The sequence below is a fragment of the Halichoeres trimaculatus genome, unplaced genomic scaffold, assembly GCF_033239565.1.
Source record: "Halichoeres trimaculatus isolate MK-OKI-2021-1 unplaced genomic scaffold, fHalTri1.1 fHalTri1_scaffold_11, whole genome shotgun sequence".
NCBI lineage: Eukaryota > Metazoa > Chordata > Actinopteri > Labriformes > Labridae > Halichoeres > Halichoeres trimaculatus.
In genome coordinates, this window is record NW_027437189.1 from 10991027 (window position 1) to 11247115 (window position 256089).

The window sequence follows — 256089 nt, forward strand, 5'->3', positions numbered from 1 at the left end:
CTCCTCCATCACAGTCTGGTACACTGCAGCCACAGCAAAAGAACAAACACAGGCTGCAGCGCATCATCCGCTCTGCAGAGAAGGTATATTCTATATCTTAACTTTCTCCATATTCTATTCTATTTTACAGAATATAAAGCAAGTAATTTGTATTATTTTCTTGTTAATTGTTGCACCAATACACCAAGTCAAATTCCTTGTATGTGCAAATGTATTTGGCAATAAAACTTGATTCTGGTTCAGATTCTGATTTATCAGCTATGGTCTTTCAAACTTGTATTTGTCCCTGAGCTGTAAACACCCTCACTCTGCTTCATGTGGTTTGAGGTATACACAGCATGTGAAACCTTGACAGAAGGAGGATGTCAGCAGCTTGCTTTCTGTATCTGCATCACAGCTCAGAGCTCCTCAGAGGCTCCAGCCTTCATTTATCATCTTGACATTTAGTGTTGACTTGTGACATAAAGCGGTTATTTTCAGGGACCATCTTCTCCTGTTTTTTTGTGAACACACAGACCTACTGAGAAAAATGTGAGGCCTGCAGATATTATGGTGGGAGGGTAAATAAACTCACTTAGATCAAGATCAAGCAGTTTCATTTCTGTTCATAACTGGTGATTTTTTAATACAAAGCAGGCAGTGTTTTTCTGTTTTAGATGGTCGCTTATCTTTGTTCTCCTACAGATTATGTAAATCTTCTCCTAAAACAACATTTTTAATCATCTAAACATGTCATAAAGAGGAGCACTGCAGTACTACTACACCACAGTAACCCTGGATGACATGTACAAAGGCAGACAGGGACCTAGTTACACATAAACATGGTTTTTAATCCTCTTTCATCTCATCAGCTTATTAAAACAAATATCTGCTGCAGTTATTTTGCCTTTTAGTGTGTGATATTATCACAGATCAGTGGCTGGAGTGAATGAAACTCAATGCATGGTCCTGATGTTGTTTTACTCCACACGTTTCCTTCATCACTGCAGATATGACACTTGAGCTTTCTGTTGAACAGCATCGTACTGTATGAGTCACAACATGTTTTATTGATGATATGCTCGACTGCTTTTCCACTGTGCACAATCCATGTTTAAAAAAACACTCAAAGCCGACTCAGCTCACTTACAGTACAACAAGAATGAATCCTGGAGCATAAAAAAGAGGGAAAGGGTCAAGATTTCATAGCACAGTACATGAATATGAGTGAGTTTACATGCACAAATAGATCCATTGACAAGTTGTTTTTTTTGCTACTTTGCTTAAAGGCTGGTGCTGATAGGAGCAGGGCACAGGGGTCAAGGCAGAATTAACAGTTTTACAGTACTTGGTTTCCATCACATCACCATAGGGAGGGAAGCAGGGGGAACTGTTGCTATGCAGAAAGAGAGAGAAAGATAATAACATGGAAAGGATTATTCAGCGAGTGTACAAGTGGAGATATTGAAGGACTGAACATGGGTCAAGAGCTGAGGCCACATGATCCCATCCTGGCTGTTTTCTTTCTCATCCAGACAAATCACAGTAATGAAAGAGAGGAAATGTGCTGGATCAGTCTCAGATTAGAAATCTGAAGAGTCCAAAGACGAAGATGGAAGCAGGTCACTACCAATAAAGAGAATAGAGGGTCTGTAATATGGGAGCTGACAGTGGGAGCATCAGGTGGCCAGCCACAAGCGTACACATCTCTGTCTTTTTAAGTTAAAATGTGTTTTTTTTTCCTTACATCACACTATAGTTTACATACTGTACAATACCCACTCATCTGCCACCGTGTTCCCAGCAGGAGGAGGGTGGCGCAGGTTTTTCTTACACTAACATTCAATACTTAATAAACACAGGAAGGGCCTCACACTCTGTCACACACACACAAACTTTCACACAAATGGAAAAACAGACATATAAGATTTAATGCTTCACAACACGGTCTCATAATGTACAAGAAACTTCATCTTTAAAAAAAACCTTCTTTAGCTATTTTACAAATAAAATATTTAGTCCTCTCTGGCTGCTGAAAACACTGAGAGTGATAAAATCAACCACATACGGCGTTGGCGGTTTAAAAGTAGTCCTTGTTTTTGTGTGTCAGAGAAAAACTGAACTGTGGAAATGGAAAAGAAGAAGAAGTAGCTGTGTGGAGGAGATGAGGAGGAGATTGAAGTGGCATAGGAAGGATTGAGTGGTCCTTTGGAAGGGAGGAAAACATAACAAAAATAAAAAGTGCCAAGGTAAGTGAATTCAAGTAATGTGTGCTCTATACACAGGAGAGACAGGGAGGGAGGGAAGGAGGGAGTCCTGTCACCCCGACATGGCAGCTACTGGCTCTTCCTGTGTTCAGTCAGGCTGACCGATGTATCCGTGGGTGTTTCTCCGAGGGATGCTTTGGAGAGTGCTTCCACCCACTTGGCTTGAAGTTCTGCATCTTGGGCACTTAAGAGCAAAGTCTGCTGGGTGTGACTGAGCCGCACAGCTTGTTTGATCTCTGACTTCTCCCCTGCTGGAGACGGTACAACGCTCACCTCGAAACCAGGTAGGGGCACCGCTCGAGCACCCTTGGAGTCCTACAGGAAATAAAAGTTTAAAAAAATCATTAACTGGAAACAGACTGTGCTCAGCAGTATGCTAACAGCTTGTCTTTTCAGCTGCATGCATATTAAACCCTTCCCCCTCATTCCTCTGCATAATCAGGAAAAGCTAGTCCAACTCCCTTTTAATCCTAATCTTTGGAATGGCCGCTTTCAGGATTGGGATATTAGTCCTGGAAATGAAACTGGGAGAGGTTTTATCAGCCCAACTTCCTCTCCGTGCTGCTATGAATCACAGCAAAAAGCCCTCCAAATATGATTGCTTCGGGAATCTTTTTCTTTCAGGCGAGCATGTAAACATCCTGTGAAATGTCTCTCTGTGGGATATTCTGGGAACATATAATCCTACATGCAGAGCCAAGATTTCAAGGAACAACAGTAAATCCATGGTGGTTGCTTTTGATCAGTGCAAACTGGGACTTTGTGACACAGTGGAGCAGTGTGTGTCTGGCTGAAGCAGAAGCTACACCTGCTGTTGGATTCAGGACAACCAAGACAGCCTGGCACAGCAGGATCACTTAGATATGACAAATATCTATCCATTTACAAAAATATAAGTACATTTGATTTATCATCTCAAAAAGGGTAGTGCTTTCTATTCAGCAGCTTGATCCTATATGTGTTTGTTGAATATTCACCTGTCCATTGCTTTGCATATAGAGCACCAGAGGCTCCGCCTTGGTGACAGCCACCCACATCTTGGTCCAGCTCTTCCCTTTCTCTTGCACTTGAAGGTGACCACACAGCACACAGTTCTCCCCAGTTAGAGAAGTCTGTCTCTGAAAGAAAGTAAAAATATAGAAGCATTTAATAGATTACAAAACAAAATGAATAATTATTAAAAAATTTAAAGCTACTGTAAGGCACTTTTGGTTTGAGTCAAATTTGACACGTACCGACTTTCTTTAAACTGTCAAAAGTATCACTCATGGTAAATATTTGCTTTTTTTTTAAATGTAAAGAAACGCAGTGTATTAACCTTGCAGTCAATCACCTGGCTTGACACCTACCCCCTCACAGCAGTTACAAATATAATAAATAATAAATGACAATTTAAAGTTTTTCACTAATGTTCCAAATACTTTTGTTGGCTTTGATAGGCCATAGAGAGGCAGTAGTCTCAGTTTAAGCCTCTTTAAGAATCATTTAAAAAATTCTCCCAGGAGCTTTAATAAATTAACTCACTGAAGCTTAATAAAAAAATCAGAGTTTTAAAACAATAAAAAACAGTTTATCATAGTTGTTCTGATTTAAATTAGCTTGTTTAGGTCCATCTGCATCCAAGCTCCTATAGTTCACTGTGTACAACATATGTGGTTTACAGCTCCCCCATGTGGTGACAAACCTCGCTGCAGCCAAGCCTTTTTTTAACTTAGGATGTTATCCATAGAAAAAAAAAATCGGATTAACCATGATAAGGGTAAGAAATTTTAATGAAAATATGTTATAAACTGAAAGACTACAGTTGACTTCGTATCCATACATGGGCAGAGAAGTCAGCCATACTGCTGAGACAGCTGGGATGACAGGTCCTCCATAAGCTGTAGTCTAATTATATTATTAGCTGTCAAAGAGGGATTAATTTCACAACAAAACTAACTCCACATGTGTCATTCAATGTGTGTTTATATCTGGTAAGTCATGTGGGTGTACAACAGATTTCATATACTTGGCATTATGTGAGAACTACTTCTTTTGATGTCTTGTAGACATTGACCAGGGGTATTCTGGGAGATGCTGCTCAAATTACAAAAGCAAAAAAATAAACTCTTCTGCACATGTAGCTCATTTTTCAGCGTTCTGTTTTTTGTCAGTCTCTACCTCAGGCCCAGCTTTCCTCTTCTGTTCACTAACACCCAGATTCTCCAAGCTGAGACTGGCTTCGAAACACTCCGGGCACACTCGGCTGGTTTTGTTGTCCAGGGTCTTTGAACACTTCGCACAGATGGCCTGCAGAAGGACACAGAGAGACAGGGAAACAGCATTAAAGGCTGCTTTGCTGTTCACAGTTAATCGTCTGTGAGATATGTTCCACTTGTTCCCTGACTTCTCTCTCCATCCCATCATCACTGCTACATGCGTCCAAACTGTGCCCTACTGTCTGCTCTCCCATCTGTGCTCACCGCTCCACACGACTTGCAGTGGTGTTTGCGCTTGGTGAAGTTGAAGCTCTCGTTGCAGCCTTTACACGTTTGCTTCTCTTTCTCCTTTTTCCTGGAACTTTTCTGCAGAATGCACATAGAAAAGAAACAGTCATGTGTCACATCTTCAGCCTAGTCTGTTTCAGCACAGATGAACCAGAGGAATGTCTGAGGTCTCCTGTTGCTTCAGCTCTTCTCTGTCTGATGTCTGTCTTCCATTTCACCTTTTTAATAACATGGACAAAGACAAAGAGACACCCACAAAGACGCACTATTCTTCTCCATCCTGTCATCACCCTTTTGATTCATTTTGAAATCGCTAAAAAAAACCAAAAAAAAATCATCTGCCACTTATGAAGTCAGTTAAAACGCAGTAGAGACGCTCTTTTATCCAAGCTTATCCATTGTACTGTGTGGTGTGAATTAAAAGGAGGGTATTCAGGGAAAGGATGAAGGTGTTGATGCAGTTTCAAACTCCTTTATTTCAAGCTCTCCCATAGCTCACACTCAAAGGTGTTTTCACTTAATCAGCATTATGCTAATCTCACAGCACAGTCAAAATAAAGATGCTCGACTCTTACTCCTGTAATGGATCCAAAATCAGCAATGATTTTTTGTTATGAGCTAAATTTAGAAGGACTAGCATGGCTTATGTACTAAAAATAGCAGTATGTTCATTAATTAAACTGTGCTTTACCCAGCATTGTAGATCTATGACTCTAATTACCTTATACCTCAACCAAAATTTGAATTGCAACATGTTTGAATACATATTAGACATACTACTACTTTAACTGAAACAAAAACTGTTTTTTTTTTTCAAATACTGTAATTAGTCAAGTTTAGTCACATGTATTGATATGTCACCTGCTCTATGCACTATCCTACATCCCTATGTAAAGGCATAAAGCCCAAATACATAACCTAAATAATGTTCAGATAGCACATTTAAAAACTCATCTTGACGTTCCTTCTTTAAAATCAGTAAGACAACAAAACTCAAATAAAATCTAACAATTGAGCACATTTAGATACACAAACAAAATTACTAAAGTTATCTTAATGCTATCAAAAAGTCATCTTGTGTCAGCACAGATGTCTTTGCAGTAGGGCTGAATGATTTTGGAAAACAATCCAATTTCGATTTTTTTGGACCAATATTGCGATTGTGATTTAGCATGCAATTTTTAGAGGGGATGTGTGTCTTCTACATTATTAATTTGACACAAGCAACACAAAATTCTGTGGTATGACAAACACAACAAAGGATATTGTCAACATATAAACAAGTCTTTCCTGTAGGCCAGGCCTACATGTTATGATGAAATGTGATGAATTGATATGAATAATATATTTCTAACTATTACACACACAGTAGAATAGTGACTGATTGATTTAACTTCAAGCCTTGTAGACGTGTAATAAAATTATCAATAATTTTCATTGATAAAATCAGAAAAAGGAACAAAGCACTGCAGAACAACAAGTCTGGTATGAACAATAATCTGAAAAATAAATATGAATCCTCTCTTCTATGAATCTTACACTAAATAAAGTAAAGAACTTTAATTTAAAACAAAGTTTTGGCTCAACCACTAAATTATGTATACTTGTGGATTGCACTTTTTAAATGCACTTTAAAACTTTTTTTTTTTTTTAATTGCAGCCTTTGCGATTTGAAAATTGCATTGTATTACATTGCCATGATGATTTAAATTCAACTAATTGTTCAGCCCTAATTTGCAGTTACAAAAAGATGTTACTTATAGAAAGAAAATCTCATTTGTATCATTTTTTGCTTGGCTACATCAAATATAAATGACATACAGTACTAATAAATGACTTGCTAATACTAAGAATAAAAAATGTTCCTCTAAAAAGGATCTACATTTTCATCAAGGATCTGATGGCACAATGCACAACAACACAACAGGTTTAATCAGAATACAACGTATGTCATTTCTATTTCTGTCTTACCCTTTCATGAAGTCTTTCACTGTCTGAGTCAATGGATGTGTTGCTCCATGGACCCTGAGGGAAAAATGAAAACATGTTGAGCATCAGCAGCTTGTGCCTGCAGTTACACAGTTCTACCACTAGGTGACAGCCCTGACTTACTAAACCTAGTCTTCTGACTTCTGAGGAGTTTCACTTGGCCTGGTGCCAGGTTCAGACAGACCAAAGTGGGTCAAAGCAGATCCATAAGACTTTTGTATACACTTTGACTCGGGCTTTCCCTATTTGGTCAAGAGACAGTTCTGGAAGACGAGACTCACAGACGCTACGTGTTGCAAGTGTCAGCGATGGAAAGAAAGAGCTTCTTTATGTGTCTGATAGTACTACGTCCATAGATGGAGAACTGTTTAAGAAGACAAAGACCAGACTATGACAGACTTGTTTGGTCCACTAGTCTCTCATGATTCATTGAGCCAGATGACTTTCTAATTAAATGATCAATGCAGGGAGTGATAAAAGGAGAGTGAGACAGACCGGTGACTCAGGGACGTGGTCATCTTCACGGGAGAAGGAGCTGTTGAAGGCTTTGTTGAATGTCTCGCTGTTTTGTTTGTGCCGTTCGATAGTGGCCTGGATCACCTGAGTCACAAGAGAGATGTAGAGGAGAGCGGAGGGAGTGATAGCAAAGGAGGTGAGAGTAAAGCAAGAAGGAAAGATTATTGATTGAAGAAATTGGTGTCATTTCCCTTTTGTATTTCTAAATACCCCCTCTGTTCACATCAGCCCATCTCTTGTGCTTTAACAGTGTAAAACTACACTCTCCTCCCACCCTCTCCTCAACCCTGCAAAATGTTTTAATCAGCTTTACTCTGCTGTAATGGGCTAAATGAGCAATAATGAGGGGCTTTATTGGAGAATTTAATTCCCAAACACTCTGAATGAGTGTGGGGAGGAAATCTTTGCTAATTCCATTCTCTAATAAAGCAGGATGACCACAGGCACATAACACTGCATGTGGGCATGAGACACAGAGACTCTATGTGTGTATGTGTGTGTGCTACTACATGTAATGTCAGCATGAGTGAGATCCTTGCCTGAATCCAGTCTTCTTTCTCCTCAGCTGTCCTGTAAAACACAAAAAAGGCATTGCATTTACCTTGAAAGACACAACTTAGTAGTTTCAATATGAGTCAATAAGACACTTCAATCATCAATGAACTCTTGTTTGGTTTACAGTGTTAATAGGCATTTGTAGCTTTTAAATACTTCAAAATAAAGGAGAGATTAGTTTTATGTTTAACCATTTACATCTGCAGCTAGTTGGTAAAAGCTAACAAGCGCTAATGTGCTGAGCGTGAATGCTGTGGTTCAGCTTTCTTAACATGCTACCATTCTAGCAAGCTAACATAACACAGCATTTTTAGTAACAGCATCAAATAAAAAAGTTCAGGCTAAGCAGCAGCTTTTATCTGAGTCATTTCCAAGATTTTTTGATGGAATTTACTAAAAGACTAATGACTGTGTGCAACAAAGGTGGATGTGGGTCTTGTTAGCATGTAAGAGCTAGCTAGTGGTTGTTAGCTAGCTCATAAGCTGGTTTTCAGTTGCTGAGTAAAATTTAAGGTCATATTATGTAAGGAAATGAATTGATACATGAAGTATCACTGCATTAAACATATTTTTAAAAGCGGTGATGACAAAAACAAGTGTTAAAGAATTAAAAAAAAAAGTAAATTAAGAGCTATAATGTGATGATTGGTTAGCATCCCAAGTGGTTTCATAATTTACTTAATCATCCTTCACCTTGACATTTTTATTGCAGTTACTGTGCTACATTGACCAATTTTTATTATTGACCAAGGACTTTGGCAGTTTAATTGTTACTAATTTTTTTTATGTTAGTATAACAGAAAATATTTCTTTTAAATTTCGCAAAAATGTGTCTTAGTCAACTCTGTCTCACCTGGCCTGCAGCTCCAGTGAACGCCGCTTACCAATGATAGCAAACGTGTGAGGAAGATTGTGCTTCACATTTTCCTGCACCTGTGGTAAAAGAGCAGAGGACATTTAATGTGTGTCCACCCGAATGAATGAATTAAAAATAAGTGAGAAGCAGAAGTTTTGAGTTCACCTCCATGCCAGCGATGTCAATCCTCTCTCTTACACTGAACTTCTGTCCCATCAGTCTGAGTTTAGGCACGCAGTATAGCACCATGTTGTTGAACTAAATCAAAGAAGGAAACAACATAATTTCAGGATAATTACAAATATTCTTCAGCTGTGTGAATTCTTTATTTCAACCCCTCAGTGCTCTCACCAAGTAGAGGTATCGGTCTTGTGCTGTCCCATTTTTGGCTGACATCTTCTTTATGTGTCCTTCTTTGATGAGCTCATTGGCTGGGTTTACTATGTCCTCTTCTCCTCCGAGCCTCTCGTAAACCTCCAGCAGCTTGTGCATTTTCTCCTGTAAACATTGGGCAAAGGAAAGGTAAGGAACCCAGAAGCAGACAAGACAGCAGGGAGGGCTCTTTTTCATCAGCTCAGTCTCATTCATTCATGGATTTTTCCAGAAGGGCCTCAAGCAGAGATTATATTTCTTTATTGATTCAGAAACACATTATGTCTGCTAAAGTTGTTTCAAGGTTTCAAAAGATGAAGAAGATGGGTGTTGAAAAGAGTCATTCAGGCTTCCTCAAGCTGTGAAACTCAAGGCAGGAAACAGCAACTTCCTGTCTGTGCTAATTCAACACGTCGACTCCCCCAGACACACTCTTGCAATGTTGCTGACTGACAGAACAGCATCAGTGATGAAAAGATTGGGCAATGCTTTAGCTGCTTCTTATAAAGCTCATTGAGACTGTCAAAAGGTGTCAAAACAAGGTGAGAAGAAAATGAGTGGTGCAAAGTGTTTGGTGAAGTCTTACCATTTTCCTTATTGCTGCATTTGAATGGTTAGCTGCAGTAGAGATTAGCTCCAGTGCCTCTGTAACAAGAATGCACATGTTAGCCTGTTAGCATCAGATCTAATTAAAAAAATCATGTTTGAGTAAAACAAGACTTCAGATTAAATAGGGAGCAAACCGCAGACTGTAAAATATCATAATAGTAACAACATGTCAGGGGCCTCACACAGGCTGCGTGATATAAACGTGAAAGGATCTGAAAAGGCATGTCATTAAACACACTAACGGCATTAGACTGGCTGATAGCCAATGATAGAGCTTTGTACTAATGCCTGGGAGCACCTGAGTCAGCCATCTTAATCATGGCCTACATAAACAGGAGAGACACACAGCCGCAGGAAATGAGGCCAAAACAACTGTGATAAACTGCATGATGTCAGCCGGAGCGGAGGAGAGAAAACCCTCCCATTGACTCCAAACACCAGAGTGTGGTGAGGTTACATTCTCCAGGAAATGGACACAAGGATGTGGGAGAACATCATCGTCATATAAAATTTAATATGTGGTCAGAAAGAGTGATGCACCGAACTACAGTGTGTACACTGTCGCAAAGAAAGTGGGCAAAATGGAGAAAGGGCAAAGAGAAGTACTTCAGAATCAGGTTGAAATAAAGGGGTTCATACCAAAAAATCTATGAAAAATTAATACAATGATTTCTCTTTTAATAGTTACTTAAGTATACAAATGAACCTAAAATAAACAATACATTACTGTCTTTCCTAAAGGACAAATACTGATCATCATAGGTTCTTATTCCATGCTTGATGTGAACAGAATTTTTTTTTCCCTCCAACAATACAAATATTGTGCAGGGGAAAAACATGCTAGCCTGAAAAAAAGCTCCTTGGATTTAAAAGGTCAGTTAAGCCCATCATCACATACTACACTGCCAAGACTGAACAACTGTTTGCCCCAAACTTGGCCTAGTTCCTCACACGACATTTTCTAAAAACCCTGTCAAGTGAAGCAAAGCACAAACCCAGGCGCTGCTGACCACTTAAGCATTAAAATGTTGAGTTGTGTAATGATTACGTGGTACAATGGTTCACGAATTTAAAATTCCAGCAAGGCATCTGTGCTCCAAAGAATCTTCAAATCATGACCTAAATCTTATCAACCAGCTCCTCAAGGACCAAAGCTGTGCAAAGCTCAGTGGAGCAGCAACACACAGAGGTGAAGTGAATTTCTGCCTCCCCTCTAACCTCTGGCATGGTTATGCACCTGTGTCTTTTTTACAACACACCAACACTGCTCAGAAATTGGAGAGGTGGGTCGTGTGCATTAAAGCTCAGACAGTCTGATTTCAACAATTCGGTTCACCTTTGAGATCATAATACGCTCCTTAATACCCACTCTTCTGTGACCCACAGTCAGGGAAGCATGTCCCTCCATAGGTGAGACTTGTGTATCATTATATGTGCACTGCCAATTAACTCAGATGTGCATCATAAGCAAATTGGAGTCTGTTTAAAAAAAAAAAAGAATCATACTCAAGACTACATTAGTTCAGCGTGGTAAATGACAAAAGAAGAGGATGGTATAATATGGCCAGAAGTTTCTTCGACATGTTTTGTTGTATTCTCTATTTTTTGTTTTAGAATCGATGGGGACAAAGTCAAAACATGAGACCTTTGCAGAACCATAGATTTTCACCTTTGTGATTCAACCAATCACAGGTAAAGGCTGAGAGGCCCAGGGGAAGCAGAAGTAGAAACAGGTTGGCAGGAAGTCAGACATGTGAAATGAGAACATTTTTTGCACCCCACGGTATATCTACTCTGACTGATTGGAGAATGTGTATCAGCAAAACAAAGAAAGACTAGTTTAATTTCTCACTCTCTGCATCTTTTCGGTCTGGAGCATCATCAGGCAGCTTCTTCAGGTAGTCTTTGAGCAACAGCTCATAGCGAGGAATCCTTTGGACTGGCTCCAACATGTGATGCTGCAACGTCAGGTTCCCACACACATCCTGTTTCTGTCAGTGCAGACACAAAAGCAAAGAATTGAGAACAGGTTTTTTTTTCATGTGAAGGTAAGAGAGTTCAGTGAAACTAGCAATCAATCAATGCAGGAGACCTTTCTTAAAAAATAGCAAACGTATACCTGAATGTTCTGGACTACACTCTTAAACTGTGACGACCGCTGTGTCCATGTGTTGACCAAGTCCATGGCGCGGTCAAAGTTCTTCACATATTCACCATACATCTTCATAAACGGAGCCAGTTTCTGGAGGATGTCTCCAATTCGCGGGTTTGAATCCCTGCAGAAAACACAACGAAAACAGAGAAAATATTAACATGATCAGAAAACATTTTAAAGACAAAGGAATTTCCGTCTTTGTTAGAAACCAAGGATCTATTGGATGCAGCAGGGCTACAACTTGATTATACTGCGTAGTTTAACTGCTGTTTTGTTTAAAAGTATTCAAGAGAATGTTAATTCTTTAAAACCTTTGTTATGTTATAAAAACACTTGAATACAAGAATTGTCTAGAAAAATGTTTTGAGAGGGTCAGTTAAAAATATTTTGGTCCTGAAAACAAACATTCACTCAAAAAAGCAAATGTCTTAAATGTCTATAGACACCACACCCAGGATTGTTTAGATTACATAAAACAATCAAAACAAAGTTAATAGTGCTTTGACGGCTTAACCTTTGCAGCTAAAGTAAAGTGATTATATTTCCTATCAGAATATAAAGCTACCTTTCTTAAAAGTCTGATAAGTTAAACACCCTAAGCCCCAGAACATTTAACAGATGCAAATGAAAGTTTCAGTTTAGGAGAGAAATCATCTTCATAAATTCTCAGAAAGTAGATCTCTTTCTGTAAAACTGAGCAAACTGAGTTAATTTGTTACAGGTTTCCCTCAGATGATCCAATCCCATTTCTTTACAGACAAATCATCTCATCTCAGAAGCACTTCTTGGGGTATTTTAACAAAACGACTTCTGGCTGTGTTCACACATGTTTTGTCTTTTATTCCCCGCCAAATAAGTTTTTCAAGCGTGTGAGAGCAACAATCATGTTACTGGTGATTTCCCAAAACACAGCTCTGTAGAAGAGTCATTATCTGCTAAGGGAAGCTGATGATCTGTTCACACTCGAGGTAGATTTCCTGTCTACTCTGCATTCTGAGAGAAAAAACATCAGTCTGACAATACTGCCAACCACTGCCTGTCACCCCAGCCAGCACCAAAGGTTTAAACTAACTTCTGCATGTTTTTTTTTTTCTCACCATTCTCCAGTAATACGCGTCTTGAGCTCAGGGAGCAGGAACTTGTCATGGAAGCAGTAGATGGAGGAGATATTGGAGAAGATCCCTGTAATGACGTCCTGAGGGATTCCAGCTTCTGTGAGCTTAGTGCAAAATACCTGAAGAGAAAAGTAAGGGAAGCAAAACGTTTGACAAAAATTACTGTGGTAACAAGAGGGAGGTAAAAAGGGAGGAACAAGAGAAGAGGCAAAAAGGCTCAGACATGCATTATGGGAAACATAGAGGCACTACAGACCACTTGAAACCACATGGTTATGTGACGTCAGCCGCTCTAGATAGACAGCTAGACAGTGAAAGTAACAGTGTTAACAGCTGACTATTGAGTATTTCACAGTACAATTACATTCTAAGTGAATTTAGGAGCTATAAGTATAAATTGGTTGCTAGGCGCCGCCCTGTTGGCTATGGCAGCATTTTGCAGCTGCTCTCTCTTCTTTGTCCGTTTCTTGTAATTTTTTCGTCTCTTTTTCGTAATCTTTGTATTTGGAGTGGATCATTACTTTGTATGGCTCATTTGTTGGTCATGGTCTTTTGTTGGTCACCAAACTTTTTGTGGCTTCAGCAATATTTTTACTATTATTGCTCTTGTGTTTGTCTGGAGATCCTATATATAACCATGGCTGCATTGTTTACATGTGAACTCAGCTGTTCAGCCGGTAGCATGTCAATGCTAACTGGTGTAAGGCCTGATGTCTTCCCACAAGGTGAGGAGAAGGAGGTGAGGACGACGTGCCGGTTCTCAGGTGTTAGCTAAGAAGACATGGACCTGTCCTTCCATCCAAGATGGACAAGCTAACTGTGCTAACCCAGCAACAGAGGGAATACCAGAGGGCAGAGTAGAAATGTGCTATTCACAGACATGGCTAACGGAGCTAACATCAGACACTAACGCCACATTGGAAGAACTTCACCTGCTTTGAGCAGACAGGATCTAAGAGACAGAGATGGAGCATGACTGAAGAAGCTCAGTCCTGGACCCTGTGGAGGTGGAGGCTGAACTGGACAATGATGGACAAGCTGTCATCATCTTTTCTTATGGACCTTTTTGCACTTTCTATACACTTTCTTACTTTTGTTTTCTTTATTGCTGCTGTGACTTCAATTTCGTTGTACTTGTTATAATGACAATAAAATTCTATTCTTTTCTATAAACGTGACAAGGCCATGCTTGACCTTCAGTTTTCTCTGTTTCCAAACCACACAACTGTTGCTCTGCTTCTTCTTTTGCTATCAGTTAGTATCATTCTCCTCTTGTTATTTAAAGCGATTGGCAAACAACTTTTTAATGTGCTACAGCCACCAGCTGGCAGGGGTACCATGTTTCAACTAGGAACCAGTAGATACAACAAGAAACTGATATTCAGATTAGCTCTTTGATTTTTTTTAAACTAAATTTGTTAACTAAATTTATTAACTAAATTTATTAACTTAATATCTGATCTTATATCTTTAAAACTTGTGTCAACTTAATGGCAAATTAACTGTCCATGCCCTTTAAGAAATTAAGAGAAAGTTTATGAGTCACCTTAAAAGGAAATATGTGTAGTAGGGGATAAATCTTCCCTGGTAGTCTTCAAATACTGATATTCTTTAGCATGTTGCATCATAGATCCTAAACTGACTTGCTTCACTCATCACCTTCAGAGTGACTGGCTGACTGTTTCCACGGTAGCCCCAGTTGTGTGAGAGCAATGAAACAAAAACAGGAAGTTAGCTGTGAGGCTTCTCTGGCTTTTGTTGTGCGTAGACCAGATCTGGTCTATGATAGGTTGGCCTCGCATCTTAGGTTCCACATAAACCCTACAAGGAGGAAGATGACTGAACCACAGGTGTAATTTTTTTGTCTCAGGCACTAATGAACACAGAGAGCCAATTTAGCATGGGTGCAACATTTTCTAATGATACTTAACTAAATATCTTTAAACTATTATTTTTAATTTACGCAACACACAAGAAATGAACTTGCTTATATTTGGGAATTCTGAATCTAAGTGAAAAAGGCAAAGCTAAGAGCAAAAGCATTGTGGCATCGTTGAGTCTACACAGAGTGTTAAACCAAGCTACAGGACTGAAAACACAAACCCACAGGTTTTACCATCGGTGGTTTAAGATCACTGTGACAGTTAAGCAAAATGTATGAACCCACAATGCACAGACACACTGTCTCACACTTCTCTTAATAATCCAGTCAATAGAGCACTGTTGTTATCCAGTAAATAACAGTGGGGCACAGTTTTAATCCAGCTCAGCCCTGATCTCAATCACCAAGACCAGTGGCACACGTAACAGATTTAAATCTGGACCAAATTAGGACCAAAAGCATGTTAACACAAAGTTACACACTCAAAAAGATGCACACAGAAGCGGACCATTACCTGGTCGAGGAGGTTGAGTCTTTTGACGTAGGCCTCTTCAGTATGGAGAAGCTCTTTGGCGATGTTGAGGAGCTTCTGAGCCTCTGAGCACTGAAGAAACAGCAGAAAGTAAAGATTACAACCAAGGCACAAAACAAGAAAATTATTTAAATCAATTCACACTTTGTAATACAACACAAAACTTTATTTTGGCATATCTATTCAGGTAAGTGGCACCTCTGTTTCCTTTAATTATAGACACATCACTCATTGAAAACACAATGATGTCATTAAGCGAAGGTTTGGAGAAAAAAGTACACAATCTTGTGAGTCTACAGTTATTTTTAAGCAGCTTAATATTAGAACATCAACCTCCACAGTCCAAAAAAACACACCAGCCTCCCTGACCTGTTTTTGATTTTTCATGCTATATTTCTAAGAACTGTTGTCACATCAGAGTGAATAAGAATCAATGCACTGTTTGAAACACGAAATACATACGAATTTGTATTACCTGTTTTAAGTGTGAAGCCCGTGTGTGCTGTTGTCTGAAATCTATTTAAAGACATCTTTTGGCACTTCATTTCAGTCAAATGTTATATGTGTGTATCAGTACAGATCCCACTTTGATAATTCAAAGCTAAAAGCTAACGTTTATAAGATGACTTCTTTTCAAACTGAGTACAAACACCTTTTTTTCAGATTTATTTTCTTAATGTCATCATTTAAGTGACATTTTGTGACTTTAGTATTTGTTTTAACTACTTGTAGCTTTGATCCCAGAATCCCTTGCAGTGTTTGGTTTTTGTAGTATGAAGGGGTACATTGATAAAGTTGCTGTCCGTAGCACTAATACTGAACATGAATAAACGTGTTCTGGGTTTGCATAATGAAGTTCAAATTTGCAACAAAACCTATCCCGTCAGTTACTGATTGACATGCAACAAAAAATTAATTACATTGTTTCACAGGATCATATGTTACGAACGTTCAAGGATATTCTTGTAAAATTTTAAAGGACACTTATCTTTCTTTTTTTCCTACAAATTGAATAATAAAAAGCTTTTTGTTTTCATTAATCATTAAGAGCTGTATCTTGATTAATTGTTACCAAGATACATGTCATGCACAACTACTATTGTGCTGTTATCAAGATGCAGGGCAACAAAACTCTCCATGACGTAATGTGACCCTGGCTCATAAAGCTATTAGACATGGACTTTGATGACAACAGACACAAGAGGACAGTTATTGAAGATTATCAGTTCTGACAGCTTGATCAGACAATATGCTCTTAAATGAGGCAACAGTTACATGATCTGAAATGAACAACTGACACTGACTCTCAAAAAGCTCTATTTCAGTCACTGGTTAAACTCAGCAGCAGTGGTTACCTGTAAAAGCAGCCTACTGTTATTTAAAGCTCCTGTGCGCAGTTACTGAACAGACCATGAGGCAGACTAAAACTGATGTTGATACCTCTCTCTGAGCCTCAAAACCAAACAAGACAATCTTGAGCACGAGTGAATATCTCTAAACTGTTATTTTTAGATCCTGTGAGAGGGTAGGTGTCAGAACCAGTGGATGATAGCTTGTTACATGTTTACAGTTTTTAACAGCCAGTATTTAAAATAAGTATTACGGCTCACTGTTAAAAAAATAACAGGATATTTTTGTCAGATTACCTCTGCATAAATACAAAAATATAAAACCAAAGAGACAGGATGTACTTCCTTGTCCACAGGGGGCGCCAGATTTAAATCAAATCAAAAGTTTCTCACTGTAGCTTTAGGACATCATATCTGCTGTTTCTCTTTCCCTTGCTGAGAACCATGTGGGTTTCCAAACAGTTGTCTCCCACATCATAAACACACAAAAGAAATGGAAGAATGAAACTTCCACCACAGATTATAAACTGTGAGGAAGCCTAGCATTATTAAATCTCACATGACAATGAAAGTAAAACTCCAAATTTTCCACTGTTTGCAAAACAGAAGGCAGACCAAGTCAGCACAAGCACAAAAACTTCAGCCTCTTATCCCCTTTCAGCGCAGCTCACTGAAATCCCACATCCTACAGTGATAAAAATGTCATTACAAGGCCTTCGACATGTCAGCTGTGTCACCAATATTCATAGTTAAAGAGGCCCTTCCTCTCACAGCAGTGTTGGGATCAGGAAACTCTGGAGAGCATAGATACCTTTCCCCTGAAGACCGTGGGTGTGGGCGGTCAGAGGAGGTTGTAGTAGTTTACAGTTTGAGTTCTCGTGTGACATTTGCAAACTCTGGGGGTGTTTGAAAGTCCCTGCTTACAACAAAGGCTGCGAAATGAATCTAAAGATAAATTTATGTAAACAAGCCACATATGCTGCGAAAGCTGGTTTTCAAACAGACTTAAATAAACACTGATAAAACTTCATAATGGGAAATAAAGCAAAACAAATGACAGTTGTTAATGACTGTCTGAAACCACCGGTGGGCAGTAGGTGTCAGATCACGTGGTTACGTGGTTAACTGTACATAGCTGATACATATATTAATAAAGACACTGATTACACTACTGGGGCTGCCAAATGGGCACAAACAGATCCTCACAGGAGCTTTAAGCATGCATGATTTTTTCTGTGTCTTGGGTAAAAAAGCTTTCATGCATTCAGACGAAGCTTAAGAAAGCTTCACTAGATTCAGGGGTAGTCATGTTAAAAATGTGTAATGCGTAAAAGATGGAGAAAAGCAATAAACAAAGCTAACATGTAATTTCTCAACATGTTATTTTTTTTTTTAACTCATCCCTGATTTTTGCTCGTTTTTGTGGTTTGTTTTTTTTTGTTCTGTGGGATAAATCTTCTTATGAAAAAGCTTCATTCTTTATTTTTTTAATTGAATTTATTTTTGTTTATTTGTCCTCTTTACTTACCTCCAAGTTGTCACTGGTTACAACCTTTGATCAAATGGACAAATGCTGTTCGTTGTTCCTGAAATTCACTAAAAGCACATCTTTGGTCAAAGTGCTTTTAGTGTTTTTGCTCCTTCATTTTCGTCTGAGCTATGAAGTCATCTAAACCTGGGTAATTTTGTTAGTCTGGATTATTTAAAACTAGGATTAAGGATCATCTGATGAGCCTGTGCACTTGTTTCACTGCCGAACACTAACAATTTATAAATTAATGTACTGTTTATTTGCTAGTGTCTAGGGATGGGCACCGAATTAGGTACTTTTATAGGTACTGACCGACTCTGTCAAAATTACCAGGAACCACTTCAAATAAAACCAAAAGGTACCATCTTTCACAACCTAAATGCATCCTTGTGACTGTGAGGGAGTGAAAGAGTAGGTGATTTTCCATGCTGGACATGAACTCAGCATTACAAGGTTATATATTGAGGAATAAATATGTTAAATTAAAAAAAAAAAAAGAAAGATGTTTATAACACACAAACACAAAAAAAGTACAGAAAATTGGTGACTACCGGAACTGATTGCCAGGTACCGGGCATTGGTACCATATCATTTAAAATGTGAAAGTTACCCATCCCTACTGGTGTCTAATGTTTCTGTCTTCTTGTGCTGCTGTTTAAGCCAAGATTCCCTTGTAAAAAATTCTTTTGGATCTGGGAATATTCCTGGTAAAATAGAGGTTAAATAAAAAAAGAAACAAAATCCTCAACATGCTTCTATTTTAAGGCTCAACCAAGCAATTGAGGTTTTGAAAAAGATGCAGGCCAACAGCTTGTGCTCAGTTTAAAGTACCAGTGTTGTTTACAATCAATAGTCAAAGTGAAGGACACGAGAAAAAGGAAACTTAAGCTCAGCTGTGGGGACGATATTGGTCTCCGGATGCTTTTATATAACTGCTATCACAAGCTCCTGTTTCAGCTTTTAAGCAGGTATTTGTCCTTTTATGTAACAGCAGAGCTGCTCTCTGGTGAAATCATTCACTTGTGACTAGAAAACTGAGGCTGTAACAGAGTCTAACGTTTCATGTGGAAGTATTCTTTGAAATCGCTCGCTCAGGCTGAGATAATAATAGACACACACTATTTTTTTCGACCTCAAAGGCAGACTCACTGTCTGAAATTAAGCTTTAAGTTTGCAGGATATGCTCAATTTCACATTCCTGAAAATCATGATGGGAGGTTAAAATTAAAAAGTGCCCCAGCGTGGTAAACAATAATTCCACCTTAGCTTTAAATGATAGTTCTTGACTTTTATGGTTTGATGAGACTGAAGCATGTGAGGTACTCACTTTGTGCGCCTCTGAGTGTGCCTCAGTCAGATAACCCGTCTGTGTGTCCGTCAGAGAGTGGATTTCTCCACTGCTGCCCTCATCCAGGTCACTGTCCTCATCCTGTGTCGAGTCTCTTTTGTTTTCCAGGGTGACGCAGCAGGACACACTCTCTGTCTCTGTGACGCTGTCATAATGATCCTCCTCATCAATGGCGTCCTCATTGGGGAACACTTCCCCCTCTGCGGTGCAGGAAGGGCTGTCAATGCCACTGTCCCGGTTAGGAATCTTCCCGTTTTGCTCCGAGGAGTCCTGATTGTCCAGGAGTTCATGGGAGGAGCCTTCCTCCCGCTCCACAACATCAAGGCAACTGACGCCGTCGTGCGTGATGTCACAGTCGTCGAGGGTGGCGTCGTCTGAGCTGTCCAGGTGCACGGAGGCCAGGCGGGAAAGTTCAGACACTTCACCAGTCCGTTCTGAGGTGCTAAGTGCAAGTTTGTCCACAGGGGAGGAGTCTCCTGCAACCTTTGCTGTGTTGTTGTCCTGGCCGCAGGAGGAAGTGATGTCGGATGCAGGGTCCATTCTCAGACACAGGTGCAGCTGTGAGCGAGGGAGCACACCCAGGATTGGCACCCTGGGAACACATACACATACACACACACACACACACACACACACACACAAACACACAAAAAGACAGTGTAACACCTCCTTTGAAGATAAGGTTCTCTATGAATTATACAGTAGCTACAACCAAAATGAATTCAGTTTTTAAAGGTGGAATTATGAGCATCAAAGACTTTTTCATTTGGTTTTGTAACCTTAAACCAGATAAAATTATAAATAGATAAAAGCTAAGTCGATAAAACGCTCCTTTGCACACCATAAGACATAATGAAAAGCCTTACTTTGAATTTTCGAACCTCTCGATGAGCAGCCCCACTTTCTGTGCCTCTCTCTGCGGCTGTGCACCCACTCCAGGAGGAGTCACACCGGACTTTGGTTTAGGTGGCGGAGGGGGAGCTGGCAGAGGTCTCGAGGGCGCCGGTGGGATCCTCTTCGGTTTCTTATCTTGCCCGAGGGCGAGCAGGTGCGTCGGTTTAGGGGGCACTTCAGATACAAGAATCCAGACGTGCGAACAAAAAAAGAGAGAAATAGAAGCATGAAGCTGCAGGCACGCACAGGAACTATCAGGTAACATGTAAACACCCGAGTGAGAAAACCTCCATGGCTCAGCTCATGTCAAAAACCTGCTTGTTTCTGCGAACAAAGTCAACCTCGAGACAAAACTCCAAAAGAAAGAAAAATGAAGATAAAAGAGTTGTGGAGCAGAGAAAGAGACTGACGCTGAACTACAGCTATCAGCAACTTCCTTATTTCAGAACAGGATGCTGAGACAAGTGTGTGCGTAAGTGACCACAGTTCCAGTTAGATGAAAAAAACACTTAAGCAAACAGAGAAATGACAAAACTGTCTTTAAAATGCCCCCCTGCACTCATCCATGCATGCTTTAGGTGAGCTCCTGATGGCGTCACCGTCTGGTCGTTTTTTATTTGCATAGTTCTGATTTGCACAAAGTTTAATGTCTGAAAGCAGGAAACGTGAAATGTTACAGTTGTTAATTTAAGCACTTCCTCTGTCTGTGTGCGTGTCACTGATAGAAATAGATAGGTTGAGTAGACAGTTTTAAACACCAGACACAAGTTGAGCACATTTTCAAGGGGTGAAAATAAGAGAGAAATGTTTTAGTTTTGCAGATTTCATGAAAAATTTGAAAACACTTTTTCTCTATGGGGATATTCTAGAGTAACATCAGGGTTAGGGTGGTGCCTTTTTGTTTTTATTCAACAGTTTTTACAGTTGTGTTTTTACTGCATGTTTAAAATTTGGGTCCATTCCAAGTAAATATAGAAAAAAACTTAATAAAATAATTTATTTAAGTCTTAAAAAAAAAGATATTTTACAATCTCCCTTTGCCAGGAACTGTTTACGATGGGGTTCATACACAAAGGATGAGCAGTGTGTGGTTGTAAAGAGTTTTATGACCGATCCTGTCAGCTGGGGAACACTAAACATGTGACTACAATACAAATTGTGCTCACACATAACGCAGCTCATTCTGCTCGGTGAGAAAATGGATCAAATAAACCTGTTTCCTTGTTGTAAGAACATCAAAATATCTTTATGTATTTATTTTGATAAAACTGTTTCCTGCTCAATAACATTCTTTAATGTTTGTTTTTTAAAACTGGTTCATTTTAAGTTTCATGTACAGTGTTTTTATCTGATCATTACAAAGCAGCTAAATGTGTGTTAAACCTGAAACGGACTATTCCGAAAGAAACAGAAGATGATCACTAGATCTACATCCAAGAGATGGATCACAGTCCATGTACAGGGTCTTTGGGCCATGAAGCTTAAGACCTGGGCGCCTATGACCCTTAACTGAAAGTCGTTCCTTTCAATCCTTCACTTTCTCTGAAGCTCCTTCCTTCTTTCATCCTACCATCAAAACGAGAGAAGGACTCAGAGAGCGCAGATCTCCACCAAGCATACTGTGGTTATCATGCAACACTTTAGTCCTACTTTAATGTTATACTTCATTTCTGCAGACTTTCTGCAACAGTTTCGTGTTAGTTGCATGTTTTTACGATAACTTTTATGATGACCAAGTACATATTTCTTATTCTGGATCTTAGTATCCAGAATATTGCCAGGATCTGGATTGTACTTGTAGATCAGCCAGAAATGATGGTGACCTTGTCTTGTATTGTTTTGCAAAGCAATCCAACCATTTATCATGGAGTTATATACACATATGGTGAAAACAGGCCTATCTCACACTGATAAAGAATCCTTTGAAAAATAATCCTGGATGCAGATGGAGATCCGCATCACCTACAAAATTTAATCACTTCTTCCTTATCCCAGTTTGAACATTTCCTGACAATTTCACCAAGATCTGTCAGTAACTTTTTTAGTTATGTTGTTCACAGACAGACAGACAAACTCTCCAAAAAACATGACCTCCTTGGTGGAGGTAATTAAGGCACGAGATGTCCAAACCACAATCTTAAAAAAACATAAAACAAAAACAGATTAAGCTGTAACAGGCCTAGGGGCTGCTGAGTAGTTTCCATGATATTAAAATCAAACTACTTTTATTGTTCATAACAATTTTCATCCTTGATTAAAATATCAAAAACTCCCTCTGAAAGAAATCTGCACGGTCTTCTCTTTGTTAAAACTGATTGTAAATTGAATGCTTCAGGCTTCAGAACCCTAATTTAAATGCATCACCACTTTGCTTTTGGGAATTTTAATGAGAATTCTTCTCTTTATTTTGTTCCCACTTCAACTAAAAATGCAAACACACTGATCCTGATCAAACAGTAATGGTTTACATTCCTATAAATGCATAGCACACTAATGAGATCATTGCTGAAAAATTCGATACTTGTATGGTACTTAAATATTGAGGTCAGGTCTGGCTGTCACCATCCTATGATGTATTCACAGAACTCAACACATGTTGTTCATATTTAGCATTCTTAAATTGACGCCCAAATGTAAACACTTGGGAGCCACTGGCCTCTTTTAGAGCAGCAGCTCTTGCGGTCGTGACCCACTGAGCTGAGAATGACAGAGTGAGGCTGTGCAGCAGAAAGTCAGAGCAGAATGAACGACAGGCAGGAGTTTGACCCTGCTGCTCAGACTCAATGTGGTCACTTGTCCTTGGGAAGGAAGGAGTCACACTGGATTTCTACCTTGAGGTTTCTGTGCGGTTGGAGGTCTGGGCGAGGTGGAGGACTGGGGTCGGGGTTTGATGACAGGCCTGTCGTGACATGGTCTGGGGGCTGGGATTTTCTTCACCAGCCGTGGGGAGCACAGGTAGTCCACTGATCCACACTGGTACTGCAGAGAGGAAGCAGGGAGGTCTGTAGGAAGGAGACACAAAAAAAGGACTTTATTTAATGAGATTCATCCAAGATACACATCCTAAAAAAAAGGTTAACCTTGAGAAAGGGACGCAGTGAAGTGCAGTGATGTGGGTAAATAACCTTGAGTTCATTGTGTAGTTAGGGATACACCCTCAGACAGAATGAGGCGTGCTCTCTGCAGCATCTCTCCTGATTCGAGGCCTGAGGCCGCAGACAGAGAGCTGCCGAGGACGTGTTCTGTTACAGGCATCTACCTGACAGACCACTGAGACTTTCTCACCCCTGTCCTCTTGTTGAATTGATTTTAAATGTGGTGTGAAACTACTTTCTTTAAAGATCATAGAGAATATTCTTTTTCCCAGACTTTCCATCATTTCTGACAATTTTTGAGAGAATTTCTGTTCAATCTGTTGCACTGCTGCTATGATTGAACTCTTTTGTAACTCTCATCCCTTTAGATTGACAATGTGTTTGTGATGTCCGGCATTTACATTATTATCACATCACTGGGCATAACAAAGAATTCTGTAATGTTTACTAAACTCATTTGCGGATCAGATGTGCAAGCAGGGGATTTTGTGCATCGCACTAAGACAAATACTTAATCAGACTTTCAGCATCTTTTTTATTAATCTTGGCTGTATACTTTATAAAAATTAGGGATGCACAATATTGGATTTTTGCCGATATCCGATATGCCGATATATCGAAACCCCTTTTGGCTGATACCAATACTGATAATCACAAGTTTGTTTGTTTTTTTCACTGTAAAGAAAGCTAAGTCTATCCTATACTGGAATTTATATGTTACTCTAATCGTGACGGTCTTATTTGTTTAAGAAACACACATAAAACAAGACAAAAAAAAATGATTTTCCCATAAAAAAGAAATGTATTCTTTTTCAAACTCAAGACATTCAGTATTGAAATACAGAAAAATAATTTCTTTAGATCACATGAACTTTAAATGTACAATGCATTTTTAAACATAACCAAGTTGCATTTGATTATTTTAGAGCTACTGTAACAACCTGGTGACAGACACAGTGCAAATGAATTAAGTGCTACATTTTATTTAAGGAGCTTATTTTTCAGATGGAAAATAATAATAATCCTAACTGAACAGCACCTTATCTGCTGTGCTTATCGGCAGAAATTTTCATATGTGCCGATACCGATGAACGTGTTTTTAAGCTTTTATCAGTCGATACCGATGTTGTGCCAATAATATCGTGCATCCCTAATACAAAATGCATGAAAAAGCAACAGAAACTGAAAGAATATTTATTTACATGTCTGTGATGTAGGGACAGGTACCAAATTAGGTACTTTTTATAGGTCAAAAAGTATCAGGTACCAATTCACGTAAAATCAAAATGTACTATGTTGCCGTACCTAAGTGCATCCTTGTGACTGTGAAGGAGTGGAAGAGTAGAGGATTTTTAATGCTGGACATAAACACAGCATTGCAAGGTTATATGTTGAAGAATAAGTATGTTAAATTATTAAACAAATTAATAAACATTAAGAAACAAATTGATATTTTTTTTACCACATATACACAAAAAAGTACCGAAAATTGGTACTGTTGAGAACCAGTACTGATTGCCAGGTACTGGGTATCGGTACCGTATTGTTTCAAATGTGAAAGGTACCCATACCTGCTGTGATGTGACTTGTGCCTCTACACTCACAGGTTTTGTCTCAAGAAACAAACTTCATAAACAGAGCTCAGCTAAGAGGAAGTTATAAAGGAGGTGAGAACAAAAGATGTGATGCTGATAAACTCTCAACTTCATTTACAGTCAGCATATAACAAAACCACACCCACAGTTCATGTGACAAAGTTGTAGTCGCTGTTAGCTTCTGTGGTTTTAAACCATCTAACCACCATAAATACAGAGAAAGAGACAGAGTAATTATATGGCTGCTGATAGAAGATCTTTGAAGACCAGTTAAAGGGGAAGAAATCCAGCTTTTGCACCAATAACAACGCTTTGTGACCAAATATGTACCAATATCTTTGTCTACTTTTTGGACAGCCTTTATTCCTAGAAAAAAAAAGCCAAAAAAACATTTCACAGCAGAGATAAGAGTCAGCAGCATGTAGTTGGTATATAACTCATCTCACCATGAAGACGGTGATGTCCCTTGGTAGATTATGATAATAACTATGCAAACTGCAGCAGCACGTTTCTGTCCCTTCAGGCTCACGACTTGACTGCAGTCATCACAACTCTTTCTCAACTGGGTTACAGCCTGAAATTGCACCGAGCCCTGGCACATCTAATTTGGTGTTTTTTTCAGCCATGCTGCAGGCAGCGAGAGGAGAGCCAGTAATGAGTCCTGTTCGGCTGTCAGCCTCATGTGGCACATTGCAGGCTTTTCTCACCGGCTCTGCACCACAGAGGGATCAGAGCAGGCAGGGGGAGAAGATACAAGCAGCTCTTCTTACTATGGATGAAAAAAATGTAAAGTGCTTTGGTTTAATATTTGGCTCCCTGGAAACAGAAATATTATGTGCCTCAAGGTTTTTCTAACACCATGTCTATAAATCAGAGATGACTCAAGGGTTGAGTCAGAGGAAAAGCGTGACCTATGATCAGCCAAGCAGGCACGTCTGCCCAGAGTGGAGAACTCCTTGACCCAAAACTGGCTGGGGTCTTTCCTGGGAAAAATAAACAGGCTTGGAAGAGGGACACATTATGAGGGCTCATGGTACCTATGGAAACCCTGTGTAGTCATGGGTACCTGAGAGCAAAAGGAGGCCCTCATATGAAACCGCCTCACACCAAACAGGAACTTGTCGACACAGCAGAAAGAGGAGCTGACAGGAACAGTTTTTCTTAATTAAAATCTTACAGACCAAGCATAAAACGGCACAAGACATCATCCCTCAACAGAAGAAATACACGGTGCGATTAGCTCCAGAGAAAGAGCTCAAAGTCATCTATTTTTAACATCCTTAAAAGGTTTCTTCTTAAAGGTATAAAGAAATTTAAATAAAATACAACAAATGTAGTCAATGTTAAGGAGTATTCAAAGAAAGGAGCGGGTTAAAGAGTGTTACCTTGCCTCCAACTGTTCAGTTTCACATATCCAAAGTCCAAAGAGCAACTAAACTGTAAAAAAGTCTCCCACACAACCCGGTCCAAATCAAAACAAATCCTGCCCACCCAGTTTGCCAAAGTGCGCCTGTGCAGAGACTGAGACTAGTCTTTGTTGTATTAAAACACAGCCAAAAAAAATCCTTCACAACTCTCCTGTATTATACCCTCTCTCACACACATTCATCTCTCCTTTCCCAGGTGTGTTTGAGGAGCTGCACCTGCTTTTTTTCACCTGCCAAACCTGATCCAAGCCCCTCCTCCCGGGGCCAAAGTACCGGCATGTGTGTGTCACTGAGGAGCCAAGTGATCCCGGCGTTCTCTTACAACTCAGGCCAAAGATAAACGGTATCTCTGTCCACCACACAAGACTCAGTCCACTGTTTTTTCCTCTCTTTTAACTCTTAAGTGTTGGAAGTGTATCACTTAATTGATTTTAACTCTATGAGAAGCAGGATATGAGCGAAAATATCATGGTTGTGTAATCTGAGGAAGGCTTTTGTGAAAACACACATGAGAGCGCTGATCTGGGCTCATTAATTTCCTCTGCTCAGTTCCAGTTACTGTGGGACGGATGAATGGGACAATTAAACAGGAATTACACGTCTGAGGACGTTATCACTGTAGCACCCTGTAATCTGTCCGTTATGATGACAACCATTTCCTGTTTAAAAAAAAATTAGGCTCAATTAGTCTCTGTTCATCAGTGTAATTAAGAAAAACAGGTAATAAATAGTCTGAGCTTCCTGTGATGTAACTCTCCAGAGGACAGAACGAACAGCACGAAGAGCTGGCTGCGAAATTTCTTTGTTTTTGGCAGGCAACCTGAAAGACAGCATAACAGTGAGTGTCTAAACACGGTGAAGAGCTGAATACTTACAGAAGTATTCAGATACTTTCAGGTATTCGAGAGGAACGCTGTGGCATTCCCTCATCCTGTCAGAGTGAAAGGCACATGGTCTGAGTGAATCTGTACCGACACTGTGTCGTCACGAGAGAGAAACCTGAGGAATGTCTCTCTTATGTCAGACACAACAGCGGGTTCATGAATCTGCTTTTCACTGTTTTCACCATGTCAGGATGAAAGCTTCTTCCTGAAAGAGCAACTAAATAAATATTTTTATACGCTGTTGAAGTTGGCTGGGTATCTGTTCCTTTTTCAAACACTGGTGCCACACCTGAGTTTCACTACGAAATATCAAAACAGTCTTTTTTCTACACTGTTAACTGCACCAAAAGTGAACTTCCTGGGACACTAATAACTGTCGTATAAACTAGAGGTGTCCCAGTCCGATATTGATATCGGATATCAGTCCGATATCAGCAAAAAAACAAGTATCGGTATCGTATCGGAATGCATCTAAAATCTCCGATATAAGCAGTTTCTGTTACCCATTGGTTAATAATAAATGGGTCAGTTTTTCCTCATACCTACTGTTGTTGACTACTGTTCTTTGTTTGAATAATGTCACTTAATCGAGTATTTTCTAACATGACAGACATACTACAAAATAAGTAATAAAAGTATGCATTTTAATGCTGATATCATATCAGAATTAATATAGGTATCGGACAATACTCAATGCTGCAGTATCGGTATGGTATGGGAAGTGAAAATGTAATATCTGGACATCCCTAGTATGAACTCATATTTTTGTGCATCTCATTAATTAATTACAGCTCATGTTACAGACTTCAATCATGTCTTATTCTCAAGACAAATTTTTTATATTTCCTTGGACTTCAGCTTTACTTTGGGTTTGTGCCGCTTGAGCCAAACCTAGCAAGCTAATACACTTTTTTTTATAGGTGAGTGAAATGCAACATGCTGGGCAAAAAAACAAAAAGAAAACAAAAAAAATAAATTTTGGGGTGGGAAGAAAAGTCAAAAATTGATGTATCAGGATTTTTTGTTAGACAACATCAAAATTGTGATTCTTTGTAAAAAAAACAAAAAACTTTTTTTCAAATTCAAATCCTTCATTTTAGTCTTTGTTTATAAACTGGATTGGGAAAAAAGGTACCACTTTCCTCTTGCAGAGGACTCTGACTCACATGATATGCATTCTATGGCAAAATATGGCTACTGATATAGACTGTAGACATTATCATCATCGTTAAACTTTTTCTCATGGTCTGGCGTTAAAAAAAGCAAACTAAAAAGCGCAAAAATTGTTAATATCAAAAAATCGCAATTTAAATTAAATCTGCACCCCAAAAATTGTGAAAGAATTAAATCGCAAGAATAGCACATCATCCCAGCCCTACTAATTTTTGAATTTAGGATTTTTACTCTCTCCTTATCCTGAAACGAATAAGTGACACAGACTCCTACACATGTGCTTTGAGGGAAAAAAAAAAGGCAGAGACCTGGCTAACTGTCAGTCACTGTCAGCCTTGAGGCGACCTCCTCAGACTCATCACACATCATCCCCTGTGTGCAGTTCTCCTGCCCCTGTGCCGTCTGGAGACGGATCACTCAGATTCAGCCAGGTCTCCTCACTCTGACAGACAGTCAATCAGGTCCCCTACCCTCACGTCGACCCCTTCAGAGGCTGAGATGACAACCCTGCACCCAACACTGCAACCATCCCTCCATTCCACACGGAGACTTCGCAGGATTCCTGTGACACTCTCTCCAAGAGTGGCTTCTAATTATTCCCACATCACCGTCAGATTTTCAAGAGTCTGTGCCAGCTCTGCTCCACTTCTCTGTTTCTTTGTTTCTGTGTCTGTGTTTTCTCCCCACACACAGAACATATTGATCGGGGCTCTAGCCTGATAACATGGTTGACTCAGTGAAGGGTGGCCGTGTCTTATTTCATGGCTCTTAATGAAAACAGAGACTCGGTGCTTAAAGGATGCTGGTCGAAAGTGAGGGGAAAAACAAGAGGAACAAAGGGTTAAAAGTGGAGAAACAAATCAAAAAGAGAGACAGGATAAAACAAAGGTAGTAATGATAACAGAGAGGAGCACTGCAATTATTTTTACCCTGTCATCCACATCCTTCTTCCTCCACTCCTCTTCCTTACTGAGCTGCAGGAGATGGAAAGACGTGCTCTGACCTTGATCTACTTTCTAGTATTGTCTCACAAGTTGAAACCTTGACCCAAAAAGATTTCATCCAACAGACAATGTGATTTTTTAACAAGTCTTTGATCAAGTGTTTTAATTCTGATTCCAGAAATGGAGTCTGTAACTGCACAAAACAAACCAAACACGAGTAAGAAAGGGGGTAATTTGACTACTTTTTTGTCTATTAAAAAGTAACTTCATTGAGAGCAGTTTGAAAAGAAGTTGTAAATATCTGGTTCCTATTGTCCTAGCTGTAACTTATATGCCTCAAAACAAAACAAACAGATTTTTAAGGGGGCGTGGTGTGGGTCGCTAAGAGGATTAATCCAAAAGCACACACTTAGAAAGGAAATACAGCTCAGGAAATCTGTCACTGCTTTAACTACATCTGCTCCAGAACCAACAGTTAAAAAAAAAAAATCTCTGACAGTCGACTGATTTCCTCATGGGCGCTAACTCCCACTGGGTTTACTGTCACACTGTGCAATCATTCCTCGCAGGAGATCAACAGCCATCCAATCCAATACAGCAGCATCTGGCCCCAGATTACAAATCTCTATACATCCCTGTCTCCTCATTCTCTGTTATCATAATCACATCCTCTGCGTCAGCCCCTGAGAACTTTCTGCGCACAGCGATGTCGGTGTGTGATGGTTCCTGAAGTTTTACACGTACAGTAGCTTTGCAGGGGTGATGGGTAATGGGAAAGCAAGAGGAGTCATCATGTTAGGACGGAGCCCAGAAAATGAGGTCAGTGGCCCAGCAGACACACTGACATGTCTCCTAAGCTAAGTGGGAGGATTTCAACAGCTCCTACAGATTACAGCCAAAGCTGGACTGATATCAGATTTTGAGACATGGATTCAGGTTCCAGGGGAGAGAAATTCCCAGACAACAACATACAGTAGTCACACCACACACAGCGTTTTTTTGATCATTTATTAATCCAAAGATAGTTGTGTGGTGATAAATCATGATGTCTGGCTGATAAAGATACACAATATGGCTGCATTGTATATATCGTGTTGTAGGCTGGTTATCACTTGGAATAGGCAATGATTTTCAAATATTCAAATATTTATTAACATTAAAAAAATTCAATCTTTTATGTGATGATGGCTTTGTCCATTCACAGTTTTATGTTGGATGCTGGAGCTGTTATGCATCAATTTCAAAGGAAGTTGTGCAGAAACCATCCAAAATGCCCAGTGACTTTCAAAATAAAACAAACAGTGTCAAAAACAGATCGTATTTAACTTTGCTATGGCAACAAACTGACGTTATGAATGGAGCCAGACCAGGAGTCAACAGTTTGGAGGATTTACAGCCAAAACAAGAACAAGGAGACGCTCAAAAATGGATCAGAAAGTGCAGGAACTCCTTCGAAAATTATTGATGATCAAGAGTTTGCACTGCACCTCATTTTCGTTTATTTTTTCAAATAGAGGCAAACATCAAATCGCTCTTTTGCTTGAAATGGCCACCCTTAGTTATCACCCAAGTATTATAGAGGGAACCCTGAATAAGTCATAAATTCTGTCCTGAAACTGCTTGAATTTTTGGCTAGCCCAAATGGTTGAATGTGAGCTCTGATAACCATTTCCTGTTGAATATTTAGTTCTCTGTGCAGTTATGCTGCACCTCCATCCACGGGATTGTTACCAAAAGGACATGCTACATGCCAAGTAGAGCTGCTCGATTTGGGGAAAAGGTGCGATTTGCGATTAGGTGGACAATATTGCGATTGCGATTGTGCTTGCGATTTAATAAAAAAAGTTGTGTCATGATGAGTCTACACGCTTGCTTGGTTATCATGGAGAAAAATCTGAATTGCATGTGCTGACATTGCGATTGCGATATCCTCTTTTGCGATTACATAATTGCGTGTGCTGACATTGCGATTGCGATTGCGATAATCGTGCAGCCCTAATGCCAAGTTAGTCAAAAAAGTCAGTTACCACCAACTGTGCCTGATGGACTTGGTATGACTGACTGATTTTTTAAATGACAGACAGCAGAACTAGACTTTGTCAAAACTTGCCTGCTGACTGAATGAATGAATGTTGAAACGAATGGCGTTTGTGGCTCTGAAAGAGGGTAGAGACACAGAGAACCTTGAGGTTCATTGAGAAAAACCTGTCCCCGACGAGGTTAGGATCACAGACTTACCAGAGTAACAGACTCCAAGGTCAAGTTACATCTCTTTTTTTTCTCTGGTGCAGTTAACCTTTTTTTCTGAAATGGAAAACCCAGAGTTTCCCTTATCTCAGGGTGAGTTTTCACTAAACCTGCTTTTTTGAAACAGACCCCAGAAAGAAAAAGTTCACGTTATATAAAAAGAAACATCATGTTAGGATGCAGTAAACAAGAATATAGACCATACCCATATGTATTACACCTAAGCCAACAGCAACTTTGAATAATCAAACAGTAGTTTCCCCTTTAAATGCCCAAAGCCATAAGAGAGCCACAGAGTTCTGAAAAGACAACAGGAAGCTACATATTGCTCAAAGTAGTTGAAGGTTGCAGTTTGACTCTGGGGATGCAAGCAAGCCAAAAAAACTGATGGATAAGATGGGTTAAAATGAGTAGTTTTACTAGAAAGCCAGAGGCTGGATGGATGAAAACACAGAGGGCTGCGCTATAAATACAGAGGAAAAAAAAACATGGGCACATGTGCTTTCAGTTCCTCAAATGACACACTGCAACTGTCAACAAGTGCAGAGAGCTAAACACAAACAAAGAGTTACGAGTTAATCCCAGAGTGGAACCATCTCGGTGGAGTCCCAAATTAAATCAAGTCCTCTTGAGGGAAGTAGTCCTTCACCATGCCCCGAGCCAACCAGAGAACAGGCAGCAGCTCTGACAAAGAAGATGATTTATACATACTTATATAGGTCAGAGTGAGAAGAGAGCTTCTTCTGCTGTGTATGTACAGCTCTGGTGAAAACAGATGTAATAATGGTCTCATGTTTTAATAATTCAGAAAGCGTCCTGGCTATTAGTCTTTAAAAATGGAAGAAAAACAGTGTTCAGCACTTAGAAATATCTATCCAATAGAGGTATTTAAAGAGGACAAGCATATGGCATGAAAACACAGAAGGGGAGGAGAACAGCTGGAGAGTCCTGACACATGGACTGACCACTGACCTTTTCCCTGCAGTATGACTCAAGTCCAGTTCACTGTCACATGCAAAGTGCAAGTCACGGAAGAGCACTCAGGATCTACAGTAACTAACACAATGATGTGAGAACATGACAAGTAGATGATTAAAATTTTATCTTGGTCACCAGACACATGCTTTGATTGCAAGGCCAGTCTAATTCACATCCTCCCCCCACTGACGCAAACCTACAAGAAGAGTTTTATGAGGCTCGGTGCAGAGAAGTGGGCCTCTGTTCTGTGTGGATGCAGAGCAGCACAGTAGCCCAGAGCATTACTGTAAAGGAAGCAGCCCCAGATTGGCAATTAGGGCAACACACACACATCTACACACACACACATAGAGCGGAACAAGGGGGTTTACAAACCTGCCTGCGTAGATGACTGCCCATGTGTCCCAGAAACTACTGAAGCCTACTGTAGCTGCTCTCAATGGCCGCTTTCACCGTTTAACCCAACTGGCCAGTTTTGCACAACAATCAGCGCTAAAGCTAAACAGCAGAGCCGATCTTTTCCCCGCAGTCTACTTTTACCAAACACACCTTCACCAACAAAGGGATTTCTAACTGATGGTGGCGGAAAAAATACTCCAGCCCTTTCCATTCCCACTGGGTGTGGGGGAGGTCCAAACAAACACAGGTCTGCTGCTCCATGAGTCACCCGCACCCAAAGGCTGAAATAGCATTTTCAAAACTAATTTCAATCATTGACGTCCTCGGAGGGCTGCATTGTGCAAAAATAAATCTCCTGGATCAAGGCCTGATCACTCTTCACTCTAACTTAAGGTCTCTGAGGCGTAAAGCATTGATTACTTTACCACATATTGATGGATGGATTAGCTGATACTGTGGGGGACAGGGCCAATTAAAAGCAGCCATGCTGTTGACGACTGAATGATTGATGACTGATTAATGACTGAATGATGACTTCAACATTAAGGGATGTTGGTTACAGGGCGGTTGAGTGGTTTACAGGCACTAGTGACACACCTATCTCTACATTTCATATGAGCTTTTCAGATTTGCTTCTGACACAACGTCCTGTACAGTTCCACCATCAAAAGTTTCAGACTATTTTTTCACAGCAGCAAGAGATGAATCATTTCAGGTCATTATACTTGTGAGGACAGAAAACACATACAATTAACTAGAGCCTGACCGATTAATCGGGCCGATTATAGCCTGTCACTGATTAATCAACATCAGCCAAAATGTAGCCGATTATAAAAAGTTTTTGCTCCACGGAGATTCTGTTGCTCCTGCTCTCTTTAATTAATTAATATAAGGCTATTACAGAGCGTCTCACTTCATAATGCCATGCAGGATTAACCTGGGTTTATAAATTCACAAGTTATTGTCTTCGTTGAAATAGTTTTTGAAAATGTTTCAATGTATTATGTTGTAATTGTACTTATTGCATGTTTTGAAAGCAGCTACATTGTTAGATAAAATCAACTTTAGTCCCATGCATTAAATGGAAGATGGAACTTTTCAATAGCTAGTAATAATTTGCGTTCATATACAGTATTTATCCTGTGTTGAATTTATTTTATATATCAGTCGATATATCGGATATCAGTGGATATATAGGAAACGGACGATATATCTGATATCAGTGGATATATCGGACAATGGCTGATATATCGGATATCGGCTTCTTTTTGTCCCCAGTATCGGTATCGGCACCGGGCCCAAAAATCCTATATTGGTCAGGCTCTACAATAAACAAAGTTCCAGTAACGTCACCTATTGGTTTCTTTAGGGGCCAAGCAATGGTGGTGGCACCATCGGACACGAGTAACTTTTAGTAATAACATTTAATCACAAAAGTAGAGTTGAGACCACAAACAACTCAGTCAAATCAAGCACACCCTTACTACGCCCAAATAAGATTCACTCTTAGCTGGAGTGTTATGAGTTAAAAAACTAATCACTACTCATGCAGTAATTAGTAGGGAAATAAGTTCTACATATCAAAACTTTTGGTACCATGTTTGAATTTTTAGTAAGAAAAGGGGGATCTAAATGTAGACTCCGAGGGCCTCTCAGGCCTCTGGAGACAGTCTCATGTGGACACTTCAGGTACTGCATCCTTATTTTTTTTAAAATTCAGCAACAGTTTTATTATTGAGCGCCAGAGGTTGACAATTCAACAATCTACAATTTCATTTTTAGAAGACATTTTTGTCCAAAGTAACGTGCAACATTGAGTACTTTGGGTTTCAGTGCCTTGCTCAAGGGCAACTCCAGCTTTCAGCTCAATTCCAAATCTCAGTCCAACCCTCAGCCTACCAAGCCAAATCTCTTTGGACTGAGCTACTGCCGCCAGGGTGCTGCTTGGGCAACAGACAACACAGGGTTTGCTTTTGGAGCTTGCATAACGTCAACAAACTGGTCAAATAACAAGCCATACAGCATGTAAGATTGTGATTTTAAGGCTTTGAACATAGAAACCAAAGAAAACAACAACAAAAAAATGGGTTCTTTCACTCGTGAAAAGCCTGACAGAAGCAAGGAGAGTAACTGCTTTGATTAATAGGAGATCACCAAAACCCCTTTTTGATAAGTAAACGTGAGATATGGACAAACAGTAAACAAAAAGTGCCACTGGAAAAGTGTGCACAGGCACCAGATACTCAGAAAAATTATGGTCTCTGGTTTTCCATGTTTTGTAAGGCAAAATCAGGTGTTACAAAAGCAAAAAATTAAATAGGCTGCAAAATGAATAGATAAAAACAGACAAACTTTCTGGAGTCAGAGTGCAAATGTGATTGACACAACATGGGATCATGTTTCTTTTAAATGTGCAGATGAAAAAAGCAGACTTCCTGTGCAAATGACTTAACCCTGGTGATGTCATATAAAGTAAATAGCATACGCCACCAGCTGCTGATTGATAGTATATGTTTTTTTTCTCTTCATATTTAACATATAGAAGCATACAGAGAGGAACAAGCAAACATCGCTCAGCCACTTAACTTTATGGAGGCCCGTCTGCAGCCCAAACCACATAATCACTTTCACACTTCTCTCATGTCAACACTGTAACCATTCCACTGTGATCATTATGTTTTACAGCATGCTGCAGAAAAACATTCAGTGGCTACCAAAAAACACTGCCGGCCACATTATTACATTTCCCAAATAAAAAAACAACCCATACTGGGAGAACATTTCACAGGCAACCAAATCACACCTCTCATGGCCAAAGAATTACACCTCTGGAGGAGAGACAGCATCCCCAGACTGCAGGATGGAAATGGTGCATGCAGGGAACATCTCCTGGGTCCAGCTTTTTCAGGGTATAACACCATATGCATGCACTTTTTTTACAGACTCTGTCAAAATGATAAAGCTATCCTTTGTGGCCCCAAAGCTTCCTCCATTCTCAGAAATTCATGGTATTACAGTGTGAGGTGGAAGTGTGCCCACCACACCCCCTGCATCTGTTCCAGGCAGGATGGATGTCAGCATGCAGAGGGGAGTGTCTTTATGGGGGCGCTGACAGTTAGAGTGTCCCACAGCGGGACAACCCTGCCCCTTCGTGTGCTGCTCATTCCAGCCCAGCTCAGTTTACTCAGGTTTGTCCGATCCAGCAAGGGTGTGTGAGTGTAAAGGGCAGGGTTGGTGAGAAGTAAAGGTTGAGGAACTAGGGGACTCTTCTCTCCTGCCACTGCTCCTCAGTGTTGATACAGACTTGGACTCCTACCAATTTACACACACACACACACAGACAAAAAGGTCACTGTGCACTCAACACTGACGAGTCCTATTTGACGTCAGATTCGTTTTCGAAATGCCACTTGGCTTCTGAATGGCAGAGTCAGCAATGGGAGCTCTCCAGCAAGGAGCGTCTGAGGCGAGCAGCTCCTGTCAGTCTGACAAAAAGTGAAGCTCTGAGTGTTTGACATTCATCTAGAGGGCCACAATTTCTTATATGAGTCACTCCAGTTTGAAAACTAAGAATACCTTTAAATGCCAAGCAGGCAGAAGCCTCGATTTATATTTGAGGAGAAAGAACTTTTAATGGAAGATATAAATCACTGCAACCTTTTCAAAGCTGAGGTTTGTGGATGGCACAATTAGCTAAGACATGAGAGCAAGAAGCCAAGACATACCAAGACCCATGAAAACACACACATACGCACACACACATCACTGTACAAGGAGAGGCTTGTTATAGAAGCCAGGTGTACACTAGACAGACTAATAAAGGCTCCTATTTCCTCTCTAATGGCTCCAGTATTTCCCCTTACAGCAGCTAACTGCAGAGCTTTGACACATGTTAGAGCACCCACACAGGAGGCTGGCTAAAATCAGTGTCATGGACACTTGGACAAAATGTAGGAAGATGTTCAAATCATACAAAACCCAGGAATAAAGATGTTGAGCTACATTTGCATGCTAACTGACTTTAGCCTTAGTGTGGTGCCAAAGAAACTAACTTTAAAAGTCAACATGGCTCTGATGTAATGATGTTGACCCTAAATCTGTAAATACCGTAACCCATAGATACATGTCATGCACTCATAAAGGATGCTTTGACAGTCTCTCTAGTTTAGTGTTGAATACCCTGTATGTTCAAACGCAAAGTGATGCACAGAAATTTTTTCTTTTTTTACTAATTTCCTGAAAAATATCTTAAGTATTTGATGGAATTCACATTTTAATCATAATGTCAACTGGCAGAGCTGAAAAAACAAAAAATGTGATTGCTGTGTCACTCAGTTAGCTACTTACAAAACTTAGCTAACATTACATGGCTACTATTGATAGCAAGACAAACTAGGATTTAAACAAATAACACAACGATGTTTTTACATACATATACATATTTTATCAAACTTAAACTTCCCAAACTGTTTCATGCTTGCCTTGAAGACTCAAAATGAGCCATGTAGCCTTCAGTTAGCTAGCCAAAATGTTAACTTACTTAGCTTAAAATGTTAGCTTTAAGCCTACCCCACCAATCACCACGGGTCTCAATATTTTGTCAGTGCTTTGTACAGTTAACATGCCTGATACATAGACTGTATAAAACATGGACGTAGTCTCACCGATGTCACCTGCCTGTTTCGGAAACAGAAAATGAAGCACATTAGCTATAGCGGCCATATTGTTAGTGGCAAGGGCTTCTCCTACAGCCATAGGGCGCCTGTCGGTCACGTGACCCTCAGCTGTGCCTCTTATTGGGGGAGCTCGCGATCTTAATATCTTCTGAACGGCTGAGTTAGAAAAAATTCACTCCCCGTTCAGTGAGTGCCGTTAGTAAAATTAGCAACTCAGACAGGAGATGTTTTTTGAACCAGGCTGTAAACAGGTTAATTTCTGCTCTGAAAATGGCTTTTTTTTGGCTTGGTGTGTATGTGACGTCCACTACTTCCGGAGCTAGCCTCAAACGAACACTCGAGAAACAGCAGATTTTAACACTTCCACATTGTCTCATATTCCCAGACCAGAGGTTGCCGCTTGGCCTAATAACATCACTTTTACCTCTATGTTCTATGCAGAAATCTGACCAACAAACCTTTTAAAATGCATATTTTAAATCTTCACACCTCGCAGCAGGAAAACGAAATGACGCACCAAGTCGAATTAAATTTGAATGCATATTTCTTCTTCTTCTTTGTACTTGTTTCAGACATCTTTGACAGCAACCATGACAGAGTGACAGCGGGTGATGCAGAGTACAGAAAGCTGCTTCAGCGAGGATGCACACGTGTGCACCAGGTAGTGATTTGTGCATGTTTGTTGCTGCTAAGTTTGGCTGCCAGATCTGATGGCACGTGTTCTACACAGTGCTCAGGAACAAGCCTTTAATCGGTATCAATGTGATAAATGGGGAGAAATTACAAATTGAGAGTGCAGCTGGAGAACAGGGTAAAAATGGTAGCTTGTCTTTACATTAGCAAAGGATGAGCTATTTCCACTGAACCACACCAAAACACATGCTAGCCAGAGCGTCAGTATAGCCTAGCGATCTAGGCTGCACACCCCGTGAGGTTCAAATCCAACCTGTGGGAACCTTCCCACGTGTCACTCCCCAATCTAACCCTGTTTGGGCATAGGCAGCCAAGAAAGTGATGGATCATAACATAAGCTGTTGTCTATCTCCAGAAATATTTAGAAATAAACTGAAATACGATTACAGCAGTTATGGTTCCAGCACAGATGGTGATGTCACAGAAAAATGGCAGCCATGAATGTAGAATTTATCCGAATTGTTAAACAATCATTCATCTCAAAATAAAATCCTTTCCAAATCAGTTTACTGTCTCTTAGTATGGGAAACTACACTACCACTTTACTCAAACTTACTTCAAATTCATTGGAGTGTATGATTATTTCCACCCATAACAGTTCATCATATTGCCTCTCCATGCCCGGTGGCTAAATCATAGCTGGTTGACTTTGTATAGAATGAGCAGCAGAGACCGGCACTTGCCTGCAGCAGGCAGCTCTGCCCACCTGTCATCTATCACCTGTGTTACCTGCAACAGCTTGTCTCTCAAGGGGTCTGAAGGGCGAGGCAGGGATTTATGGAAGAGGGCCCAATTACACGTCTGCTGTTATTACAACTCCTTGGTCAGCAGCAAGGATTCACCAGAGATGTGCAGAGACAGCCCTGAGCAAAACACAGATTCTATACATAGCTGGGATGAAAAATATGCTGCACTCATACATTTTTTAGAGAGCTGCCAACCCCCCAATAGCGAGGTAAAAAATTACACATAAATGCCAAATATAATCCCTCCCTGCTGCTATTTTAACTATTTCTGCTCCTGAGAAAAACCAGTCAAGCATTGTGAAGTGCAAAACAGAAAGATCCCTAAGACCAGCTTACTGTCCTGAAATTTACCATTTATGGTAGCTCCCCAGTCACTGGAAGCAGCTCCATGTGTGCACAGGTACCGACTCCTACTTTACGAGGAGACATGAAAGTTCACCCCTGAAGTGAACGTGGCAGGAAAGGATTACCCAGTCAAACATCCCTGAAGGAAAACATGATTCTTAAAAACAGCCTCAATGCTCACGAAAGCACAAGTGCATGCAAACAAGTACAAAAACATAGCATGTGTGTACAGTGCTCTCACTGTCCTCCAGGAGACATTCATTAAATATCTTGTTACTGGCCTGTGGAAACCATCCCTCATTCTCTTTGGAGCAGTAGGACATGACTACAAAGACACTCCCAGCCTGAACACTGAAACCTTGGATGCTTTTGAAGTAAGCAGCAGTTTTAAACTATTACAGGCTAAAGAGGGTCAAATGAAAAAGATGCAAGATACATGCATAACCCCAGCTTGAATTAGCCAGGAGGGGAGGTGTTGTTTGGCAACGTGTGTTTGCGTGCTCTTTTTCTCCTCCTCCTGTCTGGTGCCAAAGTCTCATACAAAGACAACGCACATGCTTCATTGGAGACAAGAGAGCTCTTAACACTTTCCGACTGCCTGCACAGAGCAAATGGTGAAGTTAAAGGACACACGCACACAAGGGCACGCACAGACACACATGTTGGCAGAAAACAAAACACTTATGTCCTCTAATTGTCCCACTCGAAGAATGCCACTGAAAGTTCAAGTAACGTCAGACAGGAAGTGGACTGTATTTACACGCATGTGTGATAAGAAAGAGCAAACACTCCGTCTCTTTGCAGCTGTGTCTACTCATCCATCTGTCTTATTACTTCAGTGTTTTTTGATCACTCCTATAACTAAAATGCCAACTCAGGAAATGCCATCACCAGATTAAAGTACAGGGGGACCCCAGGTGCCCGGGGTGAAGAGGAAGTTGTGGCTATAACTACTCTGTCAATGGAGCAGGCTAATTGGGATGACTGTTGAACACAGCATCTGCATGTGTGTGTTTTACTGTTAGCCTGTGGCTTGGTCAGTGTCACCGCAAGTTCTCCAACGTCTCTGACCGATATAGACTACTTCCTTCCTCCTGATTCTGCCGAGGAATGAAGAGAAAACCACAAGAAAGACCTTAATGAGGATATAACTACATGAAGTGGAAAAGTAAAAGAAATGGTTTCACTACAACACATAAGACTCTTGTTTTAAAGACTTGTCCAGTGTCAAAGTAATGATTCCTACAGATTTGTTGCCCTCAGAGTTAGAGACACACCCCTGTATTAAATACTTGTGGACACTGTGGGTAAAGACATCCTTTCCTTTTCACCAAAAGTAAACCTGTCCAGACTTTGGAAAAAAACGGTGAAATATGACTCACTGCTTTTTCCACTGCCTGGGGGTTCGAGGGTTTTTGCCTTTCACACAGGGTTACAGTGTGAGTCTCTGTGAGTTGGCCTTGAGTTCAGGCGGTTTGAACATGGCAGCTGTACAGTAAAAGTGGATCACGGTGCTGAGAAACAGCTGATGTAAAGAGGTGAATGACCCATTTAAATATCTAACTTTAGATTTGGATCTATTGTCATGTTTTTCCTCCTGCGAGTTACGTATGTATTTTCCAATTTTGGTGATGCTGTGCAAGGTTAAAATAGTTTTGGATTTGCCATTATAGTTTAGTTTTAGTTAGTTTTGACTTTTTTTTCCATTATAGTTTAGTTTCAAATAGTTTTAGAGCAGGCATTCTAGTTTTTCTTTGGTTTTGATTTTTGCAACAAGGCTTAGTTTTAGTTTAGTTTCAGTTTAGTTTCAGTCTAGTTTCAGTTTTTTCATACCTTATTAACCAGGTGGAGGATTCAAAAAGGTCAGAGTAAATATTTTGTCATACTGTTTATTTTCCAGTTAAACAAAGTGCTCACTGCTCAGTCAATGCTGATACCCAAATGTTGGCTGCTGCCTTAAACACAAGAAAATAATATAAACTTAATATAAAAATTTAACATAAATTATATAAAATAATGTCAACATGAATTAAATAAAAATAATAAAAACATAAATTATATGAAACAATATAATATGAGCTTTAATAATTAGAAACTTGGACTCTGTAACAATAAAGTCAGACTCACATGAAATTAACTATTACAGATGCTCTAATTCATTGCTCCTCTACATTTGGTCTCAGCACAGCGCACAGCCAGTCAGTGCAGTAAACAAGCTCTTTCCAGTACGTCGCTATGATGGTGCCGTACGGCGCTGACAACTGCCGAAAACTGTCGTAAAATTGGTTGGGAAAATGTGTCTGATTAATTTAAATCCTAAAGTCTACTAATATTGTCAAAAACTATAACTAAGGACATTTTGTCTTTAATTTGGTTAGTTTCAGTTAGTTTTGTGAACACAAGATACAGTTTTAGTTTACTTATCGTTTTTATTTTATTTTCTAGTTTGTATTAGTTTGAGTTAACTGCAATGTAATTTAAATTTTAGTTTTCGTTTTTAGTTTCGTTTTTGTTAACTGTTATAACCTTGTTGCTGTGATCAAACTGAAACAGTTCTTGTGCTGGCTCGTATAAATAGTGTTTCTGATAAAAAGTGTCATAACTTGCAGAAGTGGCTGTGTCTGACACCTACCTCACAGCAGCATTCACAAGCTTTACAAGGTAGAAACAGTAAATAGTGTCTGACTGTCTTGTTTGCTTTTGTTGGTCGTAGGCATCAGTTTTGATTACAGTTTGTTTCATGACAAGCTCAAAACTCCTCAAAACAGCTCTAAACTTCAGCAAATTAACTGATTTTGAACCTCTTGTTGTAAAGCACCGCTAATCCAAGCAATGAAATTCTGTTCTGTTTCTTTCCATGCAGCTTTACCTCGATTATGTCGATCATATCTTTGTAAAATTACCCAACTTCAAGGCAAGCAAGATTAAAAATCCAGAGGTCATACTTTAATTACACTTCAAATAAATCCATCTAATGGTCGTGATTACGTGGATATTTGAGAAGCCTGTTTCTACACTAATACTCCCACCAATCTAAGAGGATCAAGCCGCTCTGACGCCAGTGAAGCCTGTGATGATCCAGGAAATGTAAGTAGCTGTGCAGCTGCACCCTTTGAGCGTGGTGCTACAGTATACATGGAGCAGACCCCATGGCTGCCTGGCTCAGCACCATCGCATTGATCTGGGTCAAGAGGTCGTTGATTAGACCGAGTCTCGCAGTCTCTAGGCGATGCCACAATGTCTGACACACACACAGATTCAGCTCAGCTCACACAGCTGCTGCACGTCGTCATGGAAACACTCAGACTCCCCGCTCCTTAAGACAACTCCCTAGTCAGCTAAATTATAGTGTGCCAAAAAAACATCCCAAGAGACCGAACACAAACAGTAACATACCGGTGCTTTATAAATGACTAAGTGGAAAAGTGGTGGTTTTTAGAGTCAGTTAAGCTTCAACTCATCTTTGATTTCACCGTCATGTAGTGACATCATCGCGCTGCTAGAGCTCATCAATGTGTCACTTATGTTCAGAAGCACTTCGGAGGCTCTTTCAGCGAGCGCGTATCGATTCAAAGTTGTAAAATTGTCAGAGGAAAATAGTGTGAGAGCTGTTTTATCAGAAGAGCAGCACAGGAGCAATGAAGTGAAAAACACTGTTGGCTGCTCACTACGTTACTCACCACACATCAGTTGTTTGAGGAGCCACAGGGCTCAGCTCTCACTCCTAATTACCCGCTGTAGTGTAGATTAAAGAGAAAACTAAACAAACTAGAACCAAAACAGACGTTAGCCAAACCCCTTTGGACATTCCCTGAAAATAAAAAACACGGGGAATCTGCAAGGCAAGCAGCAGAAAATTGCCCCCAATGTACGTCCTTAATAAAACATGCAGACTGGCATGTATATTTCAGAGGACGTGGAGAATTAGCCCACATTCAGCAGACAGATGCAAGCCCACACACCCAAACATAACCCAGACAGAGGTTTGCTTTGGAGGAAAACAAGCATTTAGTTCGGCAGCAGCACCTGCTACACACACTCATGCTCAAATACACAAAAAACAAAGCACGTTTTCAAAGCTTAGCGAAGCTCAAAAGCTCCTATTTTAAGTCCAAGCGTCATATACGTTAACATGTATGATTTATGAGGGATGCAGCAGGATTGGTCACTCACCAGCTAAACACAGTTTGCCATCTGCCTTCAGTGTTTTCACTCTCTACCTCAAATGTCTGAATATCCTCCGTTTCTAGCAGTGCGGCACAAAAAAAAAGAAAATAAAAAGCCAGGTCTAGTCCATGTTTCTGCTCACTCTCAGCGAGCAGGCATGTGTCTGCACGGCTACTACTCCTGCTCCCTCATCAACTCGCTCTAACCACGCTGCTTCTCTCCTCCTCCTCCTCTTCCTCCTCCCCTCACCCTCTACAAACGCACCCTCCCTGCCCCAAAAAAAGAGCTCCTCCTCGCCGGCTCCCCCTTCCTCTCTGTCCTGATCCCTGCACCATTCAGAGCAGCCGACTAAACAATGCCTCCGCCGCCGCCGCCGCTCTGAAAGGAACCCAGGAGCAGTTCTCAGCCGGCAATAATGCCGCCCAACTGTCACCATGGAAACTAATGACGGCCTGCAGGAGGGAGGAGGGAGGAAAAATGAGGAGATGGAGAGGGAGGGGAGAGTTAAGTGAGGGAGAGGAGAGGTGGAGGGAGAGAAGTGGCTGAATGAAGGATGGGGGAAGTGTGTGGAAGTATCAGAGAGTGTGGCTACGCAGTGTTGCTTCAGTGTGTGTGTGTGTGTGTGTGGGAAAGACAGAGGATATGAGTAAAGTACAGAGGAGGGACGGGAGGAAATTTTTCAAGTATTCATCAGGAGGATGAAGTGGTCAGTAAGAGCTTTCAGTAAATATCCACTGAGTTAAAATACAGAGAAGTAGCAACAAGTTACACTGAAAGAGCCCAAACCTTCAGGGTTTTTTTCCCACTTTTTCCTTTTTAATGATCATTTTCACAAGATTTTTGTTTATTTTACAAATGTTAAAAAACTTTGATTTGAACATTTTGTTGGCAGCTGAAGGAAACTATGGAACTATGGCTGACTCACGTGTTGTGCATTTTATGGGAAAATATGGCTCCTGATGTAGTCTGTAGACATTAATGTCATCATTTCACTTGTTCATATGGTCTCCTGTTAAAAAAGCAAACTGAAAATCGCAAACATAAGTACTGAAGAATTGCAAATTAAATCTAATCACACCTCCAAAATCGTAATAGAATCGAATCACAAGGATAGCATGTCGTACCAGCCCTAAATCAAATAGTAACAGTCCTTCTTTGGTGTTCATGTCTGTTGAAGTTACAGGTTCCAATGGAGCCACTGTGTCACTGGGTTACAGCCATAAACTGTTTAATAAATGGACATAGCCTCCATGACGTCACACGTCAGTTTCTGAAACAGACCTCTGAAGCAAATTCTCCAACGCGGCCATATTGGAAATGGGCAGCCTTTGAGCTTCCACGCTAACAGCTGTAGAGCATCCACGGTAACCTGAGCTGAGCCTCTGATTGGATAAACTTACATTTGTATTATCTTCCAAACTGCCAACTTAGAAAAAAAACTCCCTTCCTGTACAGTGTGTGCACTTTGCAAAATGAACCATTCAGACTGGAGGTATATTTTTAATACTAGGCCGTAGACCTGTTGATTTTTGCTGTAAAAACTGCCTTATTTCTGGCTTAGTGTGTAGGCTATGTGGTTTCTGGTATTTCTGGAGCCAGCCTCAAACGGACACTCTACGAACTGCAGATTTTAACACTTCAGCACGGTCTCATATTTCATGCAAAATTCAAGCTAAGAATGACAAAAGAAAGAGGATAGAGACTTTTTACACTATGCAATTTGAGAAATTAGTGGAAAATGTCAGAAGCACAGTCGAAATTTTGAGAAAAGTCAAAGTCCAGTTTTAATGAAAAAAAAAAGGAATTCATTTTTGAGGAAAAAAGTTGTGAAATTGATGTTGTAACAAACAAAAAAATTAAATTCAACCTTGAAAAACAAATAATTTGAAGTTTATTTTTGACCATTTGCTAAGTCATGACATCACACTTTCACACTTTGACAACACGTGTTAACAACTGTAATAGTGTTTAATTCCAATAACAGTTTAATGTTGATATGTGACATTACCACCATTAAACTATATCCTACAAATTTGATTCTGACTATTTTCTACATTCTGACACCTGAATATTTCACTTATATCACAAATTGCTTTTCAACAACTCTTAAAGTGCATTATAAAAGGATGTCTCCTCCCTCTATTTATTCTTTTGTCATCTAAAACCCTTATTTTGTTTTATTCTAAAAAGGTAACAAACAAATTATACTCGTCAGTGAATTGCAGTTAAATTTTCTCTGCCTGTTTGCTCATCCATTAACCATTTCACCTTCAGATCCGCCCAAAAATATCATTTGTATTTCTAAAGTGTAAATAATAAATGTGGATGTATCCCCCAGGGAGCCTCTTTACCAAAAACCTCTGTGGAGTACATCCGTGTCACTTCCCCCAACAGACGTGTTGATCACAAAAGCAGCCAGGATGACGCGCCCAAGCTGTTCCGACCCTCTTCATATGCACATATAATTACAACCCCCCACCTCCTCTTCCCTCTTCATATCTCTCTGTGTTCCCCTTTTTCCACTCTATAGCTGGACTGACATCACTCTGAAAGACGAGGTGACATTGCCCGACACTGGCTCTGAACCCACAAACGAATGCCGCAGATAACCATGGAAACACTGCAGGAATATATCCTCGGATCCAAAGAGAAACCAGGCTTTAAAGCTGGGTGTGAGGAGAGGAGAGGAGAAGAGGGAGAATGTACAGAGGGGGATGGGTGGCTGAGTTTTGATTCAGAATCAGGAAACGCTTTAGGAAGAGCTTTAAATTTGGATGAGAGTTGGGTGCGGGTTAAAAACAGACTCTAAATGATCTTATTCCTGATATTTAACAGTCAATTTGATTATCACATGATGCAGCAGATCTGTGTAGGCCACCTCTTGCTGACCCATAATTCTGTGAATTACGCATTGCACTGGACGAGGGAGGAACAGGTGCTGCCCTCCTGGTAATAAAGCTAGCTGCTTTAGCCATCAGACCTGCTGAGGGGAAATATTCTGACATGGGGGAAGATGAGGCAGAGAATGGGTGCTGCAGCCTCCCTGCAGGGCAATCCGAAAGAGGAAAATGGGTAAAAGCAATTTCAGGAAAGGGAAAAGAACCTCGCCTTTGTGGGTTATCTAATGAGGCATGGCACTCATGCCCCCTCTTCACACTAAAGAGAGGAATGTGAGCTGTGTCAGAGAGGAATGTCGAACCTCTCGCCATCTTTTGCCTGCCTCTCCCGAGTCAATGCAAGGCAAAGCTTGCTGCTTAAAACTAGCTTTAAATGAGAGAACTAGGAGGCTTTGATTCCAGAGCTAAAACATGGAACAAGCCACAAAGATAGAGACAGATTCTCTGATGGAGCTGAGGGAATGTCTCACGCTGGCATGGTTCTTCTGCCCTTCTGTCACCCTTGATCACTCTCACTAATTACAACAATGATCTCGTCCATCTGTCCTCAAACTTTGTGTGATTAGTCCCGACTCTTTCTCACACACACACACACACACACAAGCCTACGGTAATATTGACGACTAACACTAGTCTAAATCTTTCTTGCTCTACTGACCTTACGAGGGCATCTGTCACACATCTGCCCGATGGAATCACTAACCACACACACACACACAAACACACACCCTTTAATCCATGTGTAACTCACACAGTCGTCAGGCAAGATGCTGGAAAATATCAGTCACTGCATCACATTTAGCCTGAGGAATGGTTTCCTCTTGCAGAATTAAAACTACAATCGGAGTCTGTATGAAAAGATGGACGGCGTGACGGCTCCTGAAAATGGAGCCAAAATATTTAGAGCTTCCTACACAAACAGCGTTGTAAACAATATGCAAACACTGTGTCTGAGCTGTTTGAGCATGTGCCAACTTTCTGTCAACTGGCTGTCAGAAGAGACTTTCCATCTTTATACACACTCACACATTTCTTCCTCTGGTCCAGACACTAAGGGCTCAGCCCAGTTAGAATCAGAGGAGACTTCCTACAGATGTCTGCATTGATAAATAAGTCTTATTTAGATCAGTCAGAGAGCTTCTGATGCCATGGCACACTTTCATTTTGGCAGCTTCTGTTAGCACCCTGCAGATGAAAGCAGGAAGGAGGACACTGGGCTGTTGTCATGGAAACTATTCACATTCCACAGCATGTTGACCTGACTCCAGGATTTTTCCAAAAAGCCTGCACACACACACACACACACACACACACACACACACACACACACACACACACACACACACACACACACACACACACAGACACAGACACAGACACACACACACACACACACGCGGCATGCATGCATATGAACAAATCTACCCACCAGCAAGCATTTAAGCTCACACACACACACACATACAAGCTCCAAAGATCCTCACGAGCTGGGAAAATAGAGGTTTTTGAAGGTCCCGGAGCACCATCGAGACACAACACCCAGACAAACCTCAGCACACAGAGGTCGAGGAAGGACGCACTTCACACAGCTGTAGTTTTCCACTGTTGACTCACTGAGCTCGCAGATCAGCTTTCTCCACAGGGAGTTGCATTCTCGGAGATTCAATAGAGGGATCAATTAGAGCTTTGAGACGGAAATAAGGTGAGAGTACAGTTATGAATGAAGACAGGTGATCTCATGTGTCAGACATAATCACTTTGACTCCTTTGTTCTTGGATGAAAAGTATCTCTAATGGCTGCTTCCAAATATCCGCCCAACCACATATTGACCCCGACGTCTACCTTTAGCAGAGCTCCTCACACATCAGCTGCTAAAAATCAAAGAGACGTTTTAAATTACTCTAATAAGCACACTCCCATCCTTCCCGTCTCAGGAGTCAAGCCTCTCTTTAAGGAAGGAGTCATTAATATTTCACCCAGAGGAGACTCTTTTAATTCATTATTCATATTTAAACCTATCTGCTGGAGTAGAGGGGTCTTATCTGAATTACAAAGAGGCTGAAGCCGAGCATAATCCATGTATCTGTGTTACCCCCCCACCCACACACCAACACACAACCACTAGAGGAGTGATGCTCCAGTTTTACTCTCCCACTCAGCTCGAGGAGTGCCAGTTGCCAGTAGTTTGATCTGGATGTTGTATTTCTACATAGGTCCCATGCTGTTTGAGGGTGCCTTGCCCAGGGGTATGTTGAAGAGGATGCACAGCAAGAAGTAATAAGACAAAAAAATTAATTTGAGGGGGAAAAAATGAGACACTTTGTACCTAAAGGGCAATAGCAATGTCAGGGGTACAGGAAAAAAGACCTACAAGGAAATATTCAGCCTTTTGAAATGAGAGGCACAATGAAATTTACATGTAAGCTCCTGTGAGGGTTTGTTTCAGATAGTTATGAAATGGCACAAAAAGCCAGAAAAGAATGAAAGACCACAAGTATAAAATTTAAGTATTTATATAAAGTTATTCTTAAATGAGTGACAACACGCAGAAATATGGATTTTTTTTGTGCATTTCTCCAAAATTTGAGGCTGAAATGTAAAAAAAAGGTTTAAGGCCATATGACCTTTTCTCAAGGATCTACACCAACCATAAGTTTTTTACAGGAGCTTTCCAAAAGGTTATTGTGGAAGTGTTAGTGCAGCAGTATTTCAGTATGTTCCAACAGATTCAGCTTCATAAAGCTGTCACAAATAATTTAATTTTGCCAATTTATTTGTAAAATTCCTGAGTCATCATTCAAGACAAACATATCAGTCGTAAAATAATAATAAAAAAAAAAAAAATAATAATAATAATAATTAAAAAAAATAACTAAATAAATAGATAAATAAAACTTAAAAATGCGTAAGGCCTGGAGGATTTTGCAAAACTTAAGAAAGATTTAACCTTTTTTTTTTTAATTTGGTACATTTCCAGTCTAGTTGGTCTTTTCATAATATAGCATGAAAATATTTCAGTCCATCCTGACAAAAATAGTTGAATCCGACTTGTAGGGAAAGTATTTTTACCTAATCTGTCCTTTGACTTCATGGGTGCTGCTGGTTATTCCTCCTATCATGAACTTCCTGTTTGGTTTAATTTATTACTTCCTCACAGGAAGTGGTTTTCTGAATGTGCTTCACATCAAAATGTGTCTCTTTGTGACATAATTCAAATACAATTTTTAAAAAAACACATCTCTATTGTCTCATCCTTCTTTACATTTCTGCACTGAACAGACCAAAGACAGTGTTTAATTTCAGTCTGAAGTCAGCATGAAAGTAATGACCTCTATGAGCTCTTGTTCAGCCTTTCAGGCAGTACAAGCGAGCAAGAGTCCAGGAGGCAGCGGTATTAAAAACAACTGACAACAGATAGTGGAGATGTTATTTGGATTTTATCCCTGTACTGGGGTTAGATTATAAAATTCTGTGTCTTGGCTGGAGGATGCAAAAAAAAAAGATGAAACCCGGAACATTGTGATTTTTGCTTTGGAGACCTAGAGTGGTATTTTATGCAGTGTTTTTGTGCTTGAACACCTTGAAAAAGCAGCATGTGGATCATCATCAGCTGGTGTTGGAAGAGGTGTGATTTATTTCTGAATGTGTCACAGTTATTTCCACACTTTTAGTGTTTCTCTGTTTAGATAGTGTTTATGTCCTTGAGTTTTGGTCCTAAAAAGTGTGATGTTAGCAATCATCCCCATGATAGCTTGTTTCTATTAAAGGTGTGACTGTGTAAATATATACCTATGTGTGTATGTGTGTGTGTTTGTGTGTGTCCACCCATGGTGGGTTCAGTCATCTGATGAGCTGCCGGCTCATCTCTCCCTACAGCGCCCAGATGGCCTGTGATTACGCATGGCTCAGTAGAGATTACTGTGCAGCAGAGATAGTGAAAGAGAAACAGAGTAAAAATAAGTAGCTAAAGCCAGGAAAAGTTGGCACAGAATTTGGATGAAAACAGGTGATATATGTGAGGTCAAAGAAGGAAAGAGAGAGGCTGGAGAAACCGCAGATTCAATGCTCATGAAGCAAAACTAGATGCTCACTTTGTATGTGTTGTGTCATGATTAAAATGGTGCTCAGTGGGCCAGCAGGTGATGGATGGCGAAGGTCTGCCTGTGTTTGGCGTGAGCGTGTTCCTTGCAAGGAACACACATGAGGGCATTTGTCACCGACAGCATCGTGACATGATGGATCGCTCTGTGTTAAGTAAAGCACACCCCAAAGAGCAGTTTGGAAAATGATCAACACTTTGCTGAACCAACAACAGTTAGCGCTCTGTCAAGAACTGCAGGGGAGATGTATTTTAATTTTTGGTCTTTTATGGTTTAAATGATTTGTTGTATTTATTACTGCCTTATTAAGAGAAGAGAGATATAATTAAGAGATTAAGAGAATAACTCCACATTTTAAAAAACGTTTACAGAGTTTTAATACCAAGGCCTCACACATTGCTAAAATGTAAAATTCAAATCAGCGAGTATGCCAGTTAGTGCAGGTCTGATACCATGTAAACCAGTCACAAGAAAAGTAAATTATTTCTTATTCTCTGAACTAGCATGTACTGCAATATAAAAAAAAAGGCCTGCAATAGAAATTTTGTTTTGGCCTAGCAAAAAAAAAAAACAACCTACCTCGATAACAGGGTAGAGTCAGTAAGCTAGTAAAGTTAGCAGTCTATGTTTAACAATTAGAAGTTTAAAGGCAGTAACTTTTTTATTGTTGGAAAACACATTTTACATTGATGACTCAATACTTAGAAAGTAGTTTTATCTAAAAAAATATGCATTACTTTCACACTTATGGTCAGGCAGGACAGGCAAGGAGACAAGCTACTGCTAATGTTAGCTTAGTTTATAGCTGATGAGCTCAGCTTGTTTTTAGTTTAAGGATTACTTTAGCATTTAGTAATTGGCTATGAAATGATAACCTTAGATATATCACACCTATACTGGATTATTATCATAAACTATGTCTTCAGAGATGACGGTGATTGTATATCAAATGTCTAGTATTGAAAAAGTACTCAATGTTAGCAAAATCTTTAAGGATAAGTTCGGTTTATACAGCTTTTACATTGTTTATAGAATGAAGTAGAACAAAATACTCACCCAGAAGGCTTTCCTGATCCAAGCAGTGCTTCGGGAGATATTTAGACCCAAAATCGTGCAGTGGACGTCCATATAATGGGATCCATCGGGGGCATAGACAGTGCCGCTCCTAAAACTGCATTAATCGTCCAAAAAATCATGTTTTTCATCCCATATTCCATCATGGTCCACTCCGGGTTAGTCCTCTGCTGCAGTCTGTGTCACTCCAGATAGCGCTGTGTGGCTGTAATGACCTCTGAACTGACGAACACTTTGTTTACGTTTGCCCCTCCACACATGCGCAGTACTCTCTGGAGAGCTGACTCCACTCCCTCCTTTCTTTGAGGGGCAAACTTAAACAAAGTCTTTGTCAATTCAGAGGTCATTACAGCCTGTCTGGAGTGACACAGACTGCAGCAGAGGACTAACCCCGAGCGGACCATGATAGAATATTGGTGAAAAACATGAGTTTTTGGACAATTAATGCAGTTTAGGAGCGGCGCTGTCTATGCCCCAATGGATCCCATTATACAGACGTCCGCTGCATGATTTTGGATCTAAATATCTCCCGAAGCACTGCTTGGATCAGGAAAGCCCTCTGGGTGAGTATTTTGTTCTACTTCATTCTATTAACAATGTAAAAGCTGTATAAACCGAACTTATCCTTTAAGTCTAGATACCAAATCAAATACTTGTAGTTGAGTATTGGCTGATATAATTATGTGATTAAAATATATGTTACTATGGTTGTGGAAAAACCATTAAACAATATTTTTGCTAGCTTTGAATAGCATTACAAGCTCTGTTAGCTTGTTAGCTCATAGTAGGCTGACTTTGAGGTATTACCAGATCATTATCAACTTTATCCAGAGTCAGTTTTGGTAAAACAAAAACAAAACGCATGAGTATATCACCAGAAAAAAAAACAGAGAGAGTGAAACCAGAATGCAAAACATCCAAAGTTTCCAGTTGAGAATGAGTCAACACTCGGCTACCTGAGACCGATGAAAAGTCAAGCAGACTTCTTTCTCAGGTCTTATTTTATCCACAAGATAAAAGCAAAATGCAATCCATCACTTATGAGAAGAAAGCCCACAAGCTACTTATTGTAAAAGGGTGGAAGCCTGCTGCGGTTATGAGTGATTTACCTTTGAGTGTATTGCTGGAAACTCTCCCAGCCGTCAAATAGATTAGAGCAGTGTGACGCGCGTCTAGCTGTTCTGTTTTTATTTACCATCACAGAATACAAACAGGCACAGCAGCAGAGTCATGCTGCAGAAAGACAGCATATGTGTGTGTGTGTGAGTGTGTGTGTGTGTGTCCCAGCTTAATGAGACTCATCGCTCAGCCTTGAAGAGCTGCATGTTGATTGATGGCTGTGTAACACTCTGCACTACATGAGTGTTTTATTTCATTCAGCGATGATTTTGGAAAAGAAAATTTAGCTGCAGGCATGTGAAAGAGCAAACAGAGAGCAAGCTTTTTATGGACTCAGCTGACACGCTTGCATGCACACACACATGCATGCACTTAAACCTAAGCCAAGCGGCCTCAGGCAGTTTGTTGTTTTATTACATTCTGACCTTTCAGGATCGATGTAAATCTAATGAAGTGCTTGTTAGTGGATTGGGGCCCTGACGTGAAGAGAAAAAAGCGCTGAGAGCTGGGACTAAATGTTTGAGGAGGATTATCCACAACAGGCCAGAGGAACAGGATCCATCTGTGTGGATGTACCTCTCATCTCCTCATTAGGCACAGGGTGTTATGACTGTCCTGTGATGAGAGCTGGGCTGCTGCAAGGCATGCTGGGAGAAGGCAAGCGAGTGCGGTGGCCATAGAAACTTGGGGAAAGTTCAAATCCCGAAATGAATCATTGTGACATCAACCTCTGCTGGAAAAGCAAGTCATGCTGCTGTGTTGTTGTTTTCTCTGCAGCGATTAAAGCTGTAAGTCAGAGTCAGAGATCTTGCTCCAATAAACGCTGCTATCTTGTTTCGCAGCGGCAGAGCCGTGTAGCATGATAAATGGCTGGTGTGCAGTGGTGCAGGCTATAATGGGAGAAGAGAGGAGACACAGAGGAGAGTCGGCCTGCAGTTGCCAGGGTGACCTTCAGTGTGAAGCACCCCGATGTCACCCAGAATGAGCACAGCTCAGACAGGTCTGTCTGGGAGCGAGGAGATAGTGAGGCTCTATAGTGAGTAGCCTGGTGATAGTGAGAGTGAAGTGGACCTTGTGAGCACAAAAAGGACAGAAAAAAATTAGCTCTGATTTTAAAAGAGTTTTAAGAGCATTTCATCAATTTCATTTATTTTAGTAGAACATTTGTTACAATCACAAACCTTATGTACTTCACAAACTATAGACTGATCTGAAGCTACTAGCATTAACTCTACAGCCTTTGTACGCCAAGATGTAATAAAAATGTATCTAAATCATCTGTATCATTAGTTTCTAGAATAATAAATGCGTAAATGTTTGATGAGTCAATTGCCAATACTAGCAGGAATCAAATTTATCTATGAAGCTAAGCAGCAGATGAATAAGAATGTAAAGATGTAGCATTTTTTTTAAGTTACTGACAGAGTTGTTGGCAAAAATAAGCATGAAATACCTCCAAACTGCTGAGCTGCTGTTGTAAGGTAAAATAGCTGCTTAAATTCTGACCAGCCCAATCAGGGAAGAGAGGCGGGAGCTGTGGGAGCAGATGTCACGTCAGCAGATTTTCGTACTTGTCAGCGTTCCTTTGATTCTTAAGTTAACTTTACAAAAACAGCAGCAGTCATCTAACGCCATTATCACAACTGTTTCTCGTGTTCCCGTAGTTGTTCGTCTATTGTTTCTCAGCAGCGGCGAACATAAGCTACGTCATACTGTGGCTTGATGCAGATTGGTCTGTGGTGAGTGTGTCAATCAGAACAGTCGTCCAATCACCAGCTGCTGATTTTTTTTTAAGGTCCCGCCTCTGAAAACAAATCTGAAGAGCTGCTACCCAGATGGACTAGTGAAATATTTCCGTATCGGATATATGAAACTGTCCGTATGGCATGTCAGGTTAATTTTAGCTCTGCCTAGCAAAAATAATAGGGGCGTCCAGATCTGACACTGATCAGTCCAATATCAGTATTGTATCAGAAGTGAAAGGTTGTATTGGGACACCCCCAAAATATAAGGACTTATGTTGGTTGGTGACATTGTACATTAGGGCTGGGACGATATGCTATTTTCGCGGTTCAGTTCTATCACGATTTTTCGGGTGCCGATTCAATCTATATTGCAATTCTTCGATGTTTTTAATTTTCACAATTTTCAGTTTGCTTTTTAAACACCAGACCATGTGAAAAAGTTGAATGGCAATGATGAGGTCTACAGACTATATCAGGAGCCATATTTTCCCATTTTCCCAAAATGCACATCACACAAGTCAGAGAGAAACATTTCACCCTCTGCTGGAGAAAAGTGCACACTTTTTTCCAATCCAGTTTATAAACAAAGACTGAAATGAGGAATTTCAATCGGAAAAAATAGTTTTTATTGACAAAGAATCTTGATTTTGATACTGTCAAACAAAAAATCCTGATATATCAATTTTTCATTTTTTCTCCTGCCCTTAACGTACATTGTTATTTTTGTTGTGGACGCTGAAGAGTACAGAACTGAGGAGAATATATATGATCTATGGATCAGCCCTTTGCCACAGACATCCAAACTTTATTTTTGAGTCTGTATCAGACACTCAATACTAGGATTGAAACAGTGCATCCCCAGCAGGTGCCATGTTAGAAATGATGACGCAACCAAACTTTCGGTCAACCTAACAGAAGGCACAGAGGTGGAGGTGAAGCGGGCCTTTAGTCTACAAGTCTCAAATCGTCTAAACTGGGCAGTGAACATGTTTATTTTTGTTGTAAAGATGTCCTTTTTAATTTACTTCAAGAGACAGCCTCAAGTGGACACTCAGGGAACTGCAGTTTTCACCACTTATCCATCAGCTTCAACAAGCCCATCATTACACCACCTTCAGCAAAGTTTATTGCAGCAGTGTGAGGGAAAAACTTTCCTTTAACAGACAGAAGCCTCAAACTGGAGCAGAAACATGGCCCTGGAGCAAAGCAGGTTATGTTAGCAAGGCCAAAAAATAATAGATAAAAAGAAACATAATAGTTGGCGACTGAAATCAATGTAAAATCTACTTTAAACCTCTTAGAAGATGTTGGCGGAGCTAACCCCTCCCACCAAAAAGCTTTTTTCCCCTTATTCTTACTTTGGTATCATCAAAAATAATAATCTCCAAAGGTCAGCAAGAGGATAAACTGTGGGACAGTAAAGGCAAAGATCAGAGTTAGGTCTAAAAATATAAACACAATCCTCTGTCACAGACAAAAGGTATGTCAGTATTGAAAAGCTAAAGCCGTTGCTGGAAGATTAGAAAATGGAAAAGACAAACAACTAGAATGAAAAACACAGCTTACTTCATTTCCAGTGTAAATCTTCATGTTTACTTGTTAAAATATACTTGAAAGCGGAGATTACAGTCCTCTGTCTCTACTGGTTGGACAAAAAATGACTTAAAAGCTTAACACTGCCATCTTGTGGTGGAATTGTTGCTGCACGCTCAATTCCAGATTGCAGTGCAGAGATTTTCAGACAACACCAGCAATAAAAAGAAAAAACACAGATAGTAACATTTTAAAGTCTGTGTTTCATATAATAAATCAAAAACTGGGTTTTATTGACACTGTAGAGAAGCAGTGTCTCCTCCTTTGTTTCATGAGTCAGCACTTTATGAGTGGCCGTAAAAAGAGCAGAGATTTAGAGTGACAGAGTGATGCTGAAGAACGGATAAATCTGCCATCAATAAAAATCATATCACAGAAGTTTTTCCACTGACAGCAGCTTGTGTCCTGTTGCATTGGGAATACCACATGCTAACTCAGGCTAAGCAGAAACACACTTGAGGCAAAACGGGGACTTTTAAACTGGGACTATAAATAGTTTGCAGTCCAGTACAGAAAAGCTGTGAGCAGAACAAGATTCACTCTCTGGAAATGCCTCAAAGGAGTGTTCAACCAGCCGTGGAGTTAGTCTGTGTTAGGCTAAATCTGGTGGTGAGTGACAGAGCCGAGGAGAATAGAAAGAGGAAGGGTTTCCTGTCTTAGATGGACACAGTCTGTGATCAATCCACCATGACGTGTAAAATCTGGATAAGAAGAGGGAAAAATGTCCCACAGGTTGTACACGTAGTTGGGTTTCAGTGACTTTTTGAAATTCATTCTGTAGCAATAATTTATAGGCTGAAAAGAGGAAAGAAAAAGGGGGAGAATGACAACAAGAGAGTAGAGCAAAGAAAAGGAGGAGGACATGACAGCACCCTGGGGAGAATCCAACACAGCCCGCCTTTGTTGGCAGCTTTCAACCAGACGAGGAGGACATTTACAACCTGCTTTATGGCTCCATCAGGTGAGTGAATGTGAACTGAGGAGTGTGTGTGGTGAGTAGGATGACAGTAAAGGAGGGCAGAGAGGAGTCAATCTGTCGGACAGAGACCCAGGATGAAACATCTTATGAAATTCTCAAATAACAAGCATGATTACTGCTGACCTGATTATACTGACAGCAGCGGATGTACCATTGATTTTCTACTTCCCGGGCAGCCGTTGGTTTCATTTCACACTGGTATAAAAATTCTCTTCTCGGTATATGAGCCGGCTAATCGATTTCATTGTCAGAGTTACATCATCAGCATGTGGACACACAGCTGCAAGTATGAACCGATCAGCTCACACTGCTGGTGTGTTCAAGGACGCTCTGACTGACACACACAAAACCAACTCCTTAGCGGGTTGTTGTTTGGTTACTGGTGTGCCTGTCAGTCCTTGAAAGTCTTTGTAACAGTTTCCACTCATAAACTCAAGGCCAGATTGATCAATGGTACCTTGGCAGACAATAAAAAAACTTGTTTCTGGAAGAATTTTATACCACAGAGAAATCTATGGGCCGAATCTCCACATGGATGATTTATTTCAGGAAATACTCAGCAGAATACTAGTAGCACAGGATTTTTGAGTCAGACCGCAAAACTTTTTGATTATCTTTATTGGGAAGGTTGGGAAGAGCCAGGCAAGGAACAGGAAGAAAGCATGAAGGATGACACGCAAGCGAGGTCACCATCTGGTGCTGAGCAGTTGTGGCCATGTGGTCATGTGGTATGCCCTGTGGCTGTAACCATCAGGCCATTAAGGCTCCTGACATCTGACTTTTACAAATTTGGATGATTGTAAGGTTAAGTCTTTGAAGTCAACATGACAATTTAACTCACAGCTTTTCTCACTTAAAATCTAGCTGCTGAAGATCCAAACTAAAATTTGTGGGTGCATGCAACTCTTTATGCTAGTGTGTGAATGTACTGTACATGGGGGAAATATTTGTATACACATGAATAAATCTCTCTCTCACTGTAATTCAATGAAACTTCTCTCATGGTAAAGTACCATGCTTATGACACCGTTCATAATGATTTTAAGCTTTTGAAAGTGTTTGTGGTACTTCTTCTTGTTGCTTCCTTCCTGTTTTGATCTTTGCTTGTGTTTTACTCTCTTTCAGATGTATGTCACTTCGGACGAAAGTGTCTCATAAATAGGGATGGGTACCTTTCACAATTAAAACAATACAGTACCGTTGCCTGGTGCCTGGTGCCTGGCAATTGGTACCGGTACTCAACAGTACCAAGTTTTGGTACTTTTTTGTGTTGATGTGGTATAAAATATCAATTTGTTTAATAATAAAGTATATATTTTTTTCAACTTAACATATTTGTTCTTCAATATATAGTGATGGGTACCGAATTAGGTACTTTTATAGGTACTGACCAAAATCTGTCAAAAGTACCGGGTACCGATTCACGAAAAATCAAAAGGTACCATGTTCAGGTGCATCTTTGTGACTGTTAGAGAGTGAAAGAGTAGGCGATTTTCCATGCTTGACATGAAAACAGCATTACAAGATTATATATTAAAGAATATATGTCAAATTGAAAAACAAAAAATATATATATTATTAAACAAATTGATATTTTTACCAATAAGCACAAAAAAAGTACCGAACATTGGTACTGTTGAGTACCGGTACCGATTGCCAGGTACTGAACATTGATACCGTATCGTTTCATATGTGAAAGGTACCCATCCCTATAACCTTGCAATGCTGTGTTCATGTCCAGCATGGAAAACCGCCTACTCTTCCACGCCCTCACAGTCACAAGGATGCACCTAAACATGGTACCTTTTGATTTTACATTAATCAGTACCCGGTATTTTTGACAGAATTCAGTTGGTACCTGTTCCTAATTTGGAACCCATCACTACAAATAAATGACAGTTTAATATGCCCATTATTACAAATTACTATTTTTAGAATACTGCTGATTAATAAAACTGGTTTATTGCAAAATGAACGGCTTCAAGCAAAGACTGCAGAAGAAGATGGGCCACAACACAATTACCCCAAAATGAAGCCAAAATATTCTGAGCCCCACCACTACACTGATTGCAGCACAGGTCATCCTGTCTACTTCATATTAACTGACAGGAACTGTGTCAAATTTAAAAAATAAAGCAACAGGTCTAACATATTTTCTCAAACACGGTTCCTGTCACTGATTCATGTCCAAGTGATCATATTTCTGGAAAAATCAGTTGAATAAATTAGTTGCTGAACTTTCACTGCTATTAATGTCCACTACAAACACAAGACACCGTTATGCTGCAGACTGTGCCGGCCTGAGGGATCTCTGGTTAGTGAAAGGAGCATCTTTGTACCCTGTCAATGGTTTCACGAAATGCTCTTTATTTGCTGCAAATCATCAAATATTCATCACAGAGCCTTTTAGTTTTCCCCAAATACACAGCTAAGTCTCTGTCTCCTAAAGGAGCTGATGAACCACTATGCTGATGCTCAGTCTAACCTATGGATGACCTTTACCTGGACCCGTCTGCACCCCCTTACCCTCTTCCTCCTTCTCTTCCTCCCCCTTCTTCCTCCCCCTTCTTCCTCCCTCTTTCCTTAGTTCCCCCATGCCTCACCCCAGCGTGGACAGGAAGTTGTGAGTCCAGCGAGCCTGCTCCTCTGATGATCAGAGGAAAAACACAATGCCTTCAGTGTGCTAGAAAGGAGCTCCACTCATAAAACACACACACACACACACACACACACACACACACACACACACACACACACACACACACACACACACACACACACACACACACACACACACACACACACACACACACACACACAGAAAGAAATAAAATGGAACATGCTTTTACTATTAAGGCTCTGATTTTTTTCTTTCCATATGACTTTCCCAGGAAAATCCCCCTCATCAGGGTAGGTCTGATCCAGACAGACAGCAGAGAAGAGACACACACACACACACACACACACACACACACGCACACACATGCCACATGCACACACATATACACACATGCTTTCAACAAGGGCCGGTGAGAAACTGACCTGAGGTAGGAACAAAGACTTTCAGGGTGTGAAAGTTTTCTGAAGTAGGCCAACTATCCTGATTTGAGAGTTTTCCCTTTTAAAGGCCGGCCCACGGAGAGTCAGTCAATGGTCCTCAATGAGAACTCCCACTCACACTAACTCCAAAGTTCTCCAGACCAGCATCTGGCTTACATACTCGTAGCTTTTGTCAAGACAACAGGGATGATATTAATTTAGTCTTGGGGGTTGTGTTCAACATCTAACTCGTCGGCCCATAATTGGGGGACACTAAGTAATTCTGTCCATTTCTTGAATGCCTGAACAGTTGGTACCATTTAGCAAAACTAGGTCACTTCCGCCTTCTGTGTGTGTATGTGTGTGTGTGTGTATGTGTGTGTGTGTGTGTCAACCAGATCCTACTATAAGCCAAAAGACCTCCAGTATAAACAAACTGTGCAGGAAGCACTGCTACTCTCAACAGAAACATCCTAATACCAAACAGTATTTGGCTCATAACCACAGTTATCGCTGCAGTCACACTCTGGATTAGGAATTAAAACACCCTGAGCCCAAAACAACTTTAGAACTTTCTCTTATTGCATGCTGAGCTCAGTTCTTAAAGTCTGTTTTGTCAGAGGCGCCAAAGTCAAATGCAGTCAAAAAAATATGACTCAGTTGTTGAAAATTCCAACTTATTTGTTGCATCACAGGACTTCAAGTACTACTGTTACAAAGCTGTCAAACTTCAGCGTGGATTTAATACAGGTTTTAGAACAAGAGTCCAATAAAACAAAATAAACAGTCTTCTCAGTGTTCAACCAATGTTAGCGTGTCGCTTTGTGTTGATTTTGCTTTTCGGCTTAAACTTTCCTGTCTTTTCTAAATTATGTCATTTACCCCTTCCTGAAAGACAGCATATTAACTGTCAAAGGATCATGTTGACCGAGTGGTGACTCGAGACCTTAGGTAATTAGTTGTGCCTAACGCTTATCACAAGTTTGGATTCATTGACCTCTTGATTAATGTTTGAATTTGAAATACCAGCTGTGTTATCATTGATTAATACATGCCACTGCGAAATGAAGCTGTGCTGAAGTGCTAAATATCTATTTTAGAAAGTGTTTTGTGTGTCCCCTCGAGGCTGACTCTGTGGGTACCAGAAACCACATACACACCAAGGCAAATAAGATGGTTATAGTGGGACTGGGATAATTACCTATGAACAACAGATCCAAGTTTTCCCCTTTGTTTTTGGGCACAGAAATAAAAGTGTAAAAATCTTGATATTCAAGGAACTATCCTTCTACAAAACATTTTATGAGCAACCTGAGATTTCTTAGAGATGCTATAAGGAGGATGTGTTTTAATTGGACTGCCTTGCCACCTTCTGGTCTGGAGTCTCACGCACACTATCGGACATTATTATTAGTGAGGTGTGTATTTGTTTTGGAATTAGATGGAGATTGGATCGGAACAAATTTTATTTTTTTCAACTTTTTTACAACTTTTTTACCGGATACAAAGTGCTGAGGTACAGTATTTATCAGTATAGTTACATAGCACTACAGTTTGACATGAGACACCAAGCAAACCTTTTAGTAGCTGGCTATATGTAGTGCTATCGGCAGCCCGATGCTCCGACTTATCTGTAGGCCAACGTGACAACAAGTAAACACTGTCAGTTTGTAAGTAGTTTAGTAGCTGTTTATATTTAGCGCAGCTGGCAACATGGTGCTCTAAGACTTGTCCATAACGTGTACCTTTGGTGAATCTTGGTTAGCTATGTCCTGCCAGTCATCTACCAATCAGAGCTAACATAACCTCACTCTTCATTTTATTGATAGACTCTCAAGTTTGAACAGACCACTGCAGAATAACTGCTGACTGTGAGTAGGAATGAACATTATCACAGTTTAGCCCCTGTGTGATAGCCTTTAGCTGGGACTGTATCACTCTCTCGTTCAGCTTTCTTCTGCTCTTCTGTCCTTTTTCTGTCTGACAGTTAGGCTCCAGTTTCCACCATTACTCCAAAATTAGTCACAGAAATTGTTTTCAGCAGAGAAAAACACACTTCTCACTACTAAACTTCATCAGCCAGCGTGGTGTTATCATAGAGACCTAAACATGCCGTAAATCAATCTGGTCCTGCTCAACCCAAACAGGAAGCCAAGAAGTAGCATTTGAAATAACCTGCAGTCTGTAATATTAGTGCTGGTAATCTCTTTTTAAAGTGTGGATTACAATCAGGCATATATCTAGAAGGGAGACTTTTGCAAGATCACTCAGAGTCCTCACAACCCTTTTGAGAAAAATAAGTGCAATTTCAACAGTACTTAGCCTCAGTTTATCAATAACACATGCTCTATAACTGATCACAGTGATTGTCCAAAGGCACAAAAATTGAATCAGATATTTGGAACTAAAAAACACAGACCTGCACTCAAAGATTAAATCAATTTATCAAGATCTACAAATAATTTTAACTCTATTTTCCACATTCGTGTAGCTATTCTGGAGACATAGACTCTCCACCCCTTACAAACTGAAGTGGAAACTATTTTAAACATAAAAAATGTAAAGTTTGCTCATGCCTTGTAAATGAATAACATTTATATATGAAAAACAGTTCTGAAGTCCTTTCTGCCCCAGTATTTTTTGTCAGGCTAAAGTTTGTCGCTTCCTATGGCACACAACTTCTGCAGCCTTCAGCACGCAGGTTTCACAAACACCTCACTTTGATGCTAATGTTAGCAGTTAGGTAGCTGGCTTTCACCCCTGCATCACTGACCCCTGGGCTTCTTTGTTGTTGTTGTAAGATGTTGTATTTTTCACCATGTTGAGGCTCATGGTGGCACCAAATGTTATATCCTTTAATCAAAGAAACCTGCTGCACACATATCAAGCACACAGGTTTCAAATTTAACCTTGATTTCACACTGAGGGCAATATTAGACTCCCTGGATGGCATCGAAAGTAATTGTACAGCTTATTTGGTTTCCTGCTTTTCTTGGCAACACAAAAAAACAGACGATACTTCAAAGAGTCGAGTCAGCCACAAGTTTACGTTAGCCAGCGAAACTTGAGGCTGAGTCATTGGCTCGATATGACAAGGTATTTAAACATGACTAATGATTACATTAATTAAAATTAATTGCCTGACCTCAATCGAGAGCATAGTTTTCATCTCAGCTGTGGTTCAACAATGAAGACAACAACTCCCATGAAACTACCACATCATCAGATAAGTTCCTGTCCATGCTTTGATTCAGGGTTAGAGTTAGAGTTTACAGACACCTCACATCAAATAATATGTCATGTTTTGAACAAGGTTAAAATAGTTTTGGATTTGTCATTATACTTTGGTTTTAGTCAGTTTTGACATTTTTTTTTCCATTATAGTTTAGTTTTAATTAGTTTTAGAGCAGGCATTCTAGTTTTTATTTAGTTCTGATTTTTGCAACAAGGCTTAGTTGTAGTTTAGTTTTAGTTTTTTCATACCTTATTAACCAGGTGCAGGATTCAAAAAGGTCAAAGTGAATATTTTGTAAAAATGTTTATTTTCAAGTCCAACATAGTGCTCACTGCTCAGTCAATGCTGATACTGAACTCTTGGCTGCTGCCTTAAACAAAAGAAAATAATACAAAAAAATTAACATAAATTATATAAAAAATAATGTTAACATAAATTACATAAAAATAATATAAACATAAATTATGTAAAAATAATGTTAACATAAATTACATATAAATAATAAAACATAAATTACATAAAAATAATAAAAACATAAATTATATGAAACAATATAATATGAGCTTAAATAATTAGAAACTTGGACTCTAATAAAGGCAGACTCACATGAAATTAAACTATTACAGACGCTCTAATTCAGTCAGTGCGGTAAACAAGCACGTCTCAGTACATCACTATAATGGTGCCGTATGGCACTGACAACTGCCGAAAACTGTCGTAAAATTGGTTGGGAAAATGTGTCAGATTAATTTAACTCCTAGAGGCTATTAATATTGTCAAAAACGATAATGCAGGACACTTTGTCTATAGTATTGGTTAGTTTCAGTTAGTTTTGTGAACACAAGATACAGTTTTAGTTTACTTATCGTTTTTGTTTTCTTTTCTAGTTTTTATTAGTTTGAGTTAACTGCAATGTATTTTAAATTTTAGTTTTCCTTTTTAGTTTCGTTTTAGTTAACTCTTATAACCTTGGTTTTGAACTGACATTAACAGCCTTTCCATTCAAACTCACTTAGACTTTCAAAACGTAAAACCAGAGAGAAATAAAACACCACTTGGTTAAACTGGTTCTTGCTAAATGACAAAAGGCACAAACAGGGAATCTTTATTAGTAATGGTTGATATTAAAAAAAATAGGGAGCTCTCTCTTATTTTGAACTTGAGGAAACAGGTGTGGTGAATGGTATTCTCACTGTAACAATATTCTCTCTGAGTTTCCAGTAGTAGACGTGAACAATAGCTCTATAATAACACTCTGATGTAACAACAATCTTGCAGCACACTTCATAACACACCTTTCATAGCCGCGTGCTTGCAAGAGACTGAAGAACCAGTTCAACAGGAGCGTCTGTATAACAGCACATCTCATTCACTGTGACTTCAGCCTGTCTGAAGTGGATCAAAACAAACCTGTTTCAATTCCACCCAATGAAGTTTAAACATGTGCAACGCTGCACAGAGCCATACAGTGCCCTCTCTACTGTAATGTTGAGCCAATAGCTGTGCAAGCATAGACATTGTGTCTCCTTCTCCTCCATCTGTATAAAAGTGATGCCAGTACACCCATCAGAAAAGAAGGTGCACATTTTGGGCCAAAATCTGGCTTTGGCATCCCACTCCTTCTGCAACTAAAACACATATTTTACCTCTTGAGTTGCCTCAGGTCAGTACTGTCTACAACATGACAGCTATTTGTGTTTAGTGGAAGGCTGAGTGACTTTTGACTCAGTTGTGGATTATGTTTTCTCTCACTCTTCTTCCTCTACTCTGCTAATCTGGTACACACATAACCCCAGAAGCTGCACCTGTCAACAAAGTTGTCAATCATTGCATTTCTCCCCTTTCTACTGGATTTTATCAAATGAAAAGAAAAAGTGTTCATAAACTGAATCATTGTACAAATTCTGTATTTTTCGAACTTATTTTAAATGACAGTAACCATGTTTGTGTAAAGCATTTTCTTTCATGTATTTTGATTTTTAAACTACCCATGGTCCATCTGTTCACATGGGGAGGAGGCAGGATTTATGCTTGAAACTATAATTTTTTTTTTTTTGATAACTAAAGTTATCAAAACGTACTTAAGCTTGTGAGAAACAAGAGAGAGACAGTAAGCAGCAGCGATTAAAGGGAGAGCATGCTACTAAAGAAACAAAGTCTTAAAACAGAAAAACGTGATGTTACTTTCTATTTGCTTTCCAGTGGTTATGCTCTAGAGAACCCCTAAAGATGTCCACACTGTGGCACCTACAGGAAGGTGCAGGATTTGGTCTATTTGCAGCTTGTGGTCGTGTTTTTTCCTGCCTGCTCTGGATGTTTGATCTCTCTGTCACAGCCTCTGTGTCACTAACTTGGCAAATGCTGACATTTTGTTAAGCCCCTTTGGTTTCTCATAAAGATGCACATGTTGCATGCATGTCTATTACAGAAAGACTGAGAGCAGGGGAGAGAGGAAATGACATCACTTCTTTATGTTTTCTATTAGTATTGGCCTGCAGACTGATGACAGGGAGCTTCACAGCACTGCACACCCATAAAATGACAGCATAAGTAAGAAATTAAGAAGATAGACAAAGAGCACACACTTCTTCTGTGTTACAAAATGAAGGAGATTTTTTTATCCTGGGAAAATGTTTGTGCTGGTTTGGAATCAAAAGTAAAAAAAGAAAGCGGCTGTGAATTTCAAAGCCCAGTTTTCTTTTTTTTATCTTAAAGGTCTTAAGGGGACATATCATGCTGATCTGTGATTTAATACTTACATATAAAATAATAAAGTTGAAAACAAGACCTTTCACCCCCTGAATTTTCAAAAAATGAGATATTGTATTTTTTCTGATGTCCTAGAACGAGATTTGATGCCTCTGAAAATAGGTCATAGACATCTGGCTTCGAGATTTCGACCTTCATGACGACACGAGGATCCTCTCTTTTTGTTAGTATTCTGATAAAGCAGCTCCTCCTCTGTGATGTCAGTTAGTCACACAACCGCCACCGAGGGATACACCCACTGAGAGTCGAGTATAAATACAGCTCCCTACTAACTCTGGCTAACTTGACTGAGTGCTAACATAGTGACGAACTGACGGTAGAGGCGATCTTTAGACTTCACTTTCAGCATGATGGATAAAACAGACAGAGAAAAGTGAAGGATGGAGCCCTGTTATAGAAATAGTTTATTGGTGAAGTCTGCCTATATTTCCACGTATAAACTATACATGTCACAGTACCGCTTTGACTCACCACACTGAAGCGTCCTGAGATGATCTGTGTCGAGGTGGATTTTCTTCCTCCTGAGCTGCAGAACCGCCCGGGTCTGACTCGGGGTCCAATACAAAATGACGTATCCTACACTCTGCCATTTTATTAGTGCTATCAATGCCTTGGGGTGAAGTTTTGGCAAACAGCAAACTCGCTCGGTCTGCTCCATTCAATGTGGCGATTTTGTAAATACTGCCATGCTGCAAAACCCGCCCCCTGGCTCTACCCCTCCGCCCCTCTGATAGAACTGACCAATCAGAGCACAAAGGGCTGTGACGTTGCAAGGTTACTGGAGGTCATTCTCGAAACGGAGCTTTTCAACGAGATCTTCAGAATGGCCTAAACTGAGGATATTGAGAACGCTATTGTGGGGAAATGAAGGAACTAAATGACTTGTACTGAGGGCAGAAATGCTTTACAGGCATCCTAGTCTGGCATAGTGAAAAGGAGAAACAAGCATGATATGTCCCCTTTAGGAGTTTGTTACCTTGTGATATCTCTCAACAACATCCAGGTGGCAGGAGCTTTAAAAATGCGGTCACACTGGAAAATTGTACTGGGCTTAAGCGCGGTCCAACCCTAAAGTCAAGTTCATTTAGCCTCATTAAACTTCATTCACTTCTCCTCTTTGGCACGCTTTGGAGAGGCACGGTTCACTTTATGCACGAGCACAAGCACGCAGAAATGTGGTATGATTTTATGACATACAATCACTTTTTGATCACATTTTAAACAATGGCCGAAGAGTGTCAGACCAAAACAACTAAGCATAAGCCAACAAGTCTCTAAAGTTGCCGTAGTGTTCTCTGTGTCTCATTCCGCCAATGCTTGTGATCACACTTCTTGTAAACAGACGCTTCATGATAATGCAGGCAGGACATACGTGTGTGTGATACCTGTTGAAGTCCGGCTCACATTAGTAAGTAGTGTGACTGCTGGCTGTACAATCCAGCAGGGAAACCGTGCTGCAGGGGGGCAATCATTCTTGAGTATGACACGGTTTTGGATGGCCAGTGTGACCAAGCCTTTAGTTCTGGCTTCACTTTGGAGAAGCTGGCATATTGTTCCTCTTTTATACAGTCAATGTGTTAAACCAAAAATGAAAGTGTTATCTTATCTACTGCAAAGATAGACTAACAGTCCTCTAACACAAACACTGTAATGACTCAACATGATAACAGACATTTACAATCTCTTAGTTCAGATAAGGACGCTAAGATGGGCTTCCTTCAGGCCTCACAGTCCAAAAAAAGAAATAAAACTTCCAAAAATGGCCTGAAAGAAAAGAGGGTCATTCACATCACAGCCTTGTGTCTACACACACATTCACACACAAACACACACAGCTGCAGTGGCATCTTAGCTGAAGCCTTCACAACAGCAGGACCCACACATGACCACCATTAGGAAAATCAATGTGACACTCTGGCAGGCCGGGAACAAGCCTGAAGCTTCTGAATGGCCTGGAACTGAGTCATGCTGTCTCTCTCACACACAGAGTAACAGGATGAGACAGAGAGATGGAGGAGGAGAGAGACAAACGGGATGTTAGAGATGGCTGCTAACTGGAATTCTCAAGACGTTGGGTGACTGGTCGTTTGGTCATTTTGAGAATGTAAACAACTCAGTTCTTGGACTTAAGCTGAGCTAATATTTTGAAACCAATTCAGTTTATCCTCTTAAGTCAGGGTGTGCTTAATGTAGCGTGAAGACCAAAATGTAAGAAACCTGACTGGATCTGTTCTCATTTAATCACAAACTTTACAATACCTACAAAGCTGATTGATAAGTGTTTCTCATGTGTTTCATATGTAATGAAACGTATACAAAATAACTCTTTACTGTCCATTTGAGGTATTTCTACTCTAACATTAGTCCTGATATTAACCTGATGCATCTATTCTGTGACATGAAGACTCTGACAGCCACTGCACCTTGCTCTCGTCAGCCACAGAGCTGACTGAACACAGCACCTTAGCAAGATAACTCAGCCCCTGTGATGTCATCAAGTAAACACAAGATATAAAGACTGTGCACAAGTTGTGAATGTCAAAGCTAATAGTAGCGCTCACAGCTGGCGCTGTAGTTCCCATAAATGCAGGCTAGGTGGCTTCTATTTTCTTCCTGAGCGAAATGAACACCTGCTTCTCAATCTTGGAACAAATCAACAATCATCTGACACCGATACAGCCTCTAGGGGCAACATTTCCAAGCTTCTGGTGTGGCCAGTGGTAAAAGGATATTTATAAAAGTGCTGATGGGTCTTTTAAGCGCTCTGCAGCGCTGTATTCCTGTCAGTAGCAGATGAAGTAGCCACAGGAGATGACTGCATTATTTAGCAAAATCTACCAATAGAGATAATCTGCTGTGCAGGCACAGTCTGATGTCTTCATTAGACCAGAACTGTATCATCAAAAATAGAAAAGTCCTTCACAATAATCATGTACAGCACAAAGATCTGCAAAAACAACTTAAAAACATGTTGTTGAGTATGTCAGACCAGCAGCTGGTAATATAATGAAACACCACTATAGAGTGGGTCAAAAGTAGGGATGCATCGATCCAACTTTTCTGGTTCTGATACCTATACTGATATCTTGGCCTTGGGTATTGACCAATACCCATTCGATGCCAGTTTTAAATAACAACCTGTATGCAACCTGCCAAGTCAAAAGCTGAAAATCTAGAGTAGAGTCAGTGGCATGGGCACAGCTCAGTTGTCCACCGTTGCTGCTCTTGTCCTAGCTATTGGCTAGTATTTAAAGTAAAACACATGGGCGTTTGGGGTTGTGACTGCACCGTTTACAAAGACGTTTTATTCTCTGCTCTAATTTTTCTTCCATTTCAAATAGAGAATGAGAAACTCCAACAAAAAAACAGAGGACACGCTCGGCAGCTTTTCTGTTTTCCACCACCAATCACTGATCGCAGTAACCCTGGCCCCAGCTCCTGATGATGCTTCGCTGTGGCCTGGCAAAGAGTTGGTGCTTGCTAAGCGCCAGGTTTTAGCACCTGGAGATTTTGTTGAGTGGAGTTAAAAAAAATGGCTGTCATCTTGCTCGGCTCGAAGTGAGGTTGCCACAAAAACTGCTTCCCCTGGTGGATGGCTGCAGTATAAGCCAAAAAGTCAATCTCCCCAGCCATTCCAGATGAGCTGTGGTCAGAATTGAAAAAAGAAAGGAATATACCAAGTAGAAATGTTTCTTACATCCAATCATTGTGGTGCTTTGAAGATAATATTTTGCTGTATTGTCTTGAAGTTTTCTTTTTTCTGAAAAGTTTTGTTTTCATTACTTATAAGAGGTTAAAAGTAGGCTTTACATCACATTTAACAATGATTGACCGTTGTTGGTCTTAGAGGTGTCCCACTCCGATATTGATATCGAGTATTGGTCTGATATCAGCAAAAAAACAAATATCGGTATTGTATCGGAATGCATCTTATATCTCCGATATAAGCACTCCGATATAAGCAGTTTCTGTTACTCATTGGTTAATAATGAATGGGTCAGTTTTTCCTAATACCTACTGTTACTGACTACTGTTCTTTGTTTGAATATCACTTAATCAAGCCTTTTCTAACATGACAGACATACTACAAAATAAATAATAGAAGTATGCATGTTTAATGTTGATATATCGGATTAATATCAGTATCGGCCAATACTCAATGCTGCACGATCAGTATCGTATCGGAAGTAAAAAAGTAATATCGGGACATCCCTAGTTGGTCTTGTGTATTTTTTGGGGGGATTGTAAAATATGTCGGAAGAGAGAGCAAAGAAGAGATTAGAAACTCGAAAGAAAAAAATATATATTTTTGTCACCCGGCTCCACTCAGATTCTCCCATAGCCTGTATTGCCAATTAGGGCTGCACGATATTGGAAAAAACTGACATTGCGATTTTTTGGGGGGTTGCGATATATTGCAATATATTGCGATATATATTGCGATATTAAAAAAATATAATAATATTCACCAGATGACTTGAATAGCTCTGTTTGGGAAGAATTTGGTTGACTCACAATGACACCATTGTATTCCTATAATACTGTTAAATCCAGGCTAAGGGGGTTTATCTGTGAATGATGAAGATGGCTGTATATGAAAGGGATCCAGGAGGCCATGTCTCTGTACAAAATAGAATAGGTTTCAAATTCAGTTGCTTTTTTTCCATTTCTCCAATAAATGGGGGAAATGCGATAGTCGCATCACATGTGATGTGCAGGCTTATTGCCAATGGTGGTGCCTGTGATTGGGGTATTTTGGCTTCAAAACCGTACAATTGTAAACGGTGGAGCCATGCTGTCCACTCTATATACAATTTATGGTGAAAACACAAAGAACTGATGCTAAGTCAAGCACTAGTCTGGAACCGGCGGTATTATCTTCAGCTCTGTTGAAAAGTAGCATCAGAGATGTCACTGAGGCTTCCAAGCAATGACAGTTTCCATTTTGTAAATGCTGACTCAGCTTTGGGCTCCCAGTAGCAGGTGAAGAGGTGAAGCTAAAGTGCTCTTACCTGTCAGCAACACCTGTCACAGCAGTTATGCAAATACAGGCATAGCTTTTAACCTTCAAATCAGATGAGTTTTAAAAAATGTCACTGCACTACACAGTGTGGATGAGCAACAACAAAATCTGGCTGTGATGTGAACATACTAAATTCTGCTGTGCAGATGCAGCTTATGAATGGTCTGAGGCTACTAATGCTTTATTTGTTTCCTTTTATTTAAACAGTAACGGACTAGTTACTGAGATTCTTATCTGAAACGTGAAAAACTGCTCATGGTGAGGAAAAAAACCACCAAATGAGCCCTCTGAGGGCGGGTTGTGCCTTTACTTTATTCAAAGCTGTTGTCCAATAACTGAGTTCCACCTGGATGATGAAGATCAACCTTCATATTTGTATCCAGATACTGTTTCCCACCACAGATGACAGCTAGCACAGACTTTTTCTGCATTACCCCTCCATTAATTGAAGGAAACTGACATATAACCCTTATCCAACTTCATAAAGTCAGAGTGAGGAACAGGGAGGTCATGTGAGCTCAGAAAAGCAGGAATAAGAGGAGCCGGGGAGATAGTATTCTCACCGTCGTCCTCCCTCGCTCCCCAGGCTCTGTGTTTATCTAACACAGAGGGGAGGTGTTTACATTGGCCTGGTTAAACACAGACAGGCCCAATAGCTTTTGTTAATAATAAATAACCTAAACAGCCCGCCGGGGCATCCATGCTGGAGTGTAGAGCTGGCACGCGTGGACCACCATTGTTTCCATGCATCTGTGGAGGAGACTGATTCAGAGCACATTCGGAGCGTAAGGACGGAAAAGTTCACCGAGTTGGAAAACAAATTCTGAAGACGGAGGTGGGATCCAAACTTAAAGGAATGCTATCTATTCCACCACGGTTTATTTGTGATGTGGTTTGTTTTGAACAGATCCTTCAGTGATTTGATGTAGGCAGCGTTAAACCCTTTTTCACCCTCCCTGTGTCAACAGAAAAACAAGCGTTAGAGAGGCACAGGCTGGTTGGATTCCCATGTGGAAAGGATAGAGTTGAAAAGAAGGGGAAAAATTAGAGATACAGTATTTCATCTGATGGCAGTAGCAGGGAGCACTGGAGTCCTGTGTGTGTGTGTGTGTGTGTGTGTGTGTGTGTGTGTGTGTGTGTGTGTGTGTGTGTGTGTGTGTGTGTGTGTGTGTGTGTGTGTGTGTGTGTGGAGTGGGGAGGGAGCAGAGATTGATCTTGGACAGTGTGGGAGAAAAAGAGGGAAGTGCAAAATAAGACCACGGCCTTGGGAACTAGCATGTGTGTGTGTGGGGGAAGAGAAACGATATACCACCGGACTGCCGGAAAAGGAAAACCAGCCAGGAGGACGGCAGATCGATTCCTCCCTGGAGTCCCACAACAAACACCCTCTCCCTCTTTCTTTTTCTCCCCCTCCATCGCTCACCTCTGCTGCAGCCTGATATCATCCCCATCAGCACTTCATCTCTCTATTACACCCTCCCCCTCTTTGTCTGCATGCTATAGCACTTTATTCCAAAAGGACTCAGCGGTGAAAGATCTGAAGAATCAGACAATTTTTCTTACAGAGTTTTGGTTCACACAGTAACTCATTGTGGTTATAAATGGAAGGAATATCAAGCCAGACGCCCCAGATCTGTCATCTCCTCAAACACATAGCACATGAACAATGATGTGGACACGGCGATTACAGAATGCACAGTGGGTTTAAAAGAAGAAAGAACAACAAGAAGAGCCCCTCCTTTGTGACTGTGGTGGAACAAAACTGTGGCTGGGAGATGCATCTTGTTATTGAAAATATCTCTGTGAGAGGAAACCGCACTGTGACACACACTCTTCATCAAACACCTACATCCTCTGAGAATGATGGACACAGAGCTGTGGACACAGTCTCATGAGCTTGGCATCACACTCACACACAGGGAATGTTTTATGGTCACATATAGAGCCGAAACGATTCCTCGAATGATTCGAGGTATTCGATTACAAAAAATTACTCAAGTAATTTTCTCCGCCTCGAGGAATCGTTTAATTTTAAAAAAGATCAAAGAGTGGTATTTCAAATAGTGCTGAGGCCATATTGAGAGAGTTTTCAGACCCCTCAAGCTACCTCTTATACAAAATTGCAACTAGCAACAAATCTAGCTTCTTTTCTGGAGTTTGGAGACTAATGGGTCATTCTACGAAACGGGTGCCATTTGGGTCTGCAACATTTGATGAGATGTACGAGGCACAAAAAATGTGTCAAAGTGTGTTTACAAATTTTGGAGCTACCAAAGCAAGTGCTCTTACTGACATGCTGTATCAGAAAAGTCTATTTCTTTAAGAGAAAAATTTTCATTTGAAAAATAACTGCTCTTCAACTAAACAAAAATGTATTCTATCCGATTACTCGATTAATCGATGGGATTTTCAGTAGAATACTCGAATACTAAAATATTCGATAGCTGCAGCCCTAGTCACACACTGAAAGTAAAGAGGAAGATAAATCCCTCCTCTTCAAATGACCTTCATGGAAACTTACATTGCTTTCTGATCTGATTTGCAGTTATATGCCCCCTCAGATGATTATGTGTGTGTTTTGGTGTGTGTGTCTGTGAGGGCCTGCATCAGATTGGGGCAGTTGTGAGGTCACAGCTCTCCTACTTCTCTCTGTCTCTCTCCGGGTTTGGCACGGCTTGCCTCCTATTCTTGCCGTGTCAGCTCTACACCATTAATACTCCTCTCAGACACTTTCTGAAAGAAACCCTATCTCGAAAAAAAGAGGAGCAAAAGCTCTTCTCTTTGTTTTGGACTTCTCACAGGCCCTTCTTGCAGCTGCCCTAGTGACAGCTGGCTAAAGCATTTTGGAATTCAAATCCTGTGCGCAATGCAAGCCGTGGCCGTTTGGAAACAACTTGAGGAAAACCGCAGATAGTTCTTAAAAGAAGACAGAGAAGCAGACAAGCCTTTGTGTCTGTGACATTCACTTACCAGTAGCTGAAACCCCCTGCATCTTGCAAAAACTTCTCCCCCGGTCTTTCTCTGCTGTTTCCGTCCTGTACCTCGGGAGAAACTGGCAACAGCGGCGACTACTCCACTACTACTTCTTCACAGCTCCTTTCTTTTTCCCGTTCACCGACAAATAAAACCCTACAGCGGCCACTTCATGGCTACTTAACGGACGTTTTTAACCCGGGTCATTTTAATTTGAAGGATAAGAGCAGTGTATTCCGTCATGTAGTCCTCCTCTCTCCTCCCTCTTTCACAAACTCTTTCCTCTGTGAGCCGCCGCTGGAAAAAAAAGAGAAAACGCGCGCTCCTAATGCGTGGCGCGCGCACGCGAACTCCATTCATTGAGCATGATGCTAGAAAGGAAGAATACTAGCTTTGGAAAATACCTTACTTCAATCTCGTAGCTTAATACTTCTCTTTGAAAAAACAACCCCACTGTGTTATCCCCAGTTTTTGCTTCTACTTTATCTCTCCTGTGGGTTACTCTTTGTCAAAGAAGTTATATTTCAGCCCCCCAGCCCACGAGCATGACATGAGTCGTCACGTGTCGTGCAGCCCTGAAAAGGATGAGTCCTATTTCAGGATATATCTGTGCTTTGAAAGCCGCACAGCTGCCTATTAGTGTGGAAAAAGAGGGAAGACTAACAGGCGCTCTTCGCTTCCATGCCAGGGCTGAGGCTTTCTCCTGATCTCTTCATTGATTCTGTTGAGTCCTCACTCAGCTGCTGTCAGCTGTCTATCTGAATCATTGTACACAGCAATAAGGAACTGGCAGACTGAGAAAACAAGAGTTTCGTCTGCAGATTTAGAAAGTCATAAAATGTGGAGGCCTTTGTTTGCTGTTGCCCTGTTCATGTAAAGTTCAAAGTCTGGTGTTGTATGGAGGTATATTACCTCTGTCATTGTTGGTTGTTTTGCTCTCTACGTGATCTTTTGGTCAGCTGTTTGACCTCCAACCTTTTTATGCCTACAGTGGTTGAAGCTTATGTTAATATTAAATACAGATATTTTTTTAGGTATATTCATATACTGTACTCTTATCATGACATTTTTAAACACTTTCTTCTGTTGAACTTTTTATTGTGTTTTTTTTCCAAATACAGATAAAAAATAAAACCTGAGACATGATTATTCATACCTCAAATCAACACACTTAACACAATTCTAATAATAATAAAATTGAAACAATGAGATTCAAATATTGATAATAATGATAATCGATATCAAGATAATTGGAATAAGTAATTGTTGATAATAACTTTACTTTTCTCTAACTGCAATGTTTCAATACATCATGTATTTAAAAAAATGATTAACTGAAGGATGTTTTTGTTGCAAGTTGATATCAGGACATTTTTACTTGAAAAACACTATTTAATTCTAAATGCAATAAAGAGTAATACATCAAACCTGTCATCTTTTGGTCTAAATGAAAACATAAAAGTGCATCGTCCAGTTCGGCCCTTTTGTGCCTTGTTTATATATGTTGGAGCTGCTCTTTATCAACCAAAACAAAGTATTAATCCTAGTTTTTAAAGTGATGCCATAGACGATGCATAGATAAATGTTTCAGTGTTGTGTTTTTTCATTGTAACCCTTGCTAGTTATTATCCAACACACTTTATTTATCCTATTATCCTGATAACCATTATCCATTTGTGCTACAAACCACTTGGCTTTTGACATTTGTACCTGACAAGCTCTCACTCACCTAGCCAAAACAGTAAATGTTACACAGTGATGTATCATGTATGTCAGGTATAATCTGAATCTCACAGGATCCATTAGTCTGCAGAATAAGCTGTTAGAGTGGTTTAATGTGGTTTTCTTGTGTTTACGTTGGTGTGTAATCTTTGATTACTAAACCAGCTCTGATCCACCTCCAGGGCTGTGACTGATGATTGCTTCCCTCCTTATCCCAGTCTGTGTCCGTACAGCCCCCCTTCTGCTTTTGTGAAACACGTGTCGACTTCGCCACGCGTCATTAACCCCTTTTGTGGCTGCACGCTTTTCATCTGCCTCAGAACAACACAGACAACAGCAGGGTGTCTAATGATAATGGCTCCCTGCGCTGGCTGTTGACCACCTCAGTGACCTGCACTCCTCTCTAATAAGCTGTATCTATAAATCACCTCCTCCCTTTCTTAGACCAGCTGTGCATTCATCAAATGAGCTTCCAAACATGTCTTTCATTCTGTAGATGTAAACATACACAGAAATAGAAGAACAACCTCTTTTGCTTCAGCAAGTTATCCAGAGCATGCAAGCGCTGAGTCTGAGAGGCTGAGTATTTTGTGGATGACTGAACTTTGGGTTAAAAAAAAAAAGACTAGGGGCCCAGGAGTGCATAGGGCTGCCTGTCGGCCCATCTGGGAGCATGCTGGTCCACAAAAAGCAGAACACCAAACAGCCCCCTGGGATACATCCTCTCCCCTGCTTCCCTGGGGCTCCTCCTCTTATACACACAGAAGAACAGTGAAAAACCATTCATAAGACAGAGGAAGGAGGAAACAGAGGAAGAGGAGGAGGGGGATGTTAAGCAAAATAGTGGGAAGAAAGATAATTAAGAGCGTGTAAGGTGAGCATCCATGCTGAAGTAGAGGTGTGAAAGTTGCTGCAGACAAGTGTGACATGAGCTTTCAAACTCTTTCAGTGTAAAAGCTTCAACAATACAACTAATTACACGCAAGAAAAGGGTGCCAGTCTGAGCCATTTCCTCCTTCAGGTGCAAATTAAAGCCTCACACTGATTGAGTTAACACCTTGTGTATTGACGCAGATGATACTGCAGTAGCCTGCTTTCTTAAGGGCCACACCAACAGTTTCAGGGAGATCAAACATGAGTCACAGTAGGGAGGACGCTCACACCCTGAGTCCAGTGTCAGGACTCAGGAATGTTTGAATACATCATGAGGCACACTCCACAAGGCAGAAATCTGTCGTCCGTGGTGTTACTCCTGCTCCAGTGGATTTGTTCAGAAATATTTGTATCTGTGTGTGTGTGTTAGGGGGAATCCATGTGAGGCGCGTGTGTGTGGTGTTGTTAGATCAGCTGATCCATGCCCTGTGTCCCTTCAGGCTCCACATGGACTCATCACATGACAGCTCAGCCTGACACGCATAAAGAAGAGCCTGTGTGTGCGCAAATACACACTCTGACTCTTTTTAGGCCTGCAGCAGACCCTAAAATTTCAGTTCAAGCGCTGGGCTACTCATGAAGGCTTCATCATCTGTGTCATAGTGACATCAAGTGGTGGAATTTGAAAGTGCATCATGTCAGATCTGTAACATCTGCTGTGCTGTGTAATCACAGCACCTGCACATTAATAAAGCAGCTCTGATGCCATGGAATGAGGCCCACTGACCCAAATTTCCTCTGCCAGATGAGCCCTGTGTGCAGAGAGGATATAAAAAGGGATGGGCACCAACAAAGGCCCCACTGTTACTCCAGTGATGTCACTGAAATGACCTCTCCCCTCTGGCTCTCATTATTAATACTCTGTCATTAAAATTCAATCAGAGAGCCAGATGGTTGGTTGGTTGCTGTTGATATGACAAGATCAGTAACAGTATTGTGTAAATGCATGTCTTAAGTGCTTCTGACACCAGGTTATTTCTAGTCTTGGATGGTAGAGAGGTGTTTGATTGTGGTTTGATTGTCAGACAAGACAGAAAGAGTTTTTGAACATTTCACTTAGTGTGCTTAAATAGACATGTAAGCAATCCTACTTAAAAAATTGATTTATATTTTTTACAGGGTGCACAATAAGCTTGCTTTTAAGGACTGTAAAAAGAAATCTTTTAAAGTTAGCACAAAAAAAAGAAAAAGGGAAAAAATCTATTGCCTGACTTTAATTATTTGAAATGTTGGATCCAACTGTTTTGGAACTTGACCAATGAGATCTCAATATTATGTAATCTGCACATGCACTGGTTCAGTTTTGGACCTTTCTTTGTTAATTTGTTGCATGTGTTTCCTCTCCACCTTTTATCAATTAAATACATTTGTGCACTACCAATACTCCCTGACATTTTGCTATTAGAATAGCATCAACATGTTTATTTCTAATGCAAGTCTCCATCCAGGATTTATTGATTAAGGTGCCTTTATTGTCTTTGAGTCCTTTAGTGATGATATGGGGGGTTATTTTTTACATTTATTTTATTTATTTATTTATTTTGCATTTTTGCCTCAATTGAAAGTACAACTAAAGACAGACAGGAAATGTGGGGAATGGAGAGAGGGGGAGGACAGGCAGAAAAAGGTTGTAGCCCCAAACCAGTGACCAAAGGCTACAGCCTCTGTACATGTGGTGCATGCTTGGACAGCTAAGCTAGGCAGCCTCCCATGTCTGATCATTTCTGAAGTCAATGAAAGATGGTTGCGTCTGTGTAAAATTTCTCCAAGTTTTGATGAGGAAAAGTGGCTGAACTTTTTGAATCGGAATGACAATACTTCGATGGAAACATCAGCAGCTTTTGAAAGTCAAAGATCCCAGTTTTTTTTGAATGTCTGATTTAGTCATATCCATTCAAGATTATGAGCCAAGCACTGATCTTAAATGACACCCACTCTTTGAGTGGTGTTTAGTGGTATTTGGACAAGGTTAGAAACTCAAAAAACACAAATACCAATAAAGCTCAGAATACAGTACTTTTACTTTCTCCTCTAAAAATACTGCAGCACTCATTGCTTCTCATGGCCACAGTCTGAGTATAATTGTTGAAAAGTTTCAAGCATATTGGTTTTACAGAATTATGTTTATCGTATTGAGATAAAGCCCAAAAGCCACTTTTAACCCATTAAATGCAAAATGGACTGATGATGCCATACTAGTGTTCCTTTAATCCTATCAATGTATCAGTAAAGTGTCCATACTTTTGTTTGAAGAAATGATCAGACAGTCATAATTTTCCTTGTCATTTCTCATGCATTTAAAGCACTCAGGTTTAAATCATAGCTACATTTACTCCCACACTGAATCTGAACCATGATGGGTGGAATAATACTGTCAACAGCTGCAGCTTCATCAATATCTACATTACTCCCTAAATGGATTAAATTGGAACTACTGTACTTTAAAGCACTGTTGTTTATCTGTTAAGGGTTTTAACTATTTTGATGCTTTGTTTCTGATGACCAACCCTCTATCCATCATTTAGAGGAACCAGAATTCTGAAATAAAGACTCTTACTCTGACATCTTTTGTTGCCTGCAAAAACTCAGAATTGAAGTCTGACATTTTCAGTGTTACAAACTTTTCTTAACCATGCTGAATCACCTAATCTGAATTAATGTTTATCTCCTGATGTAAAATATAGGTTGATTTTAAAAGGATTCTGCAGTAGTTGTGCTTCATTTTAAGCATCCAAAGAAGAAAATCTGAATGTAGCATTGATTGTGCAGAGCGCCGGCCTCCAGAGCTTTGACAGGAAGTGGGTGTACTGAAAGGTCAGAAGAAACTGGCTGTGAGCAGAGTGTGGGTGTATCTCCAGAAGGCAGGGAAAGAGGAAGGGGGAGGAAAAGATATGGGATGGGGAGGAAGGCTGAGCAGTGTTTGTGAGGGAGGAGTGAGGTTTAAGTGAGACAACAGAGACAGAATGAGAGAGAGGGGTTGTTGGGTTGTCGGGGTGGGGGGGTAGATGGTGAAGTGTTTTTGTGCATTGTGTGAAATGTGATCATATCCTGGAGCTGCACAGACAGCTGGGAAGTTCCCCTGCTGCGCACTTCCAGCTGGTAATGCTCGGAGGAGACACAAGGCCGTTCACTTCCCTGTTTAACCCTTTATCTGCTGCTGTGAGAGGTCGTATGAATAACAACACAGAAACCTTTTGGAACTTAAGTCACATTTATTGTTTTTAGCCAGTATGACTACCTTTACACAGAGAACACGCCTCCCTACCAGAAAACAAACAAAACACTTTTTTAAGGATTAGTTTAGCAGTAATACATCAGACTTTGACTTCTTTTTTCCTTTTTTCCTCCTGAATTTGTAACACCCTGACAAAAGTTTACATGTTTGTTTTCAATTCTGTGTAAAGGTCCCATATCTGAGAAACATGCATATGACATTTAGCCGTAATCAATATGCCACTAATCATAATGCACATTATTGATAAGAATACAGTACTGCATGACAATTCAAATAAATACCAACATACAGGTGAAGTCGTTATTCATATAAGATATCAAACTCTCATTATGGATCAATACTGGAACACAATATGACAATATAAAGTTTGCACAGCTAGTTTTATTCTCACGATGCTATCGCTTCCAGCAAACAGAAAACCTTTTCTTTTTTAATGTAAAACAGCATCTGAATTGCACTTTAGTTTCATAGCTTCTCGTCCATATTGTAACTTTAACGCTTCAACAAACAAGCATTGGCTATAATGGCACTACTCAAGCTTGTTGATGCTTCTTTCGTTTTCTGTTTACTGAAAACCTGATGCTTAAAGATGATGTAAAAAAAAGAATATAAAAACAACAAACAAAACTCAAATTGGACAAAAAAAAAGAAAGATTAGATGCGCTCTCTGCACATTTTTCAACAATACTATTGATATCACGTTACCTTCACCAAACAAAGCTAGAGTTACATAGATGTTTCCAATAGTACACCGATGAAGCCCAACACTTTACAGATATTTGGAGCTTTTTGTTCAATAACAGGAGGCCAAAGGGATTTCTTTTGGTTCCCAAAGTTTGATAAAAAACAACCTTTCAATAATACCCCTGAATTTATTGAATGGATCACTGACCTGCAGAATTCAAAGCAATTTCTGTTTTATTGAGCTAATTTCAAAACTATCATCTCACTCATGCAGACAGGGGACAATTTCCCTTTGCACTTATTGCTGCTCACAGTCATTTTGAACCCAAAGTCCTCACCATTATAAAAAAGAAAACATAAAATACTAGACTAAGATTCTCCCTCGAAACAACGAAAGGCACTACTGGTCAGAAACGAAGAATTAAACAAACCAAAAATCAAAACCCGGAGCTAGCATGGACAGCCCGGACCACATCTTCCTCGGAGACGGTTTGTCTTATTTCCCAGTCTTGATTCATTTCAACCTAAACGGTGTACCAAGATTTGGCACGATAAACGAAGAGAGAATGAAACAATTCCAATTTGGAATTTAATTGTTGCACTTGCAGAGAATTCTGTAAGCCAGTGATCCCGTTTCAGTGGAACGCCCTCGGTAAGAAGTTAGGAAAAAAAAAGCATCATATCACTCAAATTTTCCCAAAACACAACTTACCTACTCGAGTCAGAGCGTTGTCAAGTTTCATTGCGTTATTTTGAACTATTCCTAGGAATAATAAATACATGAAAAACCCCAGAATTTGATCACCCTGGATTTTTGTATAGAACATGGCAGTAGAACAAACATAAAGAAAACCAACAGCATAACATACAATGTAACAAAACAAGTGAAGAATGATTATTTGATGGATAAAATCTTGAGGATAAAGTCACGATAGTAGGTCTGTGGTTTGTGGAGCGATTACTGGAGTAAATAGTTTCTGTTACTATCGTATAACCTACACTGAATAACTCACAAACCATAGTTCTACTACGCTGTCCTATAGGTTAATAATAGTCTGTTATAATCCTATATAATGAAAGTGCACAGATTAAAAAAAAAGATAAACAAAAAATAAAAACAAAAGATTAAACCAGACCAAACAGCTTGTTGATTTACATTGAGAGACAACTCGATGTCCTCTGGCTTGTCATTGGAGGGTTGGCCAATCACTAACTCACTTTATTCGACCTGTGAGAAATTGGCTTCCAACAGCAGCAGCAAGAAAGTTTATTCAGATTTTGTCTGAAATAAGCAGGAAGAAAGACTTTAAATCAGTGTTTAAGTTTTGTTTTTTTCTCTAATACTAAATCTTTACGGAGAGCTCAACCAGCAGTGAGAATGGATCTTGTGCTGTCATCATCCGCGCAGAACTACTGTATTTACTGTAAAATGGAGAAACAGACATATGATCAGCGTTAGCATCATTCGTCAGTTTAGAGCGACTGTTAACACGGTCAGCAGCTGAGTCCACACAGACGAAGCAGGCGGCGGCTGAAGTTAGTCAAAGCAACAGAAGCCGAGTTAGGAGCCCTGAAGCAGCCAGTGTTATTTTTCCACATATCCACACGGTCGATATGCTTCTGGTGTCAAAGCAGATTCATCACAAAGTTTTCTGCGTGTGCTGTTAAGGAAGCCAGTGACTCATCAGGACGAAGACTTTAAGGACACAAAGCTCACCACCCAGCTCAGAGGAGATCGCTGTTTCTCAGATGCCATGCAGGTAAATAAAGAATGGGTAATGGTTTTGACATGCAGGCTGACTATGAATGAGATGATTTACGTGATGTTAAACTTAAAGGTGAAGTTGGAGGAGCCTGCAAGCAGAGGTAGGAGGACTTTTTTTTTAGGTGGCATGCTGTTATGACACCACATAAGACATTGATTTCAAACTAGCAGGAGCAAAGTGGGAATTCATCTATCTAGAGTCACAATCACATCCTGGGTGTCTATCTACTGCTCGGTGAGTCCACAGAGCCTATACAAGAAGAAGGGTTAGGAGCTCGACTAATTTGAATCAATGTCCTCTGGTCGACTGAGCGACCAGTCTTCAGTATTTATTTGTCATTTTTCCTCCAACACATGCAGGAGTTTCTCCCTAAGGAAACCCCTGAACTCATTTCTCAGTGTCTCAGAGTCAAAGCCAGACGTCTGGCTTTTTTCACCAGCGTGTCTGCGTTTCTTATCTCCTCTCTCAGGAGCTCCTGAACAACACGAGTTATTCTCTCGCCGTCTACTCCCCACATCTTTTCTCAGTCAGCGCAAACTGATAGAAACTGAATATATCACACTTGTAAGTTAGGTGATTCTTAAACTTAAGAGTGATAAACCTCAGAGGAGGTCGCTTTTTTTCTTCTTTTGCTCTAATGTGTACAATAGCCTCACCTCCATGCTGTGTGCTCGGGCTTATGGATGCACACACAAGCAGGGTTGACTGCTGACGTTGTTCCTTACTCAAAGGAACAATCAAGCTTCCTCTCTTTACATTTGAGAGGAAGGAATACTGTTATAGGATCCTGCAAGATTTTAACCTGAACAAGCTTGTATCAAGAATATAGAGTTTACTATATAGCTTAGGAGGAGTAGAAAATGCATCATTTGATTAATCTTGCAGGAATTCCTCACATCAACCCTGCTTTTAGCATCATAAAGCTAATGTGTCTATGATCCACAAGCAGTACATGGATTTATCAAACACAAGCCCCACTTATATTTTTCATATTTGCGTAATGCTAGCTTGCGAGGGGTTAAAGCTATCGTTGATACTAGAACAGTACATGGTTGTGTCCTCACACACTGATCAAAAGAAATCAACGACCCTCCATGTTAAAAACATAACACACACACATGAGGGCTCTTCTCTTGAACGCTCATTATTACACAGGCAGATAGCAGGAGGACGTTACCTGACAAAAATATATAGAGGGCATTTTTTTCCCCACAACTCCTCTTTCTAGTTAAGGGGTGAGTGGTGACGATGGGGGAGCAAGCTGCTGACAATCTAAAAAAGAGAAGGTGGTCAAGGGGACGAGTGACAAGACACAGATTAGAGACATGAGGAAAAGTTTTCAGCCACAGAAATGATTCAGATCTCTTAGAAACAGAGAGAGGAGACAGAAAGGTGGGGAGAGAAGGAAAAAACAAGTGACAGTTCAAGTCAAGACACAAGGACAGGGCTTTACATCAACAGATAGATAAATATATCAAGCGTTTGGGTCGACAGGCACTTTTGCCGAGTGGTCGGTTATGTTTCCTTTGCAGACGTATTATCCACACGTGTGGGTGCCGTTTTGATTTGTGCTCTTCTAGGATTTGCTCCTTATTTAAAAAATCATCTTCGATCAAAACTATATTGTATCTCTGCTCACAGTAATCATTAAATCAGTTTTCAGAGAAGTAGGAACCTGAGGCACCTTTGCTGAAGTGCACTTAATTTGGGTGTGGAGACCGATTTGTCAAACCTTCTCATATGGCTCTGAAAGAATCCACCGCAACAGAATGGGTCACATGGATTAGCCCTCCTGTGATTCACCAGACACCAAATAACTTCTCTTCACATAATGTAGAGCCCTGTTAAACATCCTCTTGTACCACACACCTGACAATTAAAAAAAATACAGTTAAAAAGCATTTTCAGCTGCAAAGCCATGCGATTCTACTGACCCTATAGTATTGGTGTGCTAGCATCACAGCTTATAAATGATCCTGAAAAAAACAACTGCGGTCAAAGGTGCTCCTTTTTATTCATGACCCAAACTGTTCGACCTGAAAACCAGCAGCCAATCCACTTCTGTGATTTTGTATTTTGTTGTAGAATCACACGGAGCTCCCTGAGCATCAAAGCAGAGGGAGATTGCATATTAAAGATCCTTTTATTTCTCCATAGTTCCTTTTTTGTAAACCTGATTAGAGACAGGGCTGCTGGGCACGGGTCCAGTCCTGGGTTCTGTAAAGGAGCACCGATGCCAACAGACAGGCTGAAGAGTAGAGGATGTCATGTTTAGTCACAAGACTGTTCGACTGACATCCTCTTTACAAGTCCCCACGCCCACAATGTGTTAAAGTTACCAGGCAATACACTCAGGGGGCCAGAACACGAGCACAAAAGATGCCACCTTTTACATCATACGTACAGCACGACGACAGCGGAAAGAATAGACACTCCATAATATCCACAAAACCCCCAATATAACCAGGGCCCTATAATCCACATGCCTTATATGTCTACTACAGTCCAGACGTCTAGTGCACACTGTACATACACCTGCATTCCCCCAAGCGTTTACACTAGCACACACGAGCAGCTGGTTAGTCACACGGCAGTCCCTAGAGGAGCGCAGGCTGGCCAGGGAGCTAAGCGAGCAAGTGGGGCTCTTTAACACTAAGGCAGGGAGGGTGTGACCCCTCCCCTCTGTACACAGCAGTCCCTCAGACACTTCTCAGCAGCCTCAGTCGCAGTAGATCTTGTACTTCTCGCTGCAAAACACCATGGGGCCTCCCAGAATGCCATTGGGCATGGCATTGTTGGGCTCTGGGCGGCCAGAGCCAGAGCAGGTGAGACCCTGACTTACGTGGGGGTTGTTGGAGGTGCCGTTGGCGGCTTTGCTGCGGGTTTTGGCCCGTCCGCTGCTTCCCCGGCGGGTCTGCTCGTGGTCGAACTCCAGATCTTCCAGTCGCTGTGTCAGGGCCAGTTTCTGCTGGATGGCCATACGCAGCAGGGAGTTGAGGGTCTTCTTCTCATCCTCAGCTGCAGCCAGCTGCCTCTGCATCTCATCCAGCTGAGTGACGTACTCATCACAACTGTAAGAAACAGAAAGAGGGCTGAGTGTTGAGCTAAACTGATATATATTTTTTAAATTTACTCTTTCCTTCTGTTATTCACCAAATTTTCACCGAGCAGACATGAAATTTGTCTGGTTCTGATTCTAAAGATGTTTTTCCATCTGTTCATTCCTGTATTTTAGGCTTTATAACTCCTCCCTTTAAACTGGACACTGGATAAAAAACCTGGGGTTACTTATTCAACTTATTCACTGATACTTAACCTGCACTACCTTTTTTTCATGTCATTTTACACAATATCTGTTGATACAATCCTAAGTGCAATATCTGTTTAATCTCTACACACCTAAGTGCAATACCCTGTTAAAAACAGTTAATTTAAGTACAATATCTGTTTAATTCACCTCATTATATTCTGTTTAAAACCTTCACTTAGTGCAATATCCGTTCAGAATATTTCATCTTGCTTTGTCTACCTCCTTATGTAAATAGTCCCTAGTCATCTTATTTCCAACCATTGAATTATGTAAAGAACAATGGTAATACCAAATTTCCCTCTGGGATTAATAAAGTATTCCTGATTCCTGACATCACACCACAAGGAGTGTAACTAGCTTCCACAATCCCCAATATTCCTCTCATAAGCAAGTAATTGATCCCCTTTTTTTAACACTTAATTTTTTTTTTTTTAAACTTTCTTCTAAAAACTATTTTTTCACATGCATACCTGAGCAACCCACATCAACAGTAATAAAGACCGATGAGTAAAAGTTTTGCTTCTAGAGCGTTTGAACTTTCACCTAATTTCGCAGTTTTAAATGCCACCACCAGGTGGAGCCATCGAACCACACAGCACAGCAGCAGATACAGCAGTAGAGCTTCTGAATAATTAACTCCCACTTACAGCCTTTTCCAACCACAGGCTGTAAAATTTTTTTTCATCTTTGAGGGGACATTTTTACAAAAACAGACAACCTCTCCCTGTCTGCAGATGACAGCACTTAACTCTTGTCATTCACTTCATGTTCAAAGATAAACTGTCCACAAAGATTCACTTTGCACCTTTTAACGAACTATATAATCAGTCTTCCTATAGCTCCCTTGCTAATGCATGGGCTTCAGTGACTTCAAAGACAGGCTGTGACAACCATAAAAGGTGAGACGTGAGTGTGAATTACAGTAATATGAGGATTGTATGTGTCGCGGAAGGTAAGAATAGTTAGCATACACAAAGGATGAAAGCATTAACCTGGGGGTTACTGGGATGATCCCTCCTGCGTCACCTGAGGAGCACGCTGAGGAGGGGGAGAGAAGTGAAGATGGAGTGGGGAGGAATATGGTTCACAGCTCAGAGCTCGAGTATTTCACACCTTATCTCTGCTTTCCAGTCGGAGGAAAACAGCATCACTTCTATCGCTGTGTGTCATCATCCATCTCTGCGTGAAATTGCACGGCATATGTCGATAAATGTGTACCTACTACTTGATATCTCTGGGTGCTGCACTGCGGCATTATCATCTCTCTTTCTCTGTGCCCTAGTGTCTGTGTGAGAGTGTGTGTGTATGTGTCTATGAGTGTGTGTACATGACTGGACAGGTATAAAAAGTAGGTCAAACAGAGAGAGTCTGTCATTGGCTGTCCATATCTGTACCTTCCATCTGCTGCCCCTCTCCTCCCTTCATTTTCAGTCTTCTCCTTCACCAATTTCTCTCCTTTTCTCATTCATCTCTTTTTAATCACGTTCCCTCTCTGCTTCTTATCTCGACTCTCCTTTCTTTCTTTCTTTCTTTCTTTCTTTCTTTCTTTCTTTCTTTCTTTCCTTCTTACTTTCTTTCTTTCTTCCACTCCTTCCCTGGGTGGCTGTCACTGTCTCTGTGCTCGCATCAGTCACTTTCTCTCAGTCCGACCTTGGTCTACCAACCTACTTTCTGTGTTGCTGACGAAGCAATCTGAAAGGCATTCTCCAGTAATGACTGACACACCTCTGTGAAGGGAGGGGCTGCTTATTTTGGGAAGGCGCGCCTCATCCTCCTTGTGCGACACATCAGAAACACTCAGATATTATTGAGCTGACAGACAGCCTCACCCTGCTTTCTTTCTCTGTCGAGCAGTTAGGAATTACCTTGATTTGATTTGGGCACACCCAAACCTGTTCACAAACACATTAAAGAAGGGGGAAAACCTTCAAGCTGGATTTCTTCTCTGCAGCCCTGCAAGCTATAACTGACACAAGTCATCTGACATCTAATTGTGTTATTTTGTTTTCATTTTTGTGCAAAGAAATTCCCAAATGAGAAAGTCTGTCTTTGATCAGTTATCTAATTTATGAAAACTTTTCAATAATATACCAGAAACTCATGATCCAACCAAGTTTCTTTGAAATTTTTAAAACCAAATGAAACTGTCTGACTCTTCTCAGAATTTCTCCCCTTCTCCTTCCGACACCCCAGTTCCCAGTAACCGCAGATGTTTTTAATATGTGTGCTGCTGCACGTGGTTGTGCCTCACGTGAACTCTGGCCCTGCCAGACCACCATACACACACAAACCATACCCCCCTCTCTTGTGTATGCAGTTTGATTCCCAATGGGACACACACCCAGACAAAAGGGATCAGCACTGCTTCATTAAACCCAGTATGAGATGGGGAGACGACTTGGGAGGGACGCAGGGGGGCTGGTGCGCCTTTAGACAGTTCAGTCACTCTTGCGTGGGGGGTGAGAGGGCGTGCATTTTTCCCGGGAAAAAACACAGGAGTCTATTCTTGTGGATGGAGGGATACAATGGGAGTCTTTTGGCTGGTTGACTGGGGGTGACAGCGTAGTGGCTGAGGGAGTTGGAGGCTGCTGCTGCTGAATATGATGAAAAGTCGTCATGTTCAGAATAAAGAACATCTTTCTTATTGCTAACAGTGGTTAATAACTTTTAAGGTTGTATTCAGAGCTGTATATTGAAGCAGTCATATAGACGGGATCAATTTTAAAAAAACTGAGACAAAAACAAGCACCCTTTCAGCTGGCGTCTTGTCTGGAGTTTGATTGGACATGGTGGGTGGGGGTTTCATAGAAAAAAAGGGGAGGAGGAAGTAAAAACTGAAAGAAAGAATGATGGAGAGGGACTGCAACGACAACAACAGATCAGCACGATGACCGAGGGGCCGTGCCTGTTCAGAAAACGTGACTCGGGCTAATGGCTACACTGCTAATCAGTGTGAGCATGAGCTGAGATCATGCCGGGGCATGTCTCAGGAATGTTAGAGGCCAGAGCTTACTGTTAACATGACACCAGAGACTGCAGCTGAAGAGGCTCACACATGCAAAGACAAAGAAACAGGCTCTGAACAAATGCTGTGATCAAAAATTCCCACGAAATGAAATGCACTTGAAGAATCTTGAGAAGCTCTCATCTATTAGAGGATCAGACCACAGCTGGAGATCACACAAAGACCCCCAAAAACCTGAAAATTCCTTTAATTCCACTCCATCTTTTCTCTCCTCTCAGCCAAAGACCACACATTTCTATCTGAGAGTTTCCACATCTCAAAAAAATCTATCTTTAAAGCTCTGTCAGAGTGCTGATTACCATGAAAAGAAAAGGAAAATAGTCTGTCAAATTAGGCTCCTGTAGGGGCTTTAACCAAGAGCCTGCCCTCTTCCTCTCTTTCTTCTCCAGATGACTGGAGAACCGGGTGTTTGGCAGTGAGCAAGGACGGAAGGGGGGACTGGGATACAAAAGGGAGGGGAGTGTGGGAAAAAGTTGCCCAGGCAAGTCCCCCAGCCTCTCAAAGAGACCTAACTCTGAGCCGTATAGGACTGAATTTACATACCAATGCATGAATCACACAAACACACTGAATGTAAATCATGCATTAAACATCAGAACAGTGATGTACAACTTTGGTTGGAGCTGAAACATCATCAACAACATGTAGTTTGATGAAGGCAGCATGAAGTCTCTGCACACACAACAGCTCAGAGTCTTTAGTACCAGGGTATGCTGAAATCCTGAGGTTAATTTCAATATCTTTTTAAGTCTTTTTCAAAAAACACTAAAAAAAAATGTAACACTTCATCCCGACTCAAAACTGTTGTTAGCAACCCATCTTTTAACAGCTGTGGTTTGCATTTTAACAGAAATGAGGTAAGCTGAGAAGAACTAAGGCTTAAAAGAATAAATGAAGCTAAAGGCAGCTTTATTGACACTCCCACAACAAGTAACAGCAGTTATTCAAGGCCAACTTGCTGAAAAAATAAGAACTTATTTTATCATTATCAAAATCTAGGACATGTGCCTGAGATTGTGTGATTTGCTTTCTATCAGCTTCTCTGCATCACCAGCACGTCATTGATGACATGTAAGCAGGCGGCCACATGGTGATCTAGATGGTCTTGCATTGTTCATTGTCTGAAATCCTGCATGTCCATCTCACCAAGCTCCAGTAGCTTACAGTTTCATTAACCAAATGCTTAGCAGCCCAAACAGGGGACAGTAGCGAGGAGGGAAATAAACACTCATGGATATTTTTGGAGTCAAAGCTTGAATAGCAATAAATTTTAATATCCCATAAAACCACAATTAAGATTTCTTAATACTTTTTAAGGGCCTTAACTTTCCACAATTGATTAAACAACTTTTAATACGTTTTAAGACCCTGAGGACACCCTGAGTACATGAATGTTCTCACACTTCTTCTGAAAAGTGATATATCTTCTGCACCCGGGGGGTAAAAATAACGCCATTATTAGGAGCAGAATCTGTCTCTGTCTTTGCTCTGAACAGTTTAGTGTTACATCCTTCAAGCATCTGGCTCTGCAGTGTGCCAGAAACCCATGACAACACAATCTCTCATATTTGCAGACAGAGGACTTTTCCTCCTGTTACTAATTGATTAGAAACTGCAGGTATATGGAGTTACTTCAGCACAAGCGAGCTTCAGGGATAGCTATTGAGTTACTGTACGGGTAAGATGAGGGGAGCTGAGCTGCCCACACATTCCCTGCAGCCTGTGCAGCCTTCGCTGAGTAATCCCGTCTACCCCCACCCTCCTCCTGCTCCTCTACCTCTCCTCGCCCTGCACAGCTTGAGCTTTGCTGTGGATTGCGGAGGAGTCTTAAATGCAGGAGGAAAGACTGTCTCAGCATCTCAGGGCAGCCATCTGGAGCAGAGCTGATATTTAGGGTAAGAGTAGGCACTGACATCTTGAATTAAAGCGACTTCAGCACCCTCTCTGGAATCACTCTTATCATCCCAAAAACCTGCATGAACCTGCATTTTTTCCTGAGCTTTTCAACATACAAGCACAGAGAACAAAAAAACACAGGGTGTGTGAGCACGTACTCCACAATGTGTTATGGGGTGAATGTGTAATCCAGACCAAGATGAGGTGGGATTATGCACAGAACCTTTGACCGGCTTCTCTTTGGAATCAGGAAAGATTAGCGAGTGTGTCAGCTCATCTGTTATGCACACACTCACTATATTGTTGCCTCAAAAACACGACTTAAATAACATATTTAGATACCAGATTAGATACCTTCTGTGCTCTCCATCTGATATCAATGCCAGTATCCCTTTCTGTGCATTGTTCTCCAAAACAAACGATATCCTCTTTAAGCACGTCATGGTACTAAAATAGCACAGAGACAAAGCTCATGCCATGTGGTAAACATGGATTACATTATGATAATAATCCTGTTTGGAGATTGTTTGGTCTTCATATGGTGCTTGAGCAGTATTTTTAACAATAGAACAAAGTCTGCCGTGTTACTTTTACGGCTAATCTGCAGTGACACAACACAGCAGCATGGTTTAGGATTACTGCCAAAGCATATCAGTAAACAAAAAGCAATGCTTCAGGGAGCCTGAAAGAAAAAGTAGGCACTCTTTATACTATTTCAGATATGTGTTTTGTGTGACAGGCAGATGAAGTGAAATAATTTTCCCTTTATGTCAACTGAACACAGTTTCCACGTTTCTTACCGTGTGGCGAACATGGCCCGAAGAGAAGAAAAGGTGGCGGCGTCTTCCTTCAGGGCTTTGAGCTCGTTCCTCAGTTTCATCATGGTCTCAGTCACCATGGCCTTCTCGTTCTCATACTTGCTCTTCAGATTGGCCAGAGCAACCTCAGCTGTCTGTTGGTGGACAATAAGAACAAAAGGGTCAGAGCAGCTGGAGTGCATTTCCTGTTTTTTTCATTATCTTAAAAGGACTATGAGGAGTTTGACAGTGGAAAAAGTCTCCCTTCTAGATATATGTCTGATTGTAATCCACACTTTAAAATGAGATCATCAGCGCCAATATATGTGGTTACAGGTTATTTTAAATTGCTACTTCTTAGCTTCCAGTTCAGGTTGACCAGGACTGGATTGATTTACGACACGTCTCGGTCTCTATGACAACACAACGCCAGCCGACGAAGTTTAGAAGTGAGGAGAGATAAAACATAGAGATCTGTGTTTTTCACAGCTAAAAACGATTTCTATGACTAAATTTGTAGTGATGGTGGACACTGGAGCCTAACAGGCTAATTAGCCTTTAGCTCGGGCTGTATCACTCTATAACACAGGGGTTAACCGTTAAGCTGTTTGTGATAACGTTCATTCCAACCAGCAGCAGTTACTCTAAAGGGATATGTTCGAACTTTAGAGTCTATCAATAAAATGAAGAGCGAAGTTACGTTAGCTTTGCTTGGTACATGGCTGGCAGGACATAGCTAACCAGGATTTACCGACGTTAAACATTACAGACATGCATAAGAGCACCGTGCTGCCAACTGAGCTAAATATAAACGGCTACTAAACTACATACAAGCTGACAGTGTTTACTTGTTGTAACGTTAGCCCACAGATACGTCAGAGGACCGGGCTGACGATGTTGCTAATAAATAGCTGGCTGCTACAACGTCTGCTTGATGTCACGTTTCAAAGCGTAGCGCTACGTAACTGTACAAATAAAAACCTTACTTCGGTGCGTTGTATCCCGTAAAAATCTGTCTTGAGCAAAGAAAATTTGTTTCGTTCCTATCTGCATTTAATTCCAAAACACACGCCTCACTAAAAGTGTGCGGAGACTCCGGGCCACAAGGTGGCGAGGGAGTGCAATTAAAACAGATCCTCCTCATAGCATCTTCAAAGTCACTCAGGGCGACTACCAAGGTGTAATTTCTATTATTAGATTAAAGGTGTGTGTGTGCGTGTGTGTGTATGTGGTTTATGAGAGGCTTTCCTGTGGTCACTGAGTTACCACACACATTCTTTCAAAGGCTGGCAGAGCAACTGCACACACACTGTATCTCTGTTTTGCTTTGGAAGCTGTTCTCCCATCCTTAGCACACTGATACTCCGGACAGCTGTCACCATAAGGCTGCTGTCTCCTCCACTGTTTGTTATAGATCTCATAGTCTGCAAAACATTTGCTGCAACAGCTCAATGGACTTGAAATAGCTGACACTCTCCCTTCTTCTGCCTCTGTCTTTCAACAAAATCTGACAAATGTTTGCGAGACCAAGGTTGAAGTATGTGGATTCAAAAGTTAACTTAATGAACCAACCTGCTTGTTGGCCTTGAGGACAGTCCTCAGGGTCGCGATCTGTTCCCTCTTGGTGCTGAGCAGAGATTTCAGTTTGAGAATCTCCTCCATGCAGGCTTCCTTGTCCTTGTCAGCCACTGTACCATACTCCAGAGAAGCCACCCTCTGGCGGGACAGCTCTGTGGTGCGGTCCACAGCGAGCTGCAGGTGCTTGATCTGGTCTCTGATGATAGCCACCAGGTTGTAGATGTTCATCGGCTCGCGGCGGTGGTCGGACACGGGAGAAGGCAAAGAGGAGACTGGTGAGGGAGCTCCGTCACTCAGGTCGGTCTTACCAGGCTCAGGGAAAAGGCCTTTGGTGAGCAGGATGGGAGAACGGCGGCCACGGCCCTCTGGGCTGCTCCGACCGCCCTTACCCTCCTTGTAGAAGTCGAGCATGACGCGGTTGGGTGTCTCGTTGTTGCACATGCACACGTGGTTGTAGAGAGTGGCCAGTTCTTCACTGAAGGTGACGAGCTCATCCTGGGCCACACTCAGACTGCCCTGGGACTCGCCTGCCACGTCACTCAGCTGCAGAGACACAAAGACAGGTTTCATTTAAACACAATTTAATCGCACATGATTTCATGAAAGAGCTACAAAATCAACCATCTATCAGGATGGTGAATCTCACCTTGCGCAGCTCTTTCTCAAGCTTGTTCTTCTGTTCTCTCTCTGACTGACTCATCCTCTCAAGAGTCGCCAGCTTCTGTCCCAGCGTTGTGACATCGTTCTCCAGACGGGTGCGCTCCTCATCGTAGCGTGACTGACAGGCCTGATATTCTGTCCTCAGAGTCTTCAGCTCCTCTTTCAGCTCTCCTGCCTCAGACACAGCAACCTGGCAAAGAGAGATTAATGGCTCAGATTAGGGTTGCAAAATTCCCTGAATTTTCAAAGTTGGAAACTATCCTATTGGTATGACATTCGAGGAAACATGTCTAATGCAATATTTTTAATCAAGATGTCAAGAAAAAACCAAGAGAATTTCCAAACTCTCTCAAGAAATTTTTAAAATTCATTTAAGCTGATGGCAGCACCTTCCAATATTCCCGAGCTAAAATTTTCCAGAAAGTTTTCACCCCTTTGCAACCTTAGCTCAGATAAGTCTATCTTGAGAAATCTCCTGTAAAACTTAATCTGACTCCAAGTCTAATCTTATATATTTTTTAATTACCTTGTACTTGCACTCCAGGATCTCAGGTCCATTGATGTCCACCTCGTAGTAGTCTCCATCTTCATGGCTATCACGCTCTTTCTCGTTATCTAAGGCAGACTGGCGCTCCTTGCTGGCCTGGAGTTTGCGGATGGCGTTGAGGTTCTCTGTGAGGCGGTTGACCTTCTCCTGATGCTCTGACAGAGCGCCGTTAGCCTGCTCGAGCTGTTTCTGGGAGTCCTGCAGGGTGGACAGCAGGTTGACCTTCTCACGCTCCATCTGAGAGGAGAGTCAGACACGGAGCAATAAGACGTGGAGTCATCCTTAATGTCTTGTCCTTTTCCCTGAACACCCACATCTAATGTCACATTTGAATTTCTGTGTAACCTAATGATGTGCAGGACTTCTGCAGCACATATCATATTAAATCAGTAGATTAACGGTCTTGTAGTGACTCGACACACTATCAGGCTTGTGTTGTGAGGTATGTGAGGCTCGTTGCCCAGTAGCCCAGCATCAGAGTCGGGATGACCTTGGCGGTTTGCTGAATTGGGCTCGGCTCAGGGCTGGCAGAGAACCAGGGAGTGTCGTCTTACACATGGACACAGTTGTGCTGATATAAGCAGAGAGCTATTTCAGAAAGTGATGTGTAAATAATATTAAAGGATGAAAGTCAGGCTCATGTAGATGCAGTTTTTTATTAGTGCACGACATATGATGATGATGATGATTAGTTTAAAAAAGGAGATGGAAAGATTGAAGGCAGCTTGTCATGTTTGACATTCTTTTATTTGACATCTCAGTCATATATTAATTGGTGTAAAGGCTTATGAGCAGCTAACATACATTACTGCTTAGCCTCCTCCTGCAGAAAATCAAATAATGCCACAGAATATGCACTAATAAAGTTATACTCAATAAAACAAGGCCTTGGATTGGTTGAGTGCCTCATCTGAGAAAATACTGATGATTAAAGAAGGCCTGTTGTTTCCTTTGCTCTGATTCCTGCCTGGAATCTGTGGAACGACCCTGCAGGAGGCTCCAGCAGACACGTCACTGAACTTTCAAACACAGACGTCTAAGTTTTATAAACTGCTGTTGTTGGAAATTTGAAGAGGTAACTTCTAGTTCACTCATTAATCCAGAAACCTTGTTTATACAGATAGAGGGAGGAAAAAAAAACACACTTAATCCCTTCCGCTTCAAAACAATCATTATCCACAGGTTTCAAGTGCCCTCTGGTTACCATGGCGCCCAATCAGGCGTGGCCTTGGGCTCATGGGGTGATGATCAAGCAGATGGCAAGTCCACTGGTGCCACCACCCGCTGCCTCGCAGCCCAGCGGAGTCTAAAGGGTGTGTGTGTGTGTGTGTGTGTCTTCATGGATTAACTTTGCTAAAACAGCATTTAGATCCCTGCTGCAGTCCCATTCACAATCAAAACACTTCGTAAACGTCTATCCTGCTTGAATACAGAATGCTTTTGTCCTGATTTCTTGTGTGATAATCTGTGGGAGAAATCACAACATTTATGACAACCTACCTGCATCAGCTGCTGTTTCAGCTTCTGGATTTCTGAGATGTTCAGTTCACTTAGCAGGTCGTCCACCAGGCTGGGTGCAGGATTGAAAAGCTCTTCCTTCTTAGGCGTGGAAACCAAGTTGTCATAGTTGATGGCGTTGGCAAGTTTGGTGAATCCATTCTCAAAACCGTGCAGAGCCTCGTCGTTGTTTGGCTCTGTTGAGGCATCCTCGCTGAACTTGAGACCATCCAGAGAAATGCTCAGAGGGCTGAGGGAAAAATAAAGAGACAGTCAGTATTGTTCTTACAGGGTGCGCTGAAGCTCGTGAGCACCTTTATGTTATGTACCTGTGGTACAGAGTGTCTCCGATGTTCATGTAGTGGGACAGCTCTTTCCTCAGGGATGCTTTCAGCTCGCGCTCAGTCTTGATGGTCTCTAGCGCCTCACTCAGCTGTCGCTCAGAGATCTCTTTCAGGCGGATGGCATCCTCCAGCTGGCTGTTGAGGAACTGAGTATCCTCTTCGAGACGACGGATTTCATGCTTTAGACCTTCAAACTCAACCTAATCGAGGGATGAGAGCAAACAATTTTATGAAATTTAGAAGAGAAGAACAAGCAAGCAATGAATCTGGTTCACCAGCAGGATTAAAAAGAATGACATGATTGAAGATTATGTTCTACAAAACCTTATTAAATTAATGTCTTCTTTTAATTAGTTTTAATTTAATTGGTTTTGTCTCAAATTAAAAGCTGCTTTTGTTTGTTTCATACTGTCTTTGATGAATTTTAAAAAGCCCAATCCAAAATGACAAGGGTCTATTGGGAGAATTAACAGCTCAGGCACTAAAGCCAGCATCAATTAGAAAAAATCCTGTTCTGAAATCCAGCTCTGTGTTATGTGCAATAGGGATTTTGTTGGTTTCACACATTTGACTAGACCCAGGAAGTCTTTTTTCTTTTTTCCTACCATGAAGTGTTAAAATCTCTGGTGTGAAGAATGATGGCTGCTGAGGAGACTGTAAAACATTTGTACGACCAGTTGGCGGCTGAAGGGATTCAGAAAAAAAGGCAGCAGCATTTCTCTTTTGTACAGAGAATGTTTTCACGACCTTAATTAAATCTGAATATTAAAGTACTCCTTCATCTTTTGGCAGGCAAATCAATGCAAGAGGGAGACAGACATCTGATGCGTGGGACGTGGTGGGATTGTTGTGTCCAAAATGTTGTAAGAAAGAGTATATGTGTGCACATGATCATAATAATAAGCAGCTGGGAATAAATGTGCAATGAGATGTTCTGTGATCTCTTCTTTGTCGACTTCTACGTTTCAAACTTTGTGCTTCTAAAGTCGCAGCAAACCTCACCTGGCTCTGTTTGAGCACGGAGACCTGCTTCTGCAGCGAGATGTTCTCCTCCTCCAGCTCGGTGTAGTCCTGCAGCAGGCGAGCTTCCAGGAACTTGTACTCCTTGATGTCGTCACGCAGCTGATTCCTCTGCAGCTCCACCATCTGGATGTTCTGTAAGGACAAACGAGGTGGACAGAGGGTGAGCTGTCAGTGACCACTATGACAATCTAGTTTGACTGAGTGTGGAAGAGCTTGCGATTGATTGGATATTACTGCTTTGGTGTAACTGTTTGTGTCAGGTTGCCTCTTAAACACTCTAAATCCTGCTAGATAAGAGAGGGCGCCCATATGGATAGACCCAGTGTGTGTGTGTTTGTGTGTGTTTGGTGTGTGTGCTTGTCTGTGTTTGAGAGGGAAGGGCCAGGTGGCTCTCTGGGCAGTGGGCCACAAGTGTGCCGGCCTGCCAGCTCCGATAGCAGCAAAGAGAGTGAAGCCTACTTATCTCGCTAATAGCGACAGGCGCTCAGTGGTCGGGAAGAACTGTAGTGGCCTAATTTTGTAAAGAGAGGTGGATGGAAAGAGCTTGATTCTTCGCACAAGAATTAATCAGAATAGTAGCTGGATGTCAGTGTGCCAAACAGACTGAAACTGAAGGTACTGAAAAAATGATGTTATCATTTTACTACAAGCATGCAATAGCATTTTTAATGCAGCAAAATTATTCCATCTCTCTTCCTGCATCAGCAAGGCAATATTAATAATAAAGAAGGTATAAAAGGTTTGAGATGTAAGAGTCATGCCCCTCCCCCACATGTTGTACACACTGACACACATGAACGCCAGAAGGATCGGATCTACAAGGCCACCTGTCCCCTACTACAACCTCCAAAGTCATGATCTTGTAACTGTCCTCCTTTCTCTGCTGTTTGGCTTGTCCCAAAATGTAAGAGCCCCACAATGCATTTAGGTGAGCCTCACCCTCTTTGAACCAAATAAAAGAATATGCACATGTTTGTGTGAAGAACAGTAAGCATAGCCTTTAAATCTGTTAATACTTTAATACAATTAAGGGTAAGTTTTATGCTAAATTATAAAACATATTATATTTAATCAATTTTCTTTGTAGCCACACAAACCTCAAGGTAACTGAACTAGGATAACAATGGTATAAGTAGAGGCAAATCAACTAAAGAAACACAGTAACATTTTCACACAGACATTCTAATTTCCTTCTGACATTAAGTATTTAAGACCCTTTTTTCTTTATTTATGTCTCGTTTTGAATTGGCCTACACTGCAAAAAACTGAAATCTTATCAAGTGTTTTTGTCTTTTTTTAAATAAAAATTGTCTTATTATACTCGATATGAGCCACTTTCAACTTATCAATCCAGAAAAATGTCTTGTTTCAAGTTATCAGAGTACAAAAATGAGGTTTGAATTGCTTGTAACCAGTAAAAAAAATCTGCCAATGGAACAAGAAAAAATTGCTTGAAAATTTCCTTGAGACTAGAACTTTGTATTAATACAAGTAACTTTTCTCTTGTTCCATTGGCAGATTTTTTTTTTACTGGTTACGAGCAATTCAGACCTCATTTTTGTCCTTAAATAACTTGAAACAATATTTTTTTGTGGATTGGTCATGTGAATTTGGCTCATATTGAGTCTAAAAAGGAATTTTCTACTGAAAATAAGACAAAAACACTTGATAAGATTTCAGTTTTTGCAGTGTATTAGTGGAGACCGGCGGGCTGAAAAGTTTAAGAACCTCTACTGACCTTGAATGATCATGTTTGCAGACAAGGATCAATACATTATTCTGAAGGCAAAGTTAAAATGTAAAGCTCAAGCAGAATGTGTCAATATTTACATGTTAGAGAGGTGCACTCCCTGTATCTACACAGGTGAGGATCTGTGTCCTTGTGTGTGATGCATGACGTTCTCCTAAGAGACTTGGCAGAGTTAACCCTCTACCAGAGGGACAATTAGCGTCTCAATCCCCTGCCAGGTGGCCCCTTCCTCTCATGCTGTCACCATGTGGTGACATTGCAATCCCTGCTTTAAGATCCCTTCAACCACTGGAGGAAATCAATCCAGAGAGGCTTTCACTTTGTAGACCTTCTCAAGCCAGCACTGCCCTGAGACTGGGTACACATCGGTGATATTAGCTTTTAAAACAGCACGGTTAATGGGTAAGTGGTGACAGGTGTTGCAAATGGATGGTGTAGTTTCCTGGTTGCACTTTTTGCTTAGCTGTGTACAGAATTACAACAGCGAAACACATTGCACTAAAGCAGTCAACTAACTTCTTTATTTGCTCACGGAGACAGAATCACTGACAACAATTATGTTCCTAAATCCCCACTGATGATGAGAACATGCTCCTCATTTCCTCTGTGTAATAATGAATCTCTGCGCACAGAGCTGATTTAAAGCTGACGTTTGAAGGTGTATTAATATTCAGCAGGGCTTTGCGCATGTCTAATGAGCGTGGGCGTTTGCTGTGTGAAAGCCCTGATGTTAGTGCATTACTGCATAATGTATGAGCTTACAATACAGATCAGAACCAGCACTAAGCCTGCGTATGGAGTGGGCCTGTAGCCTGAAAATCAAGCTAAAATGAATAAAAAGCTGGAATCAGCTGAAGCATTAATGGATCCGGCTACTCCGCTGGTCAGCTTTGGAGTATCAAACGACATATAGACAATGATTCCATCTCAATCATCTCATGGCTGGAGTAATCTCCTGTTTTTAGCTCGGCAGCTGGTTGCTCAGGTCTTTTCCGGCCCAGGGTTATGTGCCTCAGCTGGAGGGTCACTGCCAGTGAATACACTGCTACCGCTGAACCTGATTAAGACCCCCTCCAATCTGATTATGATGCATGCAGCAACTATGACCTTTCACCTTGCTTCCACATCCTCTGCTTTTCTGAATCCCTCAGAGATGGGGAGGCCGCTTCATGGAAGTTGATTTGAGTAAACTAATCTGGGTTTATAGTGAACGTGTGACATTTAACCAATTAATGAAAGAGCACTTCTCTCCTGGGAGCATTTGTGTCAATGTGTGTTAGAGTGTGTGTGTCGGGGGTGAGATAGCAGGGTGTTAGATGAAGGCCATGTGTGGTGCCATGAATGGATCTCATCAAACCTTTGATGACCGCGGGTCTGTGTGTGGTAACAGACAACCCCCTGCCTGCTGTCACTACAGGTTATGACTGGACAGCTGCTTGAAAACACCCACACGAGTCGTCACACAAACACACAGACAAATGTGTCACTTCCATGCAAAGTGGGTGGTAGCACAAACACCACAACAGAAATCTACAGGAGAGATAAGGATGCATGTGTGACCAACAAGCAATGGATACATCTTCGGCTCTGATAAACTTCCCTCTAGCTCACATAGCACTGCAGAATGTCACGAGAGCACACGTGTGTGTGGGTCAGAGCTTTCTCCAACTGTGTATGAACTCTCACTTTCAACTTCTAAGCTCTTTTTTTACTCTTAAACTGCTTTTGACAGCACAGTGTGGCTGAGCCAGCTTAAATCTCACTAAAGCTCACTGCTCAGTAATTTCACAATGTTTTTAAGCTACTAGAACCTCTATTGGCGGCTAAGCCATCGTGGCAAAGTTTAAGGCTTAACACAAGTGTAGATTAAGACTGTTTTAATACTTTATTAAAAGCTCTTCTTCTTTTTTTAATAAGTTCAAGAAGTCCAGCTTGCAGTTTTACAAAATACATATTTACTGGCATTTATCCCTTGGTTTGGTTCTCTTAAAGTGATGCCCAGACTCCCAGATGGCACAAGCTTTTATTATTGATGTGTTACGATGGATGGAATTACAATTTTAATGTATTTTTGTCCCTCACTACTGCACTCTCACTCCTTTGACCTCCATTTCACCCTTCATCCTGCTCACTCTGCACTTCAGTAAAATGCATGTGCAATGGATTTCTCCCCCATATTCAGGAAAAGTGCAGGGGATCCCCAGATAACATGACACCAAATAGAGGTGGATACGTGTTTTTCAACCTCCATGCATCAGTTAGCTTTCAGATGCGATGTGTGGATTCAGTCCACATGCTGAGTTCTGTAGTTTTCTTTTATAAATCTATAGATTAAAGAGATGTAGACAAGGACAGTCTTTATATCTTTAGCTTGGAGATCTCTCGTAAAATTGTGCTCAATGCAAACTTTCCAACCTCAGAGAGCAAAAAGAAAAACTTTGTATGTCCTGTAGGCTCTGCAGCATGCCAAGGTCACGTCAACCCCGGTTACATCTAACCCTGCGAAGTCAGGCTCATCATGGGATTACCTTCAGGAGAGACGAAAGATGAATCACAAACACAGTGCAGCCCAACCCCCCAAATATAGCTTCAGACAGAGCAAAGGAATAATGAAGCTCAGGGGCCCACTGCTACTGTCAGAGTTGACAATGTTGGTGAAAGCAGATCTGCTTTTATCCTCCTCTTTGCTGGGAGCTGTTGTCTCCTATTCACTGTGGAGTTACTCAAGGTCACACTTTCAATAAGACAATTAAAAACCAAACAGTGAAAGGAACCTTGAGAGTGCGTGTTTGCCCTGTGTGTGAATAGTGAGCCCAGAGGGTCACAGTGTGGCTGCATGCACTTTACACTGAATCTGAGCTTTTTGGGTCATTTGGATGAAAGTGGAGAAATGTGCACAGAAGCTCGTTCACGTCCATTAGTTTAAGTGACCGTGTGACCTGTTTGTACGTGTTGTTGATTTATTAGGCTCTATCGATCTGGTGTTGAAAGCTTCTAGCCTGGGACTTAAATCAATAAGGACACATTTCCAGAGCTTCCTAAAGGCTGAAAAGACAAACCTTATTAAGGAGCAATGGTAGGTTTCCTTCATGTATCTGGGTAAACATCTCTCCTATGGGCTAAAAATAGTCATTAATCTGTGTGACATTTGTCTAATGGGGCAGCTGGTTGAAGTGACAGCAAGATTAGGTGATGATGGGTGCTGTGGCAACACAACCTAGATATCACCTAGAGGCTCTGAGGCAGTAGGGCGCGCAGGAGGAAAAATAGAGGGTGAAAAAATGGAAACCAACAAAGCAGTTTCATTTTAACAGTTACTGTGGAAATATACAGCAGGGAACAGTAATTTATCAAGCTATGCGAGGGGTTAACCTCCAAAGAAAAAAAAAGTTGGGTATAAGATCTGGGTCATAAAAAACAAGCCAGAAAACTAACTCCAGACTGTACCAAATTTATCATAGTAATAACGGCTTAATGCTGTTTGGATTGCTAATAATCATTAACTCTATGTTGAGTATTGAGTTCAAACTGTCATATTTGTTCATAATCTTGATTAGGGATGCACTATATATCGTTGTCAGTATCGGCCCATGTGTTCAAGTGGGCCATTTTCAGATCATCTTAAATGATTTTTCAAGACCCGAATAATATTGTTTTCTTTGACTATGCAAACACCAAAACTACCTAAGAAGAGTGGACCCTCTTCTTTTATGTCTCTCCTCCTGTTTTTGATCCAAAAAACAGACAAAATGTACTTTTTTTGATTGCGTTCATCTGGGGCGCTCTATCCTTTGATCTTTTCTACTGTCATTTTTTCTCACAATTGTGCCACTCTTTTTCTCTGAACTACCTCGACACATCATCTGTGTCGCGATTGCTTATTTCTTTTATTTTACTAATTTAGATATCGGTAAATATTGGTCATAGCAACAACATCAATATCAGGTATTGGTATAGGCCAAAATTTTCATATCGGAGTATCCCTAATCTTGATTCCAAACCAACTTTTTCGTTACCAGCAAAAAGTAAAACTAGATTTAGAATTTCAGCAGTTAATATAGAATAGAAGTCTGGTGTTTAAGTGTAAAGTGTGACCCTGTTAACTGGTTACTGTTAGTTAACAATCACTTAAACAGTTGGCTGAAGGTCACCAATTGGCCTGGTTACTTTTGACACCAGAACACCGGTTGTTCTGATCCAGTCATAATTCAACAGCACTTGAGTCAATGGTGGATTATCACTTCTAACAACCAACTGACCATGGAGCAACCATACATTTTTCTTCTGCTTACAGTTTTAATTTAGGTGAATGAAGCTAAATTCTGCTGCTTAATGATGATGTAGGTTGTAAAGGGGTCTATTGTGTTTCAGTTTTTTAATTCTTTATAGACCATTGCTTTGCTCCCCTTCCTCCCAGCTAGAACCAGGCAGGAGCATCTGTCTCAGTGTAAATGTCAAAAGAAATAATGGTCCAGACGACATCGACACCCAAAAGGCCTCGAGGAGTCCTCTTACATTAGCCTCACGTCAGACGATAATAACAGGAAACAAAGAGCAACCCTCCTCTGATCTTTCTACCCCTCAACTCTGACCTTTCGATAATCAAGGTAAAGGTTCAGCACGGCCATGACAGCCCTCATGCTTCATCTGCTTCTGAAACCCCGCTGCCTGTTACTCCAATTCGTTGACTGCAGTAACAATGGTTGTCCCGTCAATAAGCTAAAACCACCTCTGTCAATCCCTCATTACTCTGTCAGGTGTTTAATCCAGCCAACAAAACAGCACTTCAATTAAGAGGCAGCGTTAATGTTTTACAGTTCCATCCTCTGAGTCAATGAGGTGGAAAAAGCAATCATGTTTAACACTGAAAGGCTCCAACATTAAGGTGATAGATGCATTGATTATAGTTCGTTTTTTTTCAGTCAGAGATGGTAAATTGGTGGAGGAGGGTGAGTTATTTCAGAATGGACTGAGAGGAAGCATCAACACAGCATCCTTAGTGATGCATGGGATGAAATGCATGCAATCAAGAGGGTATGATCTATGATCATCTATGATCCATGATCATCTATGATCAAAGTGTGACCGAAGAGTAAACACAACCCTGATAACAATTTCTCTGCATTCTTATCTTTGGCTCAGCTTCATTATTTCTTCAGGCTATAAGGATCTCCATTCAGAGAGGGGAACGGCAGCCATCGCTGTGAGCACATTGGTCCCTGGCTTTGAGATTGGATTTAATGAAGTCACGCCTGTTAGAGTGCGCCTCCTTACAATGTTACTGGCTCTTTGTGGAGGTCTAATCCTGTAGACGGCACCGTAGCAGTGAAATATGTCTTATCAGTGCTTGGGGCTAACATTCCAGTCTTTGGCATCAGAGCCTGCCTGGGAGGTTCAAATGTGACGGAAGCATCCAGATGAAATGCTGTAACTAAATAGCTGTGAATGCAGTGGCCTGTGCAGACATAAAAGCCATTTTACACTGAGTAATGCTTCCAGGTCTGCGGATGATGACATTATCTAGTCATTGATTTGTGAACAACAGGCAGTGAAATTACATTCTGTCAGCCTTTCACAGCTTTCCTTTGGGCTATAATCACGCTATAAACTCTCATCTGCGCTTTATAAGGAAAATAAACTCACTTTCACACAAACATAAAAGGAAACAGTCACAGCGCGAGTGTCAGCTGAATTCCATGATGAAATTGAGTCATTCATTCAGCCTCCTGACTTGATACGATTCGCCACACTGTCCCAGAAAAGCAGCATCATCCACCAATAGAGCTGAATTTTCTCTCATTAAGCTTTTCTCTGTCTTTTACTCCCTGTGTCAGCTTTTGGGCTAATTTGAAACCCAAGAGACAAAAGCGTCTTTCAATCCTGTCAGTGCGGTCACAATGCCAGCCTCAGCGCTCAGCGCTGCCACACACACTCCTCCTAGCACCCACAGAAGTACCATTAAAGGGTGTCATTATATCCCATACATTGGGTGATTTTCACTCCAGGCCCCTTTTATGCAGCCAATTACAGCTGGCTGGGTTCCACAGGGCTGCATCACTGTGTTCATAGAGGGAATGGCACTTTTAGAAAGGTTTCCACACAGGCCACCAGTGCAACAACAGACAGACTGAAGCTGTAGATTTTCTGTGTGTGAAAAGCGTGAGCGTTTGATTGCACCCAGGTCATTAAAGCGCAACATGCCCAGCGAACTCTTACAGAGGAGCTCAGTTTGTTCCAAAACATGTCTGCTGAGGCACATCTGTTTTTAATAATACCCAACTTAAACCAACTTGATGCAGAGCTGAGCAGCAGCTGACCTAATTATAGGGGAATTTTGGAGCTTTCCGGGACTTAAGTCGTTGTGAGGGACGTGCCATTTTTAAGTCGTTTTCGCTAATCTGAGTAAGAAATGCTGTTGACATCTGTCTCAAGCAGTGAGTTGCAGAAAACAAGCTGAGGGAGTCCAGCAGCTGTCTGCCAAAGACATTAGACTCAGTCAGGAAGCGGCCGGGGCCTCTTTTTAACGTTAACCAACTCTGAATCTGCTGTGTGCATAACAGGAAGGTTCAGAATACTGATTAGTTTGACCACCACTTCAAAAAGCATTTTAGATACACGACCGCAGAGATTGGGAAAAGATGCACTGAATGCACATTGAGAGGGTGGGTGCTTGGTGAAGGTATGCATGGTGTAAAAACAACACAAAGTAATTGCAACTTCAAACCCCCCTATTTAGTATTCTGTCTCCCCCTGCTCTCCTGTCAGAGTCTGCTCATCTCTTTTCAGCCCTTTATGTCTCCCTGTTTTTGTGTCAAACAGTACCCCACCAGAGCTCTGCACGTCTCTCAGTCATTGTGCTTCAGCCTGTAGTGCTCTCCTGCTAATCCAAGCTCCTCATCACCAGCTCCTTCACACATGCGTGCCCATTGGCAGAGACGTTCAACCCACGCTCCGCACTGGGGTCTTGTCTCTTCTAATGAGGTCAATTAGCTGTGACTATATGTAAATGGCAGCAGTGGAGAGGTCGAACATTGTGTAAAGTGGGGCGCAGACTATAAAGGCTGGCATTATGTTAGTAAGGGAACGCGCAGAGGGCATGCTGCACTTTATAGAAATGGCTTGCCTCAGTTTAATACAGTTTTTCTAAGTTGAATTCTGATAAACAAACGTGTCACAAACCAAGGCAAAGTTCTGGCAACAGGTTAAACATTAATATCATGCAACAACTTGCAGATCTTTGAAATATTAAATCTGTTGATGATGTGTGTACAGTCCTGTCATCTTATGCAACAAAGCATGTTTTTCTTGGCTTCAGTGTTTGTCTGCTGTGTAATTATAACTCCACCTCGCAGAATAAAACAAATAGGAGGCATCACTTTAGGCTTGAAGGCAGGGTGGGTGTTGGTTATAGCAGCCAGGTTTCGCTCTTTTCTCAATCATTGCATGTCTTGTTTTGTCATGTCAAAAAGAAGACAGACGTTGGATATTTCATAACACCCTGAATAAGAAAGGTTTGGGTAGTGATGAGGCAGTTTTTACAGGAACTTTTTAGTTATGTAAGACAACATTTCACGGTCATTCAACTCTAAGGTTTTCACGCTTCATAAAGTAATAAAAAGTGAAATGTCATTAAGTTTCCCCTGGGCCTGTTTTCACAGGGCTAGAGATTGATCAGACATGGATATCTGGTGTTTTCTGCAGCGTCAGACTGATGATAACATTACACAATAGTCTTAAACACACAATAGTTCAAAGCAAACAAGATCAGCCCTCTGCTTCAACTTTCAAAGTGACTTCAATTGTTCACACTTCAAAGTTTCACTTTCAAACAAGTGACAGAGCACGTTTCCTCCTAATGAATGGAAACTTCCTCTGCAGGGACTTTTAAGTTCTACTCCCTTTTGAATGTCATGAGTAATCTTTTTATTTTCCAAGGAACTCCCAAATCTTACCTCTCTCATCTCCTGAAAGATGGTGTTCAGGCGTTCGTTCTCAGACTGGGTGTTGGTGAGGTTGTTCCGTGTCTGGCGGAGCTCGGTTTGCAGCTCCAGGACCCTCTGCTCGTAGTAGGCCTCTTTGCAGGCCGACTCCTGGATCAGCGACTCTTCACGACTCTCCCCATCGGCTGCCACCTTCCTGTGGTTGGAGTAAGCTTGTCCAAAGGCCTGGAGAGACAATAAAAGAGGAACAGAGTTTTTAGTTTGAAGCAACATGATTCAAAAATATTGGGGATTTATTTTTAACCAGACTTTTCACCCTTTAGAAGATCGTTGATGTGTTAATAAAAGGGTTGAAGCATTTATTGGCTGTTTGGTTAGCCCCACTGTAAAGGCAAAGGTTTGCTCTGTGATTATGACTGTGGTTCAACTGGGGACTGCTCCACAGAGATAATCAGTTAGACTCCATCTGGGCTGCATCATCCCATCTTTCCCCTAGTCCCCCCCATCCCCCATCTCATTCCTGCAGGATGTTGGCCGCCCTCGCACGTGCTCAGCACGGACTTCACAGATGGGAAAACCAAGCAGGAAAAGTAGAGCAAATGGACTAGGTCTCTGGGTGATCACGAGACGCCTGTATGCTAATGCTCCTTAATACCTTAAGAGATCATAGCAGAGTATGAAAAGGTCAGAAGATATCACTTCATTTTGTGGATTCTTTAAGAAAGAAAAGGTTTATGTAAATTAGAAAATTTTAGATGTAGGCTCATCTTCTTTTTGAGATTTTTCTCTGCTGAGGAGCCGAGAGCAGTTTGTTTCACTGCACAAGATGAAAAAGGTGCTGACTTACTTTGACCTTAATTTGCAAATACCCTGCAATGCAGTGGAAAAAGCAACAAGGGAAGAGTGAGTGAGCATTTCTTAACTGCATCAAAATCTAGGTTAGGCTCCTCATGACTGTCTCTAAATAACAGCCTCTGTGATTACAGATTTCATTTCCGATCTGTAACTACCAGCGAGCCAATGGAAATTCTGATTCTCATCTCGACTCACAGCTCGAGCGTAGGCAGTAATCTGAAATCACCTGAGGCACTAGTTCTGACCTTGTTTGCAGCTGCATTGCACTCTCTCTTCTCTCTGACCTGCTGCCCCTTTCCTTCTGCACGTGACTGGCTGCTGCAGGATTTTCTCTCTTTGACTGCGTATCGTATTAATCCCAGTAATTCCTTTAGAGGAAGGAAAATCTGGAAATTTGTAGTGGTCACACTGACCTACTTGCAGGACTTAGTTGAATATTCAAAACTAGTTTAATAGGTTACGGGAGTGCGTGACATCATGTCTCGTGCAGGCTGGCTTTAATATCTTTCACGTTCCAGGAATGATGATCTGAGCTGTGAGATAGGACGGTAAACAGATATATCCACATGCTGAGACACAAATACGCTGCAGTTAAAGGCTGTGGAAGGTTAAAGAGGTGGTTACTTTTCAGTGGCACAAGGAATTTGTAGATTTTTCAGGGCAAAACGTTGATAAACAAACACAAACTATCATGTATCTAAGTGGGCCAGTGTACTAAAGAATGTCACGAGGCTTTTTTCACCTGGAAAGATTTACTGATGTATGAAAACATTTTTACAGTGGTTAAACAGATTAAATGCCAACTGAGCCAGCACGCTGTAATTGATGGGTATTTCACCAAGTTAAAAGCAAGAAAGTTACTTTTTTAATAACTGGTTATTTATCCCAACATCAATGAATTGGGATTTTGGGTTGACGCATTATGAAAATTACAGTAATGTTGATCTGAAATGAGGCATATATGAGTCATAAGAAAATGCATTTAGATTCATGTGAATGGCGTGAAACAGGCATGTAAATGTTAATGGCTGGAACGGACCAAACACTGTGCTGCGAGCTATGCTAACATTAGCCACATTTAGCAAACCTGTTGACATTATTTAATAGGGCTGGGACAATATGCTATTCTTGCAATTTGATTCTATTATGATTTTGGGGGGGCTGATTTGATATGAATTGCAATTCTTTAATATAAACAATTTTTGCAATTTTAAGTTTGACTTTAACACCAGACCATGCAAAAAAGTAAAATGATGATGATAATATCTAAAGACTATATCAGGAGCCATATTTTCCCATAAATGTACATCATGTGAGTCTGAGAAAAACATTTCACCCTCTTCAGGAGAAAAGTGGTAACTATTTTTTTCAATCCAGTTTATAAACAAAGACTGAAATGAAGAATTTGATTTTGAAAGATTTTTTTTTTTGACAAAGAATCCTGTTTTTGATCTTATCAAACAAAAAATCTGAATATATCGATTTTGGATTTTTTCTTCCACCCCTATTTTTTACCCCCTGCAGACAGTAATAAAATTTCACCTTTTTTTCCCCCGTAGAATTTATCTTGCCTGTAGAATATTCAGAATTTTAATTTACATTCAAAAATTTAGAAAATAAGTCACTATGAAAGATCTCTTCCTTAAAAAAATTGGAGAATCTTAATTTAATTTATAACTATTGCACAACTTAAATCATGTCAACATAAATCATGCTTTAATGAGACAATATCAGCCTGGAGTTGTTTACCATTGGGTGGTGCCGCAGTAATCTTTCAACCAAAGTTCACATGACAGATATCAGGCAATCTGTCAATAAACAACTAATGTCAACAAATCTAAACACAGGTTTCTGTCAAACTAATCTTGATTACACCTTTTCCTCGACCTTTCTCCAACACAATAAAAAAATAATCACAGATCAATCTTATGGAGACTGTATTCAATCAGAGAGTCATCAAAAAGGCCAGGATTAACCTGATCAAAACCAAGGAAATCTCATCGGTATAATCTTTGACTACTGTGGACATCGGCTCCATGCCAAGAGGAAACCCACTGACCCCACAACCTTTAATCTTGGCTCCTCAAGCGGGGGTTTAGGCTATTTTAAAGGGGGGTAAATTGGGGACACACGCGATCAAGCCTACAATCCCACAATAAGCTGCCCGCCCAATTCATAATTCATCTTTAGCTAGCCATATGCTGCTTTTTTTTACATTGAAAGTTTGAGCATGGATTATTTATCTCTGCAAAGCTAATCAACAGCAGGTCTTTAGTCATTAGTGTGGCGTATGGCCTGGATTGCCTCATAGATTTTCCTCACAGGAGGCAGGCGTTATGATACAACAGTAGGAAAAGTCAATAATTCACCAGATTTATCCCTCAATGAAACAAAATATCTGATTCCAGATGAGTGCATTCATTATGTGCTGAGGTTGAGACACCCTGCTGGGTCAGTCTTTCCATCTCAGGCTGTCAGGCGGGGATCAAAGTACATAATCACTGTGGTAAAAAGCACCATGTGATAGAGGAATTGATAATGAGTGAAGTCACCTCTGATCTCAGTTCTTTTTTCTTGGCTGTCGGAGTTATTTTCACCACTTCCTCAATACACGGCTGACAACATATCAGTTGATCTTTAAAAAGGAGTCATAAGTCACATGGAAACCTCCAACGCTTTAAATAAAGACCTTTGTGTGTGTGAATGCAAACTAATTAAAGGAAGGGCTGTAACAACGCCTTTCTCTAAACACTGGTTGCTTTGGTAATGAGGCTTACTTTGTACCATGGGTGTTGGTTTTGACCAGTTTATCTCCAAGAAACACAAATGTTTCTAAGACAGTGTGTTCAGTAAACCTAGTAGTTTGTGTTCAAAGCACGCTGGAACGTGACGCTGTCATTGCATTGTCCTCTAATCTTACAGGCTCCAGAAACAAAGTCCAGTGATTAGAAGGTAAGAGAAATCAGTACCCAGTCAATCACATGTCTTTTCTGTGATTACTCATCGGAGAAAAGGTTCGCCCAGCCTTTAATGTTCAACACCTAACACGGTTCAGGAATTTAAAGCAGGGAGAATATAGGTCAAAGAGTTCACTCAAGCTTTCTCTGCCTAAAACCCTCCAATGTGCGCTTCTCTGATCCAGGAATCAAGAGGAGGGAGATGGGCTTTGGGTCCCTGACAGGTAACAAACAGATCAATACAGCCTGTCTCAGAGGCCCCGTGGAGCTGAAGGAAACTGAATCTAAAATTCTATTTTCAGTCTTTGTCCCACAGGAAGAAAGCTGTTGTACCTCTGGTATGAAGCGAGGATAGGATTACTGAAGATACTGCATGTGTATAAATCCAGTGGGTACCATCAAGCTACCAAACATTCACACTCGTTCACACATCATCTCCACAAACTGGATTAAAGTCAAAGGCCTGGAGAATTTCAATCGATACAACTGTGTCCCATTTGAAAAATGTGCCTCAGGAATAAGACCCAATTAGAAAACTCCTTGGATTTAAAGCTGATTCTTTTTATCTCTGGTCCAGCTATAATCATCTCACCGTTTCCAAGTTTCCATTTAGCCCCCTGTGTCTCACAGCCTGGATCTAGTGGGAAAGCTAAGCTTGCTGCATGAAAAACCTGGCAGGGAGTTAGAAAGAAAAGGAGACTAAAGAGGGATAAAACAGCGAGGAGCAGAAAGTTTTTTCATTGCTGAGCCAGACTGAATTTTAAAAACTCTAAAGTTGACCAAAAAGGTAGAAAATAAAGTGACTTCTGTTTACTGTAAGGGGAGAAGCCCATTTGAAAATCTGATGGCTTCCTGTAACCAAACTCCGGCATAATGCTGACATGATAATCTGATTACATGATGCCAGGTAGGGCACATCAGGGCATGTCTGCTGTTTAATACTACACCACAAAATCTCTGAGAGCAAATATGAGACATATAAAAAAACGCATCTGGCAAGACTTGTGGACCTGAGTGGGTGGCTCGTGTCGATTTTTTGTCTCAGCAGCATTCCCGAGCCATGACAGGGAGCCAGTTGACCAATCCTGAACAATATAACGCTGTGTTGTTTAGATGAGTTCAGTGTGAGTGTCGAGACTGACCCTGAATGCCAAAGCAGTGTTTGAGCAACACTGAAGGCTGGTCACTGTTAGTCATTGTAGGCGACTGTGGAGGAAGAAAGGTGGAGCTGGAAAAGGAGGAAAAAAAAAAACCAACACTGAAACAATCCTCAGGCCTCGTGAAACACAGCTCACGTGGAGCTTCAGTTTGTGATGATAAACAGAGACATCCTGCCTTTCTCTCTTCATCTTCATCTCTCTTTTCACAGGCCACAGCACAGCCAGAGTCCTGACTGTGCCTTGAGCTGTGTGCTGATTCTATATTTAGCGATCCACTATCAACTCTTTATTACACAGATCTCTTTGGGCATGAAGTTAAAAAAGCGTTTCACAAAACAGTGGCTCCCTGCAGCGTGAATTCTGTGACCTAGAAGTGCACGTTAACCCAGTATTCTACACTCAAGAAGCTGACTGCACTCCACTCTGTTTATTTCTTTAAGACTTAATAGCTTCTAGTGTTATTTCTGCACCAAGAGGTTGTTTAACGTGGTTTTGGGAGGAATGCAAACCATGTCACGTGGCAGTGTGTGCTGGTAAAGTTTACTCACTCTGACTGACAGAGTGTTGCTGAACTAAGGAAGATGAACAGCAAGGCCTGTGTCACTTTTTTAATGAGTAACAGAGAGGATAATTATTTACTCCAGACTTTGCTCTTTAAGAGAAAGAGGAAATGCAAAAAATTACATATTCATGTGAGGCCTTGACAATTTTTTTAATGGATTCAAATGTCTACATAAGGGCTGTCCAATTTTGGGCCTGTGGGCCAAAGATAGCCCACAAGCGATTTTTTTTTTTGGCCCACTGCCTTTATTTGAATTTTAATTCATATATATTTCAAATTAATGTAGATATAGTAGTCATTTATAAGGAAAAAAAACTAAAGCAGGTGTCCAGTTTTTTAATTATTCCTTATTTTAAAAGGATGGAAAAGGCACTATTCTGGTTTCATAGGAACATGTTGTCCCCTATGTTGTTTAGGTTATATTGGGCTGAATGTCTTTGAAGACAAAGGCCAAGTATTTCTGCCATATGGATGTTCAGTGACTACATGCTGTAAAATACAGCAAAGGAATGTGTTTTTTATTCCAAAATTACTGGTATGAGTATTTATTTTGCACAGTCATTCTATAGCCATATTTGATATCATGCACTACAACATGAATGTTTAGCTTTGGGCACCCCTGGTCTGAATCATGCTTTCATACAGTTTTCCAGGGCTTCGATAACTAACTGAAACCTTTCATTTAGACATTTTGGCGGCAAATTATAGGAGTCTTTTTAATCAAATAGGAGAAAAAATGTCACATTTCATATAGGGATGGGTATCAAAATTGGTACTTTTATAGGTGCCGACCAAATCCTGTCTATAGTAGCAGGTACTGATTCACGTAAAATCGAGAGGTACCATGTTTAGGTACCTAAAAACATCCTTGTGACTATGAGTGGAAGAGTAGGTGATTTTCATGCTGGGCATGAATACAGCATTGCAAGTAGGGCTGCCTTTCTGGCCGATCACCGATTTTTTAAAAAGCCTGACCTGCTGACACCCATTTTTTATTTTTATTTTTTTAGAAGTGACAGCATATACCTTAAATGTTCCAATCTTATCTTATTAAAAGTCATTTAACAATACCTGTGAAACAATAAAATCTTGATGTTTTTAAACAACCAATAAAGTGTTCTGAGTTTTAGGTCTCACAGCAAAAAGCAACAATGGCTGGCTATCAGACCTTCCTGGAGGAACACAAGGTTAGTTTCATATTTAAGGATGGGCCGATCACTAATCCCCCAAAATTAAGGAAATTGGCACCGATTGATTGGTGCAGGTCTAAATGAAAGGTTACAAATTGAAGAAAAATTAAAAAACTTTGAGATTTTTTTTATTAAACAACATAAACATAAAAAGTACCTAAAACTGGAACCGTTGGGTACCGCTACTCTTTGCCAGGTAAATGTGAAAGGTACCCATCCCTTTTACAGTTCCACAGGTTTTGTCAAAAGAAAAATGAGTGAAAGAAATGCAAATGAGGGAGGAAAAAATATTAGCTGTTGTCTGGCATAGAGCCACACTGATTCACTGCACAGCTCAGAGCCGTTGGGGGTATAATACAAACCCAGCTCTGGACAATTTCACACACTCAACTCACATCCTGTTCCCAATTTACCCAGTGTGCCCTGCAGTCTGCCAAACTGCAGCACCAGGTGCTTTAGCGTGTTTCGGCTCATTCTGCCCTCTGAGATGGAGCATGAGGGAAGTTTTCAAAGCCTTGTAGGGGTTCCGGCAACACAGCATGCAACTTGTGTTTTCAACACACACTGAGGCTGCAGTGCATGCCAAAGGCAAGGGATACTCTACTGAGAATATGAGAAGGTAGGGGTTAGAGAAAGATACCCACATGTAAGTTGAGACGCATTTTTCCTCGACAAAAACATAAAGATTTACCCTGAAGTGAACTGGCTGAGCATTATTCTCTCTCCATGAGACGCTAAAGGCGTAAACTTCCAAAATACAACTGCAGAGCTGTGCCAGGTTATGATTCTTCTGAAGTGGAGGTTAAGACAGAGCGAGAGAAAGTGCCAGAGGGGATGGAGCCACTGGGAGAAGGTACACCTCCTGCACTTAAAGAAAACACATGTACGCACACACACATACACAAACTTCAAGTACGGGCGATGTACTAATCAGACTCATGAGGCCTTTTACGTACCTTGCTAAAGAAGCCGTCCTCTGCCTTAAAAATATCAGAACCCCTAATTGGGGCTGCCGTAGCTCAGTGATACTCTACACAAAGTCTCCCAGCATACATCTGTGCATAATGATTAAGAGCTGGTTTGAGCTTTCATCAGATCTGTCAGGGGAAAACTACACTCCTTGTTTTATTCTGTCTTCACAGCAGCCACTAATCTGATGGCAGCATTAGCAATTCTGTGTGAAGTCTTTGGTCAAATCAGAGCTCGTGTTCAGCTGATCTATATTCATCATATGTCTACAAAGACAGGACTTCAGAGAAAATACATGATCACCTTTGTGAAGGTGAAACACCTGCAGGAGGGAGACGGCGTCGACCCACACTGTCATTATACTGTCTGTAAGGCTCTGTGGACATGGGCGTCCACCAGCTGGCTCCTGTGTTATTAAGGCTTCCAACAGTCACTGTGCCCCCAACAGAACAGTTTATTTAGCTTTCAGTGTATATGAAAAATAAATCAGGGTGGATTTTCCGTATTATTGATCAGGCAGTATAACCATAAACTGTAACTTTCTCACCACTCTTGGCTAATCCTGAAAACAAACCATGTTCCTCTATCAACATTTACAGAGTAAGCAGGTTTCTATGGGATGGATTTGGGTATGTTTTGACTTGAGTCACTGTTTCTGTCTCTCTCATTTAAAATATACACAATTAAATTCTTCTGTTTTTGTAAAATTGGGATGATAAACCACAAAGTCGTTAACTCCAGTTTTGCCTTCAGAATTCAATCCAAGCAGTCAATTAATCACAAGGAAGCATCTGTTTATTCCGGGCTGTTTACTGGGTCCATTGTTCAGCTGCTAAATCTGCTAAAGAATGGAGGAAAAAGCCACCCTCTCTGGGGAGAGTACTGATTCAAAAGGCCTGGAATACTACTCCATCATATCAGGGTCTAGACAAGGGACCTGGTTCTTTATCACCCTTCATATCATTCAGTTTTCCATACCAGCCCCAGCTCTGAGCATTCACACCCTCAGTCATTTGCAATGCAAAGCCAAGCCAGCCTTATCTGTCGCTTCCCCTTTCTGCCTTACACCATGCGTCTGGATGAGATCTCCCAGGTCCACGCGCCAGCACCCCAGGGGAACAGCCGTCGTTATGGCTACAATGCCAATTACAGTGGGAGAGCGGGAGGAGGAGGTCAGAGGAGACAGAGCAGGGGGATGCCGCTGACGCAGATGGCTGTTTCAGAGCTCAGATTGCTCTCCTCCCTCTTTCTTTGGCAACAGTCCTCACCCAACAGCGTCCCATCCCTCTCCAATTTGAGATTTGTTTGAACAGAGAACACGCTGGTCCGCGGTTGCTTTGAAGTATTTTTCTATTTGCTATCTGCACAAGCCATCATCTGAGCAAACAGGGAATCAAATATGGCTGCATTTCAGCATATTTCCCAAAAGACACTACTCCCCGAAGAGCACGTACACGTGACCTCCTCGCTGAACAGCCTCTCGTTATTACTGACATAAATGACAGAGGAGGGGAGCAGCTGGGGCCACAGCTGGGGTGCACACATAAACACACACACACACACACACACACAAAGTCCAAGGTCAGGATTGAAGGAAAAAGAGGGAGGTATGATGTTAACATTGAATCTACCTGTTCACAGCTCTATTCACAGTTTGAGTCGACAGTTTTCTTATCAAACGCACAGCCTGCTGTTATTTAACCTTATTAAAATGCATCATTAGATTTAGACCCAATGTAGTCCCCTCATCATCATGAACTCCATTAGTGTTGAGACATCACTAATCAATCAGGATTCAGCCCTGACAGGATGGAGGAGGGCCTGTAGAAACTCAATATGCCTTCCTCCTGAGGTTTTCAATCAAAGGGTGCTTCAAAAGTTGCCACTTGAGTCCATCAACCACCAAATATGATTCATTTCTTGTATATTCTCTCTTTAACAACCCTACACTTTTCATTCACCCTCCAAAATCCAGACTATTGCCTCTTGGGTATGTCCTACCCTTCCTCAAAGCTAGACATACCCTGGAGACTTCCCTTCCTCTCATTTGCAGTAATTAAATCCTGTATGTGACTGTGTGTGCACGCTGTCTCTCCACCAGTGAGGTTAAACCCAGGGTCAGGGCGACGAGTTCTCCATATGTGGTCATGTCAGCTTGGAAAGAATGAGGAGGGGGTTCCGCATCCTCTGTGTACCTCCCTCTGTGTGCAAATAATACGCTGAAGGCTAAAGAGATAACAGCAAACATGTGAGCTGTTTGATTCACTGTTCAAAACACAATTTACATCCCTCCAACAACACTGTATTCAAGTCGGACTATAAATCAAAGATAAAAGATGAGACAAAAACAATACCCCCAACAACTCCTAAAGTCCTGCAGTTTTTTACTTGTGTATGTTAAAAGGGAGATATCTGCTTATCTGCATTTAAAGCCCCAGCATGTCTAACTCATTAAACCAGCTGATTCTTCTCTCATCAAAAACAGGGTGAGCAGGTTCCCACAGGAAACAGAGCATAGCCCACCGCTCCCTCCCATCCAAACCTCTCTCCCTTTCTGTATCTGCCATCCCCATTTCTCAAGGACCCCTGAGAGACTGGCACACATCCAATTAAAACCCCTCCTCTGCTGGTTCTCCCCGAGCCCAAACTTTAATGTTGTTATTACTATAAAGGCAACCCCCTGCCAAACTATACAGCCCTGTCTTATTATCGCCCCTCCCTTTACACCATTTTCATTCCCAGTTCTCTTCCACCCTGTTCAGTCATGCCTGAGGGTTTCAAAGCGTGGGCTCCATGAGACACAGTGACAGGGGGACCCAGACCCACTAGCCTATTTACAATGTGAGCCCGAGGAAGGAGGAGTAGAGGAGGAGGATGGTGTGTGCACTGATTGCACCATGGGGTTGAGTTTAAACGGACCCCCTGGCTTAATGGGACAAGTCTTTGATATTGCATTTGCAAATGCTTGAACAGATAGCCCATTAAACTGAGGAGAACAGTTTGATTTGATTTAGGTGAGATTGGCAACCATCCTCTACCAGTCAAGAGATCACTAGGGATGTTCGATACCACTTTTTTTCAGGCCAATACCAGTACGAGTATTCCTTCTTGAGTACTCACCGATACCAAGTACCAAAACTACTTGTACTTCATACATAAAATTTAAATTCACACAATGACACATCATTTTGATCAAAGACAGCTAGGGATGGGAATCGAAAACCAATTCCAGTTGAGAATCGTTAACAGTTCCATCAAAGAATCGATATCATTAATCTTTTTGCTAATCAATTCCCTTATCAATTCCATTCAATTGACAGGGTTCAGAAGCGTCAGAACTGTGGCTTAATTTTAATTACACCTACTGCACAACCTTAAGTGAGTGGAAACACCAGCAACTTGCAGAAGCAGTTATCTATACTGGAATGTATGTTTGGCATTGTTGCCACTGAAAATCAGACCATTTGCCCACATGCAAAATTTGTTGGAATCGATAAGGGAATCGTTAAAGAATTGGATGGATTAGCAGGATTGTTAACAGCATTGGTATTGATAAAATCTTATCGATTCCCATCCCTTAAGACAGCACAGTCACTTTGCAGCTAAGTCCAAAATAAAACACAAACAAAACTTTCTTAGTTTACGATTTTTTTTCAAATAAATGTTAAAAAATTAATATTGAAAGTGCAAAATAAAACTTAAAACAGTCAGAGTTTAAGTATTCTTTAAATAAACTGAAGTGCAAAATAATACAGTTTAACGGTTAACCCTCCCTAGTTCATTCATGTTGTCTGAACAGGACCTGACGCATATTTGCCATGGTGTTAACCCGCAGCAAGTAGCTGTAACTACTGGCGAGGACTTGCTTTACATAAGATTTTTTTTTGCCTTGAATATCGGCTACTGGTATCGTCAGCCTTCACAAGTACTGATACCCTGAAAAAAGACTGGTATATACCTGATACCTGATAGCTGTACTTGCCCATCTCTAGAGATAACTGAGATGAGGGGTGTGGCAGAATGTGCTTATGTAAACAGAACACTGTCAACATCTCTTCATGAACTGCCGCAAACCACAAGATGCCCTGGGACAAACTGCATAAACAAGAAACCAAACATACAAAAATAAACGTATGGACAGGAAATGTCACACCCTATAGGTGGGATTGTATGTAAAGGGGTCAGACTTGGGTGTCCACCATCTATCCACTTATGGCCACCACAAATTTATTCCTGCACCCCCATCTCAGTTTTTTTTTTGTTTTGTTTTGTTTCTTGAGCTCTCTGGGAGCAGGATAGAAAAACCCCATCAGGAAAACCTCAGTATGCTCCACTCGAGTCAAAGTCCAGCAGAGGATCCCATCATGTAGGACAATAGACTTCAATAAGCTTTTGTGTGTCTTGGATTGCTTGCCTTGTTTGTAAGGATTGAATGAGCTTATAGCTTGCTGTTGGAATCTTGGAAACTTGCTAATCCTCGTCTAACAAGTTTAAAATGTTCCTACAGCATGTGGGATGTTTATTCTGCTAATGACACATTTTTTTAAGCAGCATATTTCTGCAAGACAAGCTGTTTTTAAGCATGTACAGCATATAAGAAGTGCATTCCTGATTCAGATGTTTACATAAAGATAATGAACTTCCTTGCTGTTGTTTATGACATCAGCCAGAACATTGTAAGGAAATGCAGCATTTAGACTACTGGTGATAACAAGCCACAGACAGGGTAGGCCCATTCCACCCATTAATAAATCAGGACAGCTGTGAAAAATTTATTTTTTCCTGTCAAAGACTGGTGACAGAAGTGACTCGTCTGATGAACTTACTGTAGTCATTTCCTCTGATCCACTAAAAGGCTTTCGGACATACAGAAAGCCACATTTCATATGCTTCCTACTGGCTATTAAAAGCTGAACTCCTCTCAAGTAAACAGGATGGAGAGCAGGGGGGCAGGGGAGGGTAATTCAGTCTTCATTTCAATAGAAGGAAGGTGGAAGATTTGAACATGCAGAGCTTTGCTAAGAGCCAGAACGAGTCTGTGTAGTAACAGGAAAACTTCATTCAAAGTTCATTATTAAAACACAGGCCATAAAGATGAACTTCTAAGATGTCTTAAATTACATTTTATAACAATCTGTTTGTGTTTACTGTGCTGCTTGGTACAAAGAAAGCCCCAAAACTAAACTACCTACATGCCATAAATGAGAAACCAGTGTAGAAATATAAATAATTATGACCCTACTTGGCATACTGTTGATATCAACTTAACATACATCTGATTCACATTCTGGTTAAATTACAATGGGCCCATCCTACTATAAACCAAGTGTTTCTACTTCCATCCAAAGCATCACTCTTACAAACACTTTTCATCAATTTCACACAACAATAGCACCAAAAATTGTGCATTTAGTAAATGGTTATACAAGTTATAAAACAAACCAGGCACTAACACTGTCCAATAACAGACATTTCGATCTGTGAAGGAGAAGAATAAGAAGCCATTGTGTTACTTGCACACAAACACACATGTTGCCTCGGTCACGTGGCAGCACACAGACTTCTTTGTTTACAGATTTTTTTTTACGTTTGGAGCCGTTCGAAGAGAAGGGAAACCAGAGACCTGCCTTTCTACTGAATGAAGCATGTTGTGTAGTTGGAGGCACGCCGCCATTACTATGACCTCATCCTCTGCTTTTAGCCTGGACGCCTGCCTGATCTGGCCACGGTCTGTAGTAATTGGATTAAAATGATCAAATCATGACCCTTCCAGGCTATCATACAGCTTCCTGTGTGCACTGCTGCTTTTGATTAATGTATTGAAGACATGCTTACAGTACTAGAGATGGAATATTCCTTAAATTGTATGATTTAGAAAATACATTTACATTGCTGGAGTCAATATCTTAATAATTTCATTTGATTTAAGTTATGGACATGGTTCATTCGGATTATCTGATAAAAGTATGCATGGCCAGGTAAAAAAGGGTAGGATGTCATCTTTTGGTAAATAATAACATGACAACAACAAAAAAGGGGAAAAACTAAAAAAAGAAAGAGTCATATTATGAAACTTACAGCACTAACAACAAAAAAATAGATTATTTTTCCACCATCAATTTGTTATTTTTTTATTGTTGTAAGGATCTTTCTTCCTATATTTTTTCAATTCTTAAAATGTTTATTAGGTCTGTTATGTGTTTCCCCTGCAGACACAGACTTCTACAGTGTCTGTGATGGTGACCTCATGACGCACAACATTACATTGCATAATTTTCCAAGAAGAATCTCAATGATCTCCTTCAAATGTGCAACAACAGCTTCTCAGAGGTATGAGAAAAGACTAATTGAATGCTCTCAGTCATCCAAACAAGAACAGAGTTCAACACATGCTCCCTCCACAGTCCACACCTCCTGCTCTGCTAATGATTCTGCACAAATCTCTTGTCTAAAACAGCCTTCCACTCAAGCTCCTGGGCAAATGTGGCTTGTGCCCAAACTGTGGACAGGTGCTGGTGGTTTGTTTATCAGAGTTAAGGACAAAAGCTCTTAAATCATCGCGGATTAGCAGGTCCTTTTACGTAAAACTGGGTGGAATAATTCTTTCATTACTTTGCGATACCATATGGTCATCCTTATGGGACACAGAAGGTAACATCAGCCCTTGTGAGGGGGAGAAACCAGCTTATTTTAACACTCACAATGTACAGTGGAATGTATTCACTTGAACATCATGTTGGTGGATCTTAAAATGCCATACCATATCCAAATTCAGAGATACTATTCTAGGGTGGAGAACCTGACAGAACTCAGAGAACAGGCTGCTCGGCCCAGTGGATTCACTAGTAGGCCACTGGGCCAGGGCAAGACAGGGCATTTTCCCAGGAGCACCTGGCAGCCTCTGGAAAGCCTTGCCCCAAAATGCCCCTACCTGTCCCCTGCTCCGGAGCCTGCCAAGCCTGGTCCAGCCTGGCAGACTTCCAGGCCTCCGTAAGCCCTGCACACAGCGGCTGTGATTCATCCTCTTACGCCCAGAGGGTAGAGGATTTGGGACTTTATTTAGTGCCATTTAGAAAAGATTACCCCTTAACTGCAGACTTGCTGTCCACAAAAAAACTCCATTATGGATCAAACAATGCTGAAAGCTTCAGCATACTGTAGGTCATAGGAAGAGGCACACTGAATCAAAGCCTGGTGAAATAAGAGAATCATTAATAATTCAGTGCAGTGTCTTTATTGAGCTATCACTACGGGTTTTTGAGAAGCTAGAATGACTGAACCATGGGAGAAAAAACAGATGGGAGTCAGAGAGCCGCAGTTCTGGTGAAACATAGCTCAGTGTGGCAATCCAATAATATAAAACTTACTTTATTTATGACTCTTCATATGAGAGACCAGATGGGTTTTATGTTCTCCTCGTATTTTCTGTCGCCATCCAATCAGCATCCAGCCCATTTAACCCCACAGAGAGGGCTCAGTCACACCAGATATCTTTGTTTAAGGACATTGGGATATATCCTTTAGTGATCTGCCATTTCAAAAAGGACAAAAGTGGCCAATCCTTTCAAATGTAACCACAATGGGGCGCCTCTCTCAATCTCTCCTTTGTCATACGCTGTGTTCTGCTGGCATTTAACCCTCTCTTCATCTGTGACACCCAAGACCTGTTAACCCCAGCTGGTTCACTCTCAAACACACAGAACACAGAGGGTCCAGGTTTTACTGAGCTTAACAATATTCAGGGTTGTGATTGTGTGGTTAAATTTCAGAGGAGTTCACGACTGCAGCTTCTGCGATGAAAAGGGTGTGGGAGAAACCAGTGAAAATGAAAGAAACTCTGGATCCAGAAAGTCCCTCAGAGTTGCAGTTACAGTTGGAGGTGTGGTTAATGATGTCATCTGTGAGTGGCTTACCTTAAGAATATCAACAACAGCCACGACAACACCCCCCCCTGCTCTCACACTGCTACTATAATGTCATTAACTGCTTTAACTTGTGACTAAGACTGTGTGTGCTCTGCTATCTGAATGATAGCTGGATAAAGTCCTCACAGCTATGTCACATCTCCACATCAGCATGGCATGCGAGATTGCTCTTATCAAGGTTCTGTTTTAAGTGTGAGCAGCTTAAGTGAGCTGCTGACGTAAGACTTTGTATACTAGGTGTCAAACACTTTCTTGATGAAAAACTTCACACTCACAAAGTTTGACAGGATCGAGTCTTTGCCATGTTCAGCTTGGTTTATACTTGACTCTATGCTGTAGAGGATTTACCAGAATAACGACTCCATTTCCCATGACCACCATTACCCACTGCTGTAAAGACGTGACTCTTGCCACGGCATGCATGGAGCAAATGAGTGGAGAACAGATAATCTTTTTAACTCTACTTTTCTTTGTTCAAGACAACTTTTTTGCAGGATGAAAAGCAACAACGAAATGTATTTATTTGTAGTTCCATAGCTCTATTGTTTGAAATGTACAAGAAAACTTTGTAAAAGTAGTCCAGCAACAGTTTCCACCAAAATCAAAGATGGCGTAGAGTTGTCACAGGGACTTCCTGGTTACTAAGGATGGGTACTTTTCACATATTAAACAATACAGTACCAATTTTCAGTACTTTTGTTTGTGCTCATGTTGTAATAAATATTTATTTATTTTTTATAATAAAATCTCAAAGCTTTTCCAATTTAACATATTTATTGCTCAATTTATAAACTTGCAGTGCTGTATTGATGTCCTGCATGGAAAATCTGCTGAAAATGAATTCATGTTAAACCTGACCATGGACACTGAGAAGTAGCTTGTACTAATTTTGACATTGATAATCTTATTTTAATTTGTAGACTATGAACATACTGTCTTCACTATCACTTATCAAGTTCTTACAAGTTCAGGTGCTCCCCTGCAGACTAATCATATGGCTTTACAGTCAGCACTGTATTTGTGAGTAGTTGTATTTAAAGGTGCATGTCAGGCTATGTGTGTAGGCTTCTGCAGCAACTCAGGGCTACGCAAACATACAGCATATTTTACAGCATCTTGACACTGAAGCATTAACCAAGCTTTACATTTCAGGATGAAGCACAGCCAGTGAGTAACTCATCTTCACCAAAGCAGAATGTGAAATAAAATTTAAAAAACAATCAATAAATGTACAATGCAGTCTGTCCTTATCGCCCAGCTATAAATGGATGGATGACTATTTTTGTGCCTAAAGGACATAGAAAAGAACAGATAAGCAAAAATGAATAGAGTGGTTTCTGCCCCTGCAGCAGCAACACATCAGTCAAAATGAGATGTTAGGATGTAACATGAATCCAAATGAGCATATACACTATAATTTCTATGAAACAGTTCACAGTTACTTAAATGGGTTTGTAGCTGATGCTCTGGAAAGATCCCCCAGCATTCACCCACAAACACACTAAGAAAGCAGCACCTGCTTAAAAAGCAACACGGCTGCTCAAATTAAGGCTCAGAGCTGTGCCGTTACTAAGCAACAGCGGTGCCGAGAATTCCTCCATCTTCCTGCCTCAGGAGGGCATGTGTGTGGGGGTGTGTGTGAATGTGAATATTACTGCCCTGTCCAAGGGTAGGTGAGACTGTGAGGGTTGTTTGAATCACAGGGGGGAAATTTGCTCAGTGTCCTGATGATTTCTGATTGTATGTTTAACTCCAGCTGGAGATGAAAAGAGTGAAATATAGGCTCTTAAATCTCTATGAACGCACATAAATCTGAGATGATTTCCATTGTGTTGTGTTTTTGAACACCACAAAGTTTGAAGAGAGGTTTAAGGTCTCTGGAGAGCATCCAGAGTACTCTGCAAATCTTCCAGACAATCTATTTTAGTACAACTAAATCCTCAGGAAGACAAGGCACATCCAAACACTGTCGCCTTCAGTGTGAATGGTGGTGATGTACCCAAGGGAGCAGTGTTTATACCTGACCTAAGAAAAAAACTGCTGGATCTGCTATTCTAACAGAAAACAACACAGTTATTTGACTTAGAGGTGTCATAGGAATGTGTTTGTATTTGTGATAGCATCACATCATCCCTTCATACACACACTGAGTGGGGGTTGGGTGGAAGGACAAGGAAGTTCTTTCAAGGGTTAACATCTGACTAGTGATCTACAACCAGTACAACCCAACCCTGGGGCCAAAGAATGAGCTTCTGCAGCAGCTTTGAGCAAACAATTGAGTTTATTGCCCACACAGATGGATGTTTGTGTTCCGTTTGTAGACAACAACAATGACTGAACCAAAGAGTCCAACCACACTCACAATGCACGCTTCCCTTTCTGGCATATTTTGAAAGAAAAAGTGAGAGAAAGAGAAATCTCAGCAAATGTCCCAACATCTTTTTATTCACTTTGTCCCCACTTCTTTTCATTCTTTTAGTTTGCTGTCATGGTTACTCTTTTAGAGCATTTCCAGTATGTCTCTTCTGTTCAGAGCTTTTTTCTGTCATTCTGTTGTGGCAGAGCTGTGTCTTCTTGCCAAAGACATGCATGGGAAACTGAGCAAAGGTTGCTGAGACAGCCATGAGACCTCCTCTTTTCAGCAATAACAACACAAGAAAGGGGTCGCTGGAAGCTGCAATGAGAAGAGGGAGGGAGCTGAAACTCTCTTCTGAGACTTCCTACTGAAATCCACAGAAACCCAAGTGAGAGATGAACAGATCTCTGGCAGGGATACAAGGGGTTTTCCATGATGTCAGCTCTCTCAACGGTTGTTTGTCATATTTTATTCAATCCAAATTGCAGTTGAGTTTGAAATAGGCTTTATAAATAAACCTGTCTACTTTTGAGGAAGTGAGACAAAGGCAGAACATGTATTTTAGAGGACACAAGAATGAACTGTGTGCCCAGTGTCAGTTTAAGTTACACTTCACACCTTCTAAATCACAAGACAGTGACAAACTGCTGCTCTTGTGGAGAAAATCTGACAGGGTGATACAACAGCACAATCTGGCCACTCTTTAGGAAAACAGACACATCCTTTATCTGAATCTGTAGCCCAGCTTGAACCGTCCGTCACTCGACATTCTTTCCATTCCCAAAGGGTCGTTACTTTAGCTTCCTCTGTAAGTTGTCATCCCTCTTTCCCTGTGTGAGCGGGAAGGTTCAAAATTCAAATTTACTCCCGCCCACTCCAACTAAACTAGTATTTCTTGTCTTCGGAGGATGGCTGTGAGACACAGTGACAAGATAGTTCCTTTAATCTTTTATATAGAGGTTTTAAAGATAAACTGAGCATGTAAAATATAGTGGGGGATTACAAGCCGAAAAACCCTGACTATTATTTGCTTATTTGGTTCAAAAAAACAAGGAAATTAATACATAATACATAATATTTGCTTATATCTCAAATCAAATGTGTCTGGCAAAGTACTATTGATCACGCCCAGTGTTAAAGCTCATTTTTCATATCTGCACTGATTGCAGACCAGTTTATGATTAAGCCAGTGAAAAAAAAACAACTGGGGTAAAAACAGACAAGGTCTTGAATATCTGAAAGACAGACATGAATTTCTAAAAGACAGACCATAAGAGCTCCATGAATAAATAAAATGAAGCATTGCAAAGGGGGAAACCCTGATGGAGAGGGGGTTGGGGTGTGGAGCATGCTACAGGGGAAGCCTCCCCTCTTCTTCTTGCAGTTTTGACCTTGTGAAATGAACGCCTGCAATTTATTTCAGGTACCAGGTGTCAAAGTCCAATATTTCTAAGACAGTAATACCTTTACCACATTAACAAAAGACGCGTGAAAACGCATTATCAGCTGCATGAATCAATAATAGGGAGAAATAAATGACAGTGTGACTGGTTTTAGGGTGCATAGATGTATGCGTTTTTTTATATTCGGGTTTTTGGTGAATTGTGAAAAAAATTGCATACCTCCTTCAGTTGGTCTAGCTCCTGCCTCACGGTCTCGTACTCAATCTCCAGATCATCGTACTGCTGTTTGAGCTGCTGCTTTTCCTCCAGCACCGCCAGCCCGTACTCCGCCGCCTGGATCTTCTCGTTCGTTGTCTCACTCAGCTCCCGGGCGAGACGCTCGATCTCCAGCCGCATCCACTCAGGACCGGCCTCGCGCAACAGCATTGCGTCGGGATAGCCCTGCTCTTCCACAGACATGGTCGGTACCGGTGATGATCAACCAACCTACAGCCAGCTGATCCGTGACAAGGGAGATGTCGGGGCGTCTTCAAGCGGTGTAACCTTGAGGCAGTTGCTCAAATTCGTCTATATTTAAATTGCATGATTGTTACGGTTGCCTTTCTCGTTGCCGTTCGTGTTTCTTTGGTCATGTAGATGACGATGTTGATTCAACTCCGACGGGGGAGCGCGCCGTTATCTCCTAGAAATGTTTCATTGTCGGGAACCTGCGATTCCCTCACCTCTCCCCCGGCTTTTAGAGCGATGGAGCCGGAGCCAGAGTACCAATTCCTAAGAGAGGAAAAAAAATAAACACGACTTCCGCTTTTTAGTTTCAAAATATAAATGTTATTGCACAGAATAGAATTTTGACTAGATTATATTTTAAGTTTATGCTCACTATGTGTGTGTTTTAGAGGATTAATACTATCTTTAATTCAAAACGGCAAAATAGTAAAAACCGTCGGCAAGGTAGTATCATATCATGAAGCCCTCATGTTTTATTTTGAAGGCAACACAAATCCTTTTCCGGTAAGCTCGTCATATCCACACCGGCTTGTTTAAAACAGCTGAAAGGTCCGTTTGAAGAACTGCGAAGCCACTACGCAACCACCTGGACGAGCTGCTACAGGGCAGTAATGCTTGCCGGGAAATGTAGTATCTTTCGTCACGTTAGGCAGACGAGAGGAGCGTGCTGACACCCGGAACTGGACTCCTTTCCCGGCATTCCTTGGTCCGTTGCTTATGTGGAGCGCGGAAATCTTTGCCCGAGCTCTTTGTTGCCATAGAAATGAAACGGAGGGATAGCCGTGTTGCAGATACCACATGTATATCTGCTGCCATCTGTCGGGAACACTAATTATTTCTTTCCAGGGCTTTTGTACAGACAGCAGGACATGCCAAGGTGGTAATGGAAGGATAGAATAGCAACAACTATAAAAAATAATAGAACAAAAAATCTAGAAACTAGAAACCCTTCAATATGTACACATTTCCATCTAATTAAATAGAGGAATAACAGTGATAACAACAATGAATATGCAAAAGGACGTGCAATAGTATTATGGATAGCTGTGAGTCCAGTTAAGTTGACCGTAGGCAGTAGTACTAATGTTATAAAGACTTATTGCACATGGGAGGAGGTGATTTGTAAAAAATGTCGGTTTTTTTTTTCCAACAAAGGTCAGTTAAAAATGTAAGACATAGGCAACTTGTACTCACGTATTGCTTGAATGTTTTTTCGTGTCCTTTTACTTCCCTTTGAATACATATGTATGTCTAAGTTTAGACTGTTTACCAGTATGTTTAGCAGATTAGCTGTTTCAAGCTAAGGAATTGACATTTACATTTGGGGCACATTCATCTTCCACACACCATACATCTTTTTTCTTCTTCTGAATGACTACAGCTTTGAATAATTTAAGTTGATTTTTCTGATTCTCATTTTTTAGTTATTTCATTTTGACAAATTAAAGGTGTTGTTTAACTACAAGCTAAATTGTTCAGATTTGCTGATACTTCTGCAGTATCTTTAGCTAAGTAAACTGTTTTAAGTTACTTTGTTATGAAGTAACTTACCAGGTGTTTTTCTCCTTTAAATGAAGTTTAAATCAATCACTTTTTATAGACCTACATCTAAGCTCTTGACTTTACCCTTCACTGTATTTGTCCCAGTGAGATTGGTGAGATAAGCCAGAAATCAGCCATGCTTGCGATTTACTCAGGTCTTTATCGCACAGTTTACACATGCCATTCATTTAGCTTGGTGGTTTCATGTTCACAGAGTATCTATACCCTGCAACACTTGTTCTCTACTCTTGTTTTCTGTCTTAACACAAGTTAAGATCTTTCCTTTTGAAGGCTATAAGTGCTGCACATCTTGGATTTTCAGATGACAGAAAAATTTTCCTGGATCCAAACAGAACATTTAAAGATCTTCAAAGCTGTGAGTATTAATGCAAATAACCCAGATGTTCTAATCTATGTCACCAAAATGCTGCTGAGTCTAGATGTAGATCACATCAAATGAGCATTCATTGTATGTATTATATGTTTATTTTTTATACTAAGTATTTATGGCTTAAAGATCGTGACTAACAAAAGTCAAATGCACAGAAAATGTAACTGCTTACAAAACTTCTGACATCATCAGCAAATTTAACACAATATAGACTAATTAAAAGTAAATCAGAGGGAAAGTGCTTCATTAGTTTTCACTATTATGCCTATGGGAACATTGTAATTAGGATCACAATAGGCCTATAAGCTTTGAAGTCCTTCCTAATGCTAAACATCATAGACTGATCCCTTCACTGTAACTTAAATGTAATTAGCTTTAGCAAGGTGCAAGGTAAGCCTATCAGATTTTATCTGCTTGCTTTGCCCCTAAAGTCTTGCTATCTGCAACAGGAAGATGAGAGTTAAAGTGATGATTTCAGATCATTTGAATGTCTTAATGTAGACAATCAGATTGTATTTAATGCACAAAATAGACATACAAAAAAAATCAGTCAGATATTACACATGTTGAGAAACTGGTGTGGAACAGACATATGAAAGATAATGAATGCAATAGACAGAATTTTACACAGATCACCCTTTCATAAACTAGCTCAAGGTGTGGAAGTGGTGTGATAAATGTATGAGTTTTGGTTGGGTAGTGGGTGCTGTAATTTATTCCTGTACAGTAATAAGATTAGTAGTCTAATCCAGGAGGAGTCAGGAATAGCCTACACACATACACACACACACACACACACACACACCCCAAAGCCAGTGGCATGAGCAACCTGTGCACAGAGGAAGTTAGTGAAGACAGACTCTCTGCTCATTTTTCAAACTTTTTGATTTATTCCTACACTTGATCGTCATCCCGGTGAGATAAATGGCTTTCGCTAAAGGACAGCAAAAGATCCTGTGGGTGCTGGATTTGCCCTACCCCCTCACAACACAGATAATCTGAGACGAATCAAATCAAGAGAGACCACGGGATTGACTTTCCATGGAGCTGGAGAGGAAAAGGCAACGTCAGAGCTGTGGAAGCTGATGTTAGTTAATTGCTGTATTGACTTTTATTAACTTTTACACTGGTTTGGTTGGTATTTCCTTGTAATTTTTTTAATATACTTGTTAATTCATTACATAAAGAGATCGTAAAGAGCTGAATTCATTTTGTAATGTGATAAGTCTCAGTGAGTAAACTGCCAGCTAACATAAGCAGCTTGCCTTATGGATTATGTCTGCTCCACACATGACTGAGTATGATAATTGATGCTGATCTTTGATGAAAAGGTCTATGTGCTATGACTTTACTTAAACTTTTCTTTTTATGCATACAAATATAATAATCACTCAGTCGGGGAATAAATTCGAGAAAACTGTTTGCTTATGAGATGCCAACCCAAGAGTCAGGGAGCTGGTAATAATTCTGTACTTCCAGAGTCAGATAAAACCTGTAACATTATTGTTTTTAATAGAATATTTTATATTATATTTTTGTTTGCAGGCTCTGCTATGACTGTGGATGTCAGCCTGAGTGACTGTTCCTATGGCAGGCAATGCAAATATCAGTGGAGGGGCTCTGATGGAATACAGTAAGTAACAATGCTGCCAGTCCCTGCTGAGGAATCACTTCAGGGCACTGCCTCACCTATTTCCAGTAGGTGTTTAATCCACCAAATGTTACATCAAAATGTAATGCACATGTTCTGGAAGTGTAGCTATTTTTACTGTTAGCTCTGATAACAGACTTGGGATGCCAAATGAGGATTAGACACCTCGAAGTGAGCACTCACAACTGATGATCTTGATTAAAATGGGAACAGAACAACCTACATTACATCAACTCTACGCTAAATTTTCCAAGGAATATTGAAATGTTTACTCTGCTGAAAATACTGTATGAAAAAGAATCAAATAGATGTAAAGAGCAATGTTTTTCTCTGGTCTTTCCTGTAACTCTAGTCAGAGCCCCCAGGGCCAAGTACACTCTTGTTGGAGAAGCTATACGCTATGTCATACCTGCTCATATGCAATGCTCAATCGGCTGTGGAGGACTATCCTGCAAGTATGACAGCCCAGGTTACTGGAGAGATGACCAACAAGCTATTAAAGGCCTCTACTCATCATGGTTTGTAGTTCAGCAAAAACATTTTTCACACTCAAATTTAACTTTATACTTCCTCTCAAGATGTTTCAGTTAGAAAGACAAGAATTGCTTTAATGTTTAACTCTGCTCTTCTGTTTCATATTCCTTCAGGGTTAGTGATCATCTTCTTGCGATGTCCAGACCATCAACAGAAACAATTAAGAAGTACAACATCATCGATCAGTTCCAACGGTATGCACAACTTTGTTCATCTTTTGTCTTTCACGAGAACATACAACTGAGGAATCAAGAGTAATAACGTGTTTCTGTCTCTGTCTGTGCGTGCTTGTTTCAAGGCATGGTATTAAAACAGTGATCAACCTACAGATTCCTGGTGAGCATGCCAGCTGTGGAAACCCTCTAGAGCCAGAGAGCGGCTTCTCCTACCGTCCAGAGATCTTTATGGAAAACAACAGTAGGTGTTTTATGCTTGGGCTTGATTATGTCTCTTTTCCTCTTGTCCAATCTGATTACTTGTTTTATATACACTTGTTTTTATAACAACTATAGTATAATTCTTGTTATATGTTTGACACAAAACATTTCATCACCAGTTTATTTCTACAACTTTGGTTGGAGCGACTATGGAGTGGCCAACCTCACCACCATGCTCGACATGGTGAAGGTCATGGCCTTTGCTCTGCAGGAGGGAAAGATAGCGGTCCACTGTCACGCTGGTCTTGGAAGAACAGGTACATTTCTGACACCTATTGTGAGATTAATTCATTACAATCTAATCTGTCATCTACCCAGATTGATAAATCTCTGACATGTTCCCCCTTTTCCCTTCAGGTGTGCTTTTAGCATGTTTCCTGGCCTATGCAACCAGGATGACTGCTAACCAGGCTATTCTGTATGTTCGTGCTAAACGCCCCAATTCCATCCAGACACGAGGTCAACTGCACTGTGTCAGGGAGTTTGCCCAGTTCCTCTCTCCTTTGCGGAGTGTGTTTTCCTGTGCTGAGCCTCAATCTAACCCAGTCACCTTGTCCCAGTACCTGAACCGCCAGAGACACATATTGCACGGCTATGAGAGAAAGGAGCTGAGAAACCTACCAAAGATTGTCCGGCTGGTGACCAGGCTGCTATTGGACATCGCAGAGAATCGACAAGTGATTGAAGAAGACATCCTGGAGGCTCCAGATATCCATGATCTGGAGATGACTCTCAGCATCATTGAGCAGATGGGTCCGGAAGTGTTTGCAAAGGAGCCTCGCTTACCAGGTTCACCCACATTACCCAGACATTTTAACGAGCCACCCATATTCTACCACCGCAAAAGTCTGAGCTACAGCGAGTCTGATTTGAGGCGACTGGGCTCTGAGCTCAACCTTCTCACACAACCTCTTGGCTCTTTATCAAAAAGCACTACTGACACATCCATGCCACCCTCTGAGATGACTCGCCCTCTAGCAGAGGCTAACCGCTGGGGTAGCAACCAGTCTGATATCTCCCAAAGCTCAACAGGCTCCCTCTGGAAAATCAAGAATGAGGAAAACCAAAAAGACGGATCCATCCTGCTGAGGAAAGTGACCCAGAAAAACATTCAACGCACTGGGTCTGTGGGAAATAGTGAACCTACGAAAAAGGGCAGCATGTTGTCCAGGTGGAAGGCAGAGCAGAGGGAAGAGTTAGTGATGAACGGGAAGAAGCCGGAAGTTCGAAAAGAGGAGCAATCAGAGGTGCCCTTCATCACCCTGCAGTCAGAGCTGTCGCTGGAGAGCAGGAGGCTGCTTGTGGCACAGGCCCTGGCAGTGGACCTTTTTCTTGATGGTGATAAAGAACAAAGGAGCAAGGTTCTCTATTGGCAGGTAAAAAAAAAACCCAACAATGATGTGTTGATATTTGCAGAAATTTATACTGCAAAATAAATCTGCCCAATTGTGACTGCTTGTGTACGCAGGCTGAGCTGAACCAGGGCGGCGGCTGGGAGAGACTGTGCTCAGAGAGGGATCCTTTCATCCTCACAGGGCTCATGTGGTCTTGGTTGGAGCAGCTTAAAGAGCCTGTAATTTCTACACAGGTGGCCAAAACCCTGAACCCATACAGCACTGATTCTCAAGCCATCCTCAACACACTGGACCAGGTCAGTGCACACTTTGCTCACAAGTTTACATGGGGTGTATTTGAAGTTTAACTTCCCTTTATTCTTTACAGGCCTCTAAAGAAACTTTAATGTGCATACTAGACTGTATGGCTCAAATGATGACAATACCAGAGGAGGTTGAGACTGAATTCTTAAACCGTACCATCAAAGCCCTCACCTGGGTGAGAAAACAAAAGCATTATTTTGATTAATATTTGATCAAGAATGATTTACTTTTTTCGCTGTTTGTTTTAACAAGAGAGCCTTTGTCTGTCTTTGCACAGTTGGAGGTTGACTCAGAAGATGGAAGAAGATTGTATGACACCCTGACAACAGTCCTACAAGGTGTCCTTGGAGACATTAGATTTGTAGCCATCGAAACAGATGAGACAAATTTGTCTGCTTGCTCTTTGAAATAGAAACTAAGAGTCTTTTTGTACCCAAAGCACTGCCTGAACTCTGGTATGGGGCCATGGAAGAGAAAAAAAAACTTCTCTTGTGCCTTATAATAAAACTAATTAAAATGTCATTTCAATGTAAGCAGTACGTACGCATTGTATATGTTAATGTTTATCACCCAAACTATTTTTCTTCTTACCTCAGCATTTAACAAATAACATGTGTACCAAACATATGACATTATATGTATGCCTTAAAATCAGTCAATACCTCAGATTCAAATAGCATAGCTATTAGGGATGCACAATATTATCGGCACAATATCGGTATCGGCTGATAAAAGCTTAAAAACACGTTTATCGGTATTGGCAGATATGAAAATTTCTGCCAATAGGCACAGCCGATAAGATGCTATTCAGTTAGGATTATTATTATTTTCCATCTGAAAAATAAGCTCCTTAAATAAAATGTAGCACTTCATTTATTTGCACTGCAGAGCTCTGTGTCTGTCACCAGGTTGTTACAGTAGCTCTAAAATAATCAAATGCAACTTGGTTATGTTTGAAAATGCATTGTACATTTAAAGTCCATGTGATCTAAAGAAATTATTTTTCTGTATTTCAATATTGAATGAGTTGAGTTTGAAAAAATAATACATTTCTTATTTATGGTAAAATCAAATGTTTTTTGTCTTGTTTTATGTGTGTTTCTTAAACAAATAAGATTGTCACAATAAGAGTAACATATAAATTCCAGTACAGGATAGACTTAGCTTTCTTTACAGTGAAAAAAACAAACAAACTAGTGATTATCGGTATCGGTATCGGTATTGGTATCGGCCGAAAGGGGTTGCGATATATCGGCATATCTGATATCGGCAAAAATCCAATATCGTGCATCCCTAATAGCTATGACTTGTAACACCTGAGCAGTCATTTTACACCAGGTACGTTTCCTGGAGTATCAATGCCTTTCCCATAAGAGTGTAGTATTTTTTTTATCTGTTATACTTGTCAGTTATATCTTGTTCTGTATGTGTGTATGAGTGAATGTGTGTTTATTTTCCCTCTCCTGTGCTCTCTTCGTTCTTTTTTTCTGCTTGACACAAATAGTAACTAAACTGCTGATTCTATGTACCAAAAAGATGTTAAGGGAGACTTTCAAGAGGATCTAACAGGCTAAATGAGGACAGAAAATAGTTTGGGGACAAGGGAAGAAAAAGTAAATTGACCTTAGGGAGAAGGAAGAGGAGAATTAACTAAAAGAAAAAGTAAAAATTGTTCAACAAAAAATGTGAAGATAATTTAATCAGATTAAAATAAGTGAGCTTCCTTCACAAAACCAATAAAAAGGTGACCCAAACCCTTGATCTCAAAATTTCTCAAGCAGGAGACAAGCCTCCCTTCTAAAAGCAGGACTCAGTGTACTTTACTAAGCTGGCATTAGCTGCCCCCTCTCCTGCTCTTTAAACTGGCCTTGATTGTTAAGTAGACAGGTGAGCTCAATCACAGGTTGCACCAGGGGTGAGAGCAGCACCTGGAGAGCACAGGAGAAGGAGAGGACACAAATAATCACTGCACCGTGACAGTAAGGCACATCACGTTCTTCTTCTGTACAAGTTGTCTCACCAAAGACTATCTCAATGTACTTTAAGCAAATATACGATGAGCAGTTTATAATAAAGATCAATGCTCCTCTTTACATTTCATTGTACTTACTTTATGTAGGACCTCCTGTGCACAGAAGCAAAGCTCAGGAGGTGAAGGAATACGCTTTCAAGACATCTTTGCCATCTTTTCCTTCAGTAGAGGCCACAATGCTTGAGTAGTCACAGGTGACGTGGGTGAAGCCGCTAGAACACAGGAAGAGGATCAGGAAATGACTAACACCTCTGTATTCAGGCTAATGTATTACTAATCAACTGTGCAGCAAACTGTACCTGGACATAGAGTGAGAGCCTCCCAGTAAGTGGTATCTGCTCTCCAGGCTCAGCCCATGGTCTCTGTTATTCTTCCATGTCAGCACTCGCAAGGAGAGGTCCTGAGACGCTGTCACCACACGGAAGCTATCCTATAAATGTGAGAAAAAAAATAGTAATGTTAAGAGCACTTTGCTGTTTTTACTGAGAGGGCATATTGTATAGTATAAGATCAGCCTACCACACATATTGAAGTAATGGGCATCGTGTGGTCTTTGAAGCTGGCAAGCAGCACTCCTTTGAGGGAGTAGACCATTAGCTCCTGGCCTGCTGCCAACACTAAACAGTTGCTGTCCTTAGCCTCAAGAAGATAGTGTGAGGACCTGGTGCTGAGAGTCAGAGGGAAGCACTCCACCTGCTGGACTGTGATGAGAGGAGACGCAAGACAAGTCAATAAAAAATGTGACACAATACAAGTAACAAAAAGTAGATCGCTTAGCTGTGATATGGGGCTGATTTCACTTATGTCTGCTAAACAGGGGCTATTGTGTTCTCATATTTTAAACATGAATATAAGTGTACAATGCTGGATGTCCATGATACATGTGCAAATTTTCAAATAGTTACATATTGACATGTTGTAGAAATCCACAAATCTGTTTGTAAACAGCTCAAAACAGTCTTTTCTAAAAATACCACAAGACCTTCATGAGACCTAACGAAATGATGAGGTTATCACATAAGGATCTCCTAATTGGTTCCTGACACATTAGAGGGGCGACCCTTAAACACCAAGGTCTATTCGCAGCTCTGCCCACAACAGGCTTCTAGAGATCTAGCCAACCAAAGGAAAGAGGGGGGTTTGTGGAGCCATAAGAAAAAGTAAAAAAACAAAACAAAAAAACCCCCACCGCAATTCATAAACAGCCACTACGAGGGTAACAGTTGGACTGTATACAGCATAAAAAAGCATAAATTCTCATTTAAATGAATTTCCTGGACTATGCTTTTGTAACGTTCATCATGTTCTTGATTTATCTGTAGTAAATTAGAAATATCTCAATAAATTTGGCATGCCAGGCATTCACATGAATAAGATATCACATATAACCAAATCAACCAAATATGGCAGCTTTTTTCTGTAAGAGCTACCCAGCTTATCAACAGTCTGTCGTTGCCATATAAAAGGGGGCATTAGGTGCCTTATCTCTTTGCTCACCCTGTATCTCCGACTTGTACTTGCTCCTTTTCATGCTAACATCGAACACAGAGAGGGCTTTGTTGTTTAGGCCCTGGTTGCAGTGGATGATGGCCAGTCTGGCAGGCTGGGTGGGGATGAAAACAGCAGCCCGGCACCCGGTGACTGGTACAGACTGGCACAGAGGATCTTCATCCTCAGACGGACAGGTCAAACTCTCAGTGGAAAATATCTGCAAACAAACCAAACTACGGAATTCTACAAAATGTACATACACACTTAGTTTTCTCAGCTATTTCATTTGTACAGAAGTGATGTTAAAGAAAACAAAAGAGAACAGTACAAAGCAGGAAAGCTAAAAAATAAAGTAAAGCTGTCAAACAAGGAAATACCTTTGGGCTAAAATCATCACTGTCCTTGGTTCCAGCTGTGATCCATTTCTTGTCAGGTGACACAAGAAGGGTGTTGACTTCAAAGGAGTCACAAACCATGACTCTTGACTTTTCGGTCAGCCTTGTATCAGTTAGCGTATAAACAGACCCCTGCCTGGTTCCAACCTAAAAGAGAGTATTATTTGAAGCAACAACATTATTAAAATCTTTTATTAAGATATAAAAACCCAAAATTGGAAAGTTACTCACACTCAGAAACCACGTATCATTGATGATGTACTGCAATAATGAACAGTGTGAAGATCCGGTGTTGAAGGAGGCCACCTCCTGTCCAGTTTGACCCTGCCAGGTCTTTATGAGTCCTGTAGAGTCTGCTGTAACCACAACTTCTTGCTTTTCATCAGTAACAACCCCAGTTAGAGGACTCTGAGCAGGACTGCTCCACAGAACATCACCCTGTCATAGGACAGGTACAAAAAAAAAACTTTAAAATACAATTTTAATATGGACCCACGTAACGGGAGTCTGAGGCGTTAGGCATTTAAACCTATGTTCTAACCATGACATTTACAAATGGGTCATAATATACTTATGGTGTTGACTGACATTCTGGATGTTCCATGCTCGGACAGTGCCATCGGATGACGCGCTGCAGACTGTGGCACTGCTGCTCCAGAGGTCAGGACACTTTGCTGAATTCCCCTGAAGGTACACTAACCCCACCACCCTCCCTGAAAGACAACACATTCAACACTAAATAGGTTAAGAAGCTGTTAAGAAGTTATCCAGAGAAAATTATAGGATGGCATACCTGTGTGTCCTCTGAGGCTCTTGCAGGTGTAACCTCCTCCTTTGCCTTGAGTCATCTTTGTCTCCAAGTGGCAGCGGCGTAGAAAGTATCTCTTCCATGAGTGATTCACCTGTTCACTCCCCAAGACAGAGAAGTTACAGAAAGTCCAGCGCAGCAGACACATTTGCCTGAAGAGAGCACAAAGATGCATATCATCCTTCATCATGATGTTTCCTATTACATTATGTCAGAATCATATAATCAATCCTAAATCGCATTAAACCATATCGTATCAAAATCTTAACACTGGCTGTCTGATAGTTTTCAAATTGATTTTTAATTTTTTTATTAGCTTTTCAGGCACATGACCATAGCCCAACTTCTGGTTCCTGTCTTTAAGCTGTTCCACAAAGGAGGACTAAAACTTTTAAAGATGTTGCTTTCAGACATCAGCCTCCAAGTTGATGAAACTCTCAGCTGGAGGATCTGAAAGGAGCTACAAACACTGATTTCTTAGAACATGACCTGAAGACTTATCTATTCAGTCTGGCTTTTATGAAGGTTTTTACAGTTTTACAACTGTAATGTTCAGTATTTATTTTAATCTCGTTTTTAAAACTTCTGTTTTTACTATTTTAGCATATTGGTATTTTCAATGCTTTTATACATCTCTAGCTTTTGTACTTACATTTTTACTTATTTATTTATCTCATTTACATTAGCTATTATAATCTCATTGCTATTTTAGTATTTCAGGCTATTACTTTTTAAACTAGTTTATAGGTATGGGTTAGTCTGTACCATAAGATATTTCCTCTAAATATTTTCTGCTTTCATTTTATAATTACTGTAAATCACTTTGAACAGCATTTTAGTTGTATAAAGGGTGCTTTTTTAATAAAAGTTGACTGAATCATTTCATATTTTCAATTACATTATACTATTTTCTGTCAGGAATCATATATCATATCATAATATCAAATCACATCCTACCATATCACATTGAATTATCTCCTATTGATAACCTTTGCAACACTGAACATTGTTTTCATGTCCCAATCTATAAAGGTATGGCATACTTGACTGAGGCTACAATAGTGTCTCAATGTCTAATGATTTTTTTTTTTTTTTTTATATATTTTAAAGTTTAAATTTGAATCAGCAAAGATATTCACAATTAAGTAGTAAAAAAATGAAGTGGAGCAAAATAAACGAGAAGCAAGTTTTATTTCATTTAAGTAGGGGAGAATGAGGTAATGTGAGACAGATTTTACATTTTCTCCCCTCTAAGCAAGCTGAAATGATGTATCAGTAAAATGTACACATTTCCCATTAATTCTATATTCGTCTCATGATCAACCAGTTTTCTGAAATAGCCCTAAGGTTCATCTCATGAACCATCAAATGGCAAGTATGTATGTGTACTTTCCTTTGTACAGACAGTGGCAACACATTTTCTGTAAAGGACAATAAAAATGTATCACACTTGTGAGATGGACTAATCTTCAGCTAGCATCATCACATGGTTTTATATGTTGATAGTTCATCAACACATATGATATTAGTTTTTCTACATGAATCGATTTACTTTGTTACAACAGTTCATCAAGTTGACAGCAAGAAAAAATACTTAAAAAAAAAGAAAGAAACATGCTTAACATTGCACCATGAGGTCCTCTCCTTCATGGTCAAGGGGTAATGGGAGGGGCTTGAAAACATAATGGTCAGATGACTACAAATATGATCCGTTGCCAGGATACAAGTCTCACATTGCCCCATTCTCCCCTACCTGATTATATTTCTTTGCTGTTTATTTCTACAGGTGTCGTCGTCTTGTTTTGACGGTTTAAGAGCAATGGAAACAAATACAAAGCTCACCTCCATATCCACGGAGTTTCTGCAGCTTCATGCCAATCCTGAAAATAATACAAAAATTGAAATCAAGACGATGATTTACTTCCGCATGTTGGACACTCCTTCCTTACCTTACACACACTCGAGGCACTGATTAAATCTTCCTCTGGCAGAAAGGTAAAGATATGAATAAGACAATCTCTTATCAGATACGGGTGCTGTATGTCCATTTTTTTCCCTCAGTGGTGATTTTCTGTCACTTTCAAGACAGGCAAGAGTCTACAGGGCGTCTGAGCGGCAGTGAGTTGGAATTCGGGCGAACTACGGAGAGAGAACAGAGACATACCAGAAGGTTTATTTCCTTTTCAGACTGTAATGTCTATATTGTGCCACCAGATGTCGCCATTGCATAAGGTAGGTGAGTTGGATGCATACGTAACAGAGGCGCACTTCAGGTAGATGCTTCAATTCCTGTCAGGTTAAGTGTTTATTATTTCTTAGAGAGTTCGTCTACTTTGAATCTAATAGATAAAAAAAAGAAAGCTAAATGAAAGTATGACATCCAACTCAATGACGTGTTTAATGCGAGAGGAGACGCGCTGATTCACCCCTAACCTTTTTTTTATTGGGTTCCTAACAAAACAAATATGTATAAAAAATGAAACTGTCATTGATAAAAACAAAAAAGTGCCTGTCAGCAGTATGTTGTGTCACTTTTTTGACACGTGGAATAAAATAGTCCCATAGTAAATTTCAGTGAAGCAAAACCAAAAACATCCGCTTCAAATAAACCAATGGAGACATTACTCCGCGCCCTGACCCACTTAACAACCAAATAAAAAGCTTTCCAATCAGTCAAGGTGAATCCAAAGCACAAGAGTGTGTATGTGTGTGTATAAATGTGTGTGTGTGCAGAGATTCAGCCCTGGCGGGATTCTTCAGCAGGGCCCCATCCTGTGAACACGCCCCAGATAGATGAGCCAGATATATAGCCAAGACCTGCGGGTAGCAGAGGAACTGTGAGAAAGAGATAACCGCACTTGTTCACCCCAAGGGTTACCTGTGACACCCTCGCAATGACAAGAGGGCCCAGCGAAAGGGGGGCCACGTAAAAGGAGTCTGGATGATACCATAGCCGGTTATTTTGTAAAAGAAAGTTCCCGAGCTGGTTCTCTTTTTATGCTTTTCGTCATTTTGGACTTCCCTTGGAGTTACCTGTGCTGAGATCGATCGGAGAATAAGCGAGCCGAGTTACTCATCAGCCCCACAGATCGGTGCATGAAACTGAGAGCCGGGCCGCAATGAGTCGGAGAACGAGACGCTGGATTTTAAGAGTTTTACTTTGTCTGGGGATTGTTTATTTGAAAATTGGGTGAGCTGCGCTTGTTTGACTTCTCATTAATTTGTTGTAGGCTGTTCTGGAGCGCACAGACGTGAATACCTGATGACTGACTGTGAAACCTTTTTTTTAAACCTGATGTTGATCCTTCGAAAGCGCACATTGTTTCTTATACTTAATGAAAAGAAGATAGTAATTTTTCAAAATGATAAATCTAATAACAAGAACAGAGCGTAGAGTTATCTCAGGTAGGCGCATGACAACTGTCCTTATCACTTTAATGACATTTTTATCTTTACAGCGTGGTCGATCTCATCCAGGCAAAACATGTTAAGTTAATGTAACTTTAATTTAGCCTTAACTTATAGAATATATGTCTGCTGGTGTGCTTATGGCTAGGCATATATCTCCCTTTAGGTAACAAATACATAATTGATATTAAATTAAACTCTGAAACGTAATAATTGCAATAAAACTGCCCCCTTTCCACAGGGATGTGGTTCTTATTTTATGTTTTAAACATTAAAACCTGTAATGTAGAGTGATTGGTAAAAATAAACAGGAGTTTAAAGGGTTATGGAAGCTTATAAAAAGTGCAAATGAGCTGTTAATATCAACCAGCTTATAAGAAATTAAAGTTGTTTATGGCTGTATTTTTTAAGTCATGTCCATCTTCCATCCACAGTGGCTTCTCTTCGGTGGTGGCCCTAGGTGCGAGCATAATCTGTAACAAGATCCCCGGTTTGGCCCCCAGACAACGGATAATCTGCCAGAGTCGCCCCGATGCCATTATCGTCATCGGAGAAGGAGCCCAAATGGGCATCAACGAGTGTCAGTTTCAGTTCAGAAACGGGCGCTGGAACTGCTCTGCGCTGGGGGAGAGGACAGTCTTCGGAAAAGAGTTGAAAGTGGGTATGTTGCTGTTTGCTAACGTTTGTTTACGAATTTGAATATTTATTTCCCAGCTGCCAATATAATGTATCAATGAAGTCTGATTCAGATACTTATCTGTGGTGCGTAATGCGTAAAATGCGCACAGAACTAGCTTTCTGTGACCTTTATAAACATGATGGATACTCAGAGCAAGGAAATTAAATCATAACCTGACATACTTTTGTAAAGATATCTGCGAACAAACTTTGTGACCACCGTTATTTCATCCATTGTAACATCCCATAAGGTGCCAGCAGTGTCATTTACATCAGGCCTACTTTTGCTCCAGACTTCCTGAGCTTGGCTTTTCTGTGCATGCAGAAAAGGTATCTGAAGCCAGCACAGTAACAAAGCTCTTGTGAATGTTTGCAGCCTTTCTTTTCAGCGCCAGCAGAGTCTCTGGAGACAGATTTTCACTGGTCTTTATCCTGTCTAGTGATGGGTGCTGTGGCTCCCACTGTAAGGACATGGCCCTTACCACGGGTATAAGTTACAGTGTGGGCCAAAGCCAAGAGGAAAATGAGGCCTGAAAGTTCTAAAATAGAGAAACAAACTGGTTTAAATCAAGGATCCTGCTACTGAGACAATAGTCTTCCCCTGAGGAGGGGATGGATTTGAGGGGATGCAGTAATTGTGCCTGAAGTTTTGTGGCATTTTAGACTGTTTGATGGAAAGGATCTTACAACCAGGACAGTTTTATGAGGTTAAATAAAGTATTGTGCTATTTTTTCAAATAAGTCCTTTAGATTAGATAACACAGATAAAGCTTTGTTACAACATCCTGATTGTTTTAAAATGACAGTTTTTCCAATTCAAGCTACTCATGTTATCCAAAAACTCTTCCACACAATGGTCAGAAGCTTGCGCCAGCTGTTTGAGGCCTGCTGCTGTTGGAAAGAAAGGATTACCTCGGGTAAAAACAGCCCTGTTTGTCAATCTGTTCCTTTATGAATGAGCACTTTTAGCTCATCAAGAGTCTCGATCTGTGTTTCTGAAGCAGGAGTTTAATTCCACAGTTTGGACAGGCGTACCAAATAGATTGGTTTCACTGATCAGCTTAGAGCAGCAGGCCGATGGTTGTAAATGAGTGCTTTTGTTGATGCACAGGGTGAGGGGAGCTGTGTTGCTTGTGATTGTTCTTCAAGAGAAGTAAGAATGACCAATGGGCTCACACAGTGCTTATAGATGATGCAAGGTGCATTAGCCTTGAGTCATTTCAGGCCTTAGCTGTGTGTTTGCTCTGTGTTTACACTGAGCTGAGGTTCATGCAGAGATGAAAGAGAACCGAACAGGACAGGAAAGCAGCAAACTAGCACTTCTGGTTCAGCCTTCACAGGTTAATTGAACACACAGTCTACTCTCCTTTTAATATCTTTCCACCTCTCATTACACGTTCAAGAAGAATTCATTCCATCTCTTCTTGTGGTGAACCCATGCACTCACAACTGCAGGGAAAAAATTAACAACGGTGCAGTCAGAACTGGCTGCCTGCTCAGACACACCTTCTTTTTTGGCTCGGAGCCCATCGAGTCTATAAAAACGTCCACATAATTGATGCCTCAATATGAGTTTTTTTTTTCAATGGCATGGGCACACGTCCAAGATGTTTATCACAAAACATGGCAGCCTCTCATAGTGAACCGAGTGGCAGGAGGAAGCGCAAACATGGTATCGTGTTTGTTTTGAACAAACACAGCGAGAAGTTTATTTACACACAGATATGATGGATGGTACAAGCGGGCGTTTCCTGTTTGCAGGAAAATGAATCACAGATCTGGAAATTAAAAACATGCTGCTAGGTCATCATGCTCATGAATTTGCATTCTCATTTCCTTGTGTTGTGTAGAAAAAAGCACTGCCTTGCATGTTTGCCCAAAGTCGACTTGTGTGGGGTTCTTTTCTGCTTATTAGAGCTTTGCTTCAGGACCTGTCCTGTCAGATTAACCTTCAGCTATTCGTCGATATTTCCGCGTGTGTGTAAATGATTTGTAAGCTGGACTTGGGCTAGATAACGGCAGGATGAAGATTCTGATGTCATTACCTTATGAGTTTACACAGAATGTGACACTTTCTGAGTGGATCAATAGCCCCTCCTTGACGACAACCCTCTTATTCATGCTGCTTTGTTGACTATACCGACAGCGGCCATGTTGGTTCACGGGCAGGACAGTTTCCAGGTCAGGTTTCAAAACACTGCAGCCCTTGAGCGATATGTCAGGAAGACTGTGATGCAAGCACCCATACTGTTAATAATTAATCTCCTTTAACATTAATAAAGCCCAAAAGAGTGTGACATTCTCTTTTACCAAACATCTCAAAACTTTTTACTCATCACTTTTTTTCCTTCATTTCCCCAACAGGCAGTAAAGAAGCTGCGTTCACTTATGCCATCATCGCAGCTGGGGTGGCCCACGCCATCACAGCCGCCTGCACGCAAGGCAACCTGAGTGACTGTAGCTGTGATAAAGAGAAGCAGGGTTTCTACAGCAAAGATCAGGGCTGGAAGTGGGGAGGCTGCTCGGCAGACATCAGCTACGGCCTTGGCTTCTCCAAAGTATTTATCGATGCTCGGGAGGTCAAGCAGAACGCGAGGACACTCATGAACCTCCATAACAACGAGGTGGGACGCAAGGTAAGTGATCAGATTATGCCTCTTCATTTTGCGAGCTTGGTTCGTAAAGACAAGGCTGCTAAATCTGATGATTAACATGTCTGAAGCGAGCCGGTCAGTCCCTGGCACGATGTGGTGATGGTGCACCTTGCCAAGGATCTGGGTGTTTGTGCCAAGACTGAACAAGCAGCAGAATAAAAGGTTTCTTTTAGAGGAAGAGCAGACTAAGTGGCAGGGTTTGATTACAGCCCAGATCTCTGCACTGAAAACAGATTGACACTGTACAAAAAGGCATTAGTCAACCCCTCTGTGCTTTGCTCAAATGGGACAGTATACGGTTACCTCCATGATCATCCCCACCCAAAGTTTTTTAATATCATAAACCCACATCAGGTGTAATCTGCTCGTACATGCACCACAGGGGGTTTGCTGTTGAGCCACAAGGTCTCATGATCAAAGAGTAGTTTGCTGCATGCTCTGCTGCAGACTGGGTCTGGACAGCATGCCTGTTTCACACATTAAGAGTTTTTGCACATCAGAGTCAGACTCTATCCCAAAAAATGAGAAAAATGATGTGATATAAACAAGTGCTGCTTTCTTGGATGAAAGCCGTGCTCTCACATCTTTCGTGCAGGCAGAACCTCTAGCTATCAGTTACCCAATTTAGCAGCAACATAAATGGTTCAAGCAATGCCTCTCATATCAATTTTGCAAACTTAAACAGCATAATCACACTAAAATCCAACGTTTTGACTTCTTGTTGGATATTTATTAGTTGAAATTGAACCCGTCTTATGATAAGTTTCTTTTGATCACAACATCAAAAGTGCAACTTGAAACTTTGTTGTGGGATGAACACAAAAGGGAAAAGCAGTGACCTTCTTTTCTGCATACAGGGCTGCAGAACCCTGCAACACTGACAAAGAGACTCCAGTAAGTCTAGAGGTTAGAGATTGAGTGGAATGATGTGCCAAACAGCTAAAGTGAGGTTAGAGTTAGAGAAGAATAAAGAAGCAGCTTTGCCCAAGTTTACTCATGTCCCCTTTCTTTCTCTCTGTGGCTCACTGTGCCAAAGCAGCCTCATTCACACGACCAACACGTCCATCCGAACACTGAAAAGCTGCTTCGCTCACAATCCTGGATCATTTTCTACGTGTGTTTCAGGACCGTGAATTCAAACTGGACTTTCCCACTTGTAGATTCAAACTTTACACTTTGTTTTTCTCTCCCCTTTCTGTCAATAAATAGCCTTTCCGTTTGGATCACTAACCCCCTCCTCTTTATTCTTTATTTATGCTAATCGAAATCAGTGACACTGAGCAGGAGTGCCCCGGTCGGAGAGACGTCCAGACAAAGGCTGTCACAAGTGTTAGTCACACAACAACTGATGGATTAAAAAGCCGAAGCCAAGGGTTTTATGAAGTGGTTTGCTCAGGGAAAAGTTGTTTTTTTTCCCTCGTTGGGTTCTTGTTCACACGCCTGTGTTTGGGTTGTAGTGTTGTGGAGCGCAAAGTCGCACATATCTTGTCTGAGAGGCTCTACTGCAAACCAAGCGCTGAGCATTTGAGCTAAGGGAAATCGCAATTGACCTTGTTGCTTAAGAAAATTCCAGTTTGAGTCAATGGCACTTCTCATTGTCATCAGTGGAGGGTTTAGCAGTAATCCTAGTCACTCGGCGCCTTGTACAGTCACTCTTGACATTTGTGTGTTGTGTGTGGCAACTACACACACAGAGCCTGAAACCTGATACATTATTTTGGCTTCTGTGTGTATGGTATCACACTGCTATGTGGTGGGGCTGTATTTAATCTCTAACTATGAGGTATTACATGATTGCATTGTTAAACTGCATGTTTGTCATCTGCACCAAAGTGAAAGAGCTGAGATTGAAACTAAGGGAGCAACTTTAGAGAATGAAGACAGTGCATGAGCTTCTTTCATTAAAAATATGTAGGTGTTTAAAAAAGCAGACAGTAAAAGCCTTACTGTATTAAAACAGCGTGATAATTGGTTATAATAATCTATATTTCAGGCTGTTATTAGCCTACTATAACAGTGTTATTGTCTCCTAACACTGCTGTGTTTTACACTTGTTGTTTTTGTGCACTTAGATCTTGGAGAAGAACATGCGGCTGGAATGCAAGTGTCATGGCGTCTCGGGCTCCTGCACTACCAAAACCTGCTGGACTACACTTCCCAAGTTCCGCGAGCTGGGCTACATTCTCAAGGAGAAGTATGCCCAGGCGGTGCACGTGGAACCGGTCAAAGCCAGCCGCAACAAGCGCCCCAAATTCCTCAAAATCAAGAAGCCTTACTCTTACCGGAAGCCCATGGATACAGACCTGGTGTACATAGACAAGTCGCCTAACTACTGCGAGGTGGACCCTGTGACGGGGAGTTTGGGGACGCAGGGCAGGGTGTGTAACAAGACTATGATGCAGCACATCAGCGGCTGTGACCTGATGTGCTGCGGGCGAGGATACAACACACACCAGTACTCTCGCGTGTGGCAGTGCAACTGTAAGTTCCTGTGGTGCTGCTACGTGAAATGCAACACGTGCAGCGAGAGGACAGAGGTGTACACATGCAAATGAGGATATTTATTGGATGGTGTGTGTTTGTGTGTTTGTGTGCTGTCTGCAAGCGTGTGGGTTCTTGTCTCTGTGTTTTCACAGACAAACTGGAACGGTTCGACTTTACAAGAAGGCTGCTATTACAGTCTTTTCAAACACAAAGAGGAACTACTGTACTGTGTGTACACTAAGCTGAAGATGGGGCGTCATGAATCTTCCTTTTTTTTTTTTTTTTTTTTTGCACACGAAGCTCTTCAAAACTCCTTGCCGACTTTTGTGCTCTTGGAGATGCAAAGTTCAAATTGTGACTGAAAAGGATCCTGGCTTGTTGGACTGAAGACTTTAAGCTACACGGACATGTTGTGAAATTAAGACAAAGGACGATGCCAACGCAAGTGAATTATGGTGGATGTGATTGCTGGGCAGGACACACTTCCGTAGTTCTCGCTCTGTGCACAAAAGACATGACACAGCCATTTGGAATATTTAACACACTGTATTTAGAGAATGAAAATAATTAATATTAATTTATTTTATAAAAACTACTGATTTTGTCCGCTAAGGATAAAAAAATAACTAAATGTTGGGAGGTTTTAGTTTGTTAAAGCATTCAAAACATATCCACGGTTAACACACTGGATCTGAAACTGCTGTGGGCTACTCACACTGACCTCCTGACCTGCTCATGAGTTTGTCTTCCTTCTGTTTGCTGCTAGTCTCCACAATCCCACTTGTTGAGGTCGAAGGGTGTACGCTCTGCTGACTGCCTTCAATGGCATCGCTTACTTCAAGCCGATTTAGCTTAACAGGTCGTACTCACTGATCAAAAACACAGGCACATTCTCCACTTTTGGTAAATATTGGTTAATAGAGTATATTTTGTAAAAGCCTATTTTTATATGAATGTCTTATTTATATCTTTTGCATATTCATTGACTCTGACACCTGTTTTTAAAACCCCTGTGATAAAAAAAGCTGTTAAATGTAAGTTGGCCCCTGCTGTCACTGCCATAGTTGTATATTGTAAGTGATAGGAAATGTTTGTATGTCTGTGTTCCAACGTCTGTGTTTACTGCGTTTCATGACTACTACTGATGGAATACAGAAACAGAATAACACTAACAAAACTCCATTTTCATTATTCCTTCATCCTGGTTCAAGCACCACTCTCTGAATGAGAACAGAGCAAATAATAATGCAATATAATAAGAGAAAACATTCACAGAATGTTTCATTTGCTTTGGTAAATGATATTGAAACAGCTGTTACAGGCTGTAAACGGAGGGAAACTGGCATTAAGATCAACAAGGTTGAAAATAGAAGGAAGAGAAGCATTGACTTTCACAGTTTCATAGCCATAAACCAAAGAAGCAGCGGAGTATTTCCACTTTTCTGACATAAATTGCGACAACTGCTCTATAAAAGGATCAATTAACCATTAGGGCCATCACTTGCGCTTCAAATGTACATAAAGTCTTTAATCTATTGTGTTCTGCGTCATCATGACTTCATCCAAATGTCATAAAACAAGGATAAATGTTCTCACATTTCATGCAGTCACCATAGAGCTGGATCACTTTCCTCATTCTTCAGTATAACGTGTCGCATACTTGGCTAAGCAAAGAGAGACGTCCATTCAGAGGGGAAAGTTACCCGGGCTTAATTGAGGGCCCATCCTGCCGACTGGGAAGCCGTTGAATGTGTCACAGGAGAAAAAGTGTTTGTGCTCCTAATGGTAGGGTACCGCTGTAATTGATGAGACTGGCCGGGCAGACTGTCACGGAGATGACTTGCTCAGTCGGGGGAGTGGAAGCTGTCAGGTGATAGATGACTCGCACATCTGCTTCATTCACTCCTTGGCCACTAGTTGCTACAACAACTGCGGCGCGGTGGAGAAAATGCAGGGGCAGTCTCCAAGAGAGGCCGGCCGACGTGTCAGGGAAATGTTAACGATGCTAAAGCCCACAGTCGTTATGGATTCCACCCTCGTCGGTCCTGGAAGTGCAGCAGGGAGATGGGCCCGAGGTGTTGACGGAAAACCTGCTCCCAATAATCTCCTGAGACTGACAAATGTAGCCTGTAAAGTTTTCACCTGTGCTGTGTACTCAAACTTTTCCACATGGACATTTTCCTTGTAAAAACCCTCCCTTCTCTTCTCCTTCTTCTTAAAAAAGCTTAAACACATGAGAATGCAGGTTTAATTTACAGTAGATTAGCCGTATCATGTGTCTCTGGCAGTGATAATCTTCCCAGAATAGAGAGAAAAGGGCGTGAAGGGGATAATAACAGAGGCTTGTCTGTGTCTGACAAAGGCTTTCAGCTTTCATAATATTGATACAAAGGACTCACGGATAAGAAAAGGCAGCTGCTTTTAAAAGCTCTGGTTAAACCTAAACTTGGGTTTTGTTTTGAGGACATTATCTCCTTTAAATGATTCTCTTATTTACTTTCACTTCAGTAATGTTCTGTGTGGTAACACTTAACAACAGAGCGCTCAAAACTTAATGTAGTAACCAGGAAACAAGGGAGCAACAAATGAGAAACCAACTGATAGACAACGGAGTTAAAGCTCCTGTGAGGAACTTCAAGTTTGTTGGCTTTATCTGTGTACAAAGAAATCTTATCCAATTTCATGTTCTGCAGGTGAAATAAGTATTTCTTTACAAAAAAAAAACAACTTCAAGTTGCTCTCTTTTTGCTGTCAAATGCACCACTCATTGAGATATATGGGGCCGTTTATATAACAACATTTCTAGGGTTAAATGCAAAAAGTATTGTTGCGTTTCAGCCTTACGTTTGCATAGAAATGACATTATTTGTTGACCTAAAAGGCAAACTTTTGAAAACGGCCTCCAGATCACTGCTGCCATGTAACATCACGCAAGCACATACAACAGTACAACAGGACAGTTGTTACGATCGTTGCGGACTGTGCTTGTGTTGATCAATCTGCTGACTGTCTTTCAACAAAATGTGCATCTGTTGCTCCACTTCTGAGCTTTGCATTCGCTAATACGTCAGATAGTCAGCCCAACTCTACTTCGGTGAAGATCTATCAAAAGCTGCTTCTGGACAAGGCAGTTATAGCGATAACTACAGGCCTAGCATGCTTACTACAGTGTTTCCAGTCCTTTGTTTTTTTCAAAGGTCATGAAAAAACATCAGTAATAAGTTCATTCTGTGTCATAACCAGTAAAAACCTCCTTACAGGAACTTTAAAGCAGACTGAACGTAAACCATTCAACATTTCTAGAGCTGCTAATGATTTCTAAACGGTGAAATGACAGCTATGTATAACATAAATGAGCTAAAACTCACAGGTATCTCTTTTTTTGCTGAGAAGTTTTCACTTTAAGATTCCGACAAGAAACTTCAGGTTTCGGTTGATTTTGGCGCCCCCCTGTGATCAAATCAGTCTTTGCTGATTTTATCTCAGGCATGGGTTAATAAGTGTGTCTTGAGATTGCTCTCTTTTAGAAGTAGAATATATCCACTATTGAGGATCTTTGCCTTGGAACAGGTGAAAAAAAGGATGTATTATAAAGGTGCAGTTGATTGCCTGGTTTGACACCTACCACTGTTTGCAGTTTTAGACATTTAAAATAGCTAAATAGAAACAGCCACTCCTCTTGTCAGTGGTCTTGAATTTTTATTTGGGATCATTAAGAAGCATTAGTATTTATTTCAGTCTGTTTTATAATCAGTGAAAATATCCTGACAGGAGCTTTAAAGTGTATTTTGACTGATTCTGAGAATGTGCTGAGTGGCCTTCAACCAATCGATGTCTTGCTGTGACCCGTCAAGTAAAATTTTGTTAATGATTGTGCAACTCTTAAGTCTTGGTAACACAAACACCAAAATATCAAGTGATGGTTTTCAAGTGATTAATTCCTCTTTTGTCGCCTTATGACATGAGATTTTGTCTATCTTGTTGTAAAGTTGTTAAAGAAAGTTATTTAAGACTACTTCAAAACTTTGAGATGACAATATTTCCTGTGTATGTAGATTAGGCATAAGGATTCATTGAACACTTTGGGGCTCTAATCTACAACATATCATGCCCTTTATTTTACCACTGGAGATAATCCACCTGCAGTGTTTTCCAGTCAGGTGCAAAAACCCCACCATACAGAGGCCACAGTAACTGAGTCAGAAGCACAAAACACCACCTTCTTTGATATGGCAGCTTATAAGTCAGACACCCTGCAGGATCACTGAGATGCTAATTATACTCTTAGCTGTGTTTCTCCATAAACAGGACCAGGCCCATGCCAAGATGTTCTGGGGTGTAATATCCATGTTGCTCTGAAGTGGGGTTGCGTTACCCTTTATAGTTTTGTTTATAAAAAAACACACACACGCATAGACACACAAACACATGTACTCAGCCGTCACCTGCAGTAGTTGGAAATTGGTGGTAGCTGCAGATTTATAGTTGCTCGTCTGGCTCGCTCCCTGTGTTATTGCTGGAGGTGAGCCACAACTTCCCTACGTGCTCCTCTGACCTGTTACATCAGGGCCGCCCAGCCGTGTGCTCCAGCCAGCGTTAGACGTCAGGCTGTCAATAAACCTTTTAAAGCATATTTAAGCAAGATGTGTCCTGCTTTCTGTTTTATCATTATATCTACTGGCTGCAGCTCTGATCAGATTTATGGCCAGAATTTGGATTAACTGATCGAGCAGATGTTTGTTATGAAATCTAGGGCTCACTTTTAACCCAAGACTTGTTAAACTATCCAAAAGTGGCCTTATGTCTCTGCATGCATGAAATAGAGACTCTCAAAGGAAGCTAAAAACAAACCACCAACGTCAATGGAAATGACTCACAATTTTTAAGTAAAAGCTGTTAAATCATACACATACAGGGCCTTCATTAACACAATTGTCTCTTTGTAAGTGTGTGGACTATTTTGTCTCAACAGCTTCCAACATTTCACTGAAAACAAGTGGACAGCACTAAAGACAATAATTTGAAGCAGGGGGAGGAGCGACGAAATCTGCTCTCCAGTTTTTTCTCTCTTCCCTTTGCTCCCTCGGACCATAAATCTTCTGACACATGATTATGTCAGTCATACTTTTTGTTTTTCCTCTGGTTGAGACATGCACAAGCACCTGAGCGCTGCACACTAAATTGCAGAGCACAAGGTTGTCTTTATGTGATTCCAGAGATACTGTACGGGGCCGCAGAGCTCATTCATGCACTCTGTTAACAACCTCCACTTGCAGATGGAAGCCAGAGATAACCAACAATATCCACTCCCCACAAGAGAGATCCACAACTGTTTTGGCCCTCACAGGGTCTATCTGACTTCCCATTGGCCTATCTGATTTTACAGGTAAACACAGTGGTCAAATAGCTCCGAGGTATTGTCAGCAGCATTAAGGTAAGAACACAGACCGGGGGAGCTCTTTGGAGGGATTTCGAAGGAGCCATTTAGGTTGATTTGAGAGAACATACCAGCCCGCTTAACCTGCCTTTAAAGCTTTGGAAATATGTAATCACGGTAACAGTGATGCATCTGAGAAATGGAGTAATGAGAAGTTTGAGTGAGTGTGTTGAATGCTTCCTTTGATGGTGTGTAGGGTTGTATCTTCAAATGATCTGAGCGCCCCATATGATACTTTTACTTGGTTTTTGGAGTGGTTTGGAGCAGGGCGATGGAGGGCCCTCATACCTACCCGCCCTCCCCCCTCCTTCTTTCCCTCTCCCCTCAAGAAAACGTCACCTGAGCTAAGCTTACAGTAATCCTCCGAACGTCTCGGGCGTCCTGACACGGGATGTTTTGAACAAAAACACCAAACTCACTACAACCCTGTGAGGCTCAGAGACGTTTAGGAAATATCGCTGATCAGTCTGTCAGATTCTCCAGCTCTTATCTGCCCTCATGAAAGAGAAACTGGCTTCTTTTTCCTTCCTTGATTTTATTTTCTATCATTGGTTTCATTATTAAACCTGGAAAATCTCTCTCGCATGAAAAATAGATAAACTACTGATTTAAAACTGCAACCATAGCTGAGCCTGATCTCCTCTGTCTGCATACTAGACAATCGATTAATCAGGCTATGTTGTGGGTGTCTAGATTTTTAATTTCTCTGACTGCCAACAAGAAACATGTGCACAAACACGTTTCTGGGAAGTAAACATTCTGCGTGTACTTTTCTGATGGTGTCATAGCTTCCAAAGCTGCCGTCTCTTGGCTTGGCTGAACAGTTCAGAGGGAGTTGCAATGAATTCTCTCCTCTAGCATCTTACAACCTGTCCAGACACGCTCCTTAAATGTATCATTGCAGAAAAGCTATGAAACAATTTGAGGCAGATGCTGCCAGTTTAAATAACTAAACCGTGTGGTCAGAGCTATTATATCATTAATCTTCTCGCTCTCTCCACTCATGCTTTGCCAAGACGTGGAAACACCCTCACCTTCAACCCAAAAGATGTAAAGAGATACCTGAAAAGTGCTTCTTTTGATATGTATCCAACAATGCTGGTGACAACAGGGTTTTGAAGTCGGTACCACAGACCTTTTCAGTCATGTTATCTTCATTGCAGCAGATCCCAGAATTAGACTTTTAAAGAAACGAAGAAGAAGAAGATCTTGCAGTAAAACCATTTGAAAAAGCGTGACCTGCATGATTACAGTTTGTGTACGTGTGGGTCACAAAGCAAGCACAGTTCATGTCACTGAAGTCATCGAGTGTGAGAACAGATTGTATGAAGTTTTACGTCTCTGGCTCCCCTGTAAATAATAGCCGCTGTTGGCTGTAAACAAGGTAAAGGCCTCTGTGGAGACGTGTGACAGGTGGTATCTCCGGTCATTCCTCTAGATACATCCCTCATTTTTCCATTCGTCACTTATTCCCACATGTGCGAGAAAGATCCGGATCCTCTTGGAAGAGCTGAATAGAAACGAATGCACCGAACGCCCTCAGAGTCGTGGAGGTCTTTGGGTGACAGTGCTAGATGAAGCAGTGACAGTGCTAGATGATCCTCCGGTTCAGCCTGGGGTCAGAGGTTTGTCTGTAGGGCAGGAGAACACAGCTGGATGCTCGGCTCCGAGGTCAGCCTCAGTGATGGTAATGAGATAAAGAATAGGACAAAAGGGAAACGGGATAAAGAGAGCGACTGCAGGGAGAAAATCTCACTTTCACTCGCCTTTAATGATTTTACAGAGGCTTTATACCTACAGTCTTGTTGATTTATGGTCTTCTGTAATGTTATATCGCTGTTGTTGCCTTCACAATACAAATGGCTCTTTTAGGAGGGGAGTGGGGGGGGCATTCATTAGTGAGTGTCTCCTCTTGGTCTAGTTAAAGCCAGAACAAAAGCCTGATGGGCCAGGAGTCCTGATACTGTGCCAGACAGTGACAAACACCCCAAAGGCTTTCTGGCAGGAAGTCTTAAGATTCTTTGCTCTTTGGCAGTCAAAGAAGCGACCCTCCCATGCACTGACAGTGATATTTGTGGGTCACATAGAGAGGGAAAACTGCTCTAAAGGTGACATGTATCACCCACCGTTTGCAAGGGCAAAGGTATGAATATGATCCAGACTTTGATCTGTTGTCACCGGTGACTCCTGAAGAGGGAACAAAAGCAGTCGGAGCATTCTCAGTTGGCACTGATACCACAGCGATCACTTCCATCATAAATCTTGGCTCTTCTAAGAGATAGGTGTCTGGTGACAGGATGAATGGGTCCCACAAAGCGCTGTTTTCTGTGACAGAGACTAAAGAAGTAGAAGTGGGTCCTTGGAGAGCTGTGTTTCAGCTGGAGAAACAGGATGCTTCACTGTAAGGTCTGTCTCCAAAGTGTAAAAAGAGGTGAAATAATGGTTTACAGCACAAATACTCTGATGGTAGAACAGTTAATAGGTAACTTTACCATTTTTGGATTATTGAAAGATTCACCAAGGACATATGTCAGGATTCTCTCTCTGACAATCCTGAGGCTAAATAAATTTAAGGATGCCAGATCAAGTGCTTTTTGTTTCATGTTTGCTAATGACCTGTTGCCCACAAAGTTGAAATAAAATGTTTTCTACCTGTGGTGATTATAATTAATGAAGGTTAAATGTGATTTAGTTTTCACTGTGATATGTTTGAAAGAGATTAATCAATATAGTTTCAAGAAGCTTTATATGCTTCATTTGTAAAGATCACACTTTTGTCATCATTTAATGAAAAAGAGGTAGAAAATATTTTATTCTGACTTTATGATCAACAGTGTCTGTGCATATTGATTAATATGGCAATTTTTTCCGAGATGACAATTAACACTTGAGTAATATTTTATCAGAGATGTAATTGGAGAGGTAGGCTATTTCTCTGACATTCAGCTTTTTTTCCACAATCAGGAAAACAAGCTACTACTTTACTAGGGCTACTAGTAAAGTATCTGTAGCTACTTTTAACTCTGTGTTAAATTAAGATTCATTAAACTGAAATTCTTCCAAGAGAAATAAGGCAATAGAGATGTTAAGAGTCCTTGTTTTGTGTATATTTTTTTAAATAGGTGATGGCGAGGACAGCTTCAACTCTCAGGGACTGTAGTCAACTAGGCTCTTTTGGTCAATCATTAGAGAGCAGTTAAAGGGCAACTCCGGTTTTTTGACACCTGGACCTTATTTATAGGTGTGTGCATGCTCATATACTCACTCAGACAAACATCGTGCAGCTCGGAGTCCTTCAGAAGTTATTTAGATCCAACCGATTTTAGCCGCACTTAGCGGGGGCCACGGCAAGGGAGCTTCAGCGCAGTACATAATCTCTGCAAAATCGCTCATTTCTGCTATATTTTTTCATTCATCGCCAGTGTTACCATGAAGTCAGCTCCTCGGATCCCTTTTCAGTGCAACGAGCCACACTTTTAGTAATGCCGGATAGTCCAAAGGAAGCCTGTGGAAGCTAAACTTTGAAGAACTTGTCATTTTATTCGGACAAAGTGGGAATACGCACTGCCGGACCATGTTTGCAGCCGAGTGTGAAACAGCATGGATGAAATCAGCTGTACCTTTGAGTCGCGCGACTATGACGTCATCTAAGGTTTGTTTACCAGCTCTGGATCAGCTGACCCACCTGAAGACGGTAGACAAGCTGACTTTATGATAACACTGGCGATGGATGAAAAAATATAGCCGAAATGAGCGATTTTGCAGAGATTATGTCCCGGGCTGAAGCTCCCTTGCCGTGGCCCCCGCTAAGTGCGGCTAAAATCGGTTGGATCTAAATAACTTCTGAAGGACTCCGAGCTGCACAATGTTTGTCTGAATGAGTATATGAGCATGCACACACCTATAAATAAGGTCCAGGTGTCAAAAAACGGAGTTGCCCTTTAAGTAACAGGATTACTGTGAGATCATTATGCCTTCATCAGTAATGCCAGAGATACAATCAAAAAGTAATCTGATTACTCCTTTAAAAAGTAACTTAGTTACTTTACTGATCACTCAATTCTAAAAGCAACTAAGTCACAATACAAGTTACTTTATGAGTTACATTCAGCAGCTGCTGACAACGCCTACAGTTGCATGATGTGGCAAAACTGTGCGGTTGTGATTACAATGGATAGTATGAGTCTACATGTTTTGTTTTAAAGAAATATACTGAGATTATTGGTAGTTGGGTAATGTGTAGTGTACAATTAAAGACAAAAATATATTTATACATTTTGATTTTTAAAATACAACTAAATAAAGCTTTTACAGTACTGTTTTTAGTGCACTACAGCACAGTTCAGTTAAATTTTAGTTTTGAATTATTTTTCAAAAAGCGTTTCAGTCTATTTTGAGTTTCATGAGTTGTTTTTTTTATTTTGTTGTTTGTTTGTTTAAGCTGTAGGCTGTTGGTCCTGTATTTGTAATACAATTATGCAAAAATAAATGTTATTAGACAGTCTGCTCGCATAATCCTCAGTCGCCCGCTTGGGGCACCCCAGTCTAAAAAGTCAGGCACGCCCCTGCTTGTCACCAGGTGAAGTAGCACGTTGTCTACGTTATGATGCTATGCTCGTTAACGGTGGATTTATGCTAAACGGAGGGCTCGGCTCATGGAATAGAGGGAGTTACAGTGAAAGACAGGACTCACCTTTCCCCCAGGTAAAAATCAAACAGCTTCTCGAGCATTTATGGCCGCAGTGCATCGATCTCTCTCTTGTTGATTCCTAAATGTTTCACTAAAGGATCTTCAGCAAACTGCCAGCACAGAGTGTACAACGAACCTTAACACTGTAATCTTAAACTGATACAAACTCAAAATAGTGACTGTATTTCCAGCTCGAAAACGCACATCCCTCTCTCCTTCAATTGTTGTTTACGTTTGTGTAGCTGGCTGCACGTAAGTTGTCCTCGTGCTGAAAACGTATTTACGCGACCCCCGTACTCCTCAAGATGCAAGGATTTCTTTTAACCAAGAAAAATGAAAAATAAATAAATAAATAAATGAAAAAAGTAACGCACAGTGACTTTAAGTAACTTTTACCTGATTACTGATTTGGAAAAAGTAACTTGTTTGATTAGACGTTACAGAAAAAGAGCTCAAACTGGAAGGCATCTCTGGATCATACCTTTGCATGTAAAACAATAATAGTAAACCACAGTTGGATTCATATCATCTCTGTTCAGGTCTCCCTGTTGCACCTTACCTTGAGGTGCATGTTCTCCCCCATTAAGCAAATTAACTCTTCTTGACTTGTCTTTTTTAAGCTTTGTTTTGTTTTGTTTTTTTAAGCTAGCTCATCTAGGAATTCAAAGGCATTGTAAGTATTAGCTGAAGGATTAGATGGTGATACCACCACTGTACAGTCTACTTTAGCTGTGAAGCTAATGCTAACTACTAATCCTAGCAGTGCTCTGGTACACTTAAACTTCTTCATTAAAAAATGTAGCTTTTGCATTTTCTACTGCGCTGTTTGATAAAAAAGGTTCAGCAACCAATAATCTATCAAACTGGTGATAAATGTAGAGTAACTACAAGCAGCATAGACAGAACATTTTCATTGCTTTTAGTGGTGAACTAGTTGCTAATTTTGTCCGTCTGTGCTAACAGTGTAGCATTCTGTGGAAGTTTCCCCTCAGTAAAATAAAGATGAAAAGATCAGAAGCATCCACACAGCTGCGGAGTGAACTCTAAACTTGGCAACGCAACCCATTGATAAAGACAATCAGAGACAGACAGCTGACGCTAATGCTGATGCAACAGAGCCCCTCTTCTAAGACAAAGCTTGGCTTGTGATGGTTGGAGATCTCCACAGCAGAGCAGCCTTTAGCAGGTGGAAGCTTGCTGCAGGTGGCAGACCTTCAAAGGCAGCAGTGGGAGACATGTTAAGACATTAAACCCCTGTGATGCTGCATATAGGGAAGCTGCATGCTGCTATTGTAAAGCAATGAGCTCACACAGGTTTAAAAAGGTCAGGGGGAATTCACATATGGGTTATGACTCAGTTCACCAAGAAAAATCTGTTCTTAAAATATGTGTAGAAAATAAGTCCTTTTATAACATTTTAAAACACTGATTTTATACATTTTTAGATACAATTGATGCATTAAGTCAATACTTGAAACCACAGCTACTTAATACATCATCATAAACTTTTTTTTTCAATATTTTGTTGTAAGTTTTGCAACTGAGTTCTGAGTAAGTGTGCATGAAAATGTAGGAAAATCTGATAATTCTGACCCAATGACTCAACGTCTTTTCTGTGAGGAAAAAAACATCCTGAGACAAGTGGCTAAACTTTTTTTTTTTTTTTTTTTTACTAAAGACTGGACCATAGCGTCATTATTCAAACAATTTGAATTTTCTTCATGGATGTCTTCTTAGCTCAGCTGATATTTTAAAGAAGCTTTTGAGAAATCCTAGAATTTGGCTAAAAACATGATGGAGGAATCCTTGGGATACTACTATGTCTGCATATGTTTCAATATTTTAGCAAGGTGTCAATGCAAAATTTGGATTACAGGCTTAAATTTGAATAATATAATTGTAGATCGATATTTAGATGTCAATTTCTGCCTGCTTTCACTCCTCAATAGATTATTAATAACCAGGGTTAAGAAGCAAAAGCAAATATATGAAACAGAGCTGTAAAGTACAAGATGCCTGCTGCAGTCAGGGATAGGTCTAAAAAAATAATAAAAATGTGTTTCTTTGAATCAAGCTCCTCTTTTCTCATCAAGTACATCCCTTTTGCTCTGAGAAGCAATACTCAGAGTTTGACAGGTCCGTCAGAGCTCTAATGACAGGTTTATCTCAAAGAGAGACAGAGACAAACATTACCTCCTCCTCCTCCTCTGCTGCTGCTGCTGCTGCTGCTGCTGCTCAGTCTGAAGACAGCGTCAGTTCACTGAGTCTGTACTGATCTGTCCTGAGGGAAATTCCTATCTTCTACTGTCCCTCTCTGTGGCAGACTGTAGTTGTCAGTGTTGGGTCATATGATGATATATTTGTGTGTTTCTACACTGGAAAAATTCCTCCATCATGAACACATGCATGAGCAGCGAGGCTGAGAGCTCCAACTGCAGACACGTGCGGGAAAAAGATGGAGATCAGACAAGGTGTGTTAAACAGAGGACACAAAGATCAGGCAGATTCTTTCCAGCTAATTCATTACCCAGCTACCTGGGTCAACTGCACTGATGAACATTAAAAGAATAACATACGAAACAATCACGAGTATGAGTAACTGCAATGAGGAGGGGAACAATATTTTCAAACCAAAAATCCCAATTTTAGCTTCACGAAGAAAGACCTCTCAACTGGTACCTGAAAGTGATACAAAAGAAAAGACTTTTTCCCAAAATTAGGGCTGCTTTGAAGAAAGTGTACAGTGTAAGAGAGACTTGGTCCCTCCTTCCACAAGCTGCCTCAGAGCCAGTCAGGCAGGTTTTCTGTAATTACATGAAAAATGGCTTTGGTCCCTCCGGGGTTTTGGCCACATATGAGAGATAGGAGAAGTGCCTTTGCATGCTCTTATATGTTCCTGTGTGTGTGTCTATGTGAGTGTAAGTTTCTGTTATTGTGATAGGAAAAACACTACAGAAACAGTGAAGGGTTTGCACGCGCAGTAGTAATGGTCACTATTTATTTTGTTATCCGTCTCTTTGATTTAGACATCAAAACTCAGCTGTTAGCTTTTTATTTGATATTTAACATACATCAGTCAAAGTTCATAAACTGACATCAGTCAAACTTCAATTATCAGAGGTTTCAGCTTGCTGAATCAGCCCAGCTGTGCTGTCTCAGACTGTATAAAGCTTCAAATGCCATTGGCAGTGAGCATCCTTACAGTTTATTCTTGGCGTCTTTCATGATTTGTGTTAAATTGTGCGAGATTCCTTCCCTAAATCCTGGTGATCAATCAAAACCTCAAAACAAGCCTTGGGCAACAAATTCAGGAAAAACCCTGCTGTTTCAGAGCACTGGAGGAGACGTTGAAGGAGATCTAGGTGAACAAGAACCCTCCTTTCCAGCGCAAGCTCATGATTAATCTGACTTGTGTCAAAAAGTCAGTATTTTGTTCTGCACAAGAAACAAGCTGATTGAAATGCACAATATCAGCTAACTAGGCTAATCTGTGGCCCAAACAGATGTTGTCTGTGGTTTGATGAATTTAGGTGTGAGCAGAATCTGTCTGGAGCTCAGAGGCCTGCCAGATGCTTCCGAATCAACACCTCTTTTATCACCTGAAGAGAGCCATCCTGCCAACTATGACAGTAATTCCATGTGAGAGGGCCACACTGACAGAGCTATCATCCCAGCATGGATGAGTGGGAATGACTGACTGAACACATTTACGTTTGGTAACACACTTTCTGAGAACTCTCTCGGTGCAGTGAGCACTGTCGACCAATGTTTGGACTTCCTGAATTTATGCATTCAATAATAAAGAAGAGCAGCACATTCCTGCAGCGTTCTGTGCCAACCTGCATAACTTTTTTTGCACATGGACGTCTTTTTTCACGTGTAGGAGAAGTGCAATAAAAGGGCCGCAGGTTAATCCTCCTACATTAACACCAGGAACACAATGATTTAACATCAAAACTCCAGATGCTTGCAGCTGGAGAAAGCAGAGGGAATTGTCAGAATGCTACCTGATACATTTCTAGCTAATGTAAACACAGTGGAAAGCTTTGGTTGTTTTTAACTCATCTGATTGAACAAACATGCATGAAGTGCGTTTCATGTCGACCGGCATATGGTGCAGGGAACGTGCCACAATGAAGCAGTGTGCTTTCAGTAGCCCCAGGTGTTTGGCTAAGTTGACTTGTGCTCTGTTTTTATGGGAATGATAAACACCCCTGCACACTGTGGGAGAGTCAAAGATGGCACTTACTTTTTACATTCACTGCTGCTATTTAAAATGTGGTAAACACTTTTGTTTATCATCAGTGTTTATCATCTTCTCACTTATGAAAACAGTAGAGTTTGCTGGTTTGTTTAAGACATACCTTTTGTCGTGTGTGTCATGACTGCAGTGCTCGTTGGGGATCCCTGCCTGTTCCTGTGTGAGGAAACGTCTTTTTTTTACCAAATGTCTAGAAAAATTAAAAAAGAAATCAGTCAGGTGTAGATGCTTACTAACTTATAGCATAAAGGTGAATGCAAAAAGTAGATTCAGGCATTTAAAGCCTCTGCAAAAGTGCATCAAATTTTGTGTTTTTCAGGAAGGTACCAACATTTGATTATTCAATTGAGCATTGTTGTGATTATTGCAGTGCCAAATTTGTTACCATTCACAGTGTTATAATATATATATTTATTTGCAGTGCCCAAGTTGTTATCTAAAGCTTTTTCCATATCACATTTTTTCCAACTTCTCCTCCACTTGTTCTATTTTTGGATCTTCAGCACACTCATTTTTGGGAATGCCAAAAACAAATCCTAGACCAGTTTTTTTTTTCCCCTCGGAGGACAACGTGCCACAGCAAAGACTGAAACAGCACGATGATGCTCTGCAAAGAGAAAAGAATGCCTTTTGGAATAGCAAACACTTGAATCCAGCTCATTAATGGGTGACATTGTTTTTCCAGAGCAAGCCACAACTCTTCATCACTGAGCTCTCTGCCCATTGCTCACCCACTGAAAAATGTACTTCCAATCTATGAGGAGTCTACAGTATGCATACCATGGCTAGTTAGCTGAGCTGCTCTGTTTATAAAGACTTTCACTTGCTGATGACTTTGCAGGTATTAAGCCCCACCTGAAGTGCATTTGACCTCAGAAAGATTAGTAGACCAGAAGGAATCCATTCTCATGTGCAGACAGGGCTGTTTCCAAGGGTACCCCAGTTAAAAAAAAAAAAAAAAGGGTTGGCCAACCCCCCAAAATGAACTATTTGCACTGTATTGCAACAGGCTGCTAACAGCTTTCCTTGCATTTCAAATTTACGTATTAAGTGGTAAGCACTGCTGCTTCCCAGTGAGGTCACCAGTTTCCTGGGTGTTGGGCCTCTCTGTGTGGAGTTTGCATGTTTTTCCTGTGCATGTGTGGGTTACCTTTGTGTACTCTGGCTTTCTTCCACAGTCCAAAATCATTGGGTTATCATGGGTTAATGGATGATTCTAAATTGTCTGTAGGTGTGAGTGTGCAGGTGAAAGGTCTGTCTCTGTGTGTAAGACAGGTGATTGACTAGTAATCAGTCCAGGGTGTAACCTCCTCTCACCAAAAAACAACGGGGCTAGGCTTCAGCCACCTGCATATCTGAACAAGATAAGAGGTAAAAAAAAAAAAAAAGGATGGATGGATGGATAAATGAATGAATAAAATTAGGATCAACATACTGTTCCTAATGTGTGCAAATAAACATAATTCTACTTTGGAGAAATTGACTTCATCTCTCTTTGGAGCTTCAGAGGACACTGTATTGTTCCCTTTACGTATCTTAACAGCTATTTTGATGGGCATGGTAGTAGGGAAAAAAAGTTTTGAAGACTGGAAGACACCAACTTCACTGTGCCTCAGAAACTGGTTGCATGAACTGGTCTCTGTGATATACATGGAAAAGATGCGAGTTAATGAATCAAAATTTAAACATAAATGGGAAGAATTTTGAAGTCCCTTCGTGCATCATTTGGACTTTCCCTGACAGCATTTTTACCTGTATGGATTTATTTCATATTTAATATTTTATCATGTTTTATTTACAGACATTTCGCGGATAGGTTGGATAAAGCACCAACACATGGCACAAGGTTTAGCAGAACTATTTGTAATATGCGTAGCTCCTCTGCGGTTGTGTGTGTGTGTGTGTGTGTGTGTGTGTGTGTGTGTGTGTGTGTGTGTGTGTGTGTGTGTGTGTGTGTGTGTTTGTGTGTTTGTGTGTTATAAAAATGTCAATGAAAATAAAAGAAGTGCCTAAGCAACAAGGATGATCACAGCCCTGAGTAGATTTTCAATCAGGAACGTTGGAGAGCCTTACAAGAATTGGACTGAGGCTGGTGTTGGTGCATCGAGAGGCACCATGCAGAGGTGTATTTTGGAAAAGGCTATGACTGTGGCATTTCCAATACTAAACAACCCTTAAACCAGAGACAGCATCAGGAGCGTCGTACCAGGGCCAAAGCCCAATTTTCAGATGAAAGTAAAGCTGACGTTTAATGGAAAAGCAATGTCCCGTATAGTCTAGAGAAAGACTGAAGGGACACAGGATACAAATTTTTGAGATCCAGTGTGGAGTTTCTGCAGTCTGTGAGGATTTGGGGTGCTATGTCATCCACTCAGATGTTTTATCACATTCAGGGTCAATGCAGCAGTCTACCAGGAGATTCCGAACACTTCATGGTTCCTAAATTCAGTAGAACTTGGTACCTGGCCGTAGCACTAGAACTCTATGTAATGATTTGTTGATACAATGATACGTGATACAAAGTCACCCTGACTAAATAAATGACCATCCTTTAAGAAATTGGAAGTCTTATATTGTAGATTATTTTCTTCAGATTGGGCTTGGGGAAATATCTAATACTTCAAGATACTGGAATTCTATTTTTTTTCTTACCCTTTTTAATTAAATTACAAGATGAAAGAACTTTTTCACATGCTTCTAATTCTTGAGACACACCTGTATATCTTTACATCTCAAGTGCTTTGTTTGTTGACCCATTCATCACCCCACTGCAACCCCAACATGTCCCAACACTCTTTTTGCACCTCCACCTAACTTTACGTACCAGCTCAGTTCTCTTCAGCAGCTTTGTTGTCTTCATAATTGTTCTGATGTGAAGGCAAAGTGTTTGGGTGTGGACGTATGAACACACTTGCCTCAGGACCCGAGTCGTTCTGATTTTGTACAAAGCACAGAAGAAATACACAGCTGAAGCAGAGATTTAGTGTGTCTGTGTTCGCTTTCTCCGACATTTGGCCGCCTTTGAAGTTTTTGATTAGGGTCTGTAGGATAAATCAAAACAAATCCAGTTGTTTCAGACCACAAAGATCTGCATTCTCATCTTGCATCTTTGAAATTATTTTGAGTCATCAGCTCATGTGGGAACAAGTCTGAAGATAACCCATTCAGGAAGCCCATATTAGAGTCAATGAGGCAAGAGAAGAGCGAAAACACAGAAAACACAGCCCTGCAGGTAAAAATTCTCATGTTCAGAGGAAGTTCCAAACTGGCTGAATAGACTGCCGTGCAAAAAGGGAGAAGACCATGTTATTGCACCTTGTACGCATCATAGCCACCTGGCGATGAGCTTTTTAGAAAAATATGTCATCATTCAGAGCAAACAGAACTTCTTGTGGGGTGTGATACATATTTTCGAGCTGTCGGATAGAGAAGATCTAATCCAATCATGATTTACCTTACACGCAACAAGGTCACTTGGTTTGAAAAAGCAGGACTTACATAAAATAACAAACAAAATGTTTCTACATCAAAGCCTGAGACTGACAAACAATAGAAAGTCAGAGTTGTATATCCAGATTTTGACTCCCAGCAACCTTTTGGGGCCACCCAACTGTGTGCTTCACCAGAGAAATGTCATCTAAGTAGATAAGCACAGAGCCAAAGTAAATACAACTGCAACACCATGCGTTTTTTTTAGGTCTACTTTTCTTTTTCTTTTTTTTTTTTCAAAGAACCTCATAGAATGAGGCTGTAGCTCAGGCAAAAGCCTTAATTGAGGGCTGCTGAGTTTATCATAAAAAATTTACCATTTCACAACCTTTGGAAAAAGCAAGACGTTTTGTCATTCCTGGAAAACGATATGATTAATAGCAAGTCATTAAAAAACACCAGTTCTACAAAAGTTAGGATGCGGTGTAAAATTTTGGTAAATTTGTAAATAATGGCTTTGTGAGCAACTGCGTAAGCACAAAGTTCAATCATTTTAAAGTAGTGTTTGTCTGTGTACAGAAATTTGGAGATGATGTCTTCTTCAGGAGCGGAGAATTGGGTTGGTTGTCAAACAGGTTTGTGGTCACACTCATTGAGGTGAGAGGGCTTCTTGTGTTTTTCATGTCCAATCTCAAATATTCAGCTTCTCAGCCTCTTTTAGGTGTTAACTTAATAGATTAATAACAAAACAGCTGATGCCTTTAAAAACTGTGAAGGGAAAGCTAAAGCTGAGATTGGTATCAACTAGCCAACTAATGGTTACACTTTTGTGTGTGCTAGCGGTATATATATATATATATATTAACACAAAACGAGGTTCCTCGCTCGTTTTGTGTTGAGCTGCATACATTATGTATCTGTTTTTTTATTTCTGAAAAGCCGTGACTGAGTGGTGGGAGGTAGATAATAAAAGGAAAAGGGCCCAGGACAGAGCCCTGGGGATTGGCAGCAGTGAGTGGGGTGCGCCATGACCTTAAGTTTTTGATTTGAACAAACTGAGGGGCCAGTTATACGACGGTTTTAGGGTGAAACGCAAAAGTTTTGTTTCGTTTTGGCCTCGCGTTTACACTGAAACGACAGTTTAGCCGACCTTAAACGCAAACTTTTGAAAATGGCCTCTGGAGTTAGATTGTTCTGAAATGCTGCCGCCACTGTTGCCATGTAGACAGTAAGCCAGCCTTTTTCAGTGAAAATGCTGACGTCACGCTCTGCTCCATGGGACCACATACATCAGTCCAACGATAACGCTGTTATGATCGTTATGGACTACCATGTTATGCATGTACTGCTAAATCTGCTGATTGTTTTTATACAACATGTGCATCTGTTACTCCACATCTGTGCTTAGTTTTTGCCAAAACACCAGATGATCGGCTCAACTCTACTTCCGTGGAGATCTCCCAAAAGCAGCTTCTGGACAAAACAGTTATAGCACTACCTACAGGCCTGGCATGCCTACTACAGTTTAAGCATTTTTGGATGAAACGTAGTCGTGTAAAGCCCTGCGATTGACTGGCGACCAGTCCAGGGTGTACCCTGCCTCTCGCCCAATGATTGCTGGGATAGGCTCCAGCCACCCGCGACCCTAAACAGGATAAGCGGTATAGAAAATGGATGGATGGATGGACGTAGTCGTGTAAACAGGGCCTGAGTGCAGTCAGAGAGGTATGATTTAAACCAAGTTAGGGGGGTACCCATAAAACCAAGAGAAGCAAGTCTGTCAATGAGAGTGGGGTGAGAAATTGCGTCGAAAGTGGCACTTAGGTCCAAGAAGACGAGGACTGGAGAGGGTGGAGAGAGTATCTTTGTAAAACCGGATATGACCGTTATGTATAGATTTGTGAATAGTGAGACCAGTTTTAAACTGTAAACATTACAGGCAACAACCTTTTGCTTTTAGGAGTCTTAATTCAGAGGTAAACCAGGGGGCGAGTGGCCAAGTGAGACAGATCAAGTTTTTGAGGGGGGGACATCATCCAGTATTGAGTGCAGTCCATCATTGTAGTGGGAAATCAGTTCATCGGGACAAATAGTCTTCGTTGAGTAGGGTGTCGAGTCAATTCCTTAGATCATATAAATTAGGGCTGCACGATTATCGCAATCGCAATCGCAATCGCAATGTCAGCACATGCAATTACGTAATCGCAAAAGAGGATATCGCAATCGCAATCGCAATGTCAGCACATGCAATTCAGATTTTTCTCCATGATAACCAAGCAAGTCTGTAGACTTATCATGACACAACTTTTTTTTATTAAATCGCAAGCACAATCGCAATCGCAATATTGTCCACCTAATCGCAAATCGCACCTTTTCCCCAAATCGTGCAGCACTAATATAAATCAATCTTCTTGATGTTACGGAAGCAGATGGAACGGGGTGGGTTGGGTTTGGATACTGGTAATAAAGGCTTTAAAAGATGCCAGCTTATGGCTAAACCAAGCCTTTCCTCCCCTTTAACATTTAAAAAAAGTCTGAAGACATCTCTACACAAAATGGCTAAGACTGGCTGCATGTGTTGTGGTCCTGGGAAAAGTTATGACTGACTGAAAAAAAAAGTGATGCAGGATGTCCAAAGTATCTCAAGGGCTTGTTCACAAATAAGAGTAAAGTGTATCCTGGGTCAGATGTTTGAGATCCGAGCAGAGCTCCCACTCTTTCACAACAAAGAGGTTATACATAGATGAGGTGAGTGGGACGTCTTATTGCGATGCTTCAGCTTTCTGTTTCCAGCGTTCCCTGGAACTTCCTTCTGGAAAGACACCCCAGGTTAGGAGATGGATGCCAGACAAAAGAAAAGGGATGGATGGAAAATAAAAGCACAATTCCCACAGTACTCATCAGATATGCAAAGAAAAAGTTTGTCCGCCAGTTGTAACACTTTCTTCCTGCAGGTGGCAGATAGACCAGAGTTGCACATAGTGTTTTTATTTTAATGTGTGGCTGATTGAAACTGGAATCTGCAGGTGTGAATTCCTGCTTCTTTCACTTTCCAGTGTCAAGGAATGGAATCAATGTATTGATTCAAAGGGTTTTGGAGCAATCCATACTCCATTTGACTGAGAAATTGAGGAAGTAGAAACATCCTTTGTGTTTCTTGTCTTGCCGGCTACAATGTTCATTATGTTAATATGAGTAAAAAAAAAAAAAAAAAAGAATCAGGTGTTTTTAGGGTCCTGATGTGCATCTGCAATCCCTGGTTGTGGTGAAGAGCTTCTTTTCCACTGTTGGCTCAGAGCTGCCCTCTGTGTGTTCACCTGTGCTTGTGCATGAGTCTCCATGTGTCTGTGAGTGGCTCCTTGGGTATTAGTTGCTTGTATGTCCTGCACCCTGACTTAAAGAGCAAACAAGTCATAGAAAAAAAAGACATGTACCTTTGTTTCCAGGATCTTTTGCATTACTGCACAATGTTCTGTTCTTCAAACATGTCATGCATATGATTTCAAACGTAAGAAACGTTGAAGTCAGAGCTTTGAGCACACTGCACCTGAAAACAGCTCTTATCTTCAATCTCTCAACACTCCAACACTTTCCCTAGAGCGTCAGAAACTTCAAGAAGTCAGCTATAAAGGTAAATTTCCAGAACGATCACATGACTGCTACCTTTTTTTATGGTTGTGATTTTGATCAAGGAATGCCTCCTGCTCATCTCTGATCAACTAAGTGCAAAATAAAAGATGAGACTTCTCTTTTAAATCTGGCAGAAAGGAATGCACATTTACTCTCAGCTCGCCTTGGGGCCTTGGCTTACACCTAACATGTTTTCGGAGAACAGAAGAGAAGACTCCCATACGAATGAATAAAAATCTATTGCCATGTGGCACACTTTCAGAAAATACTTTTTCTGATGGTGTCATAAATAATTTACACAAAGTGATGCCTCAAACGTGCATGAAGATGTCTTAAACTGAGATGAGAGTTTTACTTCTTTTTCTATAAAGTGTTAATATGTAGAAACTGAGGTTAAGAGGACAATACACTTGAATGTTAATTTACTCTGCAAAGGCTATAATGCTATTGTCATAAATTACCCCATAATTAGTCATTCTCCAGGAAGATTTTATACTAATCTCACAAAATAATCATTCTTTTTCCAGGGCTGACTTTTTAATCCTATAATGAATCTGTCCTTTAATTTTAAAGTCAAAAAGAGCACTGTCATTCCCTTGTTGTGTGTGTGTGTGTGTGTGTGTGTGTGTGTGTGTGTGTGTGTGTGTGTGTGTGTGTGTGTGTGTGTGTGTGTGTGTGTGTGAGAACACATGCATGCAAGTGGAGGCATGAGTGCGTCTGTGCACTTTCTCCTCTAACATGTTTGTCTGCTCGGGATTTCGGCTGATTTCCTGTGTGGTTTTCTTTCTCTATTAGCAACAAAAAAAAATGGAGCCTACCAAGAGGGTGCCCACAAATTATAACACAGACACTTCACTTAGCCTTTTCTGGGGAACTCAGCCCTAACCAAAACATTCACACTTCAATAGATTCCTCTTACCAAGGCTGTGAGTGAAACAGAGGAGGCACGCAACCTTCCCAGCACTGTCACAGCTTTAATGAGCTTTCACACACAGAGGAAAAAAAACCCAACAATCTAATGAAAGACTTCAGTTATGAAACAATGACTAAGGTCTTCAAATACGCTCTCTCATTAAAGCCTCTTAACTTAGATCCATTTCCCAAAGTCATCTGATTCATCAGCTACTAAAAAAAGGTCAAATCAAAGGGGAATGCTCCAGAACATACACATAGCAGACGCTGTTCATGAGTGGAAAAGTGAAAATAACAGGGATACAACTTAATATGTTGTGTGTTCTCAGACTTGGATGCTTTAACTGCTTTAAATGAGCAGAAAATCTCAATTAGGGAGATTGAAAAACTTTTCCAGCTTAACCCCAACCTCAACAAGGAATCCAATGTAATGTTCACTACCACATGAACACACTATGTTTCTTTTAAGTGCTAAAATCTGCTGTTTCTTGAGTGTCCGCTTGAAGCTGGCTCCACAAGTACAGGAAGTCACAAACACACCAAGTCAAAAAAAGCTGTTTTCAAAGCAGAAATTAACACATTTACAGCCTGGCTCAAAAAACTTCTCCTTTCTGAATTGTTAAGTTTACTATCAGCACACAATGTAGGGTGATTTTATTTTTTCGACTCGGCAGTTCAGAGAATATTAAAATTGCAAGCTTGCCCAATCAGAGGCACAGTTCAGGTCACATGACTCACGGGTGCCCTATAGCTGTATGCAACACTGTTGCCACTACCAGTATGGCTGCAATAGTCAATGTGCTTGATTTTTCGTTTCAGAAACAGACAGGTGACGTTGGGGAGACTATGTCCATGTTTTATACAGTCTATGGCTCTGATCAATATTCACAACCATAAACAAGGACTTAAGAACAAATATTGAAATAACAGAAGCAGAGAGAAACTCTTTACACTCTGCCCATTCTAAGCTCTCAGGGTAAAATTAACTCTGTTTTTTTTTTTTTCCATATTCTTGCAGTGCTCTCTCCCTGCCTTTTCTCCTTTTGCTCTCTCCCTGCTCAATCCCCATTCTCACTATGTACACTCTCCTCCTACAATACTCTTCATGTTCACTCTGTGTCCGCCTGTTTTCTCTCTTCTACCCCTGTCCTTTTCTTTCCCTTTCTCTTTCTCTCCCTGCTCTCTCCCTTTCTCTTCCCTTCTCTATTTCCTCCTTCCTCTCTCTTATCTCCTTTTCTCCTCTCCCCACCCTCTCCCTCTCTCTCTTCTTGTCCTTTCTTGTCTTTCTCTTTTCTCACCCTTTCTTCTCTCACACTTTCTCTCCGTTCATCTATCCTTTTCTTTCTCTTTTCCCTTCTCTCCTCAGTCCTCAGTCCTTCTAAGAGTCCTTCTCTTAGCTCTCTTCTCTCCATCTCTGCATCTCTGTCCTCTCTCTCCTCTCCTCTCCTCTCCTCTCCTCTCCTCTCCTCTCCTCTCCTCTCCTCTCCTCTCCTCTCCTCTCCTCTCCTCTCCTCTCCTCTCCTCTCCTTATTCCCTGCTCTCTTTCTCTCTCCTCTTCTTCTTTTCTCTCTCTTAATTGCCTCTCTTCTCTTTTCCTGCCCTTCTATTTTTCTCTCTTCTCTCCCTCTGTTTCCTCTGGCTGCCTCTCTTCTCTCTTACTTCTTCCTTTCTCTCTCTTTATTGCCTCTCTTCTCTCCCTCTGTTTCCGCCTGCTTTATTCCCTCTTTCTACTCTCCCTGCTCTTTCCTGCTTTATTTACTATTCCACTCCTTTCCTTGAGATCTCTCAATTTTCTCCTCCCCTTCTTTCTTTCTTTCTTTCTTTCTTTCTTTCTTTCTTTCTTTCTTTCTTTCTTTCTTTCTTTCTCCTCTGACAACCTGAACTTCTCACTTAGACTCATTTACCTTTCAGTGTGTTAATGGAATTCAGAAACATTACTCTAGATACTGAGATGACTTATTGGAGAGGCCTTGTCTTCTACATACTCTGACTCTTTCCTTCCATAAACACACCTCTGAGTTTCTCTGAGCTCCTCTGTTTTCTTCCTGAAAGCAGCAAACCTCCCTGTAGCAGATATGGAACAAAGTTGTTGCCCGCAGTAAGGTTCCCAGTGTCACCGTTATATCTGCCAGCAAAGAGTGTGAAGTTTTACCGTGAGGGCATCTGATAGCTTGTAGATCACTTGTTGCTGATAGTGTTCTCTGTGCATTGTGGGAAAATAACAGAGAAAGTACAGAGCGGTGAAAGAAAGAAGGAGCGAAAGAATTCAGCACAGACACTGACACTGAATGGAGGTGTAGATGGCTCTGTTGTGTGTTGATCATAGTTATCAGAGCCATAGTAGATGACTGATAACCGAGGTCTGCTGTTGTGTAAGTGTGGGTCTGTCGGTGTGACTGTGAGCGTACCTGTGCGATCTGAATGACTGCACAACAAAGAGTCTGAATGGATTTAGTCAAAGCTCAAACGCTGATGCAGCTGCATTCCAGGAGCTTTATGATGTGAAACACCAAAGGAAAGGAAACAATGATCACATTCATGAGATGTCATTTTCTTCCACTTTTATCTCAGGAATTTGTTGAGTTCTTTTTTTTTATATAACATTATGTGTCTACCTTATCCAAAGTGGGTTTTGTGTTAGAGGTCTTTGTCTGAAGAAAGGTTGACCTCATTCTCACCAATGAGGGGCAGGGAAGTTTCACATACAGTAGCATCCATCCTTACATAAACACGTACAGAGGCTTTGAACACAGGCATACAACCTTTACTGTTTGAGTACAACAGGTTGAAAAGGAAATGCTTCTTTATGCTGACCGTGCAAAGAAAATTGTAGATATATGATTAAATGATACTATTTTTAAAACATGAATACAAGCCCACCGATGCCGAGGCCAGTCAAAGATCAAACTAATAGATTTTTTACATTTTCCTGAGTTTGACTTACTCATAAGAACAAAAAAAAATATCTGTTTTTGCTTAATTCAGGAGCAAACCTTCCACGTTGTTCACCAAAAATCACTTAAAGACTATCAAAAAAGGAATTGAATATCAAAGTGGTATTGTAGTATTATGGACAAGGCCGTAGTCACTTTATTCATGTAATTTTTAGAGTTAAGTCCTACTGTTTGTTTTTTTTTTTTTTTCAAAATAAAATATTCCCCTTTTGACTCGAAACAACCCTAGATGAATTAAAAATATGGGGAATAAAACATTAACTTCATAACTCAGTCAAATAAAATGAATTAAAACAAATAAAAACCAGAACACACTTAAGATATTTACCAAATCTTTTAAATAAATCTCTAGTTTTTAATATTTACCTTTCCACAAAGATTTTTTTTCCCTCCACGTTTGGTCTAAGAAAAAAACTTGTTAGCTCAACCATGTAAAATCGTTTGCAAACATTACGGGCAGGAGTTATTGTTTGGGAGTGTGTAGACCAAAACAAATTGCTGCTTTACTTGTTACTGCAAGCCCACAATATCTCAACATAAAAAGCATCAGCACTTGTCATTTGACCTCAAAATCGTAAGTTCTCCTCTGAAGAATGACGGAGGTGAGAAGAACATGATGGTTTACGATGCAAACAGTCAAGAAGTGAAGAGTTGGCAGCAACAGTCTGGATGACATTGAAGCTTGTCAAAAGAGGTCTTCACCTACAGCTGGTCCACTGTTTATATCAAAACACATTTGTCTCTTTTTAATTGTCTATAAACAAAACATTTTAGTCTTTATAATGAGTCAGTGGGGACTCTGAAAAAAGCTCATAGCATTCTACATTGTAATACATGCAAATTCTGTTAGCATACTAATGCTCTTGATCTCTCAATTTTTTTTTGTCCTTATACTAGGGATGGGTACCTTTCACATTTGAAGCAACACGATACCAATGCCCGGTACCTTAGTACTTTTGTGTGTTTATATGGTAGAGAGTATCAGTTTATTTAACAATAACATTTAATTATTTTCAATTTAACATATTATTCTTCAATATAAAATCTTATAATGCTGTGTTCATGCCCTGCATGGAAAAACGTCCACTCTTCCACTCTTCCACAGTCACAAGGATGCATTTAGGTACCTAAAGATGGTACCTTTTGATTTTATGTGAATGGGTACCCGGTACTTTTGACAGAATTTGGTCGGTACCTATTAAAGTACTTAACTCTGTACCTATCCCTGCATTTTACATCCATTCTACCTCCATTCTACTTTTTCCTTTCTAACACTGTATTCGGTATTTTTCTTTTTAACCACATTTTATTCGTTTGAACTGCTGGGATACTTTTTAATATGTTGCTCTTCTCTTTAAGAGGGCCATTAAATGAAAAATAATTTAAAAAAATGACCAGATTATCAAATTAAGTTGACACTCAACACACAGCAGTACAAAACACACAAATGTATTTACCCTGAACATGCTTCGTATGTCTGTCTCATTGGTAAACTTTTTGGAAAGAGCTGAGTGACCTTTTGTTACCAGTACATTCACCAAAACACAAGACAGATATCTTCTTAACCTCTGAAAATTATTTTATGAACAAACTTGTTTCAGTTTCAGTTACCCTTATTTCCATGTTGACATTAAATAGTCTTACTGCTATGTTTTTTTTTCAACCCATTGTGAACTATCTTTTAAAACTTAAATGATTTTGACAACGCATTTATCTTTTTCAGATCACATTTATCTTATTCATTTTTATTTTTTAACATTTTTACCAGTTAGAAACACCATAGTTAATATTTAATTTATTAATTTGTCAGAAAGATGAGCAGAAGACCAGGCTACATTCGTTAGGTTATAATTAAAAGGTTGCTTTCTTTTCATTGAAACACCTGTAGCTTCACACATAGCTGACGTGGCGTCATCAACTGGTTTTTGTTTTATTGGCTTGCATCTCTTCAGAGTCACCTCTGTCTAACACGTTTGTTGTTGATGATTTGGTACCAAAGCATTTGCATAGCTGACTGTAGACAAAGACAGATCAATAAAAACCTTGTTGAATAAAACTAAAGCCAGCTGAATGAAGTAATATACAAGTGGAGATATATTCGTTTCTAAAGTTTTTATTTAGTTGATAGATACATTCAGTCATGGGGCTGAATAGATTTGACAATGCTCGGAGCTCATTCTCTGTCATGTCTTTACAGAAACACTGTTTCAACATAATGAGACTTTCCACTGGAGTTCTGGATGTTTTGTCTCTGTCAGACAGAAAAATGGCTCTGTGTCAGGTGGAGTTGTTTTCCAGAGTGCAGGAATATCCTGCAAGCAAACAGGCCCCTCTACAGCTCCCTGCATATGCAACTTACAAGTTAATGTTTGGGAAATTTCCCACTGCAACAAGACCATTATGTGGGCGTGCTGCTCGTGAGTCATAAGCGTGCGCATCAGTGACAAGTTAGACAATTAGACAGAAATAACAACAAATCAAGCTGTCGTTAAAAAAATATTTCTTGCAGCCTACATAGCACACTGAATGACATGATTTATGCTGATTGCTGCTTGTGTTTATGAATAAGAATATTGAGCAGCTGTCAGTCAGTGTGAGGCTGCTCACTGCCACATATAACAGGATTAACAGCAGACATACACAAAGACATCAGCCTGTTTAACAAAACATGTGGTGGGCAAGTGAACACAACAGAGTGAGAAAGCTGACTTTGGCAAAACACCTTGAGCAGGCTACTGTACTGCTTCACTTCTAGTCCTAGAATTGTCTTAATACAATTTATCAGAGTGCTGTACTCACCCTGCTAACAGACCTGTCATAAAACCCACTTTGCTGTAGGGGTAAACACAAACAAATGTACACACATCCTACAGAAGGTTTAAAGCAGACTTTTCTTTTGGAAAGAGAACACAGGGGTTTCTAGCGGCTGCCGGAGGGGGCCGAGATAAAGAGAGTAATAGTTAGACTGCGGTCACATTGGTATGCAGACAGCCATGAAAGCAGTGCAGTACCTGTTGCTTCTTGCAAATTCATTTGCTGAATATTGTGAAATTTCACCACTTAAATTGGGGAGGCCCCTCTTTTATCATAACTTAAGTGATGTGAGGTACAGTTAGATAAACACACCGGCTTTGGTTTACTGATCATGAACTGATATACAGCTGTGTGTGCATCCAAGTTCCCATTTGTTGTAATGTCATCAAAAAGAAAACATGAAAGTTGTGTTATCATGATGCAGCCTTTATGGGATGCAAGATTGAACATTTGAAAGCTAAAACTGCAATAGGGATGCTGGGGATTGTGGGAGCTATTGGGGTCTGGATTGTAACACATTACCACTGAGTAAAAGAAATGCATTTAAACACTATGCAACATAACTCACTTATTGCTGCAGAGCCACTTCGTCCACCTTTGCTATCAGCGATGTACAACTCCTTACTAGCTAGCAGCTGCCTGCTATCTGAGGCTAACAGCTAATTTTCACCTCTAGATGCTAACTTTAATTTTGAATGTTGCTGGTTAAGACAGTCTTTTTTCTTCTTCTTCTTCTTCTTCTTCTTCTTCTTCTTCTTCTTCTTCTTCTTCTTCTTCTTCTTCTTCTTCTTCTTCTTCATTCACTGTCACTGGACAGTTTGTCATGTTTTCACCAGCCAAGGATGCAGTTTAGTGTGCTTTGCCCATGGAAGTTACTATAGCCTGCATTTCAGGTCCTATGCTAGCACTTCATCTCGTTTTAGCTCCCAGGAGAGCACTTTAGCGCGTTTTGGCTTTCAAGATGGCACTCTAGTAACTAATTCCAAAGTGAGCAATGTTTGGGCTCTCAAGCGGACACTTCAGTGGGTTTTGGTTCCCAAGCGGGCACTTTAGCATGTGTTTTGGCTATTGAGCAGGCACTGAAGTGACTTTGGCTTCCAATAGGGCACTTTTTAAACTTGTTTTTCATTGGGCAACCCCCGTGTACACAACTGCTCATTACCATCCATTTTTACACGATGCCTCTTTCATGGCAGCAGTGCAGTGTTTTTAACATCAGCTTTTGATTTCCTCTGTTTCTGATTGCAAACAATACCTTCATTAGCTGGTTACCGCAAACTACTTTGTTTTTACCGAATCACTTCAAGACAAAGATGAATTTATTGATAAGGGAGTCATCCGACATGTCTTGCTTGCTTCATCTACCAAGTTTTTTTTTTTTAGGTTTGCAGGAAGTTTTGACATTGCATTATACAGCCCTTCCAATTTCACACTAAATATAGATGAGCCAATACAGTACCTGCAAAAGGTAAAACGATGGTATGTGATGTCAAAAGTCACACATGCCACAGATGTCTAGCATTACATTCTGTCAAAATGGCAGTTAACAAGGCAGCGTATTATCCAGGAATCCTCTCCCATTGGTCAGAGAACCTGTTGCTAATGTGTCGAGCTGTGATTAAGTCTCCAGTAAATCTTCCCACCCAGAGAGCCTTGGAGAAGAGCTTCCCCTCAGGTCAGTCCACTCCTGCAGGGATGAACCTTATTTTCCCCTGGACCTAAGTTCTCTTACTCTATTGTGGATGTTACTGCTTATCTTCTCACAGATCAGACTTTAAGATACATCTCATACTGTAACCAGCTGTGTTGGATCGTTCCGTACAGCCGGTTGGATGCAGTTTACTCAATGAGGTGGATTTATTATTGTGGATGTGGTGCAATGTCTGTTAAAGTTTGATAAGATGACACCTGAGTGGAGCTATCAGGCGCCTCAAAGTGACAGCAACCTCACATACCTTCCTTCATTCTCCTCTCAGGCAAATTCCTATCACTCCGTCTTTTTCTGTTTATCAACTCCTCTGCTCTTTTTTTCTTTTCTTTTTTTTAATCATAGGAGTTGAGAAAGAAAATATTATTATTTTTTGTGTGTCTTATTCCTATCGTAATTTTTCCACCTTTTAATGAACTTATTTTCTACAGGCTGACCTCTCATAAGCTTCTGGAGTGATGCCAGTGATCGAAACTCAAACCCCAATATGAGTATCAAACCTGTTAAGATATCCCATAATTTAGTTTAATAGCTCTCCTGGTGTTGCAGGTGAGTGATGCTCAGACTGACCAATCATGCTGCTGTCTCTGTAGGATCCAGCCAATCATACAGAGCGACTGGAAGCTGGAGATGAGCTCTGTGCTCTGCTAGCTACTGTACGAAGTTGGCCTGACTGCAGGTAGTTAGCCTCAGTCTAATCTAATGATGCATACTTCCCCCTGTTTATGGCAGCGGGTGAAGAGGGAGCGCTAGCCTGTGCTTGTCTGTTGCTGAGAATGCCCATTAACGCTCTTTACGCCCTCAGGTGATGACCACCTGAGCTATCAAAGACAAGCGTGTCTGTAACAGCACCCTCCCCCTTCTTCCTCCCCCCTCATCACGCTCCATCCTCACCCCGCCTCTGCTCCGACCTCCACTCAGACACATGCTGCTGTAGAGTCTCTGCACAGGTGATTGCAGTTATTTTTCCTCTCCTTAAGCGGCCTATTAAGGATTGTTATAGTTTGTAGAGTATCATTATCATCACCATAATCACACAGTAAGCTTGATCATAACTTTATTCATCAGTATTTTTCCCATTACTTCATTAAACATACATTTTCAGTGAATGCTATGTGGTCACACGAGAAACAATTACCAGGCAGGACAATTTTCTTGATTCTTATTGCAGGTCAATTTACCCTGCATGAACAATTGGTCTTCTTTTGACACATTTTTTCATCTTCTAAATCTAACAAAACTTCTTATGAGCTTTTTAAATCATCCAGGGTCTACTTGTATACCTAACAAAACTTCCTTGGGAAAGTTGTAATTTTTAATATCAAAGTTCCTGTATATCACTTTTTTCAATATCAATGTGAGGAAACAGAGAGAGACAGAATGGATAGGAAATGACTCAGTTCAGAGATCAAGGGGTTGGTCTTGAACTGTTGATGTTGCAGGTCACAGGTGGTGCAACACCCCGGGCACTTGAGCCACTATCACTGATTTTAACAGGGCAGAACTGGCTCAAAGTTTAACACTGTACTCTAGTGTTTGTGATGTTAATGGTTTCTGCTTTTCATGCTTCTTTAATAATTTAGTGCACATAGTGCTGCAGAACAGAGTCAGTTCTGGAAGCTATTTAGGATATTGGTCTCAGTCTCTGGCTGTGACTTTGGTAAGTACACTTACATGAAGGGCGCTGTGCTTACTAGAACACAGCACAAAACCCTACCTTGTAGTGTTGTCTCAAATCCAACACTGACTGGAAATTACAATCATATTTCACAGATGTTCTTCTGCTTTTTATTGTTTCAACGACCAACCATTGAGATGCCAATATAGCGACCATTGAGCCTGTGAAGTGTGCGCCATTTCACACTCAACTTTTTGACCATTTTGAATGCATCAGCTGAGAAATCAAAGTACTCTATGTTTTTCCATACAGTCAGTGTGAACCCATGTGCCCAAAAATAGTGCAAGCAAATGCAGAAGTACATGATTTGGGACACAACTTTAGTCTGGACGATAGTTACTTTTTGTTACATTTACCTCCACCAAGGAGGTTGTGTTTTTGGGAGTTTGTCTGTTTGTTTGTTTGTTTGTCTGTCTGAGAACAACCTAACTCAAAAAGTAACAAACAGATCTTGAGGAAATTTTCAGAAAATGTTCAAAACAGGATAAGGAAGAAGTGATTAAATTTCTGAGCAGATCCAGATCACCATCTGGATCCAGGATTTTTTTAAGGGATTCTTTGTCGTTGGGAGGTAGGGCAGTTTTCACCATATGTGTATATAACTCCACGATAAAGGGTAATTTCTGACTCGTGTAAAAATACGATCCAGATCCTGGCAATATTCTGGATGCTAAGATCAGGAATATGAAATATGTACTGGGTCATCATAATTTTTAACACTTTCAGGTAACAAATTGTCGTACAAACCTGCAACTAACACATAATTGTAGCAGACAGTCTGCTCAAAGGGAGTATAACATTCAAGTAGGACTAAAGTGTTACGTGACAATCACAATATGCTTGGCAGAGGTCTTTGCTCTCTGAGTGCTTTCCTAGTTAAGATATGTTACAGTCAAATTAACACTGCTACACAGGAGGCATTTGTGGAGAAAGCTACCAGTTGTAGTACCATACCCAGTTTTATGTAATAATTAACTGGAACTTAGCATTTAAAATGATAGAAGCTTATTTGTCTCCTGTGGCATCATATTTGTTGTATGGCCCTCATTTATGGCTCACTGCCTTCTACTGGTCTGTTGAGGTAGTGCAATTGGTGTCTGTGTGTATCCATCAAGTGGCAGCCTCCAGTCTAAAAATGTCATGTCATGTCATGAAAGGAAATGCGGATGTACTAAAATCTGCATTTTGTCCAATGTCCACTTGAGGCTGGCTCCAGGAAACCAGATACACACCAAGCCCAAAAGAAGCCATAGCAGAAATGTCTCCTTTTGGAATAGCTGATTTCACCACAGGCACATACTGTACAGGGGGTGAATTTTTCTTCAAAGCTTAAAGCCAAACCTCATTTCCAACCTCATTTTTCCCTGTTGATGATTTGCTTCAAAACTGTTTCAGAAACAGACAGGCGATGTCACTGTGAGTACATCCATTTATTATACAGTCTATGATCTCCATAGGTAACCAGCATGACTTTTATAATGTTCTTAAAACTTACAGGTGTGGTGGAAATGCAGACAACAACTGGTTACAGGAACCATTTAGTTCCTTTAAAGTTAGTTCCTTCTGGCTCTTCTGATCAAAAAGCATCTTCTGTTTTCTGTCCAAGACTGCAGCTGATCAGTAGGGGGAACTCTAAATCTGACTTCATTTTAAAGCAGCTGTCATGTCATCCATCATTCAACAGCCTGAAGTCACAATTAAATCAGTATATGTTTGCTGGCACAGTTTTGTCTGTTTCACTATCCTGGCAACCTTTGAGCCAATGTGTGTTTGCAAGCAGTTTTAAAATTTAAAGTTACCTGAACTAAGTAGTAGTAGTAAATAGTTGCTAAGTAAAATAGTAGTAAATAGTTGCTAGGCGCCGTCTTGTTGGCTATGGCTGCCTTTTGCAGCAGCTCTCTCTTCTTTATCCGTTTCTTGTTATTTTTTCATCTCTTTTTTGTCATCTTTGAATTTGGAGTGGATCATTGCTTTGTATGGCTCATTTGTTGGTCATGGACACCAAACTTTTTGTGGCCTCAGTGATATTTTTACTACTTTTGCTCCTGTGTTTGTCTGGAGATCCTACATATAATCGTGGCTGCATTGTTTACATGTGAATTCAGCTGTTAGCAGCCTGTAGCATGTCAATGCTAACTGGTGTAAGGCCTGATGTCTTCCCACAAGGTGAGGAGAACTAAGTGAGGACGACGTGCTGGTTCTCAGGTGTGAGCTAAGAAGTGATGACATGGAGGCTGGCTGAACTGGAGAATGATGGCCGAACTGTCATCATCTATTTTCTTATGGACCTTTTTTTTTCACTTTCTATACACTTTCTTACTTTTGTTTTCTTGATTGCTGCTGTGACTTCAATTTCACTGTACCTGTTACAATGACAATAAAGTTCTATTCTATTCTTTAACATTTTTGTTTGTCAAAACTGTAGTAAAGATATCCATATAAACATTTTTATAGTATAAATATTTTTTTTTCTCTCATTATAAAATACTATGACTGTTAAAACCACTAGTTATAATTAAATATCAAATGGCCCCTGAGGCCTTATTAACCTCACTCACACACAAATGAATCTGTATATTCTCCAGAGTATGACGCAGAGTCCACACAGTAGGCCAAATGATTCTGAGGAATGTCCTCCTACAGTTCATCTTCTTTTGTCCGGCAGATTTGGAAACTTCCTGTTCATGTCTTCAAACCTGTAATAGATGTGTGCGTCTTCCCCCTGTCTGACATGTGTGATTCACTGTCCCTGACACTCAGCACCACCTAATCTTGAAGAGCAGATAAAGCTAATTAGGGGAAAGAGACATCAATCACAGCTGCAGGGCTCGTTATGTACTGTACATACCTCCAGTGGCATCTGAGTCTCTGGGTGTGTTTGAAAACTTGAGTCAGTCTCACACAGACACACACAGCTATTATTATGAGTTATGTTAGGAGGAATGACTTGGACTTGAAGGGTGAGAAAGGTTTATTGAACACTTCCTTGAATCTTTGGAGACTGCTCATTATTTTCTACAAGCTGCGAGTAAAACTAGAGCAGGATCTCAGGTATGACATTCAATTCGAGGGAATGATCTCTGACATTGTGGCTCATCTTGGAGAACAGAAAGCTGGCGAGTAGTTTTGTTGGGAAGTGTAATGTGTATTAATACAGCTGTCAGACACACGCACACCCTTTCCGGTGATTAGAGCAGGTCCACGAGATTCACTGAACTCTAAACAGAGGTTGATTACTTAACAGAAATCTTCTAAAATACTAACTTTTGTTACATTAGAGTTCTCTTTCTACTCAAAAACTTCATTCACCATTTTCTGACTGTAACTGCTCTGTTGTACATAACAGTATTTTAAGGTGTAATTCTGCTTTTGTCCTGTAGGTGGAAGCCAAACTCTATGTTCACCCCTACAGCAAAAATGAATTGAAATATGACTTTACAAGAGATTAATACAAGATGACAAAAAAATAATTTAGAAATCAAACACCCCAACATGAGTGCTTTAATTAGCTGCCATAAAAATGTATGTGCGTGTTGATTGATGATGCTCACACTGAGCTCTCAGCGAGGTGTGAACAGGTATCTAAATAGGCCTGGATGTTTACTGTGTGACATGCCCTGACAAGAATGGATTATATACCTTAACTGCTTCTCATGGGAATAAGTTTCATTATCAGCGTGTGTGTGTGTGTGTGTGTGTGTGTGTGTGTGTGTGTGTGTGTGTGTGTGTGTGTGTGTGTGTGTGTGTGTGTGTGTGTGTGTGTGTGTGTGTGTGTGTGTGTGTGTGTGTGTGTGGGAGAATTGGGTCATATTCATACAAGTTTAGAGGACAAGAAACAACAAAACACAAACACACACACTCAAACTGCTCTGGTGTTTTAGGATATTTTACTAAAATATTTTAAAGCATAAGAATCTAGCATAAAGAATATGATACATCCATTCATAATGTGCCTGATACAAAAAAAAATACACCATGTAGAGCGATATAAAATTATATAATACTTCAGAGACAAAACAAGAAGAGCAGCACAGGACAGAAAAAAAGACATAAAGTTATTTAGGCACTGTATTATAACATATAAAACTTTCTTCTGCTTTCACCAGTTTTTTAAATTTCATTTCTTTTATGACAGGATAATATGAGTAGAAGTCCCTCAGAGTAAAAACAGCCCGGGCTTGATGCCTCACTTATTAAATAATACAAAAAAACATGTCAAATTGTTTTATCCTGGCAGGAAAATAAATACTCTGTTCTTCTCTGTTGTTTCTTTTGATCATATTTGTTCTTTTGGAAAAATAAAAGCAATATTCAACTTATTCTTCTGAGTGATATAAATTAATGATACTCTTATAAGACATTTGAGTCAGAAATAGAAAATAAAAGTTGATCTCAAAGAGTAGGCAGAGTTAAGTACACAAACCAATCATAGCAGACAGTGGTATATTCTATTACCTTGTTAAATAGTGATGTGAAATGTCCTCATGAGCTAAATAAGAGTCTCTCTCTGTTAGAGTGAGCTGGCTGTGATGAAGACGTAGATCCTGGCATGGAACGTAGTGAACGTCCCCTGTCTCCAAAGCTTCATCTCCACGTTGATCAAGAAATCCCTCGGACCCTCCACCTGTCGATGTAAATACACAGCGCCCGTGTAGGCGTTCAGCTTCCGGGTGCTGAAGTAGTTCTCCTCGTTTCCCTGCGTGATGCTGACGATGACGTTGTCTCCGGAGTAGGCAGGGGACGGGCCGATGCGGAAGATCTGCGCAGGGATGACGATGTTGGACTGGAAGCTGAGGTAGTAGTAGGTGATTCTCAGAGGAGAGTTTTGACACTCAAGGTAGTCGGGACAGCTGATCCGCTCACAGCGACTACAGGGGACATGGGGGAGGTAAGGATATTTTATTGGAGTTGAAATTCAAAGTGCTAGAGGGGGTTAAGAGTGCTTCACACAAGAAAGAAAAGACATCAGGACAATGTAAGGCAAGATAAGTCTTATGGGAACAATCAGATGCTATTAGGTAGTTCAGTAGGAATTTATGATAATCCAGTATTGACAAAAACCTAAAGGGGAGTTTAAAGTATTGATGAAACAGACTTACTAAATATTGATGCCTTAATGTGACTTAAACAGGCATTTAAGGCCAACAGCATCATGACTGATCTCTTCTTTATGGCCATTTTAAAGGTTTTAGATATATAATGTTCATTATAGGTGCCACCAATAGTCTCTTTACATTTCCTGTGGCACAGATAAAGAGCTCAAAGATTGATAAATTACATTTCCTCATAGACAAACACAACATAAAGATGTACAGGTCAAGAAGTAATGATAGATACAGGCTTGTCCCCAGGGGGCGCCAAAGTTGACATTGCAAAAAAGTGTCCTAAAGGAGCTTTGAAGGTCCCATATTATGCAAAAATCACTTTATTAAGTCTTTTAGTGAAATTTGTGGGTCTTTGGCTTTCCTCCCAGCCCACAACATGTGATAGTTAATGACCAAACCTGTACTTAGTAGTGCTTGTGAATGTAAAATCCTGACCTAAAACAAGGTGTTTGGATTTGGGGGATTTGCCAACGTCAGCGACCGATCAGGAGCAAGTCTGACCTGATTGGTCCACGGGAGCAGATACCCCCGAACCCACTCCCCTTCATGCTGCTGGAGAGAAATCTCTCCAGATGTGTCAGTTACACTCAGTAAAACTGTGCATGTGTGTGCTAGTCGCTTCACGGCCGACTGCTTTTCCAGCTTTGGACAGTACAACAGAGGGCTAGCGAATAGACTGGTCCTGAATCCAGGCACATTACCAACCATCTGCCAACAAATCTCGGACCCTGGTAATGTGAGTATTTTAAATGCTGTGTGCTGTGGAGCAGATGTAAGAGCTTTTCCTCACTGTCCCCCTGTCTCTGTGTTAGCTTCAGGATGTTAACTGTAGCTGCAGTTAGCCTGTTGTTTTAGCCTGTAATGTTACGGTAAATGAGCTTCAATGTTTTCTAAACATTGTGAACTTGGAGCTCGTGGCACCGCTCTCAGTGACGCGGAAGAGCGGGGCGGTATCAGCGGTGGATCATTTACATATGAAGGTCACGCCCACTAAATCAGAGCGTTCTGAACAGAGGGGCTATGAGAGCCTGGAAACAATGCTACTGTGCTTGATTTATTGGCATTTTGGACCAAAACATGTTACTACCATTTTATGAACACATCAATGATCCAAATTAAACTGCAGAAAAGGAGCATAATATGGGACCTTTAAAGGTTTTTCAAGAATAATAGGATCCTTAACATCCCCATAACATCCCAGCATGTCAGCCTTACAAAAGATCACTGAGGTATCATGTTGTAAACACTGGTACGATGGTTTTATGACTTACGTGTCGGACACTTTACGGTAGTTTGGTGGACAGTTAAGTGAAAGGCAGCGGTATCCTCCTTGGATGTTGTAGCAGGTCTCAGCTAAAGAGCAGTTATGGGCCCCTGTGGTGCACTCATCGATATCTAAAACACACAAGGGCTAGTTTACCGCCAGGAGCTGAGGCAATGTGTGTTACTCACCGGAGAAAATTTCATTCCTGGAACTTGCATGATAAAAACGAGCCCTTGTGGGGAACAGAAACTAGTCCAGTGAAAAATTCAAATTAGTGAGATAAGATTTTTCAGGCAATAAAACTTTATTGCCTGTGTAATTACTGAGCCTCTGTAAAAGAAGCAATTATATTTATCTGAGCATAACCAGCGCCATGCACTTAATGTAAAATTGAACAGATGTAGAAATGTTTAAAATCTAATTCAAAGCAGAATTCAATTAGGGATGTGTGATGAAGCAGCTATAGCACAGTATAGTTCATACAGTTTTCCTTTTTACCTCTGCATGAGCGTCCATTTGGAGACATGGTGTACCCATACTCTGGACAGGCACACTGGTAACTGCCGGGGACGTTCACACACTTATAGGTGCAAAGGTGGCCGATACTCTGGGTGCACTCATCGATGTCTGGACAAACACAAAGAGGATTTATTGTGTGAGGCAAACAAGCTCCGACACAAGTGCTGTGTAAGTAGGAGTGTAACACAGCCTCACCATCACAGGTGTGCCCGTCTGCCTTCAGGTGGTAGCCCTGTCTGCAGTAGCACTGGTAGGATCCGTACATGTTGGCACACTCCTGGCTGCACGGGCTGGCCAAACACTCATTCACGTCTGCAGATTAGAGGTTGGAGCTCATTACTGCCACTTTCCACTTGATCAAAGCATTTTCTATGTTTTTATCCCATCATATAAACATGATGTTGTTATTAAACCAATTATGTTTTTTAACTGGTTTTGCTGGGAGGCATTGGATGATGTACAGCTAGCTTCCAACTGCAAATCCTCCTTTGCAACGTGCTGCACACTACATGTTTGATATAAGCTTGGTGTAGGAATCTGCAATTTTCAATCACACCCATATTCACAAAAACATACAACCACATGCAGCAACATGCACACATGGATGCACACACACACGCACTCTCACACCCAGTAACACACACACCTTCGCAGTTCTTGCCATCACCGGATAAGCGGAAACCACTGGTACAAGTGCATTCATACGAGCCTGGGGTGTTCTCGCAGGTCTGGGCACACAGGCGGCCTGGGTAGCGCCAGCACTCGTTTATATCTGAGAGGAAGAAAAAAGAAGAAGCAGTGTCATCGACATCGTCTGTGTTAGTGTGTGTTGCATTCATGTGCTTGCATCCATGTGTGCAAGTGCAACCAACCAAGCATGAGTGGGGTGGCGTACGTGTGCATGCCTGTGCGTGTCTGTGTGCATGTCAACGAGAGTGTGATGTGAGGGGACCAGCTGCCTGCTGATAGTCTAAACACTTGAGTGGAGTCCATTATCATGAGAGTCACAACACAGTGAATCACAAACAGAGGGAGCAGCAGCAGGGGCAGAGCAGAGTCCTCTGCGGCAGGAGACGTGATCGGCCCAGTGGATATACTGCAAAGCAAAGTAAAGCCGGGGAGGCAGCAGCAGCAGCAGCGGCAGCAGCTCTCCCACTGCAGAATAATAAACAGGAGCAGCAGAGTAGTCAGGCAGAGAAGAGGGGTGGCTTTACAGTGGTGTGAGGGAATAAAATAGAGCAATGAAGAGAGAAAGATTGAGGATGAGAATACAGGAAACTCAGCACAGTAGGAGGGAAACAAAATGCACAAAAATCTTCTCTCCAGGTTGGATTTTTAACGCTAATTCTTCTCATGATTGGTGACATACCGACACACATCCTCCTGAAGGAGTCGTACTGATAGCCTGTTTGGCATTCACAGCGAAAGGAACCAGGCAGATTGTGGCACAGCTGGCCTTCTCCACACCGATGCAGGCCGCTCTGACACTCGTCCACATCTGGAAGACAGATGATTGAAAAGAGAAAGAAATAAAAGTCTATAAATTTCTATAAAACCCTTCAACCACCATACTTTTAAATGTGTTGACCATTTTCCTTGTATAGGGGGAAGATTTTCCAATTTTTATAATGAATCAATGTGTCTAGCTTCAAAAAAGTACGCATTACAACAAAAATTATTCAAGTTTATGAAAATATTAATATGTTTTTAATAATCCAGAAAAGAGAAAAATCCTGGTAGGGACATGTATGGGCAACTGGGACAAAAGATTAATCTATTATTTCGTTCTACTTTAGTGTTTATTGTTTGTGACAGTTACAAATCATACCTATACATCTGGATCCATCAGGACTGGAGTGATAGCCTCGGCTACATATGAGCCTCCTCTGGCACACGAATGAGCCGACAGTGTTGATGCAGTTAAATCCTGGACTGCACGGCTGGGCCAAAGCGCTGCATTCATCAATGTCTGCACCACAGAGACGGAAAAATATGAAGATGGAGAAAGACACAAAGTCCCAGAGTATGAGAGACCTGAGGGCAGCTCTTTAGCCACACTGCAATTTCAAAGCAACCACACATCACACACTCGCGTTCCCCTTGTATAACTTTGTTGTGCATGCGTGTGTCTGACATTTTCTCGATCTTCTCATATCTCAGAGCAATTCTTTTACACTTCTTTTTACAGGGGTGTCGGCTGCCTCGACATGCCCCAGTTCCTGCCCCTGGGGGCTAATTCCACAGCATCAGTTTGTACTAGAGGAGGACGGAGGATTGGCTTTTATCCACCCCTTCTGCAGCCCCTAACAGCAACCTCTCTGATCTCCTGTCTGTGTGGCATTTAACCCCTCTGTCACTGCAGCTACGCTGATTCACCTGCATGGCGTGAATCTGCATCTAGCATGGACTTTGAGTCATCTGTGGGGAAATTCTGTGACTGTCCTGAGACGCTCATCTGTGCTTTGGCGAGACAAGACACCTTTAAAAAAACAAAACAAGACTTTCTGTGTCATAAGATGAGAATACAAACCCTTTGTTTTCTTGTTTATCCCTCGTCAAACGACGCATGTTCAAGCTGGATGATATTATTTTTACTTGGACAAAAATCACTTCACCTTATTGGTGAACAGGGAAGGTGATGCAGGAAAAGTAAAAGCGTGAAATAAAAGATTCACATCCATTTTACATAATATTAAAACTAGCTGAGACAGATGCATTGCAAAAACTGAAATCTAAGCATGTGTTAATGTAGTATTTCAAGCAAAAATTGACTGCCAGACTTAATATGAGCCACACTCTCCGGACAAGTCCATTAAAAGGTCTGATTTAAGATATAAGAAGACAATTTTCTTGCTTTTTCCAACTTTTCTTAATTTTTAGTTTACTTTCTAAAAGCAATTTTGCCTAGGTGAATGTGGCTCAAATGAAGCCTTTAATAAGACAATTTCTATTTAAGACAGAAAATTAATACTTGATTGGATTTCAGTTTATGTGCTGTACATATGTGCATTCATAACTGTAGGAAATTCCTTTTTCGTACCTCTACATCCACCCAGCGAGTCCCGGTTAAAACCCACTGAGCACTGAAGTGTAGGATTGCACCTGAAGGATCCCTCTGTATTCACACACTCAAAGCCAGGACCACAGTTATGACTCTGCTGTGCACACTCGTTGATGTCTTAAAAAAAGAAAAAGATTAACAAGTCAGCTGTGAGGACTGAAGAAGTGATAATCGAGCAGTAATATTCATCTGTAATAACTCGCTGCATGCATTGCTTTCAGTGCAGGTTACAAAAAAGATTTGCAATACTGTGTTTCACCACTGGATGGCACTGTGGTTAAATGGCAGAGTGAACAGGTTCTCGCTAACTGCTGTTCATCTATCATAAAGTATTCCCTTTCAATCTGCTATAGCAGTTACTCACACTTGATTCCCAACATAGGAATATAACCTGAACTCATTAGTCTCTGCACAATGAGAGGCCTGGATGAGTGTTTTATTTTGACTAGACAGAAACATCTGAGTCAAACTAGCAGAAGTCCTCTCATGCAGTGTGTGAATTAACATTTCTGAACATCCCCACAGAGTCCTCTCACACCTGTCTGCTAGGGGATTCTCCTGCCGTCAATCAAGCTCCCACATCTGTTGTGTAGCTTGAACCAAAGCTGGAGGGAAATCATAATCTCAAAATGGGGTGCATATGTTTGAACCTGCGTGTGTGTGTATATATGTGTGTGCATAATGGATGAGAGTCTTATGGCTAATTGCTGTATAGAGGCTTAAACCAGCGCTTGCAGGCTGCCGTGCTGATATGAGGTGGGTCTCTAAACACCTGAAAGTGATTGAGCATCTTGCTCCTGACATGAGCCTGGCACAGTCCACACAAGCAGACTGAGCCTCACACTGACAGAGGCAGAAAAAGAGAGAAAAGCCAGGAAAGGAGGATGAGTATGTGAGAGTGGTGGAAAAAGCAACAGGTTTCAGGAGTCTCCAGAGGTTAAAGGTCTAAATGTATGTATGTGAGAACTTCACCCCTGAACTTTTGGCTGTTATTTCTCTGTTTCTACAGTTCACGTTCGTCAGGATGTTTTAGCTTTGTTTACAGCACGGCTCTTTGCAGGTCAATCCATCATTTGTTTCACAACTCAAGTCCATGAATGGCTGACTGGCTATCAGGAATAGGGTTGCGCAATTCTGGGAATTTTCAAAGTCTGAGAATTTTTGTGAAATAACGACTTTTTTGAATATTTATATTTACTGCATTTACCTGATCACATGTATGAATATCAAACATTTTGATTTGTTATAAGCAGACATGCATGCAAACATGTTAAATACAATATTTTTAAGTGACACGATAAATCAATTCTCAGGGATTTTTTTCCTGGCTGAGTCTCACTGTCATGGTTATAGGCAAACTAAACCAAACCATAAAACACATTTACCTCAATACTACCATGGAAAATTACCTTGGCATGACTTCGAGACTCCAAATCTAGAAAAAAAGGTCTAATTTGAAATGCTGTAGGCTAGTGAAGTAGTGATCAATGATGATCAAATGTGCATGGAATTGTTTGCATATGTGATTCATGGTACACAGGTGAATTTGGATTTTATTCTGTTGTTTCAACCAAGATTGTTTTTGGAAAACCTAATCCAAGTTCAAAAGAAAAAAAAATCAGATACATTTCCAATGTTTCTGAGCCAGATTTCCTGGATATTTTAGAAAAATTCTTTCAAGTTGACTGCAACAGAACCCTGAAACCCCTTTTCAGATATTCCCAAAGCTAAAATTCTCATGGAAATTTTCAGGAAACTTTCCAGGAAATTCAAAGGCTTTTTGAATCCTGAATCTTCTTCTCTAGCACCACCATGAGGTTAAGTGTTGTGATTTTGTGTGAGGACAAACTGACAGGTATTCATCACCTGCAAATTAAAGATTTACAATTGTGTTTGATGGCATGTTGCCATGTTTACTTCAGCTAACATAGCGAGGAGTCATGATCTTTTTTTTGCCTATGAATATATTCATGCATTTTTGCACATGTTCCTATCTGATATACCTGTAAATAGATGCCAAATGATTGCATGCCCAACTTTCAGATCTATCACTACCTGCCCAAGTTTTTATGCTGGCTTGTGTTTTCATATTGAACATGTTTGATTTTAAAGTGCAATATAAATAAAACTAAACTGAAATGTAGTGTGTGTAATGACTATTCTGACCTGATTGTAGCCACTTTCTGTGTGTGGGAGTGAGATGTTTTTGACATATTTATAAAAGCATCCAGTGTCCAATCTGAGCTTTTTTTTATTTTTTACTTCTCACTATTATTAATCCAATGAAAAGATTTACAAACAAGTTTCCAATATGTGGTGAAATGCGTGGTGAGGGGAAACAGTGGTGTTTGCAATAAGTGGTAAAACTTCCTGTTTTTCTGACCCCTGCTTCATCTGTGCCCCTTCACCTCAAGTGCCCGTTGTGGTGTTTGTGCGGGTGACAAAAAAAAAAACAACAGAGGTAAATCAACTCCTATACACTAAAAACGTCAGAAGTGAACTAACTGTGTCACATCTGTTGTTGTTTGTCTACATTTATTATTACGTTTGCTCGCTACATGCTAAGCTAACCTAAGCTATATTCAATGGCTACACATAACCCAAACTATTTTTAGCAAATTTGCGCTTTAGCTACTACCAATTCAAATTTGCAGGTAAAAATGAACATGTAAACATTCATCCAGATTGTACTGATTTTATCTGTTTTTGAGTCAGTGTCTCTACAAGGAGGAAGGTGCTTTAAATAAGGTCATACTTCTTTAACAAGATTGTGTAATTTATAGTATTAACTAAGTCATTCTGTTTAGAGGAGGGGGAGGGAAAGAATTCAGTCTATCTTAGTTTGGTAACTTGGTTCATTTGAGAGAGATGAAGAAAAAAGGGCGTTTCATTAACGGGTCTTTGTAAGTCATGAATAGGGAATAGGTAGCAAAGTGCGATGCTAAGCAGCAGCTGTTTGGCGGTTCACTATCGAACATACATTCTTGTTAAAATCTCATTTAGCCTGATTAAACATTCCTTAAGTTCAGGAGTAGCTGCACATTAGGCTCCTTAGCTGAACCCACAGAAACCCATCTGCAGAGGCAAGCAGCACATCAAGCTAAAAGTCATCTGAGGGGTCCTTCCTTTATGAACGAGACCTCTGCACAGGGCAAATTTATGGTGCATGGAAATAATGAGACGTACTGGGAGGTTTACTACTGCGTCTAAAAGTTGGACACCACCCACACAGCAGGTCAGGCAGTTCTTCATACTGAGAGTTTAACAGCAAGTAAATACAAGCAAAAGAGCTCCCTGGACTAGGATTTCTTCTTCTAACTACTTTTCTGCGCACTTGCATGTGAAATAACATGATCACCAGATTAGAAGAGTGAAAGAAATCATTTTCAATGCTTATTCTGTCGGCTGGTAATAGTGATTGTTTGCCTGAACAATGTGTCTTCTTCCTCATATTGTGAACATGCTGTAGTACAAATGTTCTCCTGCTGGTATCTACAACATATTCAACATATTCACTGCGAGCGGAAGAGAACAGTTTAACGCTGATAAGGCGACGTGTACCTTCACAGATGTCGTTGTTGATCTGGTATCCCGGGGGACAGGTGATCAGTCTCTGACAGATATAACTCCCAGCAGTATTCACGCAGCGCTCGTTCAGCTGGCAGGCATGCGCAGACAAACATTCATTTGTATCTGAAAGTGTAAAAAAAGGAGTATAAGACAAATGTGTCAGTGTGAATAAAGAGAATAAATGATGAGAAGTGCACAGGAGAAGCTGCTGGGTGAATATCTTTAGGAGGAAAAAAAGCAATGAGATATACAAAATATACCAGCGACTGAGCAGTGGTCTTTTTGAAAGAGTCAAAGGCAGATTAAGGGGACAAGTCAGACCCTCCTCTGGGGCAGAGATTAAAGATGAGGCCAAAGGGTATCACATCCACACGATGAGAAATTTGTCATCACAAGGAGCCTCTCTTTGAGACTTTGCCACAGTTTGTTTCTGTCAGGAAGGAGACAGACCAAAGGTTTTGGCTCAACTCAAAGATACATCCCAGAGGTGGAAGCCTGGACACTGAGAGCAGCAGATGATCAGTGTCCCTCTGCTGTGATGTGTGGATTGTGGAGATGATTCCTCTGATAGGAGCACATTTCAGATGCAAGATGAAAAGAATACTTTCTATTATTACAGCCTTGTCTTTTTTTGGTCAGTGCCACGGTGTGCTGCAGAGTGAAGGGGATTAGGGCTGTATCTCCTCTGAAAATCTACAGGCACTGATTAGAGAAAAGTCAGAGCCAAAATTTTCTCCTCATCTGAAACAAAACTCCTCTGACTGAGAAGGAAAAAGTGAAATTTGGACTTTTTTTCGCTTCTCCTTGGTTGTGATGTACGTTTCTTACCCTCACAGGAGCGTCCATCAGCCATTAGGGAGAATCCTGGAAAACAAGAGCACTGAGGCCTTCCCCCTATGGAGGAGCAGTGTTGCTCACATGGGCTGTTCCCTGAAAAATAATACTTCACAGTGAGGACAAATGAAACATAACTCATAGCTGATCCACTTAAGAGTATTAAAGGTGAAACAGGGCACAGATTTGTGGGTCTTGGTAGGGACAAACACATTATTTGTGTTTTTATCTTTACTCATTTCCTGTTTCCAGGTTGATCCCTGACAGGGTCATATTCTATTTCCTATTTTTTGGCCCATAGTGTGGTAGACCTCCACCCTGGTGTTATGGAAACCAAACAAGAGAAACAAAAGTGTGACCCTGAACGAATTATGACACCGAGGACTCGTGGGAGTGAGTCCCTGATGCTGAAACAAACTAACCTTTGAAACCATCTCACTGCTTGTGTTTTGACATTTGAAGCACGCTTTCATTTAATGTTTAGAATAATAACCTGTCAGTCTATGACAACCTGTGCCGGGAGATTGGAGTACATTCAGATGCCTGTTCTAGTGTCTGTTAATGACACAGGGATGAATGAAAGCGCTTGTTGAAGCTTCCTTTCCCATCATAACGAGGCATGTTTCTAACCTTCACAGGGGTTGAGTAGGACAGTTGGTTGGGTGGGAGGCGGTAGCGTAGAAGCGGGCTCCTCTGCTGCTCTGCTATCCTCTTTCAGCCTGTTCTCCTCGTCCGTCGTCTCTGCAGGAACATGAATAATCACATCACAGGGGCGATGAATTCCACTATAATCAACAATTCCTCCTCTCCATCTACTGCGGCCTTAGTTAGAGGCTTTAACCTTGAGCAGTTCCACCATTTTCATGTAACAAAATGAGGCCCGCAGACACAGATGAAAGTTGTAAGGGTTGTGAAGGTGAGACAGGAAAACACACTGCCCGCAGACAAACATTTGGTTTTATTAGTGAGCCCCATCCTTCACTGTAATTTGCAGGGAGCTCTGGCATTAGAATCCTGTTGGGACAGGCTTGTGTAGGCGAAAGCAACTGTTGATTAAAGTCTGGTGCTCTGCAGAAACGTCACACAGCGCGACATAAAAATATTTTCAAACTCAACATCTGAGCAGACTCTCAGTCCAAGCAGAAAACATTTTCTCTTTGGCACAAAAAAAGCTTTATGACAACAGGAGCAGAGATGTGATTTGCTTAGCATTGCTGTCCGTCCAGGAAAGGGATGTTGGTGTGTGATTAGAACAACTATTATTAGGCAGTATCAGGCCTTGCAGACAGGAAGGAACCCACACAGAGCAGGAAAATAATACACTGTGGATGTGTAGACAAATTATATCAAATGTGCTCTTCCTGACAGGCCAGCAGACCATAAATCTTATATCAAAGAGCAAATCACATAGAGAGATTCCCTTTCCTGTGCTCAGGTATCAAGAGTGGAAATGTGTGCTTGCACTGTGAGACCGAAAAACAACTTTGGTGGTCTTTACTCTACCTTGTGCACAAGTGGAAGCATCCTCCTGCAGCACGTATCCAGGGAAGCACTCACACCGGAAGGAGCCTGGAGTGTTGACACATCTGTGGTGGCAGATGTTGCCCTCGTATATCAGGCACTCGTCCATGTCCTCCACCTCCACCGCGTTCTCTCTGTCCTGCTCCTCCCCGATGGAGAAGGCCTCTTTAGGGTACGGACTATCAGACACTGCAGCACAGGGAAAGACACTATTATTCTCACAGGCGACAAAAACTGTAAAGATTAGCTTCTGGGTAAAATGTTGACTTCCACAAACGGCAAACTCGCCGGGAGAATTTCCTGCCTCGTTCATTTTATTGTAATATTTATTTTAGCAAGTACAAACAAGCTACAACATGCCAAATTATTCCTATTGTAAACAAGTTTGGATTGCTTTGCCAAAGATGGAATTTTGAGGCTATATTTCTGAAGTTTCCTAGTTCCAAAAAATGTCTTTTCCAATATTGTGCATTTTTGTGTTGTGATATAAAAACACATTAAATGCACATAAAAAAAGAAACAAACTGAGAAAAATCAGCATCTGATCCAAACCATTAGTGAACTGTGATTAACAGGCTACTAGTTTACTGAAAAAGATTTAACACAGCGCTGTGCAGACTCAGACAGGCTCCAGATCTCTTAGAATTTCAGTCCAGAGGTGATTTGGTCCATTATCCTTCGTTCTGGGGGCCAATGAGGCGAACCATTCCTCAGCAGGGTTGCAGGATCTTGCTCCTATGCTTCCTCTAACAGCCAGTATAAAGAAAATTGATTGTCTTAAGTTTCAGCCTGGGCTTTTCCCTGGCAGTGTAAATTATGTGTGCCACATGCCCGAACTCAGCCTAATCCCCTCCTTTTACATTTCTTTCTTCATGTGTTTTTGTTTGTGCAGGTATCTGTTGACTGTACCTTTTTTTGGCGGTAGAGTGGAACTGACAGCAGGTCTCTCTCTGACAGGATGCCAGCCGTCTTGACTCCCTGCTCTGCTCCCCTCCCCCATGCAGCAGGTCTGGAAGACGTGTCTGCAGTGGAAGCCCAGGTAGTGGTGGGCCTCACAGCGAAGGCCCTCTCTGCGGAACTGCAGTCCCAGAGAGCAGCAGTCGCAGCACTCCTGCAAGGTCATACAATTATTGTAACACAGGTAGTCATGTTGATAGTTGAAACTGCTGCACTTGGAAAATTGTTAAATTATTAATCTGAATGAGTAGAAAAAAAGTTTGTACAAGTTAGTTTTTAGTTGTGTTTTTTGATAGTTCAATCAGGTCTGTTTATTCAGCCAATTTATCCAAACAGAAATATCACGAAACCCATTGCAAAGATTGATTTTTTACGGATCCCTACATAAGCAGATATTTCCTTTTTTTCATTGTTGAAGACACTTTTTTTCTAGCATCATATTATTGATTGTGTATTTAAATAGTTGGTGTCAAAAACATTAATCCTTTAATTAATGAAATTGGTGATTCTTACAGATGCAGTAAGCATTTAAACCTTTAAATGACCAAAACATCAGTGCAAGTTCAATTAAAAGCATCAAAACACTGAAAGTGTCAAATGTTAAAAGTGTTTGTGACAAAACAGAGTCATTTACAATGTCTTCTATTATTAATTTATAGTTACTAATGTTTTAATGTGAACATCTCAGTGATGTGGCTGGTTGAGGATGGACTCATCTCATTACTTTTTCCCCTCTGGGTTATTTTGCGACTTCCTGTCACTAGTTCAAAAACATCAAATCTGTTGCTTGCATTTCCGTTATATTTCTGAAGACCGACTTCTTTTATTTCCATATTTTCTTTTATTTTTAAGGTCTAAAGCCACTGGTAGGGGCTAGGTATTAGATGTTATACATGTTCCGATGCATGGATTGCTTATAGGTCACACATCTGACTGTTTAAAACATAATGGGGTGTAGTTTTATTTGTGCTGTACAAATTGGCAAAATTGTGCAAATGCAGTTATTTGGATAAATTATGTGATTGTGATCATCAAGAAAAGTAATGAGTTTACATTGTAACTTTAAAATCTGAAAAAGCTTGAACAGTACTGTAATAAGTACACCACGGTTTACTGAAGAGTTTGTTTCTGTTTTTAAATGCTGTTTTATGTTTGTATTTGTGTTTTTAGATGCTATTGATTTAGTTTGATTATTACTCTGAGAAAAAAAAAGAATTTATACTTCTTCAAAATCTTAATCTAAAAAATGATAAGGAACTTATTTTTAAAGTGCCACATGTTATACACACGTGCCAGTCACACTTGTAACAATCTGCAGGTGAAGTGAAAAGGGGCTCTGCTTTGTAAATATTTCAGTAAAAGATCTTAAGCAAACTCCTTAAAAGTGCCGGATAGAAAACATTATATTAAAGGAATATTTATTTTTCTACACTAAACTCTTTGCACCGTTGATACCATAGACCAGGGGTCACCAACGTGGTGCCCACAAGAACCACTTAAGGTGCCTGCGAGGCATGTTCCAAAAAAAAGCTCTGGTTACAATGGAGCTTCTTACTATCATCATTCTTCTGTGAATCATTCATTATAATTGTGAAATAATAAATATTGATCTGTGAGCAGTCTGTTCACCTAGTATTACCACTTCTACAATGATTAATGTTATTAAAAAGTCATCTATGCAATTTTGTTCAGAAAGTTTTCGTCAGACAAGTAGCCCTTCGTGCCGCTCATTTCCCAGGAGGTAGCCCTCGGGCTCAAAAAGGTTGGTGACCCTTGCCATAGACTGTATAACTAATGGGCGTAGTCTCCCCAATGTCAACTGTCTGTTTCCGAAATGGAAAATGAAGCAAATCAGCTACCACGGCCATAATAAAAGTGGCAAGGGCTTTGTGTAGAGCTATAGGGCGCATGTCAGTCACGTGACCTGAGCTGAGCCTCTGATTGGGCGAGCTTGCTATCTTTATATCCTCTTAACTACTGAGTAAGAAAAAAAATCACCCCCCGTACAGTGTGTGCTCATAGTAGTAGACATTTTTTTGAACCAGGCTATAAGTAGTGTGTTTGTGACTTCCGGTACTTCAGAAGCCAGCCTCAAGCAGACACTCGAGAAACAGCAGATTTTAGTACTTCCACATTGTCTCATATTCTTAGACCGGAGGTTGCAGCTTGGTTGATACAGACCATAAACAATGTGTGTCCGTCAGGGTGTCAAAGAGAAACAAGAGCATTTCTCTGATGTTCCAGTTTTTGTTGTTATGTTAGTTTACTGTTACTGCCATAAACACACTGCACACACACAGGGAGCAGTGGAGCAGCTGATGCATGCACAAGAGGTCAAAATGTTACTAGACACAGAAGCGCACGTTTGGCCATTTAAAGCACAAATCCAGTCTTCTTTGCTATTACATAATTGCACGTTCTCAAATTATGATCGCAATTGGGTTGATCATGCAGAACTAAGTCTCATGATGGAAATGAAAAAAGAGAAATGTCTTTGATTCAACACGAAGAGAAGTACAGTACCTGGCACAAGTAGTAAATGAACTATGCTGTTATTAGACCAATATTTAAGTTTTTGATAAAACTCTTTTTAACTTCTGTTTTTTTACACCTTTAAAGGTAATCAATAAAAAAAATAGATAAAATTGTTATTTTACTCGATTCATATTAGCATTTTAGCACTGAGTTCAAAGCTGTAGGCTGTTCCCCGGAGCTAGTGTTACACTCTCCATCTTGTTGAATTCAACTTTGATGATTACAAGCATGTACGCGGAGCCCCTTTGCTCTCACACACAGCTTCTCACTCTGTTTACCTCCACAGCTCTCAGCAAGATCACCACTTAGAGTGCAGGGGGGGCACAGCCGAACATACAACTGAAGTAATGACCGCTGTGATGTGCAGAGGCTGTAGATGGCCCAATATTACTAAATCTACAGGGGTGCTGCAGAAAGGTGTTGAAGGGTGATATTTAACAGCAGAACTGTAGCATAGAGTCAATAATGGCCACATACTGTTCAGGGGCCTCAAGGCAAGGCAGTGAGTATCCTACCACACAGAGTTCAGGTTGCAAAAGAGTGGCTTTAAGAAGCTAGAAGACTTGACCCTCATTAGCTGCCGTATTAGCTTTGTGTCTAAAGATACCACAATTTAGCCACATCAATTATCGGGCTGTGGTTTCACCTTTTCAGCGGAGCTGCACAAATGACACCTGATTTTTTGAGTCTACTTTAAAGACAGAGATGTAAAGCTTGAGGACTGTGGGAATTTCCAGTTGTAATTAGCTCTTAATCATCTTTCCTTCACAGAACAAGCTGACTAAATAACAGGGAATTGGCACCACAACGGCAACACTCAGAGGAGATACCTTAAGGATAGCTGCTGCAGAGAGCTTCTTTCTTGTCACTAACACACGTGTTTCCAGTTCCACTGAGACTAATTCATTCATCAATGGCTAATCGAGCCCGTATCAGGCTTAATTTGAGGTTTACAATGTCATTAAGTTTGACTGTGAACCCAGTGAACTGTATTTGCCCTCTGCTGTCTGGTCACAAATACTTGCCTTGTAGGAATTGATCCCACATTTATTGTTGGCATCGCTGCACGTGTTACCCACTCTGGCTGCGTTTATTCCGGCCAAACACTGACTTTCTCTCTGGAAACCGAGGCAGCACTGTTGTTGGGCAGTCCTGGCAGAAAAAAAGCACACAGAGGAGAGGTCTGCACAAGTTTTGGAACTACAACTGTGGCCCTACAGCAACAAGAAGTGAGTTGGCTGTTAAATCAAATTAGAGGAGAAAATGAAATCAAGGTTTAACCAGGTCATCTTTTCCAAGAGTACAGGGGATCTGATGTGATTGATCTTATGAGAAAGAACCTCATTACAGCATTTCTTTATCATGGTGTCACTTTACTGATCCAGCTTCAAATCACCTTGTTCATAAGTGTAATGATGCAGATAAACAGCTCACCCATCCACATTAGGATGATGTACAGTCTGCAGAGCCAAATGACGTGAGCGGACGCTAAATAATGGCCTTACCAGCAGATGGAGTGCCTATCTCTTGTGGGTAGCTCCATGTTGTTGCAGTGACCATTAGCCGAAGCCCATTTCTCTCCTGTCTCACAGCAGGTCGTCATCAGCTCCTTGGCAGAGACTGTAATGAAACACAAACACACTGTTCCAGAGGTATCCCAGCAATCAGTAGAGACAGAGTTTCAGAATTCAGGACTCACAATGTAAATCCAGAGAGACGAAGACAAATGACAGAATTATACAAATGAACAAACCTAGTTAAAGGGTATTTATGGAAATCCACTTGTCACAGAATTAGATTTAAAGCTGCTCAGTGACTGCATGCTAAGAATAATATCTGTGTTTTTCTTTTCAGACTCTTTGACTCTGCTCTCACTTTCATTGGCAAAGACAAGTATGAAACCAAATCCCAGATAAAATTACCTTCAGAGTTGGTTACATCCTGGCAAATCAAAGCAGAGGCTGAGTGAAGTGGTAACAAATTATCACTTCATTCCAAACTGGGTCAGGGTGCAGACGGGGCAAAACACGTTATCCAGTTTACTGGGAAACAGTGCATGTGTTACTTCAATAACAGGGCAGTGCATTCCTGCTTTGATTTGTGGTCCCTGCACTACTGTAGGAGGAAAAACTCATGTCAGACATGTCTTCACCTATGTCAGGAACACCTTACAGGTCAGAATGTTGTTTGTGTTGGATATAAATAAAGTAAATGCTTTTTTTTGTTGTTGTTGCTTTTTTGCAATACTGGGTTGAATGTTTTTCCTTACTTGACAAAGTAGATCTTTTCACTTCCACACCACTGGATTAAAGGCAATAAATGCTTTTAGACTCTTGTCACATTGAATAAAATGTATACACTGGTTGGCTTTAGTTCCTTACATCAGTTAATTCTTAAGAGTCAATTCTAACAAATGTAATTTTTCTTCAGCTACATCAGAAACTGAAAAGAAAACATGTTTTAGACTAGTCATGCTCAAAGTTACTTTGCAGACACTGCTTGTGTGAGTATGCTAGCTTGTTCGCAACAACTAATACAAACATGCTAATGGTAAGCAATTAACATGTATCATATTATTAATAAACTGTTTAAAAACGAGCATGCTCTTTAAATTACAGTAACTCCACAAACATTTAGGCTAGCAAGAAAATTCAAACGGGGCCCTAAGAAAAGACAAGCTTTTCGGTGATATCCAGTAGGGATGTCCCAATCTGGTACACTGATTGGTATTGGCACATATAGCTATTTTTGGAGGATTGGAAAGCATCGGTTGTCGTTACCTGATAGGGAGCATTGGAAACGTGTCCGCTGTGTGGGACTACTCTTTGGAAAGCAGGAACAATAAAACAGCATCTTGCAACATTTTTAAAGTCAGTGTTCCTAAAGGAGGTACCAACAGGGCTCACTTAAATACAACAAATATGATTCGTCATTTACAACAGTATCACCCAACGGAATATAGGATTTATCTGATAAAGGTATTGGTATCAGATCCATATCAGCAAAACATACCATGAAAAAATTGGATCGGGTCGTCAAAGATCTGTACTTCCCTTATATCCAGAATACTGAGGTACTGCATAGGAATCCACAAAAACATGACTTTCAGTCTATAAAATTCTGGGTTATTTGGGACGATTATGGCTCTGTACAGTAAATGGAAACCCAAAATGTTGCATCTAATAAACTGGAATGTTGTGGAAAATTTTTCCTGAGCCTTCGAAAGTACTCTTAGTCTGATTCACCAGGCTACACAATCATGTTACAGCAAATGGTCAAAACTCAGAATCAGACCAGTGACTGCTGCACTGAGGTCTAGTACCTTTGTATATGGAGTATGGGCTTAACCAGCTAGTTCAACAGTGCTTCATGGTCATTTGATCTAGAAACTGGCACATGGGTTTCACACAGTTTCGCACTCAAGTAGAAGTGGCCCAGGTTTGATTCCAGCCAACAGCTGATTCCCAGCATGTCATTCCTTCACTCTCCTGGTCTCCTGGTTTCCTGCTCCGCCCACTATTCTATCCTTTCCAAATAAAGATGTAAGGCCAAAAAAATTGGATTTTGGAAAATGTAAGGTCTATACTTTACAATTTGGTTAAAATATGTACAAAAATCAAAAAATCAACACCAAACAAGTTCCTAACTCATATTTTTAAACAGGCAGACACCTTCAGTAGAACCAGACTAATGGTGGTCAGAGAACTGCTGCGACTATGTTGGGATTGGGATGCAGAAAGCCAGAGATGGATATAGAGGGACAAAGACAACAATAGCAGCAACTGAGGCCTTTCTGTCTGGCGAAAAAAAGGCCTCCCATACATCAATCAAATCCACAATACCCCTTATTGCGCTTGACAACTTAAAGTCTCTAGGAACTCAAATTGAATTTGTAATGAAGTTAATTCCCCTCCTTGCAATGTCAGATAAGTAGGTTGTTTAAACGTGTTTATTTTGCTGTAAAACTGTCTTTTATTGGCGTTTGGATCCTGCATGCAGTGGACGATTGAGGAACTGCAACCTTACTACTAGTAGGTCATAAACTTATTTTGAGGGCACACCATGACTGTACTAAACTGAATTGAAATCAATATGTTTCAAGATATTTCCTGAAAATCTGATATTTTTTATCATATTTACTACAAAGTTTTAGCCTGTAAAACAGTGACTAACTTTTTTGACAGTGAAAATGCCAATGCCACCCTCAAAGCAGCTGAAACTGGCACAAATAACCGTAGATTAATCCGTAGAACTCATTAGTCTAGCATAGCATGGTTTGTTACAATGTGCTACAAGCCTTTAATGTGTGTGTAGGTCATTCAGAGGAAAGCCAGAGCAGATACCTCCTCGCATTTCTAAACAGATGAAGTGCAGAACAGACATTTAGGAGTTCGCAAGGTCATTCTAGTGTCTTAACTTCCACATCCACTTTATTTTGGTCCAAATACCTCTCCTTGACTTTGCTATACATAAGAAGACCAAAGCAATTACTCTGAGGATAGAGCTGGCTGCTACTGCAGCGTGCATGATTTAAAGGTTTAGAAATGAGAAAATCTAAAGCTCGGAGGCACAGTGACTCTTTGATACATAACGACAGAATCTGTGCCAGCCATGCCGTTAAACAAGAAGTCCCTTTGAACCTGAGTGAATGTATATTAAAAGACAGAGTCATAATTATTCACTACTTTCATTTTCTCCAGGTGGAGTCAGCTCACTCTTCCTTAACATTACACTAATTCTCAAGATTGTGGGATGTATGCAGAGTTAACGTATACACACACAGAGGATAAAGTGGATGAAATGAAACAGAAATTGAATTTCTTCAACCAAAGAGCAGCAAGGGATGAAACAATGATAAACTACTTTAGCTGAGCTGTGTCATAGTATAACCAGCTCCCCTCCTGTCTCCTTGACAGACCTTCTAATTAAGCCAAGATCACAACTTGTTCCATTCAGAGCCGTGGAATAATTGGCCAAGCTGATTTATTGCACTTGAAAAACGGAGATGTAAAAACCAAATTTGAAAGGTGGAGCATCTCTCTATTCCAGCCCTGTCATTATATCTGGTCATTAGAAGCTCTGACACCAGATGCTTTGCTCTTTCCCAAATCCGAAAGTGGTGACATCACACCCTCTGCAAATATGGAGCAAGAATAACAACCAAAAAAGGGGCAACTCTGAACATGTCTGGAGGTGTCATAAAGCGGCGAGCTGCCACTAATCAGGGCTCATGTGTCTTGGTGGTGATTTACTGTACAGGTGGGCTGGAGAGAACAAGACCAACGATGTGGATAACAGCACACGCTAAGGGTGCATGACATACAAACATGAACATGTCAGATGATTGATGATGAAAGCTTAAAGCACCTCCATGTGTTTGTATGTGTCAAACCAAAGAGGGAGTGACACTGTTCTTCTCACCTCCAGCCAGAGTCCTTGAAGAGATATCGTGTCTGTTGAAACACATAATCAGTGTCCAAGAACAGCTGGCTGTGACATAACAGGGAGGGCTCCCCTGCTGTCACCATGACTTCATCCTTCAAACGGCCAAATCAGGTTTCAATTATTGACAACTTAATCTCCTCTAGGCTGCGAACCAGAAGTCATGTGATGCATCTTTTTGTTGAGTTAATGGGGGTTTAAGTAAGTTGATGTGAGCTCATATGGCTTGCCTCAGTCTTTGGTGGTTTTATATGGAAACTTCTAATCAAATTACAACTCATGTGGTTGAATAACCTGATGTAACACCTAAATACATTACGCCAGGAATTCTCACTGTTGATTTGTGAGATTAGCGCATCTTACAGCATGTGTTTCCTTAAGATGGTACACATGTTCCTGACTCATCCAAGCAAGCACACACCCTTGATGATCTGAAAAGTTTCAGCAATCTAACATCAGCTTCAAAGCATTCTTTTTGCATATTTAACTCATTTAGTACATGCTCCTGCACGCTTCTGACCAGAAATTCTCCCAAAGTCCAGTAATCTGACCCTGTTTCCTGTCGCCTTCTTATTATGTCTCATGTATTCCAAGGTGTGTGCACAGAGTTGAACACAGGAAATCTGCTCATTTCTTGCCAGAGGAAATCCATCTAAATCCTGATTCTGGAACTGATGGACAAAAATAACACAGCGGCAGCGTATTACCTAATCAGCTAGTCCAAGGGTTTCACACATCCAATTATAAGCAACTTATTTCTCTATTAGACCTCATTATATCTATGAGGCATTAATGTGAATTAGCGAATCATATTAAAGGGATAATTTGCTATTTTATGAAGTGGGGCTGGATGACATACTACTCAAAAGTAAATTTGTTACCCACAGGTGACACAGGTCAGCTCAGCCTCTTTTTTTGACCAACAAATCACAGAATAAACATAAAAGCTAGGCCGTCAACTGCTACAACTCTGCAAAGTAACTTAGCTCAATTTAGGAAAGTCTGATCCAAACATCAGTATCTTACTCTGCCATCTTGAAGCGCATTTGTTCAAGCACTGTGCAAGGATGCACCAATCAGCTGATAAGGTCTGCATGCTTCAAAACAGTGGACACATGTGGACACAAGAAGATATCATCATAAATTAGTATGAAGAGGAAGAATTAAAATTAGGGATGGAAATCGAAAAACCAGTTCCTGTTGAGAATCGGTAAGAAATGTTTCAATCTATCGATATCATTAGCATTTGTGCTTAATGATTCCCTTATCAATTCTGTACTTTGTGCTGGAGCCGCCGGACCTTACGTAGACCAGTTTGCTGCAGCTGCCTTAGCTTAGCAGTTAGATAATGTTTCCCAAGAAAACTGATTCAGGATTTTCAGCTTGAAGTTTTGCTGAAGAACTGACTTCATAAAGAAATGAACATTACTCTCTCTCAGGAGATCCATATTTAGTACATTCGAAATGGTATAAATCACCTTATCTACCAAAATAACAAAATAGCACAAGCTTGATGCTAACGTAAATGGGAAACTGCATTGATATGCTAGCAGTTAGCATACACCTGTATAACTTCAGCTTCAGAATTGAATTTCAACTTCCATCACAGAAACATATCACATCAACTCTTTGTAAAAAAGATAACAGAAAATTTCAAATGTCAAAAGTTACAAGGCATTGAAAGGCTCATGGCTGACTTCATAACTACGGAAAGCTTCCAAACAACTTAAACCATTGCTATAACCACTTTGAGACACTAGATGGCCTACTTGAATTATTGATATATTACAAAATAGTACATCAACATCACATTGTGTGCAATTTTTTACCTGTTTCTGTATAATTATGCCCAGAAATATCCAGACTTAGGGACCAATTACATTTTATTCACTTTCAGTGTAAACTCAATTAAATGCTGTTGACATAGAAAACCTGTAAAGCTACTACTTGTACCAAGAAAATTCACAACAGGAATTGATAAGGGAATCGATAAAGAATCAGATTGATAAGCAGAATCGATAAGGGCATCGGTATTGACAAAATCTTATCAATTCCCATCCCTAAGTAAAACTCAACGGACTGAAAGTAAGGGAGTAAACTCTTTGCAAACTGCTGTTACCTGGTGCAAATGAGTGAACGGCCCACTGTTTTCCTGACTCTATTCAGTTTTTAGAGGTTGATTTAGCAAACCAGGAAAGCTGAATGGAAGGCCAACTTCAACAAAATTATTCTGCTCTCTCATTCCTTAATATTATGAGTCATGTTTTGCACAATATGTTTTACCCCATCAAAAAGCTACTTTTCTAGTTCTCTGACAAGTTTCTCTACAAAGAGGTCGAACCAGCATCATCCTAATATACTCACTTTTAAGTACATAATGCAACCCCATTTAAAAAAACACATATCCCCTTAATGGTCCAATGGGGAAGCCCCCTATACAGAAAAAAATCCAAAAAGGTTTTGAAATTGTAGTTTGAAAGCTCTATGGTTTAATATAGGCAATGCCATTAGAGTTTTGCTTTTAAAGCACTTTGAAGTGCTCCGTTTATGAAAAGCGTTTTATAAATACACTGGTGTTGCCTTAATATAATGTATTTTTAGTAAAGTGTCTTGTAAATACATGATATGTTTATTGGTTCTTTTAACATAAAAAAACAAAAAATGCTTGTTTTGTTCACCTGTTGTAAACATCTGTTTGCAGCTGCACTCTGCCTCTGTGCTGACGACTGAATTGCAGATAAATACAAGCAGCAGATCTGTTATTTAGTTACAATTTATCACCATGCAGTGGGTTTCTTTTATGAGTGGTTTTCTGCATTTGGAACAGATGTTTATTTTAATTTGTAAGCATGGGTAACAAGTGGATCAGGCGGTTTTTCAGTAAGGACATGTTTGCGAGCAGGAGATGCGCCAAATTCCTGGAAATGACCTGGAAGGCACCCCAGATTAAGTGGGGTAAGCTATCTCTTTCACACTGATCTTAACACTGATGTTGGTACAGTAGGAAAAAAGCTCTCACATGGCCAGCTCTGGAATCCTTCCTCCCTCTCATCCTGAGTTAAATTATACATCTGCTCAGCTCACTCCCATATGCTGCATGTTGTGGCAGTGCTGTTGATCAAAAAACAAGACTTCCTCCAGTTCAGGTCAATGGTGTACTTCATGTATGGTGAAATCAGGAGGGAAGTAACTGAGAGGAGAACACGTGAAGGTGTGCTTCAGATGGAGTGATTACTGGGAGGACTGGGAAACCAGCGGCCTCACGGGAGACGGGTAATCACAGCAGCTCATGTGGGAGCAGTGAGCAGCGTCTGGCAATCAAGCCACAACAGTGCTCTCATTCATCACATGGGTATTATACTGCTCACAGGTACAACCCCCAAAGAAACCCTATACCAGGTTCAGCCCGGCATCAAAAAAACCCAAACAATCCCATCCCCCATTTTCAACACACTGTGTCTGGTTGGGAAGACAGGGCAAACAAGCAGGAGTTACTGACTGAAAGAGGGAAATCTTGGTCTGCTCTCCACAACAAATTGAAGCTTATTTATGTTAAGTCAAAAGTGGTCGTATTCTTGTGCATGCTTTCTTTTTTTCTCTCCAAATAACTCTCTGCTAATGGAATTGATAACAGGCATTAGTCAAGCTCCTTATCAGCCGGGTTTTTCCTGTATGTGCTTGAACATGTCACCGCTCTGGAAATCTTCCCTCAGTCCAGTGACCTCCACCAGTAAACCCTTCCAGTGTCATTCCATCTTAGGGCCAGACCAGTTAGTACTAGCTCCTTACACTGAGGACAACCCCTTCTATGACATTATAACTCAACTAAATACCTGGATTTCATCCTAATGCACTTAAGAATCATTCGGAAAACCAGTCAAAGAAAATATCACTGTTTTCTCCAACTATATTTAAAAGTTCTCATTCTGGTGTTCACACGCAGTTTCACATTTCACCCAGACTTGACCTCAGTTTGAAGTTTCCTTCACAAAATATGGCTCAGAAAACAGCAACAGAAAGTCCAATACCTACATTTTCCAACTTTATGCCAGTCAATGAACTGACAGGTAGCTCACTCGCACAGAAGCACCACACACATGCATTCAGCTTACACTATACATACCGATGGGGGCCAGGTGCTGAAAGGAAAGAAAAGTCCTGACAGGTCTGGACAGAAATCATAGTCTTGTAAAGCAACTTAACCACACACACTTCATACTGGTTTTACTGGACAAAACATCTCAAACAAGATCTCAGAGGCTTCATAGTCCTCTTCTTTTTTTGTAATGAAGCCACTGACATGGTTATAGGGATGAAATGACAAGGTGAATACATTTCACTCATTCATATTTTAGATTAATAGGGAATATAGGATACCGAGAGACTTCCCTGAGCAATAAAGCCATAATGTATGGGGAGGTTATGGTCTAACTGGGTTTTCTTCAGCGGCAGCTTTATTAATCATTTACAATTATGAGACTGCATAAAATCACATTAGTCCTTTAAGCTAAAGAAACAGAAATCTTGATTGTTTTATGGCATTAAATTAAATTAGGAATAAATTAATTTTTAATTGAATGAGGTCGTGCTTCACATTTCAGTATAAGACTTGGTATTTCTCTTATATTTTTCACTGCACAGCTCCTCACTCTCCAGACGTTCATTTTATCTCTTCATCACCTCCTCTGCAGTAGATTGGTCTGTTCACCCTGAAGGGGAGATGACCTGTTTGAGAAAATACTGCTTATTTCATCAAGGATACAATCAGGAGGGAACTCTAACGGGGACGATAAAGGGGATAAACTGCATTTTTCAGGTGCTCTCATAGGATCTATTCAATGTAAATAATGTGCCAGGCTTTGTATTACACACTATTTACAAACCTCCAGAGAAATGAATATAGAATTCTCTCAACCTAAATGCATGAAAATGAATAAATAGGGTGTATAGCTGTCTCCTGACTCAGGTGGATAAATGCTATCCAGGGAACACAGACCTTCCATGGAGGATTGTTTTTCCTGGACCACTGCCAGCTCGAATTGAGCGATTATGAATTCCACCTCACAAAGCAGGATATGAGAAAAGGAAACGATCTTTGGAGAGAGAAAAGGCCTTACATTGTAATAAAGTGTCCTGAAATAGTGGCTTTTCTTTCCTCTGACGCTATGATCAGGGTGTGAAGCTCAAATGCTGGTTAAGTGTCAAGGTGACCCACTTGCCACCATCGGAAAACATCTAAGGCTAAGTTAGCCACTTTGAAATGCCAGCTAGCATAACCATTGGCTACACATGAAACACACCAACACCATATCATACTGTTCAATAATAATGTCAAAATTTAACCACATGCTAGCTAACACCATCATTAGTTTAGAAATATTAGCCATGTTAGCTTAAATGGTAGCTTAGTGCTGGCATTCACCCATTTCCCATCACTGTAAATGTATAAGAAGCTACTGATCTGATAATAATGGGTTATCAAATGTGTTGATGTGTAAACTATAAATATGGCCTAAACCTATCATGTAATCAATCGCTGTGATCAAGAAGCAAAGAAATTAACTTAAAACAAAAACAACAAAACCAATGAATCTTCCTTCCATGATCATGACATCAGAGGAAAATGGCAGCTAGTGAAAGGACCCACAGGGCTGTAAATTACAACACCACTAAGATTTTCAATGAAACTGTATAACTCAAAACTACCTGTATATTGATATTCTTCTAAATACCACTGATTCCAGTCACTTATATCTATTAAAGTTATAATAATAGACTTTAATATGCTAGTAAAATCTAGATGAATTGAAACCTTGTAAATATTCAAACTTAATGAAAGTCAGTTTGGCCCCTCTACAGAAGATGTAGACCTCTGTACATGGCGTACATTACGTCAGTACAGCCCACAGCTACTTATAATTCCTTGCTCTAACTTTCTAGTTTCACATGTTATCCACTTTCTTCAAATAAATACATTAATTGCCAGAAAAAAACACTTGAAAAATGACTTACTTTCGGCGTCTTCGTCTGCATCCTGAGCGTGGTAGTTGTACAGGGTTTGGGATTGCCTTTGAGGCTGCTCTCTATCCTCCTTCATCCTCACAGGAGCTTTTTCTGTGGGGCTGAACTGTATCGTTGGGTTTGATCCCTGCTCCTCTCTACTGGGCGGCTGTCTGTGCTCCGAAGTCTCTTTCTCTTGCTCTTTATGGCTAGAAGAACGAGAGAAGCCATGACTCCCAGTGCGGACTCCATGACCATGTTTGTGATGGCCTGAGTGTCTGGCCCCTTTGTTTGCACGGGTTGGGTATGCTGTGTCTCTCAAAGTGTTTTTGTCACTGCTGTGTCTCATGGTCCTTTCAGCAGCTTCCTTTTGGCTCTCCATGATCACTGGAGCTGTTGTGGTTAAGATTGTTGATGTTTCATTCTGAGCGCCTGTAGTAGTTGGATCTGTGTAGTGTGTGTCCTCGGCTACAATGCTCCTCTCCGGATGAGGGCTTTTCTGTGTATCCCTAAGCCCCTGTCTCCTGTGATCATAGGAGCTGGAGTAAGTGGAGCTTGACTCTGGGTAAGCTGGTGGTGCTGTAGTAGATTCCAGTGGTTGGGCCAAATCTTGGATGGTGGAAGACGTTGACCCTGCCAGAGAATAGTCATAAGTCCCTCTGCCAAAACTGGGTGGGTCCTGCTTGTACAGTGGTAGAGTGTTTCCCAGTGCCAGCTTGGAAAGTGTTCCTTCAGGAGTCGTTTGTTGCCTGTCATGTCGGCTGTTAATGTCTCTCAAAGGGCTGTTGTTCTCGGTGGTCGTGACCCTAAGAGGCTTAGAACCACGGAGGTCACAGCCAGGGATAGGTGAGCACATTAACCTTCCACCTTCATTTGGACAGTGGCAAACTTGGCATTTATTTAAGTAGAAGGAGTGTCCCGCCTCATACTTCTTAGTGCCATGGGTACAACCGATTCGTCTACATTGAGGACATCCATCAGTAGGTTGTGAAATATCAATGCAGTTGGGGGAAATTTCAGGGCAAGGGATGAAATGGCAGATAATCTTCCCCCCTCCCTGAGGACAGGAGCATTCAGTGCTTCCAGAATCCACAAAGTAAGACTTCCCCTCTGGGACTTTCCCTCTCCGGAAACCTGCTTGGATGCAGTCATAGTACTGGTAACCCTCACAGGTGCAGCCCTTTTGTGAACAGGTGGGACAGCAGGCACCTTTCTCTAAAACTGTCTCAATGCAATTCTGCTGAGAAGGACAGTCCACACCTGTGCAGTCTCTTTGGCTCACACAGATATCCACACAAAGAGTTATCCAACATAAAAATAACAGTGCCCTCTGATTGTCCATTTTTCTTGAAAAATTTTTAAAAACTAAAAAACTCAATTTCAAAATAAAAGTCTTTTCAGGTTGTATTGTATTCCAGATGATAGAGAAGGAGTTTGTCTTTTGGCCTGTGGAAGTAAACAAAGGTTAATTTCACATTTCACTTCACAAAAGTGATCCAGTATTTAAAATGAGGAGCGTTACTTTTGGTTTGTTGGTGCAGTTAAAATTGGACATTTCTATTTTAAAACCTGTCAGCTATAGAGAGTCATTTCATAAATATACTTGTCTTTGTTGCATCCACAGATAGAAATTGTGCAAAAAAATGATGTTGTGTGTTGGCAAATCTTTCTGATTAACTCCAACCAGAATCTTCGAGGTATATAGCATACCCATAAACCAAGATGAGTGCCTGGATCAGTGTGATATAAAACTTAAACTTACCCACTTTAAACACTGAAATATCCCTTTAATTTGACCACCTGCCAGTCGTACATTTTTCCATCTCTCCTCTTTTTGCACCACGTGAACCAAAAGCTTTGATTCAGATTTGATTGCACTTGGAAATTCTGCCAAAGGGAGGGTTGATTTTAGAAATCAGTACAATGATAACTAAGAAAAATTATCAGTTGTTGAAAAATAAACACTGAAATAACAATAACCTCCCTTTTGGGATAATGTTACACTTTGTTGCACCAGCACACACTGCCTTAATTCTTATCAGAGTTATCATGAAAAATAATACTGTTACACGGTGGGGATTTTGTGCAAGTACTATACAGTCATTTCAGCCTATAATTAATTTCTGCCTGTGATGACTGGGGGGGCATGAACTGTGTCAGCAACCCACCCTTCTGCAGGGATGATACATGACTGCTACAGTGCAAACTACCAGAGTCTCATAAAGAAATATGACCTATTGTCCTGAATGTGAAGTGTAGAAGAGAAGTTGATATTCTTCAGAGACAGTGAGGCACCATGAAATCAGAATATGACCGACTTGATCCTGTGAGTAAGTGATGTGACTCCAAATCAGAGAACATATTGAAAACCAGGTGTTTTCTATTTCACTTTTCCTGTTATTTCTTCTCTTCTTGAATTTGTGTCAAGCCCAAGAGGCTTAAGTGACATTTCATGCATAAAGAAAAAACAGGCTCTGAATGGGAGACGGATTTAAAAAAAAAATCTTCCTTTATGATGAATTTGCTTTCCAGCTAAAATTTGTTTGGTTGTGCCCTTCACAATCTATTTTCTTATCACATTTTTCCCAAACTACATGTCCTTGGAGTAAACTCCCACCATAAGAGGGGCAGCAAAGGATAGCAAACATTGACAGATTACTTGTCCTTAGCAGAAGCAGACTGGGCATGAATTATAACACTGGATTGTGTGAGAAAATAATGAGACGTGGGAACCTGCTCATTTCTAGCATATCTGCCTGACTGCCTGTGCACTCATATTTGGAAATCTTATTTTGGCTTGTGTGCTGAGAAACACACACACAGCATCTACTTGGAAGTAGTAAGATACTTATTTAAAAGGCTTCAGAATTATCTTTGGGTCATCAAAATCAATAAAACACAAGTTGTTCTGTCTCCTTTCAGAGCAGCATAAATCCCTCTGGAGCTCCATCTTCAGAATCAATGTTGTCTTTGTGTGCTAAATCTTTTTACCAGATCTTGCAGGCTTTAACTGGCATATGGCCCCACTACAGTGTGTAACTAAGCATTCAGAGCAATAACAAAAAACAACTTTGTGTTTGTCTACAACACTCAGACAAGGAGCCGAACACAGAGAACAGGCCACCTGCAAGGAAAATGTGATGTACTGAGCATGAAACTCAGCTTATTGTCCTTTTAAACACCCTGCTTGGGCTTCTGTCTGTGAATCTGCAGGGCTGTTTGTTCAACTATCAGTTCAGGGAATGTCCTACTGTGAATTTAAAACAGAGACTGTGTGCCCTGCCATCCCAGTAGTCAAAAATGACCTTTATCCTCCTGCTAACTGTGACCTGCTCGCGCGCGTGCATATGTCACGCGCATTCAACAAACTACACACAACTTACTAGCAAACACACCTTAACGATATTTGAGGTTTTGTAACTTCCAGCGTCAAAAACAACATTTTAAACACAGTCTTTCCTGTCACACACTGAAAACATGAGCGTGTTGATCTGAGTGAACACTTGTTTCATCCTGCTCATTGAAAACCGGCCAATGGAAAGCTGAATGCTCGGACAATCAACTCGTGCACTGCTACATCAACTATTTTTACACTCGAAAGCCTCATCGCTTACCTTGCGTCTCTGACCTCGCGGTGCTGGTCTGCTCCTAGATGAGACTTGTGCGTGAAGTCTGTGCCCTCACTCCGGCTCTGGAGGCTGGAATTCAGCGCCCTCGCTCCCCTTGTTTTGGGAGGGCGGGACAAAACTTCCATAGAATTATTTCCAACTCTTTCGAAATTTGTCAAGTTCCTCTTTCCGTTGTTTTATGCTGCGATGATCCTGAATACGAGAAATGACTTCACATGCACTAGTTTCGGTGGAAATGAATATTGTCAGTGCCGAAAAACTGATTGTACAACGATTAAGTTATTTGAGTTTTTCACTTTTTATTAAAATGGAAATGAAACAGTTTTTCACTCTTTTCAGTGTGAATACATATGTACATGAGCTAAAGTCAATTTATGGTGGCCCTGAAGTGCAAAACAGGACAACAAAACCAAAAACGCAAAAACCAAAAGAAAGTGCAAATACACAAATAAAGATAACAAAAAGATAGCCAAACACAAAAATACATTTTGTTTTTGCGTGATACTTTTTTTTATTTTTTTTTTTTTCGTTTTTGATTATTTTTGTGTTTTTGGTTTTCATGTTGTCTCCATTCATTTATTCATTCATTCATTTAATTATTTATGTGTTTTTTGCACTAAAAGCACACCCTAGTCGTAACCACCCTTACAAAAAAGAAGTTTATTAAAGTATGCTATTAGTATACTTATTTTCAAGACAGTACACTTTCAGTTTACTTTTGATGTACTTATCCAAGGTAAACTTAACAAAGTAGTGCGTTAGCATACCTAGATTATACTTAAAAGTATATTTAAAAGTCTGAGTGTACTTAGCCTATAGTTAAAAGTATAAAGAAAGTCTAAGTATTCTTGGCTTTAACTGAAAAGTATAAGGAAAAGTCAGTGTATTTGGCATATACTTAACCTTTTGATCAAGACATGTACTCAAAGTTTACTACTCTTAACTTGACAGCATACTTTTAGTTTTCTCTTAGTATACTTTTATGAACTAAAAGTAGACTACTATCATACAATTAGTGGACTTAAAGTGTACCAGCAGTACACTTCACAGTATACTTTTATAAACTGAAAAGTGTGCTAGAAGTATATAACTAGTCAATTTAAAGTATACGTATAAGTTTCGTTGTAGTATACTTGCAGTAGAAAATAAAACTTATATACAAACTGGTAGTGTACTCAAAGTTTACTTCTTTTAACCTAAAACATATTGATAGTATACTTTTTTAAAACTATAATGGGCCAATTTAGTCCCAATAAGTATTGAAAAAGTACGCTGGTAAGAAAAATAATAGTATATTAATATTAGTACACTTGCTGTAAAAAGAGTACTTGAAAAATACACTTTACCTTTACTTCAGTATACTTAATAAAATGAACTTGAAGTATGCTTCTTTTTTGTAATGGCACACACTTTCCAATATGATGCCAAGATACTGGCTTGTGTTTTTTGTACCTTTGAAGACTACAACAAGCTAAATAGAGCCCAAACAAGCATCATGAGGCATCACATGACATCCAAGACACAGAGCTTTTTGAAGTGGTTAACTGTATTACAGCTCTAACTGCGGTGCATAAGTCGGACTGGGACGTTTGTGAATGTTATCATTTCAGATCTCTCCAGTTTACTCTGTGGTGGATCTCTGTGGTCAGAAGTGAAAATAAGTATAGACAAAGGCTGACTCAATGGATGGATAGACTGATCAGACATAGACACAAAGGGCCCCAAAGCCCCATTGGTCACTTTGTTTCAGGGGTCTCCCTTGACTAATCAATGACAGAGATGAGTCAGTAGCCCCATTATTAGTTTTCTCTGTCATTATGATCAAATTCATGCATGGCTGCACAAATCAAACACAATGGAGACTCTTCAAATGCTTTCAAAAATTCAAGTTCTCATTTTATACGAAATTCAGCTTGAAAACACTTCATTTTTGTGACTTGCATGCAAAGTATGGACCCAAACCTAGAAGCACAAGCAGTCCAGTGTGGACATTCACTCTCTGACTTTCTTCTTTAAACATGTCTTCATCCATCATTAATGAAGCATAATTTAAAACTTAAAATAGCCCACTGATTTCCCAGGTCAAAGCTGTATAATAGCTCTACAGGAGACATATTCATAGTGCAAGGCCACGAATGGCACAAGTGTGCCCAATCAGATGATCATTATAATCTATACATGAGTTAAGTGGCTCTGAAGCTGGTTCACCCAGCAGGGAGGCTGAAGTCCCTCTGCCTTCCTGTTATGGAGCCAAAAACACAACCCAGCAACACCCATACACTGCTGACCCTCAGAATAGCAAGCAAGTAAAAAAAACATCAAAGCGAAATTGAATTAAATCCGTCTTTCTTTCACAGATGTTCCACAAATGAGTCACATTACATAACTCACATCACCCATGACCACATGGGGGGACATGTCTGTCGTAACACACAGCATGTTATGTTAAAGCTGTGACTTCAGCAGCTTGACATGACTCTGTTTCATGAGAATTAATACTTTCAACATCCTTTTTTTTGAAAAAATAAATCATCCCTCTCATAAAATCTTTGATGTACTTAAGTTTTAAGACACCGCTGACTCCAAAGAGACATCCTCACGTCATTTAGCGGGACCACATGGTCTGTTTTCCCCCCACAGTAGTTGACCTCTCCTCACTCTGCTGGGGCCAGAAACCCCTCAGTTCAGTAATGGCCCTCCGCCTGCCAGATAATGTCATCTGACACGCACTGATTTGGGAGAGGTAATTGCACCCCACACTGTTGTAATTTCTCATTCATGCATGTTTGAGTGGTGACTTTATACCACTACTAATTGCCAAAGCCCACTTACTGCAACCCTGCCTCAGAACAACGTACCTAATGGGCACTTTCTCTGCTTCACACTAGGAATATTGAATTATAGTTTAAGGTTGAATGCATTGTGTTTATTATTTGTTCTCCCTGCTGAGTGAAGTCATTCTTGCCTCAGCTTGTTTCATGAAAGCAATTCTGTGGTACTTTTCAGACTTTATTAAAACTGATGCCAGTGGAGGTGACATCATTGTCTATTTGGGCTCTCCTTATGCTGCAGCCGTTAATGTTATCTATTGTGGGATTCACTGTCCTGATGTTCTGCTTTTGTTTGAACAGGTGGATTGAGGCTCAAAGTGTATTTATAACCTCTGTTGGAACTGAGGCTCAGGATTTAAAACTAACTTTATTGTCACACAAGGAGGGAAATTTGTTTTGGGTCATTCCCCCACACAGCAGCAATAAAAGATAACAACATAGAACTCACAACAATACAACCTGTGGCAAAAAGTGGGGCTCTGACTTTTTTAGTGTAGGGGTGGCCAGGTGTAGTAAACATTTAAGGCTTACCCCAAATCTCGCCGGGTTATCTCTCTTAATCATATCTTCTGTAACTTCTCATATGAAGAAAACTACAGAAATATTTCTAACTACATAAAATATTCTTCTCTATTTAACAGTATCAACTAACAAAAAGGTTTCACACTGAAACGTACAGAAGCAACTGCCGGTGCATCATAGGAGCCTGTTAAAATGAAACCCAAAAGTTGATTCTGATATAAGTGTGACGGCTTTCAAAAATTAAAGCTCATTATGGTTTTTGATATAATGTGGCCACTAGGGGGAGATTTTTGCAATGTCATGTTTACATCTGGCCACCTCCTAGCTCCACCCCTAAATACAACAAATCTAAGGTGTTAGTGATGATATGATGCGCACCACACATAACCAAGCAGAATGTCTTGCTAAACCATCTTTTAATGAACTTTTCCATGAACAAACAACAACAACAAAAACATACAGTAAGTGTTTACAATGGAAGCACAAAACCACAGCTTAGTGTCAACTTTGGCCTTTTCTGGCTTTAACCTGCCATCATTTAAAGTTTTAGAAGAAGCAGGCAGAGTGCAGTACACATTAGAGTCAAATACAAAAAAAATCATCTCTTTCCACAATGTTTTTTCTTTTTGTGCATGTGTGGTTAATACCCTAAAATGTTTTACACTCTTACATTTTCTTTCTACTATTGCAGTCTCATGTTTTCTGCCAACAACACTGCTTCTGGTCTACATGAAGAAACAAAGAGAGGAAGTCTTTAAAGTAAACCAGCAAAGACAGGCTACTGTGGCTCTGCAGGGGGTTACACCAGGGGAAATTAAGACCCAAATGTAAAGCAGTGAAAGTGACTCCCCGACTCCCCACCTGTGTCTTGTAAAGTCTTTCCAGGGTAGTAAAACGCCAGTCTGCAGCAGACACGCAGTGGAGCAGCTTCTGGCTGAGCTATAAAATACAGAAATGTTTAAATCTGCTTCTCTCCTGCACTGAATATCTGAGGCAACCAAATGCAGAGTTAATCATTTGTTTCGGGATTTTACAACCTGCAGCAGCTCCCCTCTGGTGGAACCCAGCAGCGGCCTGCAGAGGTTTCTCTCAGGCCGTCTGTGGGTGCAACCTGCAACAGCACCCTTCTGGTCTGACTTAACACTCTGTTAAGTCTACTTCATACTTTCATTAATTTTACTGAGCTGAACACGATAAATGAAACTTCAGAAGAAAGTCCAAAAGTTAAGCCTTTTCCTTTTTCCTTTTTTAAAGGAAATATAACTTTAAATATAAAGACATGTGGCCAAGAATAAATCCTCAAAATTTGGATTGAGCCAACTGAAAATGATCACTGTGGTACAATAAGCATTTGGAAAAGTAAGGTATACCTTATTCTTTTAATTTTTGCACCAGAATCCAACTCTAAACCCCCTTGTGAAGACAACCAGCACATGCTGGGGACAACAGGGCACCAAAGAGCAAAGAGAAATTATGTTAGTTGCAGAGGCCAGCACCTAGTGTGAAATCATTAACAATATCTACTAAAGGTCATCCAACTATGACTGTTTCTTCACAAATGTGTTTACATTTTTCCAGTTTTCTTATGAAAATGATGTCTGTGAAGATGCAGCAGCTCCTAAATTATCTGCATCTATACGGCATAAATGATAACATATTGATACTCATGTACAGCAGGCATGCAAACACTGGTGGAAACAAGAAGCAGGTTGTTGTCAGTAAATCTTGTTAAGTCAATGAAAACCAATATCTGTCGACTCACAGATGGAGCAGTTTGAGTCACACCTGTTGCTCTGAGGCTCTCCAAACCAGAACTGTCCCTCTGTTTGATTTCAAAAGTGACTAAGGTGACAGAGGGGAAGATTTTCTATGTTTGAGAGCTGAGGTTTTGGGGGTTTTTAAAAAGGAAAAACTCCAAACTTCGTGTTGCTTGAACAATGAAATCTCAAAAACTGTAGAGGATAGCACAAAGTTGAACACAAGTAAAAATGTCTGTAAAGTCTTTACATTGAAGCAGTTTTAGGCAGAACTGCTAAATTCTTCCATTCCTTCATTCTCTCACTAAATCTAACTGGGGATGATTGTGTGTTTGGACCCTTTTACCATCAACACACAAGCTTATGATAACAAGTCAACACAGACTATTGTTACCTAGGCAAGGGAAACACACTGGATTACAATGTGCACCTATTCATCCACTGATCTGGTGGTGACCTCAACTTAAACCAAGAGGCAAAACAAAAAGATCAAATAGTACCAGTAGGTAACAATTCACATTAGCATGCAAGTTGAAAATGGTAGAATTCATTTCATGCATTGAGAAGCATGCCAAAGGACGTCCTGCTAGAGGAGTTGATAACTGCACTTGTATAAGAACATTGTGGGCTTTTCATGTGGATCTTTTCCCGAGTTAATTTAATACCATACAAGCTGTCTCTCTGGCTAGCACATGGATTTTGACTGATGTTAGCACATTTAGTTTGGAGAAAATATTCATTGAGCTTGGCCATAAATGGTAGCCTGACAATTTACTATGATCTTAAAGTTATGAAATCAATGTTCCAGGCACATAATTCAAGAATTTAATCTATCAAGCACACTGAAAAATCGAATTATTGCAAACTCACCTTTTTGAGTTTTGGCTTTTGAGGAAGTAAAGTTCTGAGCTCTAGGTAACTTGGAATTAAGGTTTGTCCAGCGTCACTCGAATCAGAGTTCCTGTGCAGAAACTTGGCCAATGAAAGGTGTCTCCTGACTTCACCGAGAATTGGTTCTCTAGCATTGCATTGTAGTGGTAGCACACTTAAAGGAGCAAATGTTCAATAGAAAATCATGTATTTACATGTATTTATTTCTACACACTTTCACATGTAAAACCGGTTCTTTATGTAAACTGACATGCCACAAGCTTCATAAGGAAGCTGGTTAAACTGATTTATTTTCTCTGTAGGATATACTGAAGAGAGTATGATGAATTTTAGACTACCTTAACCTAAGCCAATTTTGGTTTGGCTCATGAATTAAAGATGTTTCCCATTATAAAAGGGGTATCAAATTAAAATGTATACTTGCAACTGTTCCCTTTTGTTGTTTTGCCTCTTTTTTGTTATAAAAAAGATTAAAGCCAAAAGCAACAGAAAAAAAACACCTTGGCACCCACATGGATACTCAATCCCATTTATTTTAATAGCTAAACAAGAAGATGAGACTCACCTTCACAGAAAATCATATGTCAAAGTGGGGACCATAGACTGTATGACTGTAGTCTCCCTGACATCACCTGTCTGTTTCTGAAAAAGATTTTTTTAACTACTGCCGAGTTAGAGAAAAATACCACCCCCCCATTTAGTGTGTGCTGATGTGTTTTTTGTACCAGACTCTAAATATATTTATTTCTGCTTTAAAAACTGCGTTTATGTCTTAGTGTTTATGTGACTTGGGGAGCCAGCCTCGAGGAGACACTCAAGAAACAGCAGGTTTTAGCACTTCTGTGTTGTCCCATTGACGGGAAGTTGCCCCTTGGTGAAGACATGTGTGATGTAGTTCATCACACAGCCACTAGAGGCCCACTCAATCCTTGGATTATACACAGATTTAGTGATGGCCAAGGGGCATTATCTGGTTTAGAAAAATGTAGCCTATGCAGAAGTGCTAAAAGTTGCTGTTTATTGGATCCGCTTGAGGCTGGCTACAAAAAGACCTGAAGTCATGTACCCACCAAGCCAAAAAACAGACTAGTAGGCATTTAAAAACATATTTACAGCCTGGTTCAAAAAACGGCTTAGGTCTGATCGCAATAGGCACACGCAGTTTAGAAGACATTAGGATTGTCTGATTGTCCAATCAGAGACACAGCTCAGCTTACATGACTGATAGGCGCCCTGAAGCTGTTAAAAAGGAAGCTCAAAGCCAGTGTCATATCCAATGTGGCTGCGTCTGCTAAATGGCTTCATTTCAATGTGTCAGGAAGGGATGGGTGACGTTGCAGAGACTACATCCATATGATATACAGTCTATGGTAAAGGTGGTGGAAGGCACACACATCCACACACAATCACACAATATGTGATAAAAAAGTTGTCTTTTGAGTCAGAGAGGCATGTTGGAGCATGTAGGAAACGGTTTCAATGAAATTTAAATGAGGATGGTCATTTTTGTCCCAAGTCGAAAAGCTGTTCCCAATCAACTTGTGTGTATTCTGAAAAATGACCCCAATTTTGTGTGAGGTCAGCACACCACACACACACACACACACACACACACACACACACACACACACACACACACACACACACACACACACACACACACACACACACACACACACACACACACGCATTGGGTTGTATTGTTGTAATCATTGAAGCTGAACCTACCTTGTCCATTTTTACCTTACTTGGAGCACTTAAGGTTGCTCCCCTAGGCAAAAGCTGATTTCACTGGATAGTAACACTTTTTATTATGCCTACCTACAGCAGTTTCTACTGAGCCTTATCCCCGGGGGACCTTTAAGCTTTGTATTAGCCAAACTACTTGAAGCAGGGACCCCTCCAAAGCCTGTTACATCTTGGGGGAACTCTAAGCTGTAGTTGAGAGCATTGCCATTGAGTAAGAGTTTAAAGTAAGTGCTATGGCCTTCTGCACCCACTTGTTTGCACCAAGCCGAGCATGGTGGCCAAGAAAAGTTCCCGACTTCACACCAGGAAGGATGTGACTGCTGATGCATGCCAGATGAGGAGACACCAGACTAGAATTGCAGAGCAGCTGCAGCCATTTGTGACATAGGAACGTATTTTATGTGCAACATCTGTGCGTTGCAGCCTTTTCTGAGCCTACTTGGAAGAATGAAACACTTTGGAGATCTAAGCTGTGTCAGGCAACAACATTTGATTTTTGACAAAACAGCACAGTAGAATGAAAAGGTCAACTTAGGGAAATTTTTGTTGACGCAGATAGCAGATTTGAAGGGGTATAACAATTCAAATCACTTGGCCCACAGACTTTGAGTTAAAACATATATTTATGAAAAATTTCAAACATTTGAAAACAGTTTTCATCAGGTGGATTTCTCTCAATCTGCTGAATAATTTACAAACATAAAAATCTATTCCAAAACCTTTCTACATTTTAAGCATTTTTCCTGTTGAACAGGCACAGTCTCGCACTGCACTCTGTGAATGTTGTCTAGACATGAGCCTACATGTGAAGCACTACAGACCGAGTGTGACACTCAGGTATTATTTTCCATGTTCCCAGACATTACGTCATCCATTGCGTAATGTCATTAACTGAACATGCACTGACCATGAAGACAAGGTATAAAGATGAAACCTAATTCATGAACTGAAGCCAAAGCAGGTTTTGACTTTTCTAAGAGTTTTTTGCAGTGTTTTTACTTTCTAACATGTTGTCATGGAATTCCCTTTGAGTAAATGAAAAGATACTCCTTTCATCTACTCTGCCTTTGTTGAACATTATAATAGCTGGAGGGCATCAATTTCCCTTTTTATACTCAAATATTAAACGACAAAGTCAACCCTTTAGTTGTTGATGTCATTGATGCTTGGGTGAGAATAATATACAGATAGTAGTCAGTGACACCTAGAGGTGAGAGGCTGAGCACTGCATATAATGAAGTACATTTTGAGAGCCAACAAAGTCAAAGGCACCCAACAGGTGACTAACAGACATACCTAAGTTTTAGCTTTAGACTTGTTTAGTCATTGAAAAACAGAGAATATGGCATTAGGATTGGTTACTTTTTTCAAAGATGTATAAAAGATTTATTTAGCACCTAGGGTAGTTAATGTTTTTTTATGATTTTAGTGCAAGGGTAGGTCAACCAATGAGTGTCTTCTTATGGCTTTATTTATTGTATACGGTCAAAGTCCTCAACTGGATTGGCATGGAGATAAATGTTTTGTAAACCACTTACAAGACTTTGCAAGCCCAAAGCCTGTCATCTATCAACATCATAGTGATTTCTTGGGCAATCTTTGAATATAGTTCACTTACTGATTGCACTATTTTTTGCAACCACATTTAAAGGTTAATATAAAGGGTAAATATCTGAAACGAATCCCACTAAATTAAACAAAAAGCACACAGGTAGATCCTAAATATATGCGTCATTAAACCAGAAATGCATGTTTTCAGTACAAATATCTTGTATTTTTTTCTTTCACTTTTCAAATCGAAATGTCAAGGCTGTAAAAAAGTTTTGCATAGTTTCCAAGATCATAAAGACTATAAAATGGTTTTGCAATAACTTTTTACTGAATTTTTATTCTACAATAACATGTTTGATATATACATTAGGCTATTACTAAATTTCAAATTAAACTATATTGTTTGACCCATACCCCTGTCACAGTTCTGTTACACAGGGCCTGATAGTCAGCCCTCTATAATAAACATAAATGATTTCTACTCAACATTTCAGACACATTTGAATGTTTCTTAACTAATTGATTAATTTATTAATTCTTAATAATATTTTTCTTCTAGGATACTTTGATGTGACAGAGACTGATACCTTTGCTTGACTCAAAAATAAATAAATAAATAAATAAATAAATAAATAGATAAATAAATAAATAAATAAATAAAATAAATAAATAAATAAAATCAATGAATTCCATTGTAACTATTCCAGGACAGATGATGAATGTTTCTGGTAGAATGTCCTATCTAAGTATGAGATAGTTTCCGTTATCTCACACATTACAAAACATGCATTCTTTCAACTTAAGTTTAATTGAATGGAGATTATCTGGTGAGTCAGACGTTCAGGGTGGTAGTTCGTGGTAATGTTGATGCAATAGCTTTGATTCAATTCCGGTATTGTGGATAAAAAAAAAGAAAGAAAAAATACAAACTGCACCTTTAAGAAACAGCGTCATGACCCCGTCGCCCACCCCCAGCCTGTGACGTTTCTCACGCTCCCGGCATGCACACTGGAAGCCCAATAATTGCTAATGGCGGGTATTTCTGTAAAATATGCAAATTTGAAGCTATAGTATTTTCTTTTTATGCATAAATATAAGACGAGGATTCGAAATTTGTTGTCGCTGGGTATTTGAAAGAATTTTTGAGACAAACAAAGCCAAGGACGTTAAAAACAGGACTTGTGGACATGAAACTGTTATCATGTGGCAGCTATTCAAACCACTAACTGAAACTGAGCAGGAAGACAGCGTGTGTATGACTTAAGAAAATAGCTTCACTTGACATTTCAGCTCACTTTAATGCCTCCCTCAGAACCTCAAGACTATGCAGCTAATCTAACGGGACGAAGGAAGTTTCGCTAGTACTACAGGACTCATTCATTCGACTGTTGGTTCTGCTGCCAATAAATCTCATGAAACGGAAATGGTTACGTTAAGACTGTCGGTGTTTTTATTCTTAATATCCATACCCGTTATTCGAGTTAACGGTTCCGCGAAACTTAATATCCCCAAAGTGTTGCTACCACTCGCCAGAAGCACCAAAATTTCCTTCACTTTGGAGATAAACAACGGAGGTTGCTACAGATGGTGAGTAAAATAGTTTGGGTGTCATATTGCATGGGGCAAACGAGGCCACATGGCCAAGTACACTGTACACACTGCAGTCAGGTCATGAGGAACCTCGAGGAGTTTAGGTCAGCTTTTAACTTCCATTATGTAAAGATTTATGTTGTTTACCCTTTAAAAACAGCATACAAACAATCAAAAATAAAAGTTTAAGAGAATCATTACTTTTGGAACACAAATTGTCACATTATAATTCGTCTTTTTTAATAAAATAGCAGAACATCACTACCTTTTCAATGGTCAAATAGCTAGAAAATGAATTTATTTGACAGACATATCAAAAACTTGATAACACTGTATGTTGCAGGGGCGGCATCATGGGTGGGCTGAATGGTCCCAGGCCCACCCACTTTCTGACAGACCCAACTCAAACTTTTCTTTAGAAAAATATTTTTTTTCTTTCTTTATTTTTAAAAAAGTAGCTTTTAAAGAAGAATACTAATACTATAAAAAAAACGTAGTGCTTGTTTTGTTATTGCGAGATGCCTCGTCTTTATAAAATGTGCCAAGTTTGGCGATCTTTTAGCCTGTTGGTAAAAAAGTCATGAATCATCCAGCCTCATGTTATACTGGTAGGACTAGAGAATGATTTTGGGAAAGACTAAATTTTTGTCTTTTATATAATGTTGATGCTCTTATAGCCTATAACACATGGAAAACTGAGGTGGCACAGCTGATTGGTGCGTTGGAACACTACTTTTTAGGCCAATGCCATTGAGAGCCATTGCTGTCTGATGCACTAAAATTTTATCAAATATTAAAGGATCAAAGCAATCATATCTGTTATAAAACACACATAATAACTGTACTTTATCTATATCTGTATAGGAATGGTTATCTACTAACTTTTCTAATTGAAAGCCACCCAAAATTGAAATACTGGCTCCATCCCTGACGTGTTGTTGAACTGATTTTCTGTTTTGTAATTCTTGCAGGTCCTCTTCCAGACCTGAGGTTGCGAGCATACAGGCTTTGGAAGAAGAGAGTGGCACAGGCTGCTCCAGGAGAGCTGTTCTCCAGGCTCTGTCCACCCAGCCCTCCAGACTTACCAGCATCATTTTGGCTGAAGACACTGGTAATTGCATGCTTTAGCACAAAATTATCATAAAATGCTTTAACAGGGACTCTTAGATAAAAAAAATGCTGATTTAAATAATATTTCTCCCACAAATCCAATAATTGTCAATATGAGTTGGTGGCAGCCAAAGAAACAGGGAGTTTGGGTGTCAGAAGCAGAACCACAGTGGTTTTAGCAGCAGTATCTTGTAGGTTAGTGTGTCACACGGCCGACAAGTCAAAAGTGTGAAACATTATGATGAGTACAGCATTTTGGCTTGGGATATGTGTTTTTTGTGGTATTGGTTTGGAAAATGTATCAATACAGTTAAGTGTTTTCACCTTTTACCTTGTTGTTAACATGTGAAACAGTGCTGTAATGCATAAAAATGGCTACCAATAATACCTGTAGTTCTAAATGTTCTGAAAAATGAAAAAAAAAATGCCAGAGAAAGTGTCACTAAAGCAGGCTGTTTTTTCAGATAACAACCTGTTTCACTTTCACATTTACACAGCAATTCAAAAGCCATAATAAAAATCTTGCACACAAGCTTTTCCTATTACTCTTTAACTTAAGGATTAGAAATAAAGATAAAAAGCAGATTTGCTGTATGTGGTTTCATTCATTCATGGGTCTGCTGCTTTTTTTGTTTGGAGAGGGCAGTCAGCTATAAAGATGGTCTCAGTTCAAAACCCAGTGATATGAGGGAGACAGCTAATGGACACTTTGCCATTCTGTTGCATAACCCATTTTCCTTCCTTTGTTGGAAATATTGTGAAATGCTGATGTTATGTGTTGCCTGTGGCGATGTTTGTAAGTCATGGACTGCAGTAGGGTATTTGCTTAGTAATCATAAAAGTCAGACTCATTTGCCCTCATGTGTGCGTCTCAGATTTTATTTTCTAGTCAAAGTGAACAATCTTGGACTATCTGTGCAGACCACAGGAACTTAGTTTGAATTTTACCTTACTGGTTGCAGTAGTTTTTCTGGTTCACCATAAAATAATCAGATATAATCTATGGCTCGTGCAAGAGCCTAACCAGAAAACCACAACATTTGCTTTGATGGATAAGTGTGAAGCTTCTTCCTGGAGCAGAGTTCTTTGGGGCTGTAACTTTCTCTAGAACAGGCTAACGTCAAAAGCATGAGTTAGATTTCTTTGCTTTGAACTTTAACGAGACTTTCCTTCACACTTTACTTGAAAACACCAATAAATCATCACCTAGCTAAGCCTAATCTTGGTTATTGAGTTTGCAGTATTGAAGCACCAAGCAACCTGTGCTGTTTGTGTGATGTTTTGCGTCCTCTTCTATTTTCAGTAACAGGACATGTGCTGCGGTGTGATGCTATTGTGGATATCATTAATGAGATCCAGATTGTGTCAACCACCAGAGAGCTTCATCTGGAGGACTCCCCTTTAGAGCTTAAAATTCATGCACTGGACTCCGAAGGTAATGTACAAAAGCTGATTTCCAGTAGACTTCTGATGTGTTCGATAATGAAAACCTGGAGGATTTTACATCCATTGACTATGTACAAAACCTTTAATGTTATTACATTGTCCTGCTGTAAGTCCTCCATGCTGTTATCTCATGGTTTGCTGCTCCAAAGACTCCTCAGAGTAATGACTCTGCTGGCTGTGGGCAGCATTTTCTCTCCCCCTCAGGCTGCCACTGTGAGGTGGCTGCTTGTTCTGTTCCACTGGCTCCATTTAGGGCAGACACACTAAGTTTAATGAGCTGTAGCTACAGCCTGATTCTTTCTGATGATGGCTCTAGGGCCTGGTACTTTGTTTTTGTTTGCTCTTGTCCAAAAGTGCATTTTAGATTCTTGGGATGGAGTGGATCGCAAGAGGACATGAAGTTTCCTGTGATGAAATGCCTGTTGATTTTGGTCTAGCTGATTTGGCTTTCAGAGGCTTTTAGAAAATTGTGCTCAGCATACATTCCAGTGTAGTCACCTCAGCTTTAGAAGAAAAGTTTAGAAGGCCATGAAAAATACACTCCCCATCAAATTGTACAAATGCCTATTCTCTGGCTGACTTGTCTAAAAAAAACAAAAAACTTTTGTGTTGCAGGAAACACGTTTACCACCCTCTCCGGTCTAGTTTTTGACTGGACCTTAGTGAAAGATGTCGATGAAAATGGATTCTCTGATTCTTATAATGCATTACGGTAGGCTTCTCCTTCAAAACACCCGTTTAAAAAGATGAAATGAGTGCCCTTGAACTGAATCTGTAGTGCTTTTTGCTCATCTTTGTCCTCTGTCTCATCAAGGGTACTTAAATTCTCCGAATCCACATACACGCCTCTTGCATACATATCTGAAATGGAGCGTGTTGGCAAGCAAGGTGATGTTATTCTGGTGTCAGGACTGAAAACAGGACATGCTAAGCTGAAAGCTAAAATTCAAGAGCCTCTGTATAAGGTAAGCTGTTTGTTGTGTTTAGTAAAAATCAGATATTACTGAAGATGAAAAAGATCTCATACTGAGGGCTGGTTAAGCACAGATGTAGAAAGTATGAAATAAGATACAGAAATTTGATTCGGCTTGATGTAAAGCACTGTTAAGTCATTACTCTTTTATGTGAAGGCGGGAAACTGATGATGTGTTGTTCTGTTACTATGGTATCTTTGCCACAGGATGTGGGTGCAGCTGAAGTGAGGCTTCTGATTTTAGAGAACATCCTGCTGAGCCCTGAGCATGACGTGTACCTGCTGGTGGGAACTTCCATCAGATACAAAGTCCTGAAGATCAGACAGGGCATGATCGCAGGTCTGCTTTGTTTTGTTAAGTCATTCATGAGTTAAATATCTCAAGTATGAATAGTTAATGTTGTTTTAGTTGATGGTGTCACTGACTATGACTTCCATTTAGTGTTAGATTTGGGGATAACAGAAATGTCAGCTATGAAGCTCATTTTGTGTTTTTTTGTTTCTCCAGAGCTCCCTATGCCCTCTGATAATTATGAACTCCACCTTCAGAACAGCGTGGTTGGCCCTGATGGAAACCCAGACAAAGCTGTGGCCAGTCTGGATCAAAGCACTTCCACAGCTACAGCAATCCAACTGGGACACATCAATGTGGTGCTGGATCATAAGAGTATCTTTCTGAAAAATCACATTTTCACTTTTTATTGCCTGTTACACTACTACTATACTACAACAGCACAATATCATATACTTCTTTCTACTTCTACAGTGTTGACATTTTTCACCCAGGCTTGTATCTTTATCTGTGAGTAGAGAGCTTGATTAAAACTAAGAGAAACTATTGAGTATTTGGCAAACTTAAAGTACCAACATTGAGAGTTTAAATTCCTTAGTAGCTTTTTCCCAGGCCCTCGAATGCAGGGAGTGTCTCACCTTCCCAACAACACTCTTTATGTGGTGGAGCCAGCATACTTGGGTGGGTTATTTTACTGTTACTATTAAAACACAAGGTGAGGTGTGTCATTGTCTCAGCAGTGTTGCTTCTAAGCACTGCTTTTTCCATCATTTTTTTCTCCAGGTTTCAAAATTCATCCAGGAGACAACTGGGTTCTTGAAACAGGCCGAGTATATGATATCTCCATTGAAGTATTTGACAAAGCCAGCCACAAAATCTACCTCTCGGATGTAAGTTTGCTTCAGGAAAACCAAGCCTTTTTTTGAAATAGAAATCAACTTCCTCTGTCATCAAGATTAATTATTTTACATTTAAACATCAGTAAACAACACGTTCTCTATGTGCCTCTATCAGGTGCCATTTTTAGGTGGTCATCCTGTTTTTCAATAATGTCAAAGTTGTGTTTAATTTACTGTTCGATACCATGGCAAAAAGCAACTAGATAACTTGAACAAATAATTATGGAGAACTAATGACAGAAGCTAATCTAATCTTTATGTTTGAAAGTTAGAAACACTTGAAAACGAGCACAAATAAAACTTCCCAGCTTAAAACCCTTTGTATTAAAAATCAAAAATAAGGATATGGACTATTGGCATTTGACTTTATTTGATCATGTAGCTCAACATTGGCTCATATTTTAACCAAAAAAAAACAAAGAAAAATCCAGAATAGATATTAAACACATTGATTTTAAACACAAAACTTCTGAAATTTGGATTGCAAGCAGGTCTGATATTTTAAAAATGGGGGCATTCCCTTCAGATTCTCAATTAAACAAAAACTAACCCAAAGAAGAATGAACACTGAAGACAACACATAAATCAGCTGGCAGTTATCTGAGCATACGTTGCTGCAGCTCTCCTCTTGACCTACAGTGTCTCCAGCTGCATTTGAGAATGTCACATAATACACTTCGTGAAAGTAGTTCTTCTTCATTGCTTCAAGTTTTCCAGTGGTTGCTATAAAACATTCATGATGGCACCCAGCACTTTCAGCAGTGGAGAGCGCTGTTTGAGAGCAGGAAAGAATTGATTACAAGTTCTTTTTCAACCCTAATAAATTACTTTATTGGATTGGTGAATAGCCCAGCATACTTGCCAATTCCAGTATTTTAGGCTGTGTCTGAGGAAATATCTGACACTTGCGATTATTATCAGAACAACTGTAATTTGACCTGAAGTTAGGTCATGATTACACAACAGAAATAATTAAAGAGGAGTCTGTCTTTTTCTTGCCAGTGAGTGTACTGAGTCAATGATTTACTCTTGTGTTAAGAAAATGATCACCATTGAAGTATAATCAAAACAGGTTATGTGACAAACTCTTGACAAGTTTGTTTGTTTTTGTTTTGCAGAATGTCCGTATTAGCACTGTTTTCCCTTCGGAGTATTTTGACCTGCAGCATTCTTCTCTGAATGGATCATACCATCGAGTGAAAGCGCTGAGAGAAGGCTTCACCGTCATTGATGCGACCCTGACAGCTGTTGTGGATGCAGTGAGTAGAACTGCAACCTCAGACCTCATCATCCTGTATTGTGATTGAAACATCGTCATGCATTAACCTTCATCATCTCTCTTCTGCGTCAGTACAAAGAGAGCTTAATAACTTCCTGCGGCCTCTGTTCGGTTTCAGAGTGGAGTGGCACATGCTCTCATAAACCCAGTCCATAATGAACAGGATGTAGAGATCTATGATCCTATACTTCTCAGTCCCAGTATCCTCACGTTTCCATGGCAGCCCAAGGTTGGAGCGTATCAGTACAGAATAAAGGTAGGTATTCACTTTCAGACAGACTGAATGTTATACTCGAATGTTATTTTCTATCCTTTAGTAGCGCAAGTAAAGAATGAAAGCTACCTCTGTTATGATGTGGTGTTTGTAATTCTGTCATAAAACTCTGAAACTCACCTCATGAGAATTTTCTCTGGTGCTTGTGACAGGCGACAGGAGGGAGCGGAAATTTTAGCTGGTCTGCTTCCAATACCGCCGTTGCCACAGTTACTGTGAAAGGAGTGATGACAACAGTCAGTGACATTGGTCTCAGTGTGATTCAAGCACACGATCTGCGCAACCAATTACACTTCGGCCAAATGAAGGTGAGTGAAGAATTTCACATAATACTGCAATGTTTGATGTCATTTTAGATTCTCTGGACTGCTACTGTTCAATTTTCAACAAACAAAACCATTTCCACTCAATTCATAACTGCTCCCTTTATACAAGAATTATTTATGTGACAGTCTCACAAACATGCAAATCTGCTTTTTTTTCTCAAGTTATATCAGTTTATTTTCCTCAGTTAGTTAGCCTTTAAATGTAGTTGGTGAGCATTAGATCACACTAAGTGTTCATCAACTGAGAAAAGTCTTATTGTTGTTTAAGTGCATTTCTTTCTCAATGGTCTAATAATACAAATAAATATAGTTAGTTGAATTGTTTTGTTTTGTTTTGTTTTTAAAGTTGTTTTTAGGGCTTTTATGCCTTTAATTAGATAGTAGAGAGGACAGTGGAGGAACAGGAAACAGGGCAAGAGTCTAAAAATAAAGAAAAATAAAAGATTAGCAAAGGTATGAGGAGTAAGTTTTGTCCACAGGGGGGCGCCAAATTTGACAAAAATAGAAAGTTTCTCATGGGAGCTTTAAATTGGTCAGTGATCACTCTTGGTGCTGATTTCACTCAGAATGTAAATACTTGTAAAGTTTAAGGAATTTCATGGAAAATCTATATTTTTGCCCCCTTTAAGATCTGTAAAGTCAGTTTTTGTCTTCTTATAATCTTAAGTATGATTTCCTCTTTAGAAAACACATTACAGGCCACCCCAGCCTTCAGTCTGACAGTGATACCTCTGAAACCCTGTGTTCCCTCAGGTGTATGTAGTTGAGCCAGTGGCCATGGACTTTGCCCCATGTCCAGTCGAAGCCAGGGTCGGCCTGATCCTGGATTTGCCCCTCAGGATTTTTGGCCTCCTGGATGAGGTGGAGAAAGAGCGGGTCATGTTAAGTGACTGCTCCCAGTTTGACCTGCAGGTGGAGGAGGACAACCAAGGCGTCTTTCAACTGTTAGATGGTGAGTTTACCTGATCTGACTGGATACTCACGGTTTGATATGAATGGTTTGCATGTGGATACAAGTCTATTACTCGTGCCCAGCTGTGCTCTGTCCAGTGTATCTTTTAAACGGGATCACCACTGAGGTTGATTATTGTTGTAGCAGTAAAAAGTGTGATAAAACTAAAATTATTACTCATTTTCCAATCTGTACAGTTTTCTATTAAGGCACTGGTGCAGGAAACATTTAAATCAATACACAATTTCATCTGCACTTTCTCTCAATGGAGGCGAGATTCCAAGACTTTTAAAATATCTTTTTTCAGCAGACCAGAATCTGTATTAGTCAGCCACCCAAACAGATAAAAAGGATGGAGGAAAAGAAAGAATGGTCATGGGGTGTGCCTGACAAACTGAAAAAGGTGCAATCCTTTGTAACAGTACAGCATTTTTTATGTTCTATAGCTTTCAAATTGTCATTACAACATTTGTCTCTTTGAAAGTTCCTCTGTTAGCAGTAGCTGCACTTTTTCATTTTAGAACCTTGTATTATTAATCACAAGAGTGGGCTGAGACAAATAATAAGACCTCTCTGTACTCCGGTGTGGTTTTCCTTAGGAAGATAAATGAGTACCTTTGAGAACAATCGTGGTTATTTGTACATTGTCATATTGCATCCTCCCTTACTCTTTGGCTTCCTCCCACTCTCTTCATCCTTGTCCAGAGAGGCTGGCTCCAGGCCAGGACCATTGCAGCGGGGTGAGAGCTCAAGCTCTGGCCTCTGGCTACACCATGCTTACTGTCAGCTACACCCACGGCAACGTTCACCTCAGTGCCAAGATCACCATCGCTGCATATCTGCCTCTCAGAGTGAGTTAAAAGTTTCATCCTTCCAGCTCATTTCTTGGCATGAACTTTGAAATGTTAAAGTTTGCCCTCAGAAATAACTTTGAACTGCTGATTTCTGATGGGGTCATGTTGTTTATTAAAAAGCTTACCTTGTGAATCTGCTTTTGATGAGTAAAGGTTTCATATTTTGAACCCATACCCAAATCTTATGATTTGCTCCAATGCACACTTCAGATTTTGTCTTCATAGGAAAAAAACTGACTCATGCACACTCACTTATGCACATTCAAGAACACAGTCTCTTTGTACAATCAAAGCAGAGTTGTGATGATCAGCTAGTGTTAAAATGTTCTTCTCTTGGGTTCACTCTACACCCTGTGCATCTTAATTATGCATTATACACTTGCTGCACTGATTTGTTTTCCATGCATAGGCTTTGCTACTGCACAGGAATGAAACTGACTTCACTGCTCGGTGGAGTAGTTCTTAAAACACTGTGGCGTGGTATTTGATGAGATGACCAAACATCCAGTCATGAAACATTTAGTCACTGTTGAACCAGCCACAGTTGTTTTTATTCTCCAACACATTCACATCACGGCTTATCAGTACAGTAACACACTGTTTGATGCAACACTCTTGAGGCCATGTATTTTTTTGCACAGAAAATATTGCACACATTCTTGTGAGCTTTCTTCATCACTTGTTTCACCCTGGCAGCTAATAATTGACCCAATTTAGCATCTCTGCTGTAAAATGCAAACTCAACACAACTCTCTAACAATGAGGCACTGATGATTGATGATGACTTCTCCTGCTGTTAACATGCTAAAGGTAACTTCATAATCCACTGCTTGGCAGGCTGTTGACCCTGCATCCGTGGCGGTGGTGACTCTGGGATCATCTAAAGACATGCTATTTGAGGGCGGCCCACGGCCCTGGGTTTTAGAGCCGTCAAAGTTCTTCTGCAACCTGCGCGCTGAAGATGACTCCAGTGTTAACCTGAGCTTGACCAGTCCCTCATCTCATAACTACAATCAGCACAGGGTCAGAGCTACCTGCAAGGCCCTTGGAGAACAGGTGAGATCTACTTATGTAAAAGTTGACTGTAAACAATTTGTCATGCCTACAGAGAATTATATTAGCTAGGCCTCATATTTCTCTTCTTATGCTCAGAATCAAACTGTATTTTAAAATCCCAGCTGTCTAATCTTACCTGTAGTTAATCTTACTGTGTATATACCAGATCCTTGCTGACGAACTGTTTTGATTTTTCTATTTATATAATCAAGCCCTCTTAACTGTATCATTCTTCAGGTGCTGGAGGTGATGGTTGGAAATGAAGCCAGTGTGACCAATCCTTTCCCTGCAGTGGAGCCGGCAGTGGTCAAGTTTGTTTGTGCTCCTCCATCTCGCTTCACCCTGGTGCCTGTGTATTCCAACCCACAGCTTGACCTGACCTGCCCTCTGCTGCAGCAGAACAAACAAGTGGTATGTTAGGTGTCCCTTCACAAGCGTGATAAGGCTGTTTTATTTTCTTGGAAGGACCTCAATAATATCCTACCTCTAGCATTTATATAAAGATATTTCATAAGCTCAGTTGCAGTTTTGATTTTATCCGCTTTAATTTTGTTGTAATGCCTACAATGCTCAGTTATTCCTTTTCTAGGTCCCTGTTTCAAATTACCGGAACCCCATCTTGGACTTGGCTGCTTTTGATCAGCAAGGAAGAAAATTCGACAACTTCAGCTCTCTGAGCATGATGTGGGAATCGACCATGGTGTCGGTGGCCAGTATTGAACCCACTCTGCCCATGGAGCTGCTGCAGATGGAGGATGGCAACAAACAGATGAAGCTTCATGGTAAAACCTCGCAGTTTGCCTAAAGTCTGTCTTGTTTGTGTTTTGCTGTGTGGGTTCACTGCTTAACTTTCCTCTTTTGTTGAGACATTTTGAAAGTAATGAGGGAGAAGCAAGAGAAAGAGCTCTGGCAGGATTTAATTCTAAGACAGCGGAGGCAGACGAGGAACTGTGCATTCACTTATCACTGAGAATTCATTTTTCATTGTGTTCTTGCTGTCTGCGTCTATAGATTAGTGATGACAAATAGTTTTGGGTGGTGTTTTTGTAATTACTTTTTTTGTCTCTCGTCTTTTTGTTTTTCGTCATCTCCGGCAGGACGTCGAACAGTTCTTGTCCATCATCAGACCGGCAATGCTGCCATCACAGTGACTGCTCATGGTTACCAAGTTTCTCATCTGACAGCAGCTAAAGTTTCTGATACAGTAAGCCAACCTGAAGGCCCAACAGCAATTCAGTCAGTCTTCTGAACATGATGAACTGTATTATATATAATTGTGATCTGTTAACATTTTGTGATTAGACAAAGATCCTTCTATAATAGAAATGTCGTTCATGCAAACTCATTGCTCGTGACTAATTGAGCAGTCATACTGTTCCTTTATTCAAAACTTATGTTTTCTTCCAGTTTTGCATTTGTAACCGTTATTTCATCTCATTCCTCATAGTATGACCCCCTGACTCCTGTCACAGCCACTCTGGAGCTCCTGTTGGTTGAAGATGTAAAGGTTTCCCCTGCCACAGTTACAATTTACAACCACCCGGATGTGCAAGTAAGAGCCTGATTCTCTCATGCAGTGACCTCAGATACACCGGGTCATCTCTCTACAGCCACAAGGGAATGCTTGTGCGCTTGTTTATCTCAAAGTGAAATTGTGTTAAATACTACATCATAGTTGATGTTGTTCAGTCATTTCTTCATGCATAACATGAGTTCAAATGAGTTTTTTGTCAAACTAGAGGAATTCAAACAATAACAATTATCGCACTAGGCAGAGTGGAAACTTATATCCCTCACTGGGCCCCCCTATCCTCTCCTAATCCTCTGTGATATAAGAGCTGTGTTTGGCAGGTGTGGGGGTTAAACAACGACCAGTGACCCATGTAAGAGGATTTTAGGGAGTAAGTGTGGTCAGGGGTCGCCCTCGGTGTTTCATGCCAGTCAGAAAAAACACGACTGTGAACTTGCTTGGTTTTCTCAAGTGTCTCCCACAATATAACCATTTCAGCCATGCAGTCATTTTCAGTACAATCACAAGTTTTGTTCGGTATTTGTGTTGCAGGCAAATTTGGCTCTGCAGGAAGGCTCGGGGTATTTTTTCCTCAATACTAGCATGAAAGGGATTGTGGATGTTGTGTTCCAGGAAGGCCAAAGAACAGCTCAAGTAAGAAAAACATATCAGAGGAATGCACATTTAAATATTGAGAACAAAAGTTTTTACAATAGTATCTCGCTGACCCTCTGTGTTTCCAGGTGTCTCCTGTCCAATCAGGTGAAGCCAAAGTAATGGTTCATGACCTCTGCCTGGCATTCCCGTCTCCAGCCAAGGCCACAGTACATGTCTCTGGCATCCTGGAGGTTTATGTGAGAGTGGTGGATAAGGTCAGTCATCATCCTCCTGATTCCTCATCTTGGAAGGTCCAGACACTGCTGGGCTGGATGTTCCCTCTTATCAGTTTCACACATTCCTGAAATGCCTCAATAATGTCGACATATGGTTGTCTTTCTCTGACACGCTCCCACCCGCTCCTCATGAAGTCAGCCTGTGTTGTATTAACATTTTAAGGTTTGTCCTGCCTGTGAACCTAAATAATTATCCGTCTGATGATGATGTTTGTTATTCATCTGCATTACAGGTGGAGATTGGCAAATCTGTGACAGCTTATGTCAGAGTGTTGGATGATAATAAGAAGCCTTTTCCAGCTAGCTATTTCACTTTTATGAATCTTAAACTCAAAGCAGCCTCATCAATAGTCTCCCTAAAGTAAGTCATTTCAGACCTGTTTATTATTTTTTCATATTCAGAAAAGAACACACCTGCATGGCTTCATGTATGTGTCTGTGTTTACTTTTTGCAGACCGCTGGCAGAGTCTGCAGAAAAAGATACAGCTGTTTTTCAAGTGAAAGGCCTTTCTATTGGTCAGACCACTGTGACTGCTTTTGTTGTGGATAAGAATGGGAAAAAAATTGCATCAACACCTCAGGAAATTGAGGTAAATTTTGCTTAACTCACAAACTATTCAATTAAATTCCTTGCATTTGACAATTATGTTATAACCTTTCATTCTTTAACTCTTAGGTATTTCCACCGTTTAAGCTCATCCCAAGAAAAGTGACTCTATTAATCGGGGCGATTATGCAGGTTTGTGTTAAGACATGTCTTGAAACAGCTGGTCTCCTTTTTTCCTGCCAAAAAAAGATCATCTGGTCCTCAGTTTATCTTCCAAGAGAGCCCTCTGCCAAGACTTCTGGAAGATGACGTTAGCCTAATTGCACTTGGTTTGAGCATCCAGTTTGCCTTTCATTTGCCTCTGCTCAAGCTTTAATTTGGAAACCTTCACCATCAATCCAAAGAGGCTCTCTAATTGCTGAACATTAAACTCAGTAATACACATGCACGTAACATTATTTTTGTTGGAGCTCAATTTTTTCTAGTCTTGAGTGGTTTAATACACAAAGGATAATGGCTTTCTGCAAATAATTATCAGACCTTGCATTGATCAAAGCTATTGATTAAACTGTCAGTGTTGTCACGATCACTCAAATGTGTTTTCATCTTTTCTCCCGCCTCCTTTCCTTCCTGTTGTCATTTACAGATCACATCTGAAGGTGGACCTCAGCCTCAGTCCAATATCCTTTTCTCCATTTCCAACAACGAGATAGCGTCTGTTAATAGCATGGGACATGTCAGGGGTGTAGCCCTTGGTAATGTCACTGTAACCGGACTGGTTCAAGCTGTGGATGCTGAGACTGGGAAGCTTATTGTTGTGTCTCAGGTATTAACACATATGTGCACTGTATGAATTTGTTTATGGAATTTTAAGGAGTCACAAGTTCAAGGGTTTTTTCTTGTGAATTCAGGATCAAGTAGGAGTTGAGGTGGTCCAACTTACTTCTATTCGAATCAGGGCACCTATCACAAGATTGAAGACAGGAGCACAGGTACAAGACTATATAAATGACACATAACGTATCCGTCAACAAAAGTGCTGAGTTTAACCACAGAATTCATTCTGCTTCTCCCTGCTTGTAGATGCCGGTGTATGTGATGGGTCTGACCAATAGTCAAACACCCTTCTCCTTTGGAAACGCTCTCCCCAGCCTCACCTTTCACTGGTCCACCACCAAGAGAGACATCTTAGACGTCAAGCCACGGCACACTGAGGTACCCTAAAAGCCATACTCAGGACTTTTTGCTCCCAGAGTCACTTCCACAGAGCTATTTTTGTCTCCTTCAGTCTCCTCGGTCTCTTAATCAGATTGACTTTTGATTTGCTGTCTCTGTATTACAGACTGAATTAGAGAGCTGTATCTGCCTTGTCTCTGCTTCCTTGTCCCCTCTTGCTAACCACTGTTGCCTTTGTTATTTGATTTGTTGCTTCTATATTTTGCCTCGCTTTTAATGCCTTCTGCCTCCTTCAGGCTAATGTGGAGCTCCAGTCAGAGCATAACTTTGGCATGAGGGTGACTGGGAGAACAAGAGGGCGAACAGGGCTAAAGGTGATGCTAAAGGTTACCGACCCCCTGGCTGGGCAGCTCGTGGGGAATCTGCGGGAGCTCACTGATGAGATCCAGATTCAGGTAAAGAATTGTAGCTACTTTTAAATGAGAAAATAACTGAAAAAATCACACAGAAATACGACGTGGGCAGATATTCTAGAGGCTGACATCTAGAGGAGCAGAGCACTGAAGTTGCAGAGCTTCAGGATATCTGAAGCTGTTAAGGCTGAGATGTGATTAGACTACAGATAAGTTTGTAGTGCAGGCAGTTTCAAACAGCATTAAACTATGACACATCACTTGTGCGGGAACATCAAGAATAACTAAAAGCTTTAAATAATTAGAGTTTTCCTTTGATCAAGGTTTATGACAAGCTGCATGTGTTGAATCCTGAAGTGGAGACTGGGGAGTTGTTGATGGCACCAAACTCAGCCCTCAAACTCCAAACTAACAGGTGAGATCACAGTGTTTTTTGTCCTTGTAAACCAGCAATTAAATGGATTTTTCAAAAAAAATACCAGTCCATTAAGTGAAAAACCAAACAAAAGCCCACAGACGTGTAAAGAAGCTCGATAAACTTTCAGTTTCTGCTTCTCTCTGTCTAACAGGGATGGTGTCGGTGCAGTCTCTTACCGAATGCTGGGTTGCCCTGACCAGGTTGCTATTGCTCAAGTGGATGATAAGGGTTTCCTCTCTGCTGGTTCTCTCACTGGCATCTCCTCGCTGCTCATCTCCTCACATGAGACCTTTGGTGTCAATCAAACTCTCATCCTTGCTGTGAAGGTCAGTCAAGAGCCAGCGCATAAAAAGAGCAGTCCGACAATTGGTTTTGAAAATTGTATCCTCTGGAAATCAACAGTGAAATCAATTTTTGTGGCCCCTCATGAAGTCATTAAGCAAGTTGTGTGTGTCAGTCTTCTGCGCTGAATGCTTTGAATTCAGTATTACACTGCTGAATAAATATGGGTTTGACTCTATAATGTGAACCAGGTGTTTTTGCAGTTTGTTTTGTACACAATGTTTTTTTGTGCTGACAACAGTGTGTGCAAAAAATAGAATAACTTGTTCCAACAAGGTATCTACAAGATTTAAGTGCAAAAAATACAACTTTTTACCCTGTGGAAGTTTAAGGAATGTGTTGTCACAAGCCGTGGATCACATTGGTTTTCCATCATCTATTGTCACTATGTCACTAAAGATAAACAATGTCTTTATGGCTGCCATGTCAAACTGGAGTCAAGATATTGTTTCAGCAAGAGTCTTTTTCTGTTACCTATAAGTACATGAGAAAGAAGAGGTCTTTTAAAGTTGTTGCTTGTCAATAGTATTAACATAAGATGCTAGCTGTGTCCTAATGCAGAGGTTGTATCCTCTGAATGATGCAGTGCATGAAAAACCCACTGCAAAAACTGAAATCTCATCAAGTGTTTATTTTCAGTTGAAAAAGGTCTATTTAGACTTAATATGAGCCGCATTCACCAGAACAGCCCAGAAAAATGTCTTGTTTCAAGTCATTTAAAGACAAAATTGAGGTCTGAATTGCTTGTAACAAGTTAAAAAAAATCTACCAATGGAACAAGAGAAAAGTTACTTGCATTAAGACATTATTCTAGTTTCAAGCAAGTTTTCAAGCACATTTTTCTTGTTCCATTGGCAGATATTTTCTACTTGTTACAAGTAATTCAGACCTCATTTTTGTCTTTGAATAACTTTAAACAAGACATTTTTCTGGACTGATAAGTTGAATGTGGCTCATACCAAGTATAATAAGACAATTTATACTTAAAATAAGACAAAAACGCTTGGTAAGATTTCAGTTTTTTGCAGTGCAGTTTTTACATGCTATCAGGGTGGCTGTTTATTAACATTGTAATAAGTCTATAATACCTGTCTTTTAGTTTTAATTTATGAAGGGTAATTATCACTTTAGACAGGGACACCAGGAATACATTGTATGCCAACGTTACGGACATCCAATAAAGGATGCTTTTGGGCCTTTATAATAGCAAAGCCTTGTCATGCTGCTGTGCTGCAGTCTCAAAATGTCCCCTTTTGTATTCAGGTCTAATAAATTGCCACTTGTTTGTTCTCTTTGATTCTGTATTCTGGCACTGCAGTCACTCCCTTGATCAAGATCAGCAGGTTTTATTACTAAAGTAGTTCTCAACCTCTACGCTGATTTTCCTCCTTTTTCATCAGGTGGTGCCTGTGTCCTATGTGCGCTTCAGTACCAGTCCACTTCTCCACACCAACACCAAAGAGGGCCTGAAAATCTTCCCCCTTGGCATAATACTCACCTTTACAGTCCACTTCCATGCCAGCACTGGAGAGACTCTGCACAGCTCCAACACAGAGCTTACCTTTGCCACTAATAGGTCAGTGAGCGCACAACCTGGAGGTTTTTCATGTGGAGTTTTTTTTCTATAATAATTTGTATATAAAATAGTAATAATGTATAAATCTCTGAGTTGTACGTCTCTGAGTAAAACGTGACTTTTGAACAGGCAGAGGAAGAAGTGGAGTGTGTTTTGCAGTTTTCTTAGCGCCCAAGGTTAAAAAGCTATTATGCTGCCATCCAGAGCTATATATAGAGGAGTACCAAGGCTTTTTTTGAGTGGTCTGTTGTGTAACCTCACCCATCTCTGTGTGACTTATGTCTTATCGTATTTCAGATTCTGCCAGACAAGCCCTGTCAGCCCCCAAACTACTCAGCCAGTATCATCTGATAAAAATGTGAAATATTGTAAACACAGCTTCCTTGGAGAAAAATGTATTTGACATATTGTTTTTTTATGAAATCCAGCCTCACAAGATCAGAACCAGAGCTACGATTATCTGTAACATTTCTCTTTGCTCAGACTGTCTGCATCAATATCTGCACAGCCCAGTCAGGGAAGCCGAGGTTACGGCAGGGTTCAGTCGCAGGCTTTGTGTGAAGCTCACAACGTTCATTTACTAGGCTGTTCCTTTCAACCTCATTTCAGTCTGAGTTGTTTTCACCTGAGTGAGTGAGTGAGCTAAATTAATGGGAAGTGTTGAGCTGGGAGAAGGGTAGCTGCTCTCCCAATGAGGGACTCCCTCATCTGTCTGCACAATAAATTGATTCTATTACCTTTTCCTCCGGGTGCTGACAGACAATTTTAGGGGAAACGTATCAAAATCCGAGAGGTAAAGGGCTTGTAGTCTTGGGAGTAGTGCTGGACTGTGTTAAGATCCCATTGAATCTGAAAGGAGCTGTTTGAATATTGCTAGTGTTAGATGTAGAAACAGTTTGGCTGTATTTACTCAGAACATATGCTTTGAGATAGAGGCAAGAGGAAGACATTTTTCAGGGGAATGAAAATAAATCAAGCATGATGCTTATCTTTTGTAGAAGGAAATGAAAACTAGAGAGCTAAGTCTGTCTCGTTTAAAGCTTTGGTTTCTAAGTACTGTAGGCTCAAGATAAGAGTCTTTTTTTATGAAAGAGACTACCGTTTACTCTGAGGAATTAGTTTATGTTAAAAATGATAGATAAGGTGAGGACTTAAATGAGGTTGTTCAATGAAGGAGTAAGCTAGGTACAAGGGTATAGAACAACAAACTTTGTGCTAAAGCGACCTCTGGTAATGATGTTTACTGTAATTAAGGAGTTACCATTTTTTTGTTTTTTTCCTACTGTTGTCAAGATCATTTTTAGTTCAATAAGCTTTTTTGATATCTTGCAAGTTAAGACGAACAATCCCTGTGAAGGTAAAGAAAAAGAAAAGCACCAAGAGTTTGAATATTTTGCCACAACATTTAAAAATGATTAATATTCAATTGATAAGCTCTAAAAGTGTGACTCATCCATCAGTTTAACCTGTACCTGTGCTCTGTTCTGCCCTGCAGAGACGACCTGGTGCAGGTGGGGAGGGGACCAGGTAACAACACCCTGATAGTGAGGACCATCAATGCTGGCCTCACTCTTCTTGCTGTGTGGGACAGTGGAAACGCGGGCATGGCAGACTACGTTCCAATACCTGTGGGGCATGCCATCCACCTGGAGGGGGCCGATGTGACCGACGGACTGGTCGTCGGGGATGTGGTTTGCTTTGATGGCTCTTTGACCGGCCCAGACGGTGAGAGATCCTTACCTTTTTGTTTTTTCAAAAGTGGAAGTGTATTCCAACCTGCATGAAGCAAAAAACCCCAGAAATGATAGGTTTAAATTAAACTAAACATACCTTGTGGTTAAATAAAAAGAGAATTTAAATCTATGGATAATATATTAAGGATAAGTAAAGGTGTGGGGCTGAAGCTCAGGCCTAATTAACCATCTTGTTAACATTAAATCAACCCCCAATCTGCCAAGTCTCAGTTGCACCATGGCAAAAAAAAGTTTTTAAAAATTTCATTCAAAATTCAAAACTGTTGTTCAAAGACTCTTGGTAACACACTTAACTGCACCGAGTGTCTGTATAAATTATTGAAAACTGACATTTTCACCCAAAGAAAACGGATAAACTGTTCAAATTTGGTTTCAGACTTTCTCAAGTTGTATGTTAGTATAACAATTGTCTAATGTGTTGAAGCATCTGTAATGGATTTTTTTTTTCAATTAAAGAGAGCTTATCTTAACTCTGACTCATAGAACTTCAAAGGCAAAGTTATTTAATTTTTACTTTGCATTTAATTTAATTTCCCTTGATTCCTCTCTACAGGTGGTGATGGTACTTGGAGCTCTTCTGCTGACAGCGTTCTTCAGGTGGACCCTAAAAGCGGCGCTGCTGTAGCCAGAGGCCCTGGGTCAGCCACCGTATATTATGAGATAGCTGGCTTTTTGAAAACATACATTGAGGTATGTTCCCCAAAGGTTCTGACTACTATCTTAGTTGCAATGCTTCGCTGACAGACTTTGATAAATCACAAAGTAGACGTCAGTTTATGTCGTCTCACTTTGATTCATTGCTGTGATGAATGAGCAGAAACAAACAGATTCTGGGTGTTATCAGTATGCAAACAGCAGAACTCTGTGGAGTCTGCATTTCTACTCTTGACATTTCGATTCTACAGGGTTTGATCGTCTCCTCAAGTGCACCATAGTGTGTCAATCCTTTAGAAAGATGTCAAAATGAGAATTAAAGTACGACATGTTGAGTCAACGTCACCTTTCAGTAACTTATAGTCCCTGCCTAATGCCAGTGTGTGACATTAGCTCTTTTGCGCTCCTCATACATGAAGGAGTATGAAGAGGATTAATTGGCCTCTCCGAGTGTCACCACACTCTACCCAGCCGCCATGCTCGTGAGCTGAATGTAACCTGCAGTTTATTATGCGTATGTCCTTTTGGCAGAGGTAGAATGATGAGAATTGGTGTGAGACATTTTATCTTGAACAGAAAGGTGCTCACAGGCATTCAAACAAAATGGGCTGAATGAAGATGTGTGTGAAGAGACTTCTGAAGAGGTTGCAGTAATGGTGTATTAAAGACTCAGCTCTGTTATAATTAGTGTTGTTTCCCTGACAGGCTGCTGTGATTGATGTAAACAATTAGCGGTGGATGACAGTTGTTCTGTAATTAATCCAAGCAAACACCTGAATCTCATCAGGATTTATTGGCTGTTTACATTTTCTGCCTGGTTCTTTAGGTCGTGGTTAAAACACCCACAAGGACGGCAGCTATGGCACAATCAACACCCGTCAGGATGGGCAAGGAAACAAAGGTCATGCTCACAACCAGAGACAGAGGAACGCACCTCATTGGTATGTTGATGGAGCAGAAGGTGAAAGAAAAGTCAGAGTTTCAGAGGGTTTTTAATGCACTTCTCTGCAGATGGATAAGATTATTCTGTCACATTTTTCCAATAACAGTTAGAAGCCTGTTAGCTTAGCATACATGGAGGAAAATGTGGTTGAAGTTTTTGTTTGGCACATTAAAGATGCACAGGCTTACATTTTCTTACATGTTTGTGTAAACCCGACAAACACCTTTTGGTTCTGTACTTAGAGTCTTTTTGTGCTTAATTTCAACTACAAACAGTAACTTCTTATCAGAACTAGCTAAGTTCAGTGCAGGGGTTCCCCCACTTTTCGGCCTGTGACCCCCAAAATAGTGGTGCTTAAGACCACTGGCTCCCTGCCATGAAAATACACCAGTAGGCCAGTCCAAAAACAGACACCACCAAACAAACAAAAGGCCTTAGATACTTAATTCAGCTGGGGGGAAGACAATTAGTTATTTGCACAGAGTGCTGTGCTTCCTAAATTAATCTGCCACCACAGATATTGTCATTATCCTCGCCTAGTCACCTCAGAGGTTTTGTGGCAACAAGAAAATTTTGAAAACAGATAAAAAATTATCAGTTTTCATGGTTTGATATCAAATAAAACTCTTATTTTTGCTATCACTATCAACATCAACAAAATATGCAATTGTAAATAGCTTTTGATTTTGGAAAGCATTTCATGACTCCCCTATCAGTGTTTCTTGACCACCAAGAGGATCCTGACCCCCACTTTGAGAACCACTGGTTCAGCTCAAGAGCTGTTCAAAAGACTCAGTGGTTCTGTGTTTTGAACCCTGTTGAACCTGAACAAGATTTCAAGTGTGATTTTTATTACCATTAGGAAGCAGATGCTAGTGGTTTAACTTGTTTCCTATCCTAAAGCCAAATAAAACTCCCAGGCTGCCAGTTGTAGCTTTTATATTTAGCTAACAGTATTGCTGGTGACAATTATCCTCACTTATAAATAATCAGACTCATTAATTGTGTTTTAGTAATAATTGAAATGAAGCCCAAAGTCATTGCATCTAATGCCAGAGTGCTCTGCCCCACAGGAAGCTGCTCCTCCGCCCAGACTGAAGCTATTTCTCAGCTGCAGCCAGAAACCTCCGTCAGCTGCCATCTCAGCTTCACCAATGATGCTGTGGACTTCCCTGCTCATGATGTTTTCATCAAGCACACCAGCTTTGACACCAGCACTGGTAAGGCTTCTTTGAATTCATATCAAATGTTATAATCATGATCAGAGACGCAGCGGGCCTTTTATGTCTGTTCTTATGAATCATTTAATTTCCATGCAGCACATCAGGCTTCATTTTAACATTCTGATGGAAACTTGATTTTTCAGGTGTTTAAATCACAGATTGTACCTTTATTCACTGGAGTCTACATTTGTTAACTAGTATTGATATTTTGTCATCAGTTTCCATCTCTTTAGCAGTAGCCACACTTTTCAGAGGAAAACCTGCTTTTAAACCTAACCTAAGCCAATGTTTATGCCTATGCTTTGCATGACTGGCAGGAAAATACTTCTCACAATGGCATAATCAATACCCGCATTGCTCTTGGAATGAATTTAGCAGGGACTATAAAAGGTGTCCGGGTGATGTATTGAACTGAGGAGAGTCTGGGTTACTTCAGAGCTCTGGTCTAATTATGTTTGGGGTTTGGGACTTCACCCCAGTTGTTGACTTATCTCTGAGGGGATCCGTTCTGTGTGCACAAGGCTGTAATCATTCAGCGTAATCCCACTGAGGTCTTAATGTGACGACATGATTGTGAAATGAGCCTCCCTCACACATTCAGGGATGAACATTTGTATTTCTTATATGTGTTTTGCTTGGTTAACACCTAGTGTCCACACACATTGGCACCCAGACGTTGTTTTATCAATGTTTTATCCCCACCCATTCCTTTTTCCTCCATGGATCCTCGCCCCAGGCCTCTACACATGCTCCATAACCCTGCAGCCATCCATAACAGAGCAGCAGACCCGTGTGCACAGCATGTCCATGAGCAATCTGCTGGTGAAGGCCGGCCTGGAGGGCAGTGCTTCCTCTGGAGAACAAGTCGGTGCCATTCTGGCCATAGATCTAGGCCTGTACTCTGACTCCACTGAGCTGATGCTCACAAGTCTGCACCCTTCAGCTGAGCTCACCATCTACGGCCCACCTGCTGCACTCTCCAGCATGGAGGTCAGGTTAAGAAACAGGCAGAGTAATGTCATATCCCTCCTGTTTTTTTTGAGCCTTGTTAAAATATTCTCTTTCCTGTATCATTAGATCTTGTCTACATCTCCAAACATTGCTGTCCAAGAGAAGGAAGTACACCGTGACTTCCCCAGTTTCTCAAAGTACACCGTCAGCGCTTTGGACCCTCAGGCAGCAGTCTCTGCTTCTGTTTCCTTCAGCAGCTCTGCCTACAGCCAGAGACTCGTCATCCCGGTCACTTTGGTTCCTGTAGCTGCTGCTTACACCGCTAATGAAGGTCAGATGTACTTTCAGCACAAAAGACATGTCACTTTGCCTTCAGGCCACAAGGTCAGGTTGCCTATGGAGTAACTACACACTGTGAGAAACAGAAAGGTAGCAAGATTATCACTTTTTTTTTTTTTTTTTTGGGGGGGGGGGGGGGGGGGGGGGGGGGGGGGGGATTAAATTAAGTTAAAAAAAATAACTGAAATAGCATTTGGATAATTTTGTTTGATTTTAATGCACCCCCTTAGCCTTTTTCCTAAAATACTTTGCCTGCAATTTTCTCTACTGCCTTGTCAGATAAAATTTTAAGTTTTTATTCAGTATAAAAATGATGAGTATTTTTTTAAGTTTGTCAGGGTAACAATATTCAAAAAGAAAATAGAATTAAATAACAAAGCAAAACATTCACCTTCAAGTTAAAGAAAGTCAAACAGGGGGAATTCAGTTTAGTTATTTATTTACTTTAAATATAAAAAAAAATATAGAAAAATAATAAGTGAATCATTAAATTGCATAATATTGATAATGTCACAGGGATGAACAATACAGATATTCTGTGGATCAACAGCAAAAAAGTGAACAGTAAATATACATAGTTCAAATTGTAAGCAAGGTTATAATAGTTTTGGATTTGTCATTATAGTTAAGTTTTAGTTAATTTTGAAATTTTATTTTCCATTACAGTTTAGTTTTAATTAGTTTTCAGAGCAGGCATCCTAGTTTTTATTTTGTTTTGATTTTTGCAACAAGGCTTAGTTTTAGTTTAGTTTTAGTTTTTCATACCTTATTAACCTGGTGTCAGATTCAAAAAGGTCAGAGTAAATATTTTGTCATACTGTTTATTTTCCAGTTCAACATAGTGCTCACTGCTCAGTCAATGATGATACTGAAATGTTGGCTGCTGCCTTAAACACATGAAAATAATATAAACTTAGTATAAAAAATATAAGCATAAATTATATAAAATAATGTTGAAATAAATTACATAAAATAATATGAACATAAATAAAAAAAACAATATGATATGAGCTTCAATAAATAAAAACTTGGACTCTGTAACAATAAAGGCAGACTCAAATACAATAAAAACTTGGACTTAAACAAGTAAACTATTACAGATGCTCTTATTCATTGCTCCACTACGTTTCGTTGCAGCACAGCGCACAGCCAGTCAGTGCAGTAAACAAGCTTGTCCCTATACGCTGCTATGATGGTGCTGTGCGGCACTGACAACTGCCTAAAACTGTCTAAAATTGGTTGGGAAGATGTGTCGGATTAATTTAAATCCTAAAGGCTATTAACATTGTCAAAAACTATAACTAAGGGAATTGTGTCTATAATTTTGGTTAGTTTCGGTTAGTTTTGTGAACACAAGATAAAGTTTTAGTTTACTTATCGTTTTTGTTTTCTTTTCTAGTTTTTATTAGTTTGAGTTAACTGCAATGTATTTTAAATTTTAGTTTTCCTTTTTAGTTTTATTTTAGTTAACTATTATAACCTTGATTGGAAGTTATTTATATGCATGTCATTTTAATTTTTCTGTAGTTTGGAGTCCAAGTCCAACGTTTTCCATACACTACGTGTCAGATAATGAGTTTCCAGATGAAGATGGACAATTGTCTATGTTTGTATCAAAGGCAATATTTTGGGTGTTTTGTGGCACTTTGAACAGGTTTTGACTGCCTCTCGTCTCCTCCCCTTATTCCTCCAGCAGCACCCCCTCCGGCAGGTAACCAGCGAGGGGGAGACTCCCTGCAGAGCATCATAGACAGCTACCAGATGATATTTTTCTCCCTGTTCTCTCTGCTGGCTGGCACAGCTATCATCATCATCGGTGGGTCAGGTGTTTTTGTTGAAAATGTAATGTTTGGGGAAAGTGAGATGAATGTAGATGCCGTACATGCTGTAGATTCAGTGTTGCGTGACTCAAGTTTCACTTTTTGTTTGCTTTATGCTTTGTTGTCTTTCCTCTTGTAACTGTGACGGATAAAGAAATGCGTCAGTTTCTTAATTCAGAATCAACCATCTTTATAATTTCAAGCACCACTGGCTCAGCTTGCCTTTCAAAACAAAAGAAACATCAAAAGTTAATTCCAAAGTAAAGCACTGTCAAGATGTGACAACCTTCATTTGTCATTGACATTCACAACATAAGCACCCTAAGTTGTGGAGACATTTTGTGATTCCCAAGAGCTGTTTTGATACTGAGGTCTTCAAACGCTGTAATGGTGTGTTTTTAAATTTGTTTTATTCCCCGCAGTCCTCCACACGGTGTTCTCTCCGAGGGAGCGAGCGTATCATCCTGTTTTCATCACCAGGTCGCCACCAGCAGACTTAGGTAGGACTCCGTGACACACCCTGAGGGATGAACCTTTAAATGTCAGCCCATCTTCTCCAGGCCTCAGCTCAGTCTTGCTTCAGTTTTAAACGAGAAGTTTAATCACTGTCTAGATTTGGGATGCAACCGGCAGAGAAAGCCCCACTGAGTATTTATGAGAAGCTACTCTGACAGCATCCAGGAAGATTTTCTGATGTCAGAATAGATTTGGAAGGAAAGTCAAGTTACTGATGGTAAATTAAAGCTCATTTGGACACAAACCAAGCAAAAAAAGGAAGCAACGTATCAGTCCAGAAGTCTCAGATTTAGTGCGAATAAACATTAGGCAGTGTTTTATGTCACAATTTCTATCCTGTGCTCTGGCTGCTGTGATATGTTGGGGGGAGATAAATACAAATAAGGCTGTTCATTTGTTCCTTGTAGCCAAATTGCATTTCCTTTCAATTCTGTCGTATTTATCAAACTTTAAAACCTTCTCCACCAATTTCTCATTTCTGGTTTTTGTCTCCTCACTGTGACTGGCCTATTCTTCCTTGTGTGCTTTATTTACTTAACGCTGTATTTGTCTTTTTCTCAGGTACAGGCACTCCAGACGGTAATAGTTTCAATCCCAGAACACCGGGTGGGAGCCCAAACTGCAGCATCAGGCCACGTCAGTTTTCCCCAGACTACAGGTCCTGATAAAGCTCTCCGGCTGCTCACCACCACAGACCGTTAATGCATATTGAATGTGCCTCCTTCTCTCAGAGCTAATGCTGTGAGATGTGTCTGCAGACCTTTTCACTCTGTTGTCTCCATGTTTTGGTACAAATGCTCTTCTTTTCTTTTCCAGCAGTGAGATGATAACAGGGCTATTTTCTGTGTGTGTGTTTGTGTGTGGATATAACAGGTTATACATGATATATATGTTTGTTTTTTATGGTTTGCCATTGAACACATTTTTAAACAAACAAAACCACTCAGTTATTTACTTAAGTCTTTTTAAAGCGTTTGCGGAGTGCTTAAAAACCAAATAAGAAGTTTGTGTTGAAATAAGTTTGCGTTGTTTGTTTGCTCTTCCTGTGTGCTGTGTATCATATACAACATGACGACTAATATCTCAGGATGAACCTTGTTCTTGTATGAAGAGAGGAAATGTTATCTCATAATTTTTTTTAACAAGGCACGCTTCATTTGTTATGTTTTAACTTTAACATTGTGTGAAAATGCTGTCGACTGAGACCGTCCTCCTCAGATGAGGAACCCTTCAAATGTGCAGAATCCTCCTCAGTGAAATTCAGACTCGTTTCTGTTTTGGGCATTTTGGGGGAAATGAAACTTCTCTTTTGTTTAACACTTCTGAGTTCAGAGCCTGTATGTAGCTCCTGTCCATTTTATGAATGTGAAACAGTTCAGAATGTGATCGTATTTCATTTCAACACTGTTTGTTCAGTTCAAAATCAATCAAATGTGACCTTACTGTAGCTGTTGAATCGAGGACATGATTATGTGACTTTGTTTTAAATGAGATATTTTTGTATTTGAGAATAAAATATTGACAAGGACTTTTATTTATGTTAGGTAGTGAAATTAAATTTTACTGTATGATGAGTCCGAGGGCTTCAATGCTGATTTTGTGTTATTAAAGATTCATGTCCTGCCTTACAGTCATACCTGTACAGCTTCTGGCACATAATACAGACATGGGTTTCTGGGTATTCTTCTGCTTTTGCTAATAAAAGTTTTTACTTTCATTGTTCAGCATCGGTCTCGTAATTATTTTTTAAATATAATAATGATAGCATTTATTTATATAGCACTTTTCTAAGCATGTTACAAACAAGAGAAAGAAAGAATAAAAACACGCTAAAGTGCATAACAAAGAGATAAGGAGGAGAAAAACAGAGAGGAAAGCAAACAGATTTATAAAGTTATGAAAGTATTTCTTAACAAGAAATCTAAAATTAGAAACAGATTCAGCACAACAGAGTTCAGTAGTTTGGTCATTCCACAGTCTAAAGGTTGGGCAGCAAAGACCCAATAGCCCTTAGTTTTCAATCAGGCTCTGGGAATAACCAGTTAACGCATATCGGCTGATCTCAGAGAGGGCGCACAGGCTCATTAGAAGGTCAGCAATGTACTGAAGGGGCCTGATCACGAAAGCATGAACCACCTAGTGTCAATCATTAAATGATAAAAATGATTCAATTTTTCAGATTAAACTGAGTTGAAAGAAGTACGTCTGAAGAGCATCAAAGCAAAACTGAGACACAAGCATAGCACCAACGTTTTCTGCTGTAGGCTAGATATTTTTTTAAGAAAGGTCCAAGATGGTCAGGTAAGTAGTTGGTGGAATTTGGTGCAGGGAAAAAGATAATTAAATTCAGATATTTCTGTTGATATCCAAAGAGCAGGTGGTAGGTCGATTAACTCCACCAAGGAGGTTATGTTTCTGGGAGAGTTTGTCTGTCTGTTGGGTTTTTTTTTTGTCTGTGAAGAGCATAACTCAAAAAGTAGCCAACAGATCTTGATGAAATGTTCAGGAAATCTTCAAAATGGGATAAGGAAGAAGTGATTTAATTTTGGAGGTGATCTGGGTCACCATCTGGATCCAGGATTTTTTTAAAAGGTTCTTTATCATTGTGAGTTGGGGCCTTTTTCACCATATGTGTTTATAACTCCACGATAAATGGTCATATTGCTTTGCAAAAGAAAACAAGACAAGGTCACCATAATTTCTGACAGATGTAAAAGTACGATCCAGATCCTGGCAATATTCTTTTCAACACTGTCAGGTAACAAATTATCGTACAAACCTGCAATTAACACCAAATTGTAGCAGACAGTCTGCTGAAAGGGAGTATAACATCAAAGTAGGAGTAAAGTGTTGCGTCACAACCACAATATGCTTGTCGGAGGTCTGCTTTTCATGTTAAAATTGTTATTATGAATGGAATGCAATTAGGTAAAGCTGGGTGTAATCAGTGTAACAGTGGAAGTTTATATTATGGTTACTGATAACTTAACCCCAGGAAATGCATTAAAACTTCAATATACAAATGGGGTAAAGCCTGCAGGCTACTTTAGGCAGACAGTTTGAGCTGCGCTTTTCTTCACACATCACGTCCTTCTCACCACAACCATCTTCCAATCACGTACTCTGCCTCTCAGTTTGGCGGTCTTTTTAAACTGGGAATCTCCAGTTGTGGTCAGTATGTTTTGCTCATCACTCATCAGTGTTGCTATGTAAACTTATCTGACTTAAGTGTGAATGATTTTGTGTTATACAAAAAAATGATGAATTCTCAATTAGAGCCACCAGACTTGTGACAGTCTCTCGTTTTTAACACAATCTATGCAGATTATGAAGATGTGCGGTGGTGTGCAGTCACCGGTCACATATCTCACACCTGTTTGCGACACTGCTCTGGACTCCTGTGGTGGGTTCACATCACCTAGCTCATTTGTACGCTGTCAGCAGCCACCTGCATGTCAGCAAACACTGCACAATCTCAAGAGGGAGAGCTGACTGTAGTGTGCACCACAGGATTATTTGTCGAACAGGGGGACATCAGACATCAAAGCTGCAACCATCTGCACACTCATTGTATTTTAACATGATGATGTTATTTTAAGAAAGATGTTTCCAACTTTGCAAAATCTCTGCACATGTCTCTGAGTGAAAGGCATAATTCCCAATTTGAAATCTTGTTCACAGACAAAAAACTCTCACTGTTGCATGTGGAATAGAAGCCAGAGTTGGACATATAGCTCTAACACCAGCTCCAGTCTTTGGATAACTTCACACACACTTTGTATTTCTCAGAGGAGGTGTTTGGTAGACGGAGCTTCAGCTCAGCCTGAGAGGTGTTTATGAGGAAGAGCAGCTGTAAAGCTCAGAGTAGGATCACAACAAAGGCTCAGGGGTATTCTTAAGATGCCGGTTGGCTGAGGAAGAGGAAACACACTAACTAGTGTGTTGTGAGAGAAAAGAAAACCACTGGTTGGCTCTCGAATTCAGCGGCTGCTTTTGGCAATCTAGTTTTGATTTACTGTCTGCTTTAGTTAAAAAGTGATAAAATCCAGAAGTGGAAATGACCGATTTTAAATTACTGCCATCATGTGACAGCTTGGAGTGGGTTTTTGAACATGACTGTATAGTATATCTATAGCTCATTAAGGCAGTCATCCATGCTAAGCTAAAATGACACTCAATTTATTCTCTCCATTAAAGCACCCGGGTTGCGTAAACTCCACCTGTCAGCCTGTCGAGCTGAGAGCCATCTCTCTGCGACCTGGGTGAAGGGAAACCGTCGCTGTTCCAGATGGCTTACTGTGCTGTCAGTGGAGGGGATCAATGAGGGGGGCATTGCTTGAGACCTGACAGGAATGGTAAGGGGGCTCCTCCCCCAGGATGATCAGGAGAAGGTTTGTGAGATCAGTCTCTTTGTTGGGGAAGAGTCAGGGGTTGCTGCTTTAAATCCAGAGAAGAATTTTGGACATTGAAGCATTTCCACTTGTTTTTGTGAGTTTTACTGCAGGATATAAACAAATTGAGCTGTATGAGAGGTGACGGGCTGAATTTATGAAGCAGAATACATAAAAATAATGTCATGACTGTCACCGCAAACCTCTTCAAACTCCCCTGTAATTGTGCTCTTTTGGTGCCTTGTAGCAGCCACCCCTGAGGAAACTCCTATTTGTTTTTTGATATTTATAACTCTAATTATGTATTATATAAATATCAGACCATGTAAAATACTTTATTACCCACAGTGTTAGCTCTTAGTGCCAGTTCATATCCATCATACAAATGCCCGTATACGGCTGTTTGGCTCAGCAAAGCTTATTTGGCATTCTCTGAAAGTGAGAAAAAAAACTCTTTTCCACTCAGCTGGTTAAATGATCGGGGTCTTTCTTCCATCACAGCTGGCAAATGTTTTGTAGGGCTAAACTCGGAGTGCTTCCGAGTGGTTTTGCCTCAGTGCAAATATATGAGCGATTTCACTAAATAAATCTCTGTGGCTGCTTGGCACTCTCTCTGGCACCGCTATATGAGTGGTCAGCCAAAGGAAGAAGAGAAAGAGCCCAGGAGTGTAATAAAAACAGGCAGTATGTTTTCAAGAAGTTGATATCCTGAGGTGACCGGCTGTCCCCATTCAGGAGTCATGGGTCCCAGGATTTCCAAAAGTGTGAGGTATAGATGAGTGATGAAACTGCATGGTTTGATGATGTTATCATGGAAATATGAATGAAATGAAAACTTGGCATCTTGAGAATAATGCTTTTTGGATTCGTCTTTGTGCTTCTCTCTTTTTTCCATACTCCTGTTGTAACACTTTTCAAAAACACAGGGTCAGGTCTTCAGATCTTCTTTCTCCCCTCACAATCAACACATGCACATGATCTAATCAGCCACCACAAGCTTCAAACCAACAACCTTTTAAGTAGTGACCATCACATATCTGTGCTGCCTGTCACTTCTAACTCTTTTGCAGTTTATCTAGAGTTGGGTGACAAAAATAATCATTTTTTTTGTTTGAGAGTCTAATCTCTTCTTGGGTCTCCTTAAATGTAACGTGAAACCTAACTTTTAACCTCCTAGAACTAATGAAAACGAAACTTTTCAGAAAAAAGAGACCTTGAATACAAGGCGGCCAAAAAATATCTTCAAATCACCTCAACAATCTGATGTGAGAAACATTTCTACGGTGTATTAGTTTTTTAAAGTTTGACCACAGCCCATCTGGAATGACCAGGGAGCTGGGTTTTTTGACCCATACTGCAGCCAGTCACCAGGGGGAGCAGTTTTTTTGTGGCAACTTCACTTTGATGTCCATTTTTTTACAGTCGATGAGCTCCACTCCTTATGGGCCGTGCTGGGACTTAAACCCACAACCATATTACTGTTAGGCGCCAATGCTATGCTATGCACTTCTAACTGTATTTTAATTATGCCATTGTAAACTGTAATGTATTGACACTGTGAAATCTGTCAGAGCACTGAGTCAGGACTGAAACACTGAACCCTCTAGGTCTGAAACAGCACTGCTAACCACAACACCATGAGCCACCTTGCATTGCTCTCATGTACAGGTTCACAGACCTGCCAGTTCACATGGGTAAAATCTACACTCCAAGAAGAGAAAACCTGAGCACCCTAACTTCAAAAAGGAAAGCCTCAGCTGGCTGGATTCAGACCCAGAACCCTGTGGCTCTCTGTAAAGAAGCCAAAGGCCCACCTCTTTGCCTCATCCAAACTCAAACAAAGCCAGATGGGGTTTAGCATTCCCATGGTGGCATAATGAAAGATAGGCTGCAAAACTCTGTATCAGAAACAAATGGCTGATGTCACAGACACTACATCCACATATTACACAGTCTATGGGCAGAACATAGAACAACTCCTCAGAGAACCAAGCTAGGATTCAAACCCAGGACTCTTGGCTGTAAGGCTGCAGTGCCAGTAACTACAATAATAACCCTTTTCTTTTTAACTCACTCTGGCAGCCCAATATGCCTCATCCACACTCCAGCGACCGAGAAAGCCAGAACACTGTAACTCCAAATGTGATCAGCCAATACTTGGATCCAAACCCAGGACTCCCTTACTGTGAGACGGCAGTGGTAAACGTCACACTGTCATGCCTCTCTCAGAGAGTGTCTGCCCAGATTCATGTAGTTTCTAGAATATGAACTCAAAAGCTGTTTCCAGTGGCAGAAAGCCAGCATATTATACTTTGACAATATGAGACCCATGCCCAGTTTGTTTACAATGACTTCAGTACTATGTGGGGGCAGTGTTAGTCATCATATTCATGCCCCTTTGCAAACCTTTTTTTTTTTTTTTTTTTTACATCATCCAGAGTCATGTTCTGCACTAAATTCCTCTAGAGGAAGGCTGAATAAGTACAACACCAATAAGATCCAAGGTATAACACTGCCTTACTGCACTAAACATAAACAGATTATATTATCTAGAGTATTTTTTTCACAGCACAGGTTGTGATTACCTTTCTTTTTTATCAGAAACACATTAGAGACTCTTTCTCCTTTTCTTTTTCTTGGCAGTGACATGGTGCTTCAGCATCAGTCACTTAGCTGTAATGACGGTCAGATGAACCCTGTTGTGTGTCACTTTGTTTTGACTGTGTAAGATGTTCAGAACCATATGCCAATATTCACACAACAGGGGTTTAATTTACAAAAGTTATTACTGAGAGAGACAAGTTAAGAATGAAAACTTAGTTTTTATTTCAAGCGCATCAAGACCTTGCCTCAACAAGACAAGTTAATATGATGCAAGTCTTACTAAAATATGTAAAATAATTGTTCTAGTGTGTTCTTCTTTAAAACTTTCTATTTTCTAGGTCTACTTTCGAAATCTCATGAAAGTTTTCTGAAAGATTTAATAACAGTAGTCACACTGGCTTCAGGTTTACAGCCCTATCTTAAAGTTTTAGTCCCAGAGGAGGCCAGATGGGAATGAGATGGTCACCCATGAAACTTAAAGATTCTTGATATCACAGTGCAGTATATTCTAGGGCACCCATGGGACAGTGCTTGTTTAAATGTGCACCATCAGCTCTGCCATACATACCTCTAAAGTTGTAAGTCATTCAGGGTCAACATTCCGCTCATAG

The 256089-nt window shown here is 40.5% G+C and overlaps 7 protein-coding genes and 1 long non-coding RNA gene across 14 annotated transcripts; 4 read left to right on the forward strand and 4 right to left on the reverse strand.

Moving 5' to 3' along the window:
- Positions 1-851: 851 nt before the first annotated feature.
- Positions 852-74658, reverse strand: fgd (faciogenital dysplasia). The gene is made up of 19 exons (XM_074682042.1): positions 74349-74658; positions 23267-23437; positions 20408-20609; positions 19521-20133; positions 15296-15385; positions 12882-13018; positions 11749-11905; positions 11482-11620; positions 9607-9665; positions 9000-9146; positions 8814-8906; positions 8646-8725; positions 7777-7807; positions 7217-7321; positions 6704-6757; positions 4709-4810; positions 4407-4535; positions 3224-3364; positions 852-2561 (listed from the first exon to the last, which is right to left on the reverse strand). The coding sequence occupies exons 1-19, from the start codon at positions 74368-74370 to the stop codon at positions 2316-2318; spliced, it is 2718 nt and encodes a 905-aa protein (XP_074538143.1). The 5' UTR covers positions 74371-74658; the 3' UTR covers positions 852-2315.
- Positions 74659-80209: 5551 nt separating this feature from the next.
- On the reverse strand, positions 80210-127192 carry LOC141799075 (protein bicaudal D homolog 2-like). Of its 4 annotated transcripts, XM_074681154.1 has the most exons (12): positions 126655-127192; positions 107071-107283; positions 97348-97500; positions 96331-96545; positions 96005-96251; positions 94484-94741; positions 93944-94147; positions 93292-93840; positions 91723-91874; positions 85534-85762; positions 83869-83963; positions 80210-82347 (listed from the first exon to the last, which is right to left on the reverse strand). In XM_074681154.1, exons 1-11 carry the CDS (start codon positions 126892-126894, stop codon positions 83916-83918), a joined length of 2508 nt encoding a protein of 835 aa, XP_074537255.1. In that variant the 5' UTR covers positions 126895-127192; the 3' UTR covers positions 80210-82347; positions 83869-83915. The 4 variants fall into 4 exon arrangements, with proteins under 4 accessions (XP_074537255.1, XP_074537256.1, XP_074537254.1 ...); XM_074681155.1 differs by lacking the exon at positions 83869-83963 and having other exon boundaries at positions 80211-82347; positions 126655-127191; XM_074681153.1 differs by having other exon boundaries at positions 80211-83963; positions 126655-127191.
- Positions 127193-128409: 1217 nt separating this feature from the next.
- On the forward strand, positions 128410-134789 carry ptpdc1b (protein tyrosine phosphatase domain containing 1b). Its single transcript, XM_074681156.1, has 10 exons — positions 128410-129962; positions 130421-130508; positions 130879-131044; positions 131174-131254; positions 131359-131477; positions 131617-131754; positions 131855-132873; positions 132966-133148; positions 133220-133330; positions 133433-134789. Exons 2-10 carry the CDS (start codon positions 130463-130465, stop codon positions 133565-133567), a joined length of 1998 nt encoding a protein of 665 aa, XP_074537257.1. The 5' UTR covers positions 128410-129962; positions 130421-130462; the 3' UTR covers positions 133568-134789.
- Positions 134790-134836: 47 nt separating this feature from the next.
- On the reverse strand, positions 134837-140009 carry fbxw12 (F-box and WD repeat domain containing 12). 2 transcript variants are annotated; one of them, XM_074681157.1, is made up of 11 exons: positions 139831-140009; positions 139724-139761; positions 137867-138033; positions 137662-137786; positions 137305-137511; positions 137056-137220; positions 136685-136895; positions 135707-135888; positions 135487-135617; positions 135266-135399; positions 134837-135083 (listed from the first exon to the last, which is right to left on the reverse strand). In XM_074681157.1, the coding sequence occupies exons 1-10, from the start codon at positions 139927-139929 to the stop codon at positions 135300-135302; spliced, it is 1425 nt and encodes a 474-aa protein (XP_074537258.1). In that variant the 5' UTR covers positions 139930-140009; the 3' UTR covers positions 134837-135083; positions 135266-135299. The 2 variants fall into 2 exon arrangements, with proteins under 2 accessions (XP_074537258.1, XP_074537259.1); XM_074681158.1 differs by lacking the exon at positions 139724-139761 and having other exon boundaries at positions 139831-139978.
- A 714-nt stretch (positions 140010-140723) lies between these two features.
- On the forward strand, positions 140724-148241 carry wnt7ab (wingless-type MMTV integration site family, member 7Ab). 2 transcript variants are annotated; one of them, XM_074681159.1, is made up of 5 exons: positions 140724-141071; positions 141724-141950; positions 144332-144603; positions 146694-147102; positions 147227-148241. In XM_074681159.1, the coding sequence occupies exons 1-5, from the start codon at positions 141001-141003 to the stop codon at positions 147349-147351; spliced, it is 1104 nt and encodes a 367-aa protein (XP_074537260.1). In that variant the 5' UTR covers positions 140724-141000; the 3' UTR covers positions 147352-148241. The 2 variants fall into 2 exon arrangements, with proteins under 2 accessions (XP_074537260.1, XP_074537261.1); XM_074681160.1 differs by having other exon boundaries at positions 146694-147364.
- Positions 148242-182573: 34332 nt separating this feature from the next.
- Positions 182574-213183, reverse strand: LOC141799770 (fibulin-2-like). Its single transcript, XM_074682128.1, has 17 exons — positions 213041-213183; positions 209439-210872; positions 199490-199604; positions 199010-199136; positions 195402-195603; positions 194475-194681; positions 193602-193712; positions 192966-193067; positions 192129-192260; positions 188547-188684; positions 187335-187475; positions 186876-187004; positions 186153-186278; positions 185702-185818; positions 185486-185614; positions 184995-185118; positions 182574-183486 (listed from the first exon to the last, which is right to left on the reverse strand). The coding sequence occupies exons 2-17, from the start codon at positions 210766-210768 to the stop codon at positions 183129-183131; spliced, it is 3588 nt and encodes a 1195-aa protein (XP_074538229.1). The 5' UTR covers positions 210769-210872; positions 213041-213183; the 3' UTR covers positions 182574-183128.
- On the forward strand, positions 183392-188553 carry LOC141799771 (uncharacterized). Its single transcript, XR_012599262.1, has 3 exons — positions 183392-183506; positions 184366-184459; positions 187695-188553. It is a non-coding gene; the product is annotated as an uncharacterized LOC141799771 (long non-coding RNA).
- A 10187-nt stretch (positions 213184-223370) lies between the features above and the next one.
- nup210 (nucleoporin 210) lies at positions 223371-250165 on the forward strand. Of its 2 annotated transcripts, none has more exons than XM_074681781.1 (40): positions 223371-223943; positions 224918-225057; positions 226360-226491; positions 227118-227214; positions 227317-227467; positions 227683-227815; positions 227984-228142; positions 228380-228448; positions 228551-228657; positions 229785-229925; positions 230064-230201; positions 230372-230527; positions 231299-231497; positions 232203-232348; positions 233189-233407; positions 233645-233818; positions 233997-234189; positions 234505-234611; positions 234855-234959; positions 235470-235571; positions 235661-235789; positions 236044-236171; positions 236266-236401; positions 236488-236550; positions 237005-237184; positions 237270-237350; positions 237442-237573; positions 237831-237989; positions 238271-238362; positions 238517-238691; positions 240108-240283; positions 241779-242008; positions 242591-242727; positions 243518-243632; positions 244708-244854; positions 245594-245847; positions 245935-246139; positions 247841-247963; positions 248390-248467; positions 249045-250165. In XM_074681781.1, exons 1-40 carry the CDS (start codon positions 223780-223782, stop codon positions 249146-249148), a joined length of 5676 nt encoding a protein of 1891 aa, XP_074537882.1. In that variant the 5' UTR covers positions 223371-223779; the 3' UTR covers positions 249149-250165. The 2 variants fall into 2 exon arrangements, with proteins under 2 accessions (XP_074537882.1, XP_074537883.1); XM_074681782.1 differs by having other exon boundaries at positions 247844-247963.
- The last annotated feature ends 5924 nt before the right edge of the window (positions 250166-256089 follow it).

What these genes read in the sequence shown, in the direction of transcription:
- fgd (XM_074682042.1), bottom strand. Translation starts at nt 74,370, where the DNA reads ATGCAGGGGGTTTCAGCTACTG. An exon ending in AACCGCACAGAAACCTCAAG is followed by an intron (nt 20,610 to 23,266) that starts GTAGAAATCCAG and finishes TTGTATCTGAAG; the next exon opens with TGCCCCCTAAACCGACGCAC. An exon ending in AAGACCGATACCTCTACTTG is followed by an intron (nt 8,907 to 8,999) that starts GTGAGAGCACTG and finishes TCTTTGATTTAG; the next exon opens with TTCAACAACATGGTGCTATA.
- nup210 (XM_074681781.1), top strand. Translation starts at nt 223,780, where the DNA reads ATGGTTACGTTAAGACTGTCGGTGTTTTTATTCTTAATATCCATACCC. An exon ending in ACAAAATCTACCTCTCGGAT is followed by an intron (nt 228,658 to 229,784) that starts GTAAGTTTGCTT and finishes TTTGTTTTGCAG; the next exon opens with AATGTCCGTATTAGCACTGT. An exon ending in TACACTTCGGCCAAATGAAG is followed by an intron (nt 230,528 to 231,298) that starts GTGAGTGAAGAA and finishes GTGTTCCCTCAG; the next exon opens with GTGTATGTAGTTGAGCCAGT.
- LOC141799770 (XM_074682128.1), bottom strand. Translation starts at nt 210,768, where the DNA reads ATGGACAATCAGAGGGCACTGTTATTTTTATGTTGGATAACTCTTTGT. An exon ending in CACTCTACCGCCAAAAAAAG is followed by an intron (nt 194,682 to 195,401) that starts GTACAGTCAACA and finishes CCTGTGCTGCAG; the next exon opens with TGTCTGATAGTCCGTACCCT. An exon ending in CCTACTCAACCCCTGTGAAG is followed by an intron (nt 193,068 to 193,601) that starts GTTAGAAACATG and finishes ATTATTTTTCAG; the next exon opens with GGAACAGCCCATGTGAGCAA.
- fbxw12 (XM_074681157.1), bottom strand. Translation starts at nt 139,929, where the DNA reads ATGGACATACAGCACCCGTATCTGATAAGAGATTGTCTTATTCATATC. An exon ending in GAAACTCCGTGGATATGGAG is followed by an intron (nt 138,034 to 139,723) that starts GTGAGCTTTGTA and finishes TGCTCTCTTCAG; the next exon opens with GCAAATGTGTCTGCTGCGCT. An exon ending in GTGATGATTTTAGCCCAAAG is followed by an intron (nt 136,896 to 137,055) that starts GTATTTCCTTGT and finishes GTTTGTTTGCAG; the next exon opens with ATATTTTCCACTGAGAGTTT.
- wnt7ab (XM_074681159.1), top strand. Translation starts at nt 141,001, where the DNA reads ATGAGTCGGAGAACGAGACGCTGGATTTTAAGAGTTTTACTTTGTCTG. An exon ending in ACAACGAGGTGGGACGCAAG is followed by an intron (nt 144,604 to 146,693) that starts GTAAGTGATCAG and finishes TTGTGCACTTAG; the next exon opens with ATCTTGGAGAAGAACATGCG. An exon ending in TCGCGTGTGGCAGTGCAACT is followed by an intron (nt 147,103 to 147,226) that starts GTAAGTTCCTGT and finishes GCTGTCTGCAAG; the next exon opens with CGTGTGGGTTCTTGTCTCTG.
- LOC141799075 (XM_074681152.1), bottom strand. Translation starts at nt 126,894, where the DNA reads ATGTCTGTGGAAGAGCAGGGCTATCCCGACGCAATGCTGTTGCGCGAG. An exon ending in TGAAACAGCAGCTGATGCAG is followed by an intron (nt 94,742 to 96,004) that starts GTAGGTTGTCAT and finishes CTCTCCTCTCAG; the next exon opens with ATGGAGCGTGAGAAGGTCAA. An exon ending in TTGAGAAAGAGCTGCGCAAG is followed by an intron (nt 93,841 to 93,943) that starts GTGAGATTCACC and finishes GTGTCTCTGCAG; the next exon opens with CTGAGTGACGTGGCAGGCGA.
- ptpdc1b (XM_074681156.1), top strand. Translation starts at nt 130,463, where the DNA reads ATGGCAGGCAATGCAAATATCAGTGGAGGGGCTCTGATGGAATACA. An exon ending in GATCTTTATGGAAAACAACA is followed by an intron (nt 131,478 to 131,616) that starts GTAGGTGTTTTA and finishes TTTCATCACCAG; the next exon opens with TTTATTTCTACAACTTTGGT. An exon ending in CCATCAAAGCCCTCACCTGG is followed by an intron (nt 133,331 to 133,432) that starts GTGAGAAAACAA and finishes GTCTTTGCACAG; the next exon opens with TTGGAGGTTGACTCAGAAGA.